Source organism: Microcaecilia unicolor, chromosome 2, assembly GCF_901765095.1.
Source record: "Microcaecilia unicolor chromosome 2, aMicUni1.1, whole genome shotgun sequence".
In the NCBI taxonomy this organism is placed as follows: Eukaryota; Metazoa; Chordata; class Amphibia; order Gymnophiona; family Siphonopidae; genus Microcaecilia; species Microcaecilia unicolor.
Genome location: NC_044032.1, coordinates 152,518,627 through 152,736,188, shown reverse-complemented (window position 1 = coordinate 152,736,188; position 217,562 = coordinate 152,518,627). Strand labels below are relative to the sequence as shown.

General features: G+C 41.8%; 1 protein-coding gene across 1 annotated transcript; it reads left to right on the top strand.

The window, feature by feature from the left end:
- The first annotated feature begins 346 nt into the window (after positions 1-346).
- LIX1 (limb and CNS expressed 1) lies at positions 347-181,795 on the top strand. The gene is made up of 6 exons (XM_030193411.1): positions 347-636; positions 59,979-60,142; positions 113,145-113,285; positions 142,366-142,461; positions 170,420-170,497; positions 181,142-181,795. The coding sequence occupies exons 1-6, from the start codon at positions 528-530 to the stop codon at positions 181,424-181,426; spliced, it is 873 nt and encodes a 290-aa protein (XP_030049271.1). The 5' UTR covers positions 347-527; the 3' UTR covers positions 181,427-181,795.
- The last annotated feature ends 35,767 nt before the right edge of the window (positions 181,796-217,562 follow it).

Genomic DNA, 217,562 nt, shown 5'->3' with positions numbered 1-217,562 from the left:
CATTTTGTAATGGACAGAAGCAATCCTGGAACATTTCACATGCATAGTCTAGCTAATCCCACTCAAGCTGTTGCAACAAGATTGTGCCTGTACTTTGTGTTTAAAGAATTAGTTCTACATTTTGATCGTTCAGATTTCTGTGTAATTTTTCTAAGCGCGTTGGAAGGAGAAAATACCTCCTTTTTTCATTCCTTCAAGGGAAACCAGAAATATGTCTGCTTCAGCACATTCAGTCAATGAACGGCTTTCACATGATGATTAGCTGCTCTAGTTAGCCTGTAGGTGGGTGTGTTTCACAGAAGGAAGCAGTAGGAATGAGTTCTGTCAGCCAGCCCTACTGCTAATTAGCTCTGCATACAACAAAGATAAGCGAGCCAGGGAGGAGGACCCCTAAGGGGGTCTTTTAGATTCTGAGCAATGCCTGATTGGCAGATGTTAAAAGAGATTCTTTAGTAATCCAGTGCATCAATGAACTGCACAAATCTGGTACAGAACTGGAATAATTCAGGCATGAGGAGACTTCGTACATGCAGTCTGAAAAAGGCAGAACCAAGATGGACAAAACTTTCGAGTCCCTGCAGCATGTAGTCACTGAAGTACTACCTCACAGAGATCCGACCGTGGTATTCGGAGACTGTAAGTATGCACAGAAAAGCTTCTAGCAAATGCCAAAGAATTTTCGTCAAATGTTTAGACAGTGTATTCAAACGTCTTGAAGCAACCACGCTAGCATTCCCAGCCCTTACAGCAGTACTCTTTCACAGCTGAAGCATGTTTCGTTTTGCACCAAGAGGTGATCTTAGCTTAATTTTGTTCTTTAAGTAGCACCTTGCAGAATGACAGTGCTATGCTATGGCAGTGTATCGTCCAAGCTGATCCCTGTTTTGGTCCTTTGCTGTATTAAAGGGTGGGGAATTCGACCAAAAAGAGTCAGACCTTATAGTTCACCTGTTTTTTCAGTTTCCTCTTTTTGTAAAAAAAAAAAAAAATTTTAAGAGTACATCATTTGATTTGATATTCTGCGTTTTTACTACAAAATTTTAAAGTAGTCATGTTGATCTGGACGTGCTAATCTAGCCTTGCCTAAAAAGTTGAGAATATTAACAGCATGTAGTTATCCATTTTGGGGGAATAATTGCCCTCTCCTCCCCTCTTCTTTTAACTCCCACCACTGATTGTAGTGTGGGAAGGGAAAAAGATTTAGATAACATGCAGTATATCCTACCTAGGCTTGGTATGGTAAGAGAGAGCAACATTTATGCACAGGATTTCAGACACTAAGCTGCATAATCAAACCCTATACAATTGATCGAATAATTGTTGTAAATTTTCTCTGTTCATTAGCATACATTTTTGATTGATTAGTTACTTTACTCACACTTGGCATATCTGGGTTACGTTTTCATTTAACTTTATTGCTTTCTGATGGTTAAAATAACTTGCCAGGTACAATTTTAGCTGAAATTACTCAACTGCTATATGATATGGAAAGATAAGGTTAGCAGAGCAAGTTTTGTGCTGTATAAACATTTTCGTGACATGCAATCAAACTGCAATATTTGTGTGCCCCGAGGGCACCCTGTGGGAGGTATTATTTCATGCATTTGTCAACAGTTACATTAGGGTTAATAAAAACCAATCTCCTCTCTTACTAGAAAATGGATTCTTCCACCCCCCCCCCCCCCCCCCTACAGAAGAAGTTAAGAACTCGGTTTAAATAAATAGCTTCTAAAGGAAGAGCTTTATCCTGTGCAAAGGCAATGGAAAGTGGCAGATATATAAAAAGTCTGAATAAAAAGGTTTTTTAAGAAACCTGTAAGATTCGGCAACACTTTTTCCTTTTGCCTCCTTTTTAGAAACGGTGTTGATGGTGAACTAAACCTGCATCATGTTTGCTTCATACATACAAACAAACTCTGTCTGTAGTAACTGAAAGATGTTCAAAGAACATAGGAAACTGAATTAGTGTATGTAGCATTCCAGAAGATCCCTGCACACTCCTGAGTTCGAAGTGCATTCCATGTACTATTCACTTTTCACGATTATCTTAACCTTTTTAAAACATCTTCAAAGGGTTATTTTTAAAACATATTTACTGAAGATGAAAGGCTCTAGCTTTTCTGATGTCAAACTTACATGTTTTTCACCCACTGGCTATCCAGAATGAAGTACTAAAATAGGTATGTGATAAAGATGTTTGGCCGGTGAGCTTCATTCATTTGACTGCTAATGCCAGAAGACATTGCAGAGCAGGTCTATCGGAATTTAAGGAGGGAGCCTCATCTGCCTACACTTTATTTATTCAGAGTCTTACCTTGGCAGAAATTGCAGATAACGGGGGGGGGGGGGGGGTTGGGTGGTGGTGGTGGTTTGTTTGTTTGTTTGTTTTTCCCTGCTGGGCTTGTTTTTAACCCCAGAGAATCATGGTCATAACCATTCTACTGCTATCAAGCTGTATCCTCCTCCTCCCCCCCCCCCCAACGCCCCCTTTGACGAACTGCTGTTTTCTCTGCAGCCCAAGAGTTCTTGTTTTCATCAGAAAGCTTTGCTGATGCTGACTACCATAGCACCATGTGTTGTTCTTGTAGGACATTGTTTAAGGCTTACTGTAAGCCTTTGCTGAAACAAGCTTCCCAGGGAAATCACACAGGATACATCAATGAAAAGAAAAAAAGCTTATATTAATCATTCACAAACTAGAAAGCACAATTGAGAACAAAGATGTTTTCTTATAGGAGCCATGTAGAGACCCAACATGTTCTCCCTCTACACCTCTCCAAGTTTCATACCCTGTGTCCCTGCAGCCCCTTCAGAAGAGAAAAACTGAAAACCAGCACACGTATGCTTCCTTGTGCTGTTCAATTGTATTTACCACTTGTGTTTAACCACTTAACAGCTATGTTAACTAGTCATATGATCAATTTCTCCCAGCCATTGCAACTCCACCTTTCATTTTTCACTGCTTTAACACCCCCCCCCACCCCCCCACCCCCATACTGAGACCTCTTGGTCACTACTGGAGCCATTCCTTCTCCCTTCCCAAGCTTGTGCTGGCCACTCCTCCAGGCCTACCTGTGCTTTATGCAACTTCTCCTTTGCCGTCCATTCCCACTTCGCAGGCCCTCCTTGCTCCTGTTTACTGCTGCTTTTTGTTTATCATCATTTATTAATTTGATATACCATCTCTTTTGAGCACTGTCCCTAATGGGCTCACAATCAAAGCAGTATATTGTACCTGTGGCATTGAAGGACTAAGTGACTTGCCCAGGGTCACATAGAGCTGCAGAGGGAATTGAACCTGGTTCCAATGGCGTAGCCAGGGGGGGTGCCAGGGGAGCGGCCACTCCCCCAAACGGAGTTCTGCCAGCTCCAGCGCCTATTTTTTTCTCAATGTTTTGCATTGAGAATGTGCGCCAGCGCCGGTGGAAGTCCGCTCTCGCTCCCCCCGCACCGTCAACCTGGCTGTGCTTCTGCCTGGTTCCCCAGGATCTCAACCCATTGACGATCGTTAGGTAGCAGTGGGACTTGAACCCAGTTCACCAGGTCTGCAACCCGTTGCACTATTAGGCCACTCTTCCATGACATTTTGTATCTTCCTAATTTGCTATTGCTCTTTACTCTTGAGTTGGCACATGCTTCCTGCCTCATGTATTTTCACCACTGAAAGTTGCCCCAGTTGATACCTGTTTCCTACCAACTCAAGTCCTCTGTTCTTGCAGGAAACTTTCCAATTTCCACAGCACTGTGATTCACTTTTACCCAGTAAATTAAAGTTATCACCTTTGAAAATTAAAAGAAATGGTTGGCCACCTAATCTCCCGATCTAATCTCCCCCTTCCCTCCTTCTCCAGCCCCTAGATCTTCCATTTTCTGAAGCAGGAGCTATTCATAGAGCAGCAATAGATTATGAAGGCAACAAGTCAGCACCCACTCCGCATCCAGGTTTTGCCCCCTTTCCAGCTTCTCCATATGGGAGTTGAGGCATAGGAATGGAACACTCTCAGGCTCAGTTCCAAGATGGTTCACCTTTACAACATGAGTCCTAGGGCCAAGCCAGGCTTCAGAAAAGGCGACAGCGTAAGAGAAGGGAGTTTATGTGAAATAAGTCCACAGGTGAGCAGGATGAGAGGGGTTCTGGCCCACTGCAGGAGGATTTGCTGCTGTAGAGTCCAGGGGTTGGCAGAATAGCTCATAAATTGCCAGTTTAAAGACCTGCTGGCTACTAGCATCCTTAATCATAACCAGCTAGGCCTGCCAAGTACTAGCTGGTTAGCAACCAGTGCTTGCAAAATAAGCAAAGATTATTTAGAGGTACAAACAGGGAATGATGCTAAAAACACTTTTATTACTATGTACCCTGTATGTATTTATGACAGTCAAGGTTGATGCCGCCCCCCCCCCCCCCCCCTCCATGCTGTTTTGATCCTCTCCCTTTCCCTTCAGTTTATTGGCAGGATAGTAGCACTTCTTATCTATGTCTGTACCTCATTTGCTAGCATCAGTCTGAAGGCTGAATGGGCAGAATCAATGGATTACATGAGCTTATGGGGTCTTAAATTGTTCATACTTAATATTAAAACAGATCAAGTAGAAAGCAGATGAAGAATAGATGCTGCAGGTGAGGGGAAGAGGCTGTTGCTTCAACCTGGCCATGGCGTACTAAGGAACGACATTGCCATGGATGAGATGGTGGCCAGTGCACCAGCCTATCTACTGGAAATTGCCAATGCAGAGGGTCCCTCAAAAGCCCAAACCATTCACCCCTATTTTACTGGAAAACCAAAGCCAAAGAACCTTGTATTCTTGAAAAGTTTGAATGATGCCAACAGAAAATCATAGGGTGCTCTCATCTGATCCCTTGTGCTACCAACATTTGTAGTTGAGTGAGAGTACCCTATGATTTTCTGTTGGTATCATTCAAACTTTTCAAGAATACAAGGTTCTTTGGCTTTTGTTTTTTTTCTGAAACTTATCGCCTCACTATTCTGCTCCTTTGAAGACAACACGAGGATTTCTTCCTTCATTTATTTCCGACTCGATTTTGCCAACACCCCCTCCTAGGGCAGGATTACACTTTTGTGAGCCCTAGACAAGAAGCATGTTGGGTCCCATCCGAAATAAGCATACATTTTAAAACTCCCACAAATCACTGCAGAGGAAAACCAACAGAGGAGGAAGGAGCAGGTAAGAAATGCTGCTCATTAAGGCCCCAGTGCTCCAAAGCAAATTCGGGTGCTAGAGGCTATTAGTGCTGGAATAGCACCTGCATTTGCTTGTGTCGAATGCTCAGAGCTGACAAGCGAGTGAAATAATGAGCTCATCGGCTCTGAGCGCAATGAGCATATGAATGCATGCTAAAGAGGTCATCCTGTATTCCTCCTGCATAGCACGCCAAACAGGGGTGCTCTTCCTGTGGCAACCCCTATGTCAACTCAGAGCTGGCGTTAGGGTTGTGCCAAGACATCGGGAGGGGATGACCTCCTGTCAAATTAAAGCCCTGGTGGTCCAGTGGACCCCAGACCCCCCCACCCTTCCAAACACACAAAGGTCTGGTGGTCCAGTGGACCCCCAGACCCCCAAAAAAATAAAACCCTGTGGGATCGTTGGCCAGAACCCCTCCCATAGACTAGTCCCAGTGGTCTAGCTGTGGGCCCCCCAACCCAACCCCCTCCTACCTTGGAGGAGGGGGTTGGGTTGGAGGACCACTGCTGGGCCACCGGGGCTAGTCTATGGGAGATCCAGGCCAGGGGTCCAACAGGATCACCAGGGTTTTATTTATTTTTGGAGGACCACCAGGCCCTAGTGTTTTGAGGGGGTCCACTAGAGCACCAGGGCTTTTTTTTCCTTTGAGTCTGGGCATGTGCTTATGAGCTATGCTTAATGCACAACTCTTGAGCGCATGTGCCAGACACTGTTCTCTCACGGCTCTCCCTAACACTCAAACATGTCTAAATTTGCATGTCATTAGCATTGAGCACACTGTTGTGCATAACTGCGTTAGACTTTTGAGCATCTATGTCTAACTCCTCTTGTCAGCTGGAGGACAATACATAGGGGTTATAGAGAACAGACAAACCTCTGAGGACAGTGGTGTTTCCTGTCTCCCCCCCCCCCCCCCCCCCTTTCTTTCTGCCAGCAGCTGAATTACCAGGACCAGACCAGAACCTACTTTGAGAGCCACTGAAATAGTACAGCTGAGGGCCATCTCCTAAACACACACGCCTAATTTGCCTATGCCTTATTCCTACCCTGCCCCCTCCCAGTGCCAGCCTTACTAGAAGTTACTATTCACTTCTTTGTAGTGGATTTGACATTCTGTGACTGGGTTACCATGAGCTCAGCTACTTGAGTGAATAGAAAAGAATCCTGAATGGATGGTAATGAAATGTTCAGGCTATGTAGAAAGAAAGAGCAGCTACTGTGTGAGAGAAGAAACATATGGCAGGTGTGAGCAAAAACAATCGTAATTGACCCATTAGAACAAACCACAAGTTGAGATGCATGGTAGGAAACCAGAACAAGATTTTTTTTATTTCTCCTTTGAAATATTTTAAAGCATGCTGTGCAGCTAACATCTATAATCTTATACCATTGGTATAACAGCAATATGTACAAATCATTTTGAAGCTCATTTATCAGAATTCAAGGTCTATTGTCACTAATATTATGTATTTATTGTTTAAATGTTATAGTTTGTTCTAAACATTTATATGCTCGACCATATGTTTGTTTTTATGTTTTATTTTGCCATTATTCGTGTTCTATAGGACACTTGTCATAAATAATAGATGAAATGCGGCTGTATCAGGTTGTTTTCTAATAAAGATTCTTTTAATTGGTTTGACTCTGTAGTCGTCTCCTCCTTTTTTTTTTTTTGGCCGTCTCCACTTCTATATGCTGTAATTGGATGGTGAAACATATTCTGCTTACCAGAATTTTGAGGTGCCCTTCTATTATTTTGTTGATCTTATGCAGGTCTCTTAATTTTCACACCGTTATCTAACTCGGTAGACTTTGTAACAGGGTTAAATTATAGTACCAAACTATTAATGGTGCTTTATAAATAGGACATAGATAATACAGTATTATCCTCAGAAGTGTTTTGCCAGGTGGCATGAAGGAGTAGGCAGATGGGGGCAGGAGAGTAATGCACAGTATTATCAAATTTAAGTAGCCTGCACATTCAAAAGGTCCTAGGAAGAACACTGCAATGGCATGAAGAAGAGGCCTAGCATGAGGATTAAAGGGGGTGGACACAAAAACAAGTGACATCAGAAGATACCGCTTCACAATGAAGGTGCTGGAGACATAGAAAGGAGTTCCAGAATAGTTGGTGGAAGCAACAATAAAAATGCAGAAAGGATGGTCTAAAGTGTCTGGCCATGGACAGAGCGATTCTGAAATGATTTAGCTAAAGGAATAGCAATGTAACAGTCTCAGGGCAATAGTTACTAATGTGTGCTATGGGGAATAATGCATGACATTTGCCTCAACGTGAGTTAAACAGCAAAAGTGTGCATTATTTTATCATAACATACAAACACTATATAATAACAAAATGCAATGCATGCAAATCTATTGCAAAGAGCCTCATAATTCAAATTGAATAATGCAGCTTGCAATGAACTTCACAAGCTGTGTTATTCTTGGAAAAAATAAATGCCAGTGTTGAGTGGGTGTTATCCTCCCTGGGAGCATCAGGCTGCTAACACACAGCCAGATGCTCTGGATGATATCTTTAAAACAAAGGGCCAGTGCTAATTGAAATACAGTACAGATCCTCTTCCCCCCCTTTCCCGCTACCCTCCCTTCTCTCCAGCAAAGAGCTCATCATTTCTCCAAAGACACCTCTGGACCCCTCCTCACAACCTCCCTACTTCCCTGGAAGACATCCCTAAACCCCTGAAGTGGGATATTTTGCTTGGGTGAGGTGAGAGAGAGAGGAGGGAGGTCCGTGCTCTGGCCCCTTTCAAGATGCTCCCAGGGAGAAGAATAATACAGCTTGCCAGGCTGATCATAAGTTGCATTATTTATTTACAGTGGGAGTCACTAACCTGCAGCACTGAGTTACCACATGTTAGTGACTCCTGTAATAAATTAAGCTGTGGTAAAATACAATATTTTACCATGGTTTATTCATTTCTCTCCTACGCTGGCGATCTCAAAATTGCTCTCCCTTAATATGGTCTTGTGTAGTTGTATGACGTTTGCTTTTTAGCCACATTGAGAGAAGGCATTCGGCTTCAGTTAAGTGAGGAAAATAACTCATGTTATCAACTTATATGCAGGAGCAACGTGCAGATACTTTGTACCTGCAAGAAGTCTCAAAGCAAAATGCCATAGGTACTTTCACTTTGAAAAATGGTGCAAAGGCTCTGGGTAAAACATGCCCTTGCACTCTGTCCCCATACAGTGAAAGAAGAGAAAGTAAGAGGGCCATACAGTTTTTATCTGCAATCGGGTTGTAGTTTTTATGGAATAAAATTGTTTTCCATAAATTGCATGTTAATGAGCAAAAGTTTGTACCTTTGATTCCTACTATAGAAGGTTTAGTCAAAAATATAGAAAGAGTTTTTCAGCATTGTTAGTGGGTTTTGTTTTTTTAAATTTATCAATACTTTCTTTTTTTCAGCAAGTGTGATTTAGTCCCGGAATTTTGTTCAAAGATTTCTCAAGTGATAGTGTTAATACCATAAGTAATTCTTTTTTGTCTCCTCCATGTTGTAAACTGTAATTATTATTATTATATAATAAACAGGTCATTCATATACAGGCAGTTTTTATATGAGGCAATCTTCAAACACAATACCACAACATCATGCCAATACTCCAGAGTAGTTTTATTATTATTATTATAGCTGAAGCAAAGTCACATTCATTATTAATACATGATTAAACCAGTAATCCAACAATACTGCTAACGGACAACCTTTTATTTGCTAATTTTAACCTTACGATGTCTTCCCCTTCACTGATACATGTGATATAAAATACACATACCTTATCCTAATTTCTCTTATTTGAGGGCTGGCCAGTAGTCATCACATTCTATTCTGGCAGAGGGCATTTACATAGTAACATAGGGGTCATTTTATTAAGCTGTGGTAAAAAGTGGCCTGCGGTAGTGCAAGTACAAGTATATCTTTTGGGCACGTGCTGGGCCATTTCTTACTGAATCTAGGAAAAAGGGCCTTTTTTAAAGGGTCAGGAAAATGGACGTGCACTAAAATTGAAGCCGGGGTGCGTCCATTTTTAGCCTGAGACCTTACCGCCCTGCATTGACCACATGTTTGTGATGCCCTCCGAAGTAGTCAGCCAGGTTTTGAGTGGAGGGGCATGTTTGTTGCTCTCTAACAGTAGAGTGGATGGAGGTTAGGCTCCTAATTAGGGTGAATATTTTTTTATTATCAAGGGTGTCCTGGCCCATTTGGCTACTGTAGTATTTTTGCTTGGAACTGGTTACTTTTTGTTTGTCGTGATGAAAGGAGATTTTCCATTTGGATCTACTATTAGTAGCTTTGCTTTTTCACCATTTCTTTTCAAGGTTTTTGCATTTTCGTTTTAATTATGATAGTTCTTCTAAGAACCATGGTGATTTTTGAGATGCTTTAACTTTTTTGGTAGTTATTGGTGCTGTTTTATCCAGAACTGTTCTGACTTTGATATCCTGGACCAATTTTACAGATTCTTGTGTGGAGCTTTCAAGGGGAAGGGCATTTTTTTTAGTTTGTTCTAGAATATGGATTTCATCGATTTTCTCTCTGGTGATGATAAATTTAATAAGGTGATAGTGGGTGATTCAGAAGGTAGATATTAATGGTAAAGTCCAATTGGAAATGGTAGGACCATGGTATTGGTTCCATATTAGATCCAATTACGTTGGTGGGATGGAACGTAAGGAAATCTAAAGTGTGGCCTAGCTCATGAGTTGGACTTCCCCCATGTATAGCAAGTTCAGTTGTTCTCAAGAATGATTAAAGTTATGTACATTGGCATTACCATCATTCTCTAGGTGTAGGTTTAGATCTCCCAGGATAACTACTTTGGGAACTGAGACATTGCAAATGAGATGATCTCCATTATGGTAGATTCAGCCTTATCCCAGGGTCCTGCTGGATGGTAGCTAAGGAGTAGAGTGATCTGATTGGCTCCTTTAGAGTTGTCATGGAGTTTACATAGCATGTATTCCAGTTCTGGGTAGGGACTCCTATACTAACTAAGGGACATGTGTAGAAAGCTCTTAAAAATCAGTGCTAGACCTCCTCATTTTTATTTTAGTCTTGGAGAATGGAGAATGTCATATCCAGGTGGGTATAGGTGGGGTAGTATTGGGCTATTGACTTCTGTGAGTCATGTTTCAGAAATAAACAAAAATCCTAGATCAGACGATTCTAATAGTTCCCTTCTTAATAAAGCTTGTTCATTATGGATCTTACATTGATATAGATTGCTGGTGCAGGTGTTGAATGGGCACTGTGGTCTGAAGATGATGATTGATCAGGTTCAGAAGAGATCGTTTGCTGGGGTTGACCATTGGGCTTGGTGAGAGGCCTATGGACAGATGGCAGGCATGGAACACTTTGGACCAGGTGTCAGAGCTCTCTACAAGGTGTCTGCTAGTGGTCTGGGTTGTTTACGGGTATTGGGTTTTCTTGGTAAGGTCGCAGATTACTGGAATTAGATTAGTGCTGGTGTTTTCATGTAAGTTACCCATCGTAACGTCTAAGAGGGTGAAGAATAGTAGTAGAGACACCTCATTGTGGGATGAAAAGGGGTTGGATTGGAAAAAGTCACACAGGAGCACGCTTTGGTTATTCTCTTTCTGTGTGTGTGTGTGTGTGTGCGCATGCAAGTTTGTGTACTTATGTGAATTCAGGCAACGTTCGGTTTCATTCTTTACCTGGGGTGGACTTCTCACTTCTTTCTCACCTCAGTCCTGCATTATAGGCTTTCAGTATCATTCTTTATATGGTGTTGCCTTTCTCATCTTTCTGATTCACAGGAGTGCAATGATTCCTGGCTGCAGTTGACTCTCCTTTCCTCCCCATCCTGTTCTGCGAGCTAGGAAGTGAAGTCAGATATGCTGTCTCCGGTGGCTTCTATCAATCAAGCGCCCTCTTCATTACCTTATTTGGGATAGCAGGTTGGGTGCGAGTCAGCAGCTGTGTGGTCTGATGCAGGTTGGTGGAGGGAGTGGCCTCCAAGGAGGAGCAGGGAGGGTCACCACTGTGTTCCTGAATGGTCCGCTGCGCTGGGGTCGGTGAAACTCGAGGCCCAGTATTGATCTAGCTCCGATCGCCGAAGTGGATACCTCGGGGTGCAATGCCACTCTGGCACCATGTCGTGTGCCGGTCTGTGTCTGGCGTGGGCACCAGTGGAGATCCCAGGGCGTAGTGCTGGATATGATATGGATGTTAACTGTATGTATTTTGTCTTATTTATTAACCTTGCTCTGAGGGCTAATTTAAAAAACAACAACCTATAGCAGACTGTTTTGAGTGTATTTGAAATTGTTTCTCTGGCCTTGAATGATGCAAAAAATGTAATGTAATCTACAAAATATAGGAGGAGAAACATTAAAGACAGTTTAAGGTGGATGAAACAGTCTTTGAGTGTACACCAAGTGGCATGGTGAAAGAAGCCAATTCACTTACACTTGATTGCTATAGTTCCATATCATCATTTTGTGGTTAAACTGTTTTGCTGTCTTGCTATTTTTTAAATAAACATTAGTAGGCATCACCCTAACACATGAGTTCTCAACCCGGTCCTTAGGACACACCCAGCCAGTCAGGTTTTCAGGGTACTCACAATGAATATGCATGAAATAAATTTGCATGTACTACCTCTACTGTATGCAAATTTATCTTATGCATAGTCATTGTGGGTATCCTGAAAGCTAGATTAACTAGGTGTGTCCCAAGGACCTGGTTACTGAATACCTGCACTAGCGTTTCTAGATTTAAAAAAGGTTTGGAGAAGTTCCTAGAGGAAAAGCCCATAGTCTTTTTGGGGGAAGCCACTGATTGCCCCGGGATTGGTACCATGGAATGTTGTTACTAATTGGGTTTCTGCCAGGAACTTGTGACCTGGATTGGCCACTGTTGGAAGCAGGATACTGGGCTAGATGGACCATTGGTCTGAACCAATATGGCTATTCTTATATTCTTATGTTCTGCAGTTTCACAACTTTGAATAGTTTTGTGTCATCTGCAAGTTTGATCACCTCACTCTTTGTTCCCCTTTCCAAATCATTTATAAATATGTTAAAAAGCAGTGCTGCTCCACTATTCACCTTCCTTCATTGAGAGAAATGGTTATTTAACCCTACCCTCTGTTTTCTGTCTTTTAACCAGTTCCCAGTCCCGTACAGATCATTGCCTGCTATTACATGGATTTTTAACTTTCTCAGGCTCTTATGAGGGATTTTGTCAAAAGTTTTCTGACAATCTAGATACACTACATCAACAAGTTCCCCTTTATCCATGTGTTTATTCATATATTCAAAATAAATGTAGCAGATTGGTGAGCAAGACTTCCCTTGGCTGAATCCATGTTGACTCTCTCCCATTAAATCATGTTTGTCTGTGTTCAATAATTTTGTTCTTTATAATAGTTTCTACCATTTTGCCTGGCACTTGACATTAGGCTTACCAATTTGTAGTTTCCCAGATCACCCCTGGAACCTCTTTTAAAAATTGGTGTTACATTGGCTGCCTTCCAATCTTCAGGTACAATGGACAATATTAATTTCTGGTTACAGATTACCAATGGGAGACATGCAATTTCATTTCTGAGCTCCTTCAGTACACTGGGTTGTATGTCATCCAGTCCAGGAGACTGATGCTCTTTAACTTGTTGATTTGACTTATTACATCTTCCAGATTCACCAACATTTCTTTCAGTTCTTCTGTATCATCACCTTTAAATATTATTTCTGGCACAGGTAGCTCTGTTATGTAATGTCTTGTTTATGAGCATTCCTGGTTCATGGGCCCAACCAGGTAGGAGCTCTTTCCCTCCCCCCCCCCCCCCCCCCCCCCCGGTCAGCTGTGTTAGTCTCTTGTATGTGTGATATCTGGGGCCTCCACTCTCTCTCCCTCCTTCTGATTCTCCCCCACTAACTGACAAGTAGCCTTCCTAATCTCCCCCCCCCCCCCGAGTGACATAAGCATCCCTCCCAAACCTCCTCTACTGACATAAGAAGCCCTTCCGGTCCCCCAACAATCAGGATCCACCAACCTGGGAAGGCTTCTCACTCCAAAAATCATGACCTCCCCCAACCCCCTGAGAACCCCCAGGACTTAACCAGGGGACATCCACAGTGAGCTAGTGGGTCCAGGCAGAAATAGTATGCCTACATTCCTGCCTGGTCTGGTAGCTGCTGCTAGGGGTCAGTGGCTGCCTTGTTAAACCTAGAGGTAGACCAGGCATGAATAGAGGGAGTCCGCTACTCCTAGGGCCCACTAACCCACCATGGATGGTCCTGCATAAGTCCTGGGGGTTCTAAGGGGGGGTGCAAGGTGTGGGGGATATTTATTTTAGATGTAGGATTAAGTGAGGGTTCTTGATGGGAGGGGGGTGGAGAAGCATGCCCTGGTGTAGAGATCTTGATTGTCGGAGGGAGGATCAGGAGGGCTACTTATGATTGTCAGGGTGATCGGGAGGGGCACTTATGTTTATTGGGGGAATCAGAAAAGGTGCTTATGTTTGCCAGGGCACAGATCGTGTGTAGGGGGAATGTTAGAGGGGAGCAAAAAGGAGCAGCCAAGGGCAGCAGAACTATTAGACTTCCAATAGTTCTACTGCATCTACCATCTTCTCTTGAGATGGTATTTGCAGCAGTGCTATGGGCAGTCATGACATCTAGCAGGTGGTCATGATCGTCAACTTGTGTTTGGAACAGTAGACAGTGGAGGCATATCAACAATATCAACAAAAAATGTTTACATAATCATTCTTGAGGGCTCTGAAAATTAATTTACAACAGTGTTCTCTAAAACTGATGTCTAGGGCATAATTGTACCTGATAACTCTGTGTACAAAGACATTACAATAATTCAAGTGTGGTAAAATTAATGCTTGGACTAGGAGTTGGAAATGCTCCTCATTTAAATTTTTAAAAACTGTTAAACTAGATGCAACTGCCTCATTCTAAAGAATATCTTCCTAGCTATTGAATTAACTTGCTATTCAAATGTTAGTGTGACAACATCCAAGTTGACCCCTACTACACTGACAGATGTTTCAATTGGTTGGATAATAGCTTAACTCAATTTAACAGATTCAACAAGGGAATTAGTAGAATTGCCCAACATAATAATTTAGTTTTGTTCATATTGAGTTTTAGTTTAAACAAAAAGCTTCAACTTTCTATCATATTAATACAATTTTCAGTTTGAAAAACTTATTGAGCATGGTCTTTTGCTGCTGGTGTTAAAATTAGAATATTATCTGCATAGTGTAGTTCTAGTTTCTGGAAATTTGAATCACTTCTTCCCATATATAGTTTTACAATCTATATTTATTTATTTATTTATTGCATTTGTATCCCACATTTTTCCACCTCTTTGCAGACTCAGTGTGGCTTTGCTAACCGGAACCCACTTTAACAAGTTCTGAAAATCTCATGTTACAATTCATAATGGGATACAGCTGCATTAGGGTGCACTTATAGGTTTTATGGTTAAATGATCTGGTTTAACTGAATTTTCTTCATAAAATACATTTCATATTAGATTTTTCATACAAAAGACTTCCACTGTGATATATTCTCTCAAGTTTTTAAAAATGTATAATGGATTCAATTTATCCCCACTGGTTTTAGCTTTCAGAAGGCAAATAGCAGCTAAATGTCAGGTTCCTTTTTCAATTCTACTGTCAGAAAAGGGGATATTATGCAGATATTTGATATGTTTTGCAATGCTTTAAAAGCTGTTTCTAAGATCCACATAAGAAATTCTGAAGGAGTAGGGCTTATAAACTTGCCTGTGAGGAGTAGCTTAGGGGTCCTTTTACTAAGGTGCACTGAAAAATGGGCTGTGCTAGTGTTGGCGCACGTTTTGGGTGCACGCAGATCCATTTTTCAGCACGCCTGTAAAAAAGGCCTTTTTTCTATTTTTGCCAAAAATAGACGTATGGCAAAATAAAAATTGGTGCACGTCCATTTTGGGTCCGAGACCTTACCACCTCCCATTGACTTAGTGTTAAGGTCTCACGCATTAACCGTGCGGTAATCATCTACGCGCATAGAATGATGATTACCGCCCGGTTTCTGCCACGCACCGGAAAATAAAAATTATTTTCCGGCGCGCATGGCGGATACATGTCAAAAATGAAATTACTGCATGGGCCATGCAGTAGCCAGGCAATAACTCTGAATTGATGCACATTGGGCATGCACTACGTGGCTTAGTAAAAGGGCCCCTCAGTGATTAGCGCAGCAGCCTGAGAACCTGGGGAACCAACTTCAATTCTGCAGCTCCTCGTGACTTTGGGCAAGACACTTAACCCTTCATTGCCCCAGGTACAAAATAAGTACTTGTATATAATATGTAAACTGTTTTGATTGTAACCACAGAAAGGCGATATATCAAGTCCCATCCCCATCCACTACCTTGCACTGTTCAATTTCTGCTTCTGTCTACGTGGATTCTTCCACACATTTAGATGTTTAGCTTTCATTTGTATCCCTAGGACTTGCACTGGGCTCTGAGGAGGCCCTTTCTGCACTGGTTTCATGCTCCCTGGTGGTTGCTTCATTGTCTGGAATGAGTAACTCTGATCTAAAGTCTAGTTCATGTACTTGTAAACATTCAGACTATTCCAATGCATTTACTTCTTTCCTCTGCTCCTCCTCAACATTTTCCACCATAAGGTGTTGAAGGGAAAGAAGGAGTTCTGATACTACTACTACTACTACTACTATTTAGCATTTCTATAGCGCTACAAGGCATACGCAGCGCTGCACAAACATAGAAAAAAGACAGTCCCTGCTCAAAGAGCTTACAATCTAATAGACAAAAAATAAATAAAGTAAGCAAATCAAATAAATTAATGTGAACGGGAAGGAAGAGAGGAGGGTAGGTGGAAGCGAGTGGTTACAAGTGGTTACGAGTCAAAAGCAATGTTAAAGAGGTGGGCTTTCAGTCTAGATTTAAAGGTGGCCAAGGATGGGGCAAGACGTAGGGGCTCAGGAAGTTTATTCCAGGCGTAGGGTGCAGCGAGACAGAAGGCGCGAAGTCTGGAGTTGGCAGTAGTGGAGAAGGGAACAGATAAGAAGGATTTATCCATGGAGCGGAGTGCACGGGAAGGGGTGTAGGGAAGGACGAGTGTGGAGAGATACTGGGGAGCAGCAGAGTGAGTACATTTATAGGTTAGTAGAAGAAGTTTGAACAGGATGCGAAAACGGATAGGGAGCCAGTGAAGGGTCTTGAGGAGAGGGGTAGTATGAGTAAAGCGACCCTGGCAGAAGATGAGACGGGCAGCAGAGTTTTGAACCGACTGGAGAGGGGAGAGGTGACTAAGTGGGAGGCCAGCAAAGAGCAGATTGCAGTAGTCTAAACGAGAGGTGATGAGGGTTTTGGTAGAGTGCTCGGAAAGAAAGGGGCGGATTTTACGGATGTTGTAAAGAAAGAAACGACAGGTCTTGGCAATCTGCTGGATATGAGCAGAGAAGGAGAGAGAAGAGTCAAAGATGACCCCAAGGTTTCGAGCTGAGGAGAGAGGGAGAATGAGAGAGCCATCAACAGAAATAGAAAACGGGGGGAGCGGGGAGGTGGGTTTGGGGGGGAAAATGAGAAGCTCGGTTTTGGTCATATTTAATTTCAGGTGGCGTTGAGACATCCAGACAGCAATGTCAGACAAGCACGCTGAAACTTTGGTTTGGATGCAAGGTGAGATATCAGGGGTAGAAAGGTAGATTTGGGAGTCATCAGCATAGAGATGGTAGGAAAAGCCATGGGATGAGATTAATGAACCAAGGGAAGAAGTGTAGATAGAAAAGAGGAGGGGACCAAGAACCGAACCCTGAGGTACGCCGACAGGCAGAGGGATAGAAGTAGAAGAGGTTCCACCAGAGTGAACACTAAAGGTGCGGAGGGAGAGGTAGGAAGAGAACCAGGAAAGGACAGAGCCCTGGAATCCAAGTGAGGACAGGGTATCGAGAAGTATGCTGTGATCGACAGTGTCAAAAGCAGCGGAAAGATCAAGAAGAATGAGAATGGAATATTGACCTCTGGATTTAGCCAGTAATAGGTCATTGGAGACTTTAGTAAGCGCAGTTTCGGTTGAGTGGAGAGGGCGAAAACCAGATTGTAGTGGGTCAAGAATAGCATGTGAGGAGAGAAAATCAAGGCAGCGGCGGTGAACAGCACGCTCAAGTAATTTGGAGAGAAAAGGAAGGAGGGAGATGGGTCGGTAATTAGAGGGACAAGTAGGGTCGAGTGAAGGTTTCTTAAGGAGAGCTGTGACCACAGCATGTTTAAAGGCAGCAGGGACAGTCGCAGTGGAAAGTGAGAGGTTGAGAATGTGACAGATAAAAGGAATAAGAGCAGGAGAGATGGCATTAAGAAGGTGGGTGGGAATGGGATCAGAGGAACAGGTGGTACATTTTGAGGAAGAAAGGAGAAGTGTAGTTTCCTGAATAGTAACTTCAGGAAAGGAGGAAAGGGAATGAGGGGAAGGAGAGAGAGGGGAACGGACTAGTGGAGGGAGAGGTGGTGAGGTAGAGAAAGCAAGGTTTATCTTTTCAACCTTGTTGTTGTGATACCACTAGGGCCCCTTGAGAGAAATCCCCATAGTAGATGGGGGCACTGCTGTAGTTCAAACACGTGTAAATGACAATTTTGAAAGCCTCTATTTACATTTGGAGATCTACACAATGCAGAATTTTCAAGGGGGGATTGGCTTGGGTATGCCAAAACTTACACATAAGTTGCCCATCTTACATATTGAATATACATCTATGTAAAAAAATGTACCCATCAGATTTTGCACCAGCTCAGAGGTATCCTTGCTTTTTAAGGGTCCCTTTTACCAAGCTGCAGCAAAAGGGTACAGATGCTGGCGTCACGTTTTTTACATGCGCACTGAGGCCACCTTTTACCGCAGCTGGTAAAAGGGAAGTCTTGCCTTCCTGCAGGAAATGACCACGCAGCACTTGCCACATAGCCATTTTGGGAGGAAGCCTTTACTGCTACCCATTGAAATAACAGTAAGGGCTCCCACATTAACCCATCCGTAACCGGGCAGTGCGCGGCACTGCCTGATTACCACTGGGTACACTCCGGCACTACAAAAATAAATACATTTTTGTAGCACCGGAAATGACAGCGTGCCAGGGGTGGGAAGTACTGCCTGGTTGCTGTGGTAGCCCGGTAGAACTTCCTGTATAGCGGTACTTTCTGTATACCGAGCGGTAAGCCTATGTTGGACTTTACTTGGTCCATTTTTTCTTGTGGCCAAGCCTCAAAAAGGTGCCCGAACTGACCAGATGACCACCGGAGGGAATCGGGGATGACCTCCCGTTACTCCCCCAGTGGTCACTAACCCCCTCCCACCCTCAAAAAAAACCTTTAAAAATATTTTTTGCCAGCCTCAAATGTCATACCCAGCTCCCTGACAGCAGTATGTAGGTTCCTGGAGCAGTTTTAGTGGGTGCAGTGCACTTCAGGCAGGCGGACCCAGGCCCATCCCCCCCTACCTGTTACACTTATGGTGGTAAATGTGAGCCCTTCAAAACCCACCACAAACCCACTGTACCCACATGTAGGTGCCCCGCTTCACCCCTTAGAACTATGGTAGTGTTGTACAGTTGTGGGTAGGGCGGTTTGGGGGGGCTTAGCACACAAGGTAAGGGAGCTATGCACCAGGGAGCAATTTCTGAAGGTCCACTGCAGTGCCCCCTAGGGTGTCCGGTTGGAGTCCTGGCATGTCATGGGGACCAGTGCACTACGAATGCTGGCTCCTCCCACAACCAAATGGCTTGGATTTGGTTGTTTCTGAGATGGGCGTCCTTGGTTTCCATTATCGCTGAAAACCGACAACTATCTCTAAGGATGACCATCTCTAAGGTCGACCTAAATGTTGAGATTTGGGCGCCCCCTACTGTATTATTGAAACAAAATATGGACGCCCATCTTGTTTCGATAATACGGGTTTCCCCACCCCTTAGTGAGGACGTCCTGCGAGGACGCCCTCAGGAAAACTTGGGCACCCCGTTTGATTATGCCCCTCTATATGTTTCCCAGGTTAACCCCATTTGGAGATGTGCAAGGAAATTCTATAAATGCTGCTTAAAATTTGGGTGCACGCACAATTTGCACATGCAATTTGATTATCAAGCCTAATAGCACAAATAATTGGGTGCAAACAATCAATTTTTGGTGTTGATTGGCTACAATATAGATTTACATATACATCTTGCTAAGTTCTATTCTATAAAGATGTGCACACAATTCCTTTAGCATGCAACCAAAAAGGAGGCATGGCCAAGGGAGGGGCATGGTCAGATCATGGACATTCACTAGAGATGCGTGCACTATTATAGAATTCAGGGAATCTGCATCTAATGTAGGTGTGGGGATTTACACCAGCGATTAGTTAGTGTGAATCTTCGTGCTTAAAAGTTGGGCACTGATTCCAGCGCTACTCACTATTCTATAAATGGCACCCAACTTGGAGTGCCAATTATAGAATAGTGCTCAGTGCATTTTTTGGCACCTACATTTGGGCACCATTTAAAGAATTTAGTCCTTAATGTATCACTTTTAGAAGAGTCAACCTATTTCAAGAAATATTAGCAAAGACCAGTGAGAAATTCCATGTGTTTAACAAAGCCATAATGAGGGGTGTACTAATACATTATTCTGTGAGGAAGAGGAAAAGAACCAAGGACATAAAGAATTTAGAAAATGAGATTAGTAAATTAGAAAGTCTGTGTATTAAAGACAGAGATAACAATGTATTGATAAAATTATAAAGAATAAAATACAAATACAATGGGATTTTGAGTCACTAAGCAGATACCTTCATGCTCCTACAAAAAGCAAATTCCTGTGCAGAAAATAGCATAGTTGTCATCTACTGGCCAAATATTTAAAAGCTAGAAGAAAGAGCAAACCCAGGAGATAAAGAACCCAAATGGGGCTACTCTCTATAAATATAAAGAAATAATTCAGCAATTCCAATAGTTTTATAAGGAATTATATAGCTCAGGTAGGGGGAGCTTACTAAGGCACAAAAAGATAGACTGGGTGTACATATAATTAAGACGATTTCTCTCTCAGCTAATAAATCCTTATCTCTATGTAAAGTACCTGGCCTAGATGGCTTCACAGTAGAATTTTATAAAGCTTTCCAGGATTTACTTATCCCTAAGCTTAAACAAATTTACCAAATATTTATAATTCAAGAAAAAGTGTAAGAGTCCTCATTAGAAGTGCTAATAATTGTGTTGAAAAATCTGGACAGGGACTTGTTGCAGTCTCAAAACTACCACACCATTTCTTTAATTAAAATAGATGTACTAGGAATTTGGTGTGGATTTTGTACATAAATGAACAAGATTTTAGGAAATGGTATACACAGTGATCACACTGTGTTTATGAAGAATAGGTTTGCATAAAATAATATCCAGGTCCTCTGTAGTAACTTAAATATAGCTAACCTGCTTATTTTCGACACAAATCAGGAGATGGCAGCTCATCTCTCAAGACCGGCGAAATCGGCATAATCGAAAGCGATTTTCGCCAGCTTCAACTGCAGTCCGTCGCAGGGGCGGCTAAACTGTTAGGGGGCGTGTTGGAGGTGGAGTGAAGGCGGGACGGGGCGTGCTTAACACATGGCCGCCCTCGGCCGATAATGGGAAAAAAAAGGCCAGCTCTGACGCGCATTTGACCGACTTTATTTGGTCCATTTATTTTTAGGACCAAGCCACATAAAGGTGCCCTAAATGACCAGATGACCACCGGAGGGAATCGGGGATGACCTCCCTGTACTCCCCCAGTGGTCACCAACCCCCTCCCACCCTAAAAAAAAACACATGTTTTGCCAGCCTGTATGCCAGCCTCAAATATCATACCCAGCTCCCTGACTGCAGTATGCAGGTCCCTGGAGCAGTTTTAGAGAGTACTGCAGTGCACTTCAGGCAAGCGGACCCAGGCCTATCCCCCCCCCCCCCCCCCCCCCCCGCCTGTTACACTTGTGGTGGTAAATGGGAGCCCTCCAAAACCCACCCAAAACCAACTGTACCCACATCTAGGTGCCCCCCTTCACCCTTTAGAGCTATGGTAGTGGTATAGAGTTGTGGAGAGTGGGTTTTGGGGGGATTTAGGGGGCTCAGCAATCAAGGGAAGGGAGCTATGGACTTGGGAGCAATTTAGAAAGTCCACTGCAGTGCCACCTAGGGTGCCTGGTTGGTGTCCTGGCATGTCAGGGGGGCCAGTGCACTACAAATGCTGGCCCCTCCCACGGCCAAATGCCTTGGATTTGTCCGGGGTTGAGCTGGCCGGCTTTGGTTTCCATTATCGCCGAAAACCGATGCCGGCCATCTCAAACCCGGCCAAATCCAAGGCATTTGGCTGGCCCCAACCGTATTATTGAAACGAAAGATGGCTGCCCATCTTTTTCGATAATACAGTTCGGGACCGCTCTTTCCGGCGCCGGCCAAATAGATGGCTGTCCATATAGATGACCGGCACCATTCAATTATGCCCCTCCATAGGACTCTTTTACTAAGCTGCAGTAAAAGGGGCCCTGCACTAGTGGTGGTGGCCAGTTTTGCCATGTGCCAGGGCCCCTTTTACCTCAGCAGGCGAAAATAACCAAAAATGAAATGGCTGTGCGGTAAGTTTGCACTTGCCGCACAGTCATTTCAGGGGGGGAGTACTTACCACCACCCATTGAGGTGGCAGTAAGGGCTCCCATGCTAACCCAGCGATAACCTCCTGTGGAAATATTTTTTCAATATTTCTACTAGTTCCGGAAATGGCGCTCACTGTAGGTGGAACTGCCACCTGCACCTGCGGTGGGCTGTCGGTAGTTCTGAATTGCCATATGGCAACCCTTTAGTAAAAGGGCTCCTTAATGTCCCTCTAGCATTATCCTTAAATGCAGAAAAAGCATTCAGTTATGTAGAATGGGAATATCTGTTTCCAATTCTACAATGATTTGAGTTTGGACAAAAAGTCATAACTAAGGTGCAGATATTGTAAATCATCCAGACTCTATGTAAACAAAATATCCTCCAAATCCCTTAGGATATTTTGAGGAAAATGCCAAGGTTTACCCCTCCCCCTTCCCCATCTTTTTTTAACCTGACATTGGACTGCTGGCATCAGATAGAATAGAGAGAGAATACAAGTTCTCTGGATATGCAGATGATATTCTTCTCTAGTCAGTGTCACTTCAACCTAAACTCCTAAATAGCATGTCCTTGTTTTATGAATTTTCTGTATACAAGATTAATTGGACTAAATCACTTCTGAAACCTTGTTGGACTGGGAGGGGAGTACCTAACACAACAGATTCAATGATATGGAATATGTACACAAGATAGCACAAGAGCTAATCTCTAAGTGGTTACCTCTATATCTTTACTGGTGGAAAAGACTTGAGGCAATCACAATGTTTATATATCCAAAGATAAATTGGGATTCATTTTCGAAACATTCAAAAAGTGGCAGATGGAGATTGTTTCGTCCAAAACGTCCAAATCACTATTTTGGAAACCCATTGTTAATACATTTTTCTATGCAGTTCAACTGCAGTGCATTAGAATCATAAGGAGGCATGTTTGGGGTGAGATTTGGGTGTTCCCAGAACTTGAACATTTTTCTGCCATAATGCAGCAAAGCAAAAATGTCCAGGGCTAAAAGTTAGACATTTTGGTCTAGATTTGTTTGTCACAACTAAGTCGCAAAAAAGTGCCCTAAATGACCAGATGACCACTGTAGGGATTAAGGAATGACCCCCCCCCCCCCTTACTCCCCCAGTAGTCACTGACACCCTCCCACCCCCTAAAGATGTGAAAGAAACAGTACATACCAGCATCTTTGACAGCTTCAGATGTTATGGCCAGTGCTATTAGAGCAGCAAGCAGATCCCTGCAGTAACCTAGCGGTTGATGCAGTGTGCTGTAGATAAAAGGATCCAGGCCCATATCCCCACTCTGTTACACTTGTGGTAGAAAGTGTGAGCTCCCTAAAACTAACCAAAAACCTACTGTACCCACATATTGGTGACACCTGTAGATATAAAGGCTGTTGTAGTGGTGTACAGCTGGGTTCAGAAGGTTTTTGGTAGGTTTTGGAGGGCTCACCATACAATATAAGGGGGTAACAATGAGATGTATATATGGGACCTTTTATGTGAGGTCCACTGCAGCACCCCCCTAGGTTGTCCCACTGCTCTGCTGGGATGTTTGTGCTAGTCTACTAAGAATGCTGCCCCCTTAGACATCCCACTGGCTTGTTTTTCTAATTTTTCCATTAGACTTTTTTGTTTTTTAATGGTCACAAAAGTAAAATGCACTGAAAACAAGAAGTCTACGAAATGGCCATTTTCGAAACAAATGATAGACGTTTTTCAGGTTTGAAAATGGCCATGTTCACCACTTGATCTTTGGACATTTTCAGCAAAGAGTCCAAAATCAGATTTAGATGTCATAGCGAAAATGCCCCTTATGTCTTAATCAAGCTATCAATAGCTTTCCCTGATGCTTTTAAGGTTATCAATAGAAATCAAACAAAATAAAACACCTTAAGAGTGGACTAACACGGCTATCACACTCCTCTACCTGATGCTTTTAGAAATAATAGATCTAATACTCATGAAATTTTTTGAAATTGAAAATCCAGGCATATAGTATTATGTACCTTGAAACTGGATAAATTTAGAGGTGGTGTTGACTTCCCACACTTTGTGGCATATCACTATGCAATCCTTTTAAGGCAGGACAATTTCTGGTATCACCAGCCTGCAGAAGTAGAAGGTCCAAGCTGGCTTGTGTTGTAAACAAATCAAGTTCACCCATGGCTCTTAACTTCCCTATTGCCGATCACCATAGAGGCTACAGACAAATCTAGTGATCCTAGTTACATAGACAGCCTTACTATTTCTAGATAATTTAAATGAGGCATGATGGTCTGACACAAAGTGGTTGCCACTTTGGCTTAAATCCTGCCTAAAATTTATAACAAAGTTTTAAATTGGTCTCTTTGAAATGATACTATCCATAGATAGTATCATTTCTGATAGTTGTCATTGAGATCTTGAGGGATGTTTCACTTAACCAATAAGCAATACTATCAATGGTTGCAACTAGTCTAGTAAAATTAATGCTACTTGACCTGGGTACTGAAAAAATATGGGAAAAGAAATGTGACATAACACTTTTTCTTCATGAGAATGGGAATCCTGGTAACAAACTTCACCAAGCATTCATCCAGTTTAGTGGCACAATGTACTTTTACGTACATCGAATGATATGGACCCCCAAATAAAATAGCTAAGTTTATAGGTCAAGCCAATGACAAATATTGGAACTGCTCAATTGAAATTGGTACCTTATTACATATGAGGGTGAATTCTATATATAGCGCTAAAAAAGTCAGCGCCAAAAAAAGCCCTATTCTATAAACTGTGCTTAAAGTTAGACATGATTTATAGAATAGCGCTTATGCCGGGGAATCACAGCTAACTTTAGGCATGGTCTTTTGCATCAATTGAAATGTTGTGTAAATGTAAGGACTAAATTAGGCGCATATCCCCCTCATTTTATAACAATGCGCATTTCGCTCATGACCCTCCCATTTCTGCACCCCTAATTTTATTTATTTATTTATTTTGCTGCATTTGTAGCCCACATTTTCCCACCTCTTTGCAGGCTCAATGTGGCTTACATTATGCTGTAATGGCAATCGCCATTTCCAGAATGAGAAATACAGAGTATTATTGCATTTAAAGTACATAAAATATAAAATAAATTAGAAGTAAATAAATATACAGTTCATTTCAGGCAGTAGAAATCAAGGGGTGATATATAACATTCAATAGTGACAATGTGTTTGAAGTAAACAAATAAAAGTAAAAACAAATAAAAAGAGTTCAATGTTAACTTGTTTTGATAAAGTTTTGATGTCAGGTCATTTATGAAGGATCCTTTTGATGTCTTTTTGAACAGGTTAGTCTTTAATAACTTCCAGAAGGCTGTTAACTCGTGCATTGTTTTTATGTCATTTGGTAGTGCATTCCATAGTTGCGTGCAGATGCTAGATGCATATATTGATTTATATTTAAGTCCTTTGCAACTGGGGTAATGGAGGTTCAAGAATGTGCGTGATAATCTTTTTATGTTCCTTGCATGTAAAGTTTAGGTGCATATATTTCAATTATATCCATTTAGTGTCAATAATTGATTGCAAACAAGCCAATTAGTGCTAATAAGCTTAATTTGCACATGCAATTTGCAGCGACTTTTATAGAATTCGAGGATTAATGTTTTACTGCTCAAAATTTTGTAACTTTTACACCTTGTTATGGCAGTGGATTTGTAAACTATTAGATGTTCTAGAAGTTACACCACAGAATAATAATGTGGAGATCTTTGGTTTCACAAAAGGTCTAAACTAAGCCAGAAAATAAGTCATTTGATGTATTTCAAGCATTAGCTCTAAAAGTAATTCTCAACAAATGGGAAATGGATTTAAAGTCAAAATGAATATGTGGTAGTACTTGGTGTGTCTTACATCCAAATATGAATCTGTAGCAGCTTAAAGGAATAATAAGTTGGTTTATTTTGATAAAATATGGCGTCTGATTGAATGGAATTTAGCAGTTTAATCATGGCTGTTTAATGTTGAAGTATATGGATTTGGATCGTCTGGCTATTAAATGTAAAAATGTTCATATTCCATGGATCTTCTCCCTTTCTCCTTCCTTTTCTGGTCGACTATTGCATCCGTTTTATGTTTGACTGATTCTTAGGATGTGTAGATGTCTGTCTTTTTTATTCTTGTAGAACATAAAGTTGTTGAACTCTAAATGGTATCTCCTGCCCTATTGCCCTATAGAGAGTAATTTTATAAACCATTTCTTGCAAAAAACCCCTGATTTACACATGTAAGTGGGCACCTACAAAATATCTACTGCTTTAAAAGTATGCACTATGACATGATGGAACATATTTTGCTTGTAGATGTGTACAGGGATGGAGTTTCCAAATGCACTTGTAGACTATAAATGTTAATCTATGTGCCTACTTGCACAGTTCAGGCACCAACATTTATGCATGTTCGAGAGCAAATGTTAATTGTCAGTAACTGCATGGTAGGTATGATTTCTGCTGGTTATGTTACTATTTTACAAAGACACACAGGACTAGGTTCTATATATTGCACCTAAGAAATCGGTACTGAAATGAAATTCACCTAATTGTATTCTATAAAGTATGACTTCATTTAGGCATACTTTATAGAATAAGCCTAAATTTCCACATGCTGGTCCACGTGACTAAATTTAGTTGCGGGCAGTTACGGCAAGTAAAACTTGGTGTAATACCTAAATTAGGTGCAGACTGGGTGTATTCTATAACAATGTGCACAGATTTTAGATACGTCCAGGACCTGCCCATTCCGCTCCCATTGCCATGCCCAGTTTTCCATCTTGCAAATTATAATTTACATACAGCAAGTTACAGAATGCGCTTAGTTCTTTCAGTAATTTCTAATTAATGCCAATTAGTGTCAATTGGTAGTTAATTGGCATTGATCAGCATTGATTGGTTTGTAAACTAATTAAGTTGCACGTGCAAATACAGAATACGACTGTGTTTGTGTGCACAATGTAATTCGCTCTATATAGAATCCAGGGGATAGCAACTATTGGGGTCGTTTTCGAAAGAGAAGGACGCCCATCTTTTAACATAAATTGGAAGATGGGTGTCCTTCTCACAGAGTCTTCCAAATCGGTATAATCAAAAGCCGATTTTGGATGTCCCCAACTGCTTTCCGTCGCAGGGACGGCTAAAGTTCAAGGGGGCGTATCAGAGTCGTAGTGAAGGTGGGACTTGGGCCTGTCTAACACTAGGACGTCCTTTACCCATAATCAAAAGAATCAAGGACGTCCATGATGAACACTTGAACAACTTTACCTGGTCGTGTTTTTCTTACAACCAAGGCACAAAAAGGTGCCCGAAATGACCAGATGACCACCGGAGAGAATCGGGGATGACCTCCCTTTACTCCTCCATTGGTCACTAACCCCCTCCCACCCTCAAAAAACATCTTTAAAAATATTGATTGCCAGCCTCTATGCCAGCCTCAGATGTCATACTCAGGTCCATCATAGCAGTATGCAGGTACCTGGAGCAGTTTTAGTGGGTGCAGTGCACTTTAGGCAGGCAGACGCAGCCCCCCCCCCCCCCATCTGTTATGTTTGTGGAGGAAACAGTGAGCCCTCCAAAACCCACCAGAAATCCACTCTACCCACATCTAAGTGCCCCCTTCACCCGTAAGGGCTATTGTAGTGGTGTACAGTTGTGGGTAGTGGGTTTTTTTTTTTGGGGGGGGGGTTGGGGGCTCAGCACACAAGGTAATGGAGCTATGTACCTGGGAGCAATTTATGAAGTCCACTGCAGTGCCCCCTAGGGTGCCCGGTTGGTGTCCTGGCATGTCAGGGGGACCAGTGCACTACAAATGCTGGCTTCTCCCATGACCAAATGGCTTGCATTTGGTCGTTTCTGAGATGGACGTCCTTGGTTTCCATTATCACCAAAAATCAGTAACAACAAAGTCTAGGGATGACCATCTCCAAGGATGACCAAATTTCAGGATTTGGGCATCCCTGACCGTATTATCGAAACGAAAGATGGACATCCATCTAGTTTTGAAAATACGGGTTTCCCCGTCCCTGGATGGGGACGTTTTGTGAGGACGTCCAAATCGAAACAAGGACGTTCCTTTCGATTATGCCCCACCACGTGTCTTAATAAAATGGGAAGTAAATGCCCATTTAGGAGCTCTCATAAAGCAGGTGCTCTGTTATAAAATTACCCTCATAGAGCTTAGCTGGAGATTGGGGGCTACACTTATCTTTTTTTGGGGGGGAGGATATTCAGCCTGTGGTGTAAGTGGCTTGTAAGCTACTTCCAGCTGCAGCCTGACCTAACTCCGGAAATTCAGTGCTAGGGCATGCACAGCTCCTGGCATTGAATATCTGGGTATGTCTGCTGACCTGGAAGTTAAACAGTGTCCAGTTAACATGTCATATAAAGTTAGGACAGATGTTTTGCTGTCCTAACGATATGCAGTTACTTAGCCAGTTAAAGCCAGATTCAGTAATCTGTGTCTAAAATGTAAGTGCATTGGAATAATACGCATAACGCTATTCTATAAACCATGTCTACAGTAATACATGATTATAGAATAGCGTATAAGCCAAGGAATGCGCATACATTTAGGTGCAACCATTTACATCGCTGAAAACCTGGTATAAATACTTGAGCCTAAATGTACAAGCATTCTCCTGAATTCTTTAACAACGCATGTAAATTTGATTGGCACCCTTGACACACCTACACTCCTCCCATGGCCATGCCCCTTCAGCTAAGCCCGTTGGAATTTATACAAGCCCCTTTTTAGAATACACCTAAAAAGAAACACATGTATATTCCTATTATTACCAATTAATGCGAACCAAATAATTATCAGCCAATCACTAATTGGTTCATTAATTGAGTAGCGCATGTAAATTGGACATGCACACAATATAATGCTCGCTACTCACCACACCTTATATAGAATCTGGCCTTTAGTGTCCTGAATATTGCTTCTAGCTGACTAAGTTGCTGCTCCATTCTAACTCCAACCCAGGGCCGTCCCTAACGTAGCCAATTAGGAGGATGGCTGGTTAGCAGAGATAGTCAGTAGCACTGACTGGTTAACTTAACGGAAAATCAGCAACCAACCCTTTTGAATATCAACCCCTTTATTGTTTGCCCTTTCCGAAAAAATTGTGTGCACCAATTATTGCTCAAATCTGCTCCTTGAGGTCACTATTTTTTTGCTGCTGAAGTACTTATACTTCAGATATGTTAGGACGGTGCTAGAGTGGGTCTATGGTGACGAGGAACAAAGCAGTACAGCTGTAAACTATTCATATCCACGGTGGTTTGAGCATAACATTACCAGATAATTGCAAGCCTTTCAGGAAAAGGCAAAGCTAGTCCTGGTTTTGCTGTATTACACACAGGAACTTGTGGTTTTAATTTCCCCGCAAAGCCCATGCTTCCAATGGGTGAAACCAAGGTCAGCTTTACTTGTCTGTAATGATCAAGGAAGATTATGCAAGAGAGGTCTTTCAAAAATATCAAGCATTTATTCCTCCTCAGGAACTAGAAATTATAAAAAAAAAAAAAGCCAAACCTAAAGGTCCGATGATTTGTATGTTTCAATTGCTGCCTTATAATTTTAACAATGATTTTGGCAGTATTGATGTTTAGAAATCTTTAAGGTTCTGCTCTATGGGGACAATTCTACAACAGGGCATCACCATTTAGGCATCCTGAGCCCTCACGTGGGAACCTGGCTGCCTAGGTTCTGTTACAGAATAGCATGGCCTCGCGGTGGGAGGGGCCCCACTGCCTCACCACCCTGCAGCTCCCCGCTGCCTCGCCGCTGCAAATACCTTGGCTGGCTGGGGTCCCCAACCCCCGCTGGTCTCCAGCGCCGCTGCATTACCTGCCCTGCTGTCTCTTCTCCTCACGTCCTGCATGCTCCTTTTAGTGAGGGGAAGAGAGAGTAGGGCAGGCAACGTTGCGGCACCGGAGAGTGGCGCTGGATAAAGGCTTCAGCTGGCTGGGGTTGGGGAAACCAGGGACCCAGAAGAAATTTGAGGGGGCCTAGGCCCCTGTGGCCCCACCTAGCTACACCACTGCAGAATAGCAGTGTAACCCAGTATTGGTACAGCTAACTTTTACATACCCACAGCCTTAGACCTATAAGCTATATGCATAACTGTAGTATGGCTGCTTTTTATATACCACCTTTCTGTGGTTACAATCAAAGCGGTTTACATATAATATACAGGCACTTATTTTGAACCTAGGGCAATGGAGAGTTAAGTGACTCGCCCAGAGTCACAAGGAGCTGCAGTGAGAATCGAACCCAGGTTCTCAGGCCAATGCATTAACCACTAGGCTACTCCTCCACTCTCAGTGTTGTAGAGAATCAGCTTGAGGGCACTAGAATTCCCATTTTAATTCCAGGTTTCTATATGGAGATACTTACAGAGGAAGAACTTTGTTCACTAGTGATGAGACAGAGTATAGAGGTTGTCTCTAGTTATTATTCTTATTCCCAAACATTCTTCTGATGTAAACAGATCAGGTTGAAGGAAGGTTTGCTTTCAGCCATGTTGTTACTTCAATGCCTGACCTGTGTGCAATAAAACACATATTCTATACGATATGATAGAAGACTCGGATATTGGGATTGCATTTATTACAGAGACATGGCTTACCAGTGTCGTCCTAGTTGTAAGATTTTGCACATTCCTAGGGAATCCAAGAAAGATGGTGGATTAAGGGTGATTAATAAAGTGGGGGTTTTTTTTAACAAAACTGTTAACAAAATTGATTCCTACTCTGAATCAGGTTTAGAGAATCTAGCCTGCCAGTTGTCTGGAGATTGCTCTACTCAACCTTTTGCTCTGATTCTTATCTATAAACCTCCTGGGCTTTGGACTAATATTTTTCCTCAATTTTATGAATTTGTATTGGATATATGTATAAGATTTCCCTCAACAGTTTTGCTTGGTGACTGTAATTTACATTTGGAGGATTCTATGGATAGGGATGCAATGGAATTTCTGCAGTTATTAGAGACATTACATTTTATTATTCCATCTTTTACTCCCAACACATGAGAAGGGTCTGGATCTAGTGGTGTCCACCATTTTTTCTTCTCTTTCTTTTTGTGAATGGATTCCCGTTCCATGGACTGGCCATTATGTATGTAATTTCACATTGAATTTTAACTGCTCTTCTTTTTATCATCATGAAAAGAAGTATTTCTTATCTCAGGCAAAATTGAGGCCGATACTTTTTGGAAGCAAGTTTCTTTGTTGTTGACTACTAAAGACAAAACTGTCTTGATTGAGCAACAGGTCTGAGAGCATTGTTATCGTTTTGGATTCAATAGCTCCTTTAAAAAATAAATCTAGTTTTAGAAGTAGGAATAATCCATTGTTCTCAGAGAAGTTGCAGGATGTAAAATGAGAATGTTGCTGTTTAGAACAAGCATGGCAGAAGAATGAAGACCTAATTCTGAAGAGAAGTTGGAAGGCCTCTTCTTTTTATTATAAAAGCAATTAAGATTTTCAAAGAGATCTCATTATTCAGGGCTGATAGGAATAGAAGGGCCTAATCTAGCTAAATGTTCCAGATAATGAAATGTTTGACCACCTGTTCCACTACTTATACTGAACCTAATTCTAGTCGGCTTGCTTTATATTTTTCACAGAAGATAGATACAATTTATCAGTCTTTTTAAGGAACATCTAGTCATTTTTTGTCAGATAAAGTAATTATTGTTTCAGATGATAATTCTTTTGCTAGTCCAGCACATAGGATCTGATTGTCCTTTACAGAGGTTTCTGAGAACGAGCTATCTGCTATACCAAAGTTAGCTGTTTCCATTTGTGCTTTAAATAAACATTGGGCATACCTCTTCTGAGAACCTCCAGCTTTTATTATTCGTTGGTTGGTTTATTTGGTGAACTTAGTTTTAAGTTAGGGCTACAATTCAGTGTTAATGGGAAATATTATGTTAACTCCTATCCCTAAAGCTACTGGTCTTGATCTTTCCTTACCAGCTAGCTTTAAACCCATTGCATGTTTAGCCTTATCGACTAAGTTAATTGAATTTTTGGTCAATTATCAACTATCAAATTATATATTATAATTTGATTTATTAAGCTCTTCCCAACATGAATTCTGATGTTTTTATAGTACCAAAACTTTACTAATAGCTTTAACATCTGAAATTAGGAAATTATTGAATAAACAGTATCAATAATTTGTATCAATAACAGTATCAATAATTTGCTACAATTTGCATTCGGCAGCGTGTAACACTGTAAAATCATTAAATATTGCTTTGTAACCTTTCTGAATTGGGCATTTGAGGTCGAATTTTGATGTGGTTTGAAGGTTTTGAAAAATAGACATTACCAGGCTCTTAAGGATGGTGTTTTTTCTCAGGCCTGATCTCCAGTTTCCCCTGTTCTTTATAATCTTTTTATTAGAGCTGCACTATTAACGTGTTAAACAATTAACTAGAAATTAACACTGGGAACTCACCTTAATTCCTTCCATTGGCTGCCTCTCTGTATTCTAAACCTCATTCAGGTGCTCCAATAACCTCTATTTGCATTCTAAGCCTTACTGTGGCTTACTAGAGACATCGAAAGGAACATCTCTCACCATTGACCCTGGTAGAGCTGCCAATTCTCCCTCAGAGTCACCCATACTGCCGGCTCCCTTCAGAGCTGCTACTGTTGCTGCTGACCCCCCCCCCCCCCCCCCAAAAAAAGCTGCTGATACTGCTGAACCCCCACCTACCTCCCGAGAACTGTTGGTGCCACTGACCCCCCCCCCCCCCACCACCTCAGAGCTTCTGTGTTGCCTCTGACCCCCTCCCTTGTGAGAGCTGCTGCTGTCACTGACATCCTCCTCTGACCCCCCCTCCCAAGAGCTGCTGGTGTTGCTGGGACCCCCTGAAAGATGTTTGAACCCCCCCCCCCTCACTCGTAAGAGTTGGAAAATCATTAGACATAAGCAGCTGTGCAGTTCATTCTCTCTCCCTTACTGAAATCGTATTGCAAGGGGAGGAAAGGGTGAATGGCTGCATATTGGACTGCTTTTTCCTCTTGTATGTGCCTGAAACTGACTGCTCATGTGAATTGCGGGGGCCTCTGTACTCTGTACCGTCCCTCCGTCCCTAGTTCACATGAGCCCTTGGCTCTAGGCAGGCACAGGGGAAGAAAGCATCCAGATATGCAGCTATTCACTCTCTCCTCCTCTTGCAGTACAATTTCAGCTGGAGAGAGGCTGATCAGCACAGCTGCTGCCTGTGGCTGTGGATAACAGGGAGCTGTGTAAGGGAAGGTGATTGTGTGCCATGGGGATGGGGGGGGGGGGGGGGGCTGCGCAAGGCAAGGTGATTTTGTACCATGTGTCACCCATCACGTAGGTGATGTCACACAGCTGACACCATGCTTCCAGAAGGGAGACTACTAGTTGCTGACAGTGATGTGCAGTGGTAACTTAAGGGACTGATTTACTAAACTTTCAGACATAGAATGGAAAAGAGCCTAAGAATATGAGGTGTTAAAAGGAGCTGCTGCTGATAACAGAGGGGATTCCTCCTCTCCCCCCCCCCCCCCCCCCAACCCCATACACTGTGGATGATGTTGTGTGTAGGGTGGAAACAAGAGAAGTTTCAGCTGCCAGCTCCTAAGTTTTGGGACTGGTTCCTAGATTCAGTGAAAATCTGTTGAGGCTTGACTTAAGTGCTACCTTATAGAATAGCACCTAGTGCAATGCAAGTAATTGCAGCTTTGTGGAGGAGTAGCCTAGTGGTTAAAACCAGGCTGATAACTAGCAAAGCCAGGTTCAAATCTTGCTACTTGTCCCTGTAACCTTGGGCAAGTCACTTAACCTTCCAATGCTTCCAGTACAAAATTAGGGGGACAGGAAAATGCCTAGTGTACCTGAATGTAGCTCACATACAGCTACTACTGAGAAAGATGCCACCTAAATCCAAAAAAGCATATTCATAAAAGCCACTTTTTGGCACTTGGCACTCATCTCTATGCACAAGCTTATAGACTTGCCTTTCACTTATCTGAAGAGATTTTTTTTTTTTAGGGAAACTGGAATTGGTTATTTGCTGAACATTTAGGAACAATTAAAAAAATGTAAACATTTTCAAAAGAAAAAAAACATCTAAAAAGTGGCATAAATCTGCATTTGGACGTTTTTCTCACAAAAACATCCAAGTTGGTATTTTCTAAACAAATGTTTAGACTTTTCTATGATGTCTATCAGAAGTGTGCTCAAATCACAAGAGGGTGTATCAGGGGCATGTTAAGGGTGGGATCCGGGCGTTCCTAACACTTTGATGCTTTTCAGCCACGATGGAACAAAACAAAACCGCCCAGGACTAAAACTAAGATGTTTTGAGCTAGATCTGTTTTTATACTACTACTACTACAAATCATTTCTATAGCGCTACCAGTCATACGTAGCGCTTACACAAAAAGGTGCCCTAAATGACCAGATGACCACTGGAGGGAATCGGGGATGACCTCTCCTTACTCCTCTAGTGGTCACTGACCTCCTCTCACCCCCCCCCCCCCCAAAATGTGATTAAAAACATTGCTTACCGGTCTCTATGCCAGCCTCAGATGTAATATTCAAGTCCATTAGAGCAGCATGCAGGTCCCTGGAGTAGTCTAGTGCTGGGTAGAATGAAAAGACAGGTGGACCCAGGACCATATCTCCCCCTACCTCTTACATTTGTGATGGGAGCTGTGAGCCCTCCAAAACTCACCAGAAACCCACTGTACTCACATATAGGTGCCCCCTTCAACCACAAGGACTATTGTGGTGCACAATTGGAGGTAGTGGGTTTTATTTTATTTTATTTTTATTTATTGCATTTGTATCCCACATTTTCCCACCTCTTTGCAGGCTCAATGTGGCTTACAATACATGAATGGTGGAAATATTAGAAAATAAACATTTAGTGTTACAGAAGGATCTTAGTCGACATGATAATGATAAAACATGATAGTAGTATTACAAGCAGATATTGTTAGATAGTCCTGAATATATGTGCAGGTGTTGTGTGTATTCACATTGGGGGGCTCAGCAGACAAGATAAGGGAGCAATGGTGAGATGTGTACCTGGGAGTATTTATTTGAAGCCCACTGTAGTGCCCCCTAGGTACCTCATTGCTCTCTTGGAATGGAGGTGTGGTCTAGTGGATAGAGCACTGCTCTTGATATCCAGAGGTGACTGGTTCAAATCCCACTGCTGCTCCTTGTGATCTTGGGCAAATCACTTAACCCTCCATTGCCTCAGGTACAAACTTAGATTGTGAACCCTCCAGGGTCAGGAAAATACCCAGTGTACCTGAAAGTAACTCACCTTGAGCTACTACTGTAAAGGTGTGAGCAAAATAAAATTCTTATTAGCCAAGGCGAGCCTTCTTAGTAGGAAATGTATTTTGCAATGTTGGACGGAGACAACTGTGCCGTCGTTTTGTCATTGGAGAAATGCACTCCATCTATGACTTTGGAAGCTTAGTACGCTAGGGGCTCCTTTAAATGGCAGAAATTGTTTTTAGCGATTTGGAATATTTATCTTAATTTACTACCACACCGAGTATGCAACCTCATTCTTAATCGGCTCAACATGTAAGGTCTTAGTAGCAGTCCTTATGGGTAGCTTTTGATTGGGGGGGGCAGAGTTATTGGGAGGGGGTAGTTGGGGGAAGGCTCTCAGAGGGGGGCTAGGTGGGTTGTGAGATTTGAGTTTGGGCGGATTATTATAGACAAATGGTCCTGTGGCTTGCTTTGTAATCTGTTCCTGTCCTAGCTTTAGAGTTGTTGGGTTTTTTTTTTGTTCGATGTTGATTTGTTAATGAAATAGATTAGAGATATAAGGGGGTGGGGGAGGAAGGGAGATGGAAATGGAAACAAATGTATGAGAAAATAATGAACAACTTCTACAAAATGTGAACGGAGTGCATTAGTTATTAAAAATTGTTTAAACTTGCTGCAGTTTTCGTAAACAGGATGTAAGGAAAACTGGAATGTTAGTAAGCTGAGAGAACCTTTTTAAAGAACAAACAAAAAGATGATGTAGTACATGAGATTTCCAGGCCACATGGTCTTTTCTACTATATTAACTATTTTTGTTTACAATCTTTGTATCATGCCAATGTGTCCTGCTGCTTTCTATCCAATCTGGTTTTAGATTAAGTGGATTTTGACAACGTTATATTTTTTAATCACTATTTTCTGGAAACATACATTAAAAAGAATCCATTCAGAAAGTAAGTGAACTCTTTTCTCCTTAGGCAATGCCTTATTACATTTTTTTTTCATAAAAAGCATGTGATATGATGGGCTGAAAGGGACAGAAGAAATGATGTGTGAAACTGTGAACCTTATTGGAAGGAGAACATTGCTTGCTTGGAAAAATATTAAAACCATGAATATCTGCAAACTGTGTACTTCCTCAGCTTTACCATAAATGCAGTTATTGAGTTGAGAATAGAATTGCCAGTATGTGGAACCTGGAGTACTGTTTTTCCCGAGGAACCCCCCAAAAAATAATAAAAGCTGCTACAACTGTCAACACTATGTTGGAGAGGCAACTCATAACAGATGTCATTGATCTGAATGTCTGGTCTGCCAACTGAGTTAAGATCAGTTGACATTTTTACAGATTAACCTTTGATGCCACAAATGGACGAAGGGTTTGAAAAAGAATTATGGGGTCTCATTCTATTGTTATTGGACTCGGTTTGAAATCTGATATATATTTTTGGCTGCATTAGTGAAATTTTGACTGCCTAAAAACACCTCTAAGCCAGAAAAAGTCCCTCCTGAATATAATGAACCCATTTATAAATGAGCTTTCAGGCTTATTTCTTTGGATTGTGTTGAAAGTATTTTGAAGAGGATTTGAGTTTGCCACTTTTTACAAATATTTCCTTTTCCACTTTTCAAAAACATTTCCTTTTCCAGACAAGTATCACACACTCCGATCCAGAACTAAGCACTAAGGGGGGCATTCTATAAGTAGGTGCCTGCATTTAGGTGCTCTGAGGCTGTGGGGTAGGATCCTACATTCTATTATAGATTGCTAGTGTAACCCAGTATCAACACATTTAATATGTAGGCACCTGCTCTTATGCAATGTCCCAATAAAATCCTCTCTCTCATATAATATATAAAGCACTTTTCTGAAATACTATATTCAATCTTGTGGTGTACAAAAACGTATGAAAGGGAAAAAGTCTCAGCACCCAGAAAAGCTTACTGAGTGAAAAAGGACTTTGCAACAAAATCAGGGTCAGTTCTCTTCATAGGCATAAAAAACCCTTTTACACAAAGTATTATTGAAAGTAAAGAGGCGGAGGGCCGAAGTGCATGGAGCTGACATTAACCTGGCGCCATGCACCAGTAAACCCACGCCCCGGCAGTAGGGGTTTGCCACAAAGTATTAGGGAAGTCTGGTGGCTGGAAAGCAGCTTTCGCGCCAAAGCCAGACCTGATGGGAAAGGAGGGACTCGAGCCAGGGGCTTAAAAGTCAGCAAACTCAATAGAGGATCCCTCTCTTGCCATCAATGACACGAAGGAGAGCTGCCTACCCTCCCACCCACCCACCCATTGCTTTGCTTAAAAAACTTCTATTTTGTGCATGTTGCAGCTTGGAGGGCAGGGAATACCCGAGCCTAGGTGAGTGGAGTAGTGCTAATTCATCAAACTATGACTGGTGCAGATGGGTTCACTGCACCTGGGTTGGGACACACCTTTCTGCATTGCGGGAGCATCCTGGTTACAATGCTTACCGCATTGATCAGTCTTGCTAATGGTGGCGGACTGGGTACATTACTTATAGCCTCAAGGAGCTTACATTTGCTCGGATATCCTGTTTGGCTGTAGTTTTGTTTGAATACAGCCTTGTCGTTACAATAAAGCTGCGGCCAAGTTGTGGCCATTTAATCTACAAAGTGTATATGTTGTTATTTGTTATATGGGTTAAGTGGAATGAAGGGCTGGGTTAGGGTGTCACAGTTGCCTGTGTTACTCCACTTAGAGTTCAATTTCAATAGCTCCATCCAAATAATGTGTCAAAAATATAAAGAAGTCAAACACTTAGGGTCCCTTTCACAAAGGCGCGTAAGAGCCTACGCGCATGTATCGTGCATCAAATCAGCATTGCTGCCCAGCTAGCATGTGCACCTGGTGGTAATTTCAAGTTTGGCGTGGCCAAAAACCCATGGTAGAAAATAATTTTGTATTTTCTACCCCAAGGGTGTCCCCGGCGGTAATCAACAGTTGGCACGTGCTGGATGGTTATTGTGCAGATAATGCATGAGCCCTTACCGCTAAGTCAATGGGTGGTGTTAAGGGCTCAGGCCATAAATAGGCACACGCTGCTTTTCATTTTGCTGCAAGTCCATTTCCTGGCCATCCCCCCCCCCCCCCTTTTTCTCCAGACACGGTAGAGAAATGTTCCAGGGTGCATCCAATACATGTGCCCACACTACCACAGGCCACATTTGGCGCATCTTTGTAAAAGAGCCCCTATGCTTGTGTCTTAAGTTTCACTTTTACTTCCATGAGACAGTCACAACGACTGTGGTCAGAGTTTCACTACTTCAGCTGTCTCAAGGCGTGAACAACCAATCTAAAATCAAAAGCATATATCAAACAAACCCCACTGGTGAACAAAAAAAATGTGAACTGCTCTTATGCCAGCCATAGAGCTGGAGGAAGTGTAGGCACTTAAATGTGGCAGGGTCACATGTAATTGAGAGTATTCTGGAAAGTATAAGCATAAGTGAGAGCTCCATCTATGTCCTGCCAATGACCTGTCCTAAGAGATACCAAATTGCCCACTTCCAGGCTGGAGATTTTTGGCCAGTCCTGGTTTTGAACTAAGAACAGTGCTGGGCAGACTTCTACAGTCTGTGCCCTGAGAAAGGCAAGGACAAATCAAACTCTGGTATACATATAAAGTATCACATACCATGTAAAATGAGTTTATCTTGTTGGGCAGACTGGATGGACCGTACAGGTCTTTGTCTGTCGTCATTTACTGTGTTACATCCCAAAGCAATGTAGCATTTGTAGTGCTTAATCCTGTTCATTGAAACCAGTGCTGCAAGTTCCATAATGCACCTGGATGGGGTGATCAGAAATCCAGGGCTGTCCCAAAATCTCCAGTCTGGAATCAGGTAACTTAGCATCTCTGTGCCCTGTGTACATCCCCTTGCAAATATGCACTTTGTAAGTTGAGCATGTATTTGCAGAATAGAGCTTAGACTATTAGTGTTTACATATGAATGTCATTATTAAAAATATTTGCACACCAACTCCCACATTCTATATATGGCACTCAAAACTGCGCACACAAATTTGCGTGTACGCCCAACTTGCACATGCAATTTTATTGCATATTGAGCAAATTAGTGCCAATAATTGGGTGCTAAGAATCAAATATTGGTGCTAATTGGCAATAATTTGAATTTAAGTGCACATCTCGCTAGGCGCTATTCTATAAAGATGTGAGTTCACATTTTTATATGCAGATTCAAAAAGGGGTGTTGCAGTAGGAGGGACATGGGCGGGCCAGGGGCAGTCCTAGAATTTGAGTGTAGTGTTACAGAATACAGCAAATCTGTGCTTAATTTAAGTGCAAAGATTTATACCAGATTTCAGTTGGTGTAAATCCTTGTACCCAAAATTGGGTGCAGATACCGGCGCTAGATGATAAACGGTGCCCAACTTTGAGTGTTGTTTATAGAATACTGCTTGGCGTTCATTTTATTTTTTGGCGCACAAATTTGGGTGCCATTTATAGAATTTAGCCCATAACACATGTGTACATGTGAACACCTAGTTTGTAAAACATCTCTTCATGTTTGTATGTTAAAATATGATCATCTAGTAGTAATCAGTGTTGGAACTGGTTTCCTTTGGTTTCAATATTGTATTACTTGGGGGTGTATAAAAGTAATGCTATGCAGAACATGGCAGTGTTAGAACTGCTGCATTGCAGATTAATTCTGACTACACTCTGCATGTTAGATTTTCCTGCACTAATCAGGCCAAAATCAAAGGACCCCACCGCTTGCTCTCCCTGAAGTAGATTGGGTCTTCCTGACCTGCTTTTCCCCTTAGAACAGAATGTGCCTTCTAGTCCCTTCTTCCTTAAAAAAAAAACACCACCACAGTGAAACGCATTAATTCTTGCTGCTTCCTCTCATTCATTACCTCCCCCCATCCCTTGCATCAAAGAGTTTATTGGATTCCATATAAAAAGAGCTTTCCCCTCCTTTCTATGCCTAATTGAAAATAGTGCTGTTGACATCTGACAGCATTCCAAAACAAGGCTTACTCAGTATCAGCAGTGCCATCTTGGATTTGTTGCTGCAGTGGACAAGAGAAACTGGCTTCATCCTCCTGGGTCATCCCTCCATCTTTTGTGACTGCTTATTATAAGTAATACAGGTCCTACTGGGCCTGTGCTCTTCCCCCTCCCCTTTCCTAATGCTCAGATTCCTAGGTGTTGGTTCCATGCATGCTTGAATTCTGCTACTGTTTTGGCTCCTATCACCTCTGTTGGAAAGCAATGGCAATATATTTTTTTAGCTTTTACAAATCTTAGAGTAGCAGTATGTCTGTGTCTGTTTGGAGTTCTTACTGATGTAGCAGCTTTACTGCTTTGCATGTTTCATTTATGTTTGAGTAGTCATAGAGTCAAGCTGATTCTCCAATGTATTGCTTATGCTCCTGGTAGGTCATTTTGTATATGTTTGTCATGGTTTACTGTATAAAAAGTGGCGTTATCTTTTTATCATTTAATGTTGTGCATGCACATATTTTTCAATGTGTTGCTACCTTTCCTTTCTCTTTGTGATTGGTTAGATACGTTGAGAAAAGTTTGGATTTCTGCTGTTCATCTGCAAGCTTTTTTTTAATTTCTCTGTTTCTTAGCTTAGCCGCTTTGCATTATCTGCCTGTTTTCTCTTCATCTCTATAGCTATGTTGTAGCTGATTTAAGTAGGCTTTCAGACAGGTTTAAATGCTTACTGTTATGCACTTGTGTAGTTTGCCCACTTAATTTTTTTTGAGGGGGAGGGGCAAAGGGTAAGGAAATCATATCATCCATGAGAGGAGGGAGATCAATTCAGCATTAGCACCCATATTTGGGAATGCTGCTCTCCCATGCCCACCCTAACAATGCCTATAATTATATGTTACTTTCCTTCTTTTTTAGTCAGAAAACAATATTCTTCAAAAACATGGGGAAACATCATCCATGAGAGGAGGGAGATCAATTCAGCATTAGCACCCATATTTGGGAATGCTGCTCTCCCATGCCCACCCTAACAATGCCTATAATTATATGTTACTTTCCTTCTTTTTTAGTCAGAAAACAATATTCTTCAAAAACATGGGGAAGAATAAGAGAAACAGAGAACCTCCAGATCACTAAGCAGCAGATAAAGAGAAAAGGCCCAGCTACCTACATCTTATTGAACATCCTTTCAGCTACAAAAAAGGCTTGAGGGTAGCGTTTTTAGTTCAAATCTCTTTATTCATTTTTTACTGTAACAATAAAGCCAAGTATACAGATAACAATCCCTGACATTACACATCTATGCAAATCAGCGAGCTATCATAAGGTGTCCACAAATTGGTCTAGCCTTTGCCACATCGATTGCCTTCTCAAAAAGCCATTTGGTTTTTAAAGCTGCTGCAGATTTATACTTCCAATGTAGACATAAAGTAATCCAACACATGTGCTTTTCTGAATGATCCGGCTGTTTTCAATTAATTATGACTACTATAAGAGCTAAACTCATCATGAAATAGGGTGGGCTTTTTTTTAAAACAAATCTTGTATAAATACAGTTTTAATATTGGCTGCATTTCTCAGCATGTGGTGCCAGTGTCTGTATGAATCGTTAAACTTAATGGTACATACGCATTAAAAGTATAAGCAGGAGTTGTAATTCTGCTGCTATGAAATGGCTGCAATATTTATTTCTTGCAGAGAAGTTCCTTATGTAGAAGCTTCTGATGGTAAAGGAGTTTATTGACTGAATTGAGGAACTTTTCCAGGTTTGGGGAGATTCATGGTCAATGATGTAATGAGTAAGAAAGGCATCCATCCCACCTGCATGGAGGAAGGAGATATAAAAATGTGAGTCAGAGATCAGTCTGACAACAGTGTTTCCTCTAAGCTGAGTGGGAGTCCTCCACCTACATTCCCACCAGTGCTGGACTATTTCACTTTCTTAGATGCTGCAGCTCAGGAAGAGATAAATCACCTTGAGTGGACCTGATAGTATTGATGTGGGGACTTACTTTGCATATGATTTACCTATGTCCCAATCATCCACAATTCTACATATATCACAGTTCTTTAATAATACATAGTCTATACTTTTTTTTACTATAACGGGGATCTTCAGAATATTCAACAGCAGTTCCCATCTGGGCACAGCGTCCCATATACTTATGGTGCTGTGTACATCTTCATTGATCAACCCGATTTTTCAAATACTTTTTTTTCTTTTTCTTATCTCTAATCTTCAACAGTCATATTCCACAAGCATTGATTTTTAGCTTTGAAAATAACAAAATAGTAAAGTACTTAACTTTGGCAGCACTTTTACAACTAATCAAACCTCTGCCGACATGGCCAGGTTTCGTAGTTCTTCATCAGGGTAGAGGTTTGCTCATAATCTGCTCTTGCAACTGCAAAAAAATGGCCAAGGAAGAGGTATCTCTGTGCTAATGATTGCTCATATTGTTTATTTGATAATAACTTATTTAGTAGACCTTCCTAAAATTCTGCTAATATGCAAGACATCCCAACTAGGACTCCTGATGAAGGCGTTGATGCCAAAACACAGCTTTTGTTGAGTCCTGTTGTCTCACTACAATTTTTCATCCTGAGCTTAAGTGTATTGTACACCACTGCTGACTAAGGACATCCTTGATGAAATTCTGGTTCACCTGTTTGGTCAATCCCACTGTGGTGGTGGTGGTGGGGGGGGGGGGGTTGGTGCTGTTTTAATATCACATTTTCAATAGCAGGTTCACAGACAATTCTGCAGGACTTCAGAGATTGTAAGCTCTTTGAGCAGGGACTGTCTTTCTTCTATGTTTGTGCAGCGCTGCGTATGCCTTGTAGCGCTATAGAAATGCTAAATAGTAGTAGTAGTAGGACTTGCTTGTACCAAGTGATTTCAAAATATGATATTGAGGGACCTCTATATGGCACCATCACTTAGTTGGTTAAAGCATCTGTCTGGAAAACATGATATTGAAGCATCACCCTCCCCCCCCCCCCCCCAATGTGTTTAGATGTTGAGTCTTTTTTTTGATTGGATGTAAATAAACAAGCACCCTTGTGTTGGAACTCAATTGGTCTACCCCCTGTTTTTTTTTGTCTTTGTTGGCATGCTTGGGGGCTGTTTCTGCTTATTGATGACAAAGTTTTGTGATGTTCATATTCAGGTTCCCACAAACAAGCATTTTTCTATAATCTTATAAGGTATGGTTCCTCTGTGATGCTATTCCTGACACTTTGTATGGGAATTCAAAAAGCATCATCATCTTTGTCAGTCCCATCAATTACTGTTGATATTCATTTTATTAGCACAACATATTTTTCTTGTCTCATTAATTTATTTATATAAAATCAAGGAATAGCTTCACTTATCTGATTAATCTATTTTCAGAGGGGAATCGGTGCTGACATGTTTCACCAATAGCTGTTTCAAGGCCCTCCCCTTTCACCATATTCTACACTGGTTAATCTTATCCCCTGCTAAATCAAATATGGCTGCAGCATTTCATTTAAAATCCTCCAAAACCCACCCACAGCCCACTGCCCCCAACTGTACACCACTACAATAGCCCTTATGGGTGAAGGGGCACTTATATGTGGATACAGTGGGTTTCTGGTGAGTTTTGGAGGGCTCACAGTTTCCCCCATAAGTGTAACAGGGAAAATTATGGGCCTGGGCCCACCTGTCTACAGTGTACTGCACCAACCACTACACTACTCCAGGGATCTGCATGCTGCTCAAATGGACCTAGCTATAACATGTGAGGCTATCACAGAGGCTGGTGAGTACTAATTTTAATCACATTTTTTGGGAGTGGGAGGGGGTCGGTGACCACAGGTGGAGTAAGGGGGGATCATCCCTGATTCCCTCCAGTGGTGATCTGGTCATTTAGGGTACCTTTTAGTGCCTTATTTGTTATAAAAACAGGTCTAGACCAAAACATTGAAGTTTTTGCCCTCGTTTTGTTCCATTATGGCAGCAAAACGTCCAAGTGTTAGACATACCCTAAGTCTGCCCTAATCCTGCCTCTGCAACACCCCCATGTGATTTGGACACATTTCAGATGAAATGCATAGATAAACATTTGCAAAATATTTCAAAAATACCTATTTGGACGGTTTGAGAAGAAATCCATCCAAATGGTGCTTTATGACACTGTTTAAAATCTTTCAGGTCTCTTTGGAAACTAAAAAGGATCAGACCCTATTTCTCATCAGAAACATTCAGACTATTGGTACAATTGTTAACATTATCCCAATTCGATTATTGTAATGCCATATTTGCTGGCTGTAAACAGTACCTGTTGAAAAAACTGCAAACAGCTCAAAACACTGCAGCCAAGTTCATATATAAAATCTCTCATTTTCAAAAGTGTCTCCCATTTATTAATCAAATTACACTGGCTTTCCATCAAAGGGAGAATCACCTTCAAATTATGTACCTTTTTCTTTCAAATACTAAATGGCACAGCTCCAGACTATATGGTATCATTAATAAACTTACCTCAAAGAAACACTAAATATGAGGCAAGAAACTATCTCAGACTACACCTCCCAAATTACAAAAAAGTGATATACAAAACAGTTCACTCTGCAGACTTCACTTACCTATGAACCAAATGGTAGAACTCCTTACTACCCAAAATAAGAAATATAAAGGAATATACTAGATTCTGCAAAATCCTCAAATCGTTCCTATTCAATCAAACCCTCACAAAGAATGACCATAAGTTCAACAATTAATTATTACCTGAATTGGTTATTACTCTATTTACCATTATCTTTCTGTTTACTTCATGTACAATTTCTCATTCAGAATAGATTTTCTAAATGTTAATATCCATAGTTATCCCAGTATGTTTATGATACTGTATTGTAAAAATTGGATTCTTACAACAAATTACTTTGTTATGCAATATTCTTTGTTATGTATCCTATATTGTTTATTGTAAGCCTCATTGAACTCAAACTTGTTTGGGATAATGTGGGATATAAATATCACAAATAAATAAATAAATAAATAAATAAATCTTCTCTAATTCAGAAAAGAAATCAAAACCTATCTCTTCAAAACAATTCTATGGCTAAACACAAAGATATAATCACCTACCTTACAAACCTGCCTCTTCAAAACTATATGAAGAAATATCACCATAACTCTACACCAGAACACAAAAGCTACCACCACTTCCACCACCTTTTCAGCTACAAATCTAGCTCTTCAAAATTCTACGAATAACTTCACGAACTATAGACACCCTCTCCACATTGCATAACACTATTGTAACCCCCACCAAAATGAAAACTGTAAGCCACTTTGAACCAAAACTTGTTTTTGGAAAATAGTGAAATATAAGGACACATAAATAAATGTATTTTAAGAAAACGAGTAAAAAGACTAAACATGATTTGAAAAGTTTGAAAATTTACAATATAAAGGATAGGTGGAGGTTTTTTAGATTTATAATGGCAAATGGCGGTATGCTAAAATTTTAAAGCAACGGCAGTACTGAAATCTTTTTCTCCTCGATTAAATAGTCATATAATTTCAGTTGTTAATAGTGAGCTTCTAAGATTTGGTTTGATCTACTGTGGATATTAAAGCAGTAATTCAGCCTGTAGTCTGTATAAGTATTGAATGTGTATACCATCCCTAAAATGCTATGCAGTTATCTTTAGATTTGGTAGTAAAAGCACATTATGCTGAGACAAGAGTGTCTGCTTTTTCTGCGTTTGTGTGACCGTATTTTACAATTTAGAAACTTTTAAAAACATAGCTCTTTGTGGCAGCATTTTTTAAAAATTTAAGTTGCTTTGGGGTCCTTTTACGAAGCTGTGGGAAAAAGGGCTCTGCGGGAGCGGCAGGAGCCATTTTTCCCATGCCAGGGCCCTTATTACTGCAATGGGTAAAAAGCCCCATGAATAAAATGGCCATGCAGTAAGAAAACCTTTACTACATGGCCATTGAGGTGGCAGTAAGGGCTCCAACGGTAACCCAGAGGTAACCGGGCAGGGCATGGTGATGCCCAATTACTGCCAGGTTATCACCGTGCTAACCATTTCTGGGGGGGTGGGTCCCTGGAAATGGCGCATGCTCGACCCAGAACTACCGCCGGGCTGAGTTGGGCCAGCTGTAGTCCTGTAATAGCGAGCAATAAGCCCACGTTGGGCTTACTGCCACTCTTTAAATGGGCCCTTTTGTTTTTACTGTACTTGTTGGGCAGCTACATCCTTGTGGTGAACTTTGGAAATGAAGAATTGTATAACGTGTATTGCGTTCTATTGTGTTTTTTTGTTCCTATTTTATTGTGTTTTTATGGAAACTGCCTAGGTTGTAGGCAGTATATAAATGTTTAAAATAGATAAATATGTGGGTAATTCGCAGCTGTACCCTTGCCCTGACGAAAAACCATCCCAGAACCTGTCTACACCCAAGTCGTATAAAAGTATGTGTTCTGCTCATTATGCATAGTTTTACATACAGAATATTTTTATAATCATTGTGGCTCTGATTCAAACCTCTGTGTTAGAGAGAGATAGAGAAGCAAAAAGAGGAAGTATACAACCCTATTCCTAAGCATTCTGGCCTGGATTCAGTAAATGGCGACCAAATTTGGGTACCGGATAAACGGAGTTGAGTGCTCTTTAAAAAAAATAGCACTTAGAAACCTTTCTATGCACAAATTTGGGCCTCAGTATTTATGCCAGTTGAAATCTGGTGAAAATCCTGGCACCCAACTCTTGGCATTTAGGCACAGAAATGGCACCCACACCCCCTTTTCTGTTGCGTGCTAGTGGATGCAGGCACATGGGGTTGTAGAACAGCATGCAGTAAGATGCATGTATAAAATCTAATTAATGTCAATTAACTACAGTAATTGATAACATCAATTTATTGCTAATTAATGGTTTGTTAGATAATTAATATGCATGACTTTGATCTGCGCTCAAATTTCAGTGCCAAAATTTGAATCTGGGGGACTGTCTATATAAAATATACCTTTAACATTTAAAAGCTGATGTGCAAGTATGCATTTTTTTACAGGATCATTCTGGGTGGAGTGGAACTGAGCTGATCATGATTGTGCAGTTTAATTATCAGATTCATGAAGGGGTGGGGGGGACTAGGTACCTGAAAATTGATAAGGTGCCTTGGGTATCTAATACTGTTATACTGGCTCTATATGTAAAGCTGTCACAAAATTTCAGAAACTTTATGGCAGAATAGTTAAACGTTTGCAGTTTAAGCTGCTCTGAGAAATGGGGGCTGTGCGTGTGAGTGATAAATTGTTAATGGTGGTGGTATGTGTGTGTGCGGTGTGATGAAGGACTAGGAAAGATATGTATAATTTAGTGTATGTAGCAGAGATATCCTATAAATCTATGAGCCCTGACTACTCCGTGTGGGTGAGTAATACTTGTTAACATAGCTGTTCCTTGTCACAGGAGGAGTATTTATGTATTTTGATATCCCTGGGTGGAAGGTGAGGGGAGGGATCATAGGTCCAGGAAATTATGCTGACTGTGTAGACTGGGCTTTCTTACTCTCCTCTTCATTTAATGTTCTAAGAGTTTACCCAAGTATCACAATGACCCAGACAACGAGGGAAACTCAAATCAACCTCACATACTACAACTGTGTGTGAAGGGCTGTGAATTGTATATACTGCCTTTCTTGGTACAGTCAAAGCAGTTTACATTGAGATATCTATGCAGGTACTTTTTTTTTAAACCTAGGGCAGTGGAGTGTTAAGGGGACCTTTTACTAAAGGGTGGAAGGAGTAGCACACGGTAAATCAGGTCTACTGCCGAGCTTGCCCAGGAACCTGGTATTAGACCCACCTTTACTACGCACCACTTCTGGCACTAGAAAATACATTTTTATGGTCTAGCGCCGGGGGTGTACCTGCTAGTAATTGTGCAACACTGCGCTGCCCGGTTACCACCAGGTTAGCGCCAGAGCCCTTACCGCCTCCTAATTAGGAGGCAGTAAGGGGCTCCGGCTAAAAATGGCTGCACAGCAATATTTTGATTACCACACTGCCATTTACTGCCAGCAGTAAAAGGTGGCCTTGCCATGCGCCGATGAAAATGGCCCCTAAGTGACATACCATTAGGCTACTCTTTCACTAGACAATGTTGTGAGGGACCATTAGAAACTTAGAGTCAAGGCATGTTTTTTTTCTGGGCTCCAATTTTCGTTCATCAGTCCCTTGAAAAACAATAATTTTTAAATAGTTTTGAATGCTTTTAACAATAATTAAAAATATTCATGTGCTCAAAACCAATTGATACTTAACAAGATCAATACTTGCACCATACAGGTGAGAAATTCCAGCAATATGCAGCCAATCAAAAATATAACATATGCAGTATCATAAACCCAAACTTGCTATAACAATTTAAATCCTGTGGCTATATCGTCATCATGCCTCAGTTCAGTTCAATTTCAGCTCCAACATATACAACATATCAAATATGTATAAGAAAAATGTAAAAAGCAACTATGATAGAAGCTGATCAAAACTGCTTTTTTTCTGTTTTGGACAGAACTGAAACCTGTTGCCCGGTTTTGGCCAAGGCAGAAGCCGAAACTGAAAACTAAAGATTGGTTGTGTGAATGTGAACCAATGAGGCACACTGTGGATTGTCAGAGCTTGCCGTCTGCAGCCCTCTAGTAAACCCACAACAAATGATTACCCTCCAGTCCCAGGAACTGCAAACAGGCTGACAACTGTGAAAGCCACTGTAGCAAGTTCTTCTTAACAAGTCTGACACATTTAGGTTTCCAAGTCAATGCAGATGTAGTTAAATATCCTCTGAGATAGGAACGTTGTGATAACGTGCAAAAAAAATAATCATGCTTATTATCATGATTACCAGCTTTTTATGCTTACCCCAAACTGTGCACAAGTAATAAGAGAAAGTTGCACTGAGATATAATTTCCTATTTTGTATTTAGTTATAAAACTGATTAAGGAGAAGCCAGAATCTACTATAATAAAAAGCAACCTCAACGTTCTGAAGACACTTATGTCACTGAAGTCAGTCAGTCTCCCAGAACGGTTCGTGGATTCATGGTGGTGAAGCCACCCCACAGACCCGTGCCCCGCCCTCGCGTCAAACGTCATGACGTCGAGGGCAGGAAAAAAAATCAACTAAACAAACGGTTGACCCCCCCCCCCTAAAGCTGCAGCTGAACACAAGGACCTCCAGCACCCCCCGCAACAACCCCCTCCTGAGACACCCACCTTCGCGTTGCTTTGCCAGCGGGGGACCCGAAGCCCCGCCAGCACAAGCCCTGTCTGCTCACTACGGCGTCATCTTCGGCGTTCCTAGCCTGTGGAGGCAGGGCTTCTGTACGTCTGAGTCCTGCAAGTGCATGACGTCAGATGCACAGAACTCCGCCCTGCACAGCTACCAACGCAGACGATGGCGCCGTAGTCAGCACACAGGACTTGTGGTGGCGGGGTTCCGGGTCCCCCGCCGCCAAACCAACGCAAAGGTGGGTGCGATGGGCACAGTGGGTCGGATGGCTGTGGCCGGATGCATCGCCGTGGGTGGGATGGTGCCGGGAGGGGGGGGCATCGCACCTCACAGGCAACTGCTCAATGAGGAAAACCTTGCTAGCGCCCGTTTCATTTGTGTCAGAAACGGGCCTTTTTTACTAGTATATATAATAATTTAAATAATGAAAGACCATAGTTTACCTCCAAGCAAAATAGCCTCTGCACCCGTAGACTTCAGCTAATGAAAACTAAAAGTAAAAGCCACCGTGCTTTTACAGTGGCTGATATTACACCACTTTTGGAGTGACAGCTGATGTCATATCTCCACAGAGAGGTCAATTCCTATTGAGCTTATCATCCTAAATTTGTTATCAAAAGCATTTATTTGGTGTACTCTATTTACCATATAAACTACTATGCAAGATCATAACTTCATTACTTGCAATCACATTATACACACAGAAAAATTTTTTTTGCAAAAAGTAGCTCCTCCTCTCCCCCAGACTACCTTACAATCCCTGGTGGTCTAGTGCTGTATTCAGGGCAGGAGTGACCCCCAGTTGTACTTGCCCATATCAGCTCTATTCTCAAAATGGCTGCTGTGACCTCTTGCGGCAGTCTCTCAAGATTGCCACTAGAAGTAATGGCAGCCATTTTGAGAGTAGAGTTGATAAGGGAAGGAGCAACTGGAGGATCACTCCTGCCCTGACTACACGCCTAGACCACCAGGAATTGTAAAATATGCCAAGGGGGCCACCTAGGGAGATAAACAGGCAAACAGGAGGGGGGGGGGGGGGAGATGAACAGGCAAAGCACAAATTTTCGGCTTCCACCAAAAAATACAGATAAAACTGCCCCCTCCAAAATTCCTGTTTCAGAAAGGGTGGGAGCCAGCAGGCCTTGAGCATGTGTGGATGCTCAAGGGTCTGCTCTGGCCATGATACATTTTCAGTAACTGTTGACTGCCACGTTGCCACCCAAAAGGGAAGGGAGGTAAAGCCTGAATACCTCAGGGTGAAAGATGAGAGGGAAGGAAGGAAGGAAGGAAGGAAGGAAGGAAGGAAGGAAGGAGAGAGAACCTGGAGACAAGTGCCACTGCCAATGCAATTGTGCTCCCTAAACTGTGCCATCCTAGACAGCCTCCAAGTCCATCTAGTGGATGGACCAGCACTGTGTAGTAGATTTTGCACTAATGCATGGTTACTGCAAGGTGAAAAGCATCACCAAAGGGCGCATCTGTAGTAGTTTCGAGCTAAAAATTAGAATTTATTTTATAATGCCTCGGGCGTGTTTGGGGGTGGAGAGTAGGTATGTATTACTCTAATCGGTTAGCACAGATACATCACCATGCACTAACGCACAGGATTAGCACATGAGCCCTTTCCACCTAGAAAATAGGTGTTGGTAAGTGCTCATGCATTAATGGCCACAATCTAATGGGAAAATTAGCGCATGGCCATTAATAAGAAAAATGGAAAATACGGACATTTTACCGCCACACTAAAAGTGGCCTCAGTGTGTGTGAGAAAGACCTGCACTAGGAATAACGCTGGACACTTTTTGTCACAGCTTAGTAAAAAGGCCCCTTATCCCCTGGATTCTATATAGTGCACTTAGATTTAGGTACCAAAATCGGCATGGATTCTATAACACCACATGTAACTTAATTGGCTTTACAAACTAATGAGCACTGATAACAAGCAATGACGAGCACTAATTGGCACTGATTAGAATTTATTATTATTATTATTATTATTTGTTACAGTTGTACCCTGCACTTTCTCACTCATAACAGGCTCAATGCAGCTTTACCAAAAATGTGTCTAGCCGCCGTGTTCTGGGCAGTTTAAGCGCACAACTCGCTAAGTGTATTCTGTAACAATGTGTGTCAAACTTCTAATGCGTGGAGGCAAAAAGGGGCATGGTTATGGGCAGGGAAATGAACATTTCATGGGCATTCCAAAATTTAAGTACCTAGTTATAGAATATGGCCCAGTGCGCCTAAATCTATATGCTGAGATTTACACCAGATTTTCATTGGCGTAAATGGATGCGCGCAGATATCAGTGCTGAAATATCAACTAAGCATATTCTATAATTGACGCATATATAGAATCGCCTCCTATGTGTGTTACTAACGTTAAATGCATGATTTTTCAGTTTTTAGCAGTGAAGATCAGATTCCCCAAACTCCTGATCATTCTTCCAGCTTTTTCAAGTCCTCTTTTGTTCTTTTTTTCTCACTTCTTTCAGCTTATCTACCCTTTTAAAATCATCTACACATGACCCTGAGCATATTTTCCTCTCAGCACTGACTCTAAATAAAGATATTGAAAAGAACCAGGCTGCTACCCTACTGGTTATTTTCACTTCATTTTCCTCACCACTCAGCATCCTGCTGTTCACCCAAATCCTCCCTTCTTCTACATCTTGCTGGTGTACTGTCATACCATCCAGACTGCTTACCAGTGTTTTCTGTGAAAAAGGATCAAATGCCTTAGTAGAGGCCAGATAAGTTTTGCCGTCAGGATCTTCCCTTTGTGAAAGTATGGTCTCTGATGTCCTGAAATCTGCTTGTTCTAAAGTGCTTCACTAATTTCTGTAGTTTTATCTATTACTGACCTTAGACTAGCAGGTCTGTAATTGCCTGCATCCTCTTTAACTCTATACCTAACACCTTTCCATCTAAATCCTCATCTACCTTCAGCTTATTATCGACTGTATTTAAGATCGATTATATCATTATAACACTCTGTAAGCCACATTGAGCCTGCAAAAAGGTGGGATAATGTGGGGTACAAATGCAATAAATAATAATAATATACATATATAATATTTATTTATTAGGCGATATAGCAGCACTTCTACTTTCTCTCTGAACCTCTCCCTTTTGAAGGACACATTGAACGAAGTTCTAAGGTGTACAATCGGCACATTTCTGAGCTCTCTCTTAGGAGCCCCTTTACTAAGGTTTTGTCTGCATTAACAGACATTACCGCACTCTAAGTGCCACATGGCCTATAAGTATAAAATAGGAGCACAAGCTACGTTTTAGTAAAAGGGGCCCTTACCATCCTGAGGTCATTATCGAGTCCCACATAACTTCCTAGACAGTATCACAGAGGAAGTGGAAGGGACGGATTCAATCAAGGCAGATGAGCCGCTGGAGTGGGATACCTATCATTTGGAACTCACTTTTTTGACCCACCCCAAAAAAACTGATAGCCAAAGAGTAAAGCATGGGTAGGTAACTGATGAACATGTGAGATGCATTTACATTCACTGCCTTCACTCACTGTATGCAAATACACCTCACTTACTTAAATTCATTTGCTATCCTACTCCTGGTGGAATCCTGCCTGGCTGCGCAATGCAGAACTTGCTCAGAGTCCCCCCCCCCCCCCTGCAATATTTGACCAGCTGCTGGGATCAAAGAACATAAAAGCAGCCAGGCTCCCCCCCCCTACCCAGTTTGTTCTTCTGCTTTCCCAAATTTCCTCTCTCTACAGCGTCTTCTTTTTAGTGCAGGGAGAAGCCCAGATTCAGGCACAGCAGGACTCTCTGATGCTTGCAATGCTTGTAGTCTTCCTCTATTCTCAGGAGAATGAATGGAGAGCTCAGATGGAGAATACAGGCACCATGTGGATGTAACACAGTGAGAGCCATTCGGTGTGCTAAAAAAACCCACACTGCAGTGGGAGGAAAGTAGATGAACTGGTGTGGAGCCCTGAGGCTTTTATACTCTGATCATGGCAGTTGGCTGCTTTGGCTAGGAACAGTCTGTTTCTTTAGGCAGGGGCCTTTCAGTACCCTGGCTAACTGCTTGTCAGAAGGAAGCCAGGCTTACTGACTGCTCAAGTGGGGGAGCAGGTGGTCTATTTGAGGAAGGAGAGGTGAGGCTGGATTACTGTTTTGGGGTCAGCAGATTATTTCTGGCTATATGACTGGTGAGGAGTTGGGGAGAATAGGCTGGCTTGTAAATTTGACTTCCTGTCTTGGTACTGCTTGACTGGGGAAAAACTTGTGAAGACAGGAGTTGAGCATGAAGAGGGAGTATGAATGTGTTGGGGAGGGGTGGGGGGCAGTCAGAGGGCATGGAGATAAGGGCTTCTGATTTTTCTGGATTTTTATTCATCAATTTATGGAGTCTGTGAGAGATCTGAGCTGCCACCACCCACTGACTTTGTGAAAGTATTGCCATTGTTACTGCAAGAACTAACAACTCGAAACTTTTCTTGGGCTTTACAGATTGATAAAGTAAGATCCCCAAAACCCAGGACCTATAGTTATGATGTGCATGATGGGTATTCTTAGGTGAACTTTGCCCTAAACATCCTGCATATTTGAGAAATAACACTTTTTTTGCTATTGCATTTTGGCTCAAGAATAGTGGTTATATTGAGTTACTCTAACAAAAAGAGTTGCAGAATTTTTAAATATTGTGCACAGAATTTCTTTTTTTTTTTTTTTTTTGCACAAAATTCTGCCAGAAGTAATATCAAAAGCTCAACCAGCTTGCGGTACCCAAGGACTGGAGTTGCCTATTCCTGCAGTAGTGATTCTTTGATCAGCATAATAATTTACAAGTGGATGAAATGCAATAGGAGACAAGTTTTTATGTAATAAAAGAATAGAAAGTTCAAATTCTATCTCTGGTTTCTAGTGACTCAAATCCATGAATCTGAAAGTGGTTTGGAATGATTTGTTGATTTTTTTTTTCTTTTTTTCATGTACCACTGTTGGCAGTCTTAACAGAGATGTCAAGATCTACATGGGCCTGGCAACTGAATTGCCTCCTCCCTTAATGTATACTTAAGTCAGTGCACAAAGGGTCTTCAATATGCAAGAATCACAAGCACCAAATTTAAAAGATATCCACTCCTACCCTAGTTTAGATAATATTTAACCATCTCTCTGACCTTATCTGTAACTTTCTTACGTTTTCCCCTTATGTTCCTACCCGTAACCTCCGCTCGCAAGACAAATCCCTCCTTTCAGTACCCTTCTCCACCACCGCCAACTCCAGGCTCCGCCCTTTCTGCCTCGCCTCACCCCACGCGTGGAACAAACTCCCCGAGCCCATACGCCAGGCCCCCTCCCTGCCCATCTTCAAATCCCTGCTTAAAGCCCACCTCTTCAATGTCGCCTTCGGCACCTAACCTCTACACCTCTACCCAGGAAATCTTGACTGCCCCAACTTGACATTTTGTTCTTTAGATTGTAAGCTCCTTTGAGCAGAGACCGTCCTTCTTTGTGTATTTTGTACAGCGCTGCGTAACCCTAGTAGCGCTCTAGAAATGTTAAGTAGTAGTAGTAGTTACTTTCTAACTCCTTACTCTCTTACCTATCTATGGGCCCTGTTTACTAAGGCACATTAGCGTTTTTAACGCACCTACAATTAGCGCGTGCTAACTGTGTAGGCGCCTATAGTGATATTGTAGGTGTGTACACGGTTAACGCACGTACATGGTTAACATGCATTAGAAATGCTAACGCGCCTATAACACGGCTTAGTAAACAGGGCCCTATATGTTCCATTTTTGCTTATACCCTACACTGTCAATTAAATGTTCTATTACGTACTGTGTTGACATTGTAAGTAGTATACTATCAGGCTTATTTTCAAAAGAGAAAGACGCCCATATTTCGACCCAAATCGGGAGATAGTCGCTCTCATGGGCGCCCAAATTGGTATAATCGAAAGCCGATTTTGGGCGCCTCCAACTGCAGTCTGTTGCGGGAACGAACAAAGTTGACGGGGGCATGTCGGAGGCATGGTGAAGGCGGGACTGGGGCGTGTTTATCGGCCGAGGAGAGATGGGTGACCTCGGCCGATAATGGAGAAAAGAAGGGTGGCAGTAGCGAAAATTTGGGCCGCTTTTTTTGGACCCTTTTTTTCACAAACAAGTCCCCAAAAAGTGCCCCAACTGCCCAGATGACCACCGGAGGGAATTGGGGATGACCTCCCCTGACTCCCCCAGTGGTCACTAAGCCCCTCCCACCAAAAAAAAAGAACTTTAAAAACTCTTTTTTGCCAGCCTGTACGCCAGCCTGAAATGTCATACCCAGCTCCATGACAGCAGTGTGCAGGTCCCTGGAGCAGTTGTTAGTGGGTGCAGTGGACGTCAGGCAGGTGGACCCAGGCTCATCCCCCCCCCCCCACCTGTTACACTTGTGCTGCTAAATGGGAGCGCTCCAAACCGCCCCTAAAACCCACTGTACCCACATGTAGGTGCCCCCCTTCAGCCATAAGTGCTATGTTAATGTTGTAGAGTTGTGGGCAGTGGGTTTTGGGGGGGATTTGGGGGGGCTCAGCACCCAAGGGAAGGGAGCTATGCACCTGGGAGCTATTAAATTTTTTTTTTACTTTTTACAAGTGCCCCCTAGGGTGCCCAGTTGGTGTCCTGGCATGTGAGGGGGACCAGTGCACTATGAATCCTGGCCCCTCCCACGACCAAATGCCTTGGAGTTGTTCGTTTTTGAGCTGGACGGCTTAGGTTTCCATTATCGCTAAAAACCGATACCGCCCATCTCAAATCCGCCCAAATCCGATGCATTTGCCCTGCACCAACCGTATTATCAAAACAAAAGATGGACACCCATCTTTTTCGAAAATATGGTCTGTCCCGCCCCTTCACGTACCCGTCCTCTATACCATACTTTGTATTGTTATTTGAATATTTTTACTGCAGTAATTGTCTATTGCTCATGTTTCATTTATTCTTACTGTACACCGCCTTGAGTGAATTCCTCCAAAAAGGCAGTAAATAAATCCTAATAATAATAATAAATATTCAAGCTTTCAGCATGCATGGCAACATATGAACATTTGGAAGGGAGACATCCATGGTGAAATGGAGGGATTATTGTAATCATTCCTACACATTTTAGAGTGCATCATATTGCTAGAGGCTGAAACTAGGAAAATGTAGTTTTTCCTGTTGAAATTAGAAGGGTATTGTCTTTTAAAACAGGAAGAGCTGGTAAAACTGCACTGATTTGTTGAGCAAATTCTTGGGATGTTTTCCCCCTATATTTATTTATTTCATTGTTTGATTTAATATTTATATTTTGAACCAAATATGTCTGTCAAAATGAACGATTAGATTCCCTTCAAAAATATGCACAACTAAACAAAACTAAGGGGCACTTTTACCAAACAGCGGTAAAGAAAAATGGCCTCATGTGGGTAATTCCTGTGCGTTAAGGCCATTTTTACCGCAGGGTAAAATTGTTGATTTTTCTATTTTATGTATTAATGGCCATGTGCTAATTTTCCCATTAGTGCATGAGCCCCTAACACTAACAATTTTTTAGGTGGTAAGGGCTCGTGGGCTCATGCGCTAACCACATGCTAATTGGTTAGCATTGACAACGCCCACTCTCCGCCCCCAGACCCACTCCAGCACTAAAAAATAAACTGTATTTTTAAGCACATGGGTAGTGCACGCTGATCCCAAAATTACCACGGAATGCCTGAACGTGCCCCACAGTAAGGCATTTTTAGTGCTTACCACAGCTTAGAAAAAGGACCCCTTAATCAGAAGAGAACAAGAACTAACATATTCTTATTTCAATGCACAAAAAAGTTCCTTAGTATCTCTCAAAATTCATTCATCAGTCAAATCTTTCAACTTCCCTCTGTGCTAATAAAGTTCAATTTTTCTTACTTTTACTGCAGACAACCCACCAACAGGAATCACCGATGCCCACGACTTACAATGATGTCCAAATCATTTCCAAGATGTCCTTATAAAATGATTGGTTCTTAAATGTCTTTCACCCTAATACTCCAACCCAGCACTGCATTTGAGCTACAGTGGTATGCAAGGCAGGATTAAACCTTTGATGGGCCCTAGTCAAAGATTCATGTTGGGCTTCCCATTCAAAATATAAACTCCACAAATGCACCCTTCACACCTGTAATTTAACATCATAGGAAAACTAAGAGGAGAAAGCAGCAGGTAAGAAGCACTGCTCACCAACTTATCTTCTCAATCGGAGGAGAATACACAGGTTTTAGGGAGAACAGACCATGCAGTGCAGTAATAGCTCTTGTCTCTTCCCCCTCCCCCACTTTGATTTCTGCAAGCTGCTGACTTACCAGGATCAAAATCTACCTTGAGAGCTATTGAATTAGCATATTAGCACATCTGAGGGGGCTCACCCTAAATATTTGGACCCTAGGCACATGTCTAGTAATGCTTATGCCTTAATAAAATTTGGACTTGTGACCTATGACAATAAAGGTGAGTCATGAGTCATTGACAGTGCTTATGTGCAATGAGTCACCCCTGAGTTCAACAAAACTGCATAGTATTAACAAGCTCAAGATTGAATTGGCAATTTGATTCTTAAGTATCCTAAATGACCATCACAACATTGTTGGGCTTTATGTAATATGTGGTGTTATTGGTTACTCTTGCTATTTATTGTTTGACCATATAAGCTGATTCATCTAGTGGTTTGTTAGAGCATTATGGTAAAAGACATTTAAGAACCAATAATTTTATAAGGACATCTTGGAGATGATTTGGACATCATTGTGAGTTGTGGGCATTGGTGATTCCTGTCCAACAGCTGGTGGATTGTGAGCAATATATTAGGTCATTCTATTTTTAAAATTAATATATATGAAAAAATGAACTTTATTAGTGCACTGAAGGAAGTTGAAGATGTGACTGATGAATGAAATTTGAGAGATACCAAGGAATGTTTTGTGCCTTGAAATAAGAATATGCTAGTTCCTTCTCTCTTCTGATGGTTCTCAAAATAATTTTTACCAATTTAGCTTTAATTTTGTTGTGGGCATTTCTTTTTTTCTTTCTTACTGTTTTTTTTTTTTCACATGTAAGAATTTTGCATTCACAAACAAAAGAAAATCAAGCCAACAAATTAAATTAGACATCATATAAATGTCCCACTAATCGCATCATATTTGAACAAGCTCACATCAAAGGAAGAAGGAAGTCCAAACCAAAAAAGGAAAAACTAATAAAGAAATCCTAACCCAGGGCTAAAATCTAGCACCTAGTACTAACTAGACGGTTAACCATATCTTGACCCCTATTAACCTACATGGAGGAGCATTTTCGATATGATTTTGGATGTTTTGCACAAAATGTCCAAAATCCGAACAGGAAAGAAAGTTATTTTAGAAAAAAAAATCTTATCTTTTTTTTTTTTTCAAAAATACTGTTTTGAACAAGATTTTGTGCTTTGGATGTTTTGTTTTGTTTTTTGGTCCATTTTTGAAAACAGAATGAATAAGTGCAAAATGTAGAAAATGAAGCCATTGGGATGTAGGAGGAGCCAGCATTTTAGCAGACTGGTCCCCCAGACATCCCAGCAGAGCAATGGGGCACCCTACAGGGCACTTCTGTGCACTTCATAAAAATGCTCCCAGGTACATATCTCACCTTTGCTCCTGAGCCCTTCAAAACCCACCCAAAACCTATTGCCCCCCCCCCCAACTGTCCACCACTACAATAGCTCTTATGGGTGAAGGGGGCACTTATATCTGGGCACAGTAGGGTTTTGGTGACTTTGGGAGGGGACACAGTTTCCACCACAAGTGTGACAAGTAGAGGGAGATAGGGACCCAAGTCCCCCACTCCATAGTGCACTGCACCGATCACTACACTACTCCAGGGACTTCCATGCTGCTCTATTACACCTGGCTGTAACATTTAAGGCTGTCATAGAGGCTGGTAAGTCATATTTATATTCACAGTTTTGGGGTGTGGGAGGGGTCAGTGACCACTGGGGAGGCATTGTAGGGTGATCCATGATTCCCTCCAGTAGTCATCTGGTCATTTAGGACACCTTTTTGTGCCTTACTCTTTACAAAAACAGGTCTAGCTCAAAACATCTTAGTTTTAGTTTTGTTCCATTATGGCTGAAAACTTAGGAATGGCCTTACGACACCCCCAACATGCCCCCTTGAGATTTGGACATACTGCAGATGAACAGTATAGAAAAACGTCTGAAATATAGGTTTCAAAAATACTGATTTGGACTTTTCTGTGAGAAAAACATCCAAATGCTGCTTTATGCCACTTTTTAGATGTTTTTCTCTTTTTTAAAATGAGCCCCAAAGTCTGTCAATCGTACCCCACAGTCTAATAAATATCTTTCTAATTGAGCAGAGTCCCAAACACAAAACTATTTTCTTGATATCTTGCATTTTTGATAGGAGTCTAATTTTTCCTCACATTGTACTGGGAGTTTTGGGTTTGTCAAAATAAACTAGGCATATGTAACACAGTGTCATTTCTTATCATATATGTGTCATTAACAGTGAATGTTGTAGCAATCCTGCAAGAATTTTGGGAGAACAAAGAGAAGCAGAGAGCCCTATTTCCCAGTGAAAGGAGAGTGGTGTATGAATCTGTTCCGTCCCCTGACCCTCCATTTGTGTGCTATGTTACCCTGCCTGGCGGAAGCTGTTTTGGCAATTTTCAGGTAAGAACCCTAAGATACACCTATTACATTTCCAGTTAATTGCATTTTTTTTCTAAAAGAACAACATTGTTATATTCCTGAATGTATTTTTTTTCAGGCAAATCCTTTTCAAGCGTTTCAGTAGGAAACCCAGTATCATCTCTCAACTAGACAAAAGGTTTGATTTCAGAACTTTCTGGACAAGGGGAAATGTCACCATAAGGGTAATGATTGGTCCTAGAATAAGAAACATGGGGGTAATTTTTCAAACAGTCTAGCTGCTTTTCTTCAACAGTTAAATGGATAAATCGGCCCTGACCAGTTACATGTATGTATTTATTATTTATTTATTTAGATTTTGCTCATATCTTTTTTAGTAGTTGCTCAAGGTGAGTTACATTCAGGTACACTGGATATTTCTCTGTCCCAGGAGGGCTCACAATCTAAGTTTGTACCTGAGGCAATGGAGGGTTAAGTGACTTGCCCAAGATCACAAGGAGCAGCAGTGGGATTTGAACCGGCCACTTCTGGATTGCAAGACCGGTAGCCAGTAAAAATATGGGGAGCCCAAGGGGCAAAGTTTGGCTGGAAAATAGGAGTCTTTTTATTAATTTAGGGCTCCTTTTACTAAGCGGCAGTTAGCTCAATGCGGGCTTATCGCTCGCTACACAGAAAGTACCACCAGGCTACCGCAGCAGCCTAGCGGTATTTCCCACCCCTAGCATGCCGTCATTTCTGGTGCTACAAAAAAATGTATTTATTGTTGTAGCACTCGAGCATACCTGGCGGTAATCAGGCAGTGCCACGTGCACTCAATGGGTGGTGGTAAGGGCTCCCCCCTCCCCGAAATGGCCACGCAGCAAGTGCTTTACTTGCCACATGGCCATTTCCTGTAGGAAAGTGAGACTTCCCTTTTACCAGCTGCGGTAAAAGGGGGCATCGGCACGCATGTAAAACACATGCCGATGCCAGCACTGGCCACCTTTTGCACAGCTTGGTAAAAGGGACCCTTAGTATTTAGTTAGCACATTTGATATACTGCTGAGGACTTCATATAGGCATACACCCCTGGTTTCTATTTAGCGCACCGAGAGAGCTGTGCTGAAATTGAAGCATATTCTTTAACAACACATGTAACTTAATTGGCTTAACAAGTCAATCAGAGTTGTTAACAGCACTTAACAAGCAATAATCTGCACTAATTGGCAATAATTAGAATTTATGTGCACAAATTCCTAAGCATATTCTGTAATGCAATCTGTATAAATTGTAATGCACACAGCCAAAAAGGGGCGTGGTTATGGGCGGGGAACTGGGCATTCCAAAATTTACACCCACTGTTATGCCCCTGTGCACCTAAATCTATGTGCCAGCATTTACGCCATGTTTTCATTGGTGTAAACAGAGGCACGTAGTTTTGGGCACTGTGATATCAACTAAGCGTATTCTATATACTGTGCCAAAATCTAGGCATTGCTTATAGAATATGCATAGGCGGAAATGTTTTCTGCGTGGATTTTCTAGATGTCATATATAGAATCTGGCCCACAGTGGTTAACACCTACAATTTTCTATACAGTAGTACTGTCCCTAAAGGGCTCACAATCTAAGTAGTACATCTTGTACCTGGGGCAATGGAGGGCTAAGTGACTTGCCCAGGGTCACACAGAGTTGGAGAGGGAATTGAACCCGGTTCCCCAAGATCTCAATCCACTGCCGACTGTTAGGCAGCAGTGGGACTTACATAGCATAGTAACATAGTAGATGACGGCAGAGAAAGACCTGTACGGTCCATCCAGTCTGCCCAACAAGATAAACTCATATGTGCTACTTTATGTGTATACCTGACTTTGATTTGTATCTGCCATTTTCAGGGCACAGACCGTAGAAATCTGCCTAGCACTAGCTCCGCCTCCCAACCACTAGCCCCGCCTCCCACCACCGGCTCTGCCATCCAATCTCGGCTAAGCTTCTGAGGATCCATTCCTTCTGAACAGGATTCCTTTATGTTTATCCCACGCATTTTTGAATTCTGTTACCATTTTCATCTCCACCACCTCCCTCGGGAGGGCATTCCAAATATCCACCACTCTCTCCGTGAAAAAACACTTCCTGACATTTTTCTTGAATCTGCCCCCCTTCAATCTCATTTCATGTCCTCTAGTTCTACCACCTTCCCATCTACGGAAAAGGTTTGTTTGCGGATTAATACCTTTCAAATATTTGAACGTCTATATCATATCACCCCTGTTTCTCCTTTCCTCCAGGGTATATATGTTCAGGTCAGCAAGTCTCTCCTCATACGTCTTGCAACACAAATCCCATACCATTGTTGTAGCTTTTCTTTGCATCGCTTCAATTCTTTTTACATCCCTAGCAAGATACGGCCTCCAAAACTGAACACAATACTCCAGGTAGGGCCTCACCAACGACTTATACAGGGGCATCAACACCTCCTTTCTTCTGCTGGTCACACCTCTCTCTATACAGCCTAGCAACCTTCTAGCTACGGCCACCGCCTTGTCACACTGTTTCGTCGCCTTCAGATCCTCACATACTATCACCCCAAGATCCCTCTCCCCGTCTGTACATATCAGACTCTCACCGTCTAACACATATGTCTCCCGTGGATTTCTATTCCCTAAGTGCATCACTTTGCATTTCTTCACATTGAATTTTAATTGCCAAACCTTAGACCATTCTTCTAGCTTCTGCAGATCCTTTTTCATGTTTTCCACTCCCTCCTGGGTGTCCACTCTGTTACAAATCTTAGAATCATCCAGAAAAAGACAAACTTTACCTTCTAACCCTTCAGCAATGTCACTCACAAATATATTGAACAGAATCGGTTCCAGCACCGATCCCTGAGGCACTCCACTGATCACCTTTCCCTCATCCGAGCAAATTCCATTAACCACCACCCTCTGGCGACTTGAACCTGGTTCACAACCCACTGCACTAACCATTATGTTACTCCTCCACTAAGGTGTGCTACTGGTTTTAGTGTGCACTAAATACCTGTGGTCTGCATGGCACTTAACACACACTAATTGGTTAATGTGCACTAAGTCCGTTAGCGGATCCCTTAGTTAGGTAGCACTGTGCTCAATTTTCAGATCTATTTATCTGGGTAACAGGTGCTACTACCTGGGTAAGTAACGCTGAATGAGACGCGTCATTAATTTTCAGTGGCATTATCTGGATAATTCCACTGAAAATTAATGCAGACTGCCCCCCAGTTCGGGAGTGGCAGATTTTCTGGATAGCAGTGATACTTGACACCTCTTACCAGGCAGCTATCTGCATAACAGGGCAGCAAGATGCCCGCTCTGAGTTCTATCCGGAAAATGGTGCGGAGTGTCACCATTCTCTGGATACTAATGGTGACGGCCATTATACCAGAATATTCAGCTCCGGCATGCTGGTATCAGCTGATGCTAAATATTTGGGTATATGTTTAAACCAGCTCTGGAGTTTAAATATTACCCTGACTGATTTTAAGGACCAGCTGACTAAAACTTAGGCTTTGTAATGGCAGCCCTAATCCTAGAAGCTAGATCTAAACTTATTTTCAGCCACAAAGACTCAATCAGATCCAGCTGATAGTGTACTTCTGACTTCTCAGAGCTCAGCATGCCTTTGAAAATTCACCTTTATAAGGACACCTGGGAAAGCACATCAAAGTCCCATTATTACACCAAATTTTTGCATTCAAGCACTTGAGAATCGTGTTGGAACATTTTGGTGTGATGCATCCCGTGTACCAGACTTATCTACATTTTTTTTTTCAAATATGTCAGCGATGCTCAGCTCATTTGAAGGGGGGCAGACTCAAAAAAAATGTCAGGAAGTATTTTTTCACAGAGAGAGTAGTGGATGCTTAGAATTCCCTCCCGCGGGAGGTGGTGGAAATGAAAATGGTAATGGAATTCAAACATGTGTGGGATAAACATAAAGGAATCCTGTCCAGAAGGAATGGATCCTCAGGAGTTTAGCTGAGATTGGGTGGCAGAGCCGGTGGTGGGAGGCGGGGCTGGTGTTTGGGAGGCGGGGATAGTGCTGGGCAGACTTATACGGTCTGTGCCCTGAAGAGGACAGGTACAAATCAAGGTAAGGTATACACAAAAAGTAGCACATATGAGTTTATCTTGTTGGGCAGACTGGATGGACCGTGCAGGTCTTTTTCTGCCATCATCTACTATGTTAATATGTATTTCTTGGAGGATTGCAAACAGTTTGATTTTAAAGATAATCAAGCTGTGCAAATTATCCTGAAAATCAGACCTGTTTTTAGCATTCAATGACTGATCTTTTCTTTCTCCTTCTGTCTCTGCTCCCCCCCCCCCCCCCCTGCAAAAAGATTATTGTTGCTGCAAACAAATGGTTGCGTTTAATTTCAGTGTGTGCTGCCATGTTTTCCTTCCTTTGGTTACTGTGGCCCTGATTAAAACCTCTGCGTTAGAGACATATAGGGAAGCAAAAAGAGGAAATATGGGGACTTATTCCTGAGCAATAAACTGAATTTGAACTGTGTGCACAGGGACTATGCAGCAGTGCTTCCCAACCATATGTTTTTTTATTACTGGAAGGTAGTCAGGAATGGATCTAAGCCACAAATGGCTTGAATTAGACTTTAATTTACAACCTAGAAGGCGGCTCTGCATCTCTTTGTTAATTCCCTAAACTACCCCCACTCTCTGCTGAAGCACCTTTTTAATTGTTCAGTGGTTGGTGACATTATTATCATTTGTTTCTCTTCTTCTGTTCTGAAATTTTGTGTTTTCTAGCTGGCATCCATCCATACATTTAATTTACTGTAAATTGGTTAACTTACTGTAACCCTTGGTATTAAATTTCAAATCCTCTGCCAAGTAGAAATGTAAGAAACTATAGGCACAACCCACATCACTTTTTTTTTTCCTGAAAGCCTCATGTGCAGAATGCTAGAGCAAGTATGCTATGGGTCTCTAGTGTAGGCAAATTTATCTGATGTGTAACCCTTACCAGGCTGGGGACCTTTGCAGTTGTTCAGGTCTACCTCTGTGGAATCTTTAGGGTTCCAGGTCAGGACCAGGTGGGACGCTCTTCCCTCTCACTTCCAATGACTCAGTCCATGCTAAGGATTGTTCTAAACTAAAAGTTTCACTGAAAGCCTTTAAGGGTTATTTCAGTTGTTCCCAAACCTGGTCCTGGAGGCACCCCCAGCCAGTCAGGTTTTCAGTATATCCATAATGAATAGTCATGGGAGAGATTTGTATGCAGTGAAGGTAATGCATGCAAATTTTTCTCATGAATATTCATTGTGGGTATCCTAAAAACCTGACTGGCTGGAGTGCCTCCAGGATCAGGTTTGGGAACCACTGGGTTATTTAAATGGCAAAATAATAGGTAGAATGCAATTTAGAATAAGATAGACACTATCCTTCTACTGCTAAGACCTCTCTGATTCAGCAGAACCCTTCTCTTTTCCCCACGAATACCTTGTGGAGCAGGATGATGGACTCTAATGTAATTTGTCTGTGGAACCTGATCCTACTACTACTACTACTACTATAAATCATTTCTATAGCGCTACTAGTCGTACGCAGCGCTTCACAATGATCATGAAGAAAGACAGTCCCTGCTCAAAAGAGCTTACAACCTAAATTACGTTTTCTTTTTTTTTTTTTAATTTATTTATTAGATTTTTATACTTAAACAGAGGTCATCTGTCAAAGTGAAATACAGCCATAAGCAAAAATATAAAACTTATAAATCAACATCATTCAAGAGAACATTTTTTTTTTAGCTTCTTTAGACCACAATAAAATAAAGAAAAAGAAAGAAAGGGGGGGGCAGGGATCAGAGAAGATTATTTAGGAATTAACATCAGAATAATAAGGCACCTTACTTCCCGGTCTATAAACTACTTTGATAATTTTGAGTCTAGAAAGGATCTTAGCTGTTCTGGTACATAGAAAATATATTTTATCTGGGCCAACCATATTATACATTTACAGGGGTAAGCTAGCAAAAAGGAGCCTAAATTACGTTTTCGATGTGCGGATTAATATTTGCATTGTGTTCTCTGATATCATAATCTCGCTGATTTTTAGACTATGCCGTGGCTGTTGCTGTGAGGGAGGGTTGTCGAGCTGCTTTTTTGCCTTCTCCCTTGTCCGCACCTCTTGTCGTTCGCTTCTTCCCTCCTCTGTCTCAGATCCCAGGGTTGTCCATTGATTCCTCCTCTTCCTTTTTCAAAGATCAGGATTCCCTCTCCTTGTTACTGTAAGGCTTCTTCCTTCTCCTTAAGAGCAGGGGTGGTTACACTTTCAGGGACATGCAGAAGCCTAAGCAACCCCTAGCACTTCTCAACAATCTTGCTCCTTATTGTGCAATGGCTTAGCTTTTCAAAGACCCAGATAAGTGTTGGGTCTGATGTTTTATAGCAGTCCCAGTTTCTGTCCAAGAGATTTTGCCTCCTACCATCACCTCACTGGTTAGGAGAGCTCCTCTCCCCACCCCCCATTCTGCAATCTGCAAAAATACACACAGATCACAATATATCAGTGGAGCCACTAGAGGTCCTGACCATCCAATCAAGGCAGAGCCTTACGCATCCAGCTTTTCCTACATAAGCACACAATTGTGGAACGCACTACCAAAAGCCTTGAAAATGACGTACAACCACATAAACTTCTGGAAATCACTAAAAACTAACCTGTTCAAAAAGGCATACCCCACCGATCCAACATAAATGCCTGATCCCTGCAACACAACAAAACTAAAGTACGATATGGACAAAACTCAACTCTTCCAATGTACGTTTCCCCAATGTGGCCATGCCACATGAACTTTATCTTACCATAACATTACTTTGTTCTCACTGGAGTCTGCAAATGCCTCTCTGGTACTATCCAGCTCATAATCGAAAGTGATCGCCAGCCATTTCCCGACACAAATCGGGAGATGGCCGGCAATCTGGGAAAAGCGGCGAAATCAGTATAATCGAAAGCTGCTTTTTTTGACAGCATCGCCGCTTTCCCGTCTCCTCGCCGGCGAAAGTTCAAAGGGGCGTGTCGGCGGCGAAGCGAAGGCGGGACATGGGCGGGTATGGGCGTGGTTACCAGATAGCTGGCTTTTGCCGATAATGGGGAAAAAAATACGGCGTTAAGCAGTATTTCACCAGGTTTACTTGGTCCTTTTATTTTCATGACCAAGCCTCAAAAAGTTGCCCAAACTGACCATATGACCATCGGAAGGAAGCGGAGATGACCTCCCTGTACTCCCCCAGTGGTCACTAACCCCCTCCCACCAAAAAAAACCCCACTTTAAACACTTTTTTCCAGCCTGTAAGTCAGCCTCAAATGCTGTACCCACCTCCATGACAGCAGAATGTTTTCTGTCCTCTGACAGCCTTTTCCTACTTGTGATGTGGTTCTGGGGTGAGTGTGACACATTTTCTGTTATTTGCACTGCAGAGTCACATCAGCAATGCATTGTGGTGGGTGTAGGTATTGGTAGTTGGTAGGCTCTACTCCCCTGGTGCTTTCCCCCTGCTTACTGGGTCAGAGTGTGCCCTGTTTTGTTTCCTGTTGTAGTCCATGCGGTAGTGGCCATTTTTGTAAGCCAGTTTTAGTTCCCTTTTCTGTGTTACCCACGTTACAGAACTTAGTTATTACTTTGATTGGTGCTGAAAGAGGGCATTGTACACCATTGTGCCAGCTCTGACCTACTGCTAATCTTAGTACCAGGGGACTCTTTGCCAGTGGGGCACAACCTCTGATCTGCAGTTAACTGTGAGTAAACGTGCATATTTCAAGAAAGGACTTTTTCAGAGAGATTAGTCTTCAGGTGTGAACTGGTGTGCCAAAGTTATACAGCAGCAATAAGTCCTAGAGGCTGTATGCAGGTCCCTGGAGCAGTTTTAGTGGGTGCAGTACATTTGTGGGTAGTGGGTTTTGGGGGGGGGGGGGTTGGGGGGCTCAGCTCCCAAAGTAAGGGAGCTATGCACGTGGGAGCTTTTCTGAAGTCCACCGCAGTGACCCCTAGGGAGCCCGGTTGGTGTCCTGCCATGTCAGGGGGGCCAGTGCACTAAAAATGCTGGCTCCTCCCACGGCCAAATGCCTTGGATTTGGCCAGGGTTTGAGATGGCCGACATAACTTTCCATTATCGCTAAAAAACGAAGCCGCCCATCTCAAACCCTGGCCAAATCCAAGGCATTTGGCTGGCCGGAACCGTATTATCGAAACAAAAGATGGCCGGCCATCTTTTTCGAAAATACGGGTCTGGCCAGCTGTTTGCAGCACCGCCAAAATACATCACCGGCCATGTATTTCGCCGGCGCCATTCGATTATTCCCCTCTATGTAAGCCGCATTGAGCCTACAAATAGGTGGGAAAATGTGGGATACAAATGTAACAAATAAATAAATAAATATTCATTGCAGATATCAAGAAAACCAACCTGGTTAGGCATGGTCAATGCAATATAGCACAGCTCTTGAACCATTCCAAGCCCCACTGTCACTTCTGCATTATCTGTGGAGAAGGCTGATTTTTGTTACTACTGTTGCAGTCCCAACATGTATTTGCAGGATGTCCCATACAGGGGCGTAGCTACGGGTGGGCCTGGGTGGGCCCAGGCCCACCCAATCACAACTCAGGCCCGCCCAGTCAGCGCTCGGAAAATCGGGCATTAAAAAAAAAAAATCTGTGAAGCCGTTTGACAGGCAGCGCTTCGCGTCTGCCCTGCGTGCATTGCAAAAGAAGGAAATCGTCTTCGGGCCTTCCCTCACTATGTCCCGCCCTCGGAAGGCGGGACACAGTGAGGGAGGCCCGAAGACGATTTCCTTCTTTTGCAATGCACGCAAGGCAGACGCGAAGCGCTGCCTGTCAAACGGCTTCACAGATTTTTTTTTTTTTTAAGGCGGTCGCTCCCCCATTGTAAAAAAAAAAAGGCGCCTATGTGCACATGCACTGTGCGGCAGCACCATTTCCCCTGGCCGTTGCACGTGGCGCCTATGAACATGCGCTGCACCGCTACCCGCCACCTGGTACCACAGACAGAATGCCTCGGATAATCAGCCCAGCTCTTTGACGACAACGGCGGTGGCAGTGCTGGCTTGGCCTGTTGGCTGCGTGAGGTGAGACTGACGCTCAGCCTCTGCCTGACTGACTCATGTCATCATCAAACAACTGAAGCCTCTTCTTCTTAAGGTAGGGACCGCGACCAGGCGACCACCGACACAGTTCCCGCTGCGGGTGCTGACTGCGTGTGTGGTGTGGGCTACTGGGTGGAGGGGGGGGATAATGGATCCTGGAATTAGATGGGTCGGGTCAAGTCCACCTCCCTGGCACTTGCAGAAGCTCACCCGACCCATCCCCGACACAGCGCAGACAGGGCAGCCAGAAAGTTGGAGAAAACAGAAGATGAGGTGTTCCTTCCTAAGGTTTTGTGTTCTTTTTACTTATTTGACAGCTTTTTAATTTATTTAAAAGTTTCCTGTATCTAGGTTTAAGTAAATATCATGAAATAAAAACTGAACATCAGTAAAATAGCTTAAAAGTGATTATAGCTGGTAGAAACAGCAGTTATAATTCTCTGTATTTTATGCTCATTTTTCTATGCTGTTCTAAACAATACACATTGCAAAATTTCTATGAGAATGTTCCTTGATTTTAACTGTTTCTGTAATCTGCCTTTGGGATTGGAAAGCCTGGTGTTATAAAGATGGAATATACTGAAATTCAATGGAAGTAAAATTAAACTCTCCTTTCATTGGGGCATATAGAATGACGTCTGCATCTGGTGTCTGTTTTGGTGGCCCTTTACTAGTTGAAAAGAGAAGGGGAAAGGGAATGGAAAAGAGAAGAGGAGAGGAAGAGGAAAGAAGGGAGGTGGAAAGGGAAAAGTGGAAGAAAAAGGGCATGATAGAAGGGGAAGGAGAAAGGGTGGTAGGGGAAAGGAGAAAAGGGGGGAGGAGAGAGAAGGGAAGGTGAGGAGGGAAAAGAAGAAGAAGAAGGGGGGAAGGATGGAAAGGGCAAAAAGAAGAAAAAAGGGGAGAGAGAAATGAGGACAGGAAAGTGGAAAGGGTCAAAAAAGGAAATGGAAGAGAGGGGAAAGGAAGGAAAGAAAAGGAGGGAAAAAAGAAAAATGGTGAAAGATGAAAGGGAAGATCTGGTTTCATTTTACAATAGGTGAATTGATGTTCTAGTGCTCACTGTAGTGTTTAAGATGATTTCTTTTTCCTTGTGTGACTCGTAGAAATAACTGCTTATGGTATGGTAGAATTGCTCTATAGGTCCTGAGTGTTTTGTATTCTCGGTATGGTGGTTTTAAGGTTTGCAACATAGGTTCCGAATATATATGTGGTTTATGTTGCTGTAGGACAGCTGTTGGGCAGACTGTTTATTAAAAATGATTTAGAATCCCCCAAAAAACTACTCACACCTTATATATACATAGTGCCCACCCATATTAGCTCTGGGCCCACCCAAAATGTCAGGTCTGGCTACGCCACTGGTCCCATAATTGCTATAATATTTTCTCTGTTGTAGACTGGCAAGGATATATTCTCATCCTAGATCATCCTTGCAGTAGGTTGTTGTTGTGTGTGTGTGTGTGTGTGTGTGTGTTTTTTTTTTAAAGAAATCTTTGTAGGGTTCATTTGCTCATGCAGGTTAGCAAAGAGCTACGGTGTAATAATCTGTTACCAAGATGTTGACCAACCTTGATTTTTTTTTCCATTTCTTGGTTAGGAATGCCACAATCCTAAGTACTAGGTGTATTTCTTCCATGTGCTCTGCCAACAGTGCTAAGGGGGTCTTTTGCTAAGCCACAGTAGAAATTAGTTGGCAGTAAATGCCAAGAAACCCATTATGGGCATCTCGGCATTTACTGCCAACTGATTTCTATGGTGAGCTAAAAATGCTACCGCACTTTAGTAAAAGACCTCCTAAGATGCCTGGCACTTTTTTGGATTAAAGCATGGACTTTTTAGGGGGTTCATTTTCAAACATCCCACATGGGCAGTTTTAATCCATGCACTTTAGATGTATTTTTAAAGAGAAACTGTCCGTATTCATTCATTCTGACAATTAATAAATGTGAAAGTATGTATGCTCTTAAAAGCATCTGGTCCAGTGATAGATGAGTGTATGAGTTGGGGGAGGGGGAAGGCAAAATAAACACAAATGTTTGAAAATTGAATGTACGCATATATTTCTCTTCCTCAGTTCAAAACACTCACATGTATGCCTCTTTTTCCCATGTTGAAAAGTATGCAGACCGTGGAACCCATGAGAGCACTCTCAGGCAATTTTTACCACACTAATTGCCTTTAAAAGCCCTGTTAAAGGCTTTTGAAAATTGCCTTTCTTCTTGGTATATGATTGTGTGCTATGAACCCTTCTAGCACACTTATGGATAACACCATTATAGTCACATATTTGGTTGAGCTTTGCAAGAGATCAGTGCAAATTACAGTTTGTTCAAAATGTTTGGGGGTGCTTTAATTGCAGAACGTCATTGGTTTCATATTGAACTGTGAACTAAATTTAAAATATTGATTATGACCTCTAAGGCTCTGAAGGGAGCTGGATTTCCTCTGTAACATCCCTTTGTGAATGTCCCTGGGTCCAGGCCTGAACTGGCAGGAGTCTCCCTTGGGCAGTCCCTTGAGTACATGGCAACTGGTGCCTCCACCTGAGGAATGAAGGGGTTGGTGGATGGAATTTTCCTCCCTTCTTCCCAGGAAAAATCCAAACATACCCATTGGTAAAAAAAAAGGCTGGCTAAAATATTCAATGGTTTATTTAAACAATATATATTGTCTGATAGAGTAGTCGAACAGTGAAAGCATCAGACTTTAGAAAACATGTCCATTAGGTAGCATAGTAAGCATTTCTCAAACAGTATACTCTATAACACTCTAATTAACCATTCAAATATATACTTTTCCCTGCACAGTACCTCTGATTAGAGGGCACTCTTTCTTGAACCTCTCTATCCCATCATTAACTATCTGACCCACTGTCACCCCCATCATAACCCAAGTCTCACCCATAAGCTGTAGCATAACTGGACCAATGGCTGTTGGGGTCCTGAGAAGGTTCAGTGGTCTGGCCAGCCTCCGCTGTTCTGCTGTAGGATCTCAAGCTTAGGCTTTCCAAGGCTTTGACTCTTTTGCTCACCTGTAGCTTGACCTATAGATAGGGCTGGACCCTGCAGCTCCACCTGAGCTGTCTAGGGCCACCTGCCTCTTCTGCTTCTGGACTCTGCACTGCCTGGGGTTGCCTTCCATGGGATATCAAACCTCTGCCTGGATTGCCTGGGTCCACTTCCTACTAGATCCCATAGCTCCACCTATACTACTTGGGGCTTCGCCTCCCTACACCCCCATAGCTTTGCCTGAGCTGTCTGCGTCCTCTAACACTGGACTCTCTTCTCCTTTTAGTTGGACCAGTTCTTAGAATCACCCCCCCCCCCTCCCCGCTAGGTCCCCAGCCCTTAAGCTCTTTTACGAGTCCAGCTTTAATGATTTTAGCCTTCTAGAGTCTGTGACTTGCAGTTTAGTTTTCCCTCCCTTAATCAAAAGACCAAGAGATAGGATGACATTTTTAGTCAAGATTTCATTCCTAAATTTTATGTATTTATTTACACAAATAACACTGGGGTCACACCAAATCTTTTCTTGTCTGGTTATTGAGAGGAGTTTGCTTTGGTATCTGAATATATCCCTGTCATGCCTGTATGATACATATACTTCATCCCAGAGTCTTATCCTTTAACTTTGGCAGTTTTTATTATTTAAATGTCAGTGTAACCAGCAATTTGCAGATTCTGCCCTGCTATCCCCTTTGACTTGCATATCCACTGAAGTATCAATTTATAGATTATTTTCATTATGCTGTACTAATAAACCACCTCAGTCTTCAGTGACCATCTTTCCCATTTCCTCAGTTCACTGTTAGCCAAATAATTCTGTTTCTCAAACCACAACTTTTTTTTTTTTTTTTTGGGGGGGGGGGGGGGGGGGGGGGTTGACCTTGATACTGAACTAAGTTGGTGTAAACCAAAGAGAATTCTGAGACTCAGCCAAATGACACTGCTTACTGTTCCAATGTCAGGTGAGATGGTAATCTACAAGACAAAGAGCAAAAATATTTCAGTGCTAAGGAACTTTACGCCAAAGGGATTGAGATACCTAATTATTTACATTTCAGCAAACTTTTGAAAACAGGGCTGTTTTTCTTTAGGTGAAGTTTATTTAATTTTTTGTAGTAAAGTTCAGAGGCAGAGGCCGTGGTCTTTAGTGAAACTAGCAAGCCTATGTTAGAAGATTTTATATATATAAAAAAAAGCTAAGTATTTAGATGTGTAAACTGGTATATATGCAGGGGTGTGCTGGTAAATTGTTAACAGGGGGGCTCTCTCTCGCCAGCAAAGTAAAAGAGAATTCAGGAGGGGCCCAAGCCCACATTTTGGGATTCATTTGTTAAAGTAGCCATGGAGAACCGGCTCCCAAAATTCTTAAAAACTTAACAAACGGCTCTCGAGAGCCTGTGAGAGCCTGCTCCAGCACACCACTGTTATATGTTTAATAACAATTTTAGAAAAGGGCCCTATATGTATGTATATGCAACAAGCATGCCCAGATTTGAAGGGGAAGTGGTTTGGGCGGACATTGAAAGGATACATGTGTTCCCTATTTTACAACAGCAATACACATCTAGGTCACAATATGTTTTGTTGGCATTTACACCTGCTCTGAGTCATGCCAAACTGTCAGCTGTTTCTAAGGGCCCGAGGTTTTGAGGATTGAAAAGGGAACTGTGCTTTCTTTCTGGGTCTAAAAACCACTTGAAAAGGCAAAACAAAAAAGAGTTTTGGAGCTCATCTCCTTAAATGGGTCCTTTTGGATATAGAGTTTTTGCAAAATCTGCCATTTCCATTTTAAGTGCTGATGCCACTTTTTTTGAATGTATGTGTTTTATAAAATGGCTGCTCCTGCTGTGTGGCTCAGAACATACACAGTGGGGTCACTAATCAGCTGGTGCTGGTGAGCGTTTTGCTGACTGCTGCAGGAATTATTCCACGATATTCAGTGCCAGAATTCTGAACTTAAACAGCTACGAGCTAGCACATAAAGATAGGACTGTGATTTATGTGGTCCCATTTATGTGGTTACCCTGGTTAGTTAAGTGCTGAATATCAGCACTTAACTGGCCAACTACTGCCCCTGCCCCTATAACACCCCCCCCCCCCCCCCCCCCCCCAAATAGCTGGTTTTCACTTAGGGGTCCTTTTACTAAGTATCCGCATTTACTTTTGAGAATCGGGGCCTGAGTGTAGAACAGTTTTTATCTCAGAAAATTGACCCAGGTAACTGCTCAGTTACGCAAGCAAATTCCATTGAAAGATTCCCTCATATTGCCTCCACTCTGTCTATATTATTCAGAGGTACCCAAGAATGACAAATATCATTTTAAGTTGATTAATTCATTTATCACACAATACAAAACTTACATCTTTGTAGGCTCTTGTTTGTCCTGTTTGTCTGTCCTAATTAGATTGTAAGCTCTGTCGAGCAGGGCCTGTCTCTTCATGTTCAAGTGTACAGCGCTGCGTACGTCTAGTAGCGCTATAGAAATGATAAGTAGTAGTAGTAGTAGTTATACCTGTACACCTTGCCTAAAAAAAATATAACTCTTAGAGAGTAATTTTACCATTAATGCAGGACAGTAAACTTAACTCTTAAGCTTTTACCTGAGGCAATGGAGAGTGAAGTGGCTGCCCAAGGTTATAAGGAGCATCAGCTGAATTCTAAGGAACTAGTCTTCAGTTGGATTAATATGTTTAAGGTCTTCTTCCTGGTCTGTATGTGTCTATGAGTGCAAATAAAAAACATGAGAATAGAATTGTCCCTGGTGACCACTGGCCATCACCCTCCTCAGCCTGGTTGCAGAAAGGCTAGGGATATAGATGAGAAATACAGAGTGTAGAGCTTATGGGACTGAAAGCAACAAGATAAAAGGGTATGGTCTATAGTTTAGGGGTCCTTTTACTAAGCTGTGTAAGCATCTAAACGCGCCAAAATGGAGTTACCACCCGACTACTGCGTGGCTCTTGCAGTAATTTCATTTTTGGCGCACGTCCGATACGGGCATCTGAAAAATATTTTTTATTTTCAGATGCGTGTAGCAGATACGCGCAGGTCATTACCGCCCACATTCTTTACCTCTAAGTCTATGGCTGGCGGTAAGGTCTCAGGCCCAAAATGGACAAGTGGCAATTTTTATTTTGCCGCACATCCATTTTCGGTAAAATTAAAAAGGGTTACTTTTTTACTGGTGCGCTAAAGAATGGATTGGTGCATGCCCAAAACCCACGCCTACACTACCGCAAGCCATTTTTTTAGCACGGCTTTGTAAAAGGACCCCTTCCTGACTTGTTATATTGCTTTTTGTATAAGTATCCTTACAGTAAAAGGATCAGACAAAATACAAGCCCATTAACAAGTCCTGACTAACACAATTAGAGTAATATGTATAAAAGAGCCAAGGGGAAAATAGCACACAACATAAAATAGTAACTGTAGTAACACATCCACAGCATAAAATAATAACTTTAGTAAAATACCATTTTAACATACATAACAACATAAAAAACAATGACAAGTCAGAATATATAATCAAGGAGAACATAAAGGATAAAAAGCCTGTACACATAACCAGGTCTTAATGTGTGCACTAAAAAATAGAATAGTGTACACTCCGTCTTAAATTACAGTACAGTCTCGGTTATCTGTTCTTCGGTAATCTGACCATCCGGCATATCCAACAGATCCACTCCCTCTGTGACATCATCTCGTTGCCATTAAGAAGCACACGGCTTCTCTTCTTGTTTTCTGGCTTCACATGCTGCAAGGAAGCCATCTTTGAGCCATGTTTGAACTGAGACTGTGCTTCTCTGCAAGAGACACATTCTCTTAAGCTGATACTCCTTCATGTACCTCTCATCCGAGTTAAGAAGCATGTGACTTCTCTTCCTGTTTGTGATTTGAGCCCATGCTTTTATGCATGAATGTTTGGATCTGGGACCTCGCTTTTGTAGTGAGGGAACCATTTTTTGACTTGAGACCATGCTTTCATGCATTATTTTTTATTTATATTTTTTGACACCATGGTTCTATGGAAGAAAACCATAATTTCTGGATCTGGAACCCCACTTTTGCAGCAAGGGAACCATTTTTTGATTTGAGACCATGATTTTGTGCATTAATTTTTTTTTTGGAGACCATGGTTCTATGCAAGAAAACCATAATTTCTGGATCTGGGACCCTGCTTGTGCAGCGAGGGAGCCACTGAAAAAGTTTTGAGCTGCAATTTTTGGCCAATCGAAAGAGGAAAAAGTTGTTTTGTCTATAGAGCAGAAACTTGTGTAGAAAGGAAGTGCTAAAGAAAGTGACCATTAAAGATGTTTTGAGCTGAGACCTTGCTTTCTTGCCAGACAGCCGTTTTTGATTTGAGACCATGCTTTTGCAGAAATGTTTGGACCTGCGCTATGTGACCCGAGAGCCTGCTTTTCTTGCCAGGCATCCATTTTTTATCCGAGGCCGTGCTTTTGCAGAAACAGAACCATGGTAAGATTCTTGTGCACAATGAATTTTGTGCAGTGCTGTATGTACACTACTGTACTTCTGTTTGTTCATTTACATTTACAGAACTTGCAGTTCTGCTGAGTCGAGACATGGGGCTCTGCTTGGTTCTGCTGCCTTGATTTCTGCTTCATACGGTGTTGTTATTGACTGGAGAAGCTTCGAGTGAGGCTGAACATGCAGTGATCTTGAGAAACTGGGATCTGCTTGGTTCTGTAGGTCTGTATATACAGCTGATAAATATGGTTTCCCTTGCTCAGTTCTGTACCTGTACAGTACAATATTTCTGGAGTGGTGGAGTAGCCTAGTGGTTAGTGTGGCAGACTTTGATCTTGGGAAGCTAGGTTCATTCCTTGTGACTCTGGGCTAATCACTTAACCCTCCATTGCCCCAGGTACAAATAACTATGGAAACTGCTTTGAATATAGTTGCAAAAACAACAGAAAGGCAGAATATCAATTCCCATTCCCTTTCACATTGCCTGCTGTGCTGTGTATACTGCTCTGTATTTGTGCTCAAATTGCCTTCTGTACAATGTCTTTCATTGCTGATTAGTGTTAATAAACAATATTTTAATTAAAGATACCCTACACCTGTTCCTCATGTGTAAAGTATGTTTCCCTTGCATTGTTTGAGGGGTTTTGTTCAGTTTACAGAAGGAAATGCATTTCTATTTCAATGTCTCTGTTGTTGCAACGCATGAGAGGCTGGCTTTTTAGAATTTCCAGTTCAGTTTTAGTTTGCAAATGTCTAGTTCTAATTTATGGCCATTTATTCTTTGTTTGGTAAGATACTCTTTATATGGGACCAAGGTGAGGTATTCTGTGAGTGTGTAGCAGCCCAGTCTTTTCTCTTTTCCCAGCAACAGGTATGTTCTAGGGACTGGTGTAATATTTACAAGACTGAGTTTTCATAGGGGGTGTGGTTATTATATGGGGTGAGTCCCTAGATGCCCCCTCCCCTATATTCCCTAAGGTGATTACCAGCACCTTTTGTAGAAAAAAAAGCACTGGTAATTTTGTTACAGTTTTAAGAAAAGACACTGAATTGAAAACTGGATATATAAACATGAGTTCAATGAAACTGAGGTCCAGCAAATTCCTGTGCCCAAGTGCTATGAAGACCACTGAGATCTCTCCTGAATATGTCTATTCTGCCAATACCCCTCTGCTCACTTTTGAGTCATCTCGTACAGGCAAGCTCCTGCACTGGCCTACCTCTCTGTAATCTTGTCCTTACATACTCCCACTATGATCCTACACCATCTTGACCTTCCCCAAATACATGGGTGGCACAGAAACTCATGGAGGCCGCTAGGACCCAATTACTCCTCTTCCCTGTCTACTGTTTCTCCTCTTTTAATATGTTTTTACCAATCGGGATGAAGATGGAAGACAAAAGAACAGGGGAAGTAGAACAGCAACTGAGTGAGTGCCATGTTGTGGGCATCCGAGGTGCCAGGTAGCAAGGGGATCCCCTCTTTTGAAGTATGCAACTGTACAAACACAATTATCTTCACAGATTTAAGTTTGGAGGATATTTCTTAATGAAAATTCAAATTACAACTTTCATAATAGTTCTGGTATACATGTTAACAGGCACAAATAAATTTATTTATTTTGGATTTTGCTCACACCTTTTTCAGTAGCAGCTCAAGGTGAGTTACATTCAGGTATAGAATGTTTGTATGTTTGGGAAGCTTGTCAGGTGCCCTTGACCTGGATTGGCCGCTGCCATGGACAGGATGCTGGGCTCGATGGTCTTTTCCCAGTGTGGCATTACTTATGTACTTATGTAGGTATTTCCCTGTCCCTAGAGAGCTCACAATCTAAGTTTGTATCTGAGGCACATAAAACAAAAGAAAAAATCACAATATTACCTTTTCACTAGATGAGAGTAATACAGTTTTGATTAGCTTGGGCACTAATATCCTACTTCTTAGATCAAAACAGAAGAACCACGTGATAGCACTATCAGAAAATATATTTTTTTAAACCCATTCGGATTAAACTTGATGGGTTAATGAATGGGGGATTGATGGGTGATCAGAAGATGGCAGGCAGCAGAAGTTTATGACTCATGGATGTTGAGGGGAGGGTACAATTTACTAAGGGACCCTGTTACTAAAGGTTTGGCACGCAGCAATAGGCTTGCCGCTCGCCAATCTGGAACTACCACCTGGCTACCGCAGCAGTGTGGCACTAATTCCCCCTCCAGCACATGCCATTTCCAGTGCTATGGAAATGTATTTCCATATTTTTACTGCCAGGCTAACATGGGTGCCCTTACCGCCACCTCAATGGGTGGCGGTAAGTGCTCCCCCAAAAAATGGCCATTTCTTATTTTGGCCTTTATACCCTCTGTGGTGTAAGGGGCCTTGGCACCAGGGATGTAGCTATGTAGGGCAAAGGGGGCATGGGTCCCCATAGATTTGGCCCTTGCCCCCCTCCACCATCAACCCCTTCATCCCCCCCCCCCGCCAACCCTCCGCTGCCGCCATCAGGTACCTTTGCTGGTGGGGGTCCCCAACCCCCGCCAGCCGAAGTCCTCTTCTCCGGTGCGGACGCATTGCTGATCTGCAAGGGCAGGCTTCTGTTGTGAGTCTGACATCAGACTCACAGATACAGAAGCCTGCTTACGTGCAGGACGTCAGACTCACAGAAACAGAAGCCTGCCTTTGCAGATCAGCAACGCGGCCGCACTGGAGAAGAGGACTTCGGCTGACGGGGGTTGGGGACCCCTGCCAGCAAAGGTACCCGACGGCGGTGGGGGGGAGGGTTGGCGGCATCAGGAAGAGGGGGTTGAAAGGGTTGGTGCCTGGGGGGGTCAAAGGTGGTGGTGGCAACGGGAGGGGTCAAAAATGGCAGGGGGAGTGTTAAAAAAGGTGGGGGGGGTCGGCGACACCAGGGGGGGGCTAAAATGTGCCCCCTCACCTCGGGCTCTGGACCCCCCTCCCGCCGAAGTCTGGCTATGCCCCTGCTTGGCACGCAGCAAAAACACACACTGTAGCTTGGTAAAAGGGCCCCTATGAGCACTGTATCTGTCAGAGGGCTGATAGCAATGAAAGGGGCCCTGCAGCAGATGATATGCTCCAATTTATTTATTTGTTACATTTGTATCCCACATTTTCCCACCTATTTGCAGGCTCAATGTGGCTTACAACAGTACCGTAGAGGTGTTCGCCATTCCAGTATAAACAGTTACACAGTGATGTTATGGTAGAATAGAGTTCATGAGGAACAAACAAACATATTAGGGAGTCATATAGAGGAAGGGTTACGTTATGCCCATTACATTCTTTGGTTTTGTCATGTTGCTGGGTTCAGGTATTTAAGTAGGGTCGGTAGGGTATGCCTTTTTGAACAGGTAAGATTTTAGTGATTTCCGGAAGTTTAGGTGGTTATACGTTGTTTTCATGGCTTTTGGTAGTGCTTACGTAGGAAAAGCTGGATGCATAAGTTGATTTGTATTTGAGTCCTTTGCAGTACCATTAGCGAATGCTAACTCTTAGTAAATAAACACCAGAATGATAAGAACCCAGATCTTTGAGCTCTTTCTTTTTTGATCATTTTATCTTCAAAGTCTTATATTCCTAGACAGTTTATAATTTATCTTGGAATATCCTTATCATGATGTCATTGGTACAGTGAACAAGGATTGATCTGTGGTCAAAAGACATAGATAAGTTACTGGTACTTGCTGGTCTTAACCTGGGCTAAAGAGACTACAAGCTGCAGGCAACGGAGGGAGTGTTTTTCAGTATCAGCTCTAGGGAAACCACAAACTACTTAGATGGCTTTAAAAATGTACAAGATAGAAATGATAAAGTATTTGTTTTCAAAGATTTAGCACAGAGCGGATCCTCATGAAAGGATTCTTTGCTTTGGGATTTTCTTTTCTTCTTAAGGTATAATTTGTCTGTCTGCAGTCACTGGAAATCCTGGCAGGTCAATGAAATGTACCTTCTGGGTATTTAGAACAAAAAAAAGGTTCCATTATCTGAAGATCCATTTATGCACTGCTTATTTTGAGAGTGAAATATTCAATTCTGAAAGAACTCTCCCTGTGGAGTTCTCATCCCCAAACACAGTATCATTCCAGTGGAAATCAACTTCATTTCAATAGTGGCCCTATCGCTTTTAAAGTAACACTAACAACAGCAAAAGGAAAGTAGGAAAAATATCCCATAGGATTCTCCTCACAGAGGATTATTTGACCATTTTGAGTTGTAGTGTTACTTATGTTTAAATCATCATATTATAAGATTCTCAGGAGAATTGTTAACATCCTTGTTTGAAATGATGTTGAATTTCCTGGATTTGAGATGCTTTCCTGAACATTACAGTCATGTTGGACTACAGGGCTGGCCAATTTGTCTCACGGGCATTCTGAAATATTATGTGAGAAAGAAATGTGCACAGGAAATGAACATACCCATTAAAGCTCAGTTATTGTAAATATTGGTACTCTCATGCAACAATGTCATTATCACCATGTAAAATTTCATCCCTTTTTCCACTCCGTGAAATACAAATGTATTGACACGTTATCATTTGTGAAGTATTTTTCACACAAATATCTCTAAACTACTGTATGCAATGTGTGCCTTACAAATAATGTAATATATATAAAGGAGTAAAATACAAGACAACCCATGCGTCCAACTTCTCTTACATAAGCACGTGCCTGTGGAATGCACTGCCACAAGTGGTGAAAACAACTTATGATCACCTAAAATTCAGAAAATTATTAAAGACTCAACTATTCAGAAGGGCATATCCTAATGATCCAACTTAAATAACTCAACCCTGCAACACTTCAGTATCAAAGATCGTACTGAACATTGACAAACCCCTTTACCTCAAACCTAACTTGATTGAATCTTATCTTCCCTATTCCACTACAACATTTTGTATTTATCCATACCAAACTTGGCGAATGCCTTCACGGTACTATGTAAGCCACATTGAGCCTGCAAATGTGTGGGAAAATGTGGGATACAAATGTAACAAATAAATAAATAAAATAAATATATATACCACAAATGGGATGGCTGTATACTATGTATGTAGGAGCCATTTTTTGACAGCAACGTTTTCACAAGGCCTTTTGCAAACTCAAGGTCAAAAGGAAAATAAACCTGATTGGGATGCTTAACTATATCTTGGCTTATAAGAGGAGCTAGGTTTCCAGGTTTTTTGTTTTGTTTTTTGGCCCAGCATCATGTGTGGCAATAGAGAAAACCGTAAAATCTATTAGCGCTACTAGCTCTCAGTTATTAGGCCACAAAGTAGTTCCATTCTATACACATTGTGAATGTTTCTCTTAGTTTGGCAGAAATGCATCTGAATGTAAGAAGGCAATAAGACCAGCGTTGAAATGGGTTAGTTCAAATGCAGGAGTAATGAATAATTACTGGCCATGTTTAATTTGCCTTTCTTGAGTAAACTAATAAAAAATCTGGTTTACCACAGATTTCCACACTGGTCGTAGTGCCAGAAAAGTACAGCTGGCACTAGTTGATGGTGTGCAAAGGAAAGCAAAGGGAACGATTCTCTCTAAACATAAGGTTTAACTATCTGCTGCCTTTTATATTTGCAATGTAAACTAGCCCCTCTATTGCTACAGCGGCAGTGGTCAGGATTGGGGAGGATGGCAATGGAGAAGGCACAGCGATGTGAAAAAGATTTCCCCCCTCCTGATATCCCCTATTATTGTGTATATGTCACACTGAATGGTTTCTGATATTTAAACTAAGTGTAATCTTAGACGAAGGGAACCTGAGTAAACACATAACACTGTTTTTAAATTATTACTTCCTTTATATAAGGAAAACCCATATCACCCATGCAGAAAAGTACCATATATACTCACGTATAGATCATAAAATTTATGACCTTTTTTAAGGTGAAAAGTCAGGGTGGACCTATATGTGAGTCTACCAACTTCTCCACCAACCCATGTTTGTTCCAGCATCTTCCCTTCCCCTTCCTATCCTCCGTGGGGTCCTTCCTTCCTCCCTATGCTGGCACTTTCAGGCATACCTTTTCCCCGGTGTTGAGTGCTGCAGAGCATTTTCGGAGCTGGCATGGAGCCTTCCGCTGTAGACCCAAGCTTAGAAGCGCTGCTGGATGCGTCCTCTGCATGACAGGAAGTGTATCACAGGAGCTCCAGTCTAGAGCATTAAAGGTAGCTCATAGATAAATGAGCAGGGCTTAGTTCAGTCCTATATATTCAAATGCTAGAAGCCTAAAAACACTAATGGCCATTTTTAACAAACTGTGCTGGTGGTCCCCTGTGCAGTAATGCCAACAAAGCCCATTCAAGGGCTTCATTGACATTGCCGCATAGCTTGATAGAAGAGGCCCTTTTATTAAAGCTTAGTGTATGCTAACAGACATTAGCATGTGCAAAATGCTACATGGCATGCCAAACACAGAAGAAAGCAGATCTCTGCAATGGAAAATCCAAGAGAAGGGCACAGCGAAGGCGACAAAATAGATTATGCCAATCAAACTTCTATTGGACTCAAGAAAAGTTCACAGCAAGAGTTTATTATTCAAAAAAATGGACTCGACACGAATCGTGTTTCGGCCACTCTGGCCTGCCTCAGGAGTCCCTAAAACAGTATATAATAAATTATCATAACTCAGCATAAATAATACAACAACAATAATAATTTAAATAAAAAAAGACACAAACTGATATATCTATGTATAACTTAAGAACATTTAAATATTACAAATGCATGCAAATGACCATGGATACAACTTTCAAAAGCTGTAAATTATCTTCCTATCGAGTATATATCTCCCCTGCCACCACCCATTTTTCTTTTATCCCTTCACCATAACAAAATATATTTAGGCACTACTGCAGCAATGCCAATATTATCCACCCATAATTGATCTTACGGGTTTTCTTTACGCCTGATTTTTTATTTAAAAAGGTTTGAGAGTGTATCTTGTTGTTATGTGAAGCTTCACTGGCTCCCCATGCAAGCCAGGATTATGTTTAAATTTTCTTGTTTTGTGTATAAAATTATATATGGCTTATCCCCACTTTATATGTTGAACCATCTTGTTTTTGCTAACAAAACAAGAGTTACCATGATTTCAGAACTTTTCACTTTTCCTTCTCTCAAAAGTATGAGAAGAACAAGACTAATTTATACTCTTTTTTTCATATCAAGTAGTTCTTTTGGATAAGGCTATTAAGGATATTTTTGATGTCTGAGATCTCTTATAACCAATTCCGTAATCTGATCAAACCCTATTTGTGCTAAAGAATGTTAAATAGAACATGTAGTTTATGGATACTCTGTTATTGTTAGATTATCTTTTGTTATTCCTGGAAATGTCCAGTCTTCTTTGGGTCTATATTTGAATATTGATTTTGCTAATTAAAGGAACTGTGTCCTGTTTCTGAAGGCGCTTGGTGCTTCTTGTTGTATTTTGGACTTTGTTTTGTCTTTCCGAAAATCAGTCTAGCTGCCGTGTTCTGCGCATTCTGGAGTTTTCTTAAGATCTGTTCTTTGCATCCCGCATATATGGCGTTACAGTAGTCAACATGTGATAGTACCATTGTTTCAATTATGTTATGGAAAGTTTCCCTTGGGAAGAATTGTTTGATCCGTTTGAGTTTCCACATTGCATGGAACATTTTCTTCATGGTGGCAGAGGCTTGACTCTCCAGGGTTAGGTTGGTGTCAAAAGTAATTCCAAGGATCTTCAGTTTGTCCGATATTGGGAGAGTATGTTCAGGGGTTTTTATGGATGAAAGATAACTTCTTCATTATGGCAAAACCCCTGTGGGGTTCCGCAGGGATTTCTCCCTTCCCCCATATTATTTTTGCACTCCCTGGGATTTCTGCTGGAAAGTAATGACTTTCAGCACTGTAGTTATGCAGATGACATTTCTATTCCCATTCCGTTTTACTTTTTATCTGAAATAGATCCTTCTAGTAGGGTGCATCAATGCATAGATCTACTGGATAAATGTATGTCCGACTCTGGCCATAAGCTGAAACATAATACAGAAAAAACAAAACTTTTATGCTTTGACACCAAACTTGATAATATTTCTAAAACTATTTGTATCAATCAAGTTAATTATGAACTATTTCCTGTTATTAGGATCTTGAGTGTTTCAGTTGACAACTCCATTTCCATGGAGGCACAAATTGCTGCTTTAGTAAAGCAATGTTTCCTCCTAATAGAAAATTGTGTTGTATCCACAACTATTTTGAAGCAGATCAATTCAAGCTTCTAACTCAGGTGCTTTTACTTTCTCAATTAGACTATTGTAACCTTGTGTATTTGGGTTGCACTAGAGGCCTTATTAGAAGATTGTAGACTGTACAAAATATGGCAGTACATCTCATTTTTGGCTTAGCTAAATTGATAGAATTTCATCTTTTTATGTGAAATTGCCTTGGTTACCAATTGAAGCCGGAGTTCTTTTTAAACTGGCCTGTTTTCTCTTCAAGGTTATGCATGGTCTTGCACCAAATTATTTGTATGTCCACTTTCAATTTGCTGCTTCTTTGAGGGCCAGAAGGACTAACAATGTGGTCTTCTTTTCATTTCCCTCATCTAAGGGGAAGAAAAGATTAAAGTTATTTGAGTTGACTTTGACTTTTCAAGTTGCTAGATACTGGAAAGAATTTGCTTGTATCTTCATCATCTTGGTCCTGCCTGATCTTTAGGAGAAAGGTTACCTTCTTGTTTCAGACATTTGTTTTGCAGAATAGCTATTAATTTTTTATGATTTTAATTTTAGTCTCCCAGAGGATTGCTCTGGACTCTTAACTGTTGTTACCCGCTTTGAACTGCGAGGTGTAAGTGGGATATAAGACTTGATTGAGATGTATTTATTTTTATGGTGAGAGTGGTACGGTGCAGCAGGTGAGAACAGGGGATGCACATGTCTGCTGGTTGCCCCAAGCGACCGAGGGATGCATTCTTACAGCTGGCCTTGCTTGCCAGTGTCAATTGGGTGGGCAAGTGAGTTAGAATGAGGATGTATTAAGTATGTATCTGTGTGGTGACATGATTTATTGAGTTTCGAGGACTGCAGATAGTGATAAAAGGCTAATTTAGTAGCAGCAACTGTGTGGAGTACCTGTTAAACTTGAATAATAGGGAGCCAACGCAAGCTGAGAAGACTCCAGGACAGGAAGTGTGCATAATGTCTGACAGAAGATGACTAAATTGAAGTGGCAAATGGAAGTTTAGACAGCTCAGGAAGGAACGTTTAGGCTGAGTGAAAAAGCTGCTGAGAGATACATGTGCTGAAGGAGAGAGGTGGGAATAAGAGAGCCTATGTTATAGCCCAGTTAGCAGTTACCTTCTGATGTTATTGTGGTCAGAAGCAACTGAGTGATGTGTGAGTGAGAGCAAAAGCTAAAAACTGATGCTGGGAGGGAACTAGATAAGGAGAACTTTCCTTGAATTTTATTTCTGGGATTAGTTAGTGACTCCAAGTTTGTATTTAATGTGACTAGCCTGTTAAATTTGGGGCCCTGTTTACTAAGCCACGCTGTAGGTGCACTAATGTTTTTAGCGCATGCTAAAAATTAGCATGCGCTAACACTAGAGACACCCATAGGAATATATGGGTGTCTGTAGCATAGGAATATATGGGCGTCTCTAGCATTAGTGCACGCTAATTTTTAGCATGCAATAAATACGCTAGCGCCTTAGTAAACAGGGCCCTTGGTTTGCACATGCATATTGAGGACCACTCACTAGGGAGATAGGATTTTCCTTAGTCAGGTTAGTAGGGAGAAGAACTCTCTGTGAGAGAGACGGATGCCATTAGAGTTTGAAAATCAGCTAAGGGGTTCTTTTACTAAGGTGCGCTGAAAAATGACCTGCAGTAGTGAAGGCACGGGTAGTGGGTGTGTGCAGATCCATTTTTCAGCATGCCTGCAAAAAAAAAATGCCATTTTAAAATTTTTGCCGAAAATGGACGTGAGGCAAAATAAAAATTGCCACGCATCCATTTTGGGTCTGAGACCTTACCACCAACCATTGACTTAGTGGTAAGGTCTCTTGCGTTAACTGCGTGGTAATAGCCTACACGGATCAAGTTGGAGTTATCGCCTGATTTTTGCATAGCGGGCATGCATAAAAAATGAAATTGCTGCACAGGCCATGCGGTAACCAGGTGGTAACTCCAAATTGGCGTGTGTTGGGCGCACGTAGGCGCCTACGCACCTTAGTAAAAGGGCCGCTAACCAGCTTATTTTCGAAAGAGATCACCAGCCATCTTCTGACACAAATTGGGAGATGGCCGGCCATCTCATGAACCCGGCCAAATCGGTATAATGGAAAGCTGATTTTGGCTGGCTCCAACTGCTTTCCGTTGCAGAGCCGGCCAAATTTAAAGGGGACGTTTTGGAAGGGTATGGAAGGCGGGACGGGGGCATAGTTATGAGATGGCTGGCTTTGGCAGATAATGGAAAAAAGATGGCCGGCTCTGACGAGCACTTGGTTCATTTATTTTTAGGATCAAGCCTCAAAAAAGTGCCCCAATTGACCAGATGACCACCGGAGGGAATCGGGGATCACCTCCCCTTACTCCCCCAGTGGTCACCAACCCCCTCCCACCCCCCAAAACATTTTTTAAACATTTTTTTGCCAGCCTCTATGCCAGCCTCAAATGTTATACCCAGCACCATCACAGCACTATGCAATTTATCAATGTTATTGCATAAGCTGGTAAGGACTCATTGATATAGCTAATCAATTACGTATTTAATAAATTACTTCTATGAAATGTATTAAATGCAAATATTTAATGCTGAATTCCATAGTCTGGTGCGAGTTACTCAGGGAAATCATTGCAACATATCAGAACAATTTCCCAAAAGTGCAGTACCTTGCTCCGCCACTAGGGCATTTACATTATGGAAAGAGATTCCATTCTGTTGAGATGTAAGGTACTCGATGCATCTCTAAGAAAGGACACTTACCAGCTTATTTTCGAACGAGAAGGCCGGCGATCTTCCGACACAAATCGGGAGATGGCCGGCCATCTCCTGAAGCTGGCGAAATCGGTATAATTGAAAGCTGATTTTCGCCGGCTTCAACTGCAGTCTGTTGCAGGGCCAGCCAAACTTCAAGGGGGCGTGTCGGCAGGGTATGGAAGGTGGGACGGGGACATGGTTAAGATATGGCCGGCTTCGCTCTATAATGGAAAAAAGAAGGCAGGCTCTGACCAGTGGCGTTCCTAGGGGCGCTGACACCCGGGGTGGATTGCCGATGCACCCCGCCCCCCGGGTGCAGCGCCCCCCGCCCGGAACAGCGCGACCCCCCCCATGGCAAAATAACCCCCCCGGCGAAAGAATCCCCCCCCCCCCCGGGTGCACGCCTGTCGGCTCTTCGTTTCCATGCTCCCTCTGCCCCGGAACAGGAAGTAACCTGTTCTGGGGCAGAGGGAGCATGAAAACGAAGAGCCGACAGGCGCGTGGCACCCCCCCCCCCCCAGCGGCGTGCACCCGAGGTGAACCGCCCCCACCCCCCTTGGTACGCCACTGGCTCTGACAAGCACTTGGCCGGCTTCACTTGGTCCATTTATTTTTAGGACCAAGCCTCAAAAAAGTGCCCCAACTGACCAGATGACCACCGGAGGGAATAGGGGATCACCTCCCCTTACTCCCCCAGTGGTCACTAACCTCCTCCCACCCCAAAAAAATTAAAAAACATTTTTTCACAGCCTCTATGCCAGCTTCAAATGTCATACCCAGCTCCATCACAGCAGTATGCAGGTCCCTGGAGCAGTTTTTAGTGGGTGCAGTGCACTTCAGGCAGGCGGACCCAGGCCCATAACCTCCCCTACCTGTTACATTTATGGTGATAAATGTGAGCCCTTTAACCCCCCCCCCCCCAAAACCCACTGTACCCACATGTAGGTGCCCCCCTTCACACCTTAGGGCTATGGTAGTGTTGTACAGTTGTGGGGAGTGGGTTTTGGGGGGGGGCTCAGCACCCACGGTAAGGGAGCTATGCACCTGTGGGAGCAATTTGTGAAGTCCACTGCAGTGCCCCCTAGGGTGCCCGTTTGGTGTCCTGGCATGTCAGGGGGACCAGTGCACTACAAATGCTGGCCCCTCCCACGACCAAATGCCTTGGATTTGGCCGGGTTTGAGATGGCTAGCATCGGTTTCCATTATCAGCGAAAACCGATGCCGGCCATCTCAAACCTGGCCATCTCTGACATTTGGCCGGACCCAACCGTATTATCGAAATGAAAGATGGCCGGCCATCTTTTTCGATAATACAGTTCGGGACAGCACTTTGCAGCGCCGGCCATCCGATTATGCCCCTCTTCGGTAACTATAAAAAATGATTATATTATCTAAAATAAATTACATTCAGGGGGAAGTTATCAAGGTGGGCTACTGTTAAAAGTCAGGCTATTTTACCACAAGTCAGGTTATTTTAGTACAGGGTCCCATTTTATGCAATGAAACCTTGTGGTAAAATAACCACAACTTAACAGAGCCCACTTTGATAACATCCCTCCTCAATGACTACAACAGTAGAATTCATGTTGAACTTAAATGAAGAATAGTGTTACTCTGTGAATTCTGGAAGGGCTACAACAACTACTACTACTACTATAAATCATTTCTATAGCGCTACCAGTCGTACGCAGCGCTTTAAAATTGAACATGAAGAAAAGACAGTCCCTGCTCAAAAGAGCTTACAATATAATCAGGACAGACAGACAGGACCAATAAGGATAAGGGTAGGACAGACAGAAGGACACATAGGAAAAGGGACTATTGAAGAGAGGAAGACAAGATAAAGGTTACGAGCAAGTGACAAGTTAGGAGTCAAAAGCAGCATCAAACAGGTAGGCCTTTAGCCCGGATTTGAAGGCGGCCAGGGATGGAGCTAGACGTAAGGGCTCAGGAAGCCCATTCCAGGCATAAGGGGCGGCGAGACAAAAGGAACGGAGTCTGGAGTTAGCAATGGAGGAGAAGGGTGCAATTAGGAGAGATTTGCCTAGTGAACGGAGTTCCTGGGAAGGAGTGTAGGGAGAGATGAGGGTGGAGAGGTAGTGAGGGGCTGCAGAGTGAATGCACTTATAAGTCAATAAGAGGAGCTTGAATTTTATAGGGAAACGGATAGGGAGCCAGTGAAGTGACTTCAGGAGAGGGCTGATATGGGCATAGCGACTTTGGCGAAATATTAGTCGTGCAGCAGAAGTTTAAACAGATTGAAGAGACATTCACGTGTCAAGACCATTATGTTAACAATATATTGCCATGCATTTCTTGGTCATGCATAAATTAATTTAGAAATGTCCTATCACTATCAAATGTAGTTAAAAAAAACAACACAAATAATTAGATTTTAACCTAGAAATGTTTTATTCTTCGCCCTCCCCATGGCTCAGGGTTCTCGCTTTTTCTTTGAAGTCTCTTTTGTGTCTCCCGAGAGACTATTTTAAGTAAATCAAGGTGTTTTATGGACCGTTTTCAATTCTACGTTTGACTCTATTAAAAAGCTCATAGTAGGAGAATTGTAGATAAGAAATGAAAAACAGAGTTTTGTGGAAAGTATTCACGCTTTTTTCCTATTATCGTAGTACATAACCTTGGGAGAAAGTTACCCAGAAACAAGAAGCAGTAGATAGAAAACATATGTTTATGTAGGTGGTGATGATTCATAATAGTTTACAAAGTTCAGGATGTCTGTGAATTGTTTTCGGAAAAAAGATTCTGCTAAGAAGCAAGTTTAAGTGACTACATATCTTACAGGGTGTGTCAGAAGTCCTTGTGCATCTTTATTTATCATCTACATTACAGCAGGTGAACTTTTGACATGCCCTGTGCAACTGTTCAAATAATAACTTTATTATTATGGCCCAAAGATTATCCAAGAGATGTTGGGATCCTAGTTAAAGTGGATGCCAACCTTTTGCAATGTTTCAGATTATTTGGACTGTTGCTGAATCTCTGAAGAGTGTAATCATGTGTTACTAAACAAAAGGAAGCTTAATATAACCTCAAAAATACAACTACTATGCAAGACATGTCTCACTAGCATGAGACAAATTTCGAGCAGATTATAATGGCCACTAATGCAGAAGCTGTTCCAAAAGGTAAGCTTTAGAAGTTCCGAAGAAGAATAAGCTTATGATCTGCTTACAAATCAAATCTGCAATGGGAGAAATTCATGTTTTGAGTCTTTATATGTCGTGATGCTTTTTTAGCACCTAAGTGACTGCCACCACAGAAGTACATTCTTCTCTTGATATCTAAAACAGCAGTCTGCATGGTTTCAAACACTTATTTATTTTCTCTCTTTTTTTTTTTTAAATAAACTTTATTGCAATCACAATAACACCAAGAATGCTTCACAGCACAATACATTGTGGTTATTTTAAATTTTTACCTCACCCACCACCCCTACCCCCTAAACCTTAAGGAACAATGTAGACCAAAGAGTTCAAATTGCTCATGTTGGTTCTTCACAGCGATGTGAACCCACAGCCCTAAGAATAGGAACCACTATCATCCCCTTCCCCCAAAATCATATGCTCCAGGTACAAATTCAGTAGATAACTATGAGCCTGATATGGCAAATGGTCCCATATTGGAGACCAAACTTGTTGGAAAAGTTTCTGTGCCTGAGGAGACCTCTGTCCAATATCCATTCTCTCCATTTTCATTTTCATTAAAAGAGTTAATTCGTCCACAGAATCGCAGAAGGAGTAGCATCATGCCGCCAACACATCAAGATACACTTTCTGGCCAAGAAGACTTTCTGTAAAAGAAAATTAGGACCCAATCTAAGGCCCAGAGACAAAATTCAAAAACTATTGAACACCCGCCCAAATCCTGCCCCCAACACACACACACACACCTCTTGTGATTTGGATGCACTGCAGGAAAAAGTCTCACATCAAATGTCCAAATGTCACTTTATGCCATTTATGAGACTTTTTTCTCTTTTGAAAATGAGCCCCATAATCTCCTCTTGTGCAGGTCCCAGCCGATATTCAGCCAGGTACATCAGAAGTGTTATTCGGGACCCAGCTGATATTCATCTGGGTTGTGAGCCCAGACATCGCTCAGCATTGAATATCCAGGTCTAATTTAGCCAACCACACTAGGCACTTTAAAAAATGCTGACCATCGGCGGTTCAGTATTGTCTGGGTATTATAACCTACTAAGGCTCCAATTTTCTCCTGGATCAATTTGATTACTAGAACTGCAGTAATAGTCAAATTTGGATACTGTCTGGCAGAAGTGGAATATATCATGGAGAAATGATTTAATACATTTCTCTATAGAAAAATCAATGCAGTTGAAAAAGGCAATGAAAAATTTAAGGAATGACAGGAAATACCACAAGAACAAAAAGAAGCATAATCATTTCCACAGTATGTTTGTGTTTAAAGGAACAGAAGAAGATATATGTTTTTACATAAAGTCTACTTCCTACTATTCTGGATATTAAAAAGGGGAGGAAATCCTTATGGATTAAATTCATGCTCTTAAAAGGAAACCAGGGACAAATGCTAAACTGAAATATATTAAAGGCTAAATTACATTATTTTATCATAAACAGAAAGATTGCACAAGTCATGAGGGGAAGTACAAATAGTATATTAGAGGTTCATGATCTCTAATTTCAAGCACTTTGAAAGAGAAGAAAGACAAAATATTTTTGATTAAACCTTTAATAGAAATATCCAAAGTAGTGTACAACATTAAAACATTAAATTATATAATAAAACAACTTAAATCAACACAATATCTCATACCTCAGGGATAAGTAGTGGCTTTCCCTGAGTCTACCTTAATAGCAGTGTGTTGACTTTTCCTCTGGGAACTTGTCCAAACCTTTTTTTTTAACCCAGATATGCTAATTGCTGTTACCACATCCTCCAGCAACGAGTTCCAGAGCTTAACTATTCATTAAGTGAAAAAATATTTTCTCCTATTCATTTTGAAAGTGTTACCATATAACTTCATGGAGTATCTCCTAGTATTTCTACTTTTTGAATGAGTAAACAATCGATTCATGGCTACCCACTCTACTCCACTCAGAATTTTATAGACCTCTATCGCTTCCACTATGAACTGTCTCTTCTCCATGCTGAGGAGCCTTAATATCTTAAGCCTATCCTCATATGAGAGGAGTTCTATCCCCTTTATCATTTTGGTCATCCTGCCTTGAACCTTTTCTAATTCCTCTATAATTTTTGAGATACGGTGACCACAATTGCACACAATACTCAAGGTAGGGTCACACCATAGAGTGATACAGAGGCATAATAATATTCTTTGGGGTCCTTTTATTAAAACTTAGTGCATGCTAAATGCTTTTGCGTTTTATTTGATACTTATTGTCCATGTGGCACTTAGTGCATGCTTTAGTAAAAGGGCCCCTTTGTCTTATTTTCTACTCTTTTCTAATAATTCCTAATGTTCTATTTGTTTTCTTGGCCACCGCTGCACCCTGAGCAGAAGATTTCAATGTATTGTCCACAATGACACCTAGATCTTTTTCTTGGGTGGTGACTCCTAATGTGGAATCTAGCATTAAATAACTATGATTTCGATTATTCCTCCCAATGTGCATCACTTTAGATTTGTCCACTTTAGATTTCATCTGCCATTTCAATGCCCAGTCTTCCAGTTTCTTAAGGTCTTCCTGCAATTTCTCATAGTCTGCCTGTGATTTAACAACTTGGAATAGTTTTGGTGTTCATTTTCAACGCACATAGACTTACAAAGTTACATAGTAATATATGTAACTTTGTAAATCTATGTGCTTTGAAAATGAGGCTCACAGTGTCATCTGCAAATTTAATCACCTCACTTAATTTCCAGATCATTTATAAATATGTTAAATAGAACCAGTTCCAGTACAGATCCCTGGGGCACTCCACTATTTTACCTCCCTGCATTGAGAGAAACGGCCAATTAACCTTACCCTCTGTTTTCAATCTTTTCCCTTTCACAACAGAACATTGCCTCCTATCCCATGGCTTTTTAATTTTATCAAGAGTCTCTCATGAGATACTTTTCTCAAATACTTTCTAAAAATCTAGATACACTACATCAATCTGCTCACCTTTATCCAGATATTTATTCACTCCTTTAAAGAAATGAAGCAAATTGGTTGAGGCAAGATTTTCTTTGGCTGAACCCACGTTGACTTTGTCCCAGGAAACCATGTTTGTCCATGTTTGGTAATTTTATTCTTTATAATAGTTTCTGTCATTCCGCCTGGCACTGCTGTCCTGTTTACTAGTTAGTAACTTCTCAGATTACCCCTGGAATCCTTTTCAAAAATTGGTGTTACACTGCCCACCCTCCAGTCTTCAGGTATAATGGATGATTTTAATAACAGGTTACAGATCACTAAGGGTCACTTTTAAGGCACGTTAGCATGTTGAGTGTGCACTAAATGCTAGAGACACCCATATATTCCTAAGGGCATCTCTAGCTTTTAGCACACACGAATCATTAGCGCATGCTAAAAGCACTAGCACACCTTTGTAAAAGACCCCCTTATAATAGAACAGCAATTTCATGTTTGAGTTCTTTCAGTACCATCCAGTCCAGGTGATTTACTACTCTTTAACTTGTTGCTTTGGCTCAGCATGTATGCCAAGTTCACTGAGATTTGCTTCTGTGGGCTACCATTAAGACATTGTTTTACTATTAGCCCTAGTTTTTAGTAACTAGCCCCCCCTGTTTACTAAGCCACAAGGCAGTGCTGACACAGCCCATTCAAAGTGAATGGGCTGTGTCATCATTAGCACACAGGCACCTGCTAGTGTGTCTTAGTAAACAGGGGGGTAGGTCTCATTACATAAAATAGAACCTGTGCTAAATTAGCACATCTTAACAGTAAACCACATTGATAACTTCCCCACCTAAGTTTATAAACAAATCTTACCATACCTAGTTTCACTAAGTCTATTAGAAAATTATCCTATAAACCAAAAAAAAAAAAACACCCCAAAAACTCAAAAACTCTTATAGGTTCATATAAACTGACACAGTTCACATAAAATTCAAAAATATAATAATGAAAGAATAACTACAGTACTGACCTTCAATAATAATATAAAAATGAGTATTCTTAACAGTCAGAGGAGCTCCCATATCATTGCCTGAATTTTCACCTAATTCATCTTCACCTCTTCCATTTAGGAGCCCTTTTACTAAAGGGTGTTAAGCCCTTAACGTGCGGTTAGCATATGGAAACAAGCTACCACACAAATATGTTAGTGTTTTGCAGTTTTTGTCTTGTTTCTGCACACAACACCATATGTTAATAAATTTTCAAAATATTTTTGGGAGGGGGCATGGTATGGGCAGAGAGTGGGTGTGGACACATTAGCCAGCTAGTGTATTATATTTAATGCATGCTAACTGGCTAACACAAAGCTAAAGCAGGAATACTTAGGGGTCCTTTTACTAAGGTGCACTGAAAAATGGCCTGCGGTAGTGTAGGTGCGTGTTTTGGGCGTGTGCAGAATTATTTTTCAGCGCACCTACAAAAAATGCCTTTTTAAAATTTTTGCCGAAAATGGACGTGTGGTAAAATGAAAATTGCCGCATGTCCATTTTCAGTCTCGGACCTTGCCGAAAGCTGTTGACCTAGCGGTAGGATCTCACGCAGTAACCGGACAGTAATGGTCTACATGCATCAAATGCCAGTGGACGTGCATCAGAAAATAAACAAATATTTTTCAGATGCACATAGAGGGCGCACGCCAAAATTGAAATTACCACAAGGGCCACATGGTAACCGGGCAGTAATTCCAATTTGGCGCACATTGGGTGTGTGTAGGCACCTACGCAGCTTAGTAAAAGGGCCCCTCAGTACCTCCTAAATAGGAGATGGTAAGTGTTCCTGCATTAATTCTAAGCAGGTGTCACATGCTAAAGACAACATTAGTGCACAACCCACAAAACAACAATAACAAAAAATTTTAATCACAGCAATTTAATAATAAAAAATCCAACCTTACCTTATGATATCCTGTAGATGTCCATATTTTATATAGGTGCTGCATTCATGAATCCAAAAAATACTTGATGATAGGTGACAGTGGCGTAGCCAGACAGCCAATTTTGGGTGGGCCTGAGCACAAAGTGGGTGGGCACAAAAGTTTCTCTCTCCCCCCTCTCCCCAAAATTGGCTGTCTGGCTACCCACTGCCCTGAACCCCCCCCCCCCCCCAAGCCACCGCTGCAGGTTTCTCCGGCACCACCTACCGGCACCCAATGGGCCTTCTTTCCCCTCTCTCCGTCGGGCAGCGCCAGCCTAACTATACAACAAAGCTGCACGGCACCGGGTCCGTCAGCATGCTGCCGCTAGCTCCTACCTTGTCATCTTTCGGCAGAGGTGTTAGTTCTGCTGCTAAATCTGCAGCGGATCCACGTGGTGCCAGGGCTGTCTCTCTGTACGCTGCTGCGACTGCTTCCTCTGCACTAGCTCCGCCTCACCTCCGATACTCTTTCTGAAGAGGCGGAGGGAGGGGAAAGAAGGCCCATTGGGTGCTCCGTTGCTGGGTGGGCCTGAGCCCAAATTGGGTGGGCCCAGGCCCACCCGTGGCTACGCCCCTGATAGGTGAGCTTCTGTTTCTCTTCCCGTGTGTTTAAAACAACCAATAAAGGGACTTGGAGATTCCAAGATGGCCACACGCACCTAGGTGAGCTGCAGACCTCGTTTCTTGCTAAGTGAAATGCCGAAGAGAAGGGGCAAGGCAGCGGTCCAAGCTTCCCCAACACCGGCACCAGTACCTGCAGGTCCTATAGACCGTTTTATGAAGACACCAGGGCACGATAGATTGGTCGGGAGCGGCTCCTTAGGGAATGCCGGCACAATGGAGGAGAGCTTAGCGTTACCAGGACTAGATGTTACTCTGAGCCCCAACACGAGAGCTCCGCCCCCGCAGCCGACATAGACGAGCTCTCCCTCTGAAGGAACGAGCAGCCAGGCTCCGAAGATTGGGCCTGAACTAGACTCTAGTGAAGCTCAAGGTAAACAACCCGAGAGGGATTCAGGAGGACGATCAACGCTTCCTGAACTGAGCACTGCAGGTCAACGAGGTACAGAAACCGAGGCGGAAACAGACGTTTTAAATTTGCCTCCCTGGACTCTAGAGAAACCGTCAAAGGTAACTTTAGATAACTTGTGGGATTTGGTGGCTCTAATGCCACAGCATTTATTAAAACAAACAAACGCATTAACCCAAAAAGTTAATGAAATTGAAAGTAAAGTAGAAAAAAATGAAATTGATATAAAAACATGCTCCGAAAGGATTGAAATCGTGGAAGGAAAAACTATAAACTTTGGTAATATTCAAACTACTATGTTAAAGGACATATCAAACCTAAGGAACAAAGTGGAAATATATGAAAATCATATGAGAAGATAAAATCTAAGATTTATAAATTTTCCAAGAGTAAAGATGATAAGTCCGATAGAAATGTTAAAACGGTACCTTAAATAAGTTCTTGAGATTCCAGAGACTAACTTACCACCCTTTACTCAAGTTTATTATGTACCTCAGAAACAACGTGATCCACCACCACAACAAGAAATATCCTTAGATGTTACAAATTTCCTCGAAACATCAGATACAGAACAAGCCACCGCGGCAACTTTGGTAGCCGTCATGGCTTTACTTCCAGATAAACAATGGCTGCTTAGAATGTTCTTCAAAAGTAAGGACAAATTGTTTTTGGGACTTAACATATCGGTATTTCCGGATGTTTCGAAGGATACACAAAAGAAACACAAACAATTTTTGATACTGAAACCAGAAATTTTGCGGCTGGGAGGCACATTTTATCTTAGAGTTCCCTGTAATGCATTGTAATTTACAATACACAAAGGTTTGTCTTCATGGATCCATCTCATTTAACAACTTTTGTAACCTCTAAAAGAACATAAGGAACTAATTATGTTAATTATGCCCACTCTCTCCTAGATGCTGAATTCTTAAGTTTAGATAATCTTTTCTTTTATTACCTCCAGTGTAATGGATATCTCCCCCTTATAATGTGAACTTGAGTGTTGAATAAGTGAAATAGTCTTTCTTTGTTATATTTTCCTGTAAGTTTAATTACTAGTTTTAACACGTTCTATTCAAGTGTAATTCCTTGAAGTATCTTGTAAATGCATTAAAATAAAATAAAAATAAAAAAACAACAACCAATAAATAGCTCCCATATTTATTTAATTGTTTGTTTGTTTGCTTTGATGACGTTGAGATTTCCAATGAGTAGTAGGGGACATCTGAATTCATTGGACTTTTTTATATGTGCAATGATGGGTTGATAGATGGCTCTCTGTTCAGGGCACCTGGGTTGAACATATAACACAAATTTACATATACGTTTTTTTGTTTTATATTTACTGATGAATATTCATTGTGGATATCCCGAAAACCTGACTGGCTGGTGTGCCTCTGCCTTACACACATTATGCCATGCATTCATAGGATCTAAGCTTGACTACTGCCATAAAGTTCTCTGGATTCTGCAGATTGGATTTCTGCTCTCGTGAGAATGTTTGTACTCTCTTTGAATGATTGCCTCTTTCCTGTGTTTGAATTATAGTTCCTTTCTCTTTCATTATGTATTGTTTGTATTGTAAACTACCTAGACTTGCCATGCAATTGAGGTGATATATCAAAACTGAATAAATCATAAACCACAATGAAAATGCATGAGATAGATTTGCATGTCCTACCTCCATTGTTTGCAAATCTATCTCATGCATATTCATTGTGAGTATCCTGAAAAGCTGACTGGCTAGGTGTGTCCTGAGGACTCGGTTGAGAACCTCTGCCATAAGCTATAACTTGCTTGGATCGGCAGGTATAATCCCATGTTCTATACAGAATGGCAAGCATAGCAGATCGAACAATTGTAGAAGGTGATAGCAAGGACTTTAATTCAACCAAATAATATTTATGCCTTATGGGGAGATTCTGTTTATGACACCTAAAAATTGTGCATGAAAATGGATTGGGATTGGGTGTGATTGCATGTGATGATCATAAGGTGGCCAAACAGGTAAAAGGCAATGGCAAAAGCTAGAAGGATGCTTGGGTGCATATAGAGAGGAATGGCCAGTAGGGTAAAGGAGGTGATGATGCCCTGTATAAGACTCTGGTGAAGACCTCATTTACAATATTGTGTACATTTCTAGAGACTGCACCTTCAAAAAGATATATAGATAGGATGGAGTCAGTCCAAAGGGAGGCTACTAAAATGGTCAGTGGTCTTCGTCATAAAGCATATGGGGACAGATTTAAAGATCTCAATATGGAAGAAAGGAGGGAGAGGGAAGATATCGTAGAGACATTTAAATACCTATACAGCATAAATGCACAGGAGGCAAGTCTATTTCAATTGAAAGGAAGCTCTAGAACAAGGGGACATAGGATGGAGGTGAAAGGGGATAGATTTGGAAGTAACCTGAGGAAATATTTATTCATGGAAAGGGTAAGGAAATCGTGGAAGTTGTGGTTGTGGATATGAAAACAGTATCTGAATTCAAGAGAGCTTGGGACAAGTGCATAGGATCTCTAAGGGAGTGATAGGGAGAGTGGATGTCATGGATGGGCAAACTGGATAGGCCATACGGTCTTTATCTGCCTACATTTTTCTCTGTTTCTGTGTTTCTATGATCAGATCATCGGCCCGGCTGGTTGGAATGGCAGGCTGAAGGCTGATATTCCAGTGAAGGGAATCTCAGGGACTTGGCTCAGGAACTGGTTTAGATATATGTATCTAACAAAGATGTGACCTTGCATCCAAATGAAGTTGGGGTTGTTTGTGGGTATATTAAGGTATAAAGGGAGAAGAGGAGGGAGGGAACAATCAGCTACTCAGGTTATACAGATCTATCTAGTTTTAGAAATTGCTTTCAACAGCAGTTTAATGCCATTTAGCAAGTTCATAAAATAACGTGAAATATTTTTTTAACAGACTATGAGGCATATTTTCAAAGCACTTAGCCTTCCAAAGTTCCATAGGTTTCTATGGAACTTTGGAAGGCTAAGTGCTTTGAAAATATGCCTGTATGTGGTTATCCCAGAAAACAAATAGAGCGGTATACTATAATTTATGACTAAAAGTCCACATTTTTCTTTCAATAGAAATTTTTTAGATTCATATTGAGTGAAACAGGTGGTACTGACACCAAGAAAACTATTTCCCTTTTCTCTCTCTAAGCTTTGGCTTAAGCAAAATGAATAGAATCAGCTTTGCTTCTGAAAAGAGCAGCTGGGTGTAAATAAAATGCCCAGAAGGACAAGTAATGAATGGGATTCCAACAGCTCCAGAGGGGGCCTAGGTCACAAGCATTTCTGGGATTGTCCCTTTCACACTGTATGTGGGATAAAGCAAAGCTCTCTGGCCCTCATGGCTGTGTGAAAGCTCCCCCGTTTAAGGAATTGCAGAGTCTTAGCTAAGCATTTTCATATCAAAGGGTAAGAAAGCAACTGTAAAAATAAACCGCATACTCGAAAGCTATGACAATTCATCTTGTCTTCGCTTCACATTTTTCTTTTAACATTGATTCAGTAATAGTTACCAGCAGCTTTCCCCCTGTGTAGGTCTAACACCATGTGCAAACAGAAGGGCCAGGTGGTTCATATTACAGAAATAGTGTTATAACCCTCCCGCGCATACAAAACATTTCTTTCAGTTGTCAGGAGCCAGTCAACTTTTTCAATAATTTTAACAAACACAAAAGCGCCACCTCATACAATTATTGAAGAGACTGTCTCCAGAGTTAAACTGAGCAATTTGGTAACTGAGGGGCCCTTTTACCATGCTGCGGAAAGCACTAAGACTGGCGTACCGCGGGGCATGCTGAGGCTTTCTGCAGTACTTTTGATATGTGTTCATACTACTGGCATCTAAAAAATAAAAACTTTTTCCTCAAGTGGGCACATCTGTGCTAATCATTTACCTCCCCCCTCCCCCATTTACTAAGCCATGCTAACAGATGCCGTGCGGTAATGCCGACACAGTCCGTTCACTTTAAATAGGCTGTGTCGCCATTGCTGCGCGGCAGCTGCTAGCATGGCTTAGTAAACGGGGGGGGGGGGTTAGTGCAGCTATATTACCATGCGCTAACTGATTAGCGCACGATTAGAGTGTGAGCCGTTACTGCCTACAAAACAGGTGGCGATAAGGACTCACGTGCTAATGTTTGCTAATGGCCATGCACTAATGGCAACTTTAGCACATGATATACAAACTGTTGCACAGTTATAGATGAATATTCCCAACATAAGACTGTGCTCAATTGTTTTTACACTCTTGTGGTGCAATCACAATGGACTTAAAGAGATTTTTTTAGGAGGAAAAGACCTCAGAAGCCTACAGTGCTCAGTGCCGAAGAACGGACAATTATAGCACTTAATAGGCACTATGCTCAATCATAGGTCAGAAAAACCTCCATTTTCTGTTTTGTTAATCTTTAATTAAAATATCAAACTGAGAGTATCCAAGCACAAACATCCAACACTTAGCTTAATGATTGAGCATAGTGATTGCACCACAAGAGTGTAAAAACAATTGAGCACAGTCTTACGCTGGGACCTTTAGCACATGGTCACTAAATCGGAAAATGAAAAATTGGCCATTTTCTGAACATGGCAAAAATTGGCCTTAGAGCATGGAAAAGAGCTGTGTAATGTCACGTTTTGCCACAGATTAGTAAAAGGACCTCTAAAAGTGTCACCTTTTTCATCACATTTATACCCCTCTTCCCCCAACAGTAAATTTAAAAAATAAACACTAGTAAATTGTTAGCAATAATGCAACATGCAACAAATAAAGAAAAATGTTTATGAATCCTAGATAGCAATGCGTACCATCAGATTGATGGAGCCCTTTGCATTGAGATATTCATGGTTCTAAATACCGAGTATAGTGATTCATCCCAGAAGGGGTTATTCCTGTTACGATTTTTATAAAAAAAGGAAGAAATATGTCATGTCTCTTCTGCATGCACACTGTGATTACAACCAGGAGGTATTCTGTGAGCATTCATGCATAGGTGTACAGCAAAATAAAACAGTCCAGATGGAGTCAGGCAGACTTAATTATGGTTTGCATTAAGCTAACTGGACAGAGCCTTATAATGTCATTGATGAGAAAGCTGTGTGTGCAGTTTTTGAGAGCACCTTTTTTATGCACATATTTCTTTACATAGAAATTTTTTAGATTGTACATTTTAGGACATATTCAGTGAAAGAGGTGATACCAACACCAAGAAAACCTAAATTCTCTCTGTTTTCTCCCACTAAGCTTTGGCTAAGATTTTTCTCGCAAGCAAAAGTGAGTAGAATTGGATCTACAAAATGTATTCTATTCTATTTGAGTCTTATATGCCATTTTCCATAAAGGATTCTCAGCAGTTTACAATAAGGAAATGAAGCTCTTCATACAGAGTGGTGACATCTCAAGGAATAAGAGGAAGAAGAAATCAGTTGCACTGGTGGTCTTCAAGACATATCTGTTTGCAGTGGCGTTCCTAGCCTGGATGGCACCGGGGCAGATCGCTGATGCGCCCCCCCCCCCCGCCTGCGAAATGACACCTTTCCCCCCCCCCCCCCGGCGAAATGACACCCTCCCCCCCGGTGCACGCCACTGGGGGGGTGCCATGGCGCGCGCCTGTGGGCTCCGACTTCGCTAACTTCGCTCGTTCGCTGCAGCTCCCTCTGCCTCGGAACAGGAAGTAACCTGTTCCGGGGCAGAGGGAGCTGCAGCGAACGAGCGAAGTTAGCGAAGTTGGAGCCCACAGGCACGTGCAACGGCACCCCCCAGTGGCGTGCACCCGGGGCGGACCGCCCCCACCGCCCCCCCCCCCCCTTGGTACGCCACTGTCTGTTTGATAAGTCTTCAAAACAATAAGAAATCCAGGGCTCTGATAGGAGACTACTGAAACTTCTGCCTAAGGGTCAAAGGAAATAGAAAAGCAAATAGAATGTTAGGCATTATTAGGAAAGGAATGGAAAACAAAAATGAGGATGTTATTATAATGCCTTTGTATCGCTCCATGGTGCGACTGCACCTCAAATATTGTGTTCAATTCTGGTCGCTGCATCTCAAAAAAGATATAGTGGAATTAGAAAAGGTGCAGAGAAGGGCGACAAAAATGGGGGATGGGACAACTTCCCTATGAGGAAAGGCTAAAGCGGCTAGGGCTCTTCAGCTTGGAGAAAAGGCGGCTGAGGGGAGACACGATAGAGGTCTATAAAATAATGAGTGGAGTTGAATGGATAGATGTGAAGCGTCTGTTTACACTTTCCAAAAATACTAGGACTAGGGGGAATGCGATGAAGCTACAAAGTAGTAAATTTAAAACGAATCGGAGAAAAGCTTTCTTCACTCAACGTGTAATTAAACTCTGGAATTCGTTGCCAGAGAATGTGGTAAAGGCGGTTAGCTTAGCGGAGTTTATAAAAGGTTTGGACAGCTTCCTAAAGGAAAAGTCCATAGACCATTATTAAATGGACTTGGGGAAAATCCACTATTTCTGGGATAAGCAGTATAAAATGTTTTGTACTTTTTTGGGATCTTGCCAGGTACTACTACTACTACTACTTGACATTTCTAAAGCGCTACTAGGATTATGCGGTGCTGTACAATTTAACATAGAAGGACAGTCCATGCTCAAAGGAGCTTACAGGTATTTGTGACCACTGTTGGAAACAGGATGCTGGGCTTGATGGACCTTTGATCTTTCCCAGTATGGCAATATTTATCTCTTACAAACATTCTAATGTAACTTCTTGAGAGTCACATTCAGAATGGTAAACAGATCAAGCAGTCCCATCTTAAGGGGTCTACATATAAGAGTACATTATCACTAACTCAAGTTTTCAACATTTGCTAAATGCTCGAAAGATAACACTTTAGTGCAATAGTCCATGGGATTAATATGGTCTAATTCAAAAATGACTAAAATGGCCTGAATAACATGCTAAGTAGCTCAGAAAAATAATTATAATTGGTTATTGCTAATCAGGTTAAGCACTGAGATTTGCATTATCCCAGTAAACTGAAAACATTATTGTAACTATACTGCTTGCAGTGAAGATTTTGTGCTGCTTTGGAACAGGATACTGGGCTTCATGGACCTTCGGTCTGTCCTAGCATGGCAACACTTATGTACCATCCCCTGAGGTGTCCAGCTACTCCCCTTCTCTTTTTTGTTACATTTGTACCCTGTGTTTTCCCACTCATGGCAGGCTCAATGCAGCTTACATGGGGCAATGGAGGGTTAAGTGACTTGCCCAGAGTCACAAGGAGCTGCCTGTGGTTGAAGTGGGAATTGAACTCAGTTTCTCAGGACCAAAGTCCACCACCCTAACCACTAGGCCACTCCTCCACGCCACTTCCCTACTCCACTTCCCTACTCTCCCAAGGTTTCCAGCATCTCCTTCCTTCCTTCCTTCCTTCCTTCCTTCCTTCCTTCCCACCCCCTGTCTCCCACATGTCCAGCATCAGTCCCTTGTCCTTCCTCTCCCCCTACCAGGTCTACCTCACTCCTGGTATCAAATGCTGTTGCTGCAACAACCCCACCAAGTCAGTTTGGGCCTGTGGCTCTAAACCAGAGGCAATGCAATTGTGCAGGGCCTTGAGCATCCACACAAGCTCACAGCCTGCTGTGTCCTTCTCCTTCAAACTTTCTGTTTTAGAGGGCATGAGACATGGAAGATCTGAGCTGCACACATGCTCAAGGCCCTGTGTCAGCTGGGCCAATTCTGAATTAGTCATGCTGACTGCCGCTCTGGTACTTCCCATGAAATTGAGCTGCCTATTCTGTAGTCGGGCCTACCCTGTTGAGCAGCAATCCTTATCTCCCTGGGAAAAGTCCCACCATTCCACTCCCTGAAGTAATAACTCTTTTTCCCAAAGTTTAAACCTTCCTGTGGTATTTGGGGGAGAAATGAGGCAAGAGAGAGATGGCCAAGGTCCTGCCTCATAGTGGCAGCAAAATTAAAATAGTGCTGACTGATCTCATACTGGCCATGTTTTGAGGTGCATTTATAGGACATAGTCCAGTGTAAAGTTAACTGTGCTGGCAAGGACTTTGATGTCACTAGGTGGGAGTAGTGGAAGGAGGATTTGACCTCTTCTCTCTGGTGTTAGGAAGGCAGAGGGACTTCTGTTAAATACCACATATTATATTAGCTACCACTTTATCAAGCTTTTTCATCCAGTGCACTAAGACTTTTATACCCTTTAATTCATCAGCCACTAAAATGACCACCAAGATAAATCTTAAAATTGGTGTTCTCAGACACCATGGTGAAAGGAAATGTTTCAGTATGTGAATAATTTGGAACGTGCTACTAACTCAGGCAGACTCAACCATTCCGGAAACAAAAGCAAACTGTGGAATCCCATAAGTAGGAATTGTATCCATACAAAATCAAAGACTCATTTCAATGTTATGATTGAAAATTTCCTTCACGCTTACACCTCAGAGCATGCCTTGTCCCCTCCCCATCACCAGTGCTCCTATTTCTTCTTATTTCTGTAAGATTTAGTCCAATACAGTTATAACTTTATCTACTGATGAATGATAATGTCCGTCTATACACAACTGGTTCACAATTCAGTTTTGGTTTCCAGTATCTGAAACTAAGCTTATTCCTACCTTTTTCACTTTAAAGATCCATTCCTTTTATTAAGCAGAATGGCCCCTATGTGCACAAATGAAAACGTAGTCAGCTTGTGAATCTCATTTCCTTTTTCTGGACACTTTCCAACTTAATAATGATCTGTTTAACTGCAGCACTCTTTTCATCAGAGGATGTATTCACATTAATCACAGTGTAGCTTAATGAGGCAGGTTATTTCCTGCCCCTGCAGATTCTAATTACTCAGTGTCCTTTGCTTGGAATGGAGTGTAGCCTAATGGTTAGAGTACCAAAGACAGGTTCAAATCCCACTGCAGCTCCTCATGATGGTTGTGAAAGTCACTTAGGGGTCCTTTTACTAAGGTGCGCAGAAAAATGGGCTGCGCTAATGTAGGCGTGTGTTTTGGGCGCATGCAGATCCATTTTTCAGCGTGCCTGCAAAAAAGTGCCTTTTTTTAAAATTTTTGCCGAAAGTGGATGTGTGGTAAAAATCTAAATTGGCACGTGTACATTTTGGGTCTGAGACCTTACTGCCAGCCATTGACTTAGCGGTAAGGTCTCATGTGTTAACTGCTGTGTGATAATCGTCTACACGCATAGAATGATGATTACCACCCGGTTTATGCCTTGCATCAGAAAATGAATATTATTTTCCGGCACGTGTAGCAGATGCACATCAATAATGAAATTACCACAAGGACCATGCAGTAGCTGGGTTGTAACTCAAGACTGACGCGCGTTGGGTGCATGTAGGCGCCTACGCAGCTTAGTAAAAGGGCCCCTTAGGTGGCAATTCAGTAAAGTAGTACCTAATGTTAGGCACCACAAGGGGGCACACCTAAGTCATTGTAAAATAGTAGTGTAAATCAACTTTGGTGGGCCTAATGGTAGGCACAATCACTTATGTCATGTCAGTGGCAGGCGTAAGAGGGCACCTTGCAATGCACACAACTGATAGTATTCTGTAAATTGCATATGTCACTAGGCAACACACCTATGCTCCTCCCACATTAACACCCCCTTGCAGTTATATACTTTATATACTATCCCATGATATTCAGCCAGTGGCAGGCAGCTTAGCTGCCACTGCTGGCCCCAGATATTCAATGCCAGGCCGTTTCCAGTTCCAGTGACCAGCATTGAATATCTGGAAGGTTTTTGACTGGCTCTAACTTAACCGGCTATGTGAATATTCAGTGCAGACCAGTTAATAGTAGGCAAAGATAGCAACCCAATTTGCCTGCTAAACTTAACTTAGCCAGCCAGCACTTGAATACTCACAGATAGCCCGCTAGCTGCTATGCACTGAGTTTATTTATTTATTTAGATTTTGCTCACAAGTTTTCCAGTAGTAGCTCAAGGTGAGTCATTCAGGTACACTGGATATTTCTCTGTCCCAGGAGAGCTCACAATCTAAGTTTGTACCTGAGGCAATGGAAGGTTAAGTGACTTGCCCAAGATCACAAGCAGCAACAGCAGGATTTGAACCGGCCACCTCTGGATTGCAAGACCAGTGCTCTAACCACTAGGCCACTCCTCTTCTGATATTTAGTGGAAATAACTGGCTATCTCATGATGAATATTAGCACTTCACCAGGGCCAGCAGAATGTGGTAATCAGGGTATGCACGGCAGGGGGCGCCAACATTCGAGGGGCGTCAGAAACTGCCATGCTTACCCATTGCACTGCACTCCACTACTAAACTAAACCTGACTTGGCATGCCCCTACATTAATGCACGTAAATAGTGCCTAAATCTAGACACTCCTTATAGAATTGTCTTTTTCTCCTCCACTGCCTCAGGTACAAACTTAGTGGGTAGTTCTATAACTTGGCACCTCCAATTAGGTTCACCAATGCTGTGTGCTAAGCGTCAGTTCTATAACAACATATGTGCACCAAGATGCCATTATAGAGTACTAAAGTAAACCTGACTTGGCATGCCTAAATTTAGGTGCAACCATTTATGTTAGGTCAATGGCAGACATAAATGAGTGTGCCTAATGCCCCATGCAAAGTGTGCAACTTAAAATATTCTATAACTTTTATGCACATTTTGGAGAAATACCAATGCTACATGATGCAAGGTTCCACTTAGGAATCACAGCCCAGGAAAAGGACTTTGGTGTCATCATTGATAATGCGTTGAAACCCTCTGCTCAATGTGCAGCGGCGGCTAAGAAAGCAAATAGAATGTTTAGTATTATTAGGAAAGGAATGGAAAGCAAAACTGAGAATGTTAAAATGCCTTTCAGGGGCATTTTCAAAAGAGAAGAACGCCCATCTTCCGACACAAATCGGGAGATGGGCGTCCTTCTCTCAGGGTCGCCCAAATCGGCATAATTGAAAGCCGATTATGGTCGTCCTCAACTGCTTTTCGTCGCGGGGCGTGTCGGCAGTGTACTGAAAGTGGGACGGGGGCGTGGTTAAGAGATGGGCATCCTCGGCCGATAACGGAAAAAAGAAGGGCGTCCCTGACGAGCATTTGGTCGACTTTACTTGGTCCATTTTTTTTCACGACCAAGCCTCGAAAAGGTGCCCGAACTGACCAGATGACCACCAGAGGAAATCGGGGATAACCTCCCCTTACTCCCCCAGTGATCACCAACCCCCTCCCACCCCCCCCCCAAAAAAAAAAATTAAAAAACATTTTTCCAGCCTCTATGCCAGCCTCAAATGTCATACCCAGCTCCATCACAGCAGTATGCAGGTTCCTGGAGCAGTTTTTAGTGGGTGCAGTGCACTTCAGGCAGGTGGACCCAGGCTGATCCCCCCCACCTGTTACTCTTGTGGTGGTAAATGGGAGCCCTCCAAATCCCACCCAAAACCCACTGTAGCCACATGTAGGTGCCCCCCTTCACCCCTTAGGGCTATGGTAGTGGTGTACAGTTGTGGGGAGTGGGTTTGGGGGGCTCAGCACCCAAGTTAAGGGAGCTATCCACCTGGTAGCAATTTGTGAAGTCCACTGCAGTGCCCCCTAGGGTGCCCGGTTGGTGTCCTGGCATGTGAGGGGGACTAGTGCACTACAAATGCTGGCTCCTCCCACAACCAAATGCCTTGGATTTGGTCATTTTTGAGATGGGCGTCCTCGGTTTCTATTATCGGCAAAAACCGAGGTCACTCATCTCTATGGTCGACGATCTCAACATTTAGGTCGACCATCTCTAAGGTTGACCTAAATGTTGAGATTTGGGCGTCCCCAACCGTATTATCAAAACGAAAGATGGGCATCTATCTTGTTTCGATAATACGGGTTTCCCCACCCCTTCGCCAGGACATCCTTAGAGATGGACGCCCTTAGATATGGTCATCCCTGTTCGATTATATCCCTCCACCTGTCGTTCCATGGTGCGACTTCACCTCGAATACTGTGTGCAATTCTGGTCACCACATCTCAAAAAGATATAGTGGAATTAGAAAACGTACAAAGAAGAGCGATGAAAATGATAAGGGTGGTGGGATGACTTCCCTATGAGGAAAGGCTAAAGCAGAGCTTGATGGCTGAGGGGAGATATGATAGAAGTATATAAAATAATGAGTGAAGTAGAACAGGTAGTCGTGAATCATTTGTTTACTCTTTAACATACTAGGACTAGGGGGCATGCAATGAAGCTACAAAGTAGTAAATTTAAAACAAATCAGAGAAAATATTTCTTCACGCAGCGTGTAATTAAACTCTGGAATTTGTTGCCAGAGAATGTGATAAAAGCAGTTAGATTAGCGGGGTTTAAAAAAGGTTTGGATAGCTTTCTAAAAGAAAAGTATATAAGCCAATATTAAGATGAATTGGGGAAAATCTACTGTTTATTTCCCAGGATAAACAGCATAAAATGTATTGTACTGTTTGAGATCTTGCCAGGTACTTGTAACCTGGATTGCCCATTGTTGGAAACAGGATGCTGGGCTTAATGGACCTTCGGTCTGTCTCAGTATGGCAACACTTATGTACTTATGTAAATTGATTTTGTTTGGACAGTAGTGAGCCAAATACAGTATATTAAGTATCAAGTGCTGAGACAAGAGCACTCTGGAGAACAGGTTACACATACATTAACTGATGAGGAGGCAGTTTTCTTCACTTTTATTTGTGGTGTTAAGAATAGGTGGTCGGTTTCTAATTTAGAAGCTGTTCTACCTCCTTTTTAAATGCTAGTGCCAGCAGCCTGGTTCCATCCCAGTTAAGGTAAAGCCCATAGGCTTCTCTTTCCCCAGAATGTTGCCCAGTTCCTAAGAAATCTAAATCTATCATCCGTGCATCATCATCATCACAATCATTTATTGAGACTCTAGAGATCTGCCTGCCTCTTGGGCCCTGTATGTGGAATGGGGAGCATATCTAAAAATGCTACCCTGGAGGTTTTGGATTGCAACTGTCAATGTAAGAGCCTAAATTCGACTTCCAAAACCTCTCTCTTACATTTTCCTATGTACCAACACAGCCAACTCATCCCCAGAACTATCTAAAATGTTATCTAGTTGGCATGTGAGGTCTACCACCTTTGCACCAGGCAGGCAAGTAACCCAAGTGATCCTCATGTCCACCAGCCAGCCATTTATCTATATGCTTAATAATTGAATCAGCAACTAAAACTGCCATCCCAGCCCTTCCCTCCTAGGCAGAAGTCCCTGGAAGAGACAGCCTTAGTGACTGGAGTCTTGGGAAGAAGTGAGACAAGGGAAATCAAAGAGCTAGGAGGTGAGAGGAGATGGAAAGTTTCTGAGTAGGTGAAAAGTAAAAAGGAGGGTATATAGAGGACTGGTGGGTGTGAAAGTGGGTGAAACCTGAATGGACAGAGAGGTAGAGAAGAAAAAAAGGGAGGAAAGAGATAAAAGCAAAAAATTAATATATCAGAGACATAGTGGAAAAATGGAACAAGTCAAGAGAAAAGAGGCAAAAGAGTAAATGGACATCAGCCACTGGAAAGAAAGTTAGCAGAAGACAGGAAAGCAGAAAAGAGAAATTGGGACCAACATGATTGAAAAATAAAATGACCAAAGATAGGAAAACAGCAAAGACAGGAAAAAGTGATTTATTTTGAACATATCAACTAGAGTTCGCTTTGGGATGTGCATCACGGATCTTTGAATTTCTATTTTTTTTTCTTCAGTGTTTCAGTACATGCTGAGTTTTTTTTTGAATTCCCAGTTCAAATTTTGCCCTTATATATCTATTTCTAATTTGTGTTCCTTGTTCTTTATTTGATGAGGGTCTCTGCCTGTTTATTGTGTGTGACTGAGATGCAGTATTCTGTTTACATGTAGTTTCTGTGTAGAGATCTATAGCAGTCCCACTTGTTCAGTTTTATCTGTAGTAAGTGTACTGGTGTTTTAGGGCCAGCGTAATGTTGGTAATGCTGCCTGCTGATAGATAAGGCTCTTGCTGTTTGAATTATAGGATTAGTGCTTGTGTTTATGACATGTTTGCGACATTTATTTTGTTAGGCATTTTTTCAGGTTTCTTGGTAATGGAGGGGTTTATGTTGCTTTTGCTCAGATGGCATGAGAATCACATTATATTTTTGTATGGTGACTTCCATGGAGAAATGTCCTAGTTCTGATCTGCAGCTGTTGTTAGGGGAAGGTTGGGGTTCTGTACATATAGAACACATTGAGGGGCATTTTCAAAAGAAAAGTGTAAATCAGAATTTGGGCGTTTTACAAAGATGTCCGAATTCTGAACAGAAAAGAAGGCCATTTTCGAAAAGAAGGACGTCTATCTTTTGTGTTCGAAAATACTATGGATTTTCTGTGATTTGGTCAACCTTTTTTTTTGGTCCATTTTCGAACAAAAGACATCCAAATGTAAGATGTCCAAAACAGAGGAGGAGTGGCTTAATGATTAGTGCAGTGGGCTTTGATACTGGCAACATGGGTTTAATTCCCACTGCTCCTCCTTATGACTTTGGGCAAGTCAAATGTACAAGGGGCATTTTTGGATATGACATCTAAGTCTGAATTTGGATGTTTTTTGTAAAACGTCCAAAAACAGAACAAGAAAGGTCATTTTCTACAAAAAAAAAAAAGTATATCTTTTGAAAATGCTGTTTGGAAAAATGTTTTCTGATTTGGATGTTTTATTTTTTGGTCCATTTTCAAACAAATACATCCAAATGCAAAATGTACAAAATACACAAGAACATCCATAATAAATTGAAACCATTCACATGTTCTACATGTGGTAAAAGCTTTGGTTGTAATGTAAATCTCAAAGTGCATCAGAAAGTCCACATAGGAGAGAGACCATTTGCATGTATGGAGTCTGATAAAAGCTTTGGTCAGAAGGTAAACCTCACAATGCACCAGAGAATACACACAGGAGTGAAACCATTTACATGTCCTGAGTGTGGTAAAAGCTTTGGTTGGGAAGAAAGCCTCACATGGCATCAGAGAATCCACACAGGGATTAAACCATTTACATGAACTGAGGAGATAAAAACTCCAGTTGCATTGGGACGGGTAATTAGGAAATGTACACTCTTCCTATGAAGTATGGAAAAATAGCACTCTGGTATTTAGATATATGTAATGAGACCTTCATTTATAGATCTGAATTCAAAGCCCAAATCTAATGATAAACAATAGACACAAGGCTCAGATGTTATAAAAAAAAAAAATAGAAAGATTGGCATCAGATAGAATAGTGGAAAAGTGACATCCCAGGAAAGCAATAGGGCATCCTTGGGGGCACTGCAGTGGACTTTATAAAATGCTCCTAGGTACACATCTCACCATTTCTCCCTTACCTTGTCTGTTGAGCCACCCAAAACTCACTACCCCCAACTGTACACCACTACCATAGCCCTTACAGGTGAAGGGTGCACCAATATGTGGGTACAGTGGGTTTCTGCTGGGTTTTGGAGGGCTCACAGTTTCCTCCACAAATGTAACAAGTAGGGGGAGGGAGAAACCTGGGTCCACCTGTCTGCAGTGCACTGCACCACTACTAGACTACTCCAGGGATCTGCATGCTATTCTAATTGACCTGAGTATAGCATCTGAGGCTGGCGAGTAATATTTTTAATCACATTTTATTTGGGGTGGGAGGGGGATAGTGACCACTGGGAGGGGGTAAGGGGAGGTGATCCCCAAGTGGTAATTTGGGGTAGCTCTTGTGTGGAGTAGAGGAGTAGCCTAGTGGTTAGTGCAGAAGACTTTGGTCCTGGGAAAGTGGGTTCAATTCCCACTACAGCTATTTACTATAAAAACAGGTCTAGCTCAGAACATCTGCATCTTTGTTTTGTTCCATTATTTCTGAAAGACGTCCATGTCTTAGGAACACCCAAGTCCCGCCTTGAACACACCTCTGGCATGCCCCCTTGAGATTTGGACGTCCTTCTGACAGACTTCAGATAAAGACATCCAAAAAAGAGGTTTTGATAATATTGATTTGGACGTTTCTGTGAGATAAACGTCTAAATGGTGACGTTTGTCACTTTTTGGACATCTATCTCTTTTGAAAATGAGCCTGATTGACATTTAACTCATAACTGTTATATTGTGTCAGACGGAAGGTCTATGGGGGTCATCTATGCAGTATGTCACATATGCATGCATCAAGCATCAGGTGTGCCTCAACTGAAAAAAATATTGAGAAACACTGCTGTACCTAATATGTTCTGCTAGAAATGTAAATTTAACAATAAGGAAGATGTCATTTCCATTTCATTCCTTGCCAAAAGCACATAACTTCATGATATCATCTCTGCTCTTTTCCAGTACTGCTTAAGTAGAGCAGAAGCAAGGCGTGATGCAGCAAAAGTGGCTTTGATCAATTCCCTCTTCAATGAATTGCCCAGTCGCAGAATCACAAAGGAATTCATTCTAGATAGCGTTCAAGAAGCTGTGTCATCAACTAGCGTAAGTGACAAACGGGCTTTCTTTATTAACGTTATTATCAATTTGGATAATAAGAATTTCAGGCCATAAGTAAAAAGTTAAAGTGATTTATTTAGAAGTATCCAGAATGTTCATCCCATTTTCATTTGTCTAGAAAAGACACAGGAAAAGAATACATGAATAATTACTCAAGGTTCGTCTTTCTAAAATGTTTTTATAAGCGAACTGAATGGGGAGCACTCTTTTTAAAAGTAAACCAAGAAAGTCTCATTGATGTATAAAAATGGAGGACAGTCTTGCTCTTGTCTGTAAACAGTAGTGATGCTGAACACATTGGTCATAAACTCTATTTCTGGTGGAAACTCAAGGATATAATTCTGCAGCAAGAAATACTGCAGCAAGAATTACGTGCGCTTACTGCTTGCTAAAAAAGAAGTACTGCCAGACTACCGCAGCATCCCGGCAGTAGTTCCCACCCCCAGCACGTTGTCATATCCAGCGCTGCATAGCGCTGGTGTCTACACAGCAATAATCAGGCAGTGTCGCATCCTGCCCAGTTACTGCTGGATTAGTGTGGGAGCCCTTACCACCACCTCAATGGGTGGCGGTAAGGGCTTCCCCTGAAATGGCCACATGGCAAGTGCTTTATTTGCCACACAGCCATTTCCTGCAGAAAAGCAAGACCTACCTTTTACCTGCTGTGGTAAAAGGGGACCTCAGCATGCATCAAATACACACGCTGACACCAGTACAGGCCCCCTTTTGGCACAGCTTGGTAAAAGAGGCCCTTAGATAGCCTTCAGGTTTGTACACAGCACATAAGAAATTAATAAGTATTGCTAAAGAGACAGAATTGCTTAATAACAGTGACTGTTATTAAGTTACATATATAACTTATCCATTTACCTTTATGCAGATTATTAACAATCCTATCCATTCAAATAGAATCACTGAAAATACACGTATAATTTTCAAAGGATATCTTGAAAGTTATAGCTGCAGCTTATGTGGTCTGACTGGAATGGATAAACTTTCTGCTAAGGAGCTAAATACTGCCAATCACAGGATAACATTTAGCTTCACCCCATAGACTGCCCCAAATAACACCCCATTTTTAGTATGGATAACTCTGGCCATCTAGCTACTTAAATAGCCAAAGCTATCTATTGTATTTAAATGCCTGTCAATTCTTGTATAAAATATTTATGTGGTCAGCACTTATACTGTTAGTGACAGTGCTTTTCAATACAGACCTGTTTACTCAGGTATTTGGTTAGGTGTATATACTGTGGTACCTCGGTTTTTGTCGATAATCTGTCCAAAAACAATCGGCGAAATCCAAAACCAACGAAAACCGAGGCAATTATTTCCATATGGAATTGTTTGGCTAGACGCGCGGGGTGATGCTCACACAACGAGAAACAACGCCACACTGAGCAGGAGAACATGTGGATCGTTCTTTGTTTTCACAAAATTAGCACCGAGGTCATGTGGGCATGCCGACCAAATATGAGACAATTTTTTTGCAGAAAAAATCGACGAAACCCCAAACCGACGATAACCAAAGTCAACGAAAGCTGAGGTACCACTGTACCATAGGGAAGTGTACTATCCCAGAGATAAAACTATGGCGTGTGCACTACCTAGGGCAGTGGTTTGGAGGCACCCCAGCCAGTCAGGTTTTCAGGATACCCACAATGAATATTCATGAGAGAGATTTGCATGCATTGCCTCCACTACATGTAAATCTCTTTCATGGGGTGCCTCCAGGACCAGGTTTGGGAACCACTGGCCTAGTGTATTATGTACACAGGTCTCTAGTCCTGAAATCACCCTCTGTTAAGCAACAATAAGCATTCTAACAGGATAAATTCCTTGCTAGCAAAGAATTGTTACAGACTTATCAGCTAATAAGGTAAATCTAGAAATATTGTCTTAACAGTAGGTTCATTTTTAATGTCTAACTACTTATAACAACTTGTAAAAAGATGGCAGAAACACAAAGTAATATGGAAGTGCAGTGTGACAAAAAGCCCAGTCTGTTTCTCTGCATACAGATTAGTAGTTCTTTCATTATCAGTGCTGGGTGCAGACATCTGCCTGAATTCTGGAATCAGTCTTTGTGATTGGTTGGATCAAAGCTTACCGATTTCAGCAGTGCCAATCAGACACGCGCCATCATGTTGACATCTGATGTCCAGCTCTTTTAGTGTAGAGAGACAACATGCAGCCGAGCAATGTAGAAGTCTCAAATAGACTGGAAGCCTAGGCACCAGTTTCATCCAATAAATAGCAGGAATGAACATATTGAATTAGATTCTTTATTCACACACAGACAGAATGGCCAATTTTTATTGTCACAAGCCCAGGATGATTTGCAGTAGAATCCATGTTATTTTGGTTTTGGTACCACCACAAGCACAGAAGAACTATCCTCCACTGATACAGCACAGCAAACACACAACAGTAGAGAAGACTAAAAAAAAAAAAACTTTGCACAAATGGTGTCCAAAGAGGTTACTTTATTCAGTCTTCACAAAAGACCCTTGGTCTTCACAAAGACCCAACACGACCCATGTTGTGGCCAAACAATGGCCTGCCTCAGGGGTCCACATAAATACAGTAAATATGAATAAAAAATATACAATAAACAATATTTATAAATCCCAAAAATAAATAGACATAAAAAACTATACAATATAAAATACACTTGAGACATCCAAAATAAAAATCATTCAAAAACATGTATAAATTCTAGATAACATATATAAATACAATCTGAATCTATAAATATCTAGAAAATCATAAAAGACATCCTGAAAATGAAGCAAAGGGGAATAAATAAATAAATAAATAAATAAAAATAAGAAAATAAACCCAATTCAGATAAAGCTACAGGATAGGGACTCTTACCTAGATGTTGAGTCGAATATAAATTGTTCTCCTAAGAAACCACAACAAAACTATTTCTAAAAAAGAAAAAAGAAATAAATATGTATATAAACTTACAAAATAAAGTATGCCAGAAAAGGGCTTCAATGTAAACCCAAAAATACATATTTGCAATTAAAAAATATATGTATACAATACCAAATGTATATAAAACATCCCACTGAAATATCAACTAGACTTTTTTTGCTGTTCTTATTTATGATTCTTTAATACTATACCTTGTCTCAGACTTCTTTGCTATTTTGTCTAGTAATAAGTTTCTTAAATTGAAAAATCACTACTAACAGTAGAATTCTAGCCACTGACTTCAAGAGGTTAGGTTCTAAGGGGTCTTTTTACTAAGCTGCGGGAAAAAGAACCCTGCGGTAGCAGCAGGGGTCATTTTTCCTATGCACCAGGGCCCTTTTTGTTGCAGCTGGTAAAAGCCCCCCACCCAAAGAAATGACCAAGCAGTGAGAGAACTCTTACAACATGGCCATGCGTCAGGGAGCCCTTACTACCACCCATTGAGGTGGCAATAAGGGCTCCCTTGCTAACCCAGCGGTAATCGGGCAGCATTCGGTGATGCCCAATTACCATCGGGTTACCGCTATGCAAGCCACTTCTGTGGTGTTTGTTTTTCCCCTGGAAATGGCGCATGCTCAGGGCGGGACTACCACCGGCAGCTGCATTGAGCTGGCGGTAGTCCCCTAATAGCGAACGGTAAGCCTACATTTGGCCTACCGCCACTCTGTGAAAGGGCCCTTAAGTTAGAGAAACAGAAGGTCATTTAGAGGGACATTTTCAAATGGGGACGCCCATCTCTAAGGGCGCCCATCTCCGAGGATGGTGCCACGAAGGGGCGGGGCTGACCGTATTTTCGAATGAGATGGCCGGCCATCTTTTGTTTCAATAATACGGTTGGGGCCGGCCAAATGTCAGAGATGGCCGGGTTTGAGATGGCCGGCCTCGGTTTTCGCCGATAGTGGAAACCGAGGCCGGCCATTTCAAACCCGGCCAAATCCAAGGCATTTGGTTGTGGGAGGAGCCAGCATTTGTAGTGCACTGGTTCCCCTCACGTGCCAGGACACCAACCAGGCACCCTACAAGGCACTTCTAAAAAATGTTTTTTAATTTAAATAGCTCCCAGGTGCATAGCTCCCTTGCCTTGGGTGCTGAGCCCCCCAAATCCCCCCCCAAAACCCACTCCCCACAACTCTACAACATTACCATAGCCCTTATGGGTGAAGGGGGGTCCGCCTGCCTGAAGTCCACTGCACCCACTAAAACTGCTCCAGGGACCTGTATACTGCTACGATGGACCTGAGTATGACATTTGAGGCTGGCATAGAGGCTGGCAAAAAAAGTTTTTAAAGTTGTTCTTTTGAGGGTGGGAGGTAGTTAGTGACCACTGGAGGAGTCAGGGGAGGTGATCCCTGATTCCCTCCAGTGGTCATCTGGTTAGTTCGGGCACCTGAAACAAAAGGACCAAGTGAAGCCGGCGAAATGCTCGTCAAGGCCGGCTTTCTTTTTTCCATTATCGGGTGAAGCTGGCCATCTCAAAGCACGCCCCCGTTTCTGTTGGATTATTTGTAGTAAATAATTAGCAGATTTTAGTACACACAGCTTCAGCTTTAGAAATGTTAATTTCTTTCTTCATCTCTCTCTCATTCACCCCAGAATAATTCACTGCTGAGTCACTTTAAAGTTGAAGTAACAAAACATCTGTTTACTCACAGTTTGTAGTTAGATTATAATCAGACAGGCTTATATATACATATTACTATACATTTGTATTATCAGCTCCTTCCATGTGCTTAGATGGTAATGGATGCTCACACCACCATAGATCCTCTCAGGTTAGGAGAGATCATGAGCTCCATGTGCTCCATGTGCTGCATGTGCTGCATCTAACCCCCACAGGAAGTTGCATAGCTGTGTGACCTCTCTAAGTAATTTACATCAGAGGTCACAGAGTAATCACAGAGAAATAATAGGTGACAGGCAATGCATGTAAAATACAATACATTCCAACAAACCCCTTCTCATGCATAACTGTCATGCAATTATTTATTCATACAAAGTCCAAGCTTTATACGCAGATTCACAAAATGTTCTCTGGGTAACGGTTTGGTCATGATGTCAGCTGTCATCTCACTGGTGTGACAATAGTGTAGACTGATGACCCCTTCTTTCGCCAACTCTCGCACGTTGTGGTATTTCGTTGCGATGTGCTTGGTGCGTGACTGAACCTTGTCATTCTGTGACAGTCGGATGCAGCTCTGATTATCTTCCATTATCTGGATTGGTCTCTGTTCAGCTATTCCGAAATCCAGCAAAAGTTTTTCAATCCACATCAGTTCTCTGCACGCTTCCGATACGGCCACGTATTCAGCTTCTGTAGAAGACAAACTCACAATACTTTGTTTATGACTGGCCCATGAAATTTGTACATTTCCATACATAAACACATATCCACTTGTGGATTTATAATCAGAATGATCCCCTGCCCAATCTGAATCACAGTAACATATTAGTTTTGGATTACTATTGGTTGAAATCTTTAATTTACAATCAATGGTACCCTTTAAATACCTTACCATCCTTTTAACTGCAGTCCAATCTGATTTGGTAGGTGAGCTGACCCTTCTGCTCAAAATTCCTACTGCATTTGCTATATCAGCCCTGTATGTGGTAGCTAGATATAAAAGCTTACCTATGGCTGATCTATATTGGATGTTATCTGGTAAAGGTTCTCTTACTGTTTCATCCTTCAGAAAATCAGTGATCATGGGAGTGCTTACAACTTGGGCATCTTGCATACCTAAACTTTCAATAAGCTCATTTATTTTCTGCTTCTGGCTTAGAAGATAAGAACCATCATTTTGTTTCTCAATTTCTATACCAAGATAGTATGACACATTACCAAGTTCTTTTATCTCAACATTGTGGTTTAAACACTTTACAATGTCCTTGTACTCTTGCTCACTTTTGCTTGCAATGAGCAGATCATCAACAAAAGCTAAAATGTATGCATATTGTCCATTTGTGCACCTATTGTACAAACATTTATCTGCTTCACCTTGCTTAAATCCTAAATTTGTCAATATTTCATGCAATTTTTCATTCCAACATTTTGCACTTTGCTTTAATCCATAAAGACCTTTGTTTAATTTACACACTAGCTGTCTTTGTTTTGTATTTATGAAACCTGTTGGTTGTTCCATGTACAAGTCTTCAGTTATATCTCCGTGAAGAAATGCTGTTTTCACATCAATGTGTTTGACTTGCATGCCTTTTGAGACTGCAATGCTCAGAAGTGTTCTGATTGTCGTGTGTTTCACTACAGGTGCAAACACTTCATCAAAATCTTCTCCATATTTTTGAAGATATCCCTTTGCCACTAATCTGGCTTTATACCTTTCCACTTTTCCTTGTGCATTCCTTTTTAACTTGAATACCCATTTGCATCCTATAGCTTTCTTGCCAGGAGGTAATTTTGTAAGAATCCAAGTATTATTTTTATCCAATGCATCAATTTCTTCTTGTGCAGCTTTATGCCATTCAGCAGCTTCTTCTGCTGGCATTTTCTCAATCTCATCCCATGTTAAGGGCTCTTGAGCTTCTGCTGACTTTGTTAAGTAAGACAGTCTTGGGGGTGGAACACCTTTGTTTTCCCTGGATGAGCGTCTGACAACAGGTTGGTCTGACCTTTCCGCATCCTCTAAATCTGAGAGTCCTTCTCCAATTGATTCCCCTTCTCCAACTGTACTGTCTTCTTCAATGATCCTTTCTGTGTCTGCTTCCTCTGCCTGTTCCTCGTTAGATACAGATGAGTTGCTTTCAGACATCTGCCTTGGTATGGCATTTATATACACTGGCATGTCTATTATGGTTCTAGTTTCATATTCTGGATGATAAGGCTCATCTGGGATAATCCAGCCTTTATCAACCCTTTTGTTTTCATCAAAATATGTAACATGTCTTATGCCAACAATGCCAGTTTTCAGATTCAAAATTCTATATCCTTTGTGTCCTGGAGTATAGCCAACTAAAATGCCCCTTTCTGTTGTGGAATCCAGCTTATGCCTTCTTTGCTTTGGTACATGAGCATATGCTGTACTTCCAAATGTTCTTATGTGTGACAGGTTTGGCTTCCTACCCTGCCATGTCTCATGTGGTGTGCGCTCAGCGCCTTTAGTTGGCATTCTGTTTTGTAGGTACACTGCTGTGAGAATGGCTTCCCCCCATAGTCTTTTAGGGAGATTGCTATCTGACAGCATACATCTGGTCATTTCCACAAGTGACCTAAATTTTCTCTCTGCAACAGAATTTTGCTCTGGTGTATAAGCTACTGTTGTGATATGTTGAATGCCTTCTTGTTCTAGAAATGTGCGCATGCTTTGTGAAGTGAACTCACCACCATTGTCGGTCTGAAGAACCTTTGGTTTTCTTTCAAATTTATTGCTCACCATGGCTACGTATTTCTTCAGCATGTCTGTGACTTGACTTTTCTCTTTCAGCAAATAGGCCACACAATATCTAGAGAAATCATCCAAGAATATTAGCACAAATCTGTTATTTCCCAATGATGGGATATTAAACGGTCCACATAAGTCACTGTGTATTAAGTCCAGCACTTTATTACTCCTATTTCCTGTGTATGCAGGAAATGAGGGTCTCACATCTTTTTGAGTAACACAGTCTATGCATTTCTCCATTTTACCAGCATCTGCACTTATCTGAATGCCTGTGGCCAGTTGCTTACTGTAAAGATCCTGGATCACCTTAAAATCACGATGTCCCAGGCGGCGGTGCCAGATTTCCAGACTACATTTACCATCATTCTTCCTTACTTGCGCCAGATGTGAGGCTTCACCTGAAATGTTCAGCTTATAAACATCATTATGCATAAAAGCTTCAGCATACACTTCATCATTTTTAGAGATTGTGCACTTACTGTTTTCAAAATGAATCGCAAATCCCTTCTTATCTAATGTAGATACACTAAGCATATTGCAAACTGCTTGGGGAATATACAAGACATCACTTACAGGAATTTCTTTAACTTCATTAGACACTTTGCATTTTAAGAATCCAATACCTTTTGCTTGGATCTTAGCAGTCCCTGCGTTTGCAGTTTTAAGAATACCTTCTTCTGGACACATTTCCTGAAAGAAATCTTTAGAATTGGTTAAATGGCATGTGCTCCCTGAATCCAAAATCCAAGTACTTTCATTTGAATTATTATTTACCATAGTCAAAGATTTTTCTGCCATTAGAAAGCCCTTGTGTTTATCTTTGTCCTTCATACATTTCCTGGTTTGAAAATTCTTTAGTTCCATTGGCTTAGGTGAGCTAGAGGGAGTGTTTTGTGTTTCCTTACACCATTTAGATACATGTCCCTCCTTTCCACATGAGTAGCAAATCAGCTTGCCCTTGGGTGGAGTTTTCCCATAGCTCCGCCTTCCTCTGTTCTTTGCCAAGAAATTTGTTTCATTTCTCTCTGACTGACTTTGAGAACACATCTCCTCAGAATCATTTATTATGCATTCCTGCCTTAGTTTTGATGTTGTCTGTTCAAAAAATTGCCCTTCAATGGCCTCATTTACAGACCTAAAAACATCAAACTTCTTTGATAGTGAGGTAAAAAGAAATGCTCTTTTCAATGCATCACACATGGGAATTCCAGAAAGTTCTAACTTTTGAAATGAAGACATAAGATGCATAATGTGATCATTACATTTACTTTTATCCCTTAATTTGGTTTCATTCAACTCTGCCAGCCAAATTGGTTGCTGCTTTGCGTATGTAGTTGCATACATAGTTCTCAGTTTATATAAAATGTCCTTTGGTGTATCTTTTCCCTCCACTAATATGGCTTGTTTCTCTGAGAGAGCTTCCAAAAGCATGCACTTCACATAATAGTTTGCATTGTCCCATTCAGCCATATTTTCAGCTGTTCTGTCTTGGTCTAAGCATATATTTAATCTTTTTGCTCGAAGGAGACATATGAATCTTAGTTCCCACTGCTGATAATTAAACTCAGTTAATTTAGGCACCTTGAGAGAATAGAACAATGGTGAATTTCTTCCCTCAGCCATTTTCTTAGCCTTCTGTCTGCTGTGTGGGGGGAGAGAGAGACAGACTGAATCTTTCCTTTAAAACTTAAGAGAAAAATGTGGCCTTTTTTTCTGCCTGGTAATATTTCTCTTCTTTTTCAATTCCTGGGCCTGGGCCCATAACCCTTTTGTTGGATTATTTGTAGTAAATAATTAGCAGATTTTAGTACACACAGCTTCAGCTTTAGAAATGTTAATTTCTTTCTTCATCTCTCTCTCATTCACCCCAGAATAATTCACTGCTGAGTCACTTTAAAGTTGAAGTAACAAAACATCTGTTTACTCACAGTTTGTAGTTAGATTATAATCAGACAGGCTTATATATACATATTACTATACATTTGTATTATCAGCTCCTTCCATGTGCTTAGATGGTAATGGATGCTCACACCACCATAGATCCTCTCAGGTTAGGAGAGATCATGAGCTCCATGTGCTCCATGTGCTGCATGTGCTGCATCTAACCCCCACAGGAAGTTGCATAGCTGTGTGACCTCTCTAAGTAATTTACATCAGAGGTCACAGAGTAATCACAGAGAAATAATAGGTGACAGGCAATGCATGTAAAATACAATACATTCCAACAGTTTCGCCTTCGCAACCCTACCGAAACGCCCCCCTTGAAGTTTGGCCAGCTTCACTACGGAAAGCAGTTGGTGCCGGCCAAAATCGGCTTTTGATTATACCGATTTGGCCGGCTTTAGGAGATCGCCAGCCATCTCCTGATTTGTGTCAGAAGATGGTCAATGATCTCCTTCAAAAATAAGCTGGTTACTATCTCATATTGTACAGAGTACCATTATCATGTGATATCTGATACAGGATCCACTTTATGCAATATCCCCTAAACTCTATAAAAGTTTCTAAAACTTGCGCATGCAGATTTGGGTGCTCGCCCAATTTGTGCATGCAATTTAATTGAATAATGAACCAATTAGTGCCAATAATTGAATGCCAACAATCAATTATCGCAATTATTATATGTTTTAAATTATTATTAAATTATTTTAAATTTTGTGTGAGGATCCAAAAAGGGGGCACGGCCATGGGAGGGTCATGAGCAGATCATTCCCACAAGTTATGCGTGTTATTATAGAGTAATATCCACACCTAACTTAGGTGCGGGGATTTACATCAGAATTTGTTGGTGTAAATGATTGTGTCTAAATGTAGTTGCCCTTATACCAGCACTGGACACAACACGGACCTCAGCAGTTGCCTGAACAATAAACTTTTCCATAGAAGAGTGCATGGAAGCTGGAGGTTCACAGAGGAACACCGTTGATCTCCCCTTGTTCTTGATCATACTCCAAAGTACTGCAGCTGTCCCCAAAAGCAAAGAAGGAAAATTAAGAGAGCTCAAACAGCCATGCCAAAACTGGCTATTTTCTTTATGTATTAAGATTTTTTAAATAAATTTACCCAAGATATCTTGGTTCTCTGCGTGTTGCATATCTAAAGAAAGAATATACATCTACTGCATTTAATGCTGTTAATTTCTTCTAGTTTCAAGAAGAAAACTTATATAATCATATACTTATTTATATGCTTAAATATAAATAAGATTGAGAGTGTAAAACTCTTGTGAGCCTGAGCTGTCCAAAATAGTATTCCAGTTCCTAATTCACACTGTAGAATCCCTGCCTAAAATGCTCCTGACATAAAGCAAATTGGGCCCTATGGGAAATGATGGTTTCCAACATTTATAGTTTCATGAGTGGCGACGGGTATAGTTAAAGCCATCCTTGCTGGACAGAACTGGTGAAAGAAGCTTTCAACTCTTAAAACATATCATTTGCAATGTATTTGCTCTTTTAAGGTCTTGTTCACTCTAAGAGAGACCTACAACTACTTTAAAAACTGTGCAAAGACACTTAAGAAATGTTCTTATCTGTTTCCTTGACTTGTTCTATTATTTAAACTATTTCTTTGTTAGATTTAAATATCCCTTTTTAATACTCAGTCTTCAGCCCGCAACAAAATCTTAAGTCAGTTTGATAACTAACCTCTTGCTCATCCCTGAGTACTGATAAAACTGAGAAATGAACTTGCTGAACTACTGTTAGTAATATGTAATTTATATTTAAAATCAAGCATGGTTCTGGAAGATTGGAGGGTGGCCAATGTAATGCCAATTTTTAAAAAAAGGTTCCAGAGGAGATCCGGGAAATTATAGATTGGTGAGCCTGACGTCGGTGCCGGGCAAAATGGTAGAGACTATTGTAAAGAACAAAATTACTGAGCATATTCAAAAGCATAGATTAATGAGACGAAGAGGGGTATAATCGACCTAAATGTTGAGATGGTTGGCCTTAGAGATGGTTGTCCCCGGTTTTCAGCCATAATGGAAACCGAGGACACCCATCTCAAAAACAACCAAACCCAAGCCCTTTGGTCATGGGAGGAGCCAGAATTCGTAGTGCACTGGTCCCCCTGACATGCCAGGACACCCTAGGGGGCACTGCAGTGGACTTCAGAAATTGCTCCCAGGTGCATAGCTCCCTTACCTTGGGTGCTGAGCCCCCCAAAACCCACTCCCCACAACTGTACACCACTACCATAGCCCTAAGGGGTGAAGGGTGGCACCTACATGAGGGTACAGTGGGTTTCGGGTGGGTTTTGGAGGGCTCACATTTACCACCACAAGTGTAACAGGTGGGGGGGGGGGGGGGAATGGGCCTGGGTCCGCCTGTCTGAAGTGTACTGAACCCACTAAACCTGCTCCAGGGACCTGCATACTGCTGTGAGGCTGGCAAAAAATACATTTTTAAGTTTTTTTTAGGGTGGAAGGGGGTTGGTAACCACTGGGGGAGTAAGGGGAGGTCATCTCTGATCCCTCCGGTGGTCATCTGGTCAGTTCAGGCACTTTTTTGAGGCTTGGTCGCAAGAAAAAATGGACCAAGTAAAGTCGGCCAAGTGCTCGTCAGGGACGCCCTACTTTTTTCCATTATCGGCCAAGGACGCCCATCTCTTAATCATGCCAAAGTCCCGCCTTCGCTACGGTACTGGCACGCCCCCGTGAACTTTGGTTGTCCCCACAATGGCAAGCAGTTGAAGATCGATTATGCCGATTTGGGTGACCCTGAGAGAAGGACGCCCATCTCCCGATTTGTGTCGGAAGATGGGCGCCCTTCTCTTTCGAAAATAAGCCTGAAAGTCAACATGGATTTAGTGAAGGGAAATCTTGTCTCACCAATCTAAAATATAGAAAACAGAAAGTAGGGTTACATGGTCAGTATTCTCAGTGGAGAAGGGTAAATAGTGGGGTTCACCAGGGATCTGTGCTGGGACCGTTGCTTTTTAACATATTTATAAATGATCTTGAGATGGGAGTAACTAGTGAGGTAATTAAATTTGCTGACAACACAAAGTTATTCAAAGTTGTTAAATCACAAGAGGATTATAAAAAATTACAAGAGGACCTTACGAGACTGGGAGACTGGGTATCTAAATGGCAGATGATGTTTAATGTGAGCAAGTGTAAAGTGATGCATGTTGGAAAGAGGAACCCCAATTATAGTTATGTAATGCAAGGTTCCATATTAGGAGTCACCTACCAGGAAAGGGACCTAGGCCTCATCGTTGATGATACGTTGAAAACCTCTGCTCTGTTTTCTGCGGTGGCTAAGAAAGCAATTAGAATGTTAGGTATTATTAGAAAAGGAATGTAAAACAAAAATGAGGACATTATAATGCCTTTGTATCGCTCAATGGTGCCACCACACCTCAAATATTGTGTTCAATTCTAGTCACTGCTTCTCAAAAAAAAAATAGTGGAATTAGAAAAGATACAGAGAAGGGCGATGAAAATGGTAAAGGAGATGGGACGACTTCCCTATGAGGAAAGACTAAAGCGGCTAGGGCTCTTCAGCTTGGAGAAAAGACAGCTGAGGGGAGATATGAAAGAGGTCTGTAATATAATGAGTGGAGTGGATCGGGTAGACATGAATCGTTTATTTACTCTTTTCAAAACTACTAGGACTAGGGGGCACGCAATGAAGCTACAAAGTAGTAAATTTAAAACGAATTGGAGAAAATTTTTCTTCACTCAACGTGTAATTAAACTCTGGAATTTGTTGCCAGAAAATGTTGTAAAGACTGTTAGCTTAGCGGAGTTTAAAAAAGGTTTGGATGGCTTCCTAAAAGAAACATCCACAGACCATTATTAAAATGGTCTTGAGGGAAAATCCACTGCTTATTTCTAGAAAAAGCAGCATAAAATGTTTTGTACTTTTGGGGGATCTTGCCAGGTATTTGTGACCTGGATTGGCCACTGTTGGAAACAGGATCCTGGGCTTGATCAAACTTTGGTCTCTTTCAGTATGGCAATACTTATGTACTTATATACTTGACACTATTTATTTATTTATTTATTTATTTATTAGGATTTATTAATCGCCTTTAAGAAGAGATTCACCCAAGGCGGTGTACAGTAGGTATTGTTTAACATAAAACTTAACAATTTTGTTAACAGCATAACAATAGTAAAAATGACCAAATATAGACAAACACAATAAATGAGGTAAATCTGAGAATCGCAAATTAAAACCTTGTAATATGACTACCATGAAACAGTATCAAGAATAACCACAAACAAAAAAGGAAAAGCCTCCACGAATGGAAAGAATCCAAATGAGAAACAAAAAGTGGAGTCTGCAAAAAGAATAATAACCAAAATCTCTTTTATTGCCAGCATCAAATCTATGGCCTGACATAGTTGTGTTTCGGCATAAGTATATACCTGCATCAGGGGGTTTTAGAAAATCTTCTAAGCAGATATCAACAAAGGCTGGTTCACAATCCTTGACACTCCTAAATAGTGTTATAAAGTGTGAAATGCAAATGTTCAATTCTGAATTCTTATGCTGAAACACATCTGTGTCAGGTCATAGAATTGATGCTGGCAATAAGAGATTTTGGTTCCTACTCTTTTTGCGGACTCCACCAAAATTCAAATAACAGAGATCTAACCCGATGTCAGCATAATACTACTGAAACATCTAATAAGCACACATTAGAACATTCAACTAACATATATGATGTTAATGCTTTTCTACAATACAGGTTACCATACAACCAAGGGCCAAGTGTAGATATATACAGTGGGGGAAATAAGTATTTGATCCCTTGCTGATTTTGTAAGTTTGCCCACTGACAAAGACATGAGCAGCCCATAATTGAAGGGTAGGTTATTGGTAACAGTGAGAGATAGCACATCACAAATTAAATCCGGAAAATCACATTGTGGAAAGTATATGAATTTATTTGCATTCTGCAGAGGGAAATAAGTATTTAATCCCTCTGGCAAACAAGACCTAATACTTGGTGGCAAAACCCTTGTTGGCAAGCACAGCGGTCAGACGTCTTCTGTAGTTGATGATGAGGTTTGCACACATGTCAGGAGGAATTTTGGTCCACTCCTCTTTGCAGATCATCTCTAAATCATTAAGAGTTCTGGGCTGTCGCTTGGCAACTCGCATCTTCAGCTCCCTCCATAAGTTTTCAATGGGATTAAGGTCTGGTGACTGGCTAGGCCACTCCATGACCCTAATGTGCTTCTTCCTGAGCCACTCCTTTGTTGCCTTGGCTGTATGTTTTGGGTCATTGTCGTGCTGGAAGACCCAGCCACGACCCATTTTTAAGGCCCTGGCGGAGGGAAGGAGGTTGTCACTCAGAATTGTACGGTACATGGCCCCATCCATTCTCCCATTGATGCGGTGAAGTAGTCCTGTGCCCTTAGCAGAGAAACACCCCCAAAACATAACATTTCCACCTCCATGCTTGACAGTGGGGACGGTGTTCTTTGGGTCATAGGCAGCATTTCTCTTCCTCCAAACACGGCGAGTTGAGTTCATGCCAAAGAGCTCAATTTTTGTCTCATCTGACCACAGCACCTTCTCCCAATCACTCTCGGCATCATCCAGGTGTTCACTGGCAAACTTCAGACGGGCCGTCACATGTGCCTTCCGGAGCAGGGGGACCTTGCGGGCACTGCAGGATTGCAATCCGTTATGTCGTAATGTGTTACCAATGGTTTTCGTGGTGACAGTGGTCCCAGCTGCCTTGAGATCATTGACAAGTTCCCCCCTTGTAGTTGTAGGCTGATTTCTAACCTTCCTCATGATCAAGGATACCCCACGAGGTGAGATTTTGCGTGGAGCCCCAGATCTTTGTCGATTGACAGTCATTTTGTACTTCTTCCATTTTCTTACTATGGCACCAACAGTTGTCTCCTTCTCGCCCAGCGTCTTACTGATGGTTTTGTAGCCCATTCCAGCCTTGTGCAGGTGTATGATCTTGTCCCTGACATCCTTAGACAGCTCCTTGCTCTTGGCCATTTTGTAGAGGTTAGAGTCTGACTGATTCACTGAGTCTGTGGACAGGTGTCTTTCATACAGGTGACCATTGCCGACAGCTGTCTGTCATGCAGGTAACGAGTTGATTTGGAGCATCTACCTGGTCTGTAGGGGCCAGATCTCTTACTGGTTGGTGGGGGATCAAATACTTATTTCCCTCTGCAGAATGCAAATAAATTCATATACTTTCCACAATGTGATTTTCCGGATTTAATTTGTGATGTGCTATCTCTCACTGTTACCAATAACCTACCCTTCAATTATGGGCTGCTCATGTCTTTGTCAGTGGGCAAACTTACAAAATCAGCAAGGGATCAAATACTTATTTCCCCCACTGTAGATGGGGACAAGATGGGTGGTACAGAATCAGTTAGGATAAATAGATGAGTGGCTAAAATCTAGGTAAGTTCTTTGTACAGTTAAACAAGATACAAGGAACTGGTCTAAGTTGTAGTGTGTGTAGCAAGCTAGTCCAGGTACAGAGTGGTGTATAGTTAGTAACCCTATGCATTAAAGGCTTGGGAGAAGAGCCAGGCTTTCACCTGCTTCCTGAAGTAGACATAGAGGGGCATAATCGAACGCGAACGCCCATCTCCATGGGCGTCTATGTCCGAAAACGGGTATGTGAAGAGGCGGGACAGACCGTATTATCGAAAAAGATGGGCGTCCATCTTTCATTTCGAAAATACGGTTTGGATGTACGAAATGCCATGGATTTGGTCCCTTCTGAGATGGGCGTTGTTTTTTTTTTTTTTTTTGCGATAATGAAAACTAAAAACGCCCAGCTCAGAAACGTCCCAATCCAAGCCATTTGGTCGTGGGAGGGACAAATGTACAACACTACCATAGCTCTTAGGGGTGAAGGGGGCAACTACATGTGGGTACAAAGGGTTTTAGAGGCCTCCCATTTACCACCACAAGTGTTACGGGTAGGGGGGGATGGGCCTGGGTCTGCCTGCCTGAAGTGCACTGCAGTACCCACTAAAAGTGCTCCAGGGACAGGACTTGTTGCTGGTGTATAACCTTGGGACAGCAGTTCACACCTGAAGACTAATCTCGCTGACAACGTCCTTTATTTGAATAAGCACCTTTACTCACAGTTAACTGCAGATCAGAGGTTGTGCCCCACTGGCAACGAGTCTTGCTGGTACTGAGATTAACAGTAGGTCCGAGCTGGCAGAATGGTGTACAATGCCCTCTTTCAGCAACATTCAAGGTAAGAACTAAGTGCTGTAACGTGGCTAACACATGAAAGGGATCTAAAAGTGTCTTACACAAATGGCCACTACCTCATGGACTACCGGAAACAAAACAGGGCACACTCTGACCCAGTAAGCAGAGGGAAAAGCACCATGGGAGTAGAGCCTACCAACTACCAACATCGTGAGCATTTAACACAAGCTAGTGGAATCACGGAGCCCAATACCCTACACCCACCACAATGCATTGCTGATGTGACTCTGCAGTGCCCTTAACAGAAAAGGTGTCACACTCACCCGAGACCCATATCAGAACCAGGGAAAGGCTGTCAGAGGATAGAACAGTGGCGTAGCCAGAAGTCAATTTTTGGGTGGGCCAACAGGTTGGATGGGTGGGCACTAGACAGTGGTGTGCTGGTAAATGTTTAACAACAGGCTCTCTCCCCAGTCCACCTCCATCCATGTCCAGCATTTCTTCTCTCTCCCTTCCCTCTCCTCCATCCATATCCAGCAGCCTCCTCTCTCCTGCCCTTCCCTCCATCCATCCATGTCCAGCAACCCTCCTCTACCCCCTGCCCTCCCCTCCATCCACCCATGTCCAGCAACCTTCCTCTCTCCTCTTCCCTCCCCTCCATCCACCCATATCCAGCAACTCTCCTCTCCCCTCCATCCATCCATTCCCAGCAATTCTCCTCTCTCCCCTGCCCCCCACCTCCATCCATCCCCAGCAATTCTCCTCTCTCCCCTACCCCCCCCCACCTCCATCCATCCATCCATCATCCCCAGCAATTCTCCTCTCTCCCCTGCCCCCCACCTCCATCCATCCATCCCCAGCAATTCTCCTCTCTCCCCTGCCCCCCACCTCCATCCATCCATCCATCCCCAGCAATTCTCCTCTCTCCCCTGCCCCCTACCTCCATCCATCCATCCATCATCCCCAGCAATTCTCCTCTCTCCCCTGACCCCCACCTCCATACATCCATCCCCAGAAATTCTCCTCTCTCCCTTGCCCCCCACCTCCATCCATCCATCCATCATCCCCAGCAATTCTCCTCTCTCCCCTGACCCCCACCTCCATCCATCCCCAGCAATTCTCCTCTCTCCCCTGCCCCCCACCTCCATCCATCCATCATCCCCAGCAATTCTCCTCTCTCCCCTGACCCCCACCTCCATCCATCCCCAGAAATTCTCGTCTCTCCCTTGCCCCCCACCTCCATCCATCCCCAGCAATTCTCCTCTCTCCCCTACCCCCACACCTCCATCCATTCATCCATCATCCCCAGCAATTCTCCTCTCTCCCCTGATCCCCATCTCCATCCATCCCGTGACTCTCCTCTCTCCCCTCCCCTCCCCTCCCGCTCCCATCCATGTGTCCAACGATTCTCCTTCACCCCCATGCATCCTTCCCTCCCATTCCACCTGCCCGCCCTCTCTCTGATGGCAGCGCTTCCCAGACGCTGCCTACCGCCGCCACGATCGACCTTCTCCCTCTGTCTCACTCTCAACAGCAGTGGCTGCGATTCAAACACGCTACCTCCTGCTTCTAACCCGGAAGCATCTCCTCTGCAGAGGAGACATTTCCAGGTTAGAAGCAGGAGGCAGCGTGTTTGAATCGCGATGCTACCGCTGCTGTTGAGTGAGACAGAGGGAGGAGGTAGATCGTGGTGGCGGTAGGCAGCGTCTGGAAAGCGCTGCCGTCAGAGAGAAAGAGGCAGATGCAGGATCAGCGCTGCCTGCTCCCTCCGCTCCACTGCTGGGTGGGCCTGAACCCAAACTGGGTGGGCCTAGGCCCATCCAGGCCCACCCGTGGCTACGCCCCTGGGATAGAACACATTCTGCTGTCATGGAGGTGGGTACAGCATTTGAGGCTGGCATACAGGCTGGGAAAAAAAGTTTGTAAAGTGGGTTTTGTTTGGTGGGAGGGGGTTAGTGACCACTGGGGGAGTCAGGGGAGGTCATCCCTGATTTCCTCTGGTGGTCATCTGGTCAGTTGGGGCACTTTTTGGGGACTTGGACCTGAAAAAAAGGGTCGGGCCAAATTCTCATCAAAAACGCCCTTCTTGTTTCGATTATCAGCTAAGGACGCCCATCTCACCACGCCTCCGACACACCCCCGTGATCTTTGTTCATCTCTGTGACGGACTGCAGTTGAGGACGCCCAAAATCGGGTTTCGATTATACCGATTTGGGCGCCCACGGGAAACGGACGCCCATCTCCGATTTGGGTTGAAATATGGGCGTCTTTCTCTTTTGAAAATAAGCTGGATAGTCTCGAGTTAGACGTAGCCCCTCTGGGAGTAAATTCCAGAACGAGGGGGCTACTCCTGTGAAGGCTCCCTGGTGGATATCACATCATACAATTTCTTTTGATAAGGGGACAGATAGTGATGCTCCTCGAGAGGACCTTAGAGGTCTCAAAGGTGTGTAAAGGGCTAACATTCTTTAAGTACTCTGGTCCATTTTGTTTGAGGACCTTGAAAATCAAACATAGACTTTTATATTTAGCCCTGTAAAGTACTGGTAGCCAATGTAGTTTTTGCAGGAAGGGTATGATGTGGTCACACCGCTTGCAGCCTTCTGTCAGTCATGCTGCAGCATTCTGATTTAGTTGAAGCTGATGCAAACTCTTTTTGCTTTGACCAGTGTACAGGGCATTACAGTAGTCTAGTTGTGATGTTATCATGGAATGGACCACTATGATTTGACTTGTCTTATCAATATATGGAGACAGATTTCATAGTTGCCAAAAGTGATAAAGACAGTTATTGAAGGTTGTTTGAATTTGTGGGATTAGAGTGAGTGATGAGTCTAGCAGTATCCCAATATTCCTGACCTGTGATTTTAGGGGGCGTTCATACTTCCCAAAAGTTATTTTGAAGTGAGGTATTTGTCCTCTTGTGTTAGATACCCAAAGAATTTCTGTTTTGTTTAGATTCAGTCAGAGCTTGTTATTGTTTGCCTGTTTCTGAGTTGTGGGTAGACAGGCAGTCAGTTTACTCAAGGCTATAGATAGATCTGGTTCAGTGGGTATGAGTAGTTGCACATCATCTGAATAGATATAGAATTTTGAGTCCATCCACTGATGCAGCTCAGCCAGAGGCTTGAAGTAGATATTAAATAAAATAGGAGACAGTATGGATCCCTGTGGCACCCCACAGTTCAGTGCCCATGGTAACGATGTGCTGTTGTTGAACAGAACTGCTTGTTGTCTGCCTGACAAGTAGAATTTGAACCATGTAAATACTATGCCACTGACACCTGTTTCTGCCAGCCTTGTAAACATGATATTATGATTCACAGTGTAGAAGGCTGCTGAAAAATCTAGCAACACTAGAATCAAGGCATATTATCAAGAAGGAAAGAGAATGGGACTTGATATACTACATTCAAAGCAGTTACATAGTATATACAGGTACTTTTTGTACCTGGGGCAATGGAGGGTTAAGTGACTTGCTTAGAGTCACAAGAAGCTGCAGTGGGAATTAAACCCACTTCCCCAGCATCAAAGTCCACTGTACTAGCCACTAGGCTACTCCTCCAAGAACAAGAGCTGTCTCTGTTCCATACCCAGGTCTGAAGCTGGATTGACATGGGTCTTGCCAGTCATTAAGTTGAATGCAGACTGTCTGTTCTATAAGTTTTGCCAAGAAAGAAATGTTAGAGACTGGGTTACTAGTTTTCAAGCTTGTCCTGGTCAATGGAGCTCTTTTTCAGTAGTGGGTGCACCACAGCAATTTTTAGTGTTGTTGGCAGCTTCCCTTCCACAAGACAGGAGTTAACGATTTTAATGGCTCCTTCAATGAGGCCTATGCTTGCTTGTTAAGAACATAAGAGTAGCTATACTGGGTCAGACCAATGGTCCATCTAGCCCAGTATCCTGTTTTCCAACAGTGGTCAATTCAGGTCACAAACACCTGGCAGAAACCCAATGGAGTGGAGGAGTGGCCTAGTGGTTAGGGTGGTGGACTCTGGTCCTGGGGAACTGAGGAACTGAGTTCAATTCTCACTTCAGGCACAGCTCCTTGTGACTCTGGGCAAGTCACTTAATCCTCCATTGCCCTAGGTACAAATAAGTACCTGTATATGTAAGCCGCATTGAGCCTGCCATGAGTGGGAAAGCGCGGGGTACAAACGTAATAAAATTAGTGGCAACATTCCATACTACCAATCCCAGGGCAAGCAGTGGCTTCCCCCATGTCCACCTTAATAACAGACTATGGACATTTCCTCCAGGAACTTGTCCAAACAATTTTAAAAGCACATAGCCTAGCTGTGAGTATGATAGCAATATAGTTTGTGAGTGAGCATGGGGACAATGCAAGCACATGCCTAATGGTTAGAGCTGGAGAGCTGCCAAGTTACCCAGTTCCATGAGGGTTCCATTAGTCCTCTTCTAAGAGGACATGTCCTCCTTTTGGACTTCTTCAGTTATTTCCTCCTGTTTTTCTAATTTTTACAAAAATATTCTCTTCTTTTATGTGCCTATAACCAACACACCTATCCACATAATGAGAAAAAATACATTTCTGGCCTATTAGTCAGTCTGGACACATGGGGGCCCTAAAGAGAGAAAAAGACATTGCTGATCTCCTCTCTGTTTCCCTGCTGGTTGAATCTGTCAAATGAATTTTGTTCGTGCAACACAACTTTAGGCATATGTCACACAAAGACTTTCACACGTATCTCAGAAGGCAGCTAAAGTTGTTGAGGTATATCCACTCTTCTGATAAATACGCTTGGGCTCAGACTCCGTCAAACTCATATCCGGATGTTTTTGAAAAGTAGATTATTGTCTGCTGATGTACTGCAAGTCAGTCATTGTTGATGTGCGTTCATTAACTAAAAGCCATTTACACATTTGAATACTACTACTACTTACCATTTCTATAGCGCTACTAAACGTACGCAGTGCTGTACACTTGAACATGAAGAGACAATCCCTGCTCGACAGAGCTTACAATCTAATTAGGACAAACAGGACAAATAAGAGATAAGGGAATTATTAAGGTGGGGATGATAAAATAATGGTACTGAACAAGTGAGTAAGAGTTAGGAGTTAAAAGCAGCATCAAAAAGGTGGGCTTTTAGCCTAGATTTGAAGACGGCCAGAGATGGAGCTTGACATACCAGCTTAGGAAGTCTATTCCAGGCATATGGTGCAGCAAGATAAAAGGAACAGAGTCTGGAGTTAGCAGTGGAGGAGAAGGGTGCAGATAAGAGAGATTTACCCAGTGAACGGAGTTCCCGGAGAGGAGTGTAGGGAGAGATGAGAGTGGAGAGGTACTGAGGAGCTTCAGAGGAATGCAGTTATAAGTCAATAAGAGGACTTTGAACTGTATGCGGGAAAGGATAAGGAGGCAGTGAAGTGACTTGAAGTGACTTTGCTACGATTAAATATTTCTTTAGCAAAGATAGCAACCATTTTTATTTTTTGTGTCTATTTTTTTGTCTCCACAAATATGGTAACCCTAATCCTAGTACGTTATGGAACCTGAAATGCTTGTTTCAGTAGTGGTATCATCAGAAACTACAAATAAAGCACTGAATTGGGATATAAGTTCAATAATAGGACTGGTCAAAAAGTCTCCCTGCTGGAGCTGGGTAACTTGGCAGCTCTGCAGCAGTGGGCAAGTCATTTTCACTCTCCATTGCCTCTGGTACTAACGAGAGGTTCCAAAGGTGCACTGCCCAATTTAAGGGCAATGTATGCAAGAAACAAATTTACAAAGTTTTACATGTGAAAAAAGGTTCACAAATGGAAAAAGCAAAATAAAATATTTTAGCTTTTTAAAATACATCTGAAGGCAGAGAGAAGGCAGCATTAGGTCAATGTTCAAAGAAATTTGCCCAAGTAATTTAATAATTAACATGGTAAATTTCTTGGGCTGAAAATTTCTCTTTCCTGAACTTCATCATTCCAGCCCAGATTTTCAAAGGGAAACTTTATTTATATGAGTCAGTCCTCACCAGAGACACAGAAACATACACAAGTACATGCACTTTCTAGTTCTTTTTCTAATGTTGTCCTGCTGTTCATGTGCACATTCAGGCAGTAACCCCCCCCCCCCCCTTATCGGCCAACCATCATGTAAAATTCTGGCATTTGCTGTCCCTCCTTTTCCTCAGCTGACAGTAGACCCTTCACACTTTCCCTCATTCTTCAGTCCTACTCTTTTTCAACAATCTTTCAACAATTTCTCCTTCCCTCTCAGCCCCAGAAAACTCACTGGTTCTCTTAAAAGATCCTGTGTAGGGCATAGCTTCCCCCAAAGCCCTTGCAGGTCAGCCCATCCTTCCTGAAGCTAGAAGCCTTCCCATTGGCTGGATCCTACCACAGTCTCTACGCTGGAAGCAGGAAATATTGGAGAGATGTAGTGGGCTAAACTCTGAAAATATATCCACATAGATAGCCATTCTTACCTAATCCAGACAGTTGGCAATCCTAGCCTCCAGAGTCCTGAGCACATCTGACAGGGCCCCCTAAAATTTTGGGATTCAGTATATCCCCTGAAGGCCCTGACTGCACTCCACCGTGGCTGGATTAGTTCTTTGCACCAATCATGCTGACTGCTCTGTTGCTGACAAGGGAAGGGACCAACTGGATCAAAGGTAAAATAGCATGTTGGTAGGGCTGGGATTCAGTGAATCTCCTGAAGGCCCTCACCGTCTCCCCTCATATGAAAATCAAAATTCTTGTTTTGGTTTATCGTGCACTTTTCTCAGATACCCTTTCTGTCTCATCTTTTGGGTCCTGTTTATAAAGGCATGCTAGCGTTTTTAGTGTGCAGTAAAAATTAGTGCATGCTAACCATGTAGATGCCTATAAGCATGTCCTCTTTAGTATCATCCCACCCCTATTCTTATTTTCATCATGACATCTCTGGGGAGACCACCTTCTCAAAATTAGGTTTCTCTCAGTGCAACTTCCTCCCTTTGCCAATTCACTAACAACCCTCTCTAAATATAAGAAAGAGGTTGAGACCAAGCTGTTCCAACTAGATTTTTTCTGACCTATGGTACTGAGGAACTATTCCTACTTTCTGTCCTATTTTCTCTACACTTCCTCGCCACAAAATAACAACAATTGCCTGTTCCCCCTTCTTCCTCTCATCTTCTCTCTTCTGCCCCTCCTCCACTGATGTCTCTTCTTGTTCCCCTCTTTTTTTAATGACTGTTTGTATTCTGTTTTGCTGTGCTGTGGGGTTTTGGCACATAATGTGATATAGTAACCATCTGCAAATAAATGCTTACAGCATAGTGGAGGGGCCTGAGCCAACAGTGGAAGGACCGGTGCCTCTCCAGGCCCACCCATGTCTTTGCCCCTGCTGTACCTGTAAATGATTCATCTTGAGCTTCCAACTGAAAAGCATCAGCTAAATCTAAAGTAATAAATAAATATGGAATAACTAGGCGGCGTGTGCAGTGATAGTGTGATTCTTACATGAATATTGACCTTGTTCAGCTAGTCACCTTCACACTGTACTATCTTATAATAGACAACTCTAGACTGCCTCCTTTTTAAGCTGAAAGTATAATTTGAGGAAAGGCTAAAAATAAAAGAGAAGATGTTGGTCAGAGTGAGAACTGTTATGCCTTTGCGGATAAGTCAGGAATGGGAAAATGTTAAAAGAAGATGAATTATGAATTACTGTATTAAGAGCAGATTTAAATTGACACATCATCTGAATGATAAGAAATACAGAAGGAAACAAAAAGGAGCAATATGTTGATCAGAACCAGATACATAAATGGTTAAAGAGCAGTTAACTGAAACCTAAGGATGAGAGACTGATAGTTGCAGCCCAGGACAGTGGATGAGATGGTTCACAGCAAACTGAAAAACTGCAATACCATTTCCACCTCTTTCTTACAGGATCTAGAGATGTCTGCTTTACTGATGTTTCTTCTGTAAGAAAGAAGTGGAAATAGTCACTCATCTCATAGCTGACTTCAAAGTTCTGATGGGAGAAAATTTTTATACAGAAAGATAATAAGGTGGCACATCTCAACCATTGACACAAAGCACTAGGATCGTGACCCTGAGAGAATTGTGGAAACGAAGAAGTTATGATTATCCTGGGATAGCCCCATTCCAACCAACAAAAAAACTCAATGCAATAACACAAGGTATTGTGGTAACAGAAGAGAACACCAGAATGGCATTGAGAGATTTGTTCCAAATGATTATTCTGTGCATTGAGTGGAGAAAGAGAAGACCAAGTACCACAAAATGGAGTCAGAGTTCAAGAAGATGCAGAAATATTTCTCACATTATAGGTTTATTTATTTATTAGGATTTATTTACTGCCTTACTGAAAGAGTTCACTCAAGGTAATGCACAGCAAGAATAAGTCAAACATAAGCAATAGGCAATTACTGTAGTACATATATTCAAATAACAATACAAAATATAGCATAGTATGCTACATTACAAGGTCAACACAATACAACATTTTAATAGACAGCATAGAGTGTAAACAAAGATGATACATATAGATAGAAAAGATAGAGTAACAGGAATTAGAAAATAAGGGGGCTAATTTAAAGAAAGGGTAGGGTGCTAGGGTAGGAGAGGATAAACATGTCCTGCTACAGTATGTGTTGCCGGTGTCAATGGTTGGTTGGTTGGTTGGTTGGTTGGTTGGTGTGTGTGTGTGTGTGTGTGTGTGTGTGTGTGTGTGTGTGTGTGTATATATTATATTGTATATCTGAACACTGAGGCACAAATTAAAACTTGCTCAATTTTTAGTGGCATTTTGCTTGATGGATTGGGAAAGTAAATTAAAACTGAAAGGAGGTTAATGGATCCACAGAAGCTTAGTGGAAATTGGGTGACTAGTGCTGGGCAGCCTTCTACAGTCTGTGCCCTGAAAATGGCAAGGACAAATCAAGGTCAGGTATGCATATAAAGTAGCTCATACAATGAGTTTATCTTGTTGGGCAGCCTGGAAGCACTGTACAGGTCTTTATCATCTGTCATCAACTATATTTCTATGTACTAAAGGTTTTCTCTTATTTACCCCAACTTGACATTTCGTCCTTTAGATTGTAAGCTCTTCCGAGCAGGGACCTTCCTTATTGTTAATTTGTACAGCGCTGCGTAACCCTAGTAGCGCTCTAGAAATGTTAAGTAGTAGTAGTATGGGGGGGAAATGCATAATGAATTGGCCTCTATGTGAACTGGTGGACCACTAGCAGTGTATTGAAGCCTGGACTACATCTAATGTGTGAATGAAACAAAGCCTTTATTCTCTAACATTGTGAATCTTGTATATTTTTAGAAACAGTTAATTCATATAGCAAAAGCAAAAATATCTCTGATTTGTTTACACATGAAATGTGAAAGCATTTCTACATAATTCATCATTTTGATGGAAATTTCTGAGGCAAAAGGGTGCCTGCTTCTAGATATTATTTTCCTTAGGGATATTTAAAATGTAAAAGCTGATGTGAATATTTCAACAGCAGTAGGTTAATAACACCGCATTTTAAAAGCTCTGTGGGGCCTTTTTACTAAGCAGCAGTAAGCCCACCGCGGGTTTGCTGTGCAGCAATCTGGAACTGCCACTGTCCCAATGAGGGAACCGGCAGTAGTTCCATCCCGAGCATGTGGCATTTCAGGTGCTAGTAGAAATATTTGAAAAATATTTCTGCAGGGGGTTACCTGGCGGTAATCGAGCAGTGCTGCACACTGCCCGGTTATTGCCAGGTTAGCACAGGAGCCCTTACTGCTACCTCAGCGGGTGGTGGTAAGTGCTGCCTCCCGAATGGCTGCATGGTAAGTGCAATCTTACCACATGGCCATTTCATTTTTCGGGCTTTTTGCCCGCTGCGGTAAAAAGGGCCTCAGTGAGTGGCAAAAATGGCCACCACTGCTAGCACAGGGCCCCTTTTACCACAGCTTAGTAAAAGGGCCCCTAAGGTTATCAGCATCTTAATACTGCCAGACACAGTAAGAAACCCCTAAATTTTGTAAGATTTGATTAACAGTGTAAAGCTGTCTTTGCCCACTTAGGTTCAAAACAAAAAACTTAGGAGCATAGAGGTGCAACTCATAGGGATAGGGTTGGGGAACTAAAAAGAAAAAGCACTTAGGAAGTAATCCTTTAACAGGACCACAAAATTTAGGTGCCAAATTTTCTCGGGCTGTGAACCTATTCTGTATGAACTTAGGCACGTAAGTGTTCTTGTAGAAAACTAACGTAACCAACATTTGCTCACCTAAATGTAAGCACACACTGTTCTTAATCACCAGCTTTTTTTTACCTTGACTTATACTATTGTGAGTGAGTAAGCACCAAAGTATGCTCAAATGGGAGGGAAAAGCCTCAGAACCCTTATTCCACTTATTCAGGTGACAATATTATAGGGAATTGTTCTAATCATCGGCAGAAAAAAATTCCCAGCAAAAGCGTTAAAACTTAGTGCGATGCCAGTCTTCACCGGTAACGCAATAAATGTGACTTAAAAATTGAAAAACAACATAGCTTTTTCAAATTCGTGCTCAGGAAATTTCGTTCTATAGAGCCCCACCAACTGTGGCCAGAGTTTCACCTGGAGCTGTATCAAGGTGTCAGATCAATCAGTATTCCAGCACTGCTTACCAGGGCCACCGAGAGACTGGGCCAGGCCCAGGGCAAGGCCGCCCCCAGGGACCCGCCCCCAAGGTCACTGCCACCACCCCCACCCCCGAGGTCGCCGCTGCCCCTGAGGCTGCCGCGCCGTAGTCCCCAGTCTCCACCCGCCCACCCCCAGCCCTGTTGACAGCCCTCCCTCCATCTGCCACCAGGCCCCCCTGCATTCAGATCACAGCGCCTCACCTCCGTGTGAAAGCGCAGCAGCAGATCGCCTCCCTTCGGGCCTTCCCTCCCTGTGTCCCGCCCTCGTGGAAACAGGAAGTTACATCAGACGAGGGGGGGCTGTTGACCAAGCCGAGGGCAGGTGAGTGAGACCGAGGACTGTGGCGCCAGGTCCCCCTTGGAGGCCCAGGCCCTGGGAATTTTGTCCCCCCTGCCCCCCCTCTCGGCGGCCCTGCTGCTTACACTTTCAGCTTCACCGGGTTCCCAGGTCTATGGCTGTAACTTCCAGTGTTATGTAAACTGCCCTCATAAATGTTGGCCACGCCCATGACACATCCAGGTCCCCAATCCCCGCCAGCTGAAGAGTCTTCTTCAGCACCGGTCGACTATGGCGCCTTTGTGATGTGATCATCTGTTTCTGACGCCTTACGTGCCAATAATTAGTTTTTAGCAAGCCAATTATGAACACTAATTAGTTCATTATTCAATTAAATTGCATATCCAAATTGGGCACGTCCAAATTTGCACACACAATTTATAGCAACTTTTATAGAATTAGGGGGATAGCGTACAACTGGAAGGGGAGAGTACACATGGCAGAGCGTGGACAGGTCTCACACTTACGTGTGCAACGTAGTCATGTTAACATTTGGAATGGAGGAGTGGCCTAGCGGTTAGGTGCAGTGGGTTATGGACCTGTAGAAACCGGGTTCAATTCCTGCTGCTGCCTAACGTTTGGGGTAGTGGGTTGAGATCCTGGAAAGCTAGGCTTGATTCCTACTGCATCTCCTTGTGACCCTGGGCAAGTCAGTTAACCCTCCATTGCCCCTGGAGTGGAGATAAAGCCTAATTATGGGGCCCTTTCACTAAGACGCATAGGCGCCTACACAAGTACAACACGCATCAAATGTTGACTTATGCTCTATTCTACAATGGAATCTGGTCACCCAGATGCTGCTATAGAATTTGCGCTCAGCACCCTACATTTTAATGCTCAAATCTGGGTGACCTTTATAAAATTGCTCCCTAAGTGTACTGATAAGGTGAGTGCACTCACTGCATTCCATTTAAGAGGTGGTAAGAGCATCCACACTCTATGTATCAGTGGCAGTTAGTGCATAATAGTTGACCGTGCATTAACTGAAATGTGTAGTACATTTAGTTTATTTATACTTGTTAGGCCGCTCTGTCTGGGCAGAGCAAAGCTGTGTACAATCTACAAAAATTAGAAAAGGAAAGCAACTCTATTAAAAATAGTAAACAGTCACACACAGAAATTAAAAAGAAGGGGAACAGAGAGGGGGAGGCGGGGAGGTAACAAACCCATAGCTGGTGGTCACTGTCAATCTGCCTCTCCAAAAGCCAGGTCTTCAAATCAGCTTTAAAATTCTTAAACGAAAGATTACTGCAAAGTGAGAGAGGAAGGTTATTTCAAGGAATGAAGGACCCTATCAGGTGAGCAGGGAATCATAAGACAGGATAGATACTCAGGAATACCTATTCTGAAGGCCTTAAAGGTTAATATTCCCCCCATTGTCCATTTCCTGATTCAGACAGGCTACGCAGTTAGCGCATGAGCTGGCACATGTTAACTGGCATGGCACACTTTAGTGAAGGACCCCAGTGCTTCTTAACACTTAAATTTCTTGAAAAATGAATGGTTTTAATCTGTTTTGACTTTTTCTGTTCTAAAGGGAAATTTCAATGATGCGGATGATCCAAGCACGAGTATCGGAGCCTATCATTATATGCTGGAGTCAAACATCGGGAAAACTATGCTGGAATTTCAGGTATAAATGAATCCTGATTATCATTATCCATGATAGGAATTTGATAGTAGACTGAAAAAAATACCATTGCCTTCAAAATCTGTAAAGCAGACCATGCGCAGTATAGGAGTGACGATAAGCTCTATGAAATAAGGATCATTACGCATCTGCCCAGGTATTGTTTGTACATCTGTCAAAACTCTATAAATCACCAAAGGAAAAGGATTTTTGCTAAGGTCACTGCTGAGAAGATACAATATTAACTTGTAAAGTAAACTGTATGGTAAAAGCTATCCTTCCATGATTATTCATAGAGCATATAAATGACCAACATTTACTAATCAAGAATTCCTCTTACAGACTCGTATTTTTAACAGTGGGTGTGTCATGGGTAGAAAATGCAAAATACACAACAGGATAAATACCTCTATAATGAGGAAACACAGTAGTCAAAAGTAGAGGCTGACAAAGGACGAATCACCACCGGAGATGTAAATCCAACAGTCTTTATTATTATAAAACCAATGTAAATGTAAAATATAAACATAAACAAACATAATTTTGTAAGAACTTAGAAATATGATCATAAACAGAAACATATAAATCAATCAAATATTAAAGATGAACTGAAAAATATAATAAGTAAAAATGCAAATATAGTAAATATATTAAAAATTATTAGAAATACCAACACCAATATCACTATAACAAGCATGGATGATTGAATGAAATACTTTAAAAAAAATGATAATTAAAGAAGACAATATTGTCTTCTTTAATTAATTATTATTTTTAAAGTATTTCATTTACGTTAGTTTTATTGTCATCCATCTTTATAGAGTTTACTGTTTGACCCCTGATATAGACGCTTCCGTGCGTCGAAACACGGCCTGTGTCGGGTCCTCCTTTTTAGAATAATAATAAAGACTGTTGGATTTACATCTCCGGTGGTGATTCGTCCATGGGTAGAAAATGAGCATGGAAGTACTCGCCAGCTAGCGGGTTAGTATTAGCGCACATTAACTGGTTAAAGCTGGGTTAACACAGGAGCCTGTAGAGCCTCCTAAATGGGGTGCGGTAAGTACGACCATGTTATTTTTCTTCAGGTCTTGTGTGCTGATGAACAAATTAGAGAGGGACTGCAAAAATAAAAATGGAAAAAGCCCTATTTTATTGCCACATTAAAAATGGGCTTAGTGCATGGGAAAGTCCCGCATTAAAACGCACCAATACATTTTAGTAAAAGTCCTCTTGATTTTGTTAACCAAATGGATGGTATGCATTGTGGGTTGAGATATAATACATTTTGTGATTCTAACTTTGTGCTATACAGGATTGTCTGCCCATGAAATAAGGTATATGTTGGCAAAACTTTGCATCAGCTAAAGCCTTGTTTGGCGGAAGCACAAATATTATTTGAATAAGGAATGGATGGAAGCTCCGCTACAAAGATCAATATCATGATTTTTGGGATCTATGATGTCTAACTTTAGTCCAGATCCCTGTGTGAAGAAGAAGAGACTGCGAGAAAGCGCTGCTACAGCTGGAATAAAAGTGGGGAAACTCTGTTGTGATTGGTGGACTGTTGGAGCTCTAGGATTGGCTGATTTGAATTGTCTGTTTGCAACTTCAAATTATTCAGCTAAATAGACAATTGGTCCATTTCTTTAAAGCTTGCTAAATTACTAAGTAGTCATAATAACTAAAACAATAATTTATCATTACTGTCTCTTTTAAGGAGGAGGAAAGATTTCAGTGTAATAGTGCTGCTAACTTAGTTTTCTAAGCAGCTACTGTATAAACCATCATGAGTCAGAGAAACCCCTCGTCCTATTTTTTAATTCTATTCTATTTTTCATTATTTTGTTATACTTGTTTCTATAAAAGTATCACAACTGTTGATATCAAAGGGATAACTTTAGAATGTAGTCGTGCTCTTCATTTTGAAAAGGTCACTTTCAGTCATACACCAGCGATATTATGATTCAGCCATGTGGTCGATGTATGTAATACAATCCAGCTTTTGCTCGACGGGACTCCTTCGTTTCACTAACATTACATTTCTTCATGAGCTACATCCCAGCTGGGAGCATTCTACTACTCAGATTGGCGACTCAAGCTAGTTCCTCTTATGATAAAAACATTTCTATTAGCAAAGTTATTTTCATTTCACGGACACAATCCTGCTCCAATTTCCTACAACCTCAGAAAAATAAGTCTAATTTCACCAGTGTCTGTAATATATTGTTCATACCTATCATTTTATTTAGTATCCTTGAATGACTCTCGGTGTCTCTTCTACTGACAGCCTGACCCGAAGCAGATTGTGCTATTATGTTTTACTCTCTGCTTTTAAAAAGCCCTATTTCTATCATGCAGCCAATCAGAGGCCTGTTGCGTCATAAACCATTAAGTAAAACAAAATGCTATGGAAGTTAAGGTGTTACTGTGGACATTTTTAAGCTCAAAAAATGAAGAAGAAATCATCACTTAAAAAATATCTTCCAATCCAAAGCTACATTAAGGCCTTTCTAAAGTATTAAATGTGTAGATAAATCTTTGCTCTCTCTGGATTAACCCCCCCCCCCCCTTTTATTTTCTTCCACTTGATGTATTTACCAAACATTTTAAGTCTTCAGAAATGTGTTGTTCTTGTATACAATGTTGTACAATTGGAGCCTCCTCTTTTTTTGTGTAAAATGCAAAATCTATGCTCATTAATTCTTGTTTTAAATTTTCTGATGGTCTTGCCTATGTACCATTTTTTGCATGGACATATTATTGCATAGATTACATAAGTGCTATCACAATGTGTTTTATATCTTACCATTGGAAGGATTAATGATGGTTTGAGTCTCGTGTGTGGTGAAACGTTTTACAGTGGCTACATTTAAAATGTCCAGCGTCCTCTGTTGTTGTATCACCTGTCTTCTTATTAAGAATCTCTTGTAGATTGTTACCTCTTGAGTAGGATATTCTTAAAAGTGTATTTTGGAATACCAGGAGGCGCATAATCGAACGAAAACGTCTATCTCCATGGGCATTTATCTCCGAGAACGGGTCCGTGAAGGGGCGGACCGAACAGTATTTTCGCAAAAAATAGACGTCCATGTTTTATTCAACAATTTGTGAGCTGGGCGTTTTTGTTTGTCAGCGATAATGGAAAATGAAAGCGCCCAGCTCAAAAACGAATAAATCCAAGGCATTTGTTCGTGGGAGGGACCAGGATTCGTAGTGCACTGGTCCCCCTCACATGCCAGGACACCAACCGGGCACCCTAGGGGGCACTTTTACAAAAACAAAAAAAAAGGTAAAATAACTCCCAGGTGCATAGCACCCTTCCCTTGTGTGTTGAGCCCCCCAAATCCCCCTCAAAACCCACTGCCCACAAGTCTACACCATTACTGTAGCCCTAAGGGGTGAAGGGGGCACCTACATGTGGGTACAGTGGGTTTGGGGGGGTTGGACGACTAAGCATTAAGCAGCACAATTGTAACAGGTAGGGGGGATGGGCCTGGGTCCACCTGCCTGAAGTCCACTGCACCCCCTAACAACTGCTCCAGGGACCTGCATACTGCTGCCAGGGAGGTGGGTATGACATTTGAGGGTGAAAATAAAAAGTTGTGAAACATCATTTTATGTGGTGGGAGGGGGTTAGTGACCACTGGGGGAGTCAGGGGAGGTCATCCCCGATTCCCTCTGGTGGTAATCTGGTCATTTAGGGCACTTTTGGGGGCCTTATTCGTGAAAAAACAGGGTCCAGGAAAAGTGCCCTAAATTCTAGCTACAAACACATACTTTTTTTCCATAATCGGCGAAAGGCGCCCATCTCTGTTCGGGTGATAACCATGCCCCAGTCCCGCCTTCACCACGCCTCTGACACGCCCCCATCAACTTTGTACGCTTCCGTGATGGAGTGCAGTTGAAAACGTCCAAGTTCGGCTTTCAATTATACTGCGTTATTCGTTTTTGTGAGATAAACGTCCATCTCCCGATTTAGGTCGGAACTTGGGCGTTTTTCTTGTTCGATTATAAGCAGGCAGGTGTGATCGAACAACTCTCCAATGTTGATTCATACTTTTAGCCACTTTACCAGCATTTCCTGTAAATTTAGCTACAAATGTAGTCATATCTTCTTCATCATTTGATTTCTCTTTTTATTTTAATAATAATTCCCAATGATTATATTTTGCTCTTGTATAAGTGCAGTGTAGTAATGAATATCCTTGTGTTTATTTTAGGGTTCCTACTATTGTTAATAAAGTTTAGATAATAACTTTTCTTAGCAGCCCTAAGTTGGTAATTGTAAAATGTACATATGGATTTAAATGCTAGTACAAGTGCAAGAGAACAACATTTTCCCCATCGGCGTTTGGCCCTGTGCAAGTGACGGCATAGCAATTGCAAACCATTTTGGTACCATGGCTCACGGTGATGTGGTTTATTCCCAGTGGGTGAGTTCTCGGTTGGAGAGAAATGATGGCTTAACATATTTGTCCAGCAAGAATGCTTCTCTTCAAGAGGGATCAATAGAGCATTGTCCAGGAACAGAGAAAAAAAAAAGAGGTATAGAAGATGAAGGGTTAAAATAAACAAAATATGAAGAAGTCCTATAGGATGATTTATTAAGAGGAGGTGAGTATATGCAAAAATGAAGAAAGAAAGTTACCAGTAGATGATCTGTCCATGGAAGAAGTGAGGAATTAAAATCCAATATAGAAATAGAGGAGGTATTCTGAGAAATGACCAGATCCAAAGCCCTCAGTCTACAGGTGTCTCCTATCTTATAGGTACAGTTGATATTTTGTGGGTTTTGGAAGGCTCACAATTTCCATCACAAGTGTACTAGTTAGAGTGGGATATGGACTTGGGTCCCTTTCTCACAGTCCACAGCACTGACTACTAGCCTGCTCCTGGGACCAGCTTGCTGCTGTAATAAGAATGGCCATACTATCTAAAGCTGTGACAGAGCCTGGTATGTACTGTCACTGTCACATCTTTGGAGGTTGGGGAGGGTCAGTGGCCACTGGGGGATTAAGGAGGAAGGTCATGCCTTAATCCCTCCAGTGGTTAGCTGGTCAATTATGGCACCTTTTTGGTGACTTAGTTGTGATTGAAACAGGTCCAGATAAAAACGTCCTAATTTTTACTGTAGACAATTTTATCTTCTTCCATTATCCCTGAAAAACATCCAAATTCTGGGCCCATCCAAATCCTGCTTAAAACACACCCCAACACACCCCCTTGCGATTTAGACAAACTGTGGAGAAAAACATTTCAAATCTGAGTTTTGAAAATCACGACTTGGACGGTTTCCCAGGAAAAACTTACTTCTGCCGCTTTGTGCCACTGTTGAGATGTTTTTCTCTTTTGAAAATGAGTGCCACATATGTCCAGGAGCTGTACACACTTCTCCCTGTATTTTACGCTCTTTATGTGCTCACAATAAGTTCCTTAAACATGACGGTTTATTTGAAGCATCGCCTCATGAAAAATATGAAGCATGATCCTAGCAGTTGCTCCATTACAAAACTTGTCACTTATAATTATGTCTTAGTTAAACGAAACCAAATAACCAGTACCGACTTGGTTGACCTCACACTCCAATAAAAGTACTCCAAATTGACTCCAGTGCTAAAAGAATTATAACAGCCTTGCAGCCTTTGATTCCAGGAAAGACCAACTGTGACTCTTGTCTCAGGAACAGTGAGGCACTGCTTATTCTTCCAACTCAAGGACCCTCCTGGAGGCAAGCAGAAAAAATGGGTAGAAAATCTGGAGAAGATACTCCTCAGTTTAATTACAGCTTGATCTACCGCTTCATTCAACAGGTCAAAGTGGTTTACAATATAATAAGAATTTACAAAAGGAACTCCAATATATATATAGGACAGTAAACCACACAAGGAATACAATCAAATTCCTTATTAGGAAACCCACCCAGCTAAGGAGGAGCCAAAGCTGTAGCACCTGGCTTACTAACCAAATTTATCAGTTCAAATTAATTAATTATTTTTACAATTTCATATATCCTGACCATCTATAAGTCTAGGCCCTTTAATGAACGATAGGCAAGCAAAAATGCTTAATGGCAGAAGCACTATCTCTATATATATTTCTTCAGAACAATTAGTAGATTTCAGCCATCCATGCTGTTTGCCTACACTCTGTAAACAGTTTTTGATTGTTTACATCATATTGCATTTGTCAGTACATAGTAGGATTATAAACACACCATCCTTGACTTTTCACACAGTGTTGCATGGAAAATAAAACTGCGTCAAGTCTGAAGTGCCTTGTAACAGGAGCCATTGTAGTTGGTTTGAGTCTTCAGATGTACACAAAAGGTTGGGTATGGGTGCCCTACAAATCCACCATTGTCATTACTGCCACCATTGCTAGGAGTATGCCTGCCTACTGGGAGAGGTTGAAGATTCATGATATAGGGATAGGAGGTAGTGTTCTATTGTGAATTAAAAACTAGTTAAAAGATAGAAAACAGAGAGTAGGGTTAAATGGTCAGTATTCTCAATGGAGAAGGGTAGTTAGTGGGGTTCCCCAGGGCTCTGTGCTGGGAACACTGCTTTTCAACATATTTATAAATGATCTACAGATGGGAGTAACTAGTGAGGTAATTAAATTTGCTGATGACACAAAGTTATTCAAAGTCGTTAAATCGCGGGAGGATTGTGAAAAATTACAAGAGGACCTTACGAGACTGGGAGACTGGGCATCTAAATGGCAGATGACGTTTAATGTGAGCAAGTGCAAAGTGATGCATGTGGGAAAGAGGAACCCAAATTATAGTTACGTCATGCAAGGTTCCACGTTAGGAGTCACCGACCAAGAAAGGGATCTAGGTGTCATCATTCATGATACGTTGAAACCTTCTGCTCAGTGTGCTGCTGCGGCTAAGAAAGCAAATAGATTGTAAGGTATTATTAGGAAAGGAATGGAAAACAAAAATGAGGATGTTATAATGCCTTTGTATCGCTCCATGGTGCAGCCGTACCTCGAATATTGTGTTCAATTCTGGTCGCTGCATCTCAAAAAAGATATAGTGGAATTAGAAAAGGTGCAGAGAAGGGCGACGAAAATGATAAAGGGGATGGGACGACTTCCCTATGAGGAAAGGCTAAAGCGGCTAGGGCTTTTCAACTTGGAGAAAAGGTGGCTGAGGGAAGATATGATAGAGGTCTATAAAATAATGAGTGGAGTTTAATGGGTAGATGTGAAGCGTCTGTTTTCGCTTTCCAAAAATACTAGGACTAGGGAGCATGCGATGAAGCTACAATGTAGTAAGTTTAAAACGAATCAGAGAAAATGTTTCTTCACTCAACGTGTAATTAAACTCTGGAATTCGTTGCCAGAGAATGTGGTAAAGGCGTTTAGCTTAGCGGAGTTTTAAAAAGGTTTGGACGGCTTCCTAAAGAAAAAGTCCAAGCACCATTATTAAATGGACTTGGAGAAAATCCACTATTTCTGGGATAAGTAGTATAGAATGTTTTGTACTTTTTTGGGATCTTGCCAGGTATTTGTGTCCTGGATTGGCCACTGTTGAAAACAGAATGCTGTGCTTGATGGACCTCTGGTCTTTCCCAGTATGGCAATACTTGTACTTACGTACTTATCTAGAGCTCCAATGCAGCAAATAACAAAATGAAGTCATTTGTTGGCCTTTTTTTATTTTTTTGAGCTACAATTTCAGATGTCTTTCGTTATTAGTAAATTTTGATGATAATTGTATTTAAGAGAGGGGTTTTGTTAGGACAAATGAAATTACATGGAAATACTTTTAAAACAAATAGGAAAAAAAAATCACTCTAAGAATACTTAAGGTCTGGAACTTGCTGCCAAAGATGTGGTAACAGCAGTTAGCATATCAGGGTTTAAAAAAGGTTTGGACAAGTTCCTGGAGGAAAAGTCCATAGTCTGTTATTGAGATGGACATGGGGGAAGCCACTGCTTTCCCCGGGATTGGTAGCATGGAATGTTGCTACTAATTGGGTTTCTGCCAGGCACTTGTGACCTGGATTGGCCACTGTTGGAAACAGGCTACTGGGCTAGATCCAGTATGGCTATTCTTATGTTCTGAGGGGTCCTTTTACAAAGTGGCAGTAAGCCCAATGCAGACTTACTGCTCGCTAAAAAGGAAGTACTGCCGAGCTACTATAGCAGTCTGGCAATAGTTCCCACCCCCAGTGCACCATCATATATGGCGCTACAAAAGTATTTTTATTTTTGTAGTACTGGTGTGTACCTGGCTCTAATTGGGCAGTGCTGTGTGCTGCCCGGTTACTGCCCGGTTATCACAGGAGCTGTTACCGGTAAGGGCTCCCCCCGAAATGGCCACGCGGCAAATGCTTCACTTGCCATACAGCCATTTCCTGAAGAAAAGAAAGACCTACCTTTTACCCGTTGTGGTAAAAGGGGGTCCCAGCATGCTTCAAAATACACGCTGATGTCAGCGCAGGCCCCCTTTTGCCGCAGCTTGGTAAAAGGGGCCCTGTATAATTATAATCTAGAAGCCTGAATTAGTGTCAGTGTACCACAAGAGGCTAGATATCTGAGGTCTTTTTTCTCCTTGTTTTGATATTTTTAAGGTACATGTTTTCGTGTTAGACATCATTTCATAATTATTCTAGTGTGTATTGTACCTTCTTGGTGCCAATATTAGCAAAACATCCTTTTCATTTGATGGTAATATGCCAATCTAATATAATAATAAGAAATCTTAGAAGCAGGTGGGGGAGGGTCTGGGATTGTTTCTTTAATATTGAGTATTATCTTGCTGTTTGGTTATCGGTGGAGCAATTTGATGGTAACATGATGTACATAAATATGAAGGCCAAAGAATGCAAAACTTTTCTTGGATGAAATGTAATGTTAACTCTTTTGTGTGGGATTGCAAAAGACTGAATAGTCCCTTTCTCGCTGCTGGACTGCTGTCTGAATTTTAATGTTGAGATGTCAGTTATTTAGGGCCCAGATGTCAGTTATTTAGGGCCCGATATTCAGCCCATGGCAATAAACAGCTAACTTGGTGAATAAAGTTAGGACAGTCCTTTTGCTGTCCTAATTTTATCTGCTTACTTAGCTGATTAGTCAACCAAATATCACCGCTAAGTAGGGTTCTGCCGAAACTCTGCCCTTAGGGAATGGCCAGATAGAACTGATATTCAGTGGTACTATCCAGTTAAGGTCAGTTGAATATTGGTAGTTGGCCAGCTCAGGGAGGTTTAACTAGTTAAGATTCTCTCCTGCCCATTTAAACCCCTTAAATATTGACTATTGACCTCTTAAAGTTGCTTAGGGGTTTAGAATGTTTATTAAAGTCCCTCAGTTTTATTTGGTGTATTTTATATTTGTCTCTAAATGACCAGCAAAAGGATTACAGTTACTCTATTGCTGAGGTTAGAGATATTCATTTGTGGATATAAATCCCTAATTGACTCTTGTGAATAATGTCCTTCCTAACCTTCTACAGTGGTGGAAATAAGTATTTGATCCCTTGCTGATTTTGTAAGTTTGCCCACTGACAAAGACATGAGCAGCCCATAATTGAAGGGTAGGTTATTGGTAACAGTGAGAGATAGCACATCACAAATTAAATCCGGAAAATCACATTGTGGAAAGTATATGAATTTATTTGCATTCTGCAGAGGGAAATAAGTATTTAATCCCTCTGGCAAACAAGACCTAATACTTGGTGGCAAAACCCTTGTTGGCAAGCACAGCGGTCAGACGTCTTCTGTAGTTGATGATGAGGTTTGCACACATGTCAGGAGGAATTTTGGTCCACTCCTCTTTGCAGATCATCTCTAAATCATTAAGAGTTCTGGGCTGTCGCTTGGCAACTCGCAGCTTCAGCTCCCTCCATAAGTTTTCAATGGGATTAAGGTCTGGTGACTGGCTAGGCCACTCCATGACCCTAATGTGCTTCTTCCTGAGCCACTCCTTTGTTGCCTTGGCTGTATGTTTTGGGTCATTGTCGTGCTGGAAGACCCAGCCACGACCCATTTTTAAGGCCCTGGCGGAGGGAAGGAGGTTGTCACTCAGAATTGTACGGTACATGGCCCCATCCATTCTCCCATTGATGCGGTGAAGTAGTCCTGTGCCCTTAGCAGAGAAACACCCCCAAAACATAACATTTCCACCTCCATGCTTGACAGTGGGGACGGTGTTCTTTGGGTCATAGGCAGCATTTCTCTTCCTCCAAACACGGCGAGTTGAGTTCATGCCAAAGAGCTCAATTTTTGTCTCATCTGACCACAGCACCTTCTCCCAATCACTCTCGGCATCATCCAGGTGTTCACTGGCAAACTTCAGACGGGCCGTCACATGTGCCTTCCGGAGCAGGGGGACCTTGCGGGCACTGCAGGATTGCAATCCGTTATGTCGTAATGTGTTACCAATGGTTTTCGTGGTGACAGTGGTCCCAGCTGCCTTGAGATCATTGACAAGTTCCCCCCTTGTAGTTGTAGGCTGATTTCTAACCTTCCTCATGATCAAGGATACCCCACGAGGTGAGATTTTGCGTGGAGCCCCAGATCTTTGTCGATTGACAGTCATTTTGTACTTCTTCCATTTTCTTACTATGGCACCAACAGTTGTCTCCTTCTCGCCCAGCGTCTTACTGATGGTTTTGTAGCCCATTCCAGCCTTGTGCAGGTGTATGATCTTGTCCCTGACATCCTTAGACAGCTCCTTGCTCTTGGCCATTTTGTAGAGGTTAGAGTCTGACTGATTCACTGAGTCTGTGGACAGGTGTCTTTCATACAGGTGACCATTGCCGACAGCTGTCTGTCATGCAGGTAACGAGTTGATTTGGAGCATCTACCTGGTCTGTAGGGGCCAGATCTCTTACTGGTTGGTGGGGGATCAAATACTTATTTCCCTCTGCAGAATGCAAATAAGTTCATATACTTTCCACAATGTGATTTTCCGGATTTAATTTGTGATGTGCTATCTCTCACTGTTACCAATAACCTACCCTTCAATTATGGGCTGCTCATGTCTTTGTCAGTGGGCAAACTTACAAAATCAGCAAGGGATCAAATACTTATTTCCACCACTGTATATATCAAGGAATGTGCCTGGAGTAGGTGGAAATCAAATACCACTGGTCAGTATCTTATAGGCAAGATGTCTACCCACTTGCAATTTTGCTATTGTTTGAAGGGCTACAAATTCAGGCTCTTCCCACAAACTTTCTCATTTTCCTTGGAATAGCCACAGGAGATGGAAGGCCATTGTACCATTGTGATGTTAGTCCAGTAATTCTCTACCTGTAGTACTCTACTTTAAACTACAGCCTTCCATGGGGGTGCTCTGCTTTTGGATCCAGATTGAACAGGGACCAAGAGAAAGTAGAGAATGACACAAATGACGACCAACCAGGGAGATGAAATCTCAAAGGTTCTTTAATGGAAGCACCAGAATATGAACCTGACACGGGCTGTGTTTCAGCGGAGGCAGTCACCTGCTTCAGGGGTCACAATCAAAACTCTAGTGGCTAGAGCTGATAGTTACACATTACATTGCACATTAATCTTGTATTCCGCAAAAGGCTTCACAGTTCAGCGTGGATCACAAAAGACTAAAGACCAAGGGCCCTGTTTACTAAGGTGTGCTAGCGTTTTTAGCGCATGCTAACACTAGAGACACCCATAGGAACTTATTAGTATTAGCATGCACTAAAAACGTTAGCACGTCTTCAGTGCGACTTAGTAAACAGGGACCTCAATTAGACAGTGTTTCTATGTTTTATATAAAGCTCCATTGGCTTCCTGTGGATGCCAGGGTGCTGTTCAAATTTTTTTGTTTTATTTTAAGCTACTGCATGGCCTTGCTCCTCTTTATCTGTTGGATCTTTTTTTTTTGGGGGGGGGGGGGGGGTTCACAAAAGTTTAGAGTTAGAACAATGGCTGTTTTCACTTATCCTCCCCTAAAGAATTCAAAAAGAACTAGGTTATTAGATATTCTTTTCTCATTTCAGGCAGCTCGTTTGGATAAACATGTTCAGGATTTGCTGCTTTCTGTAACCAATTACGTTCAGTTTCGTAAGCATATAAAAATTTATTTATTTAGGAAATTTGTTTTGTATGGTAATGATTAGTAAGACTGTCATTTTGTCAACATACAGTAAATTATTATTTTATTATATTGACTAGTTTGTGTATTTTCCTGGAAATGTCGTGCTTCTTTGCTAATGTGAACTAAGAGGTATATGGTGGAATATGTGTTAATGTTCAAAGACCGAGACAATTCCGGAATTCACAGTTTGAGTACAGTAAGTTAAAAAATTCAATCAATATATTTCTTAAAGAGAAATGTTTTCTAAAAGTTAAATAGTCCTTAGATGACCTGATTATCTTAGGAAGTGAATTCCAAACTGAAGAAGCCTTATATGATAGGCATGAAGCCTTCTGTTTACTAAGTTTAGTCATTGCCATAGAAAGAAATCTCAAAACTATCTGGCACCTATCTAATTGTCTATTCAACAAAGAAAAAAACTCAGCCAAATATAATGGAAGATCCCCATACAATGCCCTAAAACCCATAGTACATAATTTAAAATGAGACCTTGCAGCTACTGGTAACCAATGAAGTTTAGCAAGGTAAGGAGATATATGCGCTTCCCTACTCAGAGAAAACATGATTCTAACTGCAAGATTTTGAATCAGCTGAAGCTGTTTCAGGACATCATTTGTGCAACCAGCACAAACTATACTGCAATAATCCAACTTAGAAAGCAACAAAGATTGTACTATGAGTCTAAAACAATGTAATTCAAATTTCTACTTATTGCTCTTAATTTGCTTAATAGAAAGAAGGAGCTCTTTACCACCTTAGTAACCTGATTTAACATAGTTAGCTGACTATCCACTTCAACTCCTAATATATGAGTGATGAACTCAAACTTAAACTTAAAAGTATTACTCCCAATAACAAAAGTCTCCTTACCTTTTATATTCTTAGGTGGACCTATCCAAAGAAATTGTGTTTTACCTTACGTTTCAAGCAAAAACATCAAGCCCACCCTTCTATAACCTCCATAAATTTTTGAATGTCCCTTATCTCTTCATAACTCTTTGAAAAAGCCATCAGAATAGTATTGTCATCTGCATAGGTAAAGGTATATAACTTTACACCATCTAGGACCTTACCTAGTGGCTGTAACAACAAATTAAATAAAATTGGTGAAAGGGGTGATCCCTGTGGGACCTCACATGTTGAAAACCAAACATCAGACAGAACACCCTGCATCTTAACCCTATATCTGCAACTAGTCAAAAATCCCCTTAAAGCAGTTCAACACTGCACCTTGTATACCAAAGCTATCCAACAGAAGCAACAATAAATTGTGGTTGACCAGGTCAAAGGCACTTGATAGATCAAATTGAATAATAGTAGCACTTTGACTGCAACTCAACAGATGTTTCCCATGTGCCACTAGAGATCCTAAAATAGGCTCTGTGCTATACCCTTTCCGAAATTCCCACTGAGTTAGCTGTAACAAATTCATATTTATTAATATAACATGTCAGCTGTTTCATGACCCATCCCTCCATAATCATAGTCAGCAATGGTATAGAGGCTACGGCCTATAATTTGAAATTTCCTTTAAGTCACCTTTAGGATTTTTTGGTACAGAAGTCAAAATTATTTCACCACCAATGTTAGGAAAAATACCTTAGTATAAATGATGATTAAGTCAAGCAGTTAACACACCCCAAAACAATGGAGAAGCAAACTTCATTAACCTTACAGGACAAGCATCTAAAAAAAATGTAGTTTTTGTGTAACAATTCAACAATCACTTAACTTCATTAATTTCTATTGTCTTTGAATGATTCCATACTCTATCCACCATGGTCTCTAATTCTCTTTCTAAAATTAGAACCTCTAAACCCAACCCACATGCCCCTGAATTTTCAATCTTATGTTTAAAAAAGAATGCTAGGTAATTAGAGGATGGTAAGATAAGACCTTTTGGGTCGATCAAATGATTCACATTAGTCAAAAAATTGACTAGTTTAAATAGCATTTTCACATCCAATTTTTCTACATCATAAATATTCTTTTCTTTTCAATTTAAGAGCATATTTGTACTTATGAATTACCTGTCTTCAGCTTCTCTTAATATTCGCTGTTGGCCATTTCCTTCAAAGTCTCTCTAACCTCCTACATTCCCGATTCAACATTTTCAACTCATCATCACGTAGTCCAGAAAAACTCACAAAGGGAACTCAAGAATGGAACAAGTGTGCTTTAATAATGACCCGACACGGGCCATGTTTCAGCGTGAACAAACGCCTGCCTCAGGAGTCAGTTATGCCAAACTACGCTAGGTAAGATCTCAAATCAAAATAAATATGTAGTGGCATAACACAACAATAGTAGTCCACTCTAGCGCAATCACAAAGAAATTGAAATCCAGTGTCTGGAGTGGAGCAGAATGCCAAGAGATTGCACCAACTCATCATCATACCATTTTACTGACTCCCTCAATCTCATTCTCTTCTGTTTCCAAGGAGCAATCTCTCTTAGTACTTTTTTTTGCTAAAATCATTCCAAGCCCGAACTATATTAAAGTTTCTTAAAGAAATTAAATTGTCTATCTTTTCCCAGAAATCAGTATGATTAATTTTACCCCTAGTATTATAGTAATGATGACTGGTGCTGTACAGTGCACATAAAGTACAAGCACAAAATCATCGTCATGAATTCTGTGAAACGATCCAGATTGTCATACTTTAAATTCTGTGGTTCAAAGGACTTCAGTTCATTCCTAAGCAGAGGGAAGGATGCAGCTTAAAGAAGGAAAGGAAAGGGAAGGGATTTGATATACCACCTTTCTGTGGTACAATCAAAACAGTTTATATATTATATATACAGATACTTTCTCTGTTCCTAGTAGGCTTACAATTTAAGGTTTTCATTTTATTTTCTTTTGTGCCTGGGGCAATGGAGCTTTAAATAACTTGCCCAGAGTCCAGTTCTGCTGGCTCGCAGGCCACTGCACTAAAATTAGGCTAATCCTGAATGGTGCCAATGTCTGCATATTGCAGAAAACAAACTGGCAAGTGGTCCGCAAGTTCCAAAAGGAATTAAGGCATTGGAGCAGACATGGTGATGATAGCAAAGCAGATTTACTGGTAAACAAATTAACTAAAAACAGAACACTCGACATGGCTGTGTTTCGCCCACCAGGGACTGCTTCCAGGGCTCAACATTACTGTTAAGATAAATAAAATCAATATTTGAGAACAAAGCAATAAGAATAATTTTTAAAACTATAATAAAATTGTTGCATGTATCAGAATTATAAAATAAATAATAATAATAATAAATACATAAGTAAGTAAATAATTAAGGGCCCTGTTTACTAAGGCACGTTAGCATTTTTAATGCACCTACAATTAGCGTGTGCGTTAACCATGTAGATGCCTATAAGGATATTGTAGGCACGTACACAGTTAATGCACATACATGGTTAACATGCATTAAAGACGCTAATGTGCCTTTAACGCTGCTTAGTAAACAGGGCCCTAAATGAGTACTTAAGTAAACACATAAAGAATAATAAAAATGTCATCTCAAAGCACTGTACATGAAACATACACATTGACAAACTACAATAAAAAAGCACACAAATGTGTATGGGGGGGAACCAAAATTCATAACATACCCTTATGCTGTAATTCATTCACCTCACTATAGGCATTACTGCAAGATCAAATCAGTTAAAAAAACACAGAGTATCAAACTTATCCATAAAAAAAACCATACAGGTAAAACCAAACACAATCATCCTTACCATCATTGTAGTTTGTCACTGCGTATGTTTCATTAGAGTGTTTTGAAATGACATTTTTACTATTATTTATTGGTTTGCTTAAGTACTCATTTCATTATTTTATTTATTTATTTATGTATTTAGTAGTAGTAGTATTTATTATGCAGTTCCGATATGTGTCATGATTTTATTGTAGTTTTTTTAATTGTTCTTATTTTCTGTTCTCAAATATTGATTTTATTTATCTTAACAGTAATGTTGAGCCCCTGAAGCAGCTCCTGATGGGTGAAACATGGCTGTGTCGGGCATACTATTTTTAATTAATTTGTTTACCAATAAAGTCTTCTCTGCTATCATCACTCTGTCTGCTCTGACACCTGATTGGTTTGTCTGGTGCCTCCAACCAAAAAGATGTTCTCCTGCCCCCAATTTTGGTTGTGCTCTGTTTAATCCTTTTCAGCATACATTACACCTCGCTACTCCTACAGTGATTTGCTTAGAGTCGATAAGATACACCGCATTTGTTATTTTGCTCCTTTCTGCTGGAATAGCCTCCCCAGTTAGCTCAGAGCAGAGCAGAGCTATCCTAACTTTAATCAGCACTTAAAACATGGATGTTGTCTCAAGCTTTTTCTAATTTGACAAGGTATTAGTCTAGACTGGATTAGTGATATCAATGCAGCACTCTTCCTGGACTCAGGCAATCTACCCCTGTGCTATGAATGTATTCTGTCAGGTAATGGGTTTATATTTAGACTAGAGTGTCTTTTATCTGTTTGCTGAACTGGTTAATGTGCTTATACAGGTTTATTTAATACTTTGGATGAAAGACAGTTAAGCAAATTATAAAACAATAAACAGCCCTTCTTTCTCTCTCACTCCTAATCTGTACCCTCCTCCCCTCATCCCATTCTCCCTTTCTTCCCCTATTCTGCCCATCTTTTCCTCCATGCTTCTCCTATCCTTATCCCTCCTGTCTGTAATGCCTTCTCCATTCTCTTCCTCTGAGCTATCTAGAGATCTGCATTCATTAGTGTGCATTTGGTTGGGTTCATTTGGAAACCTTAAACATTTTTAGCATATGCAAACTCAATTGTACACATATACACCTACAAATTAATGCAAAATTGATTTGTGCATGTTCAAAAGTTTTAATGTGTATACAAATTAAAAACCCACCAGAAAATCAGGAAAATCTGAAAATGAACTGAACATTTTTAGCTGTGTATATCACCCAGATTTTTTTTCTTTTCCTATTTTCTATCCTACTCCTCACTTCCCAGTACTGATCATCTAAGACAGTGTTTCCGAAGTCCGGTCCTGTAGTACCCCTTGCCAGTCAGACTTTCAGGATATCCACAATGAAAATGCATGAAAGAGATCTGTATATAATGGAGGCAGTGCATGCAAATCAAGTTCATGAATATTCATTGTGGATATATTGAAAACCTGACTGGCAAAGGGTACTCCATGACTGAACTTGGGAAACACTGATCTAAGATACCTTTCCCCAGAGAAGCAACCAAATAACAATATCTAGGCTCACAAAAACTGCCATAAAATGGCTTTTTCATAAAGTTAAATACCAAAGACTAATTTAATATATAAATATATAAAAATGTATAGGAATTAACCATATAATTGCCACAGAAGTTTGAAAAACATGCTTCAGAATTTTAAAGCTCTGCTATAGGAAACTGGGTGAGTTTAGGGGGCTGTGCTTATAAGAATAGTTGCCTCACACTTTATCAGAGACAGAAAAACCCTTTTTTGCAAAATCTTTTCTTCAAATACTGTTTCATCCATCAAAACCCCAATTGCATGACACAGAAATTAAAATGATTTAATTCACTACCTAAGTACTAAAAGTACACACACAGAATTAATTTATTTGAATTCACTAGCATGTGAACCTAAGTACAGAAGATCAAGATGGGGAATTTATTATGGTGTGGTAAAAGTTTGCCTTTTACCACACCTTGATTGCCCACATGATTCAGCAACCTGCGAGATCCCAGTATTGCAGATTGCCGAATCCTGCTTTACAGGAATAACGCTATTTGCTAGCCACCTTTAAGCAGTGTTATTGCTGCAGCCCAGGAGCATCAGATTAAAAAGCCATGGCCCAATGCTCCTGGACCACAAGGAGAGGGTCCCCCGAGTCCTCCCTGCACCCTCCCCTCGACAACCTTCTCTGCACAGGTCCTGCCCATCCCACCCAAGGACTACCTGAGAAATAGCATTGGTGGTCAGGGGTGAGGTATGGGTGGTCCTCAGAGTTCAGGGGTGTGAGGGGTCCAGGGGGTCTTCAGGCAGGAGGAACTCGAAGTTGCTCCTGCCCACTCCAATGCCACAGTCACAGTGATGCAACTACCACTAGGGGGTCAGATTCTAGTATAAGGAAATATCTCCTTATATGGAAACGTGACCCTTAGCAGTAGTTACGTGAGACTAGCACTGGGGGGGGGCATTGTGACTGCAGTGCTGGACTAGGTAGGCGCAACTGGGAGTTGTTCCTGCTTGAAGAATCTCTGGACGACCCCTCCTCATCCCCCCCGTCCCCCACCGACCACCAATGCTGTTTCTCCCTAGCTGGGGTAGGTGGGGTGGGTGGGACTTGTGCAGGAAGGGTTAAGTCATGGGGGTGCAGCGCCGATGCTCCCAAATGGTAAAATAACCCCAGCAACAAGCTGGGTTATTTTATCGTGGTTCTGAGGCCCTAATGCAACTTGCAGTGAATCACCATGAGTTGCATTTAGAGCATTTACATAGTAATGAGATGCAAAACATGCACTTGCAATAGGGCTGCATTATTTGCATTCCCCCTCCCCACTCCCTAACAGCCCTCTGAACTTGTCTATACAGATGGCAGCACTAAGAACACTGCCTATCTCTAGCCAGAGCCCTCCCTCTCTAGTGTCATACCTCCTCTGATGAAACTTCCTGTTTCCTGTGGACAGGACACTAGAGAGGGAGGGCTATGGCTAGAGAGAAGCATTGTGTGCTTAGTGCTGCTGTCTTTACAGGCAAGTTTGAAGGGTTGCCAGAGGGATGTGAAGGGGAATGAGATACCGGTGAATGCGGAGGCGGCAGAAGGAAAAAAAGCTGCAGGAGTGGTGGGGGGGGGGGGTGGCAGAGAGAAAAATATGATAGTCAAGGGGGGGGGGGGGTCAGTGGAGACTCAGACCAAAACATTCTGTCTCAAGTGGGGTTTGTGTGTCAGATGGTGCCCATGGAGGGGAAGAGAAGGGATGAGATGGTGCCCCTAAAGGGGAGGGGAGGAGAAGTGAAGGGAAGAGATATGGAGGAGATGATGCCCATGGAGCTGAGGGTAAGGGAGATGAGAGGAGAAGGTGCCTATAGATGGGAGGGGAGGAGAATGGAAGGGAAGAGAGATGGGAGGAGATGGTGCCTATAGAGAGGAGGGGAAGGAAGATGGGAAGTGATGATGCCTATAGAGAGGAGGGGGAAGGGAGATGGAAGGAGATGGTGCCCATGGAAAGGAGAGGAAGGGGAGAGAAGAGAGACAAGAGGAGATGGTGCACATGGAAAGGAGGCGAACGGGAGAGAAGGGAGACAGGAGGAGATGGTGCCTATGGAAGGGAGGGAAGGGGGAAGAGAAGGGAGGAGACGGTGTTCATGAATGGAGGAGAAGGGAAAGGAAGGGATGGAATCGAGATAAATTTGAGAATGAGGAAGAAAGTTGAATGTGAGATGGATATAGGGCAGGAAATGAAGGAGGAGAATAGACAGGAGGCTCTGGAAACAGAGTTCAGAGCACAGAACTGTGCTGGGAGCACAGGGAAGCAATACCAGAGACAGGAAGAAAGATGATTAGAAAGAGGAAATCACCAGACAACAAAGGTAAGATAAATCATTTTATTTTTAGTTTAGTAATTGAAAATGTCAGATCGTAGAATTTACATCTGCTATCTATATATTACAATGTACAAGAAGAAATATGAAGGGTGCATTTTATACAATTAAATATTTTTATAGCACCGTGGTATTTTAGATCAGGCAGCGTTAGGGCCTTTTAAGTCAGGTTAAAGCCCAAATATCGCAACTTAGGGCCCTAAAGCTGCTTGATGAATGTTCCTCCTCCCCCACACATCAAATGCCACAAGTGGGTGATCATTGTCATTGAACTTCTAAACTGGTTTTTCTCAAAACAACCATAAAATCTTTTATTTTTGTAGTTTAACATTTCTTTTGTCAATTAGTTATCTCTGTTAGACAGTATGAAGTTCATCTTTGTGTTCTTATGTATAATTGATACATGTGTCTGAGTTTTACCAGCCTGGCTGTGAAATATAATTACTCCTTATCTGGAAGGTTGACCCCCTAGCTGTAGTACCAATAAACTACTGTTAGGGCATCAGTGCCATTATGAACCCAGTGCAGCCCCTTAGGTTGGAGTGGATGAGGATTGCTCCCTCCCTGGGCCATTAGACTACCAAGGAAATCCCTGGGTAAGTCCTGGGAGGGATGTTTGGGGTCTATGCTAGGGAGGAGGGAGTTGTGCTGGATGTTCTACTGGGAGACGGGGTCTGTGCTGTGGGCAATCTGATTGGGGAGTGCCAGGTGGGAGAAGGAGGGCAGGTCTGTGCATGTACTTTTTCTTTAAGGACTGAGCAAGTGTCATCTATGGCATACCTGATTCCACTTGATTGCACTAGACAGCAGGTCTTAAACTTCAGTCTACTATGCCACAGTGTACATAGATTTGACTCTAAAAAGGGAATCCCTTAATGATTTTATTCTGCTGACTGACTGACTGACTGACTGACTGACTGACTGACTGAAATATACAGAATGCTTGTGATGATGGAGCTACTCTTGCTTAAGAAAATAAGAGTACATATTATGGGCCCGGTTTACTAAGCTGTGCTAGCATTTTTAGCCTATGCTAGGCAGCATGCACTAACCGTGTAGATGCCCATAATATTCCTATGGGCGTCTACACGGTTAGTGCGTGCTAATTTTTAGCACGCGCTAAAAATGCTAACGCACCTTCATAAACAGGGCCCTATTTTTTTTTACCTAGTTTGTATCTATTTTAACTGCTAAAACCTTACCACTTTTAAAAGTCTGTTATATTCAGTGTGTTTTTTTTCTAGTGAAAAAGGTGCCGGTACTCAAATGCCAGGCCACCCTTCAGGGATGGGGTGATCACTGAGAGACCCACCCCTCAATAGCCAGGCCCCCTGCAACAAGTCACAGACAAGGCAGAATTGGTGTGTAGAACCTGAAATCTTTCATTAAAATGTGGGGGCCATGGGTCAATTTTAGCAGACAACGGAAAAGGTACCGGTACTCAGTACCCCCAAGTACCCCCTCAAAAAAAGCCCTGGTTATATTCCAAACATTTCTAAGGGAACTACTAGCAAAGAAATGTCTGGTACCCACAGTGTGTACCTGCCAGTTGATAAAGACCTTATGAGCTGTGGCAGCTTTTGGGAGGCCCTTCTTACAGTCAGATTCCAGCCAGACAGTCATTGTTTTGTTTTACTTTGGTACCCTTTCACATTATTTTTCTTAGACCTCATGAAAACCTCACCAAAGCTGTATTTATTTATACTGTTACAAGTTATTGGCAGATCGGGCCTAAAAAGTTGAAACCATCTTTCTGCTAACTTGTTCCTCTGCTTTATTTATTGAGACAGTGGCCAATTGCTTTCCATGCTCTCTCTATTTCTCTTTATAATTCCTGCTTCTGTTGAAGCACAGCTTGCAGTGACCCTTTACTTCATGCTGAACTAGATACTGGGAGAGAGAGTTTTGCCTCTCAGCAACCTAGACAGGTTCTGGAGCATACAGCAGTCTCCATCTCCCTCTCAGCCATTCTCATATGTGCTGTGGGCAAAGCTTCACTATTAGTGTCTCCAGCTGTTGTGTATTCAGATTTTCCAGAAAAGCTCAGCAGCACTTTCAGGGCCTCAGTGAATATATGAACTAGGGTGAGAAAGATTCAACTTTTTTTTTTTAAGATTTTATTGATATTTTACAAAAGAAGATAAAACATTTTGTCAATCTCTATATGAAAGTCAAACATTTTACAGATAAGTGATACTCTTAACAGGTAATTTTCTACATGGCCCCCTCAAATGCTTCAGGCTAGCATTGGAAAGAGGAGCCCACATGGACATAGCCCAAATAAATTTTATTGCTCCTCCGTTGCCTGCCCCATGGCTCAGCATCTTTCTCTTTAGATGTCCTTTCTAGCCAGCATGGTGACAACACTAACAAGCATCACAGAGCTTTTTGCTCTTGTGCCACTGAAGATCCTCCCCCATACAGCAACAGGAAGTGCTGGTCAGATGGGTTAGGATGTCTAGGTATTGCCTCACTATCATACCAAATCGCCAGGATATGATGAAAGAAGGCCTGATAAGTCAGTGGAGTGACACATATTTAAGCCTTTTCTCCTCTAGACCAGTTGGCCAAAGCTGTCTCAAACTGGTGGTGACTAAAAAATGCCAAAAGGATCTGAAAGGTTTAGGTGGCTTATACAGAAAGAACGGGTGGTTTTATTTCAGCTCCTACTGCAGAGGAGTCACCATTACTAAACACTACCATTGTCTTCTTTATCAATACCCTCGCCACGCCTGCTCTTCTCCTGTCCTTGCTGGTGTATAGTGGCTTTTAGCAGTTTATAGTCACCTGAGTCCAAGCAACTTTGGACGTGCTTTTACATACAATTTATAAGGACTTATCCTTGATTCAGACATTGAACATAACACTTTTCTACTTGTAACAACATACATCCAATTCAAGTGACTCCTGAAGAAGGCCCTTGCGGGCCGAAACACGGCTCATGTTGAGTCCTGGATGTTCAATAAAGTGGAATTTTCTACATCATCTGCTGTCCCCCCTTTTTTTCATCGCCCTTGTTCTGACTGGGTTTTTTTGTTTGTTTGTTGTTTTAGTGTCTCTCAGTGAAATTTTAATTTTACTTCTGAATCCTAGTACTTACCTCCAGATAGATCCATGGTGATGCTCCTCCCTACCCAACTAACTTAATTTCTCTTTATTTTTTCAACTTTTTAAAAAGTATTGCCTTCCTCCGAGAACAAAGCAGGCCACATTTAAACCAATACTAGGGCTAGCTACTTTATGTTTTAATGTAAAAAAAAAAAAAAAAAAGATAGCTTAAAGATTTAGAAAAGGAAGAAAGCAATCATATTAAGACAAGCAGCACTATATATTTTCCCAGAATCCTACAAAAATAAATATGATTTTTCTGAATTTAATCTAAGTTCCTCTCTGACTTTAAGTCCATGAGCAAAATCTTGTTCATATGATAAATTATAGGGCATGTAACTTCTTCCTTCCTTCCTTCCTTCCTTCCTTCCTTCCTTCCTTCCTTCCTTTCTCATTAGTTTCCTCCGGTATCTTTAAGATTGCAGTTCACTTTTAACCATAGGTGTAGTTTGACTGTTTCATTTGGGGGGGCAAAGAATGGGCGGAGCATATTAGCATATCATTTGCATATATACATATGCAAATGAATATGCTAATGTGGAGGAAGGAATTGAAATTTACAGGCAAAATATCACAGATGCACATTTCAAAAAGCTGACACATTTCAATTAATAAATTATGAATAAAATACTTTTATCTACCTTTGTTGTCTGATCATTTAGTTTTTCTATTCGCTTTGGTCCCAGTGTCTTCTGTTTTATGCAGTGTCTTCTTTCCAGTAGGCTTCCCTCTGCTCCCCACCCTCCCAGTCTCATCCATCTCTTGCTCCTTCCCTCTGCTGTGCCTGACCTCTCCCAATCCCATCCATCTCCTGGTCCATCCCTCTGCTCCCCACCCCTCTCAGTCCCATCCATCTCTTGCTCCTTCCTTCTGCTCCCCACCCCTCGCAGTCCCATCCATCTCTTGCTCCTTCCTTCTGCTCCCCACCCCTCCCAGTCCCATCCATCTCTTGCTCCTTCCCTCTGCTCCCCACCCCTCCCAGTCCCATCCATCTTGTTCCTTCCCTCTGCTCACCATCCCTCCGTCCCATCCATCTTCTGCTCCTTCCCTCTGCTGTGCCTGACCTCTCCCAATCCCATGCATCTCCTGGTCCATCCCTCTGCTCCCCACCCCTCCCAGTACCATCCATCTCTTGCTCCTTCCCTCTGCTCCCCACCCCTCGCAGTCCCATCCATCTCTTGCTCCTTCCTTCTGCTCCCCACCCCTCGCAGTCCCATCCATCTCTTGCTCCTTCCTTCTGCTCCCCACCCCTCCCAGTCCCATCCATCTCTTGCTCCTTCCCTCTGCTCCCCACCCCTCCCAGTCCCATCCATCTTCTGTTCCTTCCCTCTGCTCACCATCCCTCCGTCCCATCCATCTTCTGCTCCTTCCCTCTGCTGTGCCTGACCTCTCCCAATCCCATCCATCTCCTGGTCCATCCCTCTGCTCCCCACCCCTCCCAGTACCATCCATCTTCCCTCTGCTCCCCACCCCGCCCCACCCCCACGAGGTCCAAGATGGTGACTCCGTTTACCCCCTCTCTTCCTCCTTCCCTCCGGCGCAGGCAACAGTCTTCAGCTTTTTCAGCGTTCCTGGCAGCGGTAGCGATGTACACGCTGCCTTCGGTCTGCCCCGGAAGCCTTCTCTTCAAGTTCTTGTTCCCACCTATGCGGGAACAGGAACTTGAAGAGAAGGCTTCAGGGCAGAGCCGAAGGCAGCGTGTACAACGCTACCGCTGCCAGGAACTGTGGAAAAGACTGCTGCCTGCGGCAGAGGGAGGGAGGGAGGGAGGAAGAGAGAGGGGTAGACGGACACGCTCCTCTCCGTCCGCTACTCCGCTTGCCTTCCCTGCCCTCTCTGTCTGCGTCCCGCCTTCCTCTGACGTCAGAGGAAGGCGGGACGCAGACAGAGAGAGCAGCGAAGCCAAGCGGATGGAGAGGAGCGCGTGCGTGCATGTGTTTTTTTTTTTAACTAATGGCGCGGCGGCGCCTCGTCGTCGTTTTGGGGGGCATTGCCCCCCCTCGCCCCCCCCCCCAGTCTACGCCTATGCTTTTAACCAGATTTGACACCATGAACCTTCATGCACAAACACCCAGTGGTTTTATATTCACTCCCAAATTACTTTAGTCCAGTCCTGCTCCGCTAGGGACATAGTCCATGGCTGGGGATGTAGAGCAGAGCAGCAGTTTCTGCAAACTAGCACTCAGAGGTCTTAACTCTGGCCATTTGTGTCTCCATTGAGCAATGACTATGAACCTCTCTCATCCAGGGGCTGTGGACTCTGTCTCCAGAGAATCCCCAGTCCAGCCAGACCCAGGGAGCAAAGGACTGAAGCCAGGAATTGAGCCCACCTCCTACCATGAACCACAATGGTGGCCCAAGGAGTGTCATTTAAAAAAAAAAAACTAGGCTAAAAGGTTTTTCTTATTTTTATATTTCTCAGTATAGAGATATTCCCCTGCTAACTCACATTTTTCTTTGAGATTTGGTCCTTCTGAAATTGTTTAAAAACCTTTTTTAAAGAGTGTTTTTACTAAGCTGAGGCAGAAAGTGGCCTTTCCCACCCTTACATGGGAGTTTTCTGCACGCTAAGACCACTTTAGGTTGCAGCCAGAAAATGGCTGAATTTCCAGTTTTTCCATTAATGGCCATGCGCTAATGTTGCCATTAGCACATGGCCATTAGCGAGTGAGCACCTACCATCATCTATTTTGTAGGTGATAAGGCCCCTTGCACTACACCTGGGCTAATTGGTTAACGTGCAGCAATGCTGATGTGCCAACCAATTTGCATAGACACACCTACTTTCTGCCCCTCTCCTTAGAGTTGTCTTAGATCAGCCGATAATAATCTTTTGTCCTTACCACCACCTTCTCTTATCCATCTTAGTTGCACTCAAGATTCTGCCTTTAGTTATCTCGCGTCTAAACTCTGGAATGAGCTCCCGCATCAGGTTTGGGATCAACCCTCCATTACTTCTTTCAAATCAGTCTTAAAAACTCACCTTTTTAGAATTGCATTTGCCTTACCATCATAACCTTTCCATCAGCTCTCCTATTACTACTACTATTTAACATTTCTAAAGCGCTACCAGGGTTACGCAGCGCTGTACAATTTAACAAAGAGGGACAGTCCCTGCTCAAAGGAGCTTCTATTGTGACTCTCTGCCCTTCTTTCTTCCTTCCCTCTGTTCCCTCTTCACTCCGTGGTATGTCCTCCTTCCCCCAATCCCTTTTCTTCCTCTTTTCTTTCTTCTAAGTTTTTAGATTTTTATTTATTTATTTATTTTTGTAAACTGCAGTGACGCCTATATTAGGCCACATGCAGTGTATCAAGCATGTGAAATAATGAAAGAATTTTAAAAAATATTTTAGCACATGTTTTGCGCACGTAGATGCAAAAATTAGAAAGGGACGCCTCAAATATGGTTCAAACTTGTTTCTGGGCATTGCAACAATTTAAATCAATTCCCTCCTTCCTTGCTTCTTCACACTGATTTTACTTCTAGATTAGATTATTACAATTCTGTCTATTGTAGACCTTCCGGCTACCGTTTTGAAATGTCTCCAATCGATAGAAAATATTGTGGTTCATCACCTTTGCCACACCTACAGAACAGATCATGTCATTTCTCTCCTATGTTAGCAGCACTGGCTCCCTATCACTTTTCAGTTGCAATTTAAAATGTTGATTCTTGTTCACTGGGCCATCTACATGGGTTGTGCCTCTTATCTTGCATCCCTCCTTAACTCCCTTCACATCTTTTCTGCTCTTCTAATATGCTTCATCTTTATATACTTCCATCCTCTCTGGTCTATATTGGCACTGCACTACTGGATACTTAACCTTCTTGTTCTGAGCTCCTTCCCTATGGAAGCACCTATCACCACCACTTCAGCTTGAACCATCTCATGTTAAATTTAAGACAGCCCTGAAAACCCATCTCTTTACTCAGGCCTTTAGAGTGCCTTGTCTGTGATGGTCCGCACACATGGAACAGCTCTGAACTCCCTTTCACTCTCCTCCTCCTCCACTTTTGGCTGTGTATGTTCTTCCTTTAGTATTTTCTTCTCTGATGAATTTGGTATTTCTTTCTATTTTATGAGTTAGTCTGTAAACCACCTTGTTTTCCCTTCAGGAAAGGTGGTATATGAAGTGTAACAAACACACATCTGCAGATTTGATTACCTCCCTCGTTGCTGGTTTCCAGATCATGGATGAATGTGTTAAATCTCTGTACAGATTCCTGGGCCACTCTGCTATTTACCTTTATCCATTGGGAGAACTGACCATTTAGTCCTACTTTCTGCTTCATATCTTCTCACCAGTTACCAAGTTCACAATGAGAAAGCCTACTATCCAATTTTTTGAGACGTCTGTCATAAAGAACTTTGTCAAACACTTTCTGAAAAGCCAGTACATTATATCGGTCAGCATACCATCGTCCAGAAGTTTATAAATACACACAAAAAAATAATTGGTGAGCCAAAGAAAAAGAGTTCATTTGCTAGGTTCATATTGGCTCTTCTTCTTCATTGCGCCATGTTTACCCATATGCCCAGTTGTTTTTCAGAATAGCCTTTACCAGTTTGCTCCACACTGACATTACCACACTGACTGATGTATAATTTCCTAGGTCACCTGTGGAGCACTTTTTAATTGTTTTCTTATCAACTACCATGCAGAATTAAAGTATTGAGGCAGATTGTAATGAAAGGTTGTTGATTAATAGGTCTGCAGTTTCACACTCAGGCATCCTGCAGGAAACCTGCACCAAAAAACTGAATATTTAACACGTGAATTAACTCTGAAAAGGGAACTGGTTGCAGATATGAAGACATGCAGTTTGAAGACAGTGTGAAATAAGTTGATTAGAATTATTCACCTGTTTGGGACTACAGTGACTGTTATTTGATTTTTCCAACCTTTGGAGATATACGTGTTTTTTACTGTGGGAACTGAACAGATCGATGTACTAGTTTAACATTTAAGTCATGAATTCACAGGGTGGGTATCTAATTTTAGCGCACATTTTTTTAGACACATTGTACTGTTTTGGTTCTTTTGGTTCTTGATATTTCTCCTGTATTATGTGATACCTTAAAATGTATGTACGATTAGGATAAATTGATTGGTTGATTATAGGCACTGTTAATACAAAAAGAAAGCGCTACACTCTGTCATCATAATACAAATTCCTGTTTTCTCTTCCAGGAACTAATGATAGTCTTTCAGCTCTTGCACTGGAATGGAAGCCTTAAAGCTCTCAGGGACACAAAATGCTCCCGTCAGGTAAGACATTGCACAGTGCACACCTCTGCTCTTACAGACACTCGCCAAACATGCAGTCAACTTACTGATCTGGAGTCAACAGTCTCTGCTGACCCCCAAAACATCTGTGATTCTTAAACTAAAAAGCTATTTCAGCTAGGAAGGACCAGTCTGTGAATTGCTTGGGCAGAAACAGAAAATGGGAAGGAGGGCAAAGGGAGCCACTGTTCTGAGATGATAGAAGAGATAAGAACACTTCATTACATGTTAGAAAACTGACATGGTATGGGATTGTATTTCTAATAAGGAACACAATTTTTGGAGAGAGAGATGATTGGAACAGTGGTGGAGTTAGGACTGAGTGGAATCCAAGTGGAAAAATTAAAATGGACCCCCTGTAACACCATCTCTCCCAAGGTATTGGGGACGGGGGTGGAGGCAGAGAAGGGAAAACCCTTCAGAACCCCAGTAAACAAACCCTGCAAAAAGAAAACACATTCCACCCCTATATAGAATACCTGATATAATAATAAGAAACAGAGACTCAAATACAAGATATCAGAGATCCACATTTCTGAAAACTGACATATTATAAGTAAAAAATTCAGAAAAAAAATACATTTTTCTACCTTTGTTGTCTGAACATTGCTTTGGTCCCAAATTTATTTGCGTGCGCATCCTCAGAAGCGCATCCATAGTTGGGCGTACAACTTTGGGCATCATTGTTGGTTCCATTCCTTTGTATACAGGTCAGTTTTCACTCATTTCTTCTACTCATCAGAATGTCTGTCCAATTTTAATGATGAAGCTAAATTCTCAATGCTTGCTTTCAGGCTTCAACGCTTTTTGTGCATTTGATCTGTTGATGCTGTCAAATAGAGTTACCTTTGTTGGCCTCCAAGCCTGTGTATATATTCAATTTCTAGGAGGCCCATTCCTCCTTCTTCTCTAGGAAAATATTGCCTCAGCCTATACTGATGTTTTTTAGATTACCTCATGAGTGTAGAGGAGTTTTCATTTGTAAATCCAATTTTTCAATGTATTTAAAAGGCTAGTCCACAATTCCTAAGCTAAACAAGAGTATACGAATCACAAGTTGGTTGATCGCTTATGTCTTATTCCTTAATGTTAGAGCACTTTTTATTAGTAATTTCATTCTCTTACAGTACTTTTTGCTGATCTTGTCTTTCAGAAGTTTATGCTGGATTGTTGCTCCTTCCTGTACTCCTAGATGTTTGTACACCCTTTCCTGTTCAATTTCCCTGATTGAAAGCATCTCTCTGACTGCTGATTGTGTCATTTTATTTAATATTCCTCCTAGGAAGGTTGTCTTCGCACATTTATCCAGGCCAAAAGTCATCCTGATGTCATCTGAAATGCTTTTTACTAAAGCAGTTGTTCTGCCAAATGTTGATCGCTATGACTGTAGTGCTTCAAGCCATCTACCAACAGCAGGTGTGATGTAAACTCTGGGTCTTTGCCAGCTCTAGGATTAAGGCTAAATCCATAACTCAGAGTTAAGAAGTGTATGCAAAGGATTAAATGTTATACAAAACAAGATTGGTGACAAGATGTCTTCCTGAAATAGTCCTCACTGGATCCTGATATCAGGAATGTTAAACTTTAGATAGGAATGTTTCTATTTCCAAAGGGAGAGCCAAGTAACCTTCCCAAAAATTACAAACCAATACCTTGTCTACCTATAAGTTGTTCACTGCAATAAATGCCAAAAGAATATTTGAACATATTGACTCTAATAATATCAAGGCACTAGAGCAGAAAGGCAATAAGAAAGGAGCATATGGAACAAAAGGCCAGCTCTTACTATTATGGCAATTGCAAAAAAAAAAAAAAAAAAGGAAGAAGAAATCTCAGTATAGCATGGGTTGATTAAAGAAAGCGTTTGATAGCGTTTCACACTACCAATATAATAAATCCGCCCCTCAACACTTTAGAACAGACCTCACATTCCACATAAACCACATGCTGCAACATGGACTCTTCCCTAAGGATAAAGGCAACATACTACTCACCCCTATATCTAAAGACACACAAAAAAGCAAATGAAATCACCAACTACCGCCCGGTAGCATCTATCCCTCTGGTAGTTAAACTGTTGGAAAGCATGGTAACCAAGCAACTCACCAACTACTTAAACAAATTCTCAATATTACACAAATCACAACCAGGATTTCACTCCAACCACAGCACTGAAACAGTACTAATTACTCTCCTAACCAAATTCAAACAAGAAATTGCAATTGGCAAAAGCATACTTCTCCTCAATCAGACTTACACTGTTGATGTGTGTGAGCTCTGCATTTTATTTGGAGGAACATATCACACACAATTTTGGAAATCATCATCCATTTGAAATTAGTCTGTTGAAGCCTCCTTTGTCATTGGTGTGACCCCTGACGCGGATGTGGTAGCACCGAAACACAGCCCGTGTCGGGTCTTCCTTCAATCAAAGTTCACTATTAAAAAGGTTTTTTTAATGAAAGAACGTTGTTCCCTTTCGTTTTTAAAGGTCCTTTGTGCTTTTTTTTTTTGCTAATAAAATATAAATCAACATACACATCTAGTTTCTCCTACATAAGCGTGCAACTATGGAACACACTACCAAATGTCTTGAAAACATTGCACGACCGAACAAGCTTCCGAAAATGATTAAAAACCAATCTGTTCAAGAAGGCATACCCTAATGATCCAACCTAAACACCTGAACCCTGCTACAAAATGAAACTAATACTAGACCTGGACAACACTTACCTCTTTCTTCCTTGATTACCTAATGCCTTCTTACTCATGAACTTTAACACACTACCACTCTGTATCTGTCATACTGGAATTGGCAATCGCCATCATAGTACTATGTAAGCCACATTGAGCCTACAAATAGGTGGGGAAATGTGCGATACAAATGCAACAAAATAAATAAATAAATTGCTTTTGAAATATATAAAATAAACTTTAAATTGATTGAGTGCATTAACTTCACAATGAAAATGTGGCAAACCACACTCTAAAGTATAACAAGTGTCCTTCCTGATTAGCAAATGCAGTAGTGGTGGTATGAATAAGTAGGTTATCCTTAATATGGGAAGCTCCCACTGCTTGCAAGGTGGTGACACAGTTCGCTGTTCAATTTTATTCAGTCTGGCCTCATGTCATTGATCTTGGTAACCGAGCCGCAAGTGAATTCAACCATCTGAGCAACGCGGATCATGCAAAATCTTCTCCATTCAATGAACAACCAAACAGAGGTAATCAAGTATTGCTTACTTACTTCTAGGAGCCCCTTTACTCAGTTGCATACCAATTATAGCTGCTAGCATATTGGGTTTGGCCATGAGATAGGGAAACAACATGGATCTAAGATATGGCAAATAATTCCTACTGGGACTCACCAGCAGCTGGCTCGAGTGTTGATCAAAGCCCTTCATCCCCAAACAGACCTGCTCCTGTGTGATGCAATTCTGACAAGGTCATATCTCACTCAGTTGTTCCCTTTATTATACCATCTTTCCAATCCTACAGTACATCAAGAGTAGCAAACCTGTGCCATTGGAGAATTGTGGCAGTGGCCACAAACGGCTTTCTATCTCCCCTGGTCACTCACAGATTTGGCAGAGCAGCTGGGAAAGTCTGATAATGGAATATACACCCCCAATATGCCTTCTTACCTTTCTTTTCTAAGTTTGCAAAAGTACATGGATGTCTCAGTGATAAAGGCCCAAGTCTAATGGCATGTTTTAGACTTCATCAGTTTTTGCAGTTCAGCTCAGTCCTATGAAACCATAATTCTCACAAACTCAAATTAAAATTTTGCCTTCAAAACTCATAGAGAGGCATATTTTCAAAGCACTTAGCCTTCCAAAGTTCCATAGGTTTCTATGGAACTTTGGAAGGCTAAGTGCTTTGAAAATATGCCTCAGAGTGTATTTTACTGAGGCACATTAAGCAGTTAACCTGTGAATTAGGGCATCTTAACTGCTACCACAGAGGCACACCAACAGCTACCACAGAATCATGACAGTTTTCATGCACTAATTACAATATAATTGGCATTTCTATCTCATTTACCTCTAAGAGTTCAATGCAGTTTACAAACAAATAACTAAGCATTCCTAGGCAAGTACAATATCTGATAAATATTAAAATTTAACAAGCATTTACAAATCTTCCAAAAAGGTAGGTTTTAAGCATTTTTCTAAATATAATTCTGTGAAGATCTTGTAGCCACCGGTAAGGAATTTCACCAGGAAGTAGCTTTATATGAGAATTGATCTGCAAACACTCTTTTATATTTCACCTTTTTTAAATGAGGATAATGTAAAGCCATATAAGATCTTCTCAAAGGATCACAATTTCTATATTTATTTATTTGTTACATTGTATCCCACATTTTCCCACCTATGGCTTACATAGTTCTGGAGTGATGGATTACAGATTCCGGAGTAAACAAATACAGAGTGTATAGTATAATTAAATAGAGCTAGTATGGTTCGCCCCATGCAGGTTGCATGGGGTGGGATCGTGTATTGAAAGTTTTGTGTATTATCCGTTTCCTAGTTTAATTATGTTGTGTTTCAGTGTTCGGGTGTTTATGTTGGTTCTGTGGGGTATGCCTTTCTGAAAAGGTGAGTCTTTAGGTTTTTTCGGAAGTTTAGGTAATTGTTTGTGGTTTTTAGATCTACCAGTTTACAAAAAAGTAAAGTTTGTTAAATAAATAGTGAGATCCCCATCCAATTAGGCTTCCTGAATATTTAATTATTAAACAATGAAACCTCAAATCTCCTAATAGGGGAATGCCATAAGGTACTATAACCCACTATTTTACAAGGAGTCAAGTTCCCATCATCGATTTCTGAGAAGACGAAAAAAAGAATCCATAAAAATGCTCCCAATACTGGAGAAAAATAACTGATTCCCTCTATCTCCAAGTCTAAACAGGACACCCTAAATGGTAAGGTCTCACTATATGATGAAAGGGTTCTACCAGAAAATAATTTCAAAAAATACTTTCAAAAATTATCAAAAAAGTAAGGAAGTCTGCATGCCAACTATAAAAAAAGCGAACTTATCTTAATCACGGAATACAATTGTGCTTCCTATATAGGGGTCCTTTTACTAAGGTGCCCTGAAAATGGCCTGCAGTAGTGTAGATGTGTGTTTTGGGTGCGCACAGAATTTTTCAGCACACCTGCAAAAAAATGCCTTTTTTTAAATTTTTGCCAAAAATAAAAATCGCCACGTGTCCATTTTGGGTTTGAGACCTTACCGCAAAACCATTGACCTAGAGGTAAAGTCTCATGCGGTAACCGAGCGGTAATGATCTACGCGCATCAAATGCCACTTGGTTTGCGCCCATTACATGCGTCCAAAATAAAAATTATTTCTTGGACGTGCACCAAAAATGAAATTACCGCAAGAGCCACGTGGGAGCTGGACGATAACTCCATTTTGGCGCATGTTGGGCACGCATAGACGCTTACACTGCTTAGTAAAAGGGCCGCATAGCTTGGAACCACAACAACGTCTGCTTATAATCTCTGCATCCTGCTGTCTTGCCAAGGATCCCGTTACAGATTTCTAAGTGGATGAAGATCTCACTATTTATTTAACAAGCTTTATTTTTTTGTATATTATTATTAGTTTGTTTCTCCAGTTATTAGAGCTACCAATTTATGCATATAAATAGGAGCTAATCCATATAAGATGAGGTGGATTAAAGAACAAGTTTTGAAAACAACTCATGCTATGTAACTGGAAGCCAATGGGGTTTCAAAAACAATGGTGTTACTCTTTCATATTTAGAAGATCTATAGATTAGGCATGCTGCTGTGTTCTGCAACATTTGCAGCTGAGTATTAAATCACTAGCTCCAACATAGACTGAATTACAATAATCCAAACGAGCAAGCACCATCGACTGGTACTATCAGTCTGAAAGACTGTTGCTCAAACTTTGCTCTGATCCTTCACCATTTGTATAATAAATCGAAAATTTTTGTAGTGATTGCAGATATCTATGTTTCAAATGTTAGATAGCTACCCAAAATAACTCCCAGTATTTTGAGGTGAGATTCTACATTAAAAGTGATTCTATTGATAATCAAATTTTTACATGTGATTCATGCATGAGGGCTGCCCACTATCAGGAATATGCAGTTAATTCACGTGTTAACTGCATGTTGTGTTAGGGGACTTGAACTAGGTGGTCAGAAAATGGGCCTGACCTGCATAATGTGATGAGCACATAGTACTTAACGCATAGTAATTTTCATTTGTGCAATTACTGCAGCTGCACCTAGAGCCTCTTAATTGTGACTAGGTTCTTCAAACACTAATGTATGCTCATGTGTTGATTCCAGAGGACAAGCTGCCCATGCCCTCAACAGTTATTTATTAGGATTTATTTACCACCATTTTGAAAGAATTCACATAGGGACCCATTTACAAAGGTGTGGTAGGCTGTACACACATGCAGCATGTGCCAAAATGAGACTACCACCAGGCTAGCACACCCCCTGGCGGTAGTTTCGGATTTGGCATGCACCCACAACGCCTGGACAAATTATTTTTTTATTTCCTACTGCACGTGCCATTTTCGGCATTAATTGGCAGTTGGCATGAGCCGACCAGTCACCGTGCTTGTGGCGCGTGAGCCTTTACCACTAGGTCAGTGGGTGGCGGTAAGGTCTCAGGCTGAAAATGGGTGTGCACTGGTTTCAATTGTAGCACACGTCCATTTTTCAACCCCTTAAAAAAAAGGCCCTTTTTCCTAGATGAATAACACTTCTGGGCAAAGCTACCCAATGAGTAATTCCCAGGTTCCGTTTACAGGAGTCTGGCTAAACCAACTTCCTAGCTCTGTCCAGGGGTTATATATTATAAAAGAACCTGGCTGTTCTGGGCCTACACCAGAACGTTTCTTCTGTTAGAGAGAACTGGAATAAAAGTAAAGTCACTGCTGTGAAATATATTAATTTATTATATAGGTAAGAAAATAGAATAATACACCCTACACTACAGCTCAGCTGTACAAATGTAGCTCCCTTATGCTGATAAGCAACTGTAGAATGTATTGTCTAACTAAAACACTGATATCACTGGTTACTAGGTTATTACACAATCCTGATTAGTAATACTGACTAGGTCATGAAGTAATACAGTTAGCAGCACATCTTCCTGATCACAAAGTTCTGACTAACCCGCCTTTGCTGAGGTAAGAACCCACTAGCTAATCCCCGACTATAGGAAACAAATCCCTGTAATTCTCACCGAGCTGACTCTAGCTGGTCTCTCAGATGAAGTGGACACAGGTTTTTCCCTTTAGACTCCAGCTGTTTTCCACAGCGAGTCCCCATCTTAGGAAACAGCACAGGCTCTCTGCAGCATGCAGGATTACAGTCTCTCTGGCCGGTAGAGCTGAACCAACAGGTACTTTCTTCAGATGGTCAGTTCCTCAATCTCCACTTCCCTAAGTGCAAAGGCATAAAATACAAAGTACTGCACGCATCAACCTTCTCTTATATGAGCACGCAATTCTGGAACACACTACCACGCAACCTGAAAACGATCTACGAATTAGCCGACTTCCGCAAATTATTGAAGACTCATCTCTTTGAGAAAATCTACTGTAAAGATCAAAACACATGAAGTACATACACACAAATAGAAATGCATAAATACACTTCCTCTGAATTCTCCTCCCCATACCTTCACCACACCTAAAACTCTACCCACAGATAAAACTGGTACACCCTAACATTCTCAGGCTATTGTTCTATCGTCTTATCATCCCCCTTTGTTACACTACATTGATATATCCCAAATGATATTCTGAATTGACTTTGTCTTCTCTAAACTCTTCACAATGTAACCCAAAATTGTATTGTAACAAATTGTACCTCCATCAATCACAATGTATTGTAAGCCACACTGAGCCCGCAAATAAGTGGGAAAATGTGGGATACAAAAGCAATAAAATAAATAAATAAAATAGACGTGGTAAAACATGGTCCATCAGGCACCCAACAGACGTGCTCGTACTACCGCAGCCCACTTTTACCGTGGCTTAGTAAAAGGACCCATCAAGGTGGTGTACAGTAAGAATAAATCAAACATAAGCAATAGACAACAGCAGTAAAAATATTCAAATAACAATACAAAGTATGGCATAGTATACTACTTACAATGTCAACACAGTACGTAATAGAACATTTTAACAGACAACGTAGGGTATAAGCAAAGAAGGAGCATATAAATAAGTAAGAGATTATGAGGAGTTAGAATATAATGACGTCAGAGAGATGGTTAACATATAGATAGGTAAGAGAGCAAGAGGAGTTAGAAATTAAGGTGAATAATTTAAAGAAAGTTGTACATACTTGCTGTCTTTTCACTTTACTGTGCTGATTTCTTTTGCTGGGTCATGCTAAGTACAAAAATCTAATCTAATCAGAGCTTTTATAGGCCGCTTAATCACATGGTTGATCCTAAGAGGTTTAAAAGAAATAAGATTAAGTACATAAATACATAAATATTGCCATACTGGGACAGACCAAACGTCCATCAAGTCCAGCATCCTGTTTCCAACAGTGCCCAAACCAGGTCACAAGTACCTGGCAAGATCCCAAAATAGTATAATACATTGTATGCTGCTTTTTCTAGAAATAAGCAGTTGATTTTCCCCAAGTCCATTTTAATAATGGTCTATAGACTTTTCCTTTAGGAAGCCATCCAAACTTTTTTTAATCCCGCTAAGCTAACCGCTTTTACTACATTCTCTGGCAATGAATTCCCGAGTTTAATTACAAGTCGAGTGAAGAAATATTTTCTCTGATTCATTTTAAATTTACTACTTTGTAGCTTCATTGTGTGCCCCCTAATCCTAGTATTTTTGGAGAGAGTAAACAAGCGATTCATGTCTACTTTTCCACTCCACTCATTATTTTATAGACTTCTATCATATCTCCCCTCAGCCATTTTTTTCTCCAAGCTGAAGATCCCTAGCCACTTTAACCTTTCCTCATAGGGAAGTCATCGCCCTTCTCTGTACCTTTCCTAATTCCACTATATCTTTTTTTAGATGCGGTGACCAGAATTAAAAGCTTTGCACAATTTAATAAAGACCCTCCTTTATGTAGCTGGAGTACTCAAGCATCTGCTACTACCAGTACCTCTGCTATGGCTCCTTCCACCCCCCCCCCCCCCCCCCAGTCTTTTTCTGGTACTGCTTACATGAATGGGCCCAATGTACTATATTCCAGTCCTGATACTTTTTAAATTATCATCCTAGATGAATACCATGTGTTACTGAAATAGCATCATTTGTGTAGCATTTGATATTAAAAGGCCAGTCCCTTTCAGCTGGTTTTGTTCAGTTCTAAAAATATATACAGAGCTGCAACATGCTTTTCTAATTACAAGAAAGAGGCTTGAAGACACTGAAAAAAATTACAACATAATTATTCAGATGTCAAAGTGTTTTATAGGTTTGTTGACATTGTCAAATTTGAAAATTTCTAACATTTGTTACCGTCTCATATATCTACAATGCAGTAGCTTTGCAAGTATTCTTCTTCCAGCAAGCTAGTCAGCTAAAAAGATAAGAACATTTACTTGTTTCCCCTTTCAGGAAATTTGTAATTCTAGTTGGTATAGTTGGTAAACGTCTTGGAACAAGAGAAACTCACAATTAATATAAACGGGGGGGGGGGGAGTATAAAATGCAGCAACACCATAGACAGAAGAGGGTTCTTTTAAAAAATAAAAAGCTTTAAATAACTTGATTGACAAATAATAAATTGGCTAGCGCCAACCGAGGTCAGCATATATGGCACAATTTGGCACTAGCTCATTTTCTGTAATGGACCCCTCACCTCGAGCATCTACAACTCATTAATGTTTTTAGATTGTTTGATGATTTGATTACTACTACTATTTAGCATTTCTATAGCGCTACAAGGCGTACGCAGCGCTATAGATCTTTTGTTTCCCCAATCTACTTTATTCTTGCTGGATAAGAGCTACAAATGGAATTTCTGAACATCTGTTGCATGCAGGGCTGTGCAAAAGCTGGTTTGTAATCAGCATGATAGACACAAGTTTTTGAGATCACACAGATCCCTTTTTCAAATGATACTAATGCAAGGAATGATTTCAGCCTACAAAAGATCCAGCTTTGTTCAGGATAGTCTGGTTTTACTACTATTTTTTTTTGTTGCATTTGTATTCCATGCTTTCCCACTCATGGCAGGCTCAATGTGGCTTACATATTATATACAGGTACTTATTTGTATCTGGGGCAATGGAGAGTTAAGTGACTTGCCCAGAGTCACAAGGAGCTAGCTGCCTGTGCCTGAAGTGGGAATTGGAACTAGAGTCCACCACCCTAACCACTAGGCCACTCCTCCACTCTATTGAGTTCTAGAGCATAAAAAATGCTGATTATTATTTTTAAAATTAATTGAATTTTAGAAACAGTGGGCTATAAGGTTTTGTTTTGAATAAACAGATAATGCAATACTTGTTAGTCCCTCAGTTGTCTCTGTTACTCAATACTATAGTATACCTGAATTTTTACAAACTTGACAAAGTGTGAATGGAAGAGTCAGACCTATCTGTGAATAACAAGCTCCATTTTGAATTTTGTCAGGAAGTCATTTCCTACTACTCCCAGTGTTCCTTGGATGAGAGGATGAGGAGTCACATGGCACTGGACTGGATTCTGAAGGAACAGGATTCAACGGGAATCATTTCTCAGGAGTTGCAGTTAGCTCTGAGAGAGCTGGAGGAAGCTCGGAAAGCTGGCCGAGAGCTGAGATTTTACAAGGAAAAGAAAGAAATACTGGGTCTCGCCCTGAGCCAGATCTATAGAGACTGTGTTGCCTTATCTAAAGCAGAAGACCAAATGATTCTGAATGTAAATAGTTATCACTAGCAGAGTTCTGAAAAGCAGAATAACTCAACCACATACAGGAATAATCTTTTATAATGAGCTTATCCAGGAAAATAGTTAACATATACTGTCTATTGTATATGCCCAGGACACTAGTTAATGCATCTGGTCAGTTTTATTTCAAACTTTGAAAAACCTTTTTAACACTAGATCAAAATATTACCATCGAGAAAGAATGTGCAATGGGGCACTGTAAAACTTATCTTTTGAATACATTACAAGTAAGAAAAACTAGATACTGACATTCAAATGAATGCCCGGGTGCCTGTCATTCTTAGCCACATCTCCATATCAAAGACTGCTGGGACTAGCAGCTTGTTTAGAAATTGACAAAACCAGTCACTCTGCAGAACTGTACAGTGGTGGAAATAAGTATTTGATCCCTTGCTGATTTTGTAAGTTTGCCCACTGACAAAGACACGAGCAGCCCATAATTGAAGGGTAGGTTATTGGTAACAGTGAGAGATAGCACATCACAAATTAAATCCGGAAAATCACATTGTGGAAAGTATATGAATTTATTTGCATTCTGCAGAGGGAAATAAGTATTTGATCCCTCTGGCAAACAAGACCTAATACTTGGTGGCAAAACCCTTGTTGGCAAGCACAGCGGTCAGACGTCTTCTGTAGTTGATGATGAGGTTTGCACACATGTCAGGAGGAATTTTGGTCCACTCCTCTTTGCAGATCATCTCTAAATCATTAAGAGTTCTGGGCTGTCGCTTGGCAACTCGCAGCTTCAGCTCCCTCCATAAGTTTTCAATGGGATTAAGGTCTGGTGACTGGCTAGGCCACTCCATGACCCTAATGTGCTTCTTCCTGAGCCACTCCTTTGTTGCCTTGGCTGTATGTTTTGGGTCATTGTCGTGCTGGAAGACCCAGCCACGACCCATTTTTAAGGCCCTGGCGGAGGGAAGGAGGTTGTCACTCAGAATTGTACGGTACATGGCCCCATCCATTCTCCCATTGATGCGGTGAAGTAGTCCTGTGCCCTTAGCAGAGAAACACCCCCAAAACATAACATTTCCACCTCCATGCTTGACAGTGGGGACGGTGTTCTTTGGGTCATAGGCAGCATTTCTCTTCCTCCAAACACGGCGAGTTGAGTTCATGCCAAAGAGCTCAATTTTTGTCTCATCTGACCACAGCACCTTCTCCCAATCACTCTCGGCATCATCCAGGTGTTCACTGGCAAACTTCAGACGGGCCGTCACATGTGCCTTCCGGAGCAGGGGGACCTTGTGGGCACTGCAGGATTGCAATCCGTTATGTCGTAATGTGTTACCAATGGTTTTCGTGGTGACAGTGGTCCCAGCTGCCTTGAGATCATTGACAAGTTCCCCCCTTGTAGTTGTAGGCTGATTTCTAACCTTCCTCATGATCAAGGATACCCCACGAGGTGAGATTTTGCGTGGAGCCCCAGATCTTGTCGATTGACAGTCATTTTGTACTTCTTCCATTTTCTTACTATGGCACCAACAGTTGTCTCCTTCTCGCCCAGCGTCTTACTGATGGTTTTGTAGCCCATTCCAGCCTTGTGCAGGTGTATGATCTTGTCCCTGACATCCTTAGACAGCTCCTTGCTCTTGGCCATTTTGTAGAGGTTAGAGTCTGACTGATTCACTGAGTCTGTGGACAGGTGTCTTTCATACAGGTGACCATTGCCAACAGCTGTCTGTCATGCAGGTAACGAGTTGATTTGGAGCATCTACCTGGTCTGTAGGGGCCAGATCTCTTACTGGTTGGTGGGGGATCAAATACTTATTTCCCTCTGCAGAATGCAAATAAATTCATATACTTTCCACAATGTGATTTTCCGGATTTAATTTGTGATGTGCTATCTCTCACTGTTACCAATAACCTACCCTTCAATTATGGGCTGCTCATGTCTTTGTCAGTGGGCAAACTTACAAAATCAGCAAGGGATCAAATACTTATTTCCACCACTGTATATGTACCCAAGAATGATGTTTATGAGATTCCTGATACACCAGCTTTCTGTGGTACAGCCAAAGTGGTTTACATATTAGGGTACAGCTACAGTAGGTATTTTCCCTGTCCCTAGTGGGATCACAATCTAAATTTTGTACCTGGAGCAATGGAAAGTTAAGTGGCTTGCCCAAGGTCACAAGAAGTCACAGTGAGAGTCAAACCCAACTCCCTTCCAGTTCTCAGCCCATTGTGCTAAGCATTAGGCCAAAGGGGCTGTTGAACAGATGAGATTAGAAGCGTCCCAGTAGCTCTAGATTCTGGAATTAAATGAAAATGTATATGCAGAAGTTATTAAGGGCTCCTTTTAATAAGCGGCAGTAAGCCCAACACGGGCTTACCACTCACTATAACGGAAGTACCGCCAGGCTACTGCAGCAGCCCGGTGGTACTTCCCACCCCTACCGCGCCATTATTTCCAGTGCTACAAAAATTGGCCACACAGCAAGTGCTTTACTTGCCGCCGGCCATTTCCTGTAGGAAAGCGAGACCTTCCCTTTCACTAGCTGCAATAAAAGGGGGCCTCGACACGCGTGTAATACATGCACCAACGCCAGCCCCCTTTTTCCACAGCTTGGTAAAAGGGGCCCTAAAATTGTGTCTTCCAGGAGGTGTTGGTTTTGCAAGGTGGTTTGCAAGTTCTACATATTTGTTTCTCAGTTGTGTTATATCATCTTGTTCACAGTCTAGTCATTCTGTACCAAGTTACAATCTTCAGGGAAAAAAAAGCCCACATGCACACACTGCAAGAAATTGAAAGTAAAGTGTTAAATAATCTGCAGGAAATTAGGATAGAGTGTGCGATGGTTCAGACTACTAAATCTATCTCAGTTTTAACCTTCTGCTCTCCTATCCTATCAGTGTGATTTTACGCCTTTCCTGTCATTAATGGACTTCTTTTCTATTCTGCGATTTTAGATTGTACACTGCTCTGTTCTGCCATGGCAGCTAGAGTGGTATAGCAAGTTTTAATAAGCCATAATACATGCTATCCTACAGAGATACCTAAATTCCTGTACATTATCTAATACTGTTAATTTTCAGCTTTTAAAACTAGACAAAGAAATGTTCAAGCCAAGAATATAGCAGTGTTAAGATGCTGTGTCCTAACTATGGGGCATGTTTCTAAAATGTAGTATGTTTTTGCACATACTATACCTTAACTGCAAAACTTAAGACGCAGTAAGTTCAGAGCCTATGCTGTAAATGCAGGGGAGCATGGCATTTACCACACAAGATAGACACAAACCCCACAGGACCACATTACATGCCCCAGCAGATAGCACATGGACCGACGCCCCACAATTTACTTGAGAGCTTCTCTAGTAGTTCAGCGGGCCTGGCCAGAAGTTCCCCCTCTGCTCCTGCCCTGGCACTGCTCCAGGTTGAAAATAGTGTTGATGACTCCTAGTGGTAGTCTTGGTGTATTACTTCTAGAGGTCAATCTGCTATATAAGGGTAATTGATCTTGCCCTGGCCCAGTAGAATCCTAGGGAAGCCCTCAAGTGAGTCCCGGGGGGAGTCAAGAGGGTTGGGGAGGGTCAGGGTATTTGGGGGGGACTTTGACTCAGAGGTTGTGCTCCTTTTGGGAGGTCTTGGGGGGGCAATTTCTCCATGTGGGTTACTTTTGCGCATACCATGACAGGAATGAACCTCACTCCTGAGCCAGGGTCTGTGGAGTATGATCTCAGTTTCTCAAACTTACTGCTAACACTGGCCATAGTACTTGCATTGTGCCAAAGAGAGCTTCTTTCTGGAGTTCATAAGATGTAACGTGTATAGGCAACGTATCCAGGTGCGCTTGGAAATTCTTTTTGATCAAGCCTGTGGTACCCAAAACGATGGGGGAAATATTTTAGTATCTTTCTGCCACATTTTCTTAGTCTTGAGCTGCATTTCTTGGTACTTGAGGATCTTCCCTCTATCCATGCAATTCACCGAGTAATCACTTGGGACCAACACCTCTATGATCAATGCTTTTTCTCTTTTACTACTGTTTTTAATTAAAATAAGGCTGCTTGTATCACCTCCCAAATTAGTACTCACCAACCACCCACAATTTAGGGAAATAAAAGACTAAGAAGCCCGCATCTTATGAGAGAAGCAGTTCTTTATTCTTGCCAAGAGAAAGTACATTACAAATGCTAGTTTCTCATGGGGAGCGCAGGGGACCCAAACATGTGGTCTAACTCTGCATCTCCCCAACGTAATGCTCTGATACAGCTGTTTATGTACCTTTTGTGTTAAGCAAGGCTTTAGTACTTATCTTCCTGAGAAATCATTCTGTCTTCTATTCACACCATCTATCCCACGTCACTAAATCTCACATTCTTCTGTTCATCCATAATTGCACCTTTCCCAGGCTCGTTTGCACATAGGAATGTCTTATCAGATCATAAGTCCCTGGGCCTCATGATTTATAGCGTTTGGCCCTTTTGACTCTGCTCTAGAGTGGACAACTAAGTTTATAGTATTTACTTAGGTGCTAGCAGACCATGAGCTCTGATTCAGTAACGAGGTCAACTAAAAGAGATACTCAAGGCCTGCTTTTACTATTTCTGGTTTTCTGGCATTCAGCTTTTTATCAGTCTTAGAGTCATGATCCCAGTGCTTTTCTGGTACAGTAGTATTGTAATGCTTACAGAATTTCCAGGGAATGAGACATAGCACCTTGTTGTGTCGTTCAGTATAAATTTTTTTTGCCATCAGCACTTCACAGCCAGTCACAAGTTGAGTAAATATTTCTAGCTTCTTACAGAATCTACAGATGTCTTTTGCACCCATTTTGTTGTGAACCATCTTGTATGGAATCCATTGTCCTGGACTGCAACTATCAATCGCTCATCCTTAGATTTCAATTAACCTCTCCTTAACCATTCTTGTGTCCGATGTTAATCCACAACTGGTTCCTGGAGTAACATTTTGTATTTTCCACCATCCTTATGCATTTGACACTTGCTGTTTCTCACCTGCTGATCCATTTCCTTGAAGATTTTTTTTTCTCTTCCATCCCACATTCCTTCAATGTGGAGGGGGGGGGGGGTCTTGACTAGGGCAAGAAGATCAGAGGGATTGAAAGGATTTTGCTGCCACGATGTAGCCACACTACTGGAATGCCAGTAACACAGCTGCACTTAACACCACCTCTTGTGGGGTAAAAATGCACAAAAATAAATAAATACTGTAGACATTTGCAACAGTTGACATTCAGGGCTGTCCCGTGTGCTAGCTGTTGATGCTAACCAGGCCCTGTCATCATCCATATCCCACCTGAAACCCACTGCTGCTCACATTAAGCAGGTAGCATGGGAGTTTTACCATACTGCTTGAATCTAACATGTAGTAGTTGTTAACACAGGTCAATGTGAATGGCTACCTACACTAACATACTAACACCTCTGCTAGTTTAGCACAATTTAGTAAACAAGGAGGCATATTTTCAAAGCACTTTGGGAGGCTAAGTTCCATAGGTTTCTATGGAACTTTGGGAGGCTAAGTGCTTTGAAAATGAGCCTCATTATATAGTAACATAGTAGATGAAGGCAGAAAAAAGACCTGCATGGTCCATCCAGTCTGCCCAACAAGACAACTCATATGTGCTACTTTTTGTGTATACCCTACTTTGATTTGTACCTGTGCTCTTTAGGGCACAAACCGTATAAGTCTGCCCAGCACTATCCCTGCCTCCCAACCACCAGCCCCGCCTCCCAACCACCGGCTCTGGCACAGACCATATAAGTCTGCCCAGCACTATCCCCACCTCCCACCACCGGCTCTGGCACAGACCGTATAAGCCTGCCGAGACCTATCCCTGCCTCCCACCACCAGCTCTGGCACAGACCGTATAAGTCTGCTCAGCACTATCCCCGCCTCCCAACCACCAGCCCCGCCTCCCACCACCGGCTCTGGCACAGACTGTATAAGTCTGCCCAGCACTATCCCTGCCTCCCAACCACCAGCCCCGCCTCCCACCACCGGCTCTGGCACAGACCGTATAAGTCTGCCCATATTTCCTCTTATAACTTATCATATGATAGATAAATAAAATTAGGGATGTGCAGACAAAGATATTCTTTAGGTTTTTGAAAAATGTGCCCTTTTACCCTGATTTTCATAGAATCTTTTAACATACACAAATGGAAAGTATGTACATTAATTTGTCGGTTAGTACACATTAAATCAATTTTGTGCACACTGTTTTAAGATGCACTAATGACCCAAATGTATACTAACAAATGCACATCCCCAACTTAAATGCTAATTTTTCATGCTAAGAGTTGCATCTTTATCTACAAAGTATACTGGATGGTAAAATATACAACCCAACTTGAAAAAAATTGATGTAAATAATGTACTTTTCTACAGGCATATCTACACATTTGTTACATTTCTTAACTCTTCAAACATGATGTCACTATGTGTTGTCTGTAAAATTTTCAATTGTGTATGAAGAACATAAAAAATAGCAAGTATTTATAAAGTGTCCAAGATTTGTGCAAATGGCATGAAGCGATGCTATGAGAGGACTTCAAGAGAAGGATAGAACTTCATTGGTAAGGATTTGCTAGGATATTGCTTTTAAACTTGAGGAAAGGTAGATTTAGAGTTAAATATGTAACCTCAGGGATTTTATTTTAAGTTACTCTGCTCACTTAGCAAAGGAGTTTAAAGAATAGCTTTTTTTAGCATATAAAGTCTCTGTTACAGTTCCATAGGGCAAGTATTTAATGGGACAACTTTAAAGTTACCATAGTATCAGTCTAAAGCACAGGTAATAGTCACAGGCAACCTCAGCTTACGTTTACATTTATTTTACATTTACATGGGCACTTATATCCCACAAGATCCCAGCTGGCATATGCGGATCCTGTTTAGTCCTATTCTTCTGTATTGTTATATGTAAAGTATTCTTTCTTTCTTGCCCTTCTCCTCTATTATTTTCATTTGTATCGGAAATCACCCGATCTCTCTCTGGTTTATGTAAGCCACATTGAGCCTGCATGTCTGTGGGGATAATGTGGGGTATAAATACATCAATAAATAAATAAATAAAATAAGAGCTCCCTGCGGTTTACAAAAAGATCAAAAATATAAGGCATTCCTTGCAAACTACCCATTTTGAGAATACAGTTCATTACTTCTTAAACAGTTGAAAAAGATAAGTTTTAAGAGTTTAGACTAATTCCCTCCTGCCCACCCAAGCCTGATTTCTGATTTATAGGCCCTTGAATCCATTAGAAGACTACAAATTTAGGGCTTCTTTTACAAAGCCACACTAATAATAGCGCAGCAAATGCAACGAACCCCATTCAATTCCTATGGGCTTTGTCACATTTGCTGCGCCGGAGTCGCTAGCATGGCTTTGTAAAAGTATCCCTAATTTAGGGCATCTCTATCAGTCAGTAATTAGCTCTTAGAAATATTCTACCATACTTATAGAGGGGACCCTACTATATAACATAAAGTAATAATAATAAAGAAAATATTAGCATAGCCTAACATATAACAAGTAATCTTAGGGGACTTTAGTTTACATATTCCCACTCTATTAACAACTTAAGAAATCACCAATAATAAGAGGCAGGAAGCAGTCCAGCAGCAACAAGGGGGCTATCCAGTCTTTTGCACTGAGTGCCACATGTTTGATTATCTCCTAGTTGGTGAGAAGTCATAGTGTGTACACAGTGCAAAAAGGTCCTAGCACTCAGAGAACAGGTCCGATCTCTGGAGGCTAGAGTAGCAGACTTGGAGGAGTTGAGGCAGACATTGAGGTCTATAGAGGAGGCCTACAGGGACACAGTAGAGACATCCCACCTCCAATCTGGCAACCTCTGTGCTACCATGGGGAAGAAAGGTCTTCTGAAGGGAAAGCATCACTCTGGAGAGGCAGGAAGTGATCTTGTAGCCAGGACATGCCCTCCAGGGGATGCAATGTCCTCTCACACTGAGGATATGCCTCCAGGAGCTTCTGCCCAGGATGGAAGGGTTAGGACAGCCATTGTAGGTGGAGATTCAATCATTAGGCATGTAGATAGCTGAGTGGCTAGTAGACATGAGGATCGCTTGGTCATATGCCTGGTGCAAAAGTGACAGAACTCATGCATCACTTAGATAAAGTTTTAGACAGTACTGGGGAGGAGCCTGCTGACTTTGTACATGTGGGTACCAATGATGTAGGAAAATGTGGGAGGTAGGTTCTGGAAGCCAAATTTAGGCTCTTAGGTAATCAATAGAAATCAAACAAAATAAAACATGGAAAAGAAAATAAGATGATACCTTTTTTATTGGACATAACTTAATACATTTCTTGATTAGCTTTCGAAGGTTGCCCTTCTTCGTCAGATCGGAAATAAGCAAATCAAGAAATGTATTAAGTTATGTCCAATAAAAAAGGTATCATCTTATTTTCTTTTCCATGTTTTATTTTGTTTGATTTCTATTGATAACCTTTAAGAGTGGACTAACATGGCTACCACACGGCTCTTAGGTAGAAAGCTGAAATCCAGAAACTCCAGGGTAGAAGCTTCAGAAGTGTTCCCAGTTTTACGTACAGGGCCCAAGAGACAGGTAAAGCTCTAGAGTCTCAATGCATGGATGAAACGATGGTGCAGGAAGGAGGGTTTTAGATTTGTTAGGAACTGGGCAACATTCAAGGGAAGGGGGAGCCTATTCTGGAAAGATGGGCTCAACCTTAACTAAGGGGAAACCAGGCTGCTGGCTTCAATGTTTAAAAAGGAGATAGAGCAGCTTTTAAACTAGAAACTGGGGGAAGGCCGACAGTTTCTCAAAAGCGCAACATTCAGAACAAGCATTTTTAAAAGGTATCACCAAAAGAGGGAAGATAGGGCATCTCAATAGAGAGGTTGCAATAAAGACCATAATAAAGGGACTCATTTTCAATGCACTTAGACTTACAAAGTTCCATAGGTTCCAGGTGTCTTTAAATAAAGAGCAGACAGATATTCAAGATTGCAAATTATCACTAACAACTGCTGAGCAAGTTATAAATAGAAACAACAAACATTGTTTGAAATGTCTGTATGCAAATGCCAGACGTCTAAGAAATAAGATGGGAGAGTTAGAATATTTTGCACTAAATGAAAATATAGATATAATAGGCATCTTGGAGACCTGGTAGAAGGAAGATAACAAATGAGACACTGTCATACCAGGGTACAAATTATATTGCAGTAATAAGGTAGACTGAATTGGTGGAGGGGTAGCATTATATGTTAAAGAGGGCCTTGAATCAAATAGACTAAAATTTCTACAGGACACAAATCACATCTTGGAATCCCTGTGGATAGAAATTCCACCTGTAAAGGGGGCAATGATAGTGATAGGAGTATACTACCATCCACCTGGCCCGGATGAACACACAGATGCATAAATGTTATCAAAAATTAAGGAGGCTAACAAACTGGGCCTCACAATTATAATGGGTGATTTCCATTACCCCAACATTGACCAGGTAAATGTAACATCAGGGCATGCTATGGAGGTAAAGTTCCTTGATGCATAGGTGGTCAGTGGCCCAACTGTTTGGGGAGGCTAAAGGGGGTGGTGCCAGAGGTGGGGCTTACATCCATAATTATCCAACAACACACACAGAAAAAAAGTAAAATAATCACAAGTAATACCTTTTATTAAATTTAGATATTAGATATGTATCATATGTCAAAGAATAAAGTGGTTGCTCAAACTGTCTGAGGACTTGGTGGCTGATCAGTATAGTTGGAAGGAAAGTACATTTCCACACAATAGGCACCCAGAACTTTTGGATGAACAAAAGCACCAGTGCCAAGGTCCAGTTTCCAGACTGCAGAGATACCAAGGGTGCCCCATCCCAAATGAGAAAAGTACCACCCTAATTTGTGAGATTGAAGGTTAGCAAGTGAAAGTTTTCTTGCAGTGTATTCAGTGTATAAATTTGTCTTGGTGGAGAAGAAGCAGAGTCCCAAGGAAGGGCTGCTCGTTATTAACAAGTAATGCTTCTATGTGAATGTAAAAATGGATTTATATATCATAAATAACACATCATATTTTAAATTCAATTATTTCAAGCACTTACCAACACTAAACCACATACACCTCTATGGAACAATTCAACATCAGATCCTCCAAAATATTCTAAAACCATGTCTAATGTTATGACAAACTAAAATTAAAGTGTTGATATCACCTCAGAAAGGCCAACACACAATCCCTCAACTGCAAAACTATGCACAAGTTTGTGCAAGAACACACTCAGAACCTTACTGTACCATAACAACACTAACTACAAGGACTCAAAGAGCAACAACATTTTGCATAAAAAAGCAGCACTGTAAATATTACACTGGCCAGACCCCAATACACCAATATGGAAAACACAGACCGTCAACAATATGAAACGAGGAATAATAATATCACAATTCCTCATGTACAGCCAAAAAACAACCTTTTAGGGTAGATAGTGCTCACAATGAGCTCATTTTATTAACAACCAGATAGAAATAAGAGTTTTCAGTTTTCGCACAGTATAAGTCATCACAAGAACAAAATATAAGAAAACCAATGGACTGCATTAGGGGCTTATAGCCCATTTAGTTATGTTTAAACAAAAGAGAGCTCTTTCTCTCCCTCCCACCCCTGCATTAAAGGATCTCCTGTCCTTCTCCACCTGCCATGCATCATTCTTCTCTTTTCTTTCTCTCTCTCTCTCTGCCCCAATCCAACATTGTCCCACTGTCTGTCTTGCTCCCCAACATCTAGCATTGTTTTCCTTCCCCCATTCCATCATTACCCTAATCCAACATTGCCCCATATCTCCCCATCTCTCCTCCCTCCATCATCCAGCATCATCCCTCTGTCCTCCCTCACCAGTTACCATCCAACATTGCACGCTCTCTCTCGCTCTTCACCCTTGTCTCTCCCCCATTCCATCATTCTGCTTCTTTCTTTCCTCTGTTCCCCACCTCCAGCATCACCCCATCTCTCTCTTTTTCCTCCCCACTACCTGGACACTCACTGTCTCATGGGCACCTCTGCCTTTGAGCTTCCCCACCCTGCAGCCCACCTGCTCACTCCTTCGCTTACCCGCTTGCTCAATCCACTGCCTCCCTTCCTGGCTCAGTGACTGAAAATAGAGACCTCATGCAAAAGAACTGTGAATGTTGCTATCAGGTCTCCCAGTCCTGCCCCCTACGATCTAACTTCTTGTTTTGAGAGAACTGACAGAGGCAGCTGCAGTGTGCACAGCTCTATAGCCCAGCTGGTGGTTTCTCTTTAAGGTCACTGAGTCAGGGAGATAGTGAGTCAGGCAGGTGGAGTAACAAAGAAGTGAAGAGTGGGCAGCGGGGAGAGGAAGATTACAATTTTTCTTTTCATTTCTTGTTCTTGTTCCTGCCACGAATTTGAAGAAGCAGTGACCTGGCATGGCAAGTGAGCAACTACTGACAGGGAGAAGGCAAGGGAAGGTCACAGTTGGGCTGGGGATGAAATCAAGGAATGCTTTATGGAGTAGCTGGTTCAGGAACCAATAAGAGAGGGAACAATTTTAGATCTAGTCCTTAGTGGAACACATGATCTGGTGCAGGAGATAATGGTGCTGGGGCCCATTGATAATAGTGATTACAACATGATGAGATTTGATATAATCTCTGGAGTAAGTTTACACAGGAAATCCAATATGTTAGCATTTAACTTTCAAAATGGGGACTATGATAAAACTTAGAGGTGCAGCTGCAAAGGTCAAAATTTACATCAGGTGTGGATGCTGTTCAAAAATACCATCCTGGAAGCCCAGACCAGATATAGTCCATGTATTAAAAAAGGGGGAAGGAAGGCCAGCATGGTTAATAAGTGAGGTGAAGGAAGTAATTAGAGCTAAAAGAAAGTCCTTCAGAAAATTGAAGAAGGATATGACTGAAAATAATAGGACCAATCACACTGGCAATTCTCATAAATATTTACTTGTGGAACCACAGTTGTAATCTAATATTCTATACTAGGAAGAATTGAGAACCTAGGATAAAATATTGAAAATAATAGGAAACAGCAGAAGTAATAACAAGTCCAATGCAAGGCGCTAATAAGGAAGGCGATGAGAGACTTTGACAAGAAGATTGGGTTAGAGGCAAAAACACATAGTAAAATATTTTTTAGGTATATTAGAAGCATGAAGCTGGTAAAAGACTCAATTGGACCAATACATGATTGAGGGGTAAAACAGTCACTCAGGGAAGACAAGGCCATAGCAAAGAGATTAAATTAATTCTTTGCTTTGGTCTTCACAGAGGAAGATGTGGAGGAGATACCAGTACACATTAAATGCTGATGAATCAGAGAAACTGAAACAAATCTCTGTAAACTTGAAAGATGTAATGGGGTAATTTAACAAATTGAAGAGTAGCAAATCACCTGAACCAGATGGTATACATCCTAGTGTACTGAGAAATGAACTTTCAGAGCTGTTGTTAGTAACATGTAATTTATCTTTAAAATCAAGCATGGTACCAGAAGATTGGAGGGTGGCCAATTTTTAAAAAAAGTGTTCTAGACATGATCCAGGAAATTATAGACCAGTGAGCCCGAAGTCAGTGCCGGGCAAAATAGTAGAGACTATTAAGGAAATCTTGTCTCACCAATCTATTACCTTTCTTTGAAGGGGTGAAAAAAAACGTGTGAATTAAGGTGAGCTGGTCAATATTGTGTATCTGGATTTTCAAAAGGCATTTGACAAAGTACCTCATGAATGATTCCTCAGGAAATTAGAAAGTCATGGGATATGAGGTAATGTATTATTGTAGATTAAGAACTGGTTAAAAGATAGAATACAAAGAGTAGGGTTAAATGGTCAGTATTCTCAATCGAGAAGGGTAGACAGTGGGGTTCCCCAGGGGTCTGTGCTGGGACCACTGCTTTTTAACATATTTAGAAATGATCTAGAGATGGGAATAACTAGTGAGATCGTTTAAATTTGCTGATGGCACCAAGTTATTCAAAGTTATTAAATCGTAAGAGGATTGTGAAAAATTGCAAGAGGACTTTACAGGACTGAGAGACTGGGTATCCCAATGGCAAATTACGTTTAATGTGAGCAAGTGCAAAGTGATGTATGTGGAAAAGAGGAACCCATATTATAGGTACGTGATGCAAGGTCCCACATTAGGAGTCACAGCTCAGGAAAAGGATCTAGGTGTCATCATTGATGACATGTTGAAACCCTTTACTCAGTGTTCGGCAGTGGCTAAGAAAGCAAATTGAATCCTAGGAATTATTAGGAAAGGAATGGAAAACAAAAATGAGAATGTTATAATGCCTTTGTACCACTCCATGGTGCAACCGCACCTCGAATACTGTGTGCAATTCTGGTCACCACATCTCAAAAAAGATATAGCGGAATTAGAAAAGGTACAGAGAACGGTGACAAAAATAATAAAGGGGATGGAACAACTTCCCTATGAAGAAAGGCTAAAGTGGCTAGGGCTCTTCAGCTTGGAGAAGAGACGGCTGAGGGGAGATATGATAGAAGCCTATAAATTACTGAGTGGAGTAGAATGGGTAGAAGCGAATGGCTTGTTTACTCTTTCCAAAAGTACTAGCACTAGGGGGCATGCAATAAAGCAACTAAGTAGTACATTTAAAGCAGGAGAAAATATTTTTCACTCAGCATGTAATTAAACTCTGGAATTTATTGCAAGAGAATGTGGTAAAAGCAGTTAGAAAGGTTTAAAAAAGGTTTGGATAATTTCCTAAAAGAAAAATTCATAAGCCATCATAAGCTTATCCTAGAAATCCACTGCTTATTTCTAGGATAAGCAGCATAAAATGTGTTTTACTCTTTAGGGATCTTGCCAGGTACTTGTGATCTGGATTGGCCACTGTTGGATACAGGATACTGGGTTTAAAAGACCTTTGGTCTGTCCCAGTATGGCAACACTTATGCTGTTATCTATAAATTCATGGAGTTTAGAATGGTACTGTACATGCGAACAGTGGTGTATCAAGATATTCTTAAATAAATAAATTCCACAGATTTAAAACAGCTTGGCTTTGGCAGGAGTCAGAGGATGTTAGGATGCATAAGGAGAAGCAAAGCAAGAACAAATTGAAAATGAGGAATGGGCAATCTCGGTCCTTGATGGCCACAATCTATTTGGGTTTTCAGGATTTCCCCAATGAATATTCATTAGATCTATGTACATACAATGGAGGCAGTGCATGCAAATAGCTCTCAGGCATATTCACTAGAGAAATCCCAACGTGTTGTGGCCCTGGAAGACTGAGGGCCCCTTTTAATAAACTGCAGTAAAAGGGGCGCTGTGCTAGCAGCAGCGTGAGTTTTTGGGGTGGAAAAAGAAATGGCCATGCGGCAAGTTCGCACTTGCTGTGCGGCCATTTCATGGGGAGTACTTACCATCTCCCATGGATGTGGCAGTAAGGGCTCCCACACTAACCCAGCGGTGACCCCCTACAGTATTAATTTTTTTTTTAATTCTGGCAGTGCTGGAAATGCCACGTCCTGGGAGTGGAACTACCACTGGCAGCCACGGGCCAGTGGTAGTAAAAGGGCCCCTAAGGTTGCCCATACCTGCTCAATACAAATTCTTGGTTTCCCACATATGGAGTATTGTATCTAATTCTGGAGAGCCTACCTTTAAAAAAAAAAACACAATATTGTTAAGATGCCAGCTTCCCAAATTATGTCTACACTATAAGCCCTAGGTGATGAGACTCTAAAAAGCTAAATGCAGGTAACAGTACAAGATGATATTAAAATATGTCAAAGGTGTAAATGCACAAGAGGCAGATATCTTTTTAGTGGAAAGGAAGTTCTAGAACAAAGGCTCGTGGTACGAATTTGAAAAGGAGTATACTCGGCAGTAAGAAAATATTTCTTTACCAAAAAAGCATTAAGTGCATGATGTAGCTTCTCATTGGAAGAGGCAGAAGCAAAAATCAATAGCCTGATTGGAGAAAGTATGAGTTAAAAAGAAAGGACCAATAGTTGCAGGGACATATTTATCTGGAGTTCAGGTAGGATCTGGATATTCTGGGGTATGCTGCCACTAGTCTTGAGACAAAGCCTACTTGTGCCTGCTTCTCTCCTTCTCCCACCTCCACCTAATCCCACCTGCCACCCTTCTCACCCCTTCGTATCCTTGCTCTCCCATCACCCTTCTTAGAAAAAAGGTGGCCTTAAGCCCTTCTTTAAGTGGTAACAAACTGCCAGAGCTTTTATTGTTCTTTTCAACCAAATAGTAAACATTTTGCATAATATGACATAACCACAATAAACATATCATAACTATATGTTGAGTAGCCTCACCAGATTAAAGGGGAGGGGAGCCCTTCATTGCCTATTTCTGTGGGGGGGGGGTGGGGGTGGCTGCTTCTTATGGGGCCTGTAGCCTCCCTCCATCCACTCTGTAGCTAACATACCCCATTTTTTAATGTCTGAATCAACAGTTTACTGTTGAGCCCACATGCCCCAACTTCAGCACTGAACCCGTTTTTTTCTATTTGGGTCCTAAGAAGTATTTCTTCCTTTACTACCAGGGCCCTTCAACCACCTCTATTCACCTCCCCCCACCCCACATCTTGCCAGTAAGGTACACCAGGGCCCTTCAGCCATCTCTATCCCCCCTCTCCCCCCATCTTGCCAGCAAGGTCCCACCACCAGGAGATCTATTCCTTATTCCTGACTATCTCACCCCTCTTGAATACCAAACCAATGGCTTCTGCTATTTACAACAAACTATTTCTGTCTGTAACTTTTTGTGTGTAGCCACCATGCCATACCCTCACAAAATTTCCCACCTCAGAATTGTGTTTCTTCCTGGTTTTCTCTGTGCATTTTAGGTTTCTGGCATCCCTCCAGTCCTTCTCCATGTGGCCTTTATAGCAGGTCACTTTTATTTAAATAATTAGATCAGTACTTTTTGTGTACAAGGTCATTGCCTCCAATGCTGTAGAAGCCAATGCAGAGCTCCTATGACTTCAGGTCAGTATGAGCTGGTCCCAGTATATTCCTCACTTGGCTGACAATTGTATTGCTGCTGTTTTAGGTGAAAATCTTAATTGCTTACCTGCCTATGCTACTGCCCACCTCCTGGCCCAGTAACTGAAAGAGTGACCAATGATCCAGATCACAATCCTGTGTCCCCCTGTAAATAACATAAATGTGTTACCCTGTCATGAATATTCACAAGCTGTGTTCCTTTTTGTAGCCTTTGTACTTGTCTGATTTCCATCTGCCTGTCCCCTTGATGTCCTATCCTAGTTCTGCTGTGTGTGCTAAAGAGACAGCCCCTGTTCTAAATGAATGAGATGATGACCCCCCCCCCCCCCCACACGCTTCCACACCTAACCCTTACAACCACATGAACCTTATTTTTGAATTGAAACCTAGACAGATAACTGCTGACTTGGTGCCTAAACAGTATATTACTTGGTGTATGCTTCCAAAGCCTTTACCGGGCATAAGGTAGCCATTTCCCTCCACCTTAATCTATCCGTATGTCCCTTACCCATGTGATCCGCTTTTCTGTTCCATCACTATTATGTTCACTCCTTCCAAAACCCATATCACGTCATCAGTCATTATTCTGAGACCCCCCCCCCCCTCGCGCTCACATGGACAAGGCTATTATTTCACTAATCCAGAATGCTTTGCAGAACATCACTATGAAGGCTACATTGAATAGCTTGACTTCAAACTCATCCATTAGAGAGGTACTCAGTGCGATCATGTATTACCCAAAGGGACTGGGAGCCTATCATCTGGCCTATCAGATTCCTACCTCCCCCATCATCATCTATATGAGAAATGATCTGGTGGGGGTCGCTAATGCCTGCCATTTTCAAAAAGAATGAAATGTCCCCTAGATGTAACTTAACTTGGGACCTGGATATTCCTTGCACGTTGATCTGGGTGATAAATTCTGCAAGCTGCATGCTGATTCTTGCTCTCAATCCTTCTTTCTTGTGCAAACCACCCCTGCTGTAGAGTCTTTATGTGTTAGCGGCTAGAAATTTCAGTATTATCTCCTAGGCTTCATGAATCCAAGATCCAAGAGCTCTGCCAGCAATCTGGTCACTTTCTCTGGGCCCCTGGTATCACACCCCTGAACTCATGCCAACTGAAATTGTGAAAGAGCATCAACTATTTCATTCATAACTCCTGGTATATTTCCAGCTGTTCTATTTGTGTTTGGGGTTCTGAGTGGTTTCTACCATTTGTGGTAGCAACCAACAAGAGACGTATGCAAATGTATTACAACAAGCTGATTAGTATTAAAATGAGCATTCTGAGCGATTCATAGGAAGAAGCACCTACCTTTAACAAGCAATTTACGGGAAGTCTGAGCAGTTGTAGCATGATGGTGGCTTCTTGGCAGAGCAGTCTGGTGTCATATTTAAATAGTATTTGCACTTATCTGTGTCCCACACATAACAGCACTGTGAAGAAGTTGTCTTGGAACAAAAACGCATGTTGTGGAGGTGTGCCCATGGCACCCATAGTTTTGAAAAAAAGCTACACACAGTTTTCAAACACACACGTATAAACAATGAACCCCCCCAGGGCATGAAGTTTGACATGGGACCCCACAAAAAGAAACATTCACACCCCAGGTGGTTTATTGCTTATATGTGCATGTATGAAACCCATAAGTACATAAGTACATAAGTAGTGCCATACTGGGAAAGACCAAAGGTCCATCTAGCCCAGCATCCTGTCACCGACAGTGGCCAATCCAGGTCAAGGGCACCTGGCACGCTCCCCAAACGTAAAAACATTCCAGACAAGTTATACCTAAAAATGCGGAATTTTTCCAAGTCCATTTAATAGCGGTCTATGGACTTGTCCTTTAGGAATCTATCTAACCCCTTTTTAAACTCCGTCAAGCTAACCGCCCGTACCACGTTCTCCGGCAACGAATTCCAGAGTCTAATTACACGTTGGGTGAAGAAAAATTTTCTCCGATTCATTTTAAATTTACCACACTGTAGCTTCAACTCATGCCCTCTAGTCCTAGTATTTTTGGACAGCGTGAACAGTCGCTTCACATCCACCCGATCCATTCCACTCATTATTTTATACACTTCTATCATATCTCCCCTTAGCCGTCTCTTCTCCAAGCTGAAAAGCCCTAGCCTTCTCAGCCTCTCTTCATAGGAAAGTCGTCCCATCCCCACTATCATTTTCGTCGCCCTTCGCTGTACCTTTTCCAATTCTACTATATCTTTTTTGAGATACGGAGACCAGTACTGAACACAATACTCCAGGTGCGGTCGCACCATGGAGCGATACAACGGCATTATAACATCCGCACACCTGGACTCCATACCCTTCCTAATAACACCCAACATTCTATTCGCTTTCCTAGCCGAGCAGCACACTGAGCAGAAGGTTTCAGCGTATCATCGACGACGACACCCAGATCCCTTTCTTGATCCGTAACTCCTAACGCGGAACCTTGCAAGACGTAGCTATAATTCGGGTTCCTCTTACCCACATGCATCACTTTGCACTTGTCAACATTGAACTTCATCTGCCACTTGCACGCCCATTCTCCCAGTCTCGCAAGGTCCTCCTGTAATCGTTCACATTCCTCCTGCGACTTGACGACCCTGAATAATTTTGTGTCATCGGCGAATTTAATTACCTCACTAGTTATTCCCATCTCTAGGTCATTTATAAATACATTAAAAAGCAACGGACCCAGCACAGACCCCTGCGGGACCCCACTAACTACCCTCCTCCACTGAGAATACTGGCCACGCAATCCTACTCTCTGCTTCCTATCTTTCAACCAGTTCTTAATCCATAATAATACCCTACCTCCGATTCCATGACTCTGTAGAATGCTGTGGAGGCGCATCCATAGCACACACTGTTCTGGGCATGCACATAGCATCGATGCTTAGCAAGTGAGTATTCTGTGCATGCGCTGGTGCTTTCCCTACTGAGCTGCTTGCTGTAATTATGAGCAGCTCATTTGCATGAGATTTCCTTTGAACATCACTCGCTATTTCAAGCTCTGTAACTTTTACCAGGGATCTAAATGCAAAAGGGTTTTTTTTACAGGGACTTTTGTGCATTGGCCCCCTAGTCTCCCATTCCATAAAGTCAATGCCACAGAAGTGTAGTCAGGTTGTGATGCCAAGGGGAGCAAAGAGACACACACGCACACTGCGTAGGTGCAATGGACTGACTGAAAAATAGGTCCCGGCACTATCCAAAGTCCGTTTGGGGGAGCAGTCGTTCCCCTGGTGCCCCACCTAGCTACACCTCCAGCTCACTATAATGGGGAACAGATTCCAGAAAGCTACATCCCTAGTAATGCCTTTTCAAGCCACTTCTGAGGCCACTCTGCACACCATCTTACAAAGGGAATACACACGTATGGCAAATATTTTCCACAGGTGGTTTTACACCAGTTCAAAGGCACACATAGATTTTTAAAAGTGCTTGTTTTGGCCAGGCCTTTACACAAGGGATTAAGGGGGTCATTCTCCCTATTTCCATGTAGTTTAATTCCACCTCTAAAATGAAACCAAGTTAAAATTGCAGCTTCACTAATTAATTGGTGGCAGTTACATGTGTAGGCTTGTAAAATGACGCAGCTACATATGGAAATTGCACCACTTACACGTGGACATTGTGAAATCACCACTTCCATGTGTAAATCCTGAAACCGCCACGTGGAAGCTGCTGAATATAAACTGTTCAATATTTCCTCTTGCTGCACAGGCCAGAAAATTCTTGTGCTCTCCTGCCCTGGCAGAGCCTTTTCTAAAATACCACTGGAATTAAGCATGTCCCAACCTGGATAATTCAATTGCAATCTCTGTGTTCTGTGTAAAATGAGCAGATGATGAATAGAATTCCCCCAGCAACTCTGTGGGTACTAGTCCTAAGGGGAAAATCTTCAGGTTGCTGAATGGTTTCTCAGAAAACAAACCCACCTCCAATGTTACCTCTAAGCGGACATTTTAGGAGCATCACTCACAGATTTTACATGGTCGCTCTCAAAAATACTGACTCGAATGTCAAAGAAAATTAAACTATAAATATTAAATAAAAATTAATTAAACTAAATCAATTACCGAACCAATTTAAATTACTTTCAAATAAAATTGTGCTATATGAAACAGTCTATGCTGTTGTTTCTTTGTCACTTCCAGTCTCATGAAATGCATTGCTAATACTGGCGCTCAAAAATTGTTGTTTTTTTAAGATTTGTTGCTCACATGAAAAAAAAATTTGCACCCACCAGGCCACATCTTAGAGGGAACATTACCCACCACCCTCCCTAGGACCCATGCCTTCTCTATTTTCTGCCTGACTACTCCCAGATCATCCTGTGCTGTCATTTCACTTTGTGGGCCCAGGTAAGGGATGATAAAACCATTCCTGAACTTATCTGATGATCAGTGTGCTTCCTTAGGCCCAAAACTAATAAATTTTCTGCTAATGTCTTAATAGGCGATTACGCTACTGAATCATATTGCCCTCCCACTGCTTTACAGCTTTTTTATTTGTTACATTTGTATCCCACATTTTCCTACCTATATGTTGTGTTCACGCCCTCTTTTTGAACACCTAAACTGTGGGTGATTCTCAACATACGTGACATGTGCATGTGGAACTTACAGTGGTTCTGGAACATACAGGAGCCCTTTCTGAATAATCTTCAGACTCCTGTCTTCATGACCGTGTAAGATCTGGGCCTGCCCTGTGTGTCTCTGTAGTGCTGCTTGTATTCCTTCCTAAATCCCTCTTTTCCTCAAACCTGCCTGCTTGCCTTCCAGAGTGCTGTTCTACCCTGTTTCCTTTCTGCCCTCTATGATTTCAGTTGCCTTGCATCTTCTTAACTATTCATAAATCTGTCTTTTTATCCCAACTTAAATTATTAGCTGCCATGTTCCTTCAAAACTTCTGATCAGTCAAGCCATGCATTGCTCCCATATGTTTTATAAGCTTCACAAATCACGTCTTGGTATTTACATAACTTCCTGCATTTTCCTGGTGATTTGTCTTCAATGGTGCTTGCCATAATCCTGAATGCCACAGACCAGCTGGCAATATTCTTATTAGCTTGCTCAGGTTTCTTTTCGTTCAGTTTGCATTTACCATTACAACCCCTCACATGGCTTCAATTTTTTTTTCTTTTTGCAGCAATGTAAAAATGTCAACATACTTTTTCCTCCAGTTCTTTTCTTTCGCTCCCATAGGAATGTAGCTATCTATTGTTCAAATGGTGTGGTTGTGTTTTGATTAATATCTTATAAATGTCTATATTTCATGACTCCTTATGCCCTTCTGTGGTCTTCCTTTGTTCCTGCTGCATATGTATGCCCTCTTTCATAATGTCATTCTTTCAAAAGCACCATTGTTGATATATCTTCTTTCCCGTTCCATGGGAAACAAGCTGGTAAACCCTTCTTCACATATCTCTTCTTGGAGGCTTTCTTTCTTTAAGCCCCCTGCCTCTTTTCTTGCTCCATGTGACTCATGGGCATAGTTTGGCTGTTTTCATTTGTGGGGGGGGGGGGGGGAAGGATGGGGTGGGGCATATTAGCATATTCATTTGCATAGATATATATACACAAATGAATATGCTAATATGGAGGAAGGAAGGAAGGGAGAAAGAGCTGGCGTTATTGGGAATAATCATAATGAATATGTATGAGATATCTCATACATATACATTATGGTTATTCCCAAAAAAGCCAACTCTTTCTCCCTCCCTCCCTTCCTTCCTTCCTTCTTTCCTCCTTACCCAGCACTCCCTCTTCCTCTCCAGTAGTATTTCCCTACCCCCTTTCCCATACCATGCCAGTGTAGACCTTGGAAATGCATAAGCTCTATACATAAAGCCTTCAAGAGGTAGTGTGTCATGATTTAGGCTCTAAAACCCTTTCTGATGTTTTGGAGCCACCTCAGTAAGGCCAACACACAATCTCTCCACTGCAAAACACTATACACAAACTTGTGCAAAAATACACTCATAACCTTACCAAACCATAACAGCAATAATTCTAAGGCAGCACTGTAATTACACTGGGCTCTAAAACACCAGTACACTACCTAATGAAAAAAAAGGGCTGCAAATACTACACACTAGCAGAATACTGCACCTTGATCACACATGAAAAACACATGACAACAGATGTGACACAAGGAACTAGAAATAAAAAAAATATGAAGGCAAAATACTGAACTGGTAAGTTACCTCAAGAAGTTAGACTCGGCATGCAGAAATACTAGAAAAATTGAAACTTACATGCAAAATATCACAGATGCATATTTCCAAAAGCAGACATATTCCAATTAATAAATTCTGAATAAAATACTATTTTCTACCTTTGTTGTCTGATTATTTAGTTTTTCTATTCACTTTGGTCCCAGTGTCTTCTGTTTTATGCAGTGTCTTCTTTCCATTTGATATTTTTTTCACTCACCATGTCCACCATCCTCCTGTGTCCTTATGGGTCCTGTCTACCATCTGTAGCCCTGTCCCTATCCTCCCTCAAGTTTCAGTATCTGCCCTCAAAGTGTTCCGATCCAGCCCTTAAATTCAGCAGTTTACCCTCCATCCATATCCAGCATTTCTCCTCACTCCCCTCCATCCATGTCCAGCATTTCTCCTTTCTCCCTTCCCCTCCATCCGTGTGCATCTCCTTCCTTTGTCTTTCCTTCCCTCCTTCTCCAACATTTCTCCTCTCTTCCCTGCCCTCCACTTGATCCATGTCCAGCATTTCTCCTCTCTTCTCTCTCCTCCATCCATGTGCATCTCCTTCCTGACTTCCCTCCACTCCATCCATCCATATCCAGCAACTCTCCATTCTCCCCTGCCATCTCCTCCCTCCATCCATATCCAGCAAACTTCCTCTCTCCCATGCCCCCTCCATCCATCCATTCCCAGCAATTCTCCTCTCTACTACTACTACTACTATTTAGCATTTCTATAGCGCTACAAGGCATACGCAGCGCTGCACAAACATAGAAGAAAGACAGTCCCTGCTCAAAGAGCTTACAATCTAATAGACAAAAAATAAATAAAGTAAGCAAATCAAATCAATTAATGTGAATGGGAAGGAAGAGAGGAGAGTAGGTGGAGGCGAGTGGTTACAAGTGGTTACGAGTCAAAAGCAATGTTAAAGAGGTGGGTTTTCAGTCCAGATTTAAAGGTGGCCAAGGATGGGGCAAGACATAGGGGCTCAGGAAGTTTATTCCAGGCGTAGGGTGCAGCGAGACAGAAGGCGCGAAGTCTGGAGTTGGCAGTAGTGGAGAAGGGAACAGATAAGAAGGATTTATCCATGGAGCGGAGTGCACGGGAAGGGGTGTAGGGACGGACGAGTGTGGAGAGATACTGGGGAGCAGCAGAGTGAGTACATTTATAGGTTAGTAGAAGAAGTTTGAACAGGATGCGAAAACGGATAGGGAGCCAGTGAAGGGTCTTGAGGAGAGGGGTAGTATGAGTAAAGCGACCCTGGCGGAAGATGAGATAGGCAGCAGAGTTTTGAACCGACTGGAGAGGGGAGAGGTGACTAAGTGGGAGGCCAGCAAAAAGCAGATTGCAGTAGTCTAAACGAGAGGTGACAAGGGTGTGGATGAGGGTTTTGGTAGAGTGCTCGGAAAGAAAGAGGCGGATTTTACGGATGTTGTAAAGAAAGAAACGACAGGTCTTGGCAATCTGCTGCCCTCCCCTCCTTGTACAGCGATTTCTCTTCTCTCCCCCTGCCCTCCCCTCCATCCATGTGCATCTCCTTCCTGTCTTCCCTCTCCTCCATCCATGTCCAGCAACTCTCCTCTCTCCCCTCCCCTCCATCCATTCATGTCCAGCAACTCTCCATTCTCCCCTGCCCTCTCCTCCATCCATATCCAGCAAATGTCCTCTCCCCTGCCCCCTCCATCCATCTGTCCAGCAATTCTCTGCCCTCCCCTCCATGTCCAGTGATTTCTTTTCTCTCCCCTGCCCTCTCCTCCCCTCCATGTCCAGCGATTCTCCTCTGACCCTTCCCTCCATGTTCAGTGATTTCACCTCTCTCCCCAACAGCCCTCCTCTCTGTTCCTTCCTGCCTCCCCCCCCCCCCCCCCCCCCCCGCTGTGCATTAAACCTTTTATTTTCAGCAGCAACAACAGTGAAGAAAACAGAAAAGCAAGCGGGCTCACCTCCAGCCTTTCCCTTCCCTCACAGATAGTGTCCCGCCCTCGCGGAAACAGGAAATACATCATAGAAAGGCGGGACACTGTATGTGAGGGAAGGGAAAGGCTGGAGGTGAGCCTCCTTGCTATTCTGTTTTCTTCACTGTCATCGTTGCTGAAAATAAAAAGTTTAAACGCGCGGGGGGGAGGCAGGAAGGAACAGAGAGAAAGGCTGTTGGGGAGCTGAGGGCAGGAAGGAGGGACCGAGAGCGCGTTGTGCTGGTCCTGCATTTGGGGGGGCAACGCCCCCCTCGCCCCCTCCAAACTACGCCCATGATGTGACTGCTAACCCTCTGTATAGTGCTTCAATTAGCTGCCCAGTGAATGGCTCACTGACTACCTTATTCTGTCAACTGTTTCTGCATCTGACTCCTAAATATGATATGTGCACTGAATAATGTCACTTCCACAGGAAGGAGAGACAGAATGTGACCCAAGCCTGGGCTAGCTGAGCAAACCTGCTGTGAGGTCAAGGGCAGCATTGTAATATGGGTGGTGATAACTCCCATGACTGACTGCAGCTCTCCAATACCCACTGGATTATGCTAAAGTGTGAGCCCAACACCCTTGCTGCCCATGCACCTACTGGTTGCTATTCAGCCCATAGTGGTCAGCATTCTTTTTTAAACACTGACCACCACCAACAGAATTAACCTCGGATACTCAATGCCAGGTCATAGCCGGGTACTGGCAGTAAATATCTGGTACTAATTCCTAGTGAACTGGCCACCGAAGCATATGCAAGACCCAACCAAAACTCAGCCAGGACCCACATAAGACACACATGTGGGCCCTAGCTGAATGTCTGGCGAGACCCACATAAGGGATGCAGGTATCTCTGCTCCTCCAATGCCCCCCCCCCCCAACACACACACACTATGGCATCCCCTCCCTCCCTCCCACCTCCTGCCCAATTAAATCACTTTGAATATCAGGAGAAGGGTGTCCAACTGTAGTCTGATTGCCAAGATAATCCCAAATAATATGCATAGGATACATTTGCATGCATTGTCACCATTGTTTAATATATTGTATTGGCATATACTCACATTTCATTAAAATTATGCCAGAGAGCTAAGCACAAATGCCCTCAATTACATTCCAAAGCCTAAAGTACAACTGACTAGTTAGATGACATTCAGAGCAGAAGTAAATGGGAACAGGTGGAATATGAAATATGCATGTATTATCAACACACATACTTTTCAGGGCACCCGAATCATGCCCAGAATATGTTCTATTCCAAGCTGTGGATTCTGTGGGTATACATGTATAGGTAACAGCTTTTCATAAAAGTTCAGGGGAGTTTAATGTTTGCATAATTTACCAGCAAAAAATAGATGTGGGGTGAAACTAAAGGAAACATGGATCCTTTGAGCTTCTTATGCCCATTATCCTTTGCTTCCTTTTTGACTTTTTAAATGAGGACCAATGGATATGTGCCTTAATAGCGTGCCTCTACTGATCAGGGCCAGATTAATAGATTAATACTATATTAAGCCCAAGGAAAACATGCATTTATAGGTCCCCCTGCCTTGGACACCCATTTACTTATTTCCTCCCCCCCCCCCCCCCCCCCCCCCCCGAGTCATTCACTTTCTCTGCTCCTAGCTAGTCAATCATGGTCTTCCTTCCTTCTCTGTGTAGAGTGCCATTTACAGAATACTAGCTTTGTGCAGATCATCCTGGCACCTACCTTTGGGTGTCCAAGGAGTAGGGTAGATAGGCTCTTCCAAAAACCTAGAGAGATGTCAGTTCAACAAGGTGATCTTTATTCGAACAATATTAAAAGACTCGACACAGCTGCTGTGTTTCAGCATCAAAACGCCTGCATCAGGAGTCTCGTATTGTCCTTTGTGCAAAGGTAAGCAACGTTTCCAAAACAACAGGCAGCTTTAAATCAACAAAGTAGATCCTGGAGGCCTTGGTAATCAAACTCGCTGCTACATTCTGTATCATCTGTAAAGCTTTACAGTGGGAAACATCCAAGTAGGCTCTGATGAGTTGCCTCGGCTGCCAACGGGGTCTTTGTACTTTGTGAAAGAGTGAAAAATCAATTCACTTCTACCCATTCTACACTACTCAGGCAATGTTGGTCTGTAAGAATTATGACATGGTACTGACTGTGGAATATGTATTTGTTCCCCGTTTTTTTTAAGAGGCCGACAAGAAGCACTATACAGCATTCTAGGTTCTCTCTTTCAAAATGAGGATTCATTACTCTAATGTATTAAATATTTTCTAAAAATGTACAGATTAGTGTTCAAATTTTTATTCCAATATAGTCAAAATATATTTTGATGGTTTCAGTTCTTATGAATGGTAAAATCAAAGACCTTTTATCTTTCTTAGCTGTTCTAAAGATTTGTAATTATATACTTGAAACTAACCAGTCCAGTGATTGCTTGGCAACGAACCCCAGATTGCTTTTACAACCACTCTCTCCTTAAATGCTGATCATTTCTTAAACTGGGGCAACAAAGATGCAGACAAAATATTAGGTAATATACAATAAAGCAAGCTTGAATACAATTTTTTTAAAACATATATAAAATTAAAAAATAAAGAGTCACAATAGCTTGAAAATTAACCACTTTTTATTACATAAACCAGTTAATAAAATCATTGCCCTCTTTACCAAACGTTTGTAAAAAGCCAGGGTTCTTTGGCAGATACTCCATTAAAAAGTGGCTTTACAAGGCTCTGTTTTGCAACCTCAGCCACTTCATCCCAGGCATTGCTGCTCTCACACACATTAAAAGTAGGATTTGCTGGATCTAATACAAAAGGCCTGAAACAGAAAAATAAAGATGAGCAAAGTCATCTAAATGTCACAGAACTACAAAGTATAACACTGTATTACCAACTAAGGGGCCCGTTTACAAAGGCGTGCAGAAAAAATGGCCTGCGGTAGTGTAGATGCGTGTTTTCGGTGCACGCAGAATCATTTTTCAGCACACCTGTAAAAAAAGATCTCTTTTAAATTTTTACCGTTATCAATAGAAATAAAACAAAATAAAACATGGAAAAGAAAATAAGATGATACCTTTTTTATTGGACATAACTTAATACATTTCTTGATTAGCTTTCGAAGGTTGCCCTTCTTCGTCAGATCGGAAATAAGCAAATGTGCTAGCTGACAGTGTATATAAGTGATAACATTCAAGCATTACTATGACAGTCTGACAGGGTGGGAGGATGGGGGTGGGTAGGAAGAATGCATGGGGACATCAAAGCATATCATTGATATTCTAACAGGGTGGGTGAGGGGATAGGTGAGGGGAGGGTGATCAACAGAGACATACAGCTTTATGGTTTATAATGGGCTAGGAACCCCAGATCCTTGTTAAGTCCTTTCTGTTGGGTGTTAAAATATTCAATCATTCTGACTTCAAAGGTCTTACATTCTTGTATGGTTTTAAAGTTACCTTTGAGGATTCTCACTGTGAAGTCACTGGTGCAGTGTCCTGGTCCTGTAAAATGTTGCCCAACAGGCGTGGGAACCCTGCTGGCACCAGTATTGTTTATATGATGTCTATGTAAATTGAATCTTGTCTTAAGCATCTGGCCTGTTTCTCCAATATAGCATCCTTCATTACATTTTTTACACTGAATGATATATACCACATTGGAAGATGAGCAAGTGAAAGATCCCTTTATGTTGAATATCTTTCCTTTGTGGATGACTTTGGGGTCCTGTGAAATATTTTGGCATAGTTTGCAACTGGATAAATTACAGGGAAGTGTGCCCTTCTGTTCCTTTTCAGTCTGTGAAGGAAGTTTACTTCTGATTAGCTTGTGTTTTAAATTGGGTGGCTGTTGGAAGGCCAGTACTGGTGGGGATGGGAATATCTCTTTCAGTAATTCATCCTCCTGGAGTATAGGTTGTAGATCTCTTATGATTTTCCTCAGTTTTTCCAGCTCTGGATTTTATGTCACTACAAGCGGGATTCTGTCTGTGGATTTTTTCTTTTTGTACTGTAGCAGATTCTCCCTGGGTGTTTTGAGGGAGGAGGCAATATTCTTGGAGATTATTTTGGGGTTGTAGCCCTTCTGTTTGAAGGATTCAGTCAGGGTTTTAAGGTGTCTGTCTCTGTCCCCTGGGTCAGAGCAGATACGGTGGTATCTTGTGGCTTGGCTGTAAATGATGGATCTTTTTGTATGTGAAGGATGGAAGCTGGAGTTGTAGAGATAGCTACATCTGTCTGTGGGTTTCTTGTATACAGATGTTTGTATACAGCCATCACTGATTGAGACCGTGGTGTCCAAAAAATTGACTTTTTCTGGGGAGTAGTCAATTTTGAATCTGATTGTAGGATGGTATGTATTGAATGCAGTATAAAATTGTTTCAGAGTTTCTTCACCCTCCGTCCAAATCATAAAAATGTCATCGATGTACCGGTAGTATTTTAGAGGTTTGGTCTGGTGTGTATTCAGAAATGTCTCTTCCAGCTCAGCCATAAAAAGGTTGGCATATTGGGGTGCTGTCCTGGTGCCCATCGCAGTGCCTGTTATTTGCAGATAGATATCATTGTTAAAGTGGAAGTAGTTGTGAGTTAAAATGAATTTGATTAATTTTGTAATAGTTTCTGGTGAGTATTGATGGTCCAGTGTGGATTTTTTTAGGAGTCTTCCACATGCAGTTTTCCACATCCATCAATACTCACCAGAAACTATTACAAAATTAATCAAATTCATCTTAACTCACAACTACTTCCACTTTAACAATGATATCTATCTGCAAATAATGGGCACTGCGATGGGCACCAGGACAGCACCCCAATATGCCAACCTTTTTATGGCTGAGCTGGAAGAGACATTTCTGAATACACACCAGACCAAACCTCTAAAATACTACCGGTACATCGATGACATTTTTATGATTTGGACGGAGGGTGAAGAAACTCTGAAACAATTTTATACTGCATTCAATACATACCATCCTACAATCAGATTCAAAATTGACTACTCCCCAGAAAAAGTCAATTTTTTGGACACCACGGTCTCAATCAGTGATGGCTGTATACAAACATCTGTATACAAGAAACCCACAGACAGATGTAGCTATCTCCACAACTCCAGCTTCCATCCTTCACATACAAAAAGATCCATCATTTACAGCCAAGCCACAAGATACCACCGTATCTGCTCTGACCCAGGGGACAGAGACAGACACCTTAAAACCCTGACTGAATCCTTCAAACAGAAGGGCTACAACCCCAAAATAATCTCCAAGAATATTGCCTCCTCCCTCAAAACACCCAGGGAGAATCTGCTACAGTACAAAAAGAAAAAATCCACAGACAGAATCCCGCTTGTAGTGACATACAATCCAGAGCTGGAAAAACTGAGGAAAATCATAAGAGATCTACAACCTATACTCCAGGAGGATGAATTACTGAAAGAGATATTCCCATCCCCACCAGTACTGGCCTTCCGACAGCCACCCAATTTAAAACACAAGCTAATCAGAAGTAAACTTCCTTCACAGACTGAAAAGGAACAGAAGGGCACACTTCCCTGTAATTTATCCAGTTGCAAACTATGCCAAAATATTTCACAGGACCCCAAAGTCATCCACAAAGGAAAGATATTCAAATAAAGGGATCTTTCACTTGCTCATCTTCCAATGTGGTATATATCATTCAATGTAAAAAATGTAATGAAGGATGCTATATTGGAGAAACAGGCCAGATGCTTAAGACAAGATTCAATTTACATAGACATCATATAAACAATACTGGTGCCAGCAGGGTTCCCACGCCTGTTGGGCAACATTTTACAGGACCAGGACACTGCACCAGTGACTTCACAGTGAGAATCCTCAAAGGTAACTTTAAAACCATACAAGAACGTAAGACCTTTGAAGTCAGAATGATTGAATATTTTAACACCCAACAGAAAGGACTTAACAAGGATATGGGGTTCCTAGCCCATTATAAACCATAAAGCTGTATGTCTCTGTTGATCACCCTCCCCTCACCTATCCACACCCACCCTGTTAGAATATCAATGATATGCTTTGATGTCCCCATGCATACTTCCTACCCACCCTCATCCTCCCACCCTGTCAGACTGTCATAGTAATGCTTGAATGTTATCACTTATATACACTGTCAGCTAGCACATTTGCTTATTTCCGATCTGACGAAGAAGGGCAACCTTCGAAAGCTAATCAAGAAATGTATTAAGTTATGTCCAATAAAAAAGGTATCATCTTATCTTCTTTTCCATGTTTTATTTTGTTTGATTTCTATTGATAACCTTAAGAGTGGACTAACACGGCTACCACACTCCTAAATTTTTACCGAAAATGGACATGCAGTAAAATGAAAATTTCCGCGCGTCCATTTTGGGTCCGAGACCTTACCGCCAGCCATTGACCTAGCGGTAATGTCTCATGCGATAACTGAAACAAAAAAAGCAACACTAGGCCTTCAGGAAAGAGAGAATAGCCGTCCTTTATTGTGAAGAGACCCAACACGGGCCGTGTTTCAGCACGCAACCACCTGCCTCAGGGGTCAAAGTATATCTTCTCAGTACATAAACAGAAGTGATCTAACGGTCTCAATAAAATGCCAGCAACGGCTAGAAGTACACTCAATCCAATCAGACACTGTCTGTTGAAAAACCGCCAAAAAAGGTGTATCAAGAGGACCATTTACAAGGAGTCATGCGATAACTTGGCAGTAATGGTCTGTGTGTGTAAAATGCTGATTACCACTCGTGCACCAGAAAAAAAACCTTTTCCGGCGCTTAGCGGATGTGCATCAAAAATGAAATTACCACAAGGGCCACGCGGTAGCTGGGCGGTAACTCAAAAGTGACGCTCGTTGGGTGCGCATAGGCGCCTATGCGGCTTAGCGAAAGGGCCCTTAAAATGGGTACATTTGAGCTTGCATACTAATTTTATTTGGGTTCAAGGCAATCCAAGAGGTTGAGACTATCCGTTTGTCCAAATTCTAATGAGTTTCCAATGTCTTCAGGAGATGAAAGGTCAAATTTTGGCTCTCCAGTTCATAAAATAGAAAAAAAATGTTTTACATCATTTGACTGTATTGCAAGAGGGATCAGATTATGTTATGAAATGTACCAATTAGATCTAATCAAGAGAGGGAATCAAAGGGAATCCCAATACCACTCAACATACAAATTTGGAGTGGATGTTTATATTTCTTACAGTACTTTCTCTACTGCCTAACAGGTAAACGCACAAGTCAGTTTACAATCAAACTTCAGAGAGAAAGTAATGTCAATGCCAATTAGTGTATCTACAAAAGCTACAGGTTTTTGTGAGACTAGGTTGATGGATGTTTTCTTCTGCAGTCCACAAAACCTGCTACATTTTAGTGTCTGCACTATATAGAACATAATTAGGGCTTCTATTCATAGGCTTTTCTAAATTATATATTTGGGTGCTTATTTTCCAGCTAATGAGCAGTTCTTTGGGGGGTATTTAAAAAATCAGTCTGTCTGTGTTTTTGTGCCACAGGTGCTATTGCTGAGTACTTTTCCAGTGGAATCAGATATGCACGATAATGTTACTTAGGAGTCGTCAGCAAAGAAAAGACCCAAAAACTGAGTGGAGGATACAAAGGAAGCCAGTGGAGGAGTGAGGGAGTACTAGAAGAACTGGAGTTTTTCCAGTATGAATCTAAGAAACACTTCTTTTTTTTTCATTAGAGGTGTTATATCTGTGTTTATGAGTTAAAATTAGAAACCCTAGTGCACAACTCAACAACTCAGTGTGCAAACCAAAATAGTAAAAACTGTACAACAGGCATGGACGCTGTTCAAAAATACCATCTTGGAGGCCCAGGCCAAACATATTCCACTAATTAGAAAAGAAATACGGAACTCCAAAGACAGCCGGCCTGGTTGAAAAGTGAGGTGAAGGAAGCTATTAGGGCTAAAAGAAATGCCTTCAGAAAATGGAAGAAGGAATTGTCTGAAAAAACAAGAAGCAGCATAAGGAGTATCAAAGCAAATGCAAGGCGCAGATAAAGAAGGCCAAGAGGGATTACGAAAAAAAGATAGCATTAGAGGCAAAAAAACATAGTAAAAACCTTTTTCAGTATATTAAAAACAGGAAGCCGGCAAAAGAATCGGTTGGGCCGCTGGATGACCGAGGGGTAAAAGGGGTGATCAAGGAAGACAAAGACGTAGCGGAGAGATTGAATTAATTCTTTGCTTCGGTCTTCACCGAGGAGGATTTGGGTGGGATACCAGTGTCGGAAATGATATTTCAAGCGGACGAGTCGGAGAAACTTACTGACTTCACGGTAAACCTGGAGGACATAATGGGGCAGTTCAGCAAACTGAAGAGTAGCAAATCTCCTGGACCGGATGGTATTCATCCTAGAGTACTGATAGAACTGAAAAATGAGCTTGCGGAGCTACTGCTAGTGATATGCAATTTATCCTTAAAATCGAGCATGGTACCGAAAGATTGGAGGGTGGCCATTGTAATGGCCATTTTTTAAAGAGGTTCCAGGGGAGATCCGGGAAATTATAGACCGGTGAGTCTGACGTCAGTGCCGGGGAAAATGGTAGAGGCTATTATTAAAAACAAAATTACAGAGCACATCCAAGGACATGGATTACCGAAACCGAGTCAGCATGGATTTTGTGTGGGGAAATCTTGCCTGACCAATTTACTTCAATTCTTTGAAGGAGTAAACAAACATGTGGACAAAGGGGAGCCGGTTGATATTGTGTATCTAGATTTTCAAAAGGCGTTTGACAAGGTACCTCATGAAAGGCTATAGAGGAAATTGGAGGGTCATGGGATAGGAGGAAAAGTCCTATTGTGGATTAAAAACTGGTTGAAGGATAGGAAACAGAGAGTGGGGTTAAATGGTCAGTATTCACAATAGAGAAGGGTAGTTAGTGGGGTTCCTCAGGGGTCTGTGCTAGGACCACTGCTTTTTAATATATTTATAAATGATTTAGAGATGGGAGTAACTAGCGAGGTAATTAAATTTGCTGATGACACAAAGTTATTCAAAGTCGTTAACTCGCGACAGGATTGTGAAAAATTACGAGACTAGGAGACTGGGCGGCTAGATGGCAGATGACGTTTAATGTGAGCAAGTGCAAGGTGATGCATGTGGGAAAAAAGAACCCGAATTATAGCTACATCATGCAAGGTTCCACGTTAGGAGTTATGGACCAAGAAAGGGATCTGGGTGTCATCGTTGATAATACACTGAAACCTTCTGCTCGGTGTGCTGCTGCGGCTCAGAAAGCGACTAGAATGTTGGGTATTATTAGGAAAGATATGGAAAACAGGTGTGAGGATGTTATAATGCCGTTGTATCGCTCCATGGTGGTCGCCGCATCTCAAGAAAGATATAGTGGAACTGGAAAAGGTGCAGCGAAGGGCAACTAAAATGATAGCGGGGATGAGACAACTTCCCTATGGAGAAAGACTAAGGAGGCTAGGGCTTTTTAGCTTGGAGAAGAGACGGCTGAGGGGAGACATGATAGAGGTATATAACATAATGAGTGGAGTGGAACAGGTGGATATGAAGCGTCTGTTCACTCTTTCCAAAAATACTAGGACTAGGGGGCATGCGATGAAACTACAGTGTAGTAAATTTAAAATAAATCAGAGAAAAGTTTTCTTCAAACAACGCATATTAAACTCTGGAATTTGTTGCCGGCGAACGTGGTGAAGGCGGTTAGCTTGGCAGAGTTTAAAAAGGGGTTAGACGGTTTCCTAAAGGACAAGTACATAAAACGCTACTAAATGGACTTGGGAAAAATCCACAATTCCAGGAATAACATGTATAGAATGTTTGTACGTTTGGGAAGCTTGCCAAGTGCCCTTGGCCTGGATTGGCCGCTGTCATGGATAGGATGCTGGGCTCGATGGACCCTTGGTCTTTTCCCAGTGTGGCATTACTTATGTACAATTACATCACAATCAGAAATAGTACAATAACATCAACGAATAGTTAAGCTCTGGAACTCATAGCCAGAGGATGTGTTAACAGCGGTTAGCATATCTGGGTTTAAAAAAAGGTTTGGACAAGTTCCTGGAGGAAAGGTCCATAGTCTGCTATTGAGATAGACATGGGGAAGCCACTGCTTGCACTGGGATTGGTAGTATGGAATGTTGCTACTATTTGGGATTCTGTCAGGCACTTTGGACCTGAATTGGCCACTGTTGTAAGCAGGATACTGGGCTATATGGACCATCATTCTGACCCAGTATGGCTATTCTAATGTTCTTATCATTACAAAAGCACAGCATAAAGGATGGATAGGACCACAGAAAGTATATGAGCAAAACAATTTCTTCAGAGTAGGGATAGACCAATGGATTTTCACAGAAAGAGCGACAAGAGGTAGCATACTAAAAGGTTTTTATTAAAATCCTAAAAGTCACACATAGGATAACAAAGTAGAGCCCAAGGACCCAACACGGATCCATGTTTTGGCAAGAGTGCCTGCTTCAGGGGTCACAACATCTGATAGAAGCACTGTTGCAATTGATAGTCAAAATCAAACCTGAGTGATGGCAGCAGTGGACAAAGTAATAATGTGTTGCTTGCAGGTGGCTGCTGGTATAGCGTCTTTGTACAAAAAGGCGAATCAGAGAGCAGGCACTCTTGCCAAAACACAGATCTGTGTCGGGTCCTTGGGTTTTACTTTGGTATCCTATGGTGGACATTGTTTTGTGACTTCCTTGATTTTATCCAGTACTGAATGTGTGACTGGTCAGGCTTCTTATTAGTCCCCACTGCTGATCTTCTTGCTAATTCTTTTCCAGGAAAGATTTCCTCATTAATAGCTTTCCTTCCTCCAGTATCTGCTTCACCTCCCTCATTCTTTCTATCCCTCTCCAGCCCCCCAACCACCCATTCCTCCCTTTCCCTTCTATCCTCTCCTCAGGGTTCTGTTTTTCCTGGTCCCATTCTGATTTCCTCCATTTCTTCTTTCTCACTGCTCTCCTTGTCTTCTGTGAAGCTGCACCTTTCTTCCACCAAGTCCACCTCCAGCCCTCTTGATCCCATTCCCCTAGTTGGTACAGCATTCCTCAGCATGGCTTTCACCCATTGGTACTGTCTTTGGTTAACCATAGTTTCTCTTCTTGTTCTGTTCCTTCATGCTGGAAACAGGCTCTGGTCCGTCTGATCTTGAAAAAAAATTCATCTCGATCCAGTGACCCCCATCAGTTATCATCCAATCTCAAATCCGTGCTTCCTATCAAAGCTTACTGGGAGGGTTTGTATTCTCATCTTTGCTCTTTTTCGAAGACGCTTTGGTTCTCCATCCCTGCCAAGCTGGCTTTCATCACTGTCACGATACTGAATCTGTTCTGACTTTTTGATTAGTGATCTTCACTCTACTTTTGTCAAAAGTATTATTTCTCTCCTCATATCCCTAGACCTTTCCATGGTCTTTGATGTTATTGATCACTCTCTTCTTTTTAGGGGGCTTTCTGATATAGGCATTTCTGGCACTGCTCTAGATTGGTTTGTTTCTTTTCTTTCAGTTCACACTTTTTAAGTATCTCTGGGTCCTATTGCTTCCTCTCCACAGCCCCTTCCCTGTGGAGTTCTCCATGGTTCTGTGCTGTCTCCTCTTCTTTTTAATACCTTTTTGAGTCCTCTGGCTTCCCTTATTCAAGGAGAAAACAAGGAGTGGGAACAGAATTAGGCTCTTCAAAACAGACTAGAGGCGATGGATAAGGATAGTAAACTTTAATGATGACTCAACAAGGTACCATGGTTTCAGCACACAGGGTGCCTTCTTCAGGAGTCTTAATGTATGTTTCAAAAAAATCTGGGTCTTCAATAGGTGAGAAGCTGTGGTCTTTTAAAAGACCTTTGGGAGTTGTGATGAATACCTTCTCAGATTTCTGATCTGTTTTGAAGAGCCTAACTCTGTTCCCACTCCATGTTTTCTCTATGTTACTCC

Bases quoted from the DNA above. Each gene is read 5' to 3' on its own strand.
- LIX1 (XM_030193411.1), top strand. From the start codon at position 528: ATGCAGTCTGAAAAAGGCAGAACCAAGATGGACAAAACTTTCGAGTCC. The intron at 60,143-113,144 runs GTAAGAACCCTA...GCTCTTTTCCAG, and splicing joins GCTGTTTTGGCAATTTTCAG to TACTGCTTAAGTAGAGCAGA. The intron at 113,286-142,365 runs GTAAGTGACAAA...TCTGTTCTAAAG, and splicing joins AAGCTGTGTCATCAACTAGC to GGAAATTTCAATGATGCGGA.